Here is a 288224-nt window from a genome sequence, read left to right on the forward strand (position 1 = left end):
TTTGTGTGTGCGTGTGTGTACATTTGCGTGTTGGTATTGCTCAGACGTGTGTATTAGGTGGTATAGTATGAAAGTGTATGTTTAGGATATCAGACAGGTCCTGAGGGCTTTGTGAAGCTTTAGTGTAATGTGCCCTTCCCTCTGTCTGTTCCAGCTCCGACTATGAAGCTCTGAAGTCCAGCATCCTCCGAGTGGTCCATCACCACGAGCAACAGGCAGGAGGGGAAGGGGTGTTGTGCATGGCGGTGGTCGTCACAAGGGAGATTCCTCAAGAGGCATTGGAGCAGATCTTCGTGCTGCTGGGGGAGCTGCTAGGAGGTGAGGACCAATGGTGCCCCCGCTGGGGGTAATGGGCTGATGCAGGACACACACTAAGCCCCCAATATGACTCGGTTATAACAGTTAGGAGTGTGCAGTTAGGAGGGACGGGACTGCAGGGTAACAAGTCATGACATCTAGGCAGTGAGAGAATACAAGAGGGTCAGAGTGTGTAAGTGTGTGTATGTGTGTCTGCATCTGTCCATGTGTGTTTCTTTCATACCCTCTGTATACTGGGTTTGTTGTGTTTGTCAAATACATCATTATGACTCACTGCCTCATACATGGTGTGTGAGTGTTGACTGTATGTGCATGTGTGTGTGTTCCTCCCCTGCCAATAAATCAGTCAAACAAGCCTGCAATCTTGTTAGAGAGGTTAAGTAGCTCTGGAAGTTATCAGGAAATGACTGATTGTTGTTCTCCATTGCGTTTCCTGCTTATATCTATTGTTTTAGCTGTGATGTACCGGCTAGGGTGTGCGTGCATGCTTATGTGTGTATGTGTGCTGTGCTTACGGAGCACAGTACCACCCAACAGCTCCTAAGTGTAATGAATTTAACTGATGTCACTGACATCAATTTGTTAGCCTCTGTATGATATGAGAGTCTTGATGCAAAGTCCCTGAGATTTCTGCAGTCAGTATTTTTTCCTTCATTTTAGTGCCACATACAAACATAATAGCATGTATAGCTAATATTACACCAATGACTGAATATCGGTTTGTTTTTGATGTAGCAGGTGTGTGTTTTCTCAGAGACCCTGAGGCTGCAGTCAGAGGGGCTGTGGATCAAAGATGGCCATCGCTCAGTGGACCTAGAGGAGCTGCTGAGGGTGTTGCAGGAGAGTAGCAGCTTCTCACCGTATGATGAAACAACCAGTCCTAACGCTGGTGAGGCCCAGCTTCAAGGTGTGTGTTTAAAGCTGGCAAGGTTAAAGATGTGGTTATTTGTGTAGTGTAATGTCTGTCTGTCTGTCTGTCTGTCTGTCTGTCTGTCTGTCTGTCTGTCTAAAGGCAGTGTAACTCATGATCTGGAGAATTTACATGGAATTGGAATTAGACTAGACAGTTTAAATTTGAATTAAAAAACATTTGTTTGGAATGAAATTAGAATTGAGATATTTACAAATTTTATTGAATGATATGTAGTTTGTATATACATTTGAATAATTTCGTATTTGTATTTATATATTTGTGTCTACATTATAGCCAGATGTCCTGTGCCTAAACAATGACATTAAACGTACAGTATAGTTCTAATCGATATTAGCTGGCTTCCTCCAAACATGAACTCCTGGTGAATGGGGTATGTTTTTTTACAGGTATGGATATAGAGCACATGTTTCTGAAGGAGCTGAAGGAGTTCTCTGATGGGGAGCTGACCATATCGTTCACCACTGTGTCAGTAGATCTGAAGGTAAGGTCGAAGGTCATTAGCAAAACAAAACTAGAAATGGAAATAAACTCCCATAATTTCCCCTTTTGGTTACCCTGATAGTGTTATTTTGTGTTTACACTAAATTGTGTAAAAAGTATACACTGCCATTCAAAGGTCACTTAGACATTTCCTTGTTTTTTTTAAGAAAAAATAATAACATCAAATTGAGGACTTGTAGCAATGAGACAAGATAGTAGCTACTACAACAATTGGATACCATGAAATTGGGGAGAAAAAGGGGTCAAATAAAAAAATATATATATTTTTTTTATTAAAAAGGATCTGCCGTTTCCAGCTACAAGTCATTTACAACATTAACAATGTCTACACTGTATTTCTAATCAATTTGATGTTATTTTAATGGACAAAAAAAAAAGCTTTTATTTCAAAGTGACCCCAAACCTTTGAACGGTAGTGTATATTATATATATATAATTGGTCAGTCATGGGCCGTGTCCGAAATCTGACTTGCCTACAACTTTCTGCATACTGTGAACGAATCGTACTACATACTATTTATAACGTACTGTTCAGTACAGATGTATGGAATATGCAACAAATATCAACATACCTCTCATCCATACTGAGAAGGCATCATCAAATGGGCAATCAGGCTTGTTCCCCACCATTCGTTGATTTTTGTAGTGTGTCCCCTATTCTGATTATCAACTGTTGTCGAACACACATGGATGTGAAAAACTATTATCTTCCTCAATAGTGTGCAGCGAATTCTACTAGATGAAATGGTGAAATGAGTATGACATCCGGGCATTTAAAGTATACAACATGTTCGAAATTTCAAATACTATAAAACTTTCAAACGGCCTCGTATTTAGGGCACAAGTATGAATATTCGGATACATTTAATGCGAACAATTCTCTTATCCAACTTGACTGGCAAATTAAAGGAATCCTAAGAAAAAAATTGTATAGTGCTTTAAAACAGAACTTATGACACACCACAGAAGTCAAAACCTTCATTCGGTGTCAGGTAGCAAATGTAAAGCATTTCTTCCCCATTGACTTAGTCTTAAACTTTTTATGACAACTTTTAATGACAGACTTTTGCCTGTGTTTTTATGGGGCCCTCTGTGGACATCCCTTCAAATGAGTGGATTCGGCTATTTCAGCCACACCCATTGCTGACAGGTGTATAAAATCGAGCACACAGACATGCAATCTCCGTTGACAAAGTTTGGCAATAGAATGGCCTTACTGAAGAGCTCAGTGACTTTCAAAGTGGTACCCTCATAGGATGCCACCTTTCCAACAAGTCAGTTCATTAAAATTTCTGCCCTGCTAGAGATGCCCCAGTCAACTGTAAATGCTGTTATTGTGAAGTGGCAATAACGGCTCAGCTGCGAAGTGGTAGGCCACATAAGCTCACAGAACTGGACCGCCGAGTGCTGAAACACGTAACGCGTAAACATAGTCTGTCCTCGGTTGCAACACTCACCACCGAGTTCCAAACTGCCTCTGGAAGCAACGTCAGCACAAGAACTGTTAGTCGGGAGCTTCATTAAATAGGTTTCCATGGCCGAGCAACCGCACACAAGCCTAAGATCACCATACGCAATGCCAAGCGTCAGCTGGACTCTTGAGCAGTGGAAATCACTCTTGACCATCTTGCAGTCCGATGGACTAATCTGGGTTTGGCGGATCTCAGGAGAACGCTACCTGCCCTAAAGCAGAGTGCCAACCCTTATTCCTCCTTGGTGGAGGCTGTTCATCCTGGGCTCTGAATTATAAACCTCTACCTGTCCACCCTGGGCTCTGAATTATAAACCCCTACCTGTCCACCCTGGGCTCTGAATTATAAACCCCTACCTGTCCACCCTGGGCTCTGCATTATAAACCCCTACCTGTCCACCCTGGGCTCTGAATTATAAACCCCTACCTGTCCATCCTGGGCTCTGAATTATAAACCCCTACCTGTCCACCCTGGGCTCTGCATTATAAACCTCTACCTGTCCACCCTGGGCTCTGAATTATAAACCTCTACCTGTCCACCATGGGCTCTGAATTATAAACCCCTACCTGTCCACCCTGGGCTCTGTATTATAAACCTCTACCTGTCCACCCTGGGCTCTGTATTATAAACCTCTACCTGTCCACCATGGGCTCTGCATTATAAACCTCTACCTGTCCACCCTGGGCTCTGTATTATAAACCCCTACCTGTCCACCATGGGCTCTGTATTATAAACCTCTATCTGTCCACCATGGGCTCTGCATTATAAACCTCTACCTGTCCACCCTGGGCTCTGCATTATAAACCTCTACCTGTCCACCCTGGGCTCTGTATTATAAACCTCTACCTGTCCACCCTGGGCTCTGTATTATAAACCTCTACCTGTCCACCATGGGCTCTGCATTATAAACCTCTACCTGTCCAGCCTGGGCTCTGTATTATAAACCCCTACCTGTCCACCATGGGCTCTGTATTATAAACCTCTATCTGTCCACCATGGGCTCTGCATTATAAACCTCTACCTGTCCACCCTGGGCTCTGCATTATAAACCTCTACCTGTCCACCCTGGGCTCTGTATTATAAACCTCTACCTGTCCACCCTGGGCTCTGTATTATAAACCTCTACCTGTCCATCCTGGGCTCTGAATTATAAACCTCTACCTGTCCACCATGGGCTCTGCATTATAAACCTCTACCTGTCCACCATGGGCTCTGTATTATAAACCTCTACCTGTCCACCCTGGGCTCTGTATTATAAACCTCTACCTGTCCACCCTGGGCTCTGTATTATAAACCTCTACCTGTCCACCCTGGGCTCTGTATTATAAACCTCTACCTGTCCACCCTGGGCTCTGTATTATAAACCTCTACCTGTCCACCCTGGGCTCTGCATTATAAACCTCTACCTGTCCACCCTGGGCTCTGTATTATAAACCTCTACCTGTCCACCATGGGCTCTGTATTATAAACCTCTACCTGTCCACCCTGGGCTCTGCATTATAAACCCCTACCTGTCCACCAAGGGCTCTGCATTATAAACCTCTACCTGTCCACCCTGGGCTCTGCATTATAAACCTCTACCTGTCCACCCTGGGCTCTGTATTATAAACCTCTACCTGTCCACCCTGGGCTCTGTATTATAAACCTCTACCTGTCCACCATGGGCTCTGCATTATAAACCTCTACCTGTCCACCCTGGGCTCTGTATTATAAACCTCTACCTGTCCACCATGGGCTCTGCATTATAAACCTCTACCTGTCCACCCTGGGCTCTGCATTATAAACCTCTACCTGTCCACCCTGGGCTCTGCATTATAAACCTCTACCTGTCCACCCTGGGCTCTGTATTATAAACCTCTACCTGTCCACCCTGGGCTCTGTATTATAAACCTCTACCTGTCCACCATGGGCTCTGCATTATAAACCTCTACCTGTCCACCCTGGGCTCTGCATTATAAACCTCTACCTGTCCACCCTGGGCTCTGCATTATAAACCTCTACCTGTCCACCCTGGGCTCTGTATTATAAACCTCTACCTGTCCACCCTGGGCTCTGTATTATAAACCTCTACCTGTCCACCATGGGCTCTGCATTATAAACCTCTACCTGTCCACCCTGGGCTCTGTATTATAAACCTCTACCTGTCCACCATGGGCTCTGCATTATAAACCTCTACCTGTCAAACCTGGCTCTGCATTATAAACCTCTACTTGGCCTAGCCACTCCACTTCTCACTGTGGAAACTGGAAGCCACAAGGGAGCAAGGCTCGACACACACACACACACACACACACACACACACACACACACACACACACACACACACACACACACACACACACACACACACACACACACACACACACACTCACTCACAGAGGGTGCTTCCAGACACCTGCGTGCTTGTGCTTTTGTATTCCTCCCTGCTCTCTCTGCTGCAACTTCTAATGTGTTTCTCCAATTCATTTATAATTTTTTTTATATCTTTTGCTTTTCCCAAGTCATTTTTCTCCCCTGCCGCCTGGCGTGAGATATTAGGGTATGTGTAAAATAAATGATGTCTATAGCTGTAGGGGTAGCGCTTGCTCCCCCGGAACTACCTACGTCCAAGGAACATTAAACATCAGATCCTCGTTTAGCGAATAAATAACTATTCATTTGAATGGCTTTGTGCGCTGGACTTCTGTGCATATTTTACCAGCCCAAGGAGAGGGCCCATTAGGGACTTAATATAGAATAAATGGCCAGGGGCGTCGGTGGAGCCAGCGGACGCGCGACTCAGCAGCATCATGGTGGGTTACTAATGATCTGCGAGGGCTCCAAATGAATCCGTTATATGCAGTATGTATATATTTATATATTATTTTTTAATTGTGTTTGAGAAGAACAAAACGCTAAGCACATCATTTAGGTTTGCCTTAAATGCTTTTCAAAAACTAAATAAATTAGATTCAATTAGCCCGTAATGGAGTGTGTGTGCATGTGTGCGTGTTCTCTAGTGTGTATGTGTGTGTGATTATCTTTGTGGGTGTGGGTAAAGAGAGAGGAATTGGAGATTTTTACTAGTGCTGTAGAAGCGATTTGTAGCGCTGATTGTCTTGTTAGCACAAGAATAAGCCCCTGAGTGTGTTGGGTGTAAGTACTTATGTGGATAGATACATCAGTCTGGACAAATATACATCAGTCTGCCTGTACTGATGCAGTATGGATAGAAGAGAGTGAGGAGGAGGGACTAGAAAGACTGAAATCAATCCATAAGGAAGACCGTTACAATCCAATGTCACTGTCTGGTGGATCAACATTACTAATAAATTATTTTCATCGTTCAGACATCTGTACACCTGTCACTGTTTCTGTCTGTAGAACTGTACAAGTGGATCAGTAGGCCACACTTTATCAGGATATTTCCCTATAATCTGATGCTAAACTATAAAAAAAACTATCAATGGCAACTCTATTGATATGCAACCAGGAAAACCTGGTTCAGTCTGCTTTCCAACAAACACTGGGGGATTAATTAACCTTTCAGCAGGTCAATAACCTAAAACACAAGGCCAAATCTACACTGGAGTTGCTTACCAAGAAGACAGGGAATGTTCCTGAGTGGCCGGGTTAGAGTTTAGACTAAAATCTTTAGTTTAGACTAAAGACTAAAATCTTTGGCAAGACCTGAAAATCTTTGTCTAGTAATGATTTAACACACATTTGACAGAACTTGAAGACTTTTGAAAAGAGTAATGGACAAATTTTGCACAATCCAGGTGTGGAAAGCTCTTAGAGACTTACCCAGAAAGACTCACAGCTGTAACCACTGCCAAAGGTGCTTCTACAAAGTATTGACACAAGGGTGTCATGAGATATTTCTGTATTCATTTTCAGTCAATTGGCAAAAAATTCTAAAAACATGTTTTTGCTTTGTTATTATGTGGTATTGTGTGTAGATGGGGGCACATATATATATATATATATAAAATCCATTTAGAATTCAGGCTGTAACACTTCAACATTTGGAATAACAAGGGGTATGAATACTTCATGAAGGCACTGTATGTATGGGGTTAGTGTATAGTTAATGGAAATGTTGTTGACAGTTAGTTGAACATCTGCAGAACTTCTACAAAGCATCTATTTGGGACTACCAAATAAAGTGTTCCTGTGTATGTCTGTGTTTCTCTGTGTTGCTGTGACTAGATGTTTGTCTCTGTGCATGTAGTATCTGTGCTCCTCTGACTCGGTTTAAGCAAAGCGAGATAATCAGCCGTAAGTGCATCTAACTTTCACAAAAAAACATGTTCCAAAATGGGAGCATTTATTTATTATTTAGCAAATTTACTTGTTGGTAAAACAAAGCGATTTCTTCAACTCTTCAGAGTGATTGAGCCATCTGGAGCACTCTCTCTCTCTGTCTCTCTGTCACTCTCTCTCTCTCTCTCTCTGTCTCTCTCTCTGTCTCTCTGTCTCTCTGTCTCTCTCTCTCTCTCTCTGTCTCTCTGTCACTCTCTCTCTCTCTCTCTCTGTCTGTCTCTGTCTCTCTGTCGCTCTCTGTCTCTCTCTCTCTCTCTCTGTCTCTCTGTCACTCTCTCTCTCTCTCTCTCTGTCACTCTCTCTCTCTGTCTCTCTCTGTCTCTCTCTCTGTCTCTCTCTCTGTCTCTCTGTCGCTCTCTGTCTCTCTCTCTCTCTGTCTGTCTCTCTCTGTCTCTCTGTCGCTCTCTGTCTCTCTCTCTCTCTCTCTCTCTCTGTCTCTCTGTCGCTCTCTGTCTCTCTCTCTCTCTGTCTCTCTCTCTGTCTGTCTCTCTCTGTCTCTCTCTCTGTCTGTCTCTCTCTCTCTGTCTCTCTCTTTGTCTCTCTCTCTGTCTCTCTCTCTCTCTCTCTCTCTCTTGCTCTCTGTCTCTCTCTTTGTATCTCTCTCTCTCTCTTTCCTCTTTATCTCTGCAGTAATGAAGTTACTTGTACAAATTACATTTCGGTTTAGAAACCTACCTCAAACCCCATTCACATCTCGGTTCCAAGTTTCGTACAGTAGAAAGTGCCTACACTTTCCTTCTTTACACAAATACCCCAAAAAGTAGCTTCCAGCATCCTAACAAGTAATACTTAAAGGATTTTTGGGGGGGACATTTTAACACAATCTTAATATGTATCTTATCTCCAAGAGGAGCCACATAGTTTTTCATTGTCAATAACGTATTTATATTTCATTGGGTTAAAATTGTAAAATAATATTCCCAAACAGAATAAATGGAATGCTGACAAATGTTAGGAGATGCAGGGTCTTGGTGTTTTCTGCTAAACTAACGGCAAGCCTGGTAATTAGCCGCGGCAGTTGAAGTGTTGGTTGGTGTCGGCATGCTGAGGAGTTGATGAACTGTAGGAGACATAGAAGCCTGGAGCCACGTGCATAGAGACGTTACCATATTCATGAGAGTGAGTTTGTGTGAGGTGGGTGGGGGGGTGGGGTTCTATGTCTTTGTGCCACAGTTAGAGATGTTTTTCTTTTGTTGTTGTTTTACCTGCCATTTTAGCTGCAAAGAGTGTTTACAATGTTTGTGTTTCTGAGCATGCAAGTGTTTGTGTCTCATCATTGTGTTTGTCTGTGTTAGAGGGTATGTTAATTTTGTTTATTAGTCTCTGAGCCTTCCTTATTATTTATTTATGCCAGGACAGTTTTACCCAGCACCCCTTGCAAATAATTATCTGTGCTAATTATGGGCCTGCAGTCACAGCGCTCCAAATGCTTTTCTGTTGAGACGGGCTCTGGGATAGCAGGTGCAGGGCGGCCCTCCCAGGGACTAAGATTAAAGAGTGGGCCTCTGCCCTAATGTCGGAACCCATAACCAAATCTCCTGGTAGCTAACTACTGTTTGACAGTCTGTCACGAGAGAATATCCATCTTTGAAAAGACAAAAGAAGTGAGGTGAATTTCGTAAGCATCCCATGGCTTCTTTAGAGATTTGATATCGCCAATGGCTATACTTTTAGTTTTTGTATATGTTTACATGTTGCTCACTGGACTCATTCTGCCGTTGTTTGGGACATATCCCTCCCTTTGAGTTGATTTGGGCAAAAATATCAATGGTAGGTAAGTAAGCAAAAAAACAATGCATTGATAGATTCTAGCCCCAAATCTTTTACCATGTTGTTGGGTGAATCAAGCACATGGGCAGAATATCCAAGTTACATTTGTGCGTATGTTGTGTGACAAACTTACCTCTCCACCTCCTCCCCTTACCGCCCCTTACCCCCATCCAGTCTGTCTCCCAAAGCTCCACAGAGTTGTGCAGAGAGGATGGTGTCAGCTCGCTCCTTGCCACTCCATGCAGACGCTGTACTGCTGTGATCACAGACAGATGTATAAATCAAACCTAGCTTGATGGATTCATCAGGGCGATGAAACGATCGCCTCAGAAGAGCGCCGGAGCTCTCTGAGCATTGTGTTTTTGACAGAAAGGGTATGCAAAGAGCCTAAATGGATGAATGGTTGATTAATTCTTTGCCTGAGATGTTGTCGACAGCAGGAAATGTGGTTTTGCTTTGACTGTGTTTGCATGGGAATTTGCGCGCGGGGTGTGAGTTATGGAGCACCAGTTTATACCTAAGGCTATTATTCTGCATAATGACGGCAGGTTGGAGGAGACACTAAAGACTCACTACCTGTGGAGCAAACAGAACTAGGGGGAGGGGGGAAAGAAGGGGAGGGGAGAGAGAGAGAGGAGGGAGAGAGAGGAGGGGAGGGAGAGTGAAAAGAGGAAGAGTGAGAAGGGGGATAGATAGAATAGAGCATAGATAGAGGGAAGTATAGAGACAGGCAGACTGAGATGAATAGAGGAAGGTAAAACATGAAGCAACAAAGTATCGAGAGACAAAGAAAGGCATCAGCTGTTTATGGCTTTACCTCCCATGTTCATCTCATTCATCTAGTTATATTGACCAAAATGTATATTATTTCCAGTCATTTATTATGGAACATCACGGACAAACTGAAATGGTCCACCCACACAGACAGAGTGGTGAAGAAGGCTCAACAGCGCCTCTTCAACCTCAGTAGGCTGAAGAAATTTGGCTTGTCACCTAAAATACTCACAAACTTTTACAGAAGAACAATCGAGAGCATCCTGTTGGGCTGTATAACCGCCTGGTACAGCAACTGCATAGCCCTCAACCAAGGCTCTCTAGAGAGTAGTGCAGTCTGCAAAACGGTCTGCAAAACGCATCACCGGGGGCACACTACCTGCCCTCCAGGACACTCTACAGCACCCAATGTCACAGGAAGGCCGAAAAGATCATCAAGGACAACAACCACCTGAGCCACTGCCTGTTCACCCCGCTATCATCCAGAAGGCGAGATCAGTGCAGGTGCATCAAAGCTGGGACCGAGAGACTGAAAAACAGCTTCTATCTCAAGGCCATCAGACTGTAAAACAGGCACCACTAACACAGAGAGGCTGCTGCCAACATACTGACTCAAATCTCTGGCCACTTTAATATATGGACTTAATAAAGGTATCACTAGTCACTTTAAATAATGGCACTTTAATAATGTTTACATATCCTACATTACTCATACTGTATCCTATGCCATCTATTGCATCTTGCCTATGCCGCATGGCCATCGCTCATCCATATATTTATATGTACATATTCTCATTCATCCCTTTACATTTGTGTGTATAAGGTAGTTGTTGTGAATTTGTTAGATTACTTGTTATTTATTACTGTTTTGTCAGAACTAGAAGCACAAGCATTTCGCTACACTCACATTAACATCTGCTAAGCATGTGTATGTGACCAATAAAATTTGATTTGATTTGGGATACCTAGTCAGTTGTACAACTGAATGCATTCAACTGAAATGTGTGAGCTCAACGACAAATTTGACCTTGTCAGCCCAGGGATTCGATCCAGCAACCTTTACAGTACTCCAGTACATTTGTAAAGACTTACATAGATTTATATCTTATTCCAGTGCGTTTGTATAGACTTACATTGTTAGATTCTGTACATGAGAGATACAAAACCATGGGGTGGCTTAAGGAGAGGAACGTGAGAGGCTCAGTTGGAATGGGTGGAATGACTGGGGAGGGGGGAGGGAATCTTCGTGGAGGAAAAACTCTTTAGAAATAACTCAGACTGAGATAGTGTTTTAAAGTTTAGAACATGGGTTCTGTGCTTTTAGGCAATGTGTTTGGTATTGTTGGTATCATGAGGTTAGTAAGTGAAATTTTAGCTGATGATTTGGGGATCTTGGGGGGTGAGCATGGGGGGGATGTGGCTTGTAATTTACTCGCGTTACAAACAAATGGCAGACAGACTGTGGCTCTGCGTGTCATCTGATTTGCGCTTTACTTTCTCTGTGTTTTCCAGCTTGTGTGTGCGTGCGTGGGGGAGTCAAGGTTTGTGCACATCACTGGTTGTATAATTGCATTCATGAGTCGACATATTATATACATTGTGTGAATATGTTTGTTTTTAACAAGGCTTCGGAGGCCTGATAGCACTTATCAGGATATCGCTGGTGAGAAATGACTGTGTCGCCGGGGGTGACAGTTGTGTTTCAGCAGATTGATGGGGCTCTCCCTGACAGCAGCCATATTCTGCAGGAGTAGAGTTGAGAGAGAAGCCGTGCGGCCCTCATCCACGTAGGTTAATATGAACTCAGCCTTCACATCTCTGTGAACAACATTCTCTACAACATCCTTCCATCCATCCCTTCTACTGGGCCTTCACACACCACACAGACACGGATCACACAACTCACAATGCACTCCGCATACACACACACACACTCAGGTGTGTCGTACGCACCTACACAGACATAGCACAGGGCATATAGCCTGGAATGGTGTATAACAAGTTTGCAGAATATGCAAAGAGAGGAGTGATTGAAAATTCCCTAGACATAGTATGTCAACCTCTTATAGATATCCACTGTTGCCTCTGCACATGTGCAGTAGCTATTCACTTCCTATCCTTCGTTACAATAGCTCATAAACTGCTTCCTGTCCCAGGACACATTATACCAGTCTTAATGCCAGAATTTTCCTTCATTTATCTGGAAACGCCAGGGGAGGAGACTGAGGGAAGTTTCTTTACCCATATCATTCATGCAATTACAATGTACTTGTACACACAGTACTTATTTAAACAAGATTTGTTCATTTTCTAAGTCTATTCATTTCATGTTATCTTTTTGTTTATATTTGATATAAAGTTGTGTTTTAATGTGTTGACAATTTCCCTGTATTTTTCAAAGTTATAATGACATATAGGTTTCTTTAAAAAATTAAGGGTGTTATTTAAAAGCATACAAGTATGTTAACTTGTGCACCATTGAAAAAACAAACAACCATCATACAACAAATGTAGTGATTCATTTCGCTATTTGTTTTAAAATGTAACACTTATACACTTTTTTCATTTTTTCATTGTCTTGCAAATTAGGGATGTACAGCATCATTGTTAATCATTGAAGAGAGAAATAACCTAGATGGAAAAAAACAAGCTCCCTTGACAAACAAATCCATTAATTAATGCAACTTTCTCTCCATCAATCAATGGAGCTGTCAGTGAATTACCATAATCTTGGAATGTTTGATGTGTTAAGAGCAAACAGTTAATTTCCAAACGATAAATCATCAAATGTCTCTTTACCCCTCTCTGTGCCCTGACAGCTTCGTCTCTCATCAAAATAGACAAAAACATTCTTTAAAAACACTTTTGACTCGATACAAACAATTTGACCGGGGACCAAAAAGTTTTTATATCGGTTTAAGTGGAGTTTTGTAAGTGGCATAAAAAGGTTTAGATAAAGAATTTATGAATATTAAAGGGATAGCTCACCCAAATTACAAATTTGTTTACTTACCCTGTAAGCAGACTAACGTTGTAGACTAATAGTGAAGAGATCAAACGTATGAAATAACACATGGAATCAGGTAGTAACCAAAAAAGTGTTAAACAAATAAACATTTATATTTTAGACTCTTCAAAGTAGTCACTCTTTGCCTTGATGACAGCTTTGCACACTCTTGGCATTCTCTCAACCAGCTTCATGAGGTAGTCACCAGGAACGCATTTCAATTAGAAGGTGTGCCGTGTGCCGGATTTTCTTTCCTCAATGCATTTGAGCCAATCCATTGTGTTGTGACAAGCTAGGGGTGATATACAGAAGATAGCCCTATTTGGTAAAAGACCAAGTCCATATTATGGCAAGAACAGCACAAATAAACAAGAAATGACAGTCCATCATTACTTTAAGACATGAAGGTCAGTCAATCCAGAAAATGTCAAGAACTTTTACACTTTTTCAAGTACAGTTGCAAAAACCATCAAGCACTATGATGAAACTGGCTCTCATGAGGACTGCCACAGGAAAGGAAGACCCAGAGTTACCTCTGTTGCAGAGGATAAGTTCACTAGAGTTAACTGCATCTCAGATTGCAGCCCAAATAAATGCTTCACAGAGTTCAAGTAACAAACACATCTCAACATCAACTGTTCAGAGGAGACTGTGTGAATCAGGTCTTCGTGGTCAAATTGCTGCAAAGAAACCACTACTAAAGGACACCCATAAGAATAAGAGACTTGTTTGGGCCAAGAAACCCAAGCAATGAACATTAGACCGGTGGAAATCTGTTCTTTGGTCTGATGAGTCCAAATTTTAGATTTTTGTTCCATCCACCAAGTCTTTGTGAGACGCAGAGTAGGTGAACGGATGATCTCAGCAAGTGTGGTTCCCACCGTGAAGCATGGGGGAGGAGGTGTGATGGTGTGGGGGTGCTTTGCTGGTGACACTGTCAGTGATTTATTTAGAATTCAAGGCACACTTAACCAGCATGGCTTCCACAACATTCTGCAGTGATACGCCATCCCATATGGTTTGCACTTGGTGGGATTATCATTTGTTTTTCAACAGGACAATGATCCAAAACACACCTCCAGGCTGTGTAAGGGCTGTTTGACCAAGAAGGAGAGTGGTGGAGTGCTGCATGAGATGACCTGGCCTCCACAATCACCCGACCTCAAACCAATTGAGATGGTTTGGGATGAGTTGGACCGCAGAGTGAAGGAAAAGCAGCCAACAAGTGCTTAGCATATGTGGGAACTCCTTCAAGACTGTTGGAAAATCATTCCTCATGAAACTGGTTGAGAGAATGCCAAGAGTGAACAAAGCTATCATCAAGCCAAAGGGTGTCTACTTCGAACAATCTAAAATATAAAATATATTTGGATTTGTTTAACATTTCTTTGGTCACTACATGATTCCATGTATTATTTCATAGTTTTGATGTCTTCACTATTATTCTACAATGTAGAAAATAGTAAAAATAAAGAAACCCTTGACTAAGTAGGTGTGTTCAAACTTTTGACTGGTACTTTATATTTGCATTTTGGGTGCATTATGTGCAAATCATCTATATGACTTTGTTGAGCTACACCATTTGAGATACTAATATTAAAAAAGTTTTGCGCTAGGGAGGATGGAGAGAGTCTTTAAATCTAACACACATATTTCCTACTTTCATATGACCACCTAGTACTGGAATGCTCGTCATGGCCTGGTTGGGGAGCTCCAGTCATTCTATCACCACCATGGTTATGAGAGTCTAGTCGTAGTCTCATCTCACCAGAGTGACCCTCGCCATCCACGCCAGCAGGTGGCAGTGTACTCAGACAACTCTTACATTCTCAACCAGGTATGTGTTATTTTGCAGACCTACATAGATACACACACATCACCTAGCCCAGAGTTATATACACATCACCTAGAAGAGTGGTATACACAGATCACCTAGGAAATACAATGTATATACAAGAGTACGTGGACACCCTTTCAAATTTGTGGATTTGGCTATTTCAGCCACACCCATTGCTGACAGGTGTATAAAATCGAGGAACACAGCCATGTAATCTTCATAGACAAACATTGACAGTGGAATGGTCTTACTGAAGAGCTCAGTGACTTTCAACGTGGCACCATCATAGGATGCCACCTTTCCAACAAGTCAGTTCGTCAAATTTCTGCCTTGCGAGAGCTGCCCCAGTCAACTGGAAGTGCCGTTATTTTGAAGTGGATACGTCTAGGAGCAACAATGGCTCAGCCGTGAAGTGGTAGGCCACACAAGCTCACAGAACGGGACCTGCCTGTTCGCGTAAAAATTGTCTGTCCTCGGTTGCAACACTCATTCCAAACTGTCTCTGGAAGCAACGTCAGCACAATAAATGTTTGTCTGGAGTTTTATTAAATGGGTTTTATAGCCAAGCTGCTGCACACAAGCCTAAGATCACCATGCGCAATGCCAAGCGTCGGCTGGAGTGGTGTAAAGCTCACCCCAATTGGTCTCTGGAGCAGTGGAAACACGTTTTCTGGAGTGATGTATCACTCTTCACCATCTGGGTTTGGTGGATGCCAGGAAAACACTACCTGCCCAAATGCATTGTGCCAACTGTAAAGATTGGTGGATAAATAATGGTCTGGGGCTGTTTTCATGGTTCGGGCTCGGCCCCTTAGTTCCAGTGAAGGGAAATCTTAACGCTATAGCGTACAATGACATTGTAGACGATTCTTTGCTTCCAACTCTGTGGCAACAGTTTGGGGAAGGCCCTTTCCTGTTTCAGCATGACAATGCCCCCGTGCACAAAGCTAGGTCCATACAGAAATGGTTTGTCGAGATCGGTGTGGAAGAACTTGACTGGCCTGCACAGAGCCCTGAACTCAACCCCATCGATTACCTTTGGGATGAATTGGGCTGCTGACCGCGAGCCAGGCTTAATTGCCCAACGTATTCTTCTTCTTTGTGTTTGCCCTGGGGCCATCATGTCTTTTCTATGGAGTGTGTATGGGCCTTTACACAGCTGCTGTGTATTTGTAAAGTAGCACGGACTGTGGAAGCAGAGTTAAAAGCTATCAAGAGAGTAAGATCGTGTGTTCTATGTGAGGGAAGAATGAGGTGGGTGAACAGGGTAGAGAGAGGATATTGACCCGTGTGGCCTCATACCCCTCTCCAGCATGAACCAAGCTTTTTGGAGAGGATACAAGGGATCAATTTGTGTGTGTGTGTTGTGGAAGGCTTTGATCTCAGCACTGTGTGTGTGTGTTTATAAATCTGTTTACGCCTCATTAAATATGCATTACCTGTCTCATTACAGCTGTATCCCCACCACAGCTAATGGAGTCAGCTCCCCTCTGTCTCACACAAGGTGTGTGTGTGAATATGACTCTGATTTCTAAACTGAGATTGTGCAGTCTTTAGTGGACATTACTGAGAATGACTGATAGTCAGTGATTATTACGTGTTTGCTATGTATTTGTCACCCATTTAGTCATTTTCCCCACCTCCATACTTGAAGATGTTACATCCCATTCTTGGAGCCATCAAACCTGGTGTTCCTCACCAGTGGACAGCGAGTCAGGACCAAGCCGACAACACTGACACCCAGTATGGATATGACTACGCTGACCACCCCACACACAACCTCCATGACACTGAAGGCCATGCCTACTACCAAACCCACAACCATGCTGCAGATATGAGAGATGCTGGCCTCAGCCAACATTATGAAAATGAAGGACATACTACTACTTCCTACTACTACCATGCTGAAGGCAATGACAAAGACCAATCTGATGAGTATAGCCATTATGAGAGTGACGGCCAGGCCCACTGGGAGGCTGAACGTAAAGTCCACTCCAGAACTCCAGAAGAGCCATACGACCCCACAGGCAACGCTCAGTATCTTCTTGAAGACCATGCCCATTAGGAGACTGAAGAGCAGACCCCGTATGTTCCTGATGGTTATGCCCACTTTCTACTCTCCAGGTAAGTTCTTTACCAGCCCGGACCCAGATCTGTTTGTGCTGTCTTGGTTGGCAAGTTTGACATGACAATTACCATAGGAGTTGGCAAGAGCACACAAACAGATCTAGGACCAGGTTATTAAAATTCCATTAGTGGATCAATATCTAATACCTTTTTGAACCTTTATTGACTAGACTAGAATAGACTGGTGATTAGCAAGGGAGGTGAGTGGCTGTGACATTGAGCTGCAGTATGATGTATGACCACAGGAGTGCAGTACAGATCCTACAGGATAAATGTGTGGTGGTGGCAAGTTGGTCCAGAGTCAAGGTATGTGTTTGGAACTATGTTAACAAGTATGTGTTTGTGAGACTGTGTTAACAAGTATGTGTTTGTGAGACTGTGTTAACAAGTATGTGTTTGTGAGACTGTGTTTGACATGTGTTGGTGTTCTATTTATTCTCTATGATGCAGGACCAGTAATAGATCAGTTACATTTATTTGAATCCCATTGCATGAGGTCTCTCCATGTGTGTGTGTGTGGGCGCGCGCGTGTGTGTGTTAGTAGCAGCTCACTGATGCCTGCATATATGACAAAGTTCTTCCAAGGTTCCTACATGGCATGTATCCCAATGTCAATTTAGAATGTTTTATCAATTTATAAATATGTATTTGTTTATTTATGGATTTCACTTTGTATTGACTGCTGTGTGGGTGTTAAACTTCAACCCTGATTTCAGATGTGATGGGAAAGTAGTAGAGGTCGACCGATTAATTGGAATGGACGATTTAATTAGGGCAGATTTCAAGTTTTCATAACAATCGGTATTCAGCATTTTTGGACACCGATTGTGGCCGATTACATTGCACTCCACGAGGAGACTGCGTGGCAGGCTGACCACCTGTTACAAGAGTGCAGCAAGAAGCCAAGGTAAATTGCTAGCTAGCATTAAACTTCTCTTATAAAAAACAATCAATCTTAACATAATCACTAGTTAACTACACATGTTGATGACATTACTAGTTTATCTAGCTTGTCCTGCGTTGCATATAATCGATGCGGTGCCTGCTAATTTCTCATCGAATCACAGCCTACAAACGGGTGATGATTTAACAAAAGCGCATTCGCGAAAAAAGCACTGTTGTTGCACCAATGTGTACCTAACCATAAACATAAATGCCTTTCTTTAAAATCAATACGCAAGTATATATTTTTAAACCTGCATATTTAGTTAATATTGCCTGCTAACATGATTTTTGTTAAACTAGAGAAATTGCGTCACGTCTCTTGCGTTCCGTGCAAGCAGAGTCAGGGTATATGCAGCAGTTTGGGCCGCCCGGCTCGTCGTGAACTATGTGAAGACCATTTCTTCCTAACAAAGACCTTAATTAATTTGCCAGAATTGTACATAATTATGACATAACATTGAAGGTTGTGCAATGTAACAGCAATATTTAGACTTAGGGATGCCATCCATTAGATAAAATACGGAACGGTTCCGTATTTCACTGAAAGATTAAATGTTTTATTTTCGAAATGATAGTTTCCGGATTTGACCATATTAATGACCTAAGGTATTTATGTGTGTTTTCATGTTATAATTAAGTCTATGATTTGATAGGTGCTTCTACAAAGTATTGACTCAGGGGTGTGAATACTTATGTAAATGAGATATTTCTGTATTTCATTTTCAATAAATTTGCAAAGATTTCTAAAAACATGTTTTCACTTTGTCATTATGGGGTATTGCGTGTAGATGGGTGAGGGAAAAAAATGTTTTGTCCATTTTGAATTCAGGCTGTAACAGAACAAAATGTGGAATAAGTCAAGGGGTATGAATACTTTCTGAAGCTAGCTAGCTAATAATTTGGCTATGGGCTGGCACTGACAGTAATGGTTTATGGAAAGTGAATTAAATTATTTCTTCATCATCTTGCTTGGTAGTTATCTAGCTATGGCCATCTGGCTTGTATGAACAAGTGCTTTCTACGAAATTGCAGCGTTAGCGCAGATAGCTTGGAATCTAGACTATAAGCAATACGCATAGATATGTATTGCCAAACAACGCTACTGCCACCTTCTGGTTTGGAGTATTTTAACAAGGCTGAGTGGCTGAGGACTTTGCTGTGTGAACACAAAAGAGATTGACTGCCACCACTCAGAGGTGCTAAGTATTGTATTGTGTCTGAGCTTTATGCTTATAACAAGTAAAAACGCATCAACCTGTCAGCTTTAAGTTGTGTTACAAAAAGTTTTACTATCATGCCTTTGTCTTGCCCCTCTCCCCATTCTCTGCCACCTCTCCTCCTTTCCCACCACTGCCCCATCTCCCCTCTCCCTACCCTTCTCTCACCCTCTCTCTCTGTAGTTCAGCAGTAAGATAAAGTATGTGAACAGCCTGGTGGAGCTACAAGATATAATTCCATTGGAGTATGTGAACATCCCTGAGAGCATTATCAAGTGAGTGAGCATGACATATACACCCACATGGAATGAGAATGGAAGGGCGTTCCACCACTTAGTTTAGGAAACTGTGAACTGACTATAAACGTCACAGCACCTGATACATTGCATTTGCATAAGAACACACTGTCGTTATGTAATAAAAGCTTTTAAAAGTGACAATGTTTTCAATCCACAACGGATCAAAACATTGTCACTATTAAAAGGTGATATTAGGAGCATAATAGGGTTCCGAACTTTTTGGTTTGTTTCAAATTAATCGCCAAGCATCTGTGTTATGAGATGTGTATGATGACAACAACCATTAGTCAAATATAATATGTTTTGCTCTGAGCCGTATTCTGGTCAAAGACCTTTTCCATCTCTGGTTGGAGCACTAATATAATATCCCCTCAGCCAGTCATACTTTGAGTCTGGCTCACGAGACGAGCACTAATGTCAATGTTATGAAACATTATAGGCAGATTCAGAGCTGAATGGGAACAAGGAACAAGGAAATAACTAAATAATTTGCATGCGAGGGATTCCTTTAAGGCACAATCTCTGATCCCTTTTACGGTCCCTCTTTATAACCAATGATGACATATCCCTCTAGACATTTCTAAATCTCTCATCGTAGGTCTACATTCTCATACTTTTGCAAAACAGTATGCCCATACTATAGTTTAATGAAGATACTGTCTTTCCATTCTGCCTTTCTCTTTCCCACAGAGTTGATAAAAGAATAAACTCTGTGGTGTTTGATCATTCCTTGATGACAGGCTACCCGTTTGGCCATATGACGCTGTGGTCAAGAGTAGACACTCTTCCTGCCTGCACACACCTGTGGTGAAGAGGAAAGGCTATTCTACCATACCTTATTACTCTGCCATGCAAGACAGAGGCACAGCAGGAATCCATGCAGTGTTAAACACATATTTTGGGACATATTGGGGATTATGAGAGTTTTTGTAAGCAAACATGTTTTCGAAATGTAATCCATTGTTTAAAACCTGTCACACTCAATTACTATGTTATTTTCCAGGATCATAAGGTTGTCTCCACATACAGTACAGTTAGGGGCATTAAAAAGGTACCTCTTCTAAATGATTTTGCTGTAGCAATACATCATTAATGTGACACACTCGCAGGGTGACTGCAAGCTCCAATTTTATTAGCAATCATCTACCAATAACCCATGTAATGAAATATGTTTCTCAAATATGCCTCTGACAATGCAGTTCTATCATAGTTTTTCTTGCTCTGCAGTACAGGTTAATTATAGGATGCCCCCAACTGTACAAGTACATACACTTGCAGTGCGTGCATGCGTGTGTGTTTGTGTGACTCAAGTTGGCCACTGTGCATTCACGTACTGTACATTTACATATGTAAAAGTAAATATCTGTTACCTTCAGCCCTGATGTCTACATTGTGTCCTTTCTCTGCGAGTGTTGGTCAAGTGTATTGTAATGTCCCTCTCTCTTTATGTTATGTTATCTTATGGCAGGGATTGGCCCTTGGGTGCTTTTATTTGGCCCCCCAAGTTTTCTGAGAAAAAAATATATATTATTATTATTATTGTTGGACATAAGACCGTGAAAACCAGAATCAGCTCCAAGTGATTTTAATTTTAGAAATCTGTTCCCAAACATGATACATGCGATCAATACAAATGTAAGCAAGGTTTGAAATTATTATGTTTTAGTGAAATCTGTTTGGGATTCTTGCGGACAAATTGCAGTCTACTAATGATTTGTATTTATGTTCTGGCCCCCCGACCATCCTCTCAACAACAACAAAAAAATTGATCCGCGGCTGAATCTAGTTGATGATCCCTGTCTTATGGTCTGATATTGTTTGTAAAACTTTACTTAAAACGTTGCAGGGATACAAGTATTGTGGTGGCAGCATCATGTTATGAGTATGCTTGTCACCGGCAGGGACTTGAGATCAAAATAAAAAGTAAAGGAGCAAAGCCGAGGGAAACCCGCCTCAGTCTTCTGAAAACCTAACCCTGGGATAAAAGGTACATTTTTCGCCAGAACAATTAGACACATTTTTATGCCAAAGACGCACCAGAATGACTCGATGTGTTGTGTTCCTGAATTGTCCAGTCTTGCAATGTTGGTCGAATCTTTTTCAAAATGATTCACAGCTGTAATGGCTGCCAAAGGTGCTTCCACCAAGTATTAACTCGGGTGTGAAGACATGCAATCAATACATCCTCCATTTGTATTTTGGAGTAACTTGTAACATTTTCTATAACTTTTCTTTCACTCAAAATGTAAAATAGGTTGTGTAGATAGAGAATTTTAAGGCAGCAGTATGTGAAGACATGCAAGGGGTGTGAGGAATTTCATTAGCGACTGTACATTGTTGTTCACTAGCTCTGTAGCGCAATAATTTATTTAGTAGAACGTGGAATACTGGAATTCTAACATCAATTGGTAATAAAACATGGACTGGATTTTTCACAACAGTTTCTGTATGAGAGACAGATGATATAAACTTGAATATATTATTATCAGTCAAAAAACTATCAATACCCCCTCCATATTTACAAATCACACTGTACTTTCACTTTCAATATTAAATCAGCAATCGGAATATGAAGGTAAGACCATTGATGTAAATAATCATTAGGACATAAATCACCAGGACATTTTTAAAGTTTGATAAGTTTGGCTATTTATCCCAATAAAACCACCTCTTTCTAGGATGATCTTTAGATGGATAAAACAGAGATGGTGCCATAAAAGTTCCATTTGAGTTGGATCCCAGAGATCACAAATACAGGTTAGAAACTTTGAGCACACAAAGTCATTTGCGTTAGTATATTTCTGCCAGGGCCTTATGCTTAAGGTGCTCCTCCAGACATCTGATAGCAATGGGGTCCGTGTCAAACTTGTTGGCAAAGAGGTGGTGCTGCTGCAGCATCCACTGCAGGTCTCCGGCCCCATATACACACATCACTTTAACATAGATACCCCTTTATACCACGGCCACTTCACCAGCCTGGCAAGGGCGTGCATGTCCGTCATGTCTAACTTGGGGCGCATGGAGCCGGGCACGCCAGGAAGCCTCTGGATGGTGGCCCACAGGAACTCATCAGGACTCCAAGTCTCATTATCCCACCGAATAAGAGCCAACACCTTGCTGTCCTCCAGCACAGCACGCACAAAGCCCCTATTCACCACAATGTATGCCCCAACTAACAAGATGGGTATACCAAAGGGCGGAGGAGCTTTGTTCTGCTCTGTTCTTTGAAGTTTGCCATCAACAACCTGATGCACTTTCTTCCAGCGCGACTTCTTACCTCTGGGCCTGGCCTCCGACTCCATGCTGTTGTCCCCCGCCAGCGCCCACAGGCTGCGCACCATCTCCAGGTTGGTCTTGATGGGGAAGTCCTGGCCACAGAGGTTAATGAAATACTTCCAGTGTGAACTAGCCCTGTACAGATCACTTATACAGTTGATGTCAGCCTGGACATGGCTCCAGCTCGCGTACACCACACTGACCGGATGGCTGGCCAAGAACACATTTTCAAAGCAGGATGTGATGGCTATGATGGAAGCAAGGAAGGACGCTTTGGCCTTTATATCCACGTGGACGCAGTAAAAGTTTTGGGGGGCGTAGATGGCTCTAAGCAGCCTCTCAAAGTTCTCAACCTTGTGGTGGACAACCAGCGAGAAGGCCAGGGGGAAGTATTCTTCCTCACAACTCAGTGGGTACTCCAGTAACTTGCACGTAGACCTGAACCTCTGATAGTCCTGGGTCAGCTCCAGGTAGTGCTCGTCTGGGACCCACGTGCTGTTGAGGAAGCTGCGTGAAATGGACAGGACTTTAGCCGGCTCGATGACCATCTTGTTGCCTTGCAGGTTGGCGCTGCAGTCACTGTCATCCTGCGGGATGTGATCGGCGTCCCAAATAACTGCTTCACAGAGTTCAAGTAACAGACACAGCTCAACATCAACTGTTCAGAGGAGACTGCGTGAATCAGGCCTTCATGGTCGAATTGCTGCAACAACAAAAAACACTACTAAAGGACACCAATAAGAAGAAGAGACAATGCTTCGGCCAAGAAACACAAGCAATGGACATGAGATTAGTGGAAATCTGTCCTTTGGTCGGATGAGTCCAAATTTGCGATTTTTGGTTCCAACCGACATGTATCTGAGTAGGTGTAGTAGGTGAACAAATGCTCTCTGCATGTGGTTCCCACCGTGAAGCATTTTGCTGGTGACACTGTCAGTGAATGATTTAGAATAAGGCACACTTAACCAGCATGGCTACCACAGCATTCTGCAGCGATACAGCATTCTGCAGCGATACGCCATCCCACGTGGTTAGTTGGACAATCTTTTGTTTTTCAACAGGACAATGACCAAACACACCTCAAGGCTGTGTACGGGCTATTTGACCACGAAGGAGAGTGTTGGAGTGCTGCATCAGATTACCTGTCCTCCACAATCATCCGACCTCAACCCAAATGAAATGGTTTGGGATGAATTGGACGGCAGAGTGAAGGAAAAGCAGCCAACAAGTGCTCAGCATATGTGGGAACTCCTTCAAGACTGTTGGAAAAACATTCCAGGTAAAGCTGGTTGAGAGAATGCCAGGGAATGTGCAAAGCTGTCATCAAGGCAAAGGGTGACTACTTTGAAGAAATATATGTTGATTTGTTTAACACTTTTTTTGTTACAACATGATTCCATATGTGTTATTTCATAGTTTTGATGTCTTGACTATTATTATACAATGTAGAAAATAGTAAAATAAAGAAAAACCTTTGAATGAGTAGGTGTGTCCAAACTTTTGACTGGTTCTGTATGTTTAACATCACAACATAGTTGAAAGATATATGGCGTGTAGAAATCCATATCTCGAATCAAGTGGGAGTGGAGTTGCTGGGTGGGGCATAGAATGACGGTCAAGGCTAAAAGTCAAAAATAAAGTCAAAATAAACTAAACAAAAAAGTATGTTTAAATGACACTGAGGGCAACGCTGTTACATCCCATGCCTGTTTGCCTGAGGCTGATGCCGCACAGGTGCTTGTACGCGTGTACATGTAACAGTGTTGCTTCTGTCCCTCTCTTCACCCCAATCTGGGCTCGAACCAGGGACCCTCTGAACACAACAACTGCATCCCACAAAGTACGGCTCCACAAAAGCCGTGGCACTCGCAGAGCAAGGGAAACAACTACTTCAAGGTCTCAGAGCAAATGACGTCACTAATTGAAACGCTCACCCCATTAACTCGCAAGCCATTTCGCACCGGTTACATACACATGCATATACACACCCTCGCATTCAAAAGCACACGTGCACACACAGACACACACGTCTCCCCCAGTTGTATCATTGGAACATGATATAAAAACGATTCAACGGTGTGCTTTAGGACCATGTGGATGCCTCCGAGAGGTTGGGTAGGCTGGAGTTTTTAACCGACTGGATTAAAAATAGATACAAATAATCCCCCCCCCCACACCCCACCACACACACACACACACACACACTTCTAAAACCAACATTTCGCCCCTGATCAAACGTACACAGTTGGCCTTGCTGTTTTGATATTTGTTGTCCTGTGAGGGGATCTTGCGAGGGTTGGTGGCCTGACGGTTGGGAGCTTGGGCCAGTGTCCGATAGGTCGCTGGTTCGGGTCCCTGTTTCGATTTGTTGGTAGATCTGTCGACGTGCCCTTGGGCAGGACGTTGACCCTGGATGCTTCTGTGGGTCACTCTTGGAGGGAGTCTGTTAGATGACTGAATGTAAATGTTGAGCGGCTTCACTGAAGGTTGATTGTATGTTTTAATTCATTAAAAACCTCAAAAGAACAGACGACGACTCTTCTGTTTCACCACTCACGCAACCCTGTCTGCGTTACGCCAAACGAGGAGCATCACGAACTCCCCCCGATCTTCCAAATCTGTTCCATTTCTTTTATGCCTGCTGCGTTTTTAGCAGTATGGCATTAGTGAAAACCTTGCTTCTACATTGCTTGCTGTTTGTGGTTTTAGGCTGGGTTTCTGTATAGCACTTTGTGACATCGGCTGATGTAAAAAGGGCTTTATAACTCAATTTGATTGATTCTCAGGGCAGACCTGGTTGTAGCTAGATACTGTATGTTTGAGTCACGTCGAGGACAATTGTAGCATTTTAGCTAACCCTTTTCTTAACCTAATTATCTTAACCTGCCACGTTAATTCTCCTCACCTGCTACTAAAAATAACATCTGCCGGTAAAAAACCCGCCGACCTGCTCTGAGAACAGTCTTGGTTTCCCTGTCCAAACTCCAGTCCAGTTGGTGGCGGTGATGCACCTTAATGTTGGTTGCCAACCGCCATATAAAATCCCCAGAAGAAGAATCGACCACAATCACATTCACAACTTCAAATAGGCTAGCTAGGTACTTGGCCAAAGCGGAAACGGGGGTAAAGATAAGTATATCAAGCTAATTTAGCATAGATAAGAGAACTGTTTTGTCATTTTCGGCGTTCAGCATTAAAGGGCGAACTGTGGTCCTTGCGCTGAGTAGGAATCATTTCTGTTGCTAGTTATCAGTGGTTAGCTCGCTAGCTGTCTTTCGAGGTCATTCTCGGCAGTGTGTATTGTTAGATAACGGTACAGAAATATTTTTTTAGAGACACTGCATAGGCTTGACTAGGTAGCTCGCCAACTAGTTACACAGCCCGCTAACCTTTTAGCTAGCTAACTACCGTTAACTGAAAGCCGTCCCCAGTTGGAAAGAAGGAGAAATGAAGAGTCTTCCGTATTTCTCCCGAGGGGAAGTCGTTCGAGGATTCGGACGAGGAAGCAAAGAACTAGGGATTCCCACAGGTAACGACGTAGCTAACGTCTACATTAAAAATGATAGCTATCACCCAATATGTTTGTCTTAGCGGTATGCTTCGATGGCATGTCGTTAGTTAACAAAATGTTTTGTTTATGATTGTGTGTTAACGTTACGCTTCACCGGCATAACGTTAACACTGCTGCTAGCAACATACGCGTTAGCCAACATTGGTTTGCGTTATATCACGTGCTAGTTGACGTTAGTACTTTTAGCTAGGAATCTAGCTAATGTAGTATTTTTAGCTTCCTTTTGATTTGACTGAAGTAGGATTCCCAACAGTAAGTAGTTAACGTTTGCTAGACAGCCGGGCTAACGTTAGCTGGCTGCAATGTCTGTGTCGCAAGCTACCGGTTACATAACTAGCTAGCTAACGTTAGCCTGCCATTCTTACCACACCGCTCGCAAAGCGATAAATGTACTTATGTTATTCAATCATTGCAACCACACTGCTCTTGTGCGTGGCCAGTCGCTAAAATAGAAAAAAAAGTTATGTGAAGCTAAACGCGGGGCAAGTCCGGCCTCTCCCATCTCCTCATTGGTGTTTAGGCGCATATACATGGGTGATAGAAAGAAGAGCTGACATCCACATTCATGTCGGTTGTAGTAATGCGCTGTATAAAGTCCAAATACGTTTTTTCTTAAAGATACCTGAGGAAGGAGGAGAGAACGGTAAAAATAATTAGTTTATCGTCATATCTGTGGATTAATTGTTGGAGTAGAGGACCTTGTGCATTTCAGGTAAAATAACAACCCAATGTTTATATCCCAGGACAAATTAACTAGCAATAACTCAATTCGCCGTTGCACTCCTAAACAATGCCTTTTTTTGTACTTTAGCAAAGGGTAAAGTCAACAAACCTTATTCCACTCTGTTATACCACAGATGGAACAATGAGAGAGATTTCACCGGATGTATAAATGTGAAGCATTCCGTTGTCTTTTCCACTCCGTACCAAATATGGTAGTTAGCAGAAGCCTAGTGGGAGAAGATGGAACAAGATAATTTACTCAAAGATGAAACATCTCATTACAGTTTTCTGTTCCCAAAACTACAATCTGTTAGACAGAGTGAACTAAGTTGACAGGAGCGTTAAAAACAAGACACAGAATATAAATTGACAAATAAATAAACAAAAACTTGTTTCTCACAAGTGTAGCATAGATTGAGTTCTGCAAATCACATGTCCACTCCGACAATGAGGACAGTAAATTACCGTAATAATAATAGTCAATGCATTAACATGAATTACCATAACCAAACAGTACAGATGAGAAATAATGGGAATTAATGGTAAATGTAGGCTACCACTGGTGTATGTAATGGGGAATTGATAGACACAGCTAACAATGCACACACTGAAATGGCGGGAGACAGCGCATTCTAGTCAAATCAAATTTATTTGTCACATACACATGGTTAGCAGATGTTAATGCGAGTGTAGCGAAATGCTTGTGCTTCTAGTTCCGACAATGCAGTAATAACGAACAAGTAATCTAACTAACAATTCCAAAAAAAACTACTGTCTTATACACAATGTAAGGGGATAAAGAATATGTACATAAGGATATATGAATGAGTGATGGTACAGAGCAGCATAGGCAAGATACAGTAGATGATATCGAGTACAGTATATACATATGAGTATGTAAACCAAGTGGCATAGTTAAAGTGGCTAGTGATACATGTATTACATAAGGATGCAGTCGATGATATAGAGTACAGTATCTACGTATGCATATGAGATGAATAATGTAGGTTAAGTAACATTATATAAGGTAGCATTGTTTAAAGTGGCTAGTGATATATTTACATCATTTCCCATCAATTCCCATTATTAAAGTGGCTGGAGTAGAGTCAGTGTCATTGACAGTGTGTTGGCAGTAGCCACTCAATGTTAGTGGTGGCTGTTTAACAGTCTGATGGCCTTGAGATAGAAGCTGTTTTTCAGTCTCTCGGTCCCAGCTTTGATGCACCTGTACTGACCTCGCCTTCTGGATGACAGCGGGGTGAACAGGCAGTGGCTCGGGTGGTTGATGTCCTTGATGATCTTTATGGCCTTCCTGTAGCATCGGGTGGTGTAGGTGTCCTGGAGGGCAGGTAGTTTGCCCCCGGTGATGCGTTGTGCAGACCTCACTACCCTCTGGAGAGCCTTACGGTTGAGGGCGGTGCAGTTGCCATACCAGGCGGTGATACAGCCCGCCAGGATGCTCTCGATTGTGCATCTGTAGAAGTTTGTGAGTGCTTTTGGTGACAAGCCGAATTTCTTCAGCCTCCTGAGGTTGAAGAGGCGCTGCTGCGCCTTCCTCACGATGCTATCTGTGTGAGTGGACCAATTCAGTTTGTCTGTGATGTGTATGCCGAGGAACTTAAAACTTGCTACCCTCTCCACTACTGTTCCATCGATGTGGATGGGGGGGGTGTTCCCTCTAGTCATAGTCATGCCTTGTGCATCTGAGTTACAATCCCCATATTCTTGGACCGTGGTATCTCCCGGCCTCCTCAATGGATTAGTCCAATGAGACGGGCACAAATCAGACTGGTGTCTCGTGTGCCATGAAAATAAGAATCTATTTGTGACTGTGCAACGTTTAAAAAAAATACTGTTTTCAATATAGACCCCTTTTGGCATACAGTAAGTCATATAAGGCACCCAGACCTTATGAAAGTTGCACAGTATACCCTTAATAAATCAAATCTAGGGATTCATAAATTGACATTTCTGCCATCCGTTGTAGCATTTGTGGGAGGATAACCAACCTTGCAATTAATGGCAATGCATTTTTTAGCAGCTATCTTCTGATAAGTCTCCAGTATCAACATTCCCAAGCAAACAAAAACAAGGAGAAGGGAGAATCTAGACATGCAGAGATAAAATAACATACTCTTTGCCAGAATTCAGGCAGCCTTCACAAGATCATAACATGTAAATATATGTCCCCTATGTTTACCACCTCCGGCAGAGGAATTATATTTCTGAGTGCATGATATTCAGTTTCACTGGCATATAGTACTGTGTGTTCTATGGATGGTCTTAAACTGCAGTAATTTACAGTTGAAGTTGGAAGTTTACATACACTTTAGCCAAATACATTTAAACTCAGCTTTTCACAATTCCTGACATTTAATCCTAGTCCTTTGCTGTTGTTTTGAGATTGGCACTTTTCGCACCAAAGTACGTTCATCTCTAGGAGACAGACCGTGTGTCCTTCCTGAGCGGTATGACGGCTGCGTGGTCCCATGGTGTTTATACTTGCGTACTATTGTTTGTACAGATAAACGTGGTACCTTCAGGTGTTTGGTTCATCCTTGGGAGCAATTTCCAAACTTGTGGAGGGCTACAATTTTCTTTTCTGATGTCTGGGCTGATTTGTTTTGATTTTCCCATGTCAAGCAAAGAGGCACTAAGTTTGAAGGTAAACCTTGAAATACATCCACAGGTACACCTCCAATTGACTCGAATGATGTTAATTAGCCTATCAGAAGCTTCTAAAGCCATGACACAGTCAACTTAGTGTATGTAAACTTCTGACCCACTGGAATTGTGATAGTGAATTATAAGTGAAATAATGTCTGTAAACAATTGTTGAAAATATTACTTGTCTCATGCACAAAGTAGATGTCCGAACCGACTTGCCAAAACTATAGTTTGTTAACAATAAATTTGTGGAGTGGTTGAAAAACAACTTTTAATGACTCCAACCTAAGTGTATGTAAACTTCCGACTTCAACTGTATGTCTGAGATTATATGAACATGACTGGGCATTCAAACATATCTGTATCCATTCATCAACAGTGTCTTCCAGGTCATTCTCACATTTTTGTTTGACATGTTTTGTGTAATCTGGAAAACTCTCAACCCTTGATACAGTTTGGCAATCAACTTTAGAGGTTTGTCAGACTGCCTTAAAATAGTTTCAATCTGTGAAGCTTCTGGCTTGTCCAGTGTTTGCTGCACAGAGATAATAAAGTATTGTATATGCAGAAGTTCACCTCAACCTTGTCTTCCCTGGTTGCCTGACCCTGCTGAGACTCCTGACACCATCTGATCATGCTCAGATGAGGCATGACAAAGAATTACCTTGGTGTACAGATCCCAGACTGTAGTCTACCCATCAACTCAAGATGGAACTTTGTATCCATATACTGATTATAATATACTGCAAAATTCACCTGAGCTCTGTAGACTGCTCTTCCATGGCTGTCTGACCCTGCTGGGACTCCTGTCATCATCTGATCCTGTTAAGACATGATGGGCGTAGTTTTGTGTACTGCTATACACCACGACAGTGTAGCCTGTAGAGCTGTTTATACCGTGTCAGTGTGAAAAGTTATATTGCTATACTGACTCTAATAAAAACTCACATTGCACTGTCAAATGTCAGAATATCGGTCTTCAATCATTTGGCTGCTGGTTTCATCATTTGATTCAGGTGTCGTGTGATTGAGGCAAATTTTATTAGTCACACGCGCCAAATACAACAGGTGTAGACTATACAGTGAAATGCTTACTTATGAGCTGTCATGTCTTTGGCTATGCCGGATTAAGTGAAATGACATGCTATTCTATTCAATATTTTTTGTGCGGGGGCACCGGTGTAGCAGCAGGGGTGCAATGCAAATAGTCTGGATGGCCAAAATAATAGCTGAAGTTAGTGAGCTAGCTATTTTGCTTACGTTGGCCAATTTTTGGCTAGCTGTAATGGTACATCAACTGGTGAAAACTAGTCAAGTTAATTTACTTATGTTGAAACAGGACAAAAAGGCAATAAAACATTTACATACAACAGCTGTTTGATGCTGCTACCTAACAGATGGCTAGAGCTGAACTGGCTGTGGTAGCTACCATCTTGTGGATGTCTCCGCTGCCCACACACCCAGCCAAAGTAGATCCCTGTGCTGATGTCACCAGGGAGGTGCTCCACCACGGAGTCTGGGAAGTTAGCTGATCAGAAAACACACTGGTGTCCCCGCCATCCTAAATCCAGCTGACTGAAATCGCCAAACAGCCTACCCGACCACTCTGAGGGTGTTCGCATGGTCCTGATGCACACCGATGCCACTTTTTGTATTACAGTGCAATGATAAAACTGTGGGGTGAACAAAAAATGCAATTTCTGAATGTATGGGGTGGGGGGGGGTCATGTCCCCAGTCAATGTTGCGCCTATAGTCAAAACTCTGTTGCATCAGTAGGCCTACACAGATGGGGAAAGCCTTCAAACTGAAATCACAAATAATCCTTTTGCATATAGGCCACCATTGAGCCAACATTTTTCAGGTATTAGAATATAAGCAGCCTCTTCCCTCAGTCTGTTTTCTGGGCTCTTTTTGATTTTTCAACACCATACCGATTATTGGAGGACCAAAAAAAGCAGATGCCAATTAATCCGCCAATTTTTAAATTTGTATTTTTTAAATGTATTTATTTGTAATAATGACAATTACAACAATACTAAATGAACACTTATTTTAACTTCATATAATACATAAATAAAAATCAATTTAGCCTCAAATAAATAATGAAACATGTTCAATTTGGTTTAAATAATGCAAAAACAAAGTGTTGAAGTAAAAGTGCAATATGTGCCATGTAAAAAAAGCTAACGTTTGAGTTCCTTGCTCAGAACATGAGAACATATGAAAGCTGGTGATTCCTTTTAACATGAGACTTCAATATTCCAAGGTAAGAGGTTTTAGGTTGTAGGTAATATAGTATTTATAGGACTTTCTCTCTATACCATTTGTATTTCATATACCTTTGACTATTGGATGTTCTTATAGGCACTTTAGTATTGCCAGTGTAACAGTATAGCTTCCGTCCCTCTCCTCGCCCCTACCTGGGCTCGAACCAGGAACTCAACGACAAGAGCCACCCTCAAAGCAGCGTTACCCATGCAGAGCAAAAGGAACAACTACTCCAAGTCTCAGAGCGAGTGACATTTGAAATGCTATTAACGCGCACCCCGCTAACTAGCTAGCCATTTCACATCGGTTACACCAGCCATTAGGCTGATAGGCTTGAAGTCATAAACAGCGCTGTGCTTGCGAAGAGCTACTGGCAAAATGCACAAAAGTGCTGTTTGAATGAATGCTTACGAGCCTGCTGCTGCCTACCATCGCTCAGTCAGACTGCTCTATCAAATATCAAATCAAAGACTAAATTATAACATAATAAAACACAAAAATACGAGCCTTTGGTCATTAATATGGTCGAATCCGGAAACTATCATTTCGACAACAAAATGTTTTTATTTCAGTGGAACCGTTCTGTATTTTATCCAATTTCCTTTAGCTAAATATGCAGGTTTAAAAATATATTCTTCTGTGTACTGATTAAGAAGGGTATTGGTGTTTATGGTTAGGTACAGTCGTGCAACAATTGTGCTTTTCCCCCCCTTTTTTTTCCCGCAAATGCGCTTTTGTTAAATCACCGCCCAGCGTTGCATCGATTATATTCAACGCAGGACACTCTAGATAACTACACATGGTTGATATTACTAGTTTAACTAGTGATTATGATTGATTGGTTGTTTTTTTTTATAAGATAAGTTTAATGCTAGCTAGCAACTTACCTTGGCTTCTACTGCATTTGCGTAACAGTCAGGCTGGAGTGCAATGAGAGGCAGGTGGTTAGAGCGTTGGTCTAGTTAACCGTAAGGTTGCAAGATTGAATCCCAGAGCTGACAAGGAGAAAATCTGTCGTTCTGCCCCTGAACAAGGCAGTTAACCCTAACCCACCGTTCCTAGGCCGTCATTGACAATAAGAATGTGTTCTTAACTGACTTGCCTAGTTAAATAAAGGTGTAAAAAAAAAACGGTGTCCAAAATGACTGATTTCCGAATTGTTATGAAAACTTGAAATCGGCGCTAATTAATTGGCCATTCCGATTAATCGGTCGACCTCTAGATGGTAGGCTAACCCGTGACCGTAGCCAGTATAGCTGTTTTTGGCTGAAGACGTTGCTTCGTTTTCAATGTCATTCATGGAAGCCTAAAGGGATTCTGCTTCCAACATGAAATATGATAAAAGCGTCCTTACAAGGTCAGGCAGAAATGCATTTGATGGAATGTGATTACTTGGTCAATAAGAATACTGTCAAGTTAAGACTATTGCTGGTGAAGTCAACCTTACCCTTTTCAGACAAACATGGAAATACCTTTGTTGAGTGGGTTAGTGATCAAATGGACACTTACTGCAGACACATCGAATTGATTGACTTAAATGTCCTTTTAATGTCTCTTTTGATCAGCCAACTTCCCAGACTCAGTGGTGGAGCACCTCCCTGGCGACATCAGCACAGGGATCTACTATGGCTGGGCATGCGTGGGCAGCGGAGACATCCACAAGATGGTGATGAGCATCGGCTGGAACCCCTACTACAAAAACACCAAGAAATCCATGGCAAGTGCAGCTTGCCCACCCATATAGTATATATACAATTATTTAAGCCTATATACACTGGGTATACAAAACATTAGGAACACCTTCCTAATATTGAGTTTCACCCCCTTTTGCCCTCAGAACAGCCTCAATTAGTTTTGGCATGGACTCTACAAGGTGTTGGACGCTATTCAGATTGTCATACTACCTTATACCATACTACCTTATACGGTATTATCCCGGTATGATGTCATACTACCTTATCTGGTATTATCCTGGTATATGTTATACCCATCTCAACACACATTGCCATAGGGTCGTCACTAGTTAACACAGCCACAAAGTACAAATTGGCTAGCTTTTTAGACATAATTTAAGGTTAGGGTTTATACAGAGGGTTAACAGTGTGGTGTTGGTTAGGTTTAAAATACATTTTCAATAGATATTGTAGAAATGAGCAGGGTTTAGCCATAATTATGACGGTGGTTTTGTTAACTAGTGATGACCCTGCCATAGACATTTTAGCGGAAGTAGTGCCGTGACTATGGCTTGTGACAAACCTATGTCAATACATAGGTTTGTGGACATTGGCATAAGATGACACTCACTGCGTTGGGGAATAAAAAGTAGCTTTATCTTTCAACCAGTGCACACATTGATTGCAGGTATTTGTTTAAAAAGTGCAAACATTGTCATTTATTATCATACCGCTGGTATTTCAAAATGATCGTATACCTGCCCAACCCTAGTGTAAACATTCTGATTTGACTTGTATTGTTAGTGTGTTTTGTGGTGGATATGAAGACTGTGATTTCTGAAGGGAATCATACTTGGTGGTAGTGTTGACTGCTTTGTTTTCCTTAGTATGTATGTTTATTGGGACTTGTAGTGGTCACGTGCTGATGGTTAGTGATTCAGATGTTTATTAGTTGATGTCTATTGCAGGAGACTCATGTGATACACACATTTAAGGAAGATTTCTATGGACAGATCCTCAGTGTAGTCATGGTGGGCTACATCCGTCCAGAGAGGAGCTATGACTCGCTTGGTAAGAGTGAGTACTGGTTTGGAGACACCACCTCATTCAAGGGTTTTTCTTTATTTTTACTGTTTTCTACATTGTAGAATAATAGTGGAGACATAAAAACTATGAAATAACACATTAAATCATGTAGTAACCAAAAGTGTTATTTGAGATTCTTCAAAGTAGCCACCCTTTGCCTTGATGACAGCTTTGCAGACTCTTGACATTCTCTCAACGAGCTTTGTGTGGTAGTCACCTGGAATGCTTTTCCAGTAGTCTTGAAGGAGTTCCCACATATACTGAGCACTTGTTGGCTCCATTTCCTTCACTCTGCGGTCAAACTCATCCCAATCCATCTCAATTGGGTTGAGGTCGGGTGATTGTGGAGGCCAGGTCATCTGATGCAGCACTCCATCACTTCTTCTGAGTCAAATAGCGTTTACACAGCCTGGAGGTGTGTTGGGTTATTGTCCTGTTGAAAAACTAATGATAGTCCCACTAAGCGTAAACCAGATGCCTTGAATTCTAAATAAATCACTGACGGTGTCACCAGCAAAGCACCATCACACCTCCTCCTGGGAACCACACATGCAGAGATCATCCATTCACCTACTCTGTGAACCAAACATCTACAATTTGGTCTCATCAAATACTCATGTTTCTTGGCCCTAGCAAGTCTTCTTCTTATTGGTGTCCTTTAGTAGTGGTTTCTTTGTAGCAATTCGAACAATGAAGGTCTGATTCACGCAGTCTCCCCCGAACAGTTGATGTTGAGATGTCTGTTAATTGAACTCTGTGAAGCATTTATTTGGGCTGCATTTTGAGGTTGGTACCTCTGCCGCAGAGGATAAGTTCATTAGAGTTAACTCTTCCTTCCCTGTGGCGGTCCTCATGAGAGCCACTCATCATAGTGATTTTATTTTTATTTAACCTTTTTTTTAACTAGGCAAGTCAGTGCTTGATGGTTTTTGGAACTGCACTTGAAGAAACTTTCAAAGTTCTTGAAATATTCCGCATTGACTGACCTTTGTCTTAAAGTAATGATGGACTGTTGTTTCTCTTTGCTTATTTGAGCAGTTCTTGCCATAATATGGACATGGTCTTTTACCAAATAGGGCTTCAGTATACCAACCCTACCACAACACAACTGCTTGGCTCAAACACATTAAGAAGGAAAGCAATTCCACAAATTAACTTTTACAAGGCACACCTGTTTAATTGAAATGCGTTTTAGGTGACTACCTCATGAAGCTGGTTGAGAGAATGTCAAGAGTGTGCAAAGCTGTCATCAAGGCAAAGGGTGGCTACTTTGAAGAATCTCAAATATATTTTGATTTAACACTTTTTTTTAGTTACTACATGATTCCATGTGTGTTATTTCAAAGTTTTTATGTCTTCACTATTATTCTACAATGTAGAAAATAGTCTAAATAAAGAAATTCTTGAATGAGTAGGTGTCCAAACTTTTGACTGGTATTGTATATATCACACACACACTTTCCCCCATCCGTGTACACACTGCAATCCTTAGAGACCTGAGGCAACACATTCTCACCTGTCTCTGTTTTTTGCAGATGCCCTCATAGCAGCAATCAACCATGACATTGAGGAGGCCAAGAGAAACCTGGAGCTCCCAGAACACCTCAAACTCAAAGAGGACAACTTCTTTAGAGCCACCGCCAGCACGTCCATGACAACATCCAACAAGATCATGAACGGCCACTGACTTCTGAACAACTAATGGGCTCTCCTGTATGTTATCCTCTGCTCTGTCTTTCTCTCTGTAATCACTACCACACCAATGGCCAATATGCTACTTATTCAGTCCTCTGTAGAGATTTTGTTTTGAGGATCAAATCTTTGTATCTGATCTGAAGCTACATTTAGACCATGGTCGTGTTCATTAGGGCACAATACCAAAAACCATTACAAACTTTTTCCAATGGAGAACAAGTTTCTTTGTCGGACAAGTTTGGTGCCTAATGAACACGACCCAGTTAATGCAAGATAATGTGCATCTCCAGGAAGTGAATGTGATCTTTGTGTGTTGAGGGGGAACAAATTGTCTCTCGTCACAAGCCCTGTACCATCAAACCACTGCTAATAGAAATGAATGGTCATTTTGTATTGGTTTAGAATTGGAGTTTAGTCTCAGCTTTGCCGTCGAAGTTTATTCATCCTTTTCATATTCAGATGTATTAAATGTCTGCCTTGAAGCAGAGAAGTCCTCAACGTATATTGCATGTAATCTAGGCTAAATAATTGCATTATACACTTCGCTGAATTCAAGTGCTTTTATTTGATGTACAGTATGGCTAGTTTTTATAATATATTACTGTTTTCGTAGACCAATCTGTGAATGAGAGTATCTATTCCCTGTCCCTACCCCCTCTGATTTTGAGATACATTGGTTGGAGAAAATGTCAATGTAGCTTCAGCTTTCCGATGTCCTTCATTTGTATAGTTCCTCATTGGTCAAATCCAGCATTTTACCTCCCCACAAATGAGGGACATTTTATTTAAGTTTTGTGAGGGAGAAAATAACCAAATGGCCCCACTTAAGTGTCTGAAAGTTTCAACAATGTAGTTTTTACTGACTTAACCATGTTTGGACCCTAATTCCACTGAGATGAGCAATGATATGGTACAAGAGGAGTAAGTCCAGGCCTCTGATTCTCTACAGCTGTGTGTTTTTTTTCTTTCTCTTTGTCATTTTCTCAGAGGACAGAGGAGTGTTGAGAGCATACATATGTAGTGCTTTATAGCTGCTGTAAATAGCCTAGTTGTTAAAAATTATTTTAGTTAATGTGATTTGAGATGTACTGTATTTAAGAGTCTCTAATATTGGCAGAGGAAAAAACATGGCTATTCATAATATATTACTGTTTTCGTAGACTGACTCTGGAAATAAGTGACTATATTCCTCTCAAAGATATCCTGGCCTTTTTATTGCAGCTGACCTTAAATTCCCCTTCATGCAGAAAATGTACTGTATGTAGTAAGCAGTTGATAGATGCATATGTAAATCGATACAATGACATATTGAACGCTATGCAAATGGCTGAGATAAGCATCTCGCCTAGCACCTAAAAGTCCTTAGGGAAGGTTTCTGGTTAGAATAGTGACTCGGAGCACCAGTTGTAGAAGAGGGGACTAATTATTGTGTTCCCCAGACCTAGTACTGGTTGGCAGTACTGTGCCTTAATACCACATTCACACACATATTGTCACAGCCCAACATATACATTTTCTCACAAACAAACACAGCAGAATCTGTGCTAATTGAAACCCAGGGCACCCCATTGTCTGACTAATCTGACTTTTCCTATCATCAGTTTGTTGTGGACAAGCACCAGGGAAGAGGATTGGTAAAACATGGCTTCTACATGTATTATCTTAGCATCCAACCATGTAAAGATATTATAAGCAGTTATTCCATTAAACCAGTATACTTTTATCTTGTAACGTTAGCTATCACCATACTACTGTAGTAAAACATACAGTGAGCAAACACAACTCAAGAAGGGACATTTTGTTTGTCTCTGTTTTTCCCAGCTCCAGTTTTCAGCCTGTAATGGCATTACTCTGAAGACCAAGGTCTGGTTAATGAGGTCAGTGTACTCTGTGGTAATTGTATAAACAATACAAACCTCCCCAGACCATGAAGCAGCTCGTTTTGTAGCTTGTGTTTTGATCGTTGTGCCCTTTATATACGTACTGGTCAGAGATGTTCTATAAATCAGTGTAGCTAGAAGCTCTCATTGAACTATCCAAAAACATGGCTCATATTTCTGATCAAGTAGCCTATGCATTAGTGTTGGATTAGCTAACTACTCCTCGAAGGCATCTGGTAGTAATAGTGTTGTAGGGTTGCTCTCCAGTTTGGCACCGAACCACCACCCTCAGCCAACATATGATCTCATCACTAAACAAGGAAAACATTTAGCTCAGTTGAGACTGCTTAGTAGAATCAGACAATGTCATGAACCAGTGTCACCTGATTCTTCTCCACTTTTGTTCTTCCATTTGTATTCTGCTTTTGTTTGTTCCTTTATAAAGTGTGTGATGGCAGAATGTTAATTGTTCCCAAAATATGTTTTAGCTAGATAGGCCTCCTTGTAAATCATTGAACTTCTTTCCAAGTAACTCTTGGATTTTCCAGACCTCCAGTACAAAAAAGATTTGACAGTTATTTTGTATGTAACAAAATCAGACCATGCAATGCTGTAATTGTTGATGAAGTAACATGTCCTGAGTTATAGTTTTGAATTAAAAAAATATGAGAAAGCGTAACTGTATTTTTGTCATCACAGTTAACCATGGGTCTGTGTTCAGGGACCCATTGTGTGTGTTGGGCTCATTTTCAGAACCTTGCTGTATGATCCTGCTTGAAGTTTTATGGCTCTATTCAATCTATAAAGCTGAAGCGATGCGGCTGCAATAGAGCCCTTTTTCTTATTAAACGTACAAAGATGCATGTCTCGTCTCACCCTCTCGTTGCTCAAATTCGATCAGCTTTCAGTGCTATTGTATATTTTATGGTGGGGTAGGACATTTCTGCTTCATTGGAAATTGAGTTGTTGCAAGTAGTTTCTTTCCAGGAATTACACTACATACATTGTTATTGAATATGGTTCCTTAAAATGCATAAACAAATGCATAAAATATCACAACACAAGTAAATGTCTGGTTACATATGTGGCCTCGGAGGGCCATGAGACAACACACTGTATGTTTGGGATAGCCTACTCTGTCAATAACAAGGGACAAGAAGTATCAAAGCTGTGTCTGAAAATGTTATTTTCCATCAAATCCTTGTTTTCTTAGTCCTTGTCTCCTCAATTCCTCTGAAAGCTCTTTGGAGGAGGTCTCAGGGAGAGGCTGGATTTTCTCATCCAATGCACTTTGGCCCGATTCCAACCCGAGTTAAGTGTGCATAAATGGAATGTTAATCCCTTTTATGCACTTTTCTCTGTGTATTCTGACCTTGATCTTAAGCATGAGAAAATCATGCTATTCACCTGCTTATTGTTGTGGGTGGAGATTTAATAAATGGAGGCGTGTTACAGCTACACCGTATTCTGTCTGACTTTGACTTAATTCCACCAATTCTGTGAGGAAACCATGAATAAGGTCTAGTGAACCTACCGGTTCCAAGTGGAAAAAGAATCTACTTCATTTTTTTCGATATAAATAACAGCATTCTCCATGCACTGTAATTTACAAATTGATAGGTGCTATTGATAAGAGCTAGATAAATGAGTAATCCGTTTGGATAAAGGAATTGTAAATATAAATGACACGTGTTTAAGATATATTTGACCTTATAATCGCTGGAAACGTGAAACCAGTCATGACAACCAATTTAAGCATATCAACTTTCCCATATTTCACACGTTAAAGTTTATATGCTGTGCCATTATGCAGAATAACAATTGTACTGCCTTTTAACTTGCAGGCGTGGGCACTCTCAAATGTCTTAATTATAGGTAACCCCAACTTTCTCTGTTTCCTATTTCTATCATGTTAAATACCCCAGTCAGTATTGACTGTTAGTAGGCCAAATAACATATTCAACTGCCAATTTACTGTAAGTTCCCTTCAGTTGGTATATAGTCTACATTTTTATATTTTATTATTTTCCCCTAACCCTACCACCCCTTCCCCAATTGGAGTAAACGAATGGACAACAATGGAATAGCCTACATTATCATTCTATTTAATTACATTGTTTCGTTTACCTTACTTTTCTTCCTCTGTAAACGTTGTCACGGCAAGTATGTTGTTGTTGCTCAGGATCATTACTAACAGTTGATAATATTTTTAAGAAGCGGTTATGGAGCGGAGCTCAGACCAAGGCGTAACAGTTTGAACTTGACACATGGCACAATGCTTGGCTGTGTCATCACCCAGTTCCATAGTTAGTGCAGGTAACAGACAAGGGTATAGCCTACTATAGTACACTATTCTCCCTATTATAATTCTATGTACACTAATCTTCCAACATTACAATGGGTTAAAGAACTGAATGTGGCAATTTTCAGAATTCATCAATATATTTCATATGGAAAGACTCTCCAAACGATTTTTTTTAATGATTCATACATACTTTCCTAACCCTAAAATTTGCCAAAATAATCTACAAAATCAGATACATTTTTTTTTCTACCAGTTGGTGTTAAAATGTGTCTTTTATTGAACCCATTCTCTTACTGAACCCTTTCTTGATTGATTCTAGTCTGGACAAAATTCTAATTTAAGTTACACCGTATTTAAAGGGATGGTTTAAGATAAATGTATTGAAAACCCTATTGAATAACTTCACAGGAAAATATGTTGGCCAGCAAGTGGGAGGGTTTTCAGTGGTTGAATGACATTTATACAACATGCAACCAAGCCTGTTATACCTACCCGTAAGGTAAGTCTGAATACCAACTACTGAGAATGAAGCAAGGTTTTAACAGCTAGTAAAGTTTTCAGCCACAGCCCATGTGTTATGTTGAAGTGACCCAACTGAAATGCCTCAGTACATTTTGTGTGTGTTAATCATTCATGACAATGACTCAGCAGAATTCCAGAAAACGTTCTCACAGTAACTCCAACTTTATTCAAGTAAACATTGATTCACCTCAACAAAGAGAAAATGATCTTTCTGATTATTATAAATCAACACTACTCTTTCACATGCATGGGATCCAAAAACTCAGGGAGATTACGTCTTTTTATGAGCTCCAATTCTATAATCAAAATAAGTTACATAAAAATATTTTCACCTCTATCTTACTGTCCCTTTAGCAGTGCATGAGTGAAACTGGATGAATCTCTCAGTGATGCGATCAGCCTCGGTCTCATTCGTCTCGCAATATTGATTACAAAGTGCTTGGACTTCAATAGTGAACTAAAATGACAAACTAACCCTTAGAAGTCCAAATAAAAACTCTAAAATGTCAAACCAACCTGCAAGTCTAAAATACAATGCACTATTTAAGAAATTCCCTCAAAGACCCTCATATTAAGCCCTACTACTGTGCCAAATATTTAGATCTTCACTATCGAGGTCAGGAAACATTTTAGAGGTGTTTGTGTGTAAACATCGTGGGATACATCACTACTACAGAAGGTAATAAATATTGTATAAAAGTAGTGGGCACGCCTGAGGGTTTCTGGTTGTGTTTACATTCCTGTTTATCTGAAGGAATAGCTCTCGTCGTCATAATCCATCTCAATGTCCTCGTCTTCCTCCAGGAGTCCATACTTAAACTTCCGATACACTGTACCATCCGGACCCATATACACAATATCTTCATCATCGTCATCTTCTTCCTCCTCGTCATCCTCAACGATGCGGTCACTGTAGTCGCCAATGGAGGAAGCGGGGTCTAAGTCTGACACAGCCCAGCCCCCATTGGAGCCCAGCTTCTTGTAGCCATTGGCCTTCGTCTGGGGTAAACCAGCACCCGCTTTGGAGCGCAAGTGGAGGAACAGGAAGACAGCGGCACCCAGGGCCAACACCAGGAGCACGATGGCCAGGATGAAGACCTTGAGATGTCCCTCTGGCAGCTCCTCGATGCCCAGGAACACAAAGTTCACCCCAAAGACACACTCCACTGGGGATGACACAGTGGGAGGTAAAGGGTCAAGGTTAGGGGTCAGTGAATAGTCACCACAGAAAGTATAGTGCTTTGATATTTATGTTGTAACTTGCAATATACATTTTTTTGCCAAGAGCCCATTTGTATGCAATATACAACCACACAATACAGCATGGCTTAGACCTAGAGTCCAATTCAATCAAACCTGCATTGTGGTATTTAACCAGTAGCTCGCTTTCACATGGTCAAATAAACCATGGGAAAGTGCGAAGGGGGGGGGGCTTCGCTTACTTTGTGATGCCCGGCAGTCACAACACTCTCGGGGGAGGGGGCTGCCGTCGTGTCTGGTCTCGTTGCCGCAACAGGACAGACAGCGGCCGTCGTCAGCTAGGAGCTGGCTGGCTGGGCACACAGTGCAGTTCCACTGACCAGGACCCTTACAGTCCAGACAGGACGGGTCACACTTCTCACACTGTGGATCTAAGCCCTAGAAACACACATACATGCACGGATGATCAGACTGGGATGTTGAATATTCCCAGTTATTGGGATAATTCCTGATTTTTAGCACCAGAACTGGAGAAGGAGGCCGTAGAGGGAGTTACCCAAATAGCTGAAGCAGCGTAAAGTCCTACGAGACAGGGAGAGTCACATATCCCTCCAAAAAACCTGAAGCCCTCGAAGCACGAGTTACAGAACAGGGCTCCCTCATCTGCAAACAGAGAACAGAGGGAGGAACTCAATATTGTCATACTTACTAAGAAGTCAGTAGTACAGCATTCAATATGGCACACCGTTTGTAATGCTACATTTAGTGAAAAACAGGAATTCTGTGCCACAAATTCAACATACTCACCACCTTTTCTGGACAATCAAATGACCTTCCTACTCAACAAAGTCAGTGCTGCCCGGCTCACATTACCATCACTACATCCTAGAAACGTTCAAGTCTGAGCTTTTACTAGATTTCAGTGATATCCATGCAAACCAGTGCAGCAGTTGGTATTGCTATTCAGGTGATGCAAGTAAAGTGAGTTGATCTTTGCTACTTGTGTCTCTAGGTTGTGTCTCTCCCTTATTGCAGGTTGAGCGCGAGTTCCATTTGGCCTTTACCTTCGCAGGTCTTGCAGGTGGGGTGGCACTTGCGGCAGATTTTGGCTCTGGTGTCAGGGAAGTAGTTTGCGGGGCATGTCTGGAGGCATTGGCCCGACTGCTTCAGGTAGAGGTACCCATCACGGCAGTTCAGGCAGTCCCCACTGCCCCTACCCCTGCACTTGCTACACGACGGGTCACACCGGTCGCAAGTCCAGGTGACGGTATTACCGAAGTGACTTACAGAAAGGGAGAGACGTAAAGAACTTGTAACGGTTCATCACAAACGGTGAAGATGCCTGTTTCTGCTCACCTGCCAACTCCTTTTCCCACAAAAAAAGCAGAATCAGACTGGCACCCAGGGTTAAACTTCTCTGTAACTTATAAATTATGATTGGCTCTTCAGACTTCACTGATGTGTGTGCGTCTCCTACCTGTCACCACAGGTCTCGACACAGCTGCGTCCCTGTTTGAACAGGCTGGGTTTACACGCTGCACACTGGACACTGTGGCGTCCCACACACGACACACAGCTGAAGTGACATCGCTCGCACACACGCTCGTCCCCATCACCATAGAAACCCACCGGACACTCATTCACACAGGTGTTGTCTGACGAGCACAGAAAGAACACCACGGTTAGAGGTGGAACACACATCATCTAAACCACAGAACAACTGGGTCATGTTCATTACCAACAAAACCATCAGAAAACACACAGAAACAGGGAGAGACTACTTGGACTTGGTCCAATAAGAAATGCACATTTTCATTAATTGTAAGTCAGTGCTGATGGGTGACTCACTGAGCAGGAAGGTCTGCGGGTTGCAGCTGAGACAGTGCTCCTTGGTGGGCCCTGAGCAGCGGTGGCAGAGGGGGTGGCAGGTCTGGCAGTCGCCCTCCTCATCTTTGTAGGAGCGCAGGGAGCACTGGCTGTAGAAGACACAGTGGCCACTGGAGGCCTTTCGCATGTTGGGCCCACAGCTGAGGCAGGACGAGGGCTCGGGACCTGAGCAGGTGTGACACGACCTGTCGCAGTCTGAGAGACAGACGTCACATCTGTTAGACACAGCCTATCCGTTAGACACAGCACTATCACTTCACAAAATAAATGCCTCCTATGGTAGGTCATGAGACGATCCAGTTATGGTAAAATGAGTTGTGTGTATAATCCCAGTACCCTGGCACTCGAAGGTGGCTACGTTGTGGTAAGTGTCTGAGGGACACTGGGACAGGCACTCCCCGTTGTAGCGCACGGCCGCGGGGTGCCTGCACATATCACAGTCGTCTGAGTCAGGCCCGTCACACGAAACGCAGTCGGTGTGACAACGCACACACTCCTTCTGCTCCTCGCTGGGGAAGAAGCCCTCTGGGCAGTCATCTACACACTGGTCCTTATGTAGGAAGTAGTACTCCTCACACTCTGGTGCAGAGACACAGGAAGAGAGAGAATGCTAAACACAGATATAAAATTACTCCTATTGGTACACTTAATATGGCTGCCATATTGAATGGCATGATTTTTTATGGCTGAATAGAGGAGATTAGAAAGAAAGAGGATCTTTTCGTACTGTGGCTGACGTCCCCGCCACCCCCTTTTACCCTGACCCCTCCACCTCTGCTCCCTGTGCAGCAGCCTTACCCGTACACAGGCCGTCCTGGCTACACTCTATGCAGTCGGGTGGACAGCGTAGACACTCTCGCTCATTGGGGTAGTGCCCTTCGGGACAGTGCCCTCTGCAAGAGTGCTCCAGGAGCAAGTACTGGGTCTCACAGCTCAGGCAGTGGGTGGCATTCCCCAGGCAGGAGGCACACTCTGGGGCACAGGGCTGGCACTCGCCCCCCTTAGGGTAACCCCTGCACATAGGACAGGAGGGGAGAGGTGAAGGGGGTTTTACAGAACTGAACATGACTGCAAGTGGGGAGAAAACTATTCTGATGACATGATACAACAACAAAAAAGACACCTACAGCATTCTAGTTGGAGCGTGTGTGTAAGAGTGTACTGTGTGTGTATATGCATATGTGAAAGTCACAGATCAGTTTCAGGGGGAAGGGATGGAAAAATGGGGAAAGATTGATGAGTAGATCTGACCTCTGGCACTCGGGAACACACTGGTCGCCCTGCAGGTAGAGGTGTGTGTGTCCAGTCCGGCACCTCTGGCACCGATGGGCATCCTGGCACAGAACACAGCCTGGCAGACAGTCGTCACAGTGGCCCGACGTGGAATTGCCGAAAGTACCAGATGGGCACTTTGCCACACACGCCTGGCGGGCCATCAGAAAGCGCTCTACAGAGCCAGACAAGCATGCAGGTGTCACCGTACGCCACATTATTCTTCAATAAAGTCTAGTATTTTCTAAATGGAAAGTGTCACGCTTCACCTTCACAATGGAAGCACACCATAAAACCACAGTAAAGATGACTTAAGAATGACTAAAACAGGTGAAAGCAGATCAATTACACAACAAACTCTGGCAACTACCCCAGGCCGAGGATAGAGGAGAACACAGCACTCAGATACTAAATACCATGCACTCAACTCTTACCTGTGTCACAGGTGTTACACTGTTCCCTCCCAGAGCCTGCGCATGTCTTACAGCTGGAGTGGCACTGCTCACATTCCCCCTGACCTGAGCAAATATTTATTCAAATAGTGAGACTATATTGCACTGGACAACCTTGGCAGGGACCAGATTTGGCCCACCAGTTGCACACCCCTGAACTTATATGTAAGTATGAAGGTCAGATGAGGCCTTACTGTTGAGGAAATGTTTGTCAGGGCAGGAAGCGGAGTGGTTGTCCACACACTCTCCGTCCTTCAGAGTGAAGTCATCCTCACATGAGTCACAGTCGTCATAGTTGGGCCCGCCGCACGTCTGACACATACGATGACATGGTTCGCATTCCTGACTCTCCTCGTCGACAAAGAAACCATCCTTACACTGCTCCACACACTCTCCGTCTGGAGACACACACACTCGTTTAATAATCAACGACATAAAGTGTGTGTTTTACCAACTGACTCAGTGGCACAACCCAGAGTTGAAATATCAACTGAATGAAAGGTCCTACCTGAAACATAGAAGCCCTCCTCACACCAGTAGCACTGGGACCGATCACAGTTGGCACAGTGGCTGTCTTCACACTTGGCACATGTCATGGTATCAATAACACTGTAGGTCCTGTCTGGGCAGCTCGTGTGGCAATCAGGCCCGAACCTCCACAAAGACAGAGAGGTGAGCCACAGCACAATATCTCTACAGGCTGCAGTGGAACTGTAAGAAATTAACTTACTGATAGTACTCCTTTGCACAGGTGACACATTGTTTGGGGTTTTCTGTATGGAGGAAAAGATTGGTGTCAATCATTCATCCAAAAGTCAGTTTCACTGTCCATCTCATTCCTCACCCTGGCAGGTACTGGGTGCATCTCAATAATGTGGTGGATTCCACTATCAGTCTTCTCTTCATAATCTGCACTGAGCCGAAAACATTAGGCCAGGTAAAGGCAATATGGTGGATAAGAAACTTCCTGTGAATTTGCTCTCACCTGTCCAGTTTTTCACATCAGTGAATGTGAAGGCAAGAAGACAAAGAGAGGAAGCCACTCCACACGATTAAGACATAACCAACAGCTATCATTTGAAAGGTTCCCTTTTCATGCCAGCAGATGGCAGCCTAGCATCAGACCAGGCTGTCGCCACTCCTACACCTATCTGCCCACTGTGGGGATGAATGGGATCCACTTGAACATATCAATGCAGCCTAATCCAATCCAAACTATTCTTTCCACATTTCATATGCGGAGTTCACCAAGGTCAAACTAATCACAACCAGCTCAGCCCACAGATTTCACAATAAAAGCAGAGACCCCTTTATGAGTTCATCTGTCTCAGGACTGTTGCAATTTAAAGGAGTGTGACTAGATGGGGACATGTAAGAACAGGGCATACAGTCATATTTACTGACCCTAATCAAGACTGTTAATGACAACCACTAACCAAAACCATCCAACCTAATTCCCCTCCCAACCATCAGAGTTGTCCAGGAAACGCCTATCCCTGTCATCCCCTCAGCTCTCAGCAGCCAAAACATCCCAGGGGGAAAGACAGGAGCAACAAAAGCTCATTCTTCAGCTGTGCCCCGTGGGGCATTCCTGGGAGACTCTTCCCCCAGCGCAGCACCACGCAGCTACACGGCTAGGCTAGCCCAGCCCAGCCCAGGCCTCCCAGCACCCACAAGCCTCTACCTGCGAGAACAATTACTAAGAGAAAGAGCGGAGGGGAGAGACAGAGAGAGAACGACAGGAGAGCAAAGAGCCGGAAATCAGGCCTTCAGGCCCTGTCTATTTCACATCAGGGGAAAAAACACCTCATATAAATATTCATGGAGCATGCCAAGATGAAAACTTCCACAGCTTTTCAAAACATTACACACGCATACACACAGACACACATCCACACACACACACACGTGATATGGCACATTCAGTAAAAGTAACACAAACACAAGCTACATAATCAAAGTCTCTGTGGGGTTGGTTAGTCGATCCCTCTGGGGAACAAGGGAGATGAAGTTTACAAGAGACCCAAAAGACTTCATTATGTGACTCCCGTTTCAGGTGCTATCGCCCCTTACAGAGCGGGCTGGGAATAGAATACAGAAATAGACTACAGTACTGTGCGCTCTGCTCTACGAGGTGTATGGAGTGTTTTTTAAGTCATGAAGACAACTGTGGCCTGAGGGAAGGAGTTAGTGACAGACATCGGGGAGAGAAATTGTGTGGAGATTTAAGTACAGAGAGAGAGAGAGGTGATCTTTCACTCCCCCTCCTACTCTCAGCATCCGTACAGTTTGGAGGGGGGGGCTGCTGCTACTGCTATCTCTTATCATGCTCAGTCAGGCTGTAAGGGATCTTATCATGCTCTGTCAGGCTGTAAGGGATCTTATCATGCTCTGTCAGGCTGTAAGGGATCTTATCATGCTCAGGCAGGCTGTAAGGGATCTTATCATGCTCTGTCAGGCTGTAAGGGATCTTATCATGCTCTGTCAGGCTGTAAGGGGTCTTATCATGCTCTGTCAGGCTGTAAGGGGTCTTATCATGCTCTGTCAGGCTGTAAGGGGTCTTATCATGCTCTGTCAGGCTGTAAGGGATCTTATCATGCTCTGTCAGGCTGTAAGGGATCTTATCATGCTTGGTCAGGCTGTAAGGGGTCTTATCATGCTCTGTCAGGCTGTAAGGGATCTTATCATGCTCTGTCAGGCTGTAAGGGGTCTTATCATGCTTGGTCAGGCTGTAAGGGGTCTTATCATGCTTGGTCAGGCTGTAAGGGGTCTTATCATGCTTGGTCAGGCTGTAAGGGGTCTTATCATGCTTGGTCAGGCTGTAAGGGGTCTTATCATGCTTGGTCAGGCTGTAAGGGGTCTTATCATGCTTGGTCAGGCTGTAAGGGGTCTTATCATGCTTGGTCAGGCTGTAAGGGGTCTTATCATGCTTGGTCAGGCTGTAAGGGGTCTTATCATGCTTGGTCAGGCTGTAAGGGGTCTTATCATGCTTGGTCAGGCTGTAAGGGGTCTTATCATGCTTGGTCAGGCTGTAAGGGGTCTTGAAGGGGTCTACATGCACTTGGTTTTTAGCGCCACACTGATTGCTCACTTAATCTCCGACATTTTAGCCGATGGCATCGCGTTCCCGGAACAATAATCTCAAAGTCTGCCTCTTGTCTTTTAATTCTGAGGATTATAATTACCAGAAGTGGGGGTGGTGAGGAAAGACATTCCGCCCACGATTAATAACATCTTGCGTGGGCCTGTTAAGATTTGACTGAATAAAACAGAATAATGCTGATGATGCATACCTGGTGTTCAGTTAGGGTACAGGAAATTAACATGAGCAGGTTCCCATAAGAAGGTTTTGGCAGTCTGAAAGGATCTAAGATGATCAGTATTAATGTAAAACTTGTAAGTATTAGTCTAAGGACTTGGGGGGGATCTGAGGCAGTCTAGTGGAGTCTGTAGTGGGGGTCGAAAGTAGATTGTCTTGGACTTTCGTGACAAGTGTATACTTACTCTGCAGACATTTCTTACAGCCCTCCTCACAGGGCAGACAATCCTCATACTCTGGGTCCTCCACCTCACCTGTAGGATAGGTACATCATACATACATCACACACATTAAAGACTAATGGATCTATCAACGCTGGCACCACAGCAGCCATTCAATACATTGCTTTAAACTTTGCTAGTGTGGATATTGGAGTCATACACACTCATTGGACTATCAGACGCATAGTTACATTCATACCAATGCTATCTATTACCATCGCTGGATGGGAGACAGAGGTGAGATTGGGGTGTGGCGGTTTTACAGCAGCACTGAGAGGGGAAGGTGTTAAATGCAAAGTGTTCTGAGGCGTGAGCTGTGGCAGGCTGCAGGGCCGTGCAGGGGATCAGTTTGGACATGTCTGACACATATGATAAAACTTTATTTTCATCCTCCTCTCTCTCTCGTTTTAGCAGTTTTCAACCATGTCTCCCTCTCAAACATTCTCTGTCTCAGACTCAATCTTAATTTTTTTTTTTTTTTAAACGGTAATGTGGTAGAGCACAGAGGACAAAAGGAGATGAAATGGGGGGGGGGGGGGGGGGGGAGAGAACAAGTTGTGTGTACTTGGTGGGGTCACCTTCGCCACACTCCAGCGGGACACACAGTCCGTCTCGGAGGTAGTGGGAGGGGCTGCAGTGGAGGCAGCGGTCGACGTCGGTGCACACAGTGCAGTTGACGGAGCACACCTCACACCGCTTCCGCCAGGAATGGAAGAAGCCCTCTGGACACACGTCACGACACTCCCCTCTATAGTGGTACCTGTCCGTCTGGAACTTGTCTTGGCCAGGCAGAGAGACAGACACAGTCAGTTTCATTGGCAAAAACATCAGTACAAACACACAGACAGTGAGTCAATGGATGAAACAGACAAAGACCTACTAAGATCGTAATGTTGCTGCATTGAACTTTGTAATTTCCTTTATCTTCAAACGATTCAGACAGGAAATACACAGCTTCATAGCAGTACATCCTAAAACAGCTCCCTGGGCGCCTAGTGTGGCAGCCCCCTGCAACTCTCTAAAACCTCTATACTGTATGTATGTGTCTTTTGTAACGACAGCGCGTTTTGGACTTCCCTTTTAAACATTGTGAGCTACAGACTCCTGGGTTGCACCATTGAATTTGTCTATATATTCTGCATCCATAGAAACCAACCATTAGTCTGTGTATCATGGACGGGGGCTGAACTAGAGCGGTGTTTGTGAAACAAGGGCGAATCCTGAAGGAGCCCGGGCCCGGTCTTTTAACAAAAATATCTCTAGAGTCCTAATGGTTCGAGTAACAAACTATTAAAAGCAATCTATTAAAGCTGAGACTCTCACGAAGACGCTCATGTGACATGTTTTGCTCTATGACACTCACAATCTACACAACAGTCATTATAATGTAAGGGGTTCTTCGACATAGAAGATCATAGTACATCCCTGGACATAGTGTATGTAACACTGTAATAAACTCACATAGGCCTCCCGAGTGGAACAGCAGTTTAAGGCACTGCATCGCAGTGCTAGAGGCGTCACTACAGACCCGGGTTCGATCCCGGGCTGAATCACAACCAGCCTTGATCGGGAGTCCCATGGGGCGGCACACAATTGGCCCAGCGTCGTCGGGTTAAGGGAGGGTTTGGTCGGGGGACTTCACTTAGCTCCTCACACTCTAGCGACTCCTTGTGGCGGGCAGGGCGCCTGCAGTGTGTTTCCTCCGGCACATTGGTGCGGCTGGCTTCCGTGTTAAGTGGGCGGTTGTTAAGAAGCACGGTTTAGCGGGTCATGTTTCGTAGGACACATGACTCGAGCCTGTTGGGGAGTTTCAGCGATGAGACAAGATCAAAATTGGGGAGGAAAAGAGGGTAAAAAAATATATACAGTACCAGTCAAAAGTTTGGAAACACCTACTTATTCAAGGGTTGAGTAGGTGTGTCCAAACTTTTGACTGGTCCTGTATATATAACACTTCAAATAAAAAAATAATTTAAAAACTCTCATAGTTGCTTTTACAAACTCCACACAGTTGTCACTGACTAGTTAGATATATATTTCCCAGTGAGAAAACTATTTCTGTACTTACAGCATTCATATCAATTCATTTTTGCTGGGGTCTCGGGACATGTAGGGTTAAAAGCGGCAGTCAAATTTTGGTTGGACCTTGTGTGCAATTGACCAATACAGTGATCTTAATATATTCCAATCAGCAGTAGGTCGAAAAGTAAGGATCTTTCTCAATTACTTCAGCATTTCTCTAAGATTTATCCCACTTCCTTTATGCATTCCCCCCCTATTCCTTTCTCCCCTTCCTTTCTTTACATCTCTACACTAGTCTAACGACACCTTTACTTGTTTCTCGGAGAGCAATCATATCAAACTCTAGCCTATATTTGTCAATTATGTGATATCTCATTTAAAACATTCATTACTCCATCAGGCGTGAGATCATGTCAGTATTCTGAGGCAGTGGTTCCCAAACTGTGGGGCGCGCGAGGGGTCAACATGGGGGCACAGGGGTCCGGCTTTAGACTTACTCTTGAAAGTTGTAATAGTAGAATTCACAAGGTGCAATTTTGAAATTGGGTAGTGCATCATCAGTTCCTCTTGTCATGTTAGTCATTGCATACATTGGAAAGCTATTTATAACTTGAAATGTCCAGATCAACTAGCCCATGCCAGCTAACATTTTGTTATAGCCCATTTCTTTGTTTTTTTAGCCCATAGATATTGCTGTAATTGTTTTGTCACTCAAATATCACATGAATACACATTAGACGTGGCAAAATGTATAGAAGTGCAAGAAAATCTCCTTTAAAACCGGAACATTTTCTCTGCACCCAATGACAACAGGTGTTGAATTGCAGAAAATAAACTATAATCTGCTAAATTCTCTCCACCAACAAGAGGGGTGTAAACAGTTTGTGTCATGAACAGTGCTTGTGCCTGTATAAACAGTTGTGGCGCGTGCGCGGTGGGGGCTCAGGATGTTCCCCAATGCCGGAAGCCCCCCTCCTCCAAGAGTGAAAAAGTTTGGGAACCCCTGTTCTGAGGTACTATGAATATAAGAGAACATCTTTGGAAAGCACATGAAATAGACACTGGGCCATGGAGTTATTGTTTTGTCTCCTCAAATTCCAGACAGACTGGTTTTAAACGGAAGCACATTTCTAACTAATTGAATGTGTCTGTGTGCACGTATTGATAGGGTGCCAGCTGCATAGAAATCTGGTGTTCATCTGCTCTCTATGCAGTCTGGCATGTGTGTCTTTCAGTCAGCCCTTTGTGTGGCTAGAGTCAGTATTACAGTGTTGACAGAGAAAATACTTTCTGTCACACACTGTAAAAACAGAGCTATTACCATTGATATCATGTTCTCCATTGATGTTGTGGGTGCTGTATCATGACTAAGAACTGATGATTGTACCTTTGTCACAGCTTGTGCAGTTGTCAGGTCCTCCATCATCACACTCCTGGCAGGTGTGGTGGCACAGGTGGCACTGCCTCTCCATGGCATAGCGCCCCCCCTGGCACCGGATTACACACTGCCCATCTTCAAAATACCTGGGGGGTTATGGTTGAGAACACACATCGCTTATGCACTGGTTTTCATGACTTTATTACATCAGTATAACATAATACATGTTAAGAATTAACATTTAATGTATAATTAATGTACACTATAGACAATATACACACATTATCTATGAGAACACTGCAAACAGGGCATTACTGCTACGTAGAGCATTATAAAGGGTTAATGAATGTATTCATTGTAATACATAGTATGAAGGTGTTCCATAAATACTTGGAGTGTTTTGATTGAAGGAGAACCAGAGTGGAAGAGTTAGTTGGACTTGATAAGGCAATGGCATAAAGTCAGCAAAGGTTATACATCCAATTAATGTTTTCTAACAGCTGTGATCTGATCTCTTCATTCATTCATAATAAGCTTGAATAATTCTGGTTGTAATAACACTCTATAATGTTTATGATGAGGTTATAGATTGTGATATACGCTGCAAAATAGAATATCGTTACTCATTGTGTATCTATTATTACGTGTTTTACTTTTCTATTATTTATCCATTTTCTTTCTCTCTGGATTGCTGGGAAGTCCGTAACTAAGAATTTCACTATTAGTCCACACCTGTTGTTTATGAAGCATGTTGACGAATAAAATCACATTTTTGGATTCAAATAATATACACAGTTAACGTAAATGGTTACCTTGAATAGAATTTCAATAATATTGACATGGAAAGTATTTTGTATCTACAAGGCATGATCATCATTCATTAATATGTTTATTTCATTTAGTTTTGGCTTCATCTCGGTTACCCAGAAGTAAAATAATTGCGAAAATTGTCACTTCCCATTTACATGCGAACCTGTCCACGAGAGATTAGTCATGGCTGAACTTCCGAAGCAAAGTTTAATCAAAGAACATTGTGATGATAAATATCATCTCACTGACATTCAGTGGATCAAACGGTGCTCCAGGGTCGTATTCACAAGGCACCTAACAGAAGAAAACTGAAACGGAGAGGGACTGTCTAAACATGTCCAACACAAGACCCTTTTTCTGTTTTAGTTGCCATTTTGTGACGATGTGCACTATTGAATACAACCCATTCTAATACACTTGTATGTCTGTCTTACCTACTGGATGGGCAGCTTATGCAGTCCTCCTTCTCAGGACCTACGCACTTATAGCAGGTGGCATAACACAGGTGGCATTTCCCATGCCTGCTCAGGTACTCACCTGAAAACAGAGGGAGAATATACTTACACAACCCTACTAGGACTCAGGTCTCACACAACTGACACATACTCCACATCAGTGGCCTGACAAATTTCCTTTTCATAATACTGAGCTGAGCAGAGCCGAGCCGCACTGCGCTGGCCTGGTTATGCATCCACCATAGTTGAAGCCACCTTCAACATAGGCACCAGGACAACATATCAAATGATACCATTCTTTTGGTCAGGTGAGGTCAACACTACTATTACTACTACTTCTCATGCAGATTTATTTTAAAACTCTTAACGATTCTGCTGGTGAGTTTTTTTTCAGTATTGAAAGAGATTTGAGGAATTAACATTACCTACCCCCTCCCCCACCATAATTTCTATCAACACCCCCCACCCCACCTACATGTACTAGGACATGACTGACAGAGGGTGGGGGTGTCACAGCCCTCCGAGGGTAGCAGTGCGAGGTCGCTGACTGTGGGCTCTGGCTTTCTGTGAAAAGCCAAATTGTTTTCGCGGGCAAAACAAAAGCATCTCTTTGTGCTATCAACACAACGGGCAGATGCTCCCATTCAGACGAGCCTGGGCTGCAGCCATTCAAATAGCCCCCCTCTCCCCAAAACACAGAACGCAGGGAGAGAAACTAAACTCGACAAAAGACAAACGACTTCTGAATAGAACAGCTCAAAGAATAGAGTGAGGAAAGAATGTGTCACTTGGAGAGAGCCGGAGTTGTTGCAGTGATGGAGTTGGCTGACCTTGAGGGCAAACTGACAGCAGGAAAAGCATTTTACCCTGCCTGATATGGACCCTGGATACCAGACCTGGTTGGTATTCATTAGTGCAGTGTTTCCCAACGGTATACATTTGTCTGTTGTAGCCCCTGACGATATGTACCTGATTCAGCTTGAGGGCTTGATGATCAGTTGACAAGTTGAATCAGGTGTGCTTGTCTGAGGCTACAATAAAAATGTGTATGGTTGGGGGTCATCGAGGACAGGAGTTGGGAAATACTGCATTAGTGCATGCCTTAGCAAAACGTTTTGCAATAGAAAACAAAATGAGCGTTTCTGGTGGTCAGGTATTCTCTCCCTGTTTCAGTACATTTTCTTCCATTTGGTGCCTAATTAACATTACCCTGGGTTCAAATAGTATCCATTTTCTTTCAAATATCACAGTGGTGCTTGATTGAGCTTGCCTTGCGCAACAGAACCAACCCTGCCCATCTGGCATGTCAACCAGGCCCATTCAAATATCAAAGTGTTTTGAAAGAAAACAAACTGTTTGTACACAGGGTCGAGTCCAGTATAAAGAAAATGTCTTGAAAACGAGCAAGTACTACTTGAATTTGTCCAATAAGAAACAGATTTTTATTTACAAAATGATATCTGTCGCAATAACGTTTTGCTTGTGTGCCCTACTGAACAAGACCCAGACTTGCTGGATATTGACTGGGGCTACAATGGTATTTGTTCACTATGCATAATCACTACAAGTATACTGTACATTACTGCATTCATTAAGACCAGTAGTACTGCATTCATTAAGACCAGTAGTACTGCATTCATTAAGACCAGTAGTACTGCATTCATTAAGACCAGTAGAACTACATTCATTAAGACCAGTAGTACTGCTTTTCTTACAATCACCAAATCTAATAATCAGTAATAATAACAGCAAAATGCTTAGTAGATGTGGTGGAAGAAACTGGCAATCTTAATGCAGGTAGCAGTGGTGGTGAATGGGGATACCATCTGGTACCATTCTTAAAATCTGCTCCCTTCTCTCTCCCAACCTTCACTTGCTAATATCACACTTTGACTGTACGCGTGCACACATCAGTGGAGGCTGCTGAGGGGAGGACCGCGCATAATGGCTGTCATGGAGTAAATGGAATGGCATCAGATGGAAACCACGTGTTTAATATATTTGATACCATTCCACTAATTCCACTCCAGATATTACCACGAGTTCATCCTCCCCAATTAAGATGCCACAGACCTCCTGTTGTGCGCGTGCATACACGCTACATGTGACACAGATCACAGATCTGGGACCAGGCTTAAACATATTAACCTGTAAAAGAAAAGGGTTCATATTGAAACAAAAAGGATTGAATTCTTTGAATTACTACATGTGAGACTACAAACTGTATGTCCCTTTGGATAAAAACATCTGCTAAATGACCAAATACTATTATTATATACATTCTGTAAATTATTGCAGGAACAATGTTGGGTGAGGAATAGACTGGGAGGTTCATTAGGGCTCGCAACAGAAAACATTTCATAGCTTTTTGCAACAGAAAAAAAATATGAGAATTTCTTATTGAAAAAGTCCAGGACGTCTCTCCCTGTTTCAATCTGTTATTTTTCCATGTCCTGCCTAATGAACACAACCCAAATAAACAGTGTGGGACAATGAGGATGTTCACAATGACCAACAGAGCTTAGCATGAAAAAAACTAAAAGATGAACAGATTAACCATTTTAATTAGTAATAACATTGATATGTATAACATCGACACTGGTTTACAATAGAAACGTGTGTGTGTGGGGGGGGGGGGGGTCTGACAAGACATGATATAAATCAACATACTACTGACACTAATCAAATCTAAGTCATCTTCAACAATGACCAAGAATAAGTTTATGTTAACCAAAAGGATCAATCTTTATTTCAATTAAACCACAATCAACAGTACAACACGACTACAGTAATACTGCAATTGTTCAAAAAAGGTATAAACCCACATTGAGAATTAAATTTGACACATTCTTTATTGGAATACAGTGTCGTATTCACCTCAGTACTCATTCTATAATGGGTTTCATGAACAGGGTATTCAACCATTACAAAAGTTGACTCCCATGGCCTGCGTGTTACAGAGAGAGACAGACTGTGGTCCAATTTTGCAGCACCAACCATTGTCTTGGATTCTCAGTCTCTCTGATGTGCTTACAACCTGGGTTGTGTTCACCAGGGCAAGCAACAGAAAAATGTTTTAATACATTAATAAGTAACAGTCTTTTCTTCCATTGAGGAGCCAAATGAACACAAATCTTAATGAAATGCTATAGTGTCATGGACATGTCTTGAATGTGTGGCAGCTAGCAAGGATAGAATAACATTTAAATGAAGTTCACCAAAAAACGTCAACCATATCAAAATTGTTTGATGATCAAGAAGATACAGTACCACCTCTGCTCGAATGCAATGACATAACCGTGCAACGTTGTGGAATAAAGCCCTGCTAGTGCTGTTTGTCAGTGCAATGGCCCCATGGTCTCAGGTAGCAGTAAGAGGAGCCTTGTTCATTAGGGCACGCAACGAAAACTTACACTTATTTTTATTTCAAAATGCTTTTTTCATATTGGGCGAGACTAGGTCGTCATCCCTGTCTGCCAGTTTTCTTATGTTGTTTTGTGCCTAAAAGATACGACCCTGATTTATCTAATGTGGTCTTTGATAAACAGATCTGATCTTAGTGCCTGTGGAATGATGAGTGAGTCAAGGGCACCTGTAATACTTTCTCTCTCACACACACATCCTGAAAAATAGATGACAGTTTAGCAGTCAGGATTCCCTGTGGCACACAATGGATTCCCTGCGGCATTTAGAATGGGGACATGATTTTCCCACCTATCAATTCAAGTGTTTGCACAATCCTGCTGTGTGTGTGTGTGTGTGCATCCTCACTTGGCAGATAGCAAACGCAACCCAGACAGTTTTCACATTATTGAGTGAACATTTATTTACAAACAACACAGCCGGGGGTTGGTACGTTCATCAGCTTTCACCTTCGCATCGTTACTCTTGAGGAGGAGCAAAAAACTGAAGTAAACACAGATTGGCAGGTCCCTCCTGCAAGCTACACATCCTATACTGGAAAATGGTACAATTATTTTGGCATCGATGCTTTGGTCACAAAATACCGACACATTATTTGTTTTTGTTTTTTTAGTAAGTCCCAGTTGCTACTGTCGCCCTGACCACATGTCCCAGTACAGAAAAAAGGTAGGTTTGTTGTAGTTCTGTCCTCACACCTCTGACGCAGTCCCTTAAGAGGCCCAGATTTTCTTATAAATTATGTGACTGAGTGAGTGGGCTTGGGTAGAGGGGTGCCCCCCCCCCGGCTCCCTGCGTGACCTCCCGTCACCCTTTTAGCGAGCATGTTCTGCAGCACAGTTGCTGCAGAACTTTTCTCTGGCACAGATTGTTCTTTTTTACAAGCACACAGAAACTGCCTTCTGCCCAAGATTCTTCATTTGCTTTCCACATACCAGGAAGAAGAGATAAGTGGGGGGGGGGGGGGGGGGAGAAACACAACAGGCATAGCCATGGGATTGGTCAGGACAGGCAGACAAAGCCAAGTGGATTGGTCAGGAGGGGTCAGGTGACAGAAAGAGTTTAGGTTTTGATCCATCAGAGGTGTGATGTTCATCGGAGGGGAAAGATTGTAGTCCAGCAGGAATGATTGGATCCATGTCGGAAAGTAAAACAGAAATTTGGGGAAAAAGAGAAAAAACGTCAATCAATTTCAAAGAGGGTCAATTTCAAAACATTGTCATTTTTCATCAGAGAGGACTTTGCACAGAAAAAGTGGATCGCCAGTCTGTCATAACCTCAATTTGAAATATGTTTTTTTTAAACTTACTGTGCACTCAAACTAAGAGTCCGTTTTCTACAAGCAGAAGTCATTAATTTGTTTTGTAGTCAATAAAAAGCCATTGGTCATGGACAGACTGGGATGACAATTTGAAGACAAATCAGATCATCAAAAACCTTCATCATATCTCACAGACAAATGGGTCCTATAGGATAGGACTGAAAAGGTTAGCCATATCAATGGAATACCAACAAGAGCATGGATATTTTCTATCCTAGGTTACAGTATTTGGCCACAAGACCAACCTTCCATCTAGTGTGAGATATGGGGAAGGCATTGCAGAATCAGACAGAAGTTGCCCAATTTTAAACATGCGTAATTTAGACAAGATGTAAAGAGAGATTGGTATAGATTAGTTAAGGGTGAATGCATGAGCAAAGATCATGACAAAAAGAGAAAGAGCACTGAGAAAGTTCAAAACCGCTGTTACCTGTGCAGTGACTGAGCAGACACTTCTAGAATGAGGTCCTTAAAGAATCTATAATACATATAAGAGGGTTTCTAGTACTCACCATCTTTGCAGATGGTGCTGACCACACACACTCCTGCCTCCAGGTTATAGCCATTCACACAGGTGCTGCAGTTTGTCTCACCGGGCCCTGTGCAGGCATAGCAGCTGTGGTCACACCTGGGGTGGGGTGGGGGGGATAAAGCTATAGTTTAGGTCATAGTTGGATAGAGGGAGGACTTTCCACAAAGAGCGTTTGTCCCTTTATCCAACTTTATGATTTTGGTACATCAAACAGGAGGGCTAACGCACAGATATCTTCCAGACCACATAGCGAGAAGTGTTAGATTAAAAAGGAGGACAAAGGCAGGTTTAAGGGAGCTTAGGTATATGACTGATGTTGAAACCCTTTTGAAGATTATAGTACGGTTTGAGGCAGTTTGACAGGATAAACATGCCAGGTTGTAGGGAGGAGGTGTAGAAGAGAGGAAGTGTAAGGTGTGGAGTTTGTATGCGTCAAGCAGACTCACTTTCTGCAGGACTTGTTGATGTCGCCCTTGTCCGAGGTCTGCTCATACATGTAGTATCCCACGCTGCAAGTGGACACACAGCGCCACTCCTCCAAGAAGTAGCCCTCTGCACACTTGTTACACGCCTCCATCCCCGTGCCTGCAGACAGGGGGAGACTGTGAGCAGTGCACAAACTTCACTTTGGGCAAAATGTCGATTTTTACTTTGGACAACTGACTGGGAGGGACCATCTTTACTTTATGAAGGGAGCTTTACCTGCACAGGTGGCACACGCTCGGTGGCACAGCTCGCAGGTCCTCCTGTGGCCATTATAGTAGGTCCCAGGGTCACAGGTCATTTGACATTTATTCCCCTGAAGACTGGAGAGCAATACACTGAATTACAAAAGGCACACGTTAGTACACAACACACGTCACTAGCAACCGGTCCCTTTTTTCATACATCAAATTAAAATCATAAACTGTCCAGTGGTTTTCAAACCTCTCCTCAGATGTTCTCCCCAGACATTTCCCAATTTTTTTGTAACCCTGAACTAGCTCACCTTGATTCACCAATTCAAGGGCTTGATGTTTGGGCTTGATGTTTAGTGAGTCGAATCAGGTGTGCTAGCTGTGGAATAGTTCAAATACTTGGAACGGCTGGGGATCCCAGAGGAGAGGTGTGAAAAAATATATATGTTTAAGAACAGCACTAAAGGTTCTAAACTAGGTCTTCACGGATATATCCTAACCAGAGATCCAACCCGGTATCCGAACAGGTCGGATCCAAAATTCTGTAATTGACCCTTGGATCCCATGTCGGCTCACGCTCGGTGGACACTGACCTCGAATCGGTGTGAAAATATCTGAAATACCGACCAGAGCCGAAATTATAAGAAAATATCCTGATGAAAATACAAACAAAAAATCACCTCTATAAATCAGGTGCTACACATGGCAGTTTGTTCAGTCTAAAGCATTAATCTCTCCTCCACCTGTCTGCCTCTCACCTTCGCTGGCTTCTTCTCTTGTTATAGCGAACTTGCAACATTGTTTCAACTGGGCACTCGTGGATTCCCGTGCCAATGAGCTCGGAACAGACAGCCTATTTTATGATGTTTCCACTGGGGATATGGGATCAGCAACATGTTGCTATGTCACACCGAGGCAAAGAGGTTACTTAAGCATATCGAGAAGGAGAGTGTTGGAAAGATTATTCAAATGCAATAAGAAATACTCGCAAATGGATGTAAAATACTCCGTGGTGCCAATTTGTTTTATTTTGAGATGCTCCACAGCTCATAAGTGGTGGTGAGTTAATACAATCAGAAATACTCTCATTAGACATCCACAAATGGGAACTTTAATAGGCCTACACTTGTGCACAGGCCAGGTACTTCCATGCGTGCTCAAGCAAAATACACTGAACAAAAAATATAAACGCAACATGTAAAGTGCTGGTCCCATGTTTCATGAGCTGAAATAAAAAGATCACAGAAATGTTCCATACACACAAAAAGCTTCTCTCAAATTTTGTGCACAAATTTGTTTTACATCCATGTTAGTGAGAATTGTGTCCATCCACCGGACAGGTGTGACATATCACACAGGTGCACCTTGTGCTGGGGACAAGCCCAGTCCAGTCATGTGAAATCCATAGATCAGGGCCTAATGAACTTATTTCAATTGACAGATTTCCTTATATGAACTGCAACATGTTGCGTTTATATTTTTGTTCAGTATATATCAAAATAACGATTAACAAAGGGAAAACAACTCAAAATGAATGTGCACAAATCTGTGGGAGAACGAAAACGTGTTTGCCACACACCTTTTTGGTGTCAACATTTTAAAATTAGGGATGCATTTATGAAAATATTAAGCTGTAGTGTAGATCAACTCTATTTTAGATAGGCCAACATCAGAAAATGCATGTGAAACATTAACATTCCCTGCTTGCCAGACAAGTCAAAACAATTGCACAGCAATAAAGCTGCAATTTTAATCTTTCGGATCCGATTCGCACTCATCTCTGACATATTCTGGGTCGGATCTAGTCCACCTCGGAACTGAATTTACAGTGCATTTGGAAAGTATTCAGACTCCTTGACTTTTCACATATGTAACACTCTAGTGGTAGCATGAGACGGAGTCTACAACCCACACAAGTGGCTCAGGTAGTGCAGCTCATCCAGGATGGCACATAAATGCGAGATGTGGCAAGAAGGTTTGCTGTGTCTGTCAGCGTAGTGTCCAGAGCATGGAGGCGCTACCAGGAGACAGGCCAGTACATCAGGAGACGTGGAGGAGGCCGTAGGAGGGCAACAACCCAGCAGCAGCACCGCTACCTCCGCCTTTGTGCAAGGAGGAGCACTGCCAGAGCCCTGCAAAATGACCTCCAGCAGGCCACAAATGTGCATGTGTCTGCTCAAACGGTCAGAAACAGACTCCATGAGGGTGGTATGAGGGCCCGACGTCCACAGGTGGGGGTTGTGCTTACAGCCCAACACCGTGCAGGACGTTTGGCATTTGCCAGAGAACACCAAGATTGGTAAATTCGCCACTGGAGCTGTGCTCTTCACAGTTGAAAGCAGGTTCACACTGAGCACATGTGACAGACGTGACAGAGTCTGGAGACGCCGTGGAGAACGTTATGCTGCCTGCAACATCCTCCAGCATGACCGGTTTGGCGGTGGGTCAGTCATGGTGTGGGGTGGCATTTCTTTGGGGGGGCCGCACAGCCCTCCATGTGCTCGCCAGAGGTAGCCTGACTGCCATTAGGTACCGAGAGGAGATCCTCAGACCCCTTGTGAGACCATATGCTGGTGCGGTTGGCCCTGGGTTCCTCCTAATGCAAGACAATGCTAGACCTCATGTGGCTGGAGTGTGTCAGCAGTTCCTGCAAGAGGAAGGCATTGATGCTATGGACTGGCCCGCCCGTTCCCCAGACCTGAATCCAATTGAGCACATCTGGGACATCATGTCTCGCTCCATCCACCAACTCCACGTTGCACCACAGACTGTCCAGGAGTTGGCGTATGCTTTAGTCCAGGTCTGGGAGGAGATCCCCCAGGAGACCATCCGCCACCTAATCAGGAGCATGCCCAGGCGTTGTAGGGAGGTCATACAGGCACGTGGAGGCCACACACACTACTGAGCCTCATTTTGACTTGTTTTAAGGACATTACATCAAAGTTGGATCAGCCTGTAGAGTGTCTCCAAATCCAGACCTCCATGGGTTGATACATTTAATTTCCATTGATCATTTGTGTGATTTTGTTGTCAGCACATTCAACTATGTAAAGAAAAAAGTATTTAATACGAATATTTCATTCATTCAGATCTAGGATGTGTTATTTTAGTGTTCCCTTAAATTTTTTTGAGCAGTGTATTTAGCTACATTAAGCACACACACACACACACCTATTTTTTTTCTTTCTGGGTCCTGTTGGTTTATTGCTGGGAATTTCACTTAGGTTTGGATCTCAATTTTAGGATCAGAGAAGACCTCTATTCTAAACCTCATTCGGAGAAGTTCCTGCGAGAACAGGTTTCCGTGGTGACCGGAGCTGAAAACAACTGGCCTGGGTTATATTAGCTCTGTTTCCCAGAAAGGATTTTGGTTTTTGTCCTCCCTCTCCTGTGAATGGTGAACAAATGTGACCGTCTGTGGTCTTGCAGGCGTTCGTTTTGAAACACTTCTAAGTGTTTGGTGGCGGTGATAATCAAACTCCAGAGACATGAAAATGTCACTGGACCGTTTAGTGATGCAACTACTACTACAGACCAGCAGTGTGTGGGGGGGAGGTGACGGGTTCAGAGGGAGAGTGTTTGGCTTGGTGGGATTGGCTTACCTCATCCCTGGTTTGCATTCTGTGCAGATATTAGATGTGGTGCACTTCTTGCAGTTCTCGTTGCATCTCCTGCACATGTTGGAATCTGTAACTCAAAAGAAGACGTCTAGTCAGATAGGGGCCAAAGAGGCATTGGAAGTGTTGGGGGGGGTCAGCGGTGGGTAAGGGAGAAGGGGCAGAATTTGAGGGAAAGGGCAAGGGTAGGTTCAAATCTGTGCCTCAAGGTTTCATACCTGGGACACCAGATCATTGGTTGGTTTTCTAGCCAGTCAGTGACAATCAATCAACCAACCAACCAATTGCCTTCAAGGCAAGTCAAGGCCCATATTAGAATATTCCTTGTGTGTGTGTGTGAGACTTGCCGTGGTCCAGATAAAAGCTGTCCACACAGCTGGCCACACAGTTGTTGGAGCCTTCGTTAAGGTGGAAGCCCGGTCTGCAGGTGGAGCACTGGTCACTACGGCTACCAACACAAGTCTCACACAGAGATGAACACTTCTTACAGCGTTTCCTGTCGTCGCGGAAAAACCCGGATGGGCACTCCGACACGCACGTCCTGCAGCGGCGTGGAGAAAGAGGGAGAAGGATGGGACAGAGACAGAGGAGAAATATGTTATCGGCATACAGGAACAGGCTAAAGGAAAGAAACGGAATGCTAGACTACATTTTTGCACTCTGACCGCTGACTCTGTTTGAACAAGGTGATAAACCAAAATCCACTAGATTCTAGAATAACAACCCCTCTCCCCCCAAGGGAGCAAACAAAGCTCATGGCCCAAAATTATACACAGCATATGTTTCTGTGCGTATCAGATTTGTGACTGCATAAGCGTGGGAGTGTTTGTGCGTTTCTGTATGGTGAACAGGTGCCTTCTTTTAAAGCACATCTGTTAGATAACTTCATAAACCGCCTCTGCCCCTTCGATCTCACGCAGTTTTTTAATAAATGTAAAACAGTGTGCTCCAAAACTTCTCCCATGTCAGACACCCTCCCCCTCCAACCACACTCACATCCCCACAAGTTAGACGAGGTCATCAAAGAGAAACATAGGGATATAATTATGAGCATTAGCGTCAGTACCCCCCCTTTCCATCCACCCCTCCCAAACCCCACTCCAGCTACATTAAGCACTCAGGGGTTGAAAGTAGTGGAAAAACATTGTATTCTTAAGATGGCTAATGATAAGGTTTTACAACACAAGACAGAGGCACCTGCACACCCCTCTTGTTTATTAGTGTACTGTGCACCAGATATAGGCAATTACAGTGGACTTAGATCGCCACTGAACACATTCACACAGGTCAACCACCCCCTCTCACACACACATTCGTTTGTTTTGGAAAACAGTTTGTTTATGGTACGCCTTACTCTACGGATCATGGCCTCGTAAGAATGGTTCTCACCGTGTGGCAATGGTCGGGTCACCACAGACTTCAATCAGAGCAAACGAGTGAGACAAGAGAAGTGCAATGTCCCTGACACTGCAGTCTTTTGACCAATCAGATCTTCTGCCAATAACTGGGGAAAAGATCAGAATTGGGCTGCCTGTGTAAACACAGCCTATGACTAGGCAGCCAGAACACTGACATTCTAACCTGGTGTTGTTCTTGAACTTGAGGAAGTAGTGGAGGCAGTTGTTGCACTGGTGAGGTCCGGGGCCTTCACAGCCGTTCTCGTTGCACTCACTGTTACAGAGCCCTGGTGAAGAGGATATGTTATACAGAGCATTATGGGTACTGTAATACACCATGCTACAGGAGGTGGGGAGGTTAGTTGACTTTATGAACGAGACAAAACTGGGTGCGACTAAAGGGAGGTGACTGGCATTCCAACCCATAATTCTAAGTTTTGAAGAAACAACCATGTAGTGTGATGTTAGGGTGCATGTGATTTGCTGTAGTACACATTACTGTTAGAGAAGTAGAAAGTATTCAGTGTCTTGTGTAATATTCTCCTATTGCTAGGTCTCTTTGAGTGAGTGAGTGTGTGAAAGGTGTTCCTATTGTGCAGAAGGCAGGAGTGTGTTGTCTAACAAGCATACCAAAAGTTGGGGGTGTTTATGTTCTGCTATTATGGCTGTGGCTGATCACACTGGCTAATGACTATCAGCTGCCTGCTCACTGTAACCCTGCAGGAGAAACCCAGAGGTAGAGAAAGGGGGAGAATAAAAAGAGAAAATGTGTACTTCTCTTTTCCTACTAGCACAGACTTTGCTGATAACTAAGTTACGGAGAGAGCAAGAGCTATAAAAGGAAAGTGGTTCAAGGTAGTGTGAGATTGTACAGTGCCTCCAATAGTTACTATCGGAAAGTATTCAGTCCCCGTTACAAACATTTAGTCACGGTAATTAGGCTTCTCCAAACTCTGATGCTGCTGATGGTCATTAGTAGCCTACCGAACTTGCTAACTGCCTGGTACTCCAGACTCTATTGTCCCTCTAATCACTCTGACATCAATGCAAATGTATTTTGAAAATCTAATCAAACACGTCATGAGAGCCCATATTACGCAACACTTCTATAGGTTACGCAATTGTGTGAGAAAACTGATCTGGGGAAGGGTAATAAAAAACAAATTCTGCAGCATTAAAGGTCCCAAGAACATTGGCATCCATCATTCTTAAATGGAAGAAGTTTGAGATATGTCTAAAGTTGAAGTCGGAAGTTTACATACACTTAGGTTGAGTGATTAAAACTCGTTTTTCAACCACTACACAAATGTCTTGTTAACAAACTATAGTTTTGGCAAGTCAGTTAGGTCATCTACTTTTTGCATGACAAGTAATTCTTCCAACAATTGTTTAGACAGATTATTTCACTGTATCACAATTCCAGTGGGTCAGAAGTTTACATACACTAAGTTGACTGTGCCTTTAATCAGCTTGGAAAATTCCAGAAAAAAAGTATGTCATGGCTTTAGAAGCTACTGATAGGCTAATTGACATCATTTGAGTCAATTGGAGGTGTAACTGTGGATGTATTTCAAGGCCTACCTTCAAACTCAGTGCCTCTTCAGTTGACATCATGGGAAAATCAAAAGAAATCAGCCAAGACCTCAGAAAAACATTTGTAGACCTCCACAAGTCTGGATCATCATTGGGAGCAATTTCCAAACACCTGAAAGTACCACGTTCATCTGTACAAACAATAGTATGCAAGTATAAACACCATGGGACCACGCAGCCGTAATACGGCTCAGGAAGGAGACACGTTCTGTCTCCTAGAGATGAACATACTTTGATGCGAAGTGCAAATCAATCCCAGAACAACAGCAAAGAACCTTGTGAAGATGCTGGAGGAAACGGGTCCAAAAATATCTATATCCACAGTAAAACGAGTTCTATAGCAACATAACCTGAAAGGCCGCTCAGCAAGAAAGCAGCCACTGCTCCAAAACCGCAATAAAAAAGCCAGACTATGGTTTGCAACTGCACATGGGGACAAAGATGGTACTTTTTGGAGAAATATCCTATGGTCTGATGAAACAAAAATAGAACTGTATGGCCATAATGACCATCATTATGTTTGGAGGAAAAGGGGGAGGCTTGCAAGCCGAAGAACACCATCCCAACCGTGAAGCACAGGGGTGGCAGCATCATGTTGTGGGGGTGCTTTGCTGCAGGAGGGACTGGTCCACTACACAAAATAGATGGCATCACGAGGCAAGAAAATTATGTGGATATATTGAAGCAGCATCTCAAGACATCAGTTAAAGCTTGGTTTCAAATGGGTCTTTCAAATGGACAATGACCCCAAGCATACTTCCAAAGTTGTGGCAAAATGGCTTAAGGACAACAAAGTCAAGGTATTGGAGTGGCCATCACAATGCCCTGACAACAAATCCCATAGAACATTTGTGGGCCGAACTGAAAAAGCATGTGCGAGCAAGGAGGCCTACAAACCTGACCCAGTTACACCAGCTCTGTCAGGAGGAATGGGCCAAAATTCACCCATTTTATTGTGGGAAGCTTGTGGAAGGCTACCTGAAACATTTGACCCACGTTAAACAATTTAAAGGCAATGCTACCAAATACTAATTGAGTCCATGTAAACTTCTGACCCACTGGGAATGTGATGAAAGAAATAAAAGATGAAATAAATCATTTCTCTACTATTATTCTGACATATCACATTCTTAAAATAAAGTGGTGATCCTAACTGAATTTTTACTAGTATTAAATGTCAGGAATTGTGATAAACAGCGTTTAAATGCATTTGGCTAAGGTGTATGTAAACTTCCGACTTCAACTGTATCTATCTATGTGATGGGATGTATAGACATTTTGGAATGTATGTGGATATAATTTTTTTAATCTGTAGAATACATAGGATAGAATAGTACATATACAGTACAGCAATAGTTTAATAGGATGACATTGACTAGAATACAGACTCTTCCTAGAGCTGGCTGCCCAGCCAAACTGAGCAATCGGGGGAGAAGGGCCTTTTTCAGGGAGGTGACCAAGAACCCGATGGTCACTCTGACAGAGCCCCTCTGGAGATGGGAGAACCTTCCAGAAGGACAACCATCACTGCAACACTCCACCAATCAGGCCTTTATGGTCGAGTGGCCAGACCAAAGCCACTCCTTGGTAAAAGGCACATGACAGCCAGCTTGGCGTTTGCCAAAAGGCACCTACAGACTCAGACCATGAGAAACAAGATTCTCTGGTCTGATGAAACCAAGATTTGCCAAAGAATGCCAAAGAGCATCACGTCTGGAGGAAACCTCGCACCATCCCTACGGTGGAGCATATGGTGGTGGCAGCATCATGCTGTGGAGAGGTTTTTCAGCAGCAGGGACTGGGAGACTAGTCAGGATTGAGGCAAAGATAAACATAAAAGTACAGAGAGATCCTCGATGAAAACCTGCTTCAGAGCGCTCAGGACTTCAGACTGGGGTCGAAGGTTCACCTTCCAACAGGACAACGACCCTAAGCACACAGCCAAGACAACGCAGGAGTGGCATCGCGACAAGTCTCTGAATGTCCCAGCCAGAGCCCGGACTTGCACCCGATCTAACCTGAAAATAGCTGTGCAGCGACGCACCCCATCCAACCTGACAGAGCTTGAGAGGATCTGTAGAGAAAAATGGGAGAAACTCCCCAAATACAGGTGTGCCAAGATTGTAGCACCATACCCAAGTCAACTTGAGGCTGTAATTGCTGCCAAAGGTGCTTCGACAAAGTACTGAGTAAAGGGTATTAATACTTATGTAAATGTGATATTTTTTATAAACATGTTTCTGCTTGTCATTATGGGGTAATGTGTGTAGATTGATGAGGACATTTAAAAAAAATCAATTTTAGAATAAGGCTGTAAATTAACAAAATGTGGAAAAAGTCAAGGGGTCTGAATACTTTCCAAATGCACTGTAACAAGGTAGCAAACAGAGAGGTAAGGAACAGAGAGTGGTAGGGAGAGAACTCCTGTATTCTGTCCTCCACCTCTTTCTTTAGTCTCTCCTTCCCTCCCTCCGTCATATAGCTCACTCACCATTGTACTCCTCAGTGAATTCTTCGTCTGCAGGGGGCTCGGCAGAACGGGGCTTGTCGCTGCGCAGGGAGGAGTACGGGTGCACGGAGGTGCCATATAGCACCAGAGACCACTCCTTCAGCTTACCTGGGGGGTTACGCAGCCCAGCATAGCATCAGCAAAGACGGACAAGAGAAAGGGTGAACAATTACTCATCACTGGTAAAGGACACATCACTGGTAAAGGACACATCACTGGTAAAGGACACATCACTGGTAAAGGACACATCACTGGTAAAGGACACATCACTGGTAAAGGACACATCACTAGTTTACTGCTACACAATATAACTCTGGTTGGTGAGTATCCTTAAGGGGATAGTTCACTTTAAGCATATTTTGCACTGGTGCCATCGCTTCTCTAGTCTACTGTACTACTCCTCTAGTCTACTGTACTACTCCTCTAGTCTACTGTACTACTCCTCTAGTCTACTGTACCTGGGACTTTCTGGCTGCGGAGCTGCGAGGGGGAGTCATGGATCTCCAGGATCCAGTCCCCGGCCGCTTTCTCCCCCCAGCAGTGAGTGGTCATGAACTCCCAGTTCTTAAAGCCTTCCATGGAGTGGTCAAACAACCTAGAGGAGACCACAAGTCAACCACATGGTTCAACCACAATCAGACCACAAACTGGAGAGACTCAGTAGTAGAAACATGTTGACCAGTGCTCTTCAATCCTGGTCCTGGGGAGCCACAGGGGTGTGCAGGTTCTTCTTATTCCGGTCCAGTACCAACACATCTGGTTAAACTATTTAACGGCTTCATGATTCATCGAAACAAGTGTGTTCGTGCAGGGATGGAACACAAGCCTTCATGCCAAGAGTGAAGAAACCCTGGTGCGTAGTGTAAGAGCGAGCGTAGTAGAGTAGAATTGAAGGGGAGGTTCACCTGTTGCCAAGCAGCTGGGACTTGGTTCCCGAGGGGGACGTGAGGTTGATTGACAGGTCACCGCGGCGTGGGTGTGTGATGGTGATGCGTACGATCACGTGCTCCAGGTAGATGACATGGTGGTTGGAGTTGTCAATGCAGCCGGTGGCCTTGTACACAGAGCGCACCACATGCTCCGGGCGGATCGTCCTGCAGGCAGAGGGAAGCAACCAAATCAGGTGTCAGTGTCAGAGCAGTCACCCAATCAGAATCTAAATCTGACGTGTGAGAGGAATTGGAACCCACAGACACAGTAGGCAAGCCATGTGCTACCCAGCTATCATGGATTATTGATGACTCTGAACCGTGTTTTTTTGAGAGCAGAGGGGACAGGACGAGTGATATCACAGCTTGGCTCCCAAACACTATGCCAGAATCCACGCTAGCACGTGTGTGGTTTGAGGTGTAGATCTGCATTTAAGTGTGCTTGGGATGGGGGGGGGGGGGGGGGGGGGGGACATTGGGAGGACGAGACAAACCCAGATTATGACTTCCCTGGCAGTCTACAGATCTCATGGTTCTCTCCAATACTCCAAGGATGAGAAGGCCCAGACATTACCAAATGCAATGGAGAGGCCAGCCAAGGGGTGTCTCAGAGCAGAGCCCAGCGGCTGTAAGATGACGTCCGGAGGACAGCTCCAGAGCAAAATCACAGTGTTGCCAAAACACACCCGGTGCTGCCTCACTTCACATACTACAAACACTCCCTCAAAACACAAACATATGCTTCCCATAAGATTCCTATCGTCCGGCCATCATGGGGCTGATAGATAGGGATATCGACTGGGGAACTAGCATGAGGCTAATTGGTTCCATTCAAAGCCAGTAAACTAAACTGTGATTGGCTTGTCAATGTGTTCAACAAGGGCCCGATTAAGCATCCAGCTGCACAGAAAGAAAAACAAGCAGATCAAATTGAAAGGGCCTGTAAGTCATCTGGGATGTGTGTGTGCGCACGCGCGCGTGTGTGTGTGTGTGTGTGTGTTAGACCCTCCAGAACTAATGCTTGGCTGGCTCCCCTCAGTGTGCAGGAGCTTGCACAATCCCATACATGTAGGTGCATGAAAACCTCTGGACAAAAACACACACCCCGGGAGAGAGTCAGTAGGCACGAATTGGGAAAATATTCTCCAAAACGGAGTGAAACAACTTTTTGCCCTGATGAACACTACCCTTGGTTGTTGTTTAATATAGTGTTGTAATGTATTTGTCAATAGCTTTGAACAGATCACATTTGATTGGTTGGTTGATTGGGTAAGGACAGGAAAACTAGGGAGTCGTTGGTTGTGTAGTACCTGATCTGGCGGTCGGCACTCTCCACACAGATGTGCTGGGCGGGGACCTGCTTCCATCGCTCCGCCTCCTTTACCATAGCCTCCGCATCCATCAGACCAAAGCCATACAGGTGGCTGACTGCAAGACACGCCCACTCATCAGGCAATCAGAACCGTTCAAAACATCAAGTCAATACATACACCGACCCATATACATATCTATACAGTGTCTGTAAGAAGGATCCGCCACCGACCCATATACATATCTATACAGTGTCTGTAAGAAGGATCCGCCACCGACCCATATACATATCTATACAGTGTCTGTAAGAAGGATCCGCCACCGACCCATATACATATCTATACAGTGTCTGTAAGAAGGATCCGCCACCGACCCATATACATATCTATACAGTGTCTGTAAGAAGGATCCGCCACAATTACCACAAATGTGTTGCCTTCCAACCTGGGTTGTTATTGAATTCAGATGTAAACAACATCCCACCCCCCCAAAAAATCTAGATAGTTAACATGTGTAACAGCCTGAAATGTTTTAATTCGATAATTATCCACCGACTTTCCTATGACAGAGCTTGAGTAATTCCAACCAGAGGAATGGATAAAGAGTATAGGATTCTAGTTGACACAGGAGTGGATACTTTTACTTTTTTTTTTTAAACTCATTTGAAACAAAATAAAAAATGTCAAATTAAAATTGTGCAATGTTCTATGGTCACTGTATATGGCTCTGATGTCTATAGTTATTGATGTCATAGAACAACCAATTAAAAACAGTATCACATCAATGTCAACCCAATCAACACAGCCAATCAAATATTGTTTCCTCACCCGCTCTTTCATTACGCTGTCACCCTTTCTCTAAACCTCTCCATTTCCCTCTGGGTGACATGCCCCCCCTTCTCTCTCTCAATTTCCCATTGCTCTTTGAAACAGTCACTTGGAAAAACTCCAGACAGACTGGGACTGCAGCCTGGCTGACCCTCAATTCACATACTACAAACACACAAATATCACACACACACACACGTATGAAACAAAGTACACCACATGGAATGCCTGACAGGTAGTTGGCAGGCGGTGGGATGTTTTATGGTGAGCGACTGGGACAGTCAGGGGTATGAAAGAAAGAGAGAGGGGGGGGGGGGTAGCTGGGGAGAGTAGCTGAGCTGAAGGGAGGAGAGGAGCTGAGCTGAGCTGAAGGGAGGAGAGGAGCTGAGCTGAGCTGAAGGGAGGAGAGGAGCTGAGCTGAGCTGAAGGGAGGAGAGGAGCTGAGCTGAGCTGAGCTGAAGGGAGGAGAGGAGCTGAGCTGAGCTGAGCTGAAGGGAGGAGAGGAGCTGAGCTGAAGGGAGGAGAGGAGCTGAGCTGAAGGGAAGAGAGGAGGCAAGCAGTGTTAAGCACCGTTGTATCCAGCGGCATTGGTCTTCCAGTCAGGGGCATTGAGGTGGCCGGCTCGAGATGTCTTGACGATGATGTGCTGAACATCCCTCCACGACAACAGAGGACTGGGGGATAAATCACAAAACACCACAGACACACATTGGTGACCAAATATACAGACTTCAGTGTGTGTGTGTGTGTGTGTGTGTGTGTGTGTGTGTGTGTGTGTGTGTGTGTATATACACACATTTAAAAGGTGAATGGATGTGTGTGTGTGAGAAAAACAATGCAAGAGAGGGGAGAAGAGGGCGAAATATAGCAGATATGTCCATCTATCTCCCTCCCCTGTCTGATCTCACGTAAAACCATTACAAGATGGTAGCCATGTGTCCTTTGATGCAAAAACACACAAAAAAAAAAAATATGTGGGTCACCAAGTTTCCTGGGAATCCCCTCATATGCCGACCAGATGCTTCATTTTTTTCCTCAGCCTCTCATCTCTCCTTCATCCTCTGGGCACAGCATTCCGGAACATTCTAGAAAAGTACTACTCTGCATGGATATATCTTTTGTGGAATGGGGAAAACCTTCACAACTACCCAACGCCAACAAACTCTTGAACACTAGTGGGACAGTATGTGGATGCGTTTCCCTTCCCAGGAGTCATCTGTCCGGACGTGTGCCATTACGCTCGCTGTCCAACACTCACTCTGTTGAAATTTTTATTTTTTTACGAATTCATGTGAAACCAGAAGTTGTTAGCCTTGGGCGCCAGTAATAGTGTAACAGTGTTGCTTCCTTCCCACTCTTTGCCCCAACCTGGGCTCGAACCAGGGACCCTCTGAACACATCAACAACAGTCACCCTCAAAGCTTCATCACCCATTGATCCACAAAAGCCATGGCCCTTGCAGAGCAAGGGATACAACTACTCAGAGCGAGTAACATCACCAATTGAAACGCTACCAGCGTGCACCACTAACTAGCTAGCCATGTCAATTCCATAAGGACAGAGAGAGGTCTTCTGGAGGGGGAAAGCAGGGGAGTCCCAACTCCAATACCTATCCATAAAAACAGATTCATTGACAAACAAAACCAATAGTTTAACTCCACAACTCCATCCATAATTCAAGTTCTAGAAATGTTTCATCATCATTGCCGTGGTGCCCTAACTAGGCCATGGCACAGGCATCCTAACATCATTTGAACGCTGCCAGAGTGCGCACACACACAAACTGTTTCAACAGCTCGTTCGGTCCCAACAGACTCGACATCAAACCCAGCTGAATTCCTCAGTGAGCAGAGCGTCTCCTCTGGTGTTCTGACTGAAGTGTAATTATGGTATAAACATACAGGCGTAATCTGAGGCGGAGGGAGGAAAGATAGGCTGGATTTCAAATGACAGAGCAGGCCTGCTGGCAGCCCCAGCTCCTCTCGGGTATGTTTATCAAAGTCAACTCTTCTTTCATTCACCAGATAACCACTGATACCATCAGCAGTGCTCAAAGAGAAGTTTGTGTGTAAGTAAAAGGTGGGGCGGGGGGGGCAGCAGAGGACAGAAAGAGAAAGTGAAGGCAAACAGTCAGGAGAAAGAGAACAGTGTGACTGTGATAATGCAGGAAAGCGATGTGATTGACTGGCTGAGTAAACTGACTAACTGCAGTCGTGTGAATCCCTGCATTAAGGTTAAGGAGCTTACTTAGCCTCCAGGGCCAGCGCGATGATCCCAGCTGCCATAGGAGCAGAGGCTGAGGTCCCTGTGTGGCTGTCGGTGCAGCGCTGACGCAGATCTGTAGTGATCTACAGAGGGAGGGAGGGATGGAAAGGAGGGGGGTTAAATCCTGTGGATCAGGGTGAGTTTGAGGCACACCTGAGACTGCATAGATTCCATCTTTGATACTCTAACCTGCTAGAATTGACACGCACACACAAACCTGCTGTTCCCAAAGGTACCTAGGAAATCATTTCCTAACCAAGCGGACCAAAGGGATTGGAAATAAATAAATAAATAAATATATTCCCATTGCAGGACTTCGGTTAGTCCCTCAATGACAGGAGAGAAAAGCTGTGTGCCAAATCCAGTCAGTCAAAATAAAAATCATCCAAAAGGGATCCCTGGCTGACTGACAGGTCACTGTAGAGCTGGATAGGCCACAATTGTGGGCAACTGGGCATTTTTATACATAATAATTGCTTAATTAACTCAGGAACAACACCGGTGTAGAAGCACCTGCTTTCAATATACGTTGTATCGCTCATTTGTGTTTCCTTTATTTTGGCAGTTAGTTGTATACAGTGTCTGCAGAAAGTATTTACACCCATCCACTTTGTGTTACAGCCTGAATTCAAAATGGATTACATTTAGATTTTTTGGGTCACTGGCCTAGTACACACAATACCCCATAACGTCAAAGTGGAATTATGTTTTTCAAAACTGGAAAAAATGAGAAGCTGAAATGTTCAGTCAATAAGTATTCAAACCCTTTGTTATGGAAAGCCTAAATAAGTTCAGGAGTAAACATCTGCTTATCAAGTCATAATGATTTGCATGGACTTATTTGAATGACTACATAATCTCAGTACCCCACACATTCAATTATCTAAGGTTGAGCAGTGAATTTCAAACACAGATCCAACCAAAGACCAGGGAAGTTTTCCAAGACCTCGCAAAGGGAACCTATTGGTAGATGGTTTAAAAATAAAATAAAAATTAAGATATTGAATATCCCTTTGAGCGTGGTGAAGTTAAACTTGGGATGGTGTATCAATACACCTAATCATTACAAAGACACAGGCGTTCTTCCTAACTAACTCAGTTGCCGGAGAGGAAGGAAAACACTCAGGGATTTCAACATGAGGCCAACGGTGACTAACAGTTAGTCATTAAACTCTACGATAGAAAACTGAGATTGGATCAACATTGTAGTTACTCCACAATACTAACCTAATTGACAAGAGTGAAAAGGAGGAAGCCTGTACAGAATACAAATATTCTAAAACATGGCAAAATAAAGTTAACACTTTGTATTTAGGACAGAAATTATGTTTGGGGCAAAGCCAATGAACACTCCCCATATTTTCAAGCATAGTGGTGGCTGCATAATGTTATGGGTATGCTTGTAATCGTTAAGGACTGGAGAGCTTTTCAGGATAATTTAGTATTTTTATGGCATGACGCTGAGCCCAGGCAAAACCCTAGAGGAAAACCTGGTTCAGTCTGCTTTCCACCAAACACTGGGAGATTAATTAATCTTTCAGCAGGACAATAACCTAAAACACAAGGCCAAATCTACACTGGAGTTGCTTACCAAGAAAACATTGAATGTTCCCAAGTGGCCAAGTTATAGTTTTGACTTAAATCTACTTAAAAATATATGGCAAAATCTGAAAACGTCTGTCTAGCAATGATAAACAAATCATTTGAGCTTGATGAATTTTGAAAATAATAAATGGGTAGATGTTGCACAATCCAGGTGTGGAAAGCTCTTAGAGTTATCCAGAAAGATTCACAGCTATAGTCGCTGCCAAAGGTGCTTCTACAAAGTATTGACTCAGGGATGTGAATACTTATGTAAATGAGATATTTCATTTTCAATAAATTAGAAAAAAAAATCATTACGGGGTATTGTGTGTAAAAACCTATTTAAATCAATGTTGAATTCAGGCTGTACCATAACCAAAAAGTGTAAGTCAAGGGATATGGATACTTACTGAAGATACGGTATATGCACAGTGGGGGACCGGATCCTAGATCAGCACTCCTACTCTGAGATGCTTAATGAATACGGGCCCTGGAGTGGGTCTGGGACTTGAGGGGCCTCCTTGTATGGTTGGATTGAATGGGTGGTTTTGGTTGTGTGTGCGCATGCATGTGACTGTACGTGTTGAGTACGGGTCATGGTTCTGTGTGAGTCTATATGACAGCGTAGGCTTGGCTGGATCTTAGTCTCCCCCTGCTTAGTCTTCTGACCCTCTATGGGGAATGTGACAAGACACTGCCAGACAAGCTGGGACAAAAGGGCCAACTGTCACTGTCTGTCCGTCCCAATGCACCCTGGGCCAGAGGGTCAGCCCAGGACACAGCTTGACCAACACGCTGACCTCTATCACCCAGCCTTGGGTTCAAAGGTCACAGGCATTACAACTAAAGCCTGTTTCTGGCTTTGCCAGCTCAGGAATTAGTTACATGTTAGTATGCCATCTAGTCGGCCTAAATAACACCACATAGCGGCATTAGCACACTAGTGCACTTTCTCGCTCACACACACTAGTTCTGTCCTCACTCTGCTGTTGCATGTTGTGGTAAGAGTGGAGGAACATCCACATACACTTTATCCCGCCCCCTCAGAGACAGACTTACTATCTTCCGGTCATAGTTTTCTCCGCTGCTGTAGGTGGTGGTGAGGGTGGAGGAGCACTCCTCCAAGTACCAGGGCTTGCGTCCGCTCTCAGCGGTGCTGGAGATGGAGATGGTGTAGATGCTGTTGGTGTAGCCGTCACAGGAGCAGTGGTCCCGGCTCCGCCCGCCGTTCCCTGACGCCCACACAAAGATGGAGCCGCGCCCCTTCCTTCCCTGGCAGGAAATCAAATCAATATAAATTAGATCAGAGGTGGGACTTCCTGCGCCCGGCAACAAAGAAAGTTCTCCCTCCACCTGAATGCTGAAATGGTAATAGCAAGTGAACGCAGCAGTGGAGGAGGAATTCTAAGTTCCATTTCTTTGAGTGTTTCTCTTATGTAACCTACTCGTTGTGTCTATGTACTGACATGTATGTGTAACTGATAAATGTAACTAACTGATAACACACGTTAATGGATGTAGAAAGTATTTTTGTCTGTAACGTCTTTCTCGTTACGTGTCAGACACAAGTAAGACAAGCTGTCGCCATTGGCGTCAGCTAATGGGGATCCTAAAAAAAGTCAACATCTCTGTGTGATTGGCAGGGACACGGGAGGAAGCCTACCGCTCTGAGCTCTGACTATCACTCAAACACACAGAGGGGATAAAAGGTGAAGGGTAGCACTTCAAAAGGCCTCTGTCAGCCAGTGATAAGAGAGAGAAGCCCCTCTGAGTGAAGAGTGGACCAGACGGGAGAAAACGCTGACGGACAGCTTGGACCAGCTATGAAGGGAGGCGAGGGAGAGAGCGCAGGAAGGGAGGTGACTTCTTAAAGAAAAGAAGGAGGCAGGAAAGAGACAAAAAAACAGAACTTTTGCCCAAGAAAGCAGGTCACACACACACAGCTATGTCTTACTATACTTGAGGACTTTTTGGGGACCAACAAGTGATTCCCATTCAAGTCTATTTTCCCTAAAATGAGGAAAAGTGAGGACTGGCAAAAATATTCTTACTTCTCTGAATTTACTATTCTTGTGAGGACTTCTGGTACTCACAAGTATAGGAAAATATGTCCACACACACACACGTCATAATAGCCCAATAGACCTCTGCAGCTTCGATGCCAAACAGAGATGTATGTAACCCACCACCAAACTCTAACGATTGTTTTACTTTCTCCACAATCAAAATGTCAGCAGCAAGGAGAGGGTGTTCTGACATCACCACAAGTGGACTTTGTGAACATCACTCCCCTCCACTTAACCCTAGGCTCTCCACAACATACTTATGAATATGGATACCATGCATGAATATGCTAATTAGACACCGCTCTTTAATCCAAATGTCTTGAAGGAAGCATTGATAACACTGGCCGCTGGTGTGAGTGTGTGTGTGTACACAACGTACAGTGTGTGCGCGCAAGACGCACCATGCGGATACCGTTCTCGAAGGCTTGCCTGGCCAGAGAGGCGGGGCCATCCACAGTCTTGCCGTCATCATCGGGACCCCAGCTGGCACTGTAGATGTCAATATGCTGCGGCTGCAGACTCAGAGACTTGGCCTCAACCATGTCCGTCACGTCGCCGTCAAGCATCCGCACCCCTGAGAGACACACACACACACACACACACACACACACACACACACACAGAGTGAACACACACCCAAGCCCTCACACACTTACCACTGTTGAATAAGATTTAAAATAACCTTGAAACGTGAAACACACACTCACCCCCTATCCGTGCGTTGTAGGCGATTCCCACAGTGCAATGGGAGTTGTTAGCAGATGCAGCCACTTCCCCAGCACAGCGAGTTCCATGCCTAAAGAGGGAGGGACACACAGACACACATTTAAAATCTCTCACACACGCACATTAACAAACTCACAAATATGTAAACGATTTACTGGGGCCTCCCGAGTAGCGCAGTGGTCAAAGGCACTGCATCTCAGTACCAGCTCTGCCACTAGAGATCCTGGTTAGAGTCCAGGCTCTGTCGCAGCCGGCCGCTGGTGCACTATTGGCCCAGCATCGTCCGGGTTAGGAGAGGGTTTGTCCAGCAGGAATGTCCTTGTCCCATTGCGCTCTAAAGACTCCTGTTGCAGGCCGGGCGCAGTGCACGCTGACACGGTCGCCAGGTGCATGGCGTTTCCTCCAACACATTGATGCGGCTAGCTTCCGGGTTAAGCGGGAATTGTGTCAGGAAGCAGTGCGGCTTGGTTGGGTTGTGTTTCGGAGGACGCACAGCTCTTGACCGTCGCCTCTCCTGAGTCCGTACGGGAGTTGCAGCGATGAGACAAGACTAACTACCAATTTGATCCCGTGAAAATTGGAGAGAAAAAGGGGTAAAAAAATAATAAAAACAATTAATAAAAACTGAAGAATGCACAAACAGTCGGTATACCATCTGACAACATGCATATTTAAGAAAAAGAAGTGGGGAGAAGCGAGTGGAGTTAGACTTAGTTCAAGCTATGGGCTGGAGGAACAGGTCGACACATGGCCAGTAGCAGGGGCTGGGTCTTGTTCATAAGGCCACGCAATTTAAAACGGCTTCTTCCCCTTGGTGCCCAATGACGTGACCCTGGATTCAGAGGCAGCAGCAGCTGCACTGGGATACATACAGCCCTCAAATATTTTCACAATGTGAAAGAGACAATGATTTGTATGTTTCCGAGCCTTCAACAAGCAAGGGCAACATTCTGCCAGACTGTAGCCGCGTCAACAAGTGGCCCGGTTAGTGATGAGCGCAAACAAACAAGAGTGGGTTTTAGGAGAGGAGGAAGAGGCAAAGACATTCTCGCGCTCGGCACGACCAGCCCTCCTGCCGAGAACATCTGGAACAAGCGGCCAAGAGTCACCACTGACCGCTGTCATGGCAACCCAGCATCTACACATTGGCAGGCAGGGTGCGCACACAGAATTCCATGCACAAACACACACACGCCCTCGCTAGCCTAAAGGTTCTACTGTAGTGTATTCCATCACCTGACTGAAACCTCTACACTTATGGCAGCCGTATGGACAGTTTGTTGAGCCAACATTCAAATCCTTCAGTCCTGTTTGGCTTCACACAGCGCCATAGTCTTCCTGAGTCTCCTCTACATATGTGTGTGTTGTTTGTGTTGTCTGCTCTCAGCTCATCTCCATGCCATGCCTGCTCTAAGTCAGTCTGAACCAGACCATCTGTGCGATGAATAAAGGGCGATGTGAATAACACACTGTCTGGATCAATCCTGGAGGTCAATCCTTTGTTTAGCTCATGGAAGTGGAGTTTTACATTATAGCAGAGATTCTACCACATAGAAATGGCCAAATTCACCAGCAGATGTGTTCCTCATAAGCAGAAAGAACAGCTTGTTCTCCTCTAGAAACACACACACTCAGAATAGGTAACAAAAACACAGTGGATGCAAGGTTATTGTCTGTTTACTTTGAACAGCTGAGAAACTGCTGGTTTAGAGAGAGGGACTGAGTCGGTAGAGGGGAGTGTATACAAACCATTCTGGTGTCTTTGTTTGGTCTGGATCAGAAGTGGCAAGTCCTCCCGCTTAAAATCAGTACCATGTCATAAAGCTAGAGCCGAGAAATTGAATCACCTACCACCACACTCGTGTCTCTAACCAAACGTATTGAATAGGGACATAGCAAGTGTATCAACAGTGTGGGGAAGCTTTCATAGAACCTATCATAAATGGTGTTCCCTCAATGTTTATATGATCACTTAGAATATGTCCTCCAACACAAGTTGGGACGATGGAAAGATACAAGTCTGTCTGAAAATGCGTGTAGTGTGTAGGCTTTAGGTAGCTAGCAAAAACACACTAATGGCTGTGTTCCAATAGCCTCGCTAGCAGCATACTCCCTAGAATAAAGTAATGAGTTGGGCCATGCATTCTAAGCAGTATGCTAGTATGGACATTGGAACGTACCCATTATTGTGACAGACTTGTCAACGAGCCCTGCTCAGAGGGAGAGGTGGAAAGAGAGAGAGAGAAAGAAAAAGAGAGAGGGAAGGGCAAAGTGAGAGAGCGAGGGAGAGAGCAGACCATGAGCTGTCTAAAGCAGTGGGCTAGTTAACCTCCTGTCTCTTTAAGAAAACAAACTACCACAGAGTACTGAGCGTTTGCCAAGGCATTTGGGCTAGAACGTCCAAAACCACTGACAGCCAAACTGGCACAGGACACAGGGCTCCCAGGCAGAGAAGAGCCACACACACACACACACGTGATGCTGTGACCTGGTATCTTACTTATTCTCGTTGCTGGCATCATAACGGGGCATGGGGTCCATGTCGTTCCCGTTGACATCATAACTGGCCTGGTTGTCCTGGAAACAGAGGGAAAAGCCTTCACCATCATGGTCTTATGGCCGAGCAGCATAAATCCTCCAATGGCTGAACACGCCACACACACACTCCTACTACAACACACATACCCCATTCCAAAACGCACCCACACTCACGTAGTTCTGAATGAGGTCGGGGTGGTTCCTCTCGATGCCGTCGTCTAGGATGGTGATCACCACATCCTTCCCTGTGTAGCCCCTCTTCCATGCCCCCACTATGTTCATGTCCGACTGGCAGTTATGGATGTCATCGTTACAGTGCTGGCACACACACACACACACACACGTCACTGGAATAGTGCTGAAATAAAACTAGCAACCCACTTAAGTGGTAATTACAGTTCTGAAACAGTGAGACATCTGTGTTGTGGCAAAAGTGTGATCACATAGATATAGGCCCTGCTTGAGTACTTTTCAAATGCAGCTTTCCACCCTCCGTTCCTTAAAGTAATCACTGATCTGTCATGTCTGGGTTGGTGAAAGATATGAAGTGGGGTACTTGCTTTAACCGATCAAATCATTCTAGATCATCAGTGAATAGCCCAATGACAAAATAAACTACGCATTTGAACAGCTGTCAAGCAGGTCCAAAGATGGCAGGAGAAAGTCAGTTGTAGGCTAATGCCCAGGTTAACAAATGCCAATGGACATGAACATGGACAAAAAGTACTAAACAAGGACTGCCTAAAACAGTAAACACTCATGACAAAGTCCAAGCTCTATCCTCTGTCCAAAAACACTGGACTGATAAGAACTAAGGTCAAAGTATTAGTGTTATCAATGCCAAGTTAACCATTGACAGAACCCAGAAGAAGAGCAAAAGACCAGAGAGCTTACAAATAGCGCACTCACACACAGAATGGAAGGGGAGTAATGATTTGTACGTGGATGTGACTAGCGGCCACAAGCGAGTGTAGTATTCTTTCGGTGTAGAGCTACATATCTTGTGCAGTCTGAACAGAGTAATTTGACACTGCTGTGGGCATTTAAAATCCTCTCAATGTCAGATCAGCTTAAATATTAGATAGTTTTCTTTGCATATATACACTACAGTTCAACAGTTTGGAGTCACTTAGAAATTCTTGTTTTTGAAATAAAAGCACATTTTTGTCCAGTAAAACTGAAGATCTCATACAACACTGTACCACTCCCTTTACAGAACAGAGCAAACTGGCCCTAACCAGAATAGAAAGGATTGGGAGGCCCCGGTGCACAACTGAGCAAGAGGACAAGTAAATTAGAGTGTCTAGTTTGAGAAACAGACGCCTCAAGTCCTCAACTAGCAGCTTCATTAAGTAGTCCCTGCAAAACACCAGTCTCAACGTCATCAGTGAAGAGGCGACTCCTGGATGCTGGCCTTGTAGGCAGAGTTCCTCTGTCCAGTGTCTGTGTTCTTTTGCCCATCTTAATATTTTATTGGCTAGTCTGAGATGTGGCTTTTTCTTTGCTACTCTGCCTACACAGGCGAGGACAAGGCTGGAGATCACTCGGTCATGCTGATTGAGTTCGAATAACAGACTGGAAGCTTCAGAAGGGGGGGGGGGGGTGCTTGAAATCATTGTTTTTCCTCTGTCAACCATGGTTACCTGCAAGGAAACATGTGCCATCATCATTGCTTTGCACAAAAAGGGCTTCACAGGCAAGGATATTGCTGCCAGTAAGATTGCACCTAAATCAACCATTTATCGGATCATCAAGAAGTTCAAGGAGAGCAGTTCAATTGTTGTGAAGGCGGCTTCAGGGCACCCAAGAAAGTCCAGAAAGCGCCAGGACTATCTCCTAAAGTTGATTCAGCTGTGGGATCGGGGCACCACCAGTACAGAGCTTGCTCAGGAATGGCAGCAGGCAGGTGTGAGTGCATCTGCACGCACGGTGAGGGCAGCAAAGAAGCCACTTCTCTCCAGGAAAAACATCAGGGACAGACTGATATTTTGCAAAAGGTACAGGGATTGGACTGCTGAGGACTGGGGTAAAGTCATTTTCTCTGATGAATCCCCTTTCTGATTGTTTGGGGCATCTGGAAAAAAGCTTGTCAGGAGAAGACAAGGTGAGTGCTACCATTAGAATTTGGCCATTTCCATGTGGTAGAGTGGGCTCACACAGCCATGAATAAAGAATATGTTCTTTACATACAACACATTCTCAGAGAGCAACTCCTCCCAACCATCCAGGAACAGTTTGGTGACAAACAATGCCTTTTCCAGCATGATGGAGCACGTTGCCATACGGCAAAAGTGATAACTAAGTGGCTCGGGGAACAAAACATTGATATTTTGGGTCCATGGCCAGGAAACTCCCCAGACCTTAATCCCATTTAGAACCTCAATCCTCAAGGAGGCGGGTGGACAAACAAAACCCCACAAATTTGACAAACTCCAAGCATTGATTATGCAAGAATGGGCTGCCATCAGTCAGGATGTGGCCCAGAAGTTAATTGACAGCATGCCAGGGCAGATTGCAGAGGTCTTGAAAAAGAAGGGTCAAAACTGCAAGTGTTGACTCTTTGCATCAACTTCATGTAATTGTCAATATAAGCCTTTAACACTTATGAAATGCTTGTAATTATACGTCAGTATTCCGTAGTAACATCTGACAAAAATATCTAAAGACACTGAAGCAGCAGACTTTGTGGAAATTAATATTTGTCATTCTCAAAACTTTTGGCCATGACTATATGCAAATCCATAAGCAAATAGGTAAACTGGGACATGACTAAACAGTTCATCAGGGGGATTTTTTCCCCACAAATAGACAGGTATTTTCATTTCCATGGTAACACAATCTTGTCCATTTTTGGTAACTTTATTAACATTATTGGAGAGCATTTATTTATTTATTTATGGATATGTATACCGAGTACATCCACATCACACCATTTTATTGGTCAACTACATGGTAATGTAAAAGTTTTATTTTTTAGTGACCCAATATTGTACACTTATAATTTGGTTGTAATCCAGAGAGGTTAGTTAAAGTATCTAGATCCTCTGAGGCTGTGGAGGGATCCAAATTGTGGATTTAAATAGAAAACAGTAATCAGCGTACAACACCTTTCTTTTTAAGCCCTTATTGTTAGATCTGATTTGAACAGCTAACATTTCGATGGCCATAATAAATAGATGTGCTGATAATGGACAACCTTGATTTACTCCTCTTGACAGTTTAATACTTTGAGAAGTAGCCATTTACTATTTTACACTTAGGGTTACTATACACGACTTTAACCCGTTTTATGAGATTCTTCAAAATCTAAATGTTCCAGGCATTTATATATAAAAACTCCAGTCGTACTTTATCAAAAGCCAGCAATGAATAGCAGGCCTGGTTTCCCAGATTTTTCATAGTGTTTTTGTTTCCAGTACTAGTCTTATATTATCTCCAATGTATCGTCCATGTAAAAAAGCTTTCTGATTAGAATTAATAATATCCGGCAATATCTTTTTAAATTCTATGCACTATATATTTAGCAATATACATTCCTCTCAATGTCATTTGAAATCTCAGGAAGATGTTTGAAAAGTCATCTAGACATTTGCCTTTGAGACACGACACTCTTAGGCACACTACAACCAAGGTGCATGCACACTGCCCTGCCCCATATATGGAGACCTCCATTAAGTAGGTCTGGTGACCCTTGACCCTGAGAGATAGGGTGTGGTCCGCATACTTACTATGTACCACATACTGCTCCACTTGGCATCATTGAAGAATATGGACTGGGCGGGGCTGGTCTGGGAGGGGCTGGTGAGGGGGGGAGGGGCCGCCTTGTAATCCCTCTTGATCCGCCTTTTTACCACCTGCTGCTGAATCCACTCCACCTATAGCAGAGGCCACACCATTGCAAAGTGAAGAAAGAAAAAAAGCATCAAAACATATCCAATGTTTGAACATGAATACGCAGGGTTGTTTGGCAAGCATGTTCAGAGTGGACAATGGGTGAGTTAGTTTTAAATAGGCGGTGGAATCTCCACCCACCCGGGGCACCAGGTCATGAAAAACTAACTTGCCCAATGGAAGAATGTTTGTGGATAAGTACACAAAATAAAACACTTACCAATTATTTTTTTTACAGTGGGGCAAAAAAGTATTTAGTCAGCCACCAATTGTGCAAGTTCTCCCACTTAAAAAGATGAGGCCTGTAATTTTCAATCATAGGTACACTTCAACTATGACAGACAAAATGAGAAGAAAAAAAAAAAATCTTGAAAAATCACATTGTAGGATTTAATGAATTTGCAAATTATGGTGGAAAATAAGTATTTGGTCAATAACAAAAGTTTCTCAATAGTTTGTTATATACCCTTTGTTGGCAATGACAGAGGTCAAAGGTTTTCACACACTGTTGCTGGTATTTTGGCCCATTCCTCCATGCAAATCTCCTCTAGAGCAGTGATGTTTTGGGGCTGTTGCTGGGCAACTCCCTCCAAAGATTTTCTATGGGGTTGAGATCTGGAGACTGGCTAGGCCACTCCAGGACCTTGAAATTCTTCTTACGAAGCCACTCCTTCGTTGCCCGGGCGGTGTGTTTGGGATCATTGTCATGCTGAAAGACCCAGCCACATTTCATCTTCAATGCCCTTGCTGATGGAAGGAGGTTTTCACTTAATCTCATGATACATGGCCCTATTCATTCTTTCCTTTACACGGATCAGTCATCCTGGTCCCTTTGCAGAAAAACAGCCCCAAAGCATGATGTTTCCACCCCCATGCTTCACAGTAGGTATGGTGTTCTTTGGATGCAACTCAGCATTCTTTGTCCTCCAAACACGACAAGTTGAGTTTTTACCAAAAAGTTATATTTTTGTTTCATCTGACCATATGACATTCTCCCAATCTTCTTCTGGATCATCCAAATGGTCTCTAGCAAACTTCAGACGGGCCTGGACATGTACTGGCTTAAGCAGGGGGACACGTCTGGCACTGCAGGATTTGAGTCCCTGGGGGCGTAGTGTGTTACTGATGTCAAATCAAATTTTATTTGTCACATACACATGGTTAGCAGATGTTAATGAGAGTGTAGCGAAATGCTTGTGCTTCTAGTTCCGACAATGCAGTAATAACCAACGAGTAATCTAGCTAACAATTCCAAAACTACTACCTTATACACATAAGTGTAAAGGGATAAAGAATATGTAGGGTATGTAAACATTATTAAGTAGCATTGTTTAAAGTGGCTAGTGATATATTTTACATCAGTTCCCATCAATTCCCATTATTAAAGTGGCTGGAGTTGAGTCAGTGTGTTGGCAGCAGCCACTCAATGTTAGTGGTGGCTGTTTAACAGTCTGATGGCCTTGAGATAGAAGCTGTTTTTCAGTCTCTCGGTCCCAGCTTTGATGCACCTGTACTGACCTCGCCTTCTGGACAATAGCGGGGTGAACAGGCAGTGGCTCGGGTGGTTGTTGTCCTTGATGATCTTTATGGCCTTCCTGCGACATCGGGTGGTGTAGGTGTCCTGGAGGGCAGGTAGTAGGCTTTGTTACTTTGGTCCCAGCTCTCTGCAGGTCATTCACTAGGTCCCCCCGTGTGGTTCTGGGATTTTTGCTCACCGTTCTTGTAATCATTTTGACCCCACGGGTGAGATCTTGCGTGGAGCCCCAGATTGAGGGAGATTATCAGTGGTCTTGTATGTCTTCCATTTCCTAATCATTGCTCCCACAGTTGATTTCTTCAAACCAAGCTGCTTAACTATTGCAGATTCAGTCTTCCCAGCCTGGTGCAGGTCTACAATTTTGTTTCCGGTGTCCTTTGACAGCTCTTTGATCTTGGCCAGATACCTTGCTTGTTTGTAGGTGACCAAATACAGATTTTCCACCATAATTTGCAAATAAATTAATTTAAAATCCTACAATGTGATTTTCTGGAGAAAAAAAAATCATTTTGTCTGTCATAGTTGAAGTGTACCGATGATGAAAATTACAGGCCTCTCATCTTTTTAAGTGGGAGAACTTGTACAATTGGTGGCTGACTAAATACATTTTTGCCCCACTATGTGAACACGCATACAAATTTCTCAGGTCACAATCAATATCTCAAACCTAATGGATTCGTTTCAAGGAATTCCTTGGTAAGCTCATCTCAGAAATTTGGGAATGTTGGGTAGGATTATTTTTGTAACGACTGCTGCCTTTCACTTTTACCCAAGGTAGCCAAATCATTGAGGTAAAACAATAACAAACCAGAGACGGAGGTGATCGACTTTAACATTCATACAAAGCTAAAAAGAAAGAGGGAGTGAAAGAAAAAAATCCTATCAGAGTGAAGTACGACCTACTAAAACAATCTGTCAGTTTCTCCAGAGAGCAGAGGAGGGAAAAGAGATGAGGGATGGACACAGAAAAAACACTGGCAGAAAGAGAGAGAGTGTGTGATTGAGAGATAGAGGAGCGAAAAGGGTGTTATAAAAGGGGGGATAGAATGAGAGTACTGAGGGAGAAAGATTTCATAAGCCAGAATGTAATTAAGTCAAAAAATAAAGCATTTGTAACAATGATGGATGGCAATGATCATGTGAAGACAGCACAGGCACAAGTCTCTGCTCATTTCACCAAGTCTGTCATCAGTTTCAAAAGCAACCATTTACACACCTCATTAAGCTCAGAACAGCAGAGCCATCATTATCCGCGTGTGTGTCTGTCTAGAGCTCCCTGTCTGTCTGCCCACCCAATGTCCATGTGTGTTTGTGTAACGGATGATAAGCGGTAAGCCTAATGCGGCGGTCCTCAGACCGTCACCTAGACAGGAAGTCCGACCGCCGGCAGCCAGTCCTCCATTAGTTCCACCACTGACCTGAGAGTCCACTGAGACGGAGAGAAGACGGATCCTCCCTCTCCAGATGGTGAATTGGACTCCTGAAATACAACTGCTTCTGCATTCCCCCTTCTTAAGGATTTGGAGGTGGCTCTCTTGCTGACTTGGTCTGTAACCAAGGGCAACCAGGATCCCCAAAAAATCCAGCTATACTTTAGAAGCGTCAGCTGAAATGGCACTTTAGAAATGCTTCCTTCCTTGATGGGATCACTGATCTGATATGAAAGTATAGATAGAAGCAAAATGATGGGCGTCCTTGCCTATACCTATCCAAATCTGTTATAATCAGTGATTACACTGAACAAAAATAGATGCAACATTTTCAAAGATTTTACTAAGTTACCGTTCATATAAGGAAATTAGTCAATTGAAAAAAACGAATTAGGCCCTAATCTATGGATTGCACATGACTGGAAATACAGACATGCATCTGTTGGTCACAGATACATTTAAAAACAAAAAAAAGGTAGGGGCATGGATCATCAAACCACTCAGTATCTGGTGTGACCACCATTTGCCTCATGCAGCACAATACATGTCCTTCGCAGAGAGTTGGTCAGGCTGTTGATTGTGGCCTGTGGAATGTTGTCCCACTCCTCTTCAATGGCTGTGCGAAGTTGCTGGATATTGGAGGGGACTGGAACGCACTGTCGTACACGTTGATCATCCCGAACAAGCTCAGTGGGTGACTTGTCTGGTGAGTATGCAGGCCATGGAAGAACTGGAACATTATCAGTTAAGGAATTGAGTACAGATCTTTGCAACATGGGGCCGTGCATTATCATGCTGAAACATGATGGCGACGATTGAATGGCACGACAATGGACCTCAGGATCGTCACGGTATCTCTGTGCATTCAAATTTCAATTGTGCAATTGTGTTCATTATCTGTAGTTTATGCCTGCCCATACCATAACCCCACCATGGGGCACTCTGTTCACAACGTTGACATCAGTAAACCGCTCGCCCACATGACGCCATACACACTCCGTCATCTGCCCAATACAGTTGAAACTAGAGGTCGGCCGATTATGATGACCAAAAAAAGCCGATACCAATAACAAATCAGACGATTTTTAAATATATTTGTAATAATGACGATTACAACAATTCTGAATGAACCCTTTTATTTTAACTTAAAATTATACAGAAATAAAATCTATTTAGTCTCAAGTAAATAATGAAACGTGTTCAATTTGGTTTAAATAATGCAAAAACAGTGTTGGAGAAGAAAGTACAAGTGCAATATGTGCCATGTAAAAAAGCTAACGTTTAAGTCCCTTGCTCAGAACATATGAAAGCTGGTGGTTCAATATTCCCAGTTAAGAAGTTAAGTTGTAGTTGTAGGAATTATGACGTGTTGACTATTTCTCTTTATATCATTTGTATTTCATATACCTTTGAGTATTGGATGTTCTTATAGGCACTTTAGTATTGCCAGCCTAATCTCGGGAGTTGATAGGCTTGAAGTCAAACAGTGCTGTGCATCAAGCATTGCTAAGAGCTGCTCGCAAACACAGTAAAGTGCTGTTTGAATGAATGCTTACAAGCCTGCTGCTGTTACCACCGCTCAGTCAGACTGCTCTATCAAATCAGACTTATCATATAATAAACACACAGAAATACGAGTCTTATGTCATTAATATGGTCAAATCCGGAAACTATCATTTCGAAAACAAACGTTTATTCTTTCAGTGAAATACGGAACCATTCCGTATTTTGTTGAACGGGTGGCAACCCTCAGTCTAAATATTGCTGTTACATTGCACAACCTTCAATGTTATGTCATAATTATGTAAACTTCTGTCAAATAAATTACGGTCCTTGTTAGGAAGAAACACAGTTCGCTACGAGCCAGGCGGCCCAAACTGTTGCATATACCCGGACTCTGCTTGCACTGAACGCAAAAGAAGTAGTTAATATTGCTTGCTAACATGAATTTCTTTTAACTAAATATGCAGGTAAAAAAAAAACACTTCTGTGTACTGATTTTAAGAAAGGCATTGATGTTTATGGTTAGGTACATTTGGGCAACGAATGTGCTTTTTCCGCGAATGCGCTTTTGTTAAATCATCACCCGTTTGACGAAGTTGAATTAGACGGTGATAAATTAACAGGCACCGCATTGATTATATGCAACGCAGGACAAGCTAGTTAACCTAGTAATATCAACCATGTGAAGTTAACTAGTGATTGATTGATTGTTTTTTTATAAAGATAAGTTTAATGCTAGCTAGCAACTTACCCTGGCTCATTGCAGCCCCAAAGTCCTTTTGTCACTGCACTTGCGTAACAAGTGGTCAAGCCTGCCACGTAGTTTCCTTATGGTTTGCAATGTAATCAACATCCAAAAAGGCAGATAACCGATTGTTATGAAAACTTGAAATCGGCCCTGATTAATCAGCCATGCCGATTAGTCGTTCCTCTAGTTGAAACTGAGATTCCTCCATGAAAAACACTATTCTCCAATGTGCCAGTGGCCATCGAGGGTGAGCATTTGTCCAGTTATGACTCCTAACTGCAGTCAGGTCAAAACTCTGGTGAGGACAACGAGCATGCAGATGAGCTTCCCTGAGACGGTTTCTGACAGTTTGAGCAGAAATCATTCAGTTGTGCACACCCACAGTTTCATCAGCTCTCCAGGTGGCTGGTCTCAGACAATTCCGCAGGTGAAGAAGCCAGATGTGGAGGTCCTGGGCTGGTATGGTTACACGTGGTCCGCAGTTGTGAGGCCATTTGGACATGGTGCCAAATTGTCTAAAAACGTTGGAGGCAGCATATGGTAGAGAAATTAACATAAAATTACCTGGCAACAGCTCTGCTGGAAATTCCTGCAGTCAGCATGCCAATTGCATGCTCCCTCAACTTGAAACATCTGTGGCATTGTGTTGTGTGACAAAACTGCACATTTTAGAGTGGCCTGTTATTATCCCCAGCACAAGGTGCACCTTTGTAATGATCATACTGCTTAGTCAGTTTAATCAAATTGCTGGGATGTTTTATTTCAGCTCATGAAACGAAAAACTTTACATTTCATATTTTTGTTCAGTGTACTTTGAGTGTCTGAAAATGGGGCTAAATGTCACTCGGGTGAGGTTAGTCACACACCCGCTCTCCAAGCCGACGACCTTGGACTGGTAACTTACTGACAGCCATGACCTTTGACCGTGTCCCACATGCGCCAGGCGGTGCGTCAGCAAGCCATAAAGCCATTATCACTGCCTTGTCACCATGGAGACCTGCGTGCCAACAGGTAGATCGCACAGCGCGCACACACACAAGGTGTGTCCGCTACACCCAACTGACTCACACACATACAGATGACTGTCATTAGACAACGTGATTATTTTTATAACCGGCTCCACGGACTGACCCCAGTGCATCCATGATAGAGAGCAGCCCGAAAACAGCAGTGAAATGATACTGGCATCAGAATGGTAATGATATGACACTGATCCCTTTACAATAGTGATGGGAGCAGAAAGACTCCCAGCTCAGACTGCAGACCCAGCTGACATCATCCCTGCCAACCCTTCACACAGGAGAGAAACTTCAGGGGAAGAAGTGAGAAAGGGAGAGAGAGGAAAGAGAAGAACACTGATCTATCAATGGCAAACTGCCTCCTGCCCCAAGGGAGTCTTGTGTAATAAACAGAGTCAAAGTTGAAAAGGGCCAACATATCCAGCAACAGTATATAATACATAATTCATCAAAGATCTCTCATTGAATGACAACTATGCTCAGCAGTGCTATGGCTGGTAGACTTTCCATCGGTGTACTGAACTACAGTTGTGCCCTGTAATGTATGCATCATCAGGGCGAGACCAAGGGTGGTGTTCTGTGACTCATCAATAATGCAGGCGTGTCGATGACCTGGTGGGGTGGCCCGCCAGCACGGTGAGGCGAGGCTTACCTTGGACTCCATTGAGAGGAAGCTGTGGCCACCGCGACTGGAGAGAGTTGACCTTTTGATGGTCCTGCTGTGAAAGAAGTGATAATGGTCCTTCAGGTCGCCAATCTACCGAAAAAAAAACACACAACGATCAGTCTACAGTAAAAACACTGGTTGCATTCAAACGTCAACCAAGTCAGACAGAGGAATTAAACAATGTAACCTGTGAACCACAAACCTCCAAAATAAGAAAGACAGACAGACATGAGGCAGGCGAAGTGTGATTAACTTTAATAATTCAGAGGCAGATTATCAAACAGCAATGGCTGCCAGGTGTCATATACCATTTCCATTGACCCAGGGCTTTAGAGGAGCTACCCAAGGGACTGTATCAAGCCCCAATATCCTTTCAGGTAACTCACAACAATGTTTCACAAAAGATGTCTGCAGAAAGAATGCAGAAATGACATTATTTAATAAACTGTGGATGCTGAAATCAAGACTCGGTCCAGACCGTCCCAAAAAATGACGTCTGTGGACGTTGAATCCAAGGCCAGGGCGAATTGACCAAATTCCAATTTCAGATGACAGAAAACTACAGTTATGTTCAGCTCATAACTGTATGCCAGTGGAAGGGAGGACAGTAAGCAGGTGAAGCAACTGTGGTTAGTGACTACTATTATTTTGTATTGTAGCCAATGCAGTAAGTCCGGTACTGAGTAGTAAATCCGTTACTGAGTTTTAAATCACTTAGTAATTCATAAACAAAAATGTACATCAATAAAAACACTAATTGGTAGGTCTACCTTTACTTGTTAATTCAATTAACTTAAAATTACCCTCCATTAGAAAATGTCGGTTTTTGATTTAAGGCAATGTTCCTTAAACATACAATAGGCAAATCATTTCCCCAAAACTAAATTTAAGCACTGATATTGGTTGGCAGGGATCTTTACGTCAAAATTGTTTATTTCTAATACCCTTTAAAGACTTTCTGGGAGATGTTTCTGAAAATCCCTTTTCCATCTGTTTGACCAGAAGTTATATCCATTACTTATGCCTAATTTAGAAGATGGAAAATGGTTGAAAAATGTATCTATGCCTTAATTTCCCAAAAAGAGACTCTTGGCTGTCATTTGACACCCAATTTGATGTGCTCCTACGAACTTCACGTAGGTGCTCATGGGTCCTTTAACATGGAAATCACCCTAACACACTTGTTAGCTAGCATTAACCATCTAGCTAAAATATAATGTTCGTACCATTCCTCCATGGGAATCAAACCCACAACCCTAGCGTTGCAAGTGAAATTATCTACCAACTGCCTTACTCCCTCTCCATCCATCTGTGTGTTTCTGTATCATTGTATGTTCTCATATCTCTATCCCTGTCAACTGAATGCCACTGTCCTTCTCAGTCACCCACTCTGTTCACATCCCCATCTCCCCTACCATTTTGTTTTTCTCTGACAATCTCTTTGCATGTGTCCACAACAGTATTTACGTACACGTTGCCATTTCCCTGTTTTGCCAAGTCGCCCTCGCAAAATAGGTTTTTAACCTCAATGGGTCTTACCTGGATAAATAAAGGTCTTCCTCAACTTCATTATCGCATGAATGTCCCTAAATAAAACAACCTACTTTCATCCTGAAAAAAATTATAATCATGGGAACTTATTGAGTGTCAAGAACTTTATTTCATACACCCACACATGTATGCCTTTGTGGTGCAATCTTAATATTCAGAGCCAGTAGTACCTCAATGTTCTCAAGACCTGAATGTGCGGGGTCCCCATGAGTGAGAGAGCGAGAATGTGACAGTGCACTTAAGACATTAGTGTCAAAGTTCAAGTTAGGAGACTGGTGCAATATTGCCGCCTGGGAGTGTCTTTCAGAGCTTTAAGGCATCAACATACTTCGGGTCGGCTAGCGCTTTAAAAGACCTTCACTTGAAAAACAAGAAAAAAGCTGCAATAGTACCGTTTGTCCACCTTGAGACACCGTAGTCAAGAGTGAATTCATCTCAGATAAATCAAGAACCATTTAATTTTACATCTAAGATGTTCGGTGCAGTATTTCAAGTGAATGACAAACACTTCCTTGAAGAATCCCTACTGGTGACCAATCACTGGTCAAAGGGAAAACTTTGGCTTGCCTCAAGACAAAAATGTTGTGCACTCGAACAGCCGAAAAACTCTTCCCAAACGATGCCTAACACATCACAAAATATGCACTAACTGTTTCGACTGGGAAGCATATGGTAAGATTAAAAGGGGAATGGGGGGGGTATAAGACTCAGTTCTATAAAGGAGGGCTGGTTGGTATATGGGCACCATATAATTATGGAGAAGAGGGGCGGGAGGTGTGAGGGCAGGATGTCCCTGTGATTATCCTAGTCCACAACAGCAAATTTCCACCTGTCAGAATATGTAGTATTGCCTTCTCTGTGGAGAGAGAGCGCTTTGGATTGCCTGGTTTTGTCATTGCTAGATATTTCTCCCATATAGACCACCCTCTTAAATGTGTGTCGCTAAGCAACCAAATGTTGCCTACTCTGAACTTGCATGGGCCTCTCTGATTACAAGGAGAATTGTTGAACAAAATGACATCACAATTAAATCCAGCAAGTGTGCCCATATCTCCTCTTGGCTATAGCATTTTGTTTCCAGTGTTGTACCTGACAGCAGTTATGGATTGGAGTGGGGAGGGTTGGTGGTGACAGTAGATGTTACTTAGGAATGACATCAACAGGCACACACCATAACAGATATGCAGAATGGATTGATACTTTCAGAGCAATTCACATTATCAAACCCTTGGCAACGTCAATGCATGCTTTCCAGCCTTCCTTTACTGTGGCCATTTATAATCTCAGCCGCTTGTAATTTTATAAGGTTATTAAAATATTAATCTTGCAGCTCATTTGGTTAAAGTATGCGTTAAAGCTAGAATCCTTAATTGAAACAAAGTGCTGTCCCTGCCCGTTTTGCTAAAAAGCTAAGGATTGGGCTGAAGAAATGTAACCACTCAAATGCAGACAGAGCTATGTATGTATAGTTAACTAGATTATGATTTTTCAATGCCGATACCGATTATTCGGACGATTTTTATAATTTATTTATTTGTAATAATGACAAATTACAAACAATACTGAATGAACACTTATTTTAACTTAATACATAAAAAATATCAATTTAGCCTTAAATAATGAAACATGTTAAATTTGGTTTAAATAATGCAAAAACAAAGGGTTGGAGAAGTAAAAGTGCAACATGTGCCATGTAAGAAAGATAAAGTTTAAGTTCCTTGCTCAGAACATGAGAAAGCTGGTGGTTCCTTTTAACATGAGTCTTCAATATTCCCAGGTAAGAAGTTTTAGGTTGTAGTTATTATAGGAATTATAGGACTATTTCTCTCTATACCATTTGTATTTCATTAACTTTGACTATTGGATGTTCTTATAGGAACTTTAGTATTGCCAGTGTAACAGTATAGCTTCGATCCCTCTCCTCGCTCCTACCTGGGCTCGAACCAGGAACACAATGACAACAGCCACCGTCGAAGCAGCGTTACCCATGCAGAGCAAGGGGAACAACTACTCCAAGTCTCAGAGTGAGTGACGTTTGAAACGCTATTAGCGCACACCCCGCTAACTAGCTAGTCATTTCACATCGGTTAAACCAGCCTACTCTCGGGAGTTGATAGGCTTGAAGTCATAAACAGCTGCTGGCAAACGCACGAAAGTGCGGTTTGAATGAATGCTTACGAGCCTGCTGCTGCCTACCACCGCTCAGTCAGACTGCTCTATCAAATCATAGACTTAGTTATAACATGATAACACATAGAAATACGAGCCTTAGGTCATTAATATGGCCGAATCCGGAAACTATCATCTCGAAAACAAGACGTTTATGCTTTCAGTGAAATACGGAACCGTTCCGTATTTTATCTAATGGGTGGCATCCATAAGTCTAAATATTCCTGTTACATTGCACAACCTTCAATGTTATGTCATAGTTAAGTAAAATTCTGGCAAATTAGGAGGCCCAAACTGTTGCATATACACTGACTCTGCGTGCAATGAACGCAAGAGAAGTGACAATTTCACATGGTTAATATTGCCTGCTAACCTGGATTTCTTTTAGCTAAATATGCAGGTTTAAAAATATATACTTATGTGTATTGATTTTAAGAAAGGCATTGATGTTTATGGTTAGGTACACATTGGAGCAACGATACGCACCGTATCGATTATATGCAATGCAGGACAGGCTAGATAAACTTGTAATATCATCAACCATGTGTAGTTGTTAACCATCATAGTGGTTATGATTGTTTTTTATGGGGCGGCAGGGTAGCCTAGTGGTTAGAGCGTTGGACTAGTAACCGGAAGGTTGCAAGTTCAAACCCCCGAACTGACAAGGTACAAATCTGTCGTTCTGCCCCTGAACAGACATTTAACCCACAGTTCCTGGGCCATCATTGAAAATAAGGATTTGTTCTTAACTGACTTGCCTAGTTTTTTTATAAGATAAGTTTAATGCTAGCTAGCAACTTACCTTGGCTTACTGCATTCGCGTAACAGGCAGTCTCCTCGTGGAGTGCAATGTAATCAGGTGGTTAGAGCGTTGGACTAGTTAACTGTAAGGTTGCAAGATTGAATCCCCCGAGCTGACAAGGTAAAAATCTGTTGTTCTGCCCCTGAACGAGGCAGTTATCCCACCATTCCTAGGCCATCATTGAAAATAAGAATGTGTTCTTAAGCGTCTTGCCTAGTAAAATAAAGATGAAATAAAAGGTGTTAAAATGTATTTGTTTATATTTTTAAACCGGACAAATCGGTGTCCAGAAATACTGATTTCCGATTGTTATGAAAACTTGAAATCGGTCCTAATTAAATCGGCCATTACGATTAATCGGTCTACCTCTAGTATTACCCATGTTTTGAAGCTATACCATGTGTTTACATTTGATGTTTACAAACATTTGAGGAAAACAATGTATATATGTTGGGTTCCGATGTGGTACGACAGTTTAACCAAACTCATGAGGCTTTTAAGTTATATTTTTCAGTAAACAAATGGATATATATATATATTATATATATACACACCAGTCAAAAGTTGACACCTACTCATTCAAGGGTATTTTCTTTATTTTTACTATTTTTTTTAGAATATGTGGACAACTACAAATACCTAGGTGTCTGGCTAGACTGTAAACTCTCCTTCCAGACTCACATTAAGCATCTCCAATCCAAAAATAATCTAGAATCGGCTTTCTATTTCGCAACACAGCCTCCTTCACTCATGCTGCCAAACATACCCTCGAAAACCTGACTATCCTACCGATCCTTGACCTCAGCGATGCCATTTACAAATTAGCCCCCAACACTCTACTCAGCAAACTGGATGTAGTCTATTACAGTGCCATCCGTTTTATCACCAAAGCCCCATATACTACCCACCACTGCGACCTGCATGCTCTCGTTGGCTGGCCCTCACTGCATATCCGTCGCCAAACCCACTGCCTCCAGGTCATCTATAAGTCTTTGAGATAAGGCGGTGCTTTACCTAGCAGCTCACTGGTCACCATAGCAACATCCACCCGTAGCACACGCTCCAGCAGGTATATTGCACTGTTCATCCCCAAAGCCAACACTTCCTTTGGCTGCCTTTCCTTCCAGTTCTCTGCTGCCAATGACTGGAACGAATTGCAAAAATCTAAGAAGCCTTATATCTCCCTCTAACTTTAAGCATCAGCGGTCTGAGCAGCTTACCGATCACTGTACACAGCCAATCTGTAAATAGTACACCCGACTACCTCATCCACATATTATTACTTACCCTCTTGCACCCCAGTATCTCTACTTGCACATCATCATCTGCACATCTATCATTCCAGTAGTAATGCTAAATTGTAATTATTTTCACCTCTAGAGCCTATTTATTACCTACCTCCCTACATTTTCACACACTACATAGATTTTTCTATTTTTATTTTGTGTTATTGACTGTGTTTGTTTATGTGTAACTGTTGTTTTTGTCGCACTGCTTTGCTTTATCTTGGCCAGGTCGCAGTTGTAAATGGGAACTTGTTCTCAACTGGCCTAGCTGGTTAAATAAAGGTGAAATAAGAATACCAAAAGGTTAATTTGTGGAATTTCTTTCCTTCTTAATGTGTTCGAGCCAATCATTTGTGTTGTGACGAGATTTTTGGTTCCAACCGTTGTGTCTTTGAGACGCAGAGTAGGTGAATGGACGATCTCCGCATGTGTGGGTCCCACAGTGAAGCATGGAGGAGGTGTGATGGTGTGGGGGTGCTTTGCTGGTGACACTGTCAGTGATTTATTTTAATTCAAGGCACACGTAACCAGCAATGATTCCACAGCATTCTGCAGTGATACGCCATACCATATGGTTTGCGCTTAGTGGGACTATCATTTGTTTTTCAACAGGACAATGACCCAAAACACCTCCAGGCTGTGTATGGGCTATTTGACCAACAAGGAGAGTGATGGAGCTCTGCATCAGATGACCTGGCATCCACAATCACCCGACCTCAACCCAATTGACATGGTTTGGGATGAGTTGGACCGCAGAGTGAAGGAAAAGCAACCAACAAATGCTCAACATATACATGTGGGAAGTCCTTCAAAACTGTTGGAAAAGCATTCCAGGTGAAGCTGGTTCGGAGAATGCAAAGAGTGTGCAAAGCTGTCAAGGCAAAAGAAGGCAAATATATATATATATGTTTTTTGGGGGGGAATTTTTTTGGTTACTACATGATTCCATGTGTTATTTCGTTAAAAACCCTTGAATGAGTAGGTGTCCAAACTGGAACTGTAAATAATTGATAAATCCAAAGTGTATACAGCAACTAAGGATTCTAAGTTTAAGAGACCCATATTGGTCTGAGCCATGAAATACGAGACATTAAACTGTTGGCAAAATTCTCCACTCCTAACAGCCCAATAAAACTGCTCTGCGGAACTGTGGGGCACCTGTTGTCCCACCGGTGTGGAGCCTAATCACTGCACCCCTGCCCCCGCTCTCTCGTTTTGTTCATGTCATAGTCAATCCCGTGTGTGCCAGGCTGATCCCCGCCACACACACGCCAGAAATACTATCCTGGGTTCAAGGCACATTATTTAGAGTGGAGGTAGCGTGTTCAGGCTGGCCCGGGATGTGGACTATCCAGTGTGGGCCCGGGTGACTATGACGTGTGAACTTCAATTGGACTGACAACAAAACACCACCGTTCAAAAACAAAGTAAGTTTTAATTTATCAAAGAAAAAACACCAATGCTGGGAAGGATTTGACTTTGAAACTCTTTCGAATAAAAATGTAAAAGGAACGAAAAGATAAGAGGAACAATTTAAAACATACCTGTCCCATATTCTTATAGCCATATTTGTCTGCTATCCGATCAGCGAACACAGGTCCCCCGTTTATCCGTACAGCCCAATGGTTAGTGTAAATCCGAGCTTTGCAAGGGGCAGACGTAAAACCGAGCCAGAGCGCCAGAACGCACATCAAGCCTCTTCTCAAAGCGGCGTTCCAAACCATCTTCCCCCACTTTTTCCCCGAACCTCCCGCGTCTCCCTCCGACTAGGAAAACAGCCAAACTTCTCTTCTCACCGCAGAGCAAGCAAGATTCTCATAAACTGTTCGATCAACATCCACCGCAAATAAAGGAAACAACGGAAACCGAAAAATGTCTCAAAAGCCCGTTAGATGGTCCTGGTCTGCTCTCCGCGTGCTCTGCATGGAGAGTTCGAAGTTTGCGTTCAGTCGTGCTCCTTCGCCGCGGTGGGGGTAGTTTGTCTGAATGCAGTGCTTTGGGATAATTTATTTTCCCCAGAACTCGGATGTTGGTTCTCCTTCTCTCTTTAAAGTGGCGAAATGGCTACAGCGCCTCCCACCAAATAACTAGCGACAATTCGTAGTAGAAACAACTGATGCTGCGTTTATAACCAAGTGGGAAGGTGATAAATACCGATTTTGAAGTTGTAAATACCAGTTGGATGCATTAACGTGCTTTGAACTCATTGAGAAACGCCGATTGGCTAATAGCCAACAAAATGCGTCAACCATGAACTAAAGTGTCGCTATTATGCGTTTAAACAAACTATAGTGTTCAAAAACCATGTTAATATATCTATATAAATAAGGTTTAGTTGCTACATTTAACTGCCGAAAATGCTGTTATCAAGGTAATTTCCTTTGTAGGTGACGTCAGAGGTCTGACTGTGGGAAAAGTGGGAGCTCAGGGATGATAGACGAGTTTCCCACTTGTATTTGCGAGTTGGATAGGCGTTCAAAAGATTGTGCCCAGTCGGGTATGATAATTACCACCTTTCCAGTTGGTTATCAATGCAGCATAATCCGCCGGCTGGGCTGCCTGCACTCCGCTGGGTCTTAAAGCCACACTGTCAAATATCTCAAACTGGTCTCAGATACAGTGCATTCGGAAAATATTCAGAGCCCTTGACTTTTCACACATTTTGTTACAGCCTTATTTTAAAAAAATCTGAATTTTTTCTCATCAATCTACGAACACTACTCCATAATAAAGTAAAAACAGGTTTTTAGATTTTTTTGGCAAATTCATTTAAAAAAATCATAAATACCTTATTTACATAAGTATTCACAAGTATTCAGACCCTTTGTATGCGACTTGAAATTGAGCTCAGGTGCATCCTGTTTCTATTGATCATCCTTGAGAGGTTTCTGTAACTTTATTGGAGTCCACCTGCAGTAAATTAAATTGATTGGACATGATTTGGAAAGGCACACACCTGTCTATATAAGGTCCCAGAGTTGACAGTGCATGTCAGAGCAAAAACCAAGCCATGAGGTTGAAGGAATTGTTCATAGAGCTCCGAGACAGGATTGTGTTGAGGCACAGATCTGGGGAAGGATACCAAAACATTTCTGCAGCATTGAAGGACCCCAAGAACACAGTGGCCTCATCATTCTTAAATGGAAGAAGTTTTGAACCACTAAGACTCTTCCTAGAGCTGGCCGACCAACCAAACTGAGAAATCGGGGGAGAAGGGCCTTGGTCGGGGAGGTGACCAAGAACCTGATGGTCACGCTGACAGAGCTTTAGAGTTCCTCTGTGGAGATGGGAGAATCTTCCAGAAGGACAACCATCTCTGCAGCACTCCACCAAGCAGGCCTTTATGGTAGAGTGGCCAGACGGAAGCCACTCCTCAGTAAAACAGACAGCCACTTGGAGTTTGCCAAAAGGCATCTATAGGACACTCAGACCATGAGAAAGAAGATTCTCTGGTCTGATGAAACCAAGATTGAGCTCTTTGGCCTGAATGCAAAGGGTCACGTCTGGACACAACCAGAAACCATCCCTACGGTGAAGCATGGTGGTGGCAGCATCATGCTGTGGGGATATTTTTCAGCGGCAGGGACTGGGAGACTAGTCAGGATTGAGGGAAAGATGAACAGGGCAAAGTACAGAGAGATCCTTGATGAAAACCTGCTCATGACATCAGACTGGGGTGAAAGTTCACCTTCCAACAGGACAACGACCCTAAGCACACAGCCAAGACAACACAGGAGTGAATTATGGACAAGTCTCAATGTCCTTGAGTGGCCCAGCCAGATCCCGGACTTGAACCTGATCTAACATCTCTGGAGAGACTTAAAAATAGCTGTGCAGCGACGCTCCCAATCCAACCTGAGCTTGAGAGGATCGGCAGAGAAGAATGGGAGAAACTCCTCAAATACAGGTGTGCCAAGCTTGTAGCGTCATACCTAAGACTCAAGGCTGTAATCGCTGCCAAAGGTGCTTCAACAAAGTACTGAGTAAAGGGTCTGAATACTTATGTAAATTTAATATTTAAGTATTTTATTTTAATGTGTACACATTTCTAAAACCTGTTATTGTTTTGTCATTATATTGTATTGTGTTTAGATTGATGAGGGGGAAAAAACGATTTAATGCATTTATAATAAGGCTGTAACGTAACAAAATGTGGAAAAAGTCAAGGGGTCTGAATACTTCCTGAATGCACTGCATTTCTCACAGAGACAGTGTTAGCCCGTTTGATTAGGCCTACTATATTGTTATCTATTAAGAATGTATAACACAATAGTGTCAGGCGAGGTTAGTGTGATTTGGAACAACGTTACAGACTTTGTTACTTTATAGGCCTAACTAGGCCTATTTACATTTCTTACAAATGATTTCCGTTATTATTGCAACAGTAGCTAGGTTTCCATATAATTGGCAACAGATTTATGTGAATATTCTAAAATCTTAATAAAAACAATATGCAGATTTTCACACCAGAGATGTGTTTCTATCAAATTGGCTTGTTGCAGATAAAAGGCTATGCGTGATGACACCGTGCACGTGAAACAAACTTTTGCAGTTAAATTCCCATGTACCGAATCAAAAAATACAAGTCACAGTGCCTTCAGAAAGTATTCACACTCCTTAACTTGTTCCACGTGTTGTTTGTTACAGCCCAAATTTTAAATGGATTCAATTCAGATGTTGTGTCATTGGTCTATACACAATACCCCAAAATGTCAAAGTGGAATTATGTTTTTAGACATTTCTACAAATTAATAAATAATGAAAAGGTGAAATGTCTTGAGTCAGGCAATCCTAAATAAGTTCAGGAGTAAAAATGTGCTTAACAAGTCACATAGTAAGTTGTATGGTCTCTGTGTACAATTATTTAAAAAATATATATATTACAAGTCACATAAGATCAAATTCTTATTTACAATGACGGTCTACTGAGGAACAGCCTTGTTTAGGGGCAGAACGACAGATTTTTACCTTGTCATTCTACCTTGTCAGCTCTGGGATTCGATCCAGCAACCTTTTGGTTACTGGCCCAACGCTCTAACCACTAGGCCATCTGCCGGTCAATAATTGTGTGTAACATTTTTTTTTTATGACTACCTCATCTCCGTACCCCACACATACAATTATCTGTAAGGTCCCTGAGTCGAGCAGTGAATTTCAGACACAGATTCAACCACAAAGACCAGGGAGGTTCTCCAATGCCTCGTAAAGTAGGGCACCAATTGGTAGATGGGTAAAAATAAAACAAACAGACATTAAATATCCCTTTGAGCATGGTGAAGTTATTAATTACACTTTGGTTGGTCTATCAATACACCCAGTCACTACAAAGATGCAGGCGTCCTTCCTAGCTCAGCTGCCAGAGAGGCAGGAAACCGTTCAGGGCTTTCAACATGAGGCCAATGGTGACTTTAAAACAGTTCGAGTTGAATAGATGTGATAAGAGAAAACTCAACATTGTAGTTACTAAATGACAGAGTGTAAAGAAGGAAGCCTGAACAGACTAAAAATATTCAAAAACTGCAAAAAAAAAAAGAAATGTATGTCTTGAATACAGTGTTATGTTTGGGGAAAATCCAACACAACACATCACTGAGTACCACTCTTCATATTTTCAAGCATGGTGGTGGCACCATCATGTTATGTGTGTGCTTGTCATCGGCAATGAGTGGGGAGTTTTTTTTAAGATGACAAGAAATGGAATAGAGCTATGCACAGGCAAAATCCTAGAGGAAAACCTGGTTTAGTCTGCTTTCCAACAGACAAATTCAGCTTTCAGCAGGACAATAACCTTATGTAATCAATATATATTTGTTTATTTATTATTATTAATATTTTTGTTGTTGTTGCAAATGTTAGATTTGTTGTTCCAATGACTTTCCATAGTATTTTGTTTAGATCGTTGACAAAAAAAATGACAATTAACTCCCAACTTGTAACACAACAAAATGTGGAAAAGGTCAGGGGGTGTGAATACTTTCTGAAGTCACTGTAAATGGGTTTCCATTGCATTTTAAACTCTACTGATAAATGTTCTAAATGTGGCATTATGTAGCGAATGTGCCAACTGGTATTGGCACGTGCGCTCTAGCCAACAGCTTGCAGAAACACTGTCGGTATGGCCTACATGATGAGATTAGGGCAGGATTTCCCAAACTCGGGCCTGGGGCCCCCCCTGGGTGCACGGCTTGGTTTTTGCCATAGCACTACACAGCTGATTCAAATAATCAAAGCTTGATGATGAGTTCATTATGTGCCCACTTTGTGTAGCATATTTAGTTGTGTCGACATTAGGAAAGTTTACCAACAAATGAGCTGTTTCAATCAGGCCTGTCTTGACATGTTTTATCCAACATGTAGACTACTTTACGCGCTAAATATGGAAACCTAGTTATAGTTTCACAAATAGGGAAAACAACATTTTGTGCACAGAGCTGGGCTTATTTTAGCTTAAAAGGCTACATGAAAATCCCTTGTGATTGCTAGGTTTTTGTTTTCATAGCATTTGCCCGGAGTAACTCCATAGCAAGCCAGGGACAGTGCCAGAGAGGAAGAAGCAAATCTGTCCAAAATAAGCCCAAAGTATTTCTACAGTCTTATTTTGGACCTAAGCTTGTCGCTTGCCTTCCCGACTCACATTGTTAGGGCAGAGACATGAGTATCCAATCCTTATATAAGCTACATATCTCTGACTGCACATACAGCAAAAACTCTATTCTGCCTCGAACACAAGTAGCGAATCAGCATAATTTCTTTAATTGCGTCCAATTTCTCAGTGAATGGACACCACTGTCAAATCTAACAACAAGCAGGGGACAATAATATCTCACGGTCCTCCAAAATGAGATGAAAGAAACCAAAACACCCTGTGACTGCAAGCATTCAGCAGAAGGACAGACTTGTAATTTAAAGCATTGAATGGAAGAAAAACAGGCAATGATTTGAGAACGAAATCAACTACCCAGCTCACGAGCAAGCAAGCCCTCCATTCACTGTGCGACCTCACTGCTGGGGGGCTAAATCCTGTGTGACAGCCCCAATATTTGGGAGTGAATCAAGTGAACCCCCACAAAACGTCTTTGTCGAAAGCATCTGAAAGAGCAGTAACGAATGACAACAAACATCAGCATTCCTGCGTACATTCCTGCTTGAGTTCATTGAAATATTAGAGATCGAGCTTAGACATCCACCATTGCGCAGCCACTATTAGCCTATTTTGAGCCATTGTGTAACACGAGCTGGATAGAAACATCAAGTATGAGGCAACAGACTTATAACAGCCTATATAACATAAATATATTATCTGCACATTATGGGGGCTTGGGGGTCTTTAGTGGGACCCTATTATGGGGCTTTCCCTGTAATGAAAATGCCTCAGTTTTATCCACCTGTATGTGGAAAATATTGACGATATGGTGGAAGATAAAAAAGTGCCCCTTCAAAAATAAATAGGTGGGTGACGCCTCTGGCGAGGGCCAATCATATAAAGTAGCTTCTATACAGGGACTATCTATGGCATAACACATTACACACTAGTCCTCCTACTATAGCAGCATACAGGGCCAGAGAGATTCATTCCTCAGAAGCAGTAGCCTGTATGACCATCCTGATCTTGCGAGCTTAGATTCTATTTTGCTACACAGATTCAGTGACTGATTGATATAGTAAAAAGAGTGCAGCAGTCAGGATGGTCTTGGACAGTGTTTGTGGAGTAGTGAACTACATGTAGTTCAACTAGTAATTCAATTACATTTGGTAGTTGCTTGGTGGTAGTTGAACTAAATTCAGATCTAGGTAGTGTTTTCAGTTGTTAACACCTTTTTTCTGCCATGGTGTAGCTAACTATGGGAACTACACACATTTTTTATCAAAAATATATATATTTTTAATATTGGGGGAAATAGGCAATACTTTCCTTTTATTTTTCATCATCAGACCTGCCTAATTCTCATTTGAAACATTGTTTTTGTGTTTAGTAGGCTAAATTGCTGTTAACACCTGACTCCAGTGATCTGTTCTTACAATATGTAGTCTGTGACATTTCAGATATAATTTTTCCAGAAGTACAGTAGCTTGGATGTGCAGTAGTGAACTACTTTTTCAAAGTAGCTTTAGTTAAATAAAGAATATTTCTCTTAAGGGTAGCTTTAGTGTAGCTTAACTTCTTCCAGTGTAAAGTAATGGGTAAACCAAGATTTCAGAGTAGCTTCCACAACACTGGTTGTGGATCAGGCTAGAGAAGCAGAACCCTGTTGGAAACCAAAAGCATGAGTTAATTTACAAGTGGCCAAGGTTATACTAATTCATAATGATCGAGTCAAATCAGGGGTGGCGATAACCAGTCATGGATTTTTAAGGACTATTCAAACTGGCCTTCTCACGTTAAAACTCTCGAGCCGGACCTTTGTTTTTCCTTTCCTATGGCTTTCACCACCTTCCCCACTCTTTCCATGGGTGGCCTTCCAGAGAGGGAGATTTGACCTATTCAACTTCACTTTGACCTCTGACCCAAGTGCTGTGTATACTTCTGCAGTTGAGCACAATGGGCCAAGCCACTCACCCTCCTTGTCCGGTCTCATTTGGTTGGAATACAGAGCTCTATTCTGTGGGCCACAATATTATTGGGGGTCAAAAATGTCTATCACGTAGCTCAGAGAATGCCATCTGTGCCTACACATAATTAGGGTATACGGTAAGACAGTTACATACATTTAATAAGGCATTATTAAGTGAATTCAATGGGTATATCCAACAGAAGCCAATCTTACATGGCTTGAATGTTACCTCTAAAGGTGTAATGATATATAAAAGCTCCACTTTTCCATTTGAATCATTAAAAAAAGATTAGCAGTAGCATTAGAATTTGGTTGAGCAATTTTAAATTGAGCATGGTGACTATCAGGTGTAAACTCCCTCTAGTCTTACCAATCTACATGTTTAATGACTAGAAGTGTTCAAGAGCACATTTTATAGAACACAAGCCTAGGACTGGTTGTCCTAACCCCAGGACTGCGTACGCCCTCCAGTGGTGAATAACATAACGGCGAGGGCATTTGTTGCTCTGAGTTTTGGGGAGGATTCTGCTGTTAAAAGCCTATGCAGTGCACCACCTATGTATTCCCATCATGAGTGGTGCTCAATAGCCCTGTGTGCGTTGCTCTCATGCTGAGCCGCCATATGTCATGGGAACAAACCACTAGACAGAAACTAGTGAGTCTGCAACAGCAGGAGAGAATATATAGGCATATGCTTACACAATTTATAACAGCCTACAATCCAATGTATTATGAATGTTATATGTTACTGGCTTTGTGTATAATATATATACGTACTGAACAAAAATATAAAACGCAACATGCAACAATTAAGATTTTACTGGGTCACAGTTCATAAGAATATCAGTCAATTTAAATAAATTCATTAGACCCTAATGGAAGTCACATGATGGCAGGGGTGCAGCCATGGGTGGGCATAGGCCCAGCCAATCAGTGACAAAAAAGGGCTTTATTACAGACATACTCAATATCCCAACAATCCTGCAGGTGAAGAAGCCAGATGTGGTTATGGGTGTTCTGCAGTTTGAGGCCGGTTGGACGCAACTTATGTTAGAGAAATTGACATTAAGTTCTCTGGCAATAGCTGCTGGACATTGTTGCAGTCAGCACACCAATTGCACGCTCCCTCAAAACTTGAGACATCCATGGCATTCTGTTGTGACAAAACTTCACATTTCAAGTGGCCTTTTGTCCCATGCACAAGGTGCACCCGAGTAATGATTATGCTGTTTATTCAGTTTATTAATATACCACACCTGTTAGGTGAATTTATTGTCTTGGCAAAGGAGAAACGCTCACTAACATGAATGTTGACAAATTTGTGCACAATTTTAGAAATGGAATTCCCCCCCCCAGCTCATTTAACATGGGACCAACACTTCACATGATGCATTTATATTTTTGTTCAGTTACATTCGCTTATACAGTTTTGGCCATTCTTTCAATAGGAATTTGAGATATAGCTGAAACTGGTATAACTTAAAAATTTCCAGAGATTTTGCTAAGGTTTCTGTTGAGTATTGTGAATGAATAACCAATGCCAAATTAAAATTGCTTGCCAAGTTAGCCATTGTGCAATAGAAAGAGCCTCTCACTCTAGGAGCTCAGATGGAATAATTTAATAACCAACGATTAGACAGACATGCGGTCTTAATCTGTCGAAGCGATTATTAAATTATTGCATCTGAGCACCTAGAGTGTGAGGATATCCTTTTATTTTTCAAGTGTTCTACTCCGCTAGCCAGAACCTCACCTAAACAAGTGTTCTACTCCGCTAGCCAGAACCTCACCTAAACAAGTGTTCTACTCCGCTAGCCAGAACCTCACCTAAACAAGTGTTCTACTCCGCTAGCCAGAACCTCACCTAAACAAGTGTTCTACTCCGCTAGCCAGAACCTCACCTAAACAAGTGTTCTACTCCGCTAGCCAGAACCTCACCTAAACAAGTGTTCTACTCCGCTAGCCAGAACCTCACCTAAACAAGTGTTCTACTCCGCTAGCCAGAACCTCACCTAAACAAGTGTTCTACTCCGCTAGCCAGAACCTCACCTAAACAAGTGTTCTACTCCGCTAGCCAGAACCTCACCTAAACAAGTGTTCTACTCCGCTAGCCAGAACCTCACCTAAACAAGTGTTCTACTCCGCAGGCCAGAACCTCACCTAAACAAGTGTTCTACTCCGCAGGCCAGAACCTCACCTAAACACGTGTTCTACTCCGCAGGCCAGAACCTCACCTAAACACGTGTTCTACTCCGCAGGCCAGAACCTCACCTAAACAAGTGGCCGTTTCTTTCGTCTCCAGATTAGCCATTGTACAATAAGCATCTCTGCTTTTCTGGGTCAGCGGTATGGATGGCGCTCAAGTACAAAGGTGGTGTGCGGTAGCCCTGGTCAGTTCAGGGTCAACAACAAATCACACATTCAATCACAACATCTAAGTCCAGTCTGCCCTCAAAAATCAGTACCTCACAAACTAAATGACAAGAATGAACTTGGGCAAAATTATTACTGCTCAGAACTTTATTCAGATGGAAACGGTTAAAATGAAATTAAAATATATAATTTTAATGGGCAGGTCTTTGAGGCGTATCGATGCAGCGGAAGGCACAGAGGCAGCCCCCCTTGCCAGAGCTACCCAATCAGAAACAGAAAACTGAGTAAAAGGAGGGTGAAGTTTTAAAAAGGATGAAAATGAAGGGGATAAGCTGGATAACTCAAGAGTTGTGTATAAAAAAAAAAAGGAGACAAATGTAGTTCGTTAATGTGGAAACCCCCCATCCGAGGTCCTCATTTCGCTCAGTGCTAAAGCTCTCTCCTTTTCCATTTTCCTCTATAGGAGTTCTCAGATGTATTTTTTGTAATATCTTCCTGCAGCTTTGAAAAAGTAAACAAAAACATCTTTCAAAAATAAAATGCAGCAACCACATTTCATGTTCTACTATTACATATACAGTATATATATATATAAATACATACATAAATATCTTACATGTACAACCAATTTTGAAAAAGGAAAAGAAAAATGAATGGGGGAGTTGGAGAAGGGACACACACACACAGCCTTTAGTATGGGGGGCCAGGACAGACTCCCCAGGGGTACCCTTCAGTTGGCCCAGTAAGGGCTTCCATAACTGGACTTACTGCCCTGGCTCTTCTGCTGCATGCTGCTGGACTGATTGCGCTGACCCGGACCACCCTACAGGGGGAGACAATGCCCACACACACCCCACAGTCAATTATTGGCTATTGGGTCAAAACCTTTACAATCCGGCAGAAGTCATTCACCACTGCAGTTCAGCTCCGACACTAAGTCCATGTATGTCTATGGTGTTTATCAACAACAGGAGGAGAATGTTAAGTGTATGGTGTTTATCATAAAGAGGTTGAAGGGCTGTTACCTGTCCGTCTTGGGTGAGGTGGTGGTGTAGCAACTGGGAGTGTGGCTGCTGGTGGGCAGGCAGAATGTGGAGGAAGGGTGGCGGGGCGTAACCGGGGGCACCCCCGGGGTTCAGAGGGCCCGTGCCCCCCAGCGCAGACGGCAGGCTGAAGGGAGGGGGCGTTCCTGCGTGGAAGCCCTGCTTATCAAAAGACTGGGGTTGGGGACAGTGAACAGAGTGTGGAGAGGACCATTATATTGTGTAATATCTGAGCATAAGAGGTATGATCCTGAATTTATCCTCATTCATATTTCAATCCTGTGGAACTGAGGTGGTCTGGCTCCTTAACATCAATAAATCCAACCAGCCATATCAATTAAAGCCGCTTATTCTCAGACATGACTGAAACCAATGATTTGTATACACATCATTGGCTGAAACTATACAGCAACCAGTGATGTCACGATACACCGATACCATTTTCTGTGGCAAAAAAGAAAACATGAAACAGACTAAACTATGATCTTTTAAAACCTACTTTTGTAAAATACTGTGAGCTATAGCTTGGAAATAAAACACGTGACTCTGGGTGACAACATAAGACTGTTTTCCCCCAAAATTTGGATCGTTTTCCCTCAAGAAATGAAATCGGCTTCATGTTTTGTTTCCCTTGCTTCCTGGTATCGCGACAACACTAACAGCAACAACTATAAACCAGGTGTTGACTGACTTCAGCATAGGACACAGTACACAGAATGTTAATGAGCTCACCTGTGTCTTGCTGTACATTGAAGCACCAATATCGGGCACCCCTCCACTGCTGCCTGAGCTGGACAAACCTGGAGCTGTGAGCGAGAGGAAACAAACATGTCAGTTTGCCCCCGCGAGGCGGCACGGGGTCAGTTGGCAATGTTCAACATTTCTAGTGAGGAAGTTGACCATTTCAAGAGTTAGTAGTGACTGAGGGAGAATTTCTTAGTTAGTAGTGAGGGGGGTGTTTCAGAACAGTAGTATATACACTGCTCAAAAAAATCAAGGGAACACTTAAACAACACAAAGTAACTCCAAGTCAATCACACTTCTGTGAAATCAAACTGTCCACTTAGGAAGCCACATTATTTGACACTAAATTTCACATGCTGTTGTTCAAATGGAATAGTCAACAGGTGGATTTTATAGGCATTTAGCAAGACACCCCCAATAAAAGGAGTGGTTCTGCAGGTGGGGACCACAGACCACTTCTCAGTTCCTATGCTTCCTGGCTGATGTTTTGGTCACTTTTGAATGCGGGCGGTGCTTTCACACTAGTGGTAGCATGAGACTGAGTCTACAACCCACACAAGTGGCTCAGGTAGTGCAGCTCATCCAGGATGGCACATAAATGCGAGATGTGGCAAGAAGGTTTGCTGTGTCTGTCAGCGTAGTGTCCAGAGCATGGAGGCGCTACCAGGAGACAGGCCAGTACATCAGGAGACGTGGAGGAGGCCGTAGGAGGGCAACAACCCAGCAGCAGGACCGCTACCTCCGCCTTTGTGCAAGGAGGAGCAGGAGGAGCACTGCCGGAGCCTTGCAAAATGATCTCCAGCAGGCCACAAATGTGCATGTGTCTGCTCAAACGGTCAGAAACAGACTCCATGAGGGTGGTATGAGGGTCTGACGTCCACAGGTGGGGGTTGTGCTTACAGCTCAACACCGTGCAGGACGTTTGGCATTTGCCAGAGAACACCAAGATTGGAAAATTCGCCACTGGCGCCCTGTGCTCTTCACAGATGAAAGCAGGTTCACACTGAGCACGTGACAGACGTGACAGTCTGGAGACGCCGTGGAGAACGTTCTGCTGCCTGCAACATCCTCCAGCATGACCGGTTTGGCGGTGGGTCAGTCGGTGTGGGGTGGCATTTCTTTGGGGGGACGCACAGCCCTCCATGTGCTCGCCAGAGGTAGCCTGACTGCCATTAGGTACCGAGATGAGATCCTCAGACCCCTTGTGAGACCATATGCTGGTGCGGTTGGCCCTGGGTTCCTCCTAATGCAAGACAATGCTAGACCTCATGTGGCTGGAGTGTGTCAGCAGTTCCTGCAAGAGGAAGGCATTGATGCTATTGACTGGCCCACCCGTTCCCCAGACCTGAATCAAATTGAGCACATCTGGGACATCATGTCTCGCTCCATCCACCAACACCACACCAGACTGTCCAGGAGTTGGCGGATGCTTTAGTCCAGGTCTGGGAGGAGATCCCTCAGGAGACCATCCACCACCTCATCAGGAGCATGCCCAGGCGTTGTAGGGAGGTCATACAGGCACGTGGAGGCCAAACACACTACTGAGCCTAATTTTGACTTGTTTTAAGGACATTACATCAAAGTTGGATCAGCCTGTAGTGTCATTTTCCACTTTAAATTTTGAGTGAGACTCCAAATCCAGACCTCCATGGGTTGATACATTTGATTTCCATTGATAATTTGTGTGATTTTGTTGTCAGCACATTCAGCTATGTAAAGAAAAAAGTATTTAATAAGAATATTTCATTCATTCAGATATAGGATGTGTTATTTTAGTGTTCCCTTTATTTTTTTGAGCAGCATATATATATATATATATATATATATATATATATATATATATATATATATATACATATATACACACACACACACACATACAGTGGGGCAAAGAAATATTTAGTCAGCCACCAATTGTGCAAGTTCTCCCACTTAAAAAAGTGGAGGCCTGGAATTTTCATAGGTACACTTCAAATATGACAGACAAAATGACAAGAAAAAAAAAATCCGGAAAATCACATTGTAGGATTTTGAATGAATTTATTAGCAAATTATGGTGGAAAATAAGTATTTGGTCAATAAAAGTTTCTCAATACTACTGTTATATACCCTTTGTTGGCAATGACAGAAGTCTTCACAAGGTTCTCACACACTGTAGCTGGTATTTTGGCCCATTCCTCCATGCAGAGCAGTGATGTTTTGGGGATGTTGATGGGCAACACGGACTTTCAACTCCCTCCAAAGATTATCTATGGGGTTGAGATCTGGAGACTGGCTAGGCCACTCAAGGACCTTGAAATGCTTCTTACAAAGCCACTCCGTTGCCCGGGCGGTGTGTTTGGGATCATTGTCATGCTGAAAGACCCAGCCACATTTAATCTTCAATGCCCTTGCTGATGGAAGGAGGTTTTCACTCAAAATCTCACGATACATGGCCCCATTCATTCTTTCCTTTACACGGATCAGTCGTCCTGGTCCCTTTGCAGAAAAACAGCCCCAAAGCATGATGTTTCCACCCCCATGCGTCACAGTAGGTATGGTGTTCTTTGGATGCAACTCAGCATTCTTTGTCCTCCAAACACGACGAGTTGAGTTTTTACCAAAAAGTTCTATTTTGGTTTCATCTGACCATATGACATTCTCCCAATCTTCTTCTGGATCATCCAAATGCTCTCTAGCAAACTTCAGACGGGCCTGGACATGTACTGGCTTAAGCAGGGGGACACGTCTGGCACTGCAGGATTTGAGTCCCTGGCGGCGTAGTGTGTTACTGATGGTAGGCTTTGTTACTTTGGTCCCAGCTCTCTGCAGGTCATTCCCTAGGTCCCCCCGTGTGGTTCTGAGATTTGCGCTCACCGTTCTTGTGATCATTTTGACCCCACGGGGTGAGATCTTGCGTGGAGCCCAGATCGAGGGAAATTATCAGTGGTCTTGTATGTTTTCCCTTTCCTAATAATTGCTCCCACAGTTGATTTCTTCAAACCATGCTGCTTACCTATTGCAGATTCAGTCTTCCCAGCCTGGTGCAGGTCTACAATTTAGTTTCTGGTGTCTTTTGACAGCTCTTTGGTCTTGGCCATAGTGTAGTTTGGAGTGTGACTGTTTGAAGTTGTGGACAGGTGTCTTTTATACTGATAACAAGTTCAAACAGGTGACATTAATACAGGTAACTTCTTAAAGAAGTTACAGGTCTGTGAGAGCCAGAAATCTTGCTTGTTTGTAGGTGACCAAATACATATTTTCCACCATAATTTGCAAATAAATTCATAAAAAAATCCTACAATGTGATTTTCTGGATTTGTTTCTCATTTTGTCTGTCATAGTTGAAGTGTACCTATGATGAAAATTCCAGGCCACTCATCTTTTTAAGTGGGAGAACTTGCACAATTGGTGGCTGACTAAATACTTTTTTGCCACACTGTATGTATGTGTATATATCTATATATATATATATATATATATATCTATATCTATATCTATATCTATATCTATATATATTACGGCTGATAACAAGTGAAGGGGGCGGGGAGGAGAAAGGGGCGGGGAAGGGGGGTGGGGTGCGTCCTGGGGCAGCTGAGTTCAGTGAGTGTACCTTTCCCTGGGCCGCTGCCAGCTGATTTGGCCTGTGACTGGGCAGAGCCTCCGTACCCTCCCTTACTGTACTCCCCCGCGTGGCCCTGAGACAGGTCGTCAAAAGCTGAGAGAGGAGGAATGGAAGAGGACCAGGAGGAACGAGTAAAGTGGATGGGGAGAGTAAAAAGGACAGCAGAGGAAGGGGTAAGGGGGAGAAGAAGAACCGAGAGAGAAGCAATAAGGCAACTGGCTAGAATAGCATGTGAACAGCGACTATATCCGGCAGGGGGGTGGGGCCATGCTCGCTAAGCAAGAACTCTCCCTCTCAGCCACACACGGTCTGTGATTTCAGTTCACTCTATCGCTCACTCACTGACACACACCTGTTCCATACGCGTGCTGGCCGTAGCTAGGCTGATGCTGTTGGTGGTACTGGCTGGAGGGGTTCCCCAAGCCCATGTTGGGCTGCTTGGCCGAGGCCGGAGGCACAAAAACGGTGGGGCCGTACTGGAAGGCGCTGGGCACCCCGGGCATGCCGGCGTAGTAAGGAAGGCCGGTGTAGCCGTAGCCTGGGGGCAGAGGTGGATTGAGGAAGGCCTGGTTCTGCTGGCCCTGGCTCTGTCCCAGACCTTGGCTCTGAGCCTGGGGGGGCTGCTGGGGCTGAGCGGAGGGGCCTTGAGACAGGCTGTTGGGGGGAGCTGGGGAAGACGAGTCCCCTCTGCCAAACTTGGTCGCTTCACCTAAAAGAGAGGGGAGATGGTGATCAATATGGGTCCGATTCATACTTTAATGCTTTTCCGACCAACTCCTCAGTAGTTGGTATTCAGACTTGCCTTATGAAGGTGCGTAACGGGCTTTGCAGGTGTAGCTCCCCTGCGCTGCTTAATACATAATTAAATTGCTGAAAACTCCCACTTGCTGGCTAATAAGTTCTGTCGAGTTCACTCAGTAGGGTTTGTACATTTATCTAAATCCATCCCTTTAAATTTGGTGTACCTTTAATTAGAATTCAGACTCAATAGAATATATGGAGAGTTCTGAATATTAGGGTCAAAATATTAAGGATCAATAACAGAAGGCCATGTACATACACCCATATTTCTTTCTGCACCAATTGGTAGATAAAAAAAATGGATATTGTATATTATTTAGGGTTAGGAAAGTATTTATGAATCATAAACAGGTTTGGAGAACCTTTATGCACTAAATACATTGGTAAATCAAAAAGTGGTTTAATTCATCCTGAAAGTTGCCATAGTCAATTGTTCAAATCATGAAATGTCGGGAAGGGGCGTACAAAAGACGTTGAACAATAGTCCTAAAAATCTTCACAAATAATTATTCATGGAACTGATGACAACGGTCCAGTAGTCATGTGCCATGTTTAAACTGCTACATGTAGTCTGCGGTCCATAATGATTCAAATAGGCTACACGTCCCAAATTATTGCATAACTAGTAATACGTTTGTCTAATATGATCTACTATTACTAGCGATCGTCAGGAACAACCACACGAACGTGACAGAGGAAAGAAAGGTAAACTAACACTAACGTCAGTAACAGTTAAATGTGGGTATAACTGATGGTGGCTACCAATAGTGGCTAATATTTAACACAATACAAATTTTAAAAAGTGAGAAGTCTGGGCATGTATACTGAACAAAAACAAATGCAACATGTTGGTTTCATGAGCGGAAATAAAAGACGCACAAAAAGCATCTCAAATTTTGTGACCAATTTATTGACATCCCTGTTCGTGAGCATTTCTCTTTTGCCAAGATAATACATCCACCTGACAAGTGTGGCATATCAAGAAGCTGATTAAACAGTATGATCATTACACTGGTGCACTTTGTGCTGGAGACAATAAAAGGCCACTAAAATGTGCAAATGTCACAACATAATGCCACAGACGTCTGAAGTTGGGGGAAGCTCATCTGCGTCCTCACCAGGGTCTTGACCTGACTGCAGTTTGCAGACCTGACAACCTTGTCCAACTTTTTAAGATTACCAGAAGCGCACAGCAAATTGGAGAATTGGCTACACAAAGCTTAAGTAGGCTAACGCAAAGAGAATGACAGCTGTTCGCTAAAAGAGTCAAGTGTTTAAAGCCTATGTAAAGGTTCCTATTGTATTTCTTTGCAGCGCATACATAATTTCAGATTTTCGAAATTGATAGAATCTCAAATCTAGTGCGAAAGGAATTTTAGAAGCATTGCCTCTATAGCTGAACACCGGACACCCATTCATTCTTCATTGCGCAGGCTTCTAAACTCCTGACTCCATTTAATCCCAAGATGTTTATTGTTTCAATATGCTTTGGGTTGTAGTCAGGACAGACAAAGATATATAGTAAAGCAAACTTTACTAGGCATGTTGTCAACCAGCACATTAATAAAAGTAACAACTGGTTTCCGTTTCCTGTGTAACATCAATATTGCTACATGTCCTTTTTTTTTACAACAAAAAAGGCAGACTCCACCTAACTTTGGCTTGTAAGTCCATGTCTGCAAAAAAATGGAATGTGAACTAAATGTTTGTTTACTGTCTGACTGTGCATTAATTATTTTATTTTTTTACCTTCACACAAATTCTTTCAGGTGTATAGGTCTTCAGATGGCCCTACCAGACCTTGTGTGGGGAGTGTTGATTACATCAGGTGGTGCTTAACCTGAGTTGTTTGGATCTTCGTGTTGAAGTGCATCGTTCACCTCTAGGTTGTGTTCTGCACCCTGTTGGGCATCAACTGGTACTGTTTACTGGCTCTGTGCCAGTCTCCTCAACAGTGGTGAAATCCTCTATTTCTCTGCTCTTCCTCAGGTGTCGCCTGTTCCTCCTGAAGACTTGTCCCTGTTCCGTCTTCACCTCGTAGGAACTGCTCCACAGGTCTGACTACTGTGGCCTTCTGCCACTACTGTTTCTGTCCTATGAGTGGCTAAACTCCCACCCCGTCATCTCGTTGCAGCTCTGTGAGATCCTTAGCAGAGGTGTAGTAGTACTTTGCCTGTTTCTGTTGTCTCATTGAACTTCTCCAGCTGACAGTTCGCCATCCCCGATCTCAGAAGATTTTCACTCATTATAAGTAGTGTCTTTGTACGTCTTCCCATGAGCACCATTGCAGAGCTGTTGTCTGTTCCTTGTGAAGGGTATTTCTGTGATCCAGCATGGCCAGGTATGGGTCAGCACCTGCTCTCTTTGCTTTTGCCATCAGTCTTTTGGCTGTTTTCACTGCAGATTCCACTTTCCCATTACTTTGCAGGTATTCTGGAGACGATGTGTGTAAAGTCCCAAGCCTTGCTGAAACTTCGGAACTCATCTGAAGAGTACTGGGGACCATTGTCTGAGTAAAGGATGTCAGGTATGCCATAGCGTGAAAAGTGTCTTCAGTTTTCAAATGACTGTTTTCAACTGTGTGTTCTCCAAATGGAGAGAATCAAATCAAATCAAATCAAATCAAATTTATTTATATAGCCCTTCGTACATCAGCTGATATCTCAAAGTGCTGTACAGAAACCCAGCCTAAAACCCCAAACAGCAAGCAATGCAGGTGGAGAAGCACAACTGTGACCATGTAGTCTGTCGTTGAACTGGAACAAGTCAGTCCCTATATTTTCCCAGGGTGCTTCGTGTGGCCTCACCATTTCTTTCTGCTGCTTCATACCTATATTGTGCCATGTATGTTCTCAGCTGTGCATTCATGCCTGGCCAGTAGACAGACTCGCAAGCTCTTTTCAGACATCCCTCTGTTCCTATGTTTGAGGAATGGATTCTCTGCATTCTGACGTGAGGGCAGTAGGCACAATGACTTTCTATCCTCTGAAGATAATTCCATTGCACACACAGCTCACCTCCGTTGTGAAAATACATGGCTACTTCCAAGGGTACATGTCCTTTCACTTCAGGCCACCGCTGCAGGATCACATTTTTCAGTGTCTGGAGCTCCCAGTCTAGCTCAGTGGCTCTCTGGATGTGCTTTAGTCTCTCGCTTGACACAGGGAGGTAGTGTATGATATTGATTGATTCCACGTTGACCTCCACAGGGCCTCTGTTGTCTGGTTCTGTGAGGTATGCCCTGCTCAGGGTGTCGGCCAGCACCACATATTTTCCCGGAACGTTTCGGAGACTGACCTCGTAGTTTTGGAGTCTCATGAGCATACTTTGTAGACTTATTGGTGTGCTGAGGAGAGGCTTTGTCATGATGCTCGAGGCTTGTGATCTGACTGCACATCCACAGTTCATCCATATGTGAATTGGTGGAACCTCTCCATGCCAAACACCACTGAAAGCAGCTCCTTCTCCATCTGTGCATACCCTTTTTCAGTTTCTGTCAGGGCTCTGCTGGCGTATGCTATTGGTTGTCCTCCCTGCATCAAGGCTGCTCCTAACCCACTCTGAAGCATCACACTGTAGTACAAGCTGCTCTGTTGGGTTGTAGTATTTCAGCATTTTATTGAAAGCCTGCTCATGTAGGGCACTTCCTTCAGCCGGAGCTGCAGCTTCATACTGAGCTTCCTGCATCTGTCCAGGCGCATTTGAAGGTTTTTGTCATGGTCCAGAGTCACCGCTTCATCATTGTCTCCTACTCCCACAATCAAGATGTCATCTGCAATGATTTTGACTCCTGGAAGTCCATCCATTGCCTGGTTCAACTTCCTCTGAAAGATCTCTGGGGCTGGACTGATTCCCATTGGCATGCGCAGCCACCTGTAGCGTCCCATGGGTGTAGAGAACGTGGTGAGATGTGGAACTGGAAGCTGGATTCCTCCATGCCAAAATCCATTTTTTACATCACAAACGGAGAACACGCGTGCTCTATTCAGATCTGGCAGCACATCTGGGTAATGGCTCCTCGAACGCCGAGAGGTTTCGGATCAATGCACACTTAGTTTTCCAGGCGGTTTCTTCACTACGATCAGGCTGCTAATCCAATCTGTGCTTTTTTCAACTGCTTTTATCATCCTTTTCTCTAGAACACTGAGCTCCTCTGAGTGTTTATATAGTGCTACTGGCAGCTGGACGGGCTCCACTCACTCATCCACTTCCAGCTTGCCAGGTAAACATCCATCTCCCTGTAATACATCAGAGTACTCCTGTTTAATTTGCTCTTTAGTCCAGGATCCAGTTTTCTTGATGGCCAGGATGTTGAGATGCTGCGCAGTAATTAACTCAATTGCCTGGATAGCCTTACTGCCTAGAATGGGCCTGTGCACACTCATTGACTACGATGAACTCAACTCGGTAGGTTTTCTTAATGTGTGGATTGATAATTTTAAGTGTGCACTTCCCCAGTGGTTTCAGAGTACTCTTGTTATACAGGTGACTGGCTTTTGAGGTTTGCAGGGATAACATCAGGTTCTTCTCTCATTGTAAGATCCATGTACAAATTGAATTTCTCTTTCCCAGGTCAGTGCTAAACTACAATCAGTCTATTTTTCCCCGGAGGTTTCAGTGCATTTTCTATGACGATTAAGTTGTAGAATGGAACGTTAGCTACTAACGAAACTGCTTGTATCCAATAGCCAGTTAGCATTTAGCATGGAGTCACTCACGATAGCCAGCTAACGTAGATGTTCGGCGCGATGACTAGGCTGTAAACGCAGCACTTTTTCAAACTGCCGCCTGGGATATATTCTTCATTTTCATCGATGAGATCCAGGTTCTTTTGAGTACCGCTGCCACCATGTTTCAATATGCTTTGTGTTGTAGTCACGACAAGACAAAGATGTATATTAAAGCACACTTTACTAGGCATGTTGTCAACCAGCACATTAATAAAGTAACAACTGGTTTCTGTTCCCTGTGTAACATCAATATTGCTACATTGATATTTATTTTTTATTATACTTTTTGTGACGTGGATCATAATTACAGTTAGTCTACCAGGTTGCGAAATCCTCGTAATGTTAGGTGGAAAATACAACTAAATAGGACGCATAATTAAATGTATCACACTCGCACTAATGCAACCAGTTATTTTTCGTATTTGCATTTCATTTCTTTCACTAGCAAATGCGAGTGAACTACTGGCACTATAGAGGCCACTGATATCCCATATTTGGTTCGCTAACGTTAGTGTGAAACGACTAGTGTTTGCCTTTCCACAACACACGGAGTTGAAAAGGGATTTGTACATGTGTTTAAGTACAGTGGACAGTCGACAAACTCATAACAGGAGGGGCAGACACCGGGTAGCTACGTTGAATAATGACTTAATCTCCATGTCCGTTGACACAAACATGTATGCATGTTGCAGCTCGAGAAACGGGATGTTAGATTTACTCAGTGGATTCATGTTTTCATGTTTTTTTTTTTTGTTTTTTTTAATCAGGCCTTATTTCTGCGTACGTTTAACTCTGATCTCGTAGCTGCGGGCAGAGAATTGGCACGTTTGATTTGACATCATAACTGACTTTGGTGGTCAAATGCTCACCTTCGATGGCCACTAGCACGCTGGAAAAGTGAGCGCTTCACGGATGAATCCCGGTTTCAACTGTACCGGGCAGATGGCGTTGTGTCGGCAAGCAGTTTGTTGATGTCAATGTTGTGAACAGAGTGCCCCGTGGTGGCGGTGGGGTTAATGCTATGGGCAGGCATAACCTACTGGACAACTAGGGTTGCCAACTGTCCGGTATTAGCCGGGATGTCCCTATATTATATTGTCCCATACAAGACCTCCCTTGTCCTGTATATTCATCCAATCACAGTATAGTGTAAACGCGTCAATTCCTGCAAAGTAATTATGTTATTGTTCGGTCGGTTTGGCATATCAAGGAAATATGGATAAACATGCAAAAAAAGACTGCAGATACAAACAATGTAACGCAAAAATGACGTGGGTTAAGGCTGTCAGTGGTGACTCAACGAAAGTTGTGTACTTTATGCGTCGGCAATTCTCAATTGGCTGTGAAGGGGAGAATGACCTAACTCGGCATGCATCCACAGACATGCACAAGGCCACACTAGCTAAAGGTGCTAGCAATATCGGGGCATTCTTCGTGACGTCTACTGCGGACACTGACATAATTGGAAAACACCCCTCCGTTTACCAGTTATTGAGCAGTGCCAACAATCGCATTCTGAAAGCTAATTGCCCAGCTCACATAGCTCATAATGCCTGCAAGCGCGCCTGCGATCAGCAGTCAGTGGATATTGAGAATTGTTTTACAGATCTACAGCCACTTATCAGTACCTGCTTCCCGAAGAGAGGAACTGCGTGCATTTTTTTGCCTTTGTTGACACTGAGTGGCGTGAAATTCTGCAACATGTTTGCACATGATGGCTCTCTTCATCCAGCGTCGATCGTCTCCAGCAAAGCTGGCCAGCTCTTACATCATACTTCAGGTCCCTTAGTGAGATAGGGAGACCTGTCCTGTGGCACTGAATAGTATTTTTGAGTATGAAGAAAAAAACAGAAGCTGGTGAGATTTATCTGTGCCTTTTCCACAAAGTGGGTATGTTTTTGACCAACTCGTAAAAAATCTGGATGAAACAACGCTCTGCATCACAGATGTTTACGAGGAAGTCCAAAAGTTCAACATTAAATATGCTTCAGCTGAAACAGGACAGTTTTTTCTGAGCAGACCAAGTAGCTGATGGACAAACAATTGTCAGCACAAAGGTCCAAGCAGCAACAGGACTTTGAAGTTCTATGACACTGGTTTGATTTCTCACCAGAAAATGTAATAGTGAAACTGATCGGCCTCTATGAGGAGCTCTCCTTCACAACTCTATGAAGAGTTTTGTGCTAGCCGGGAGGAAATACAGAAGACCGGACAGAATCCCACAAAATCCACCAGTGAGAAGTAGGTGGCAGTTTTCCAAAACCTAGGGAAAGCAAACTTATATCAACATGTTCAGGATTGTCTTATTTGTCCTCAGTGTGCCAGACTCAAATGTCTTTGTAGAGAGGATTTTCTGTCTGATGACCATTAAATGGTCAGACTCAAGAAACAGATGTAGCACAGAGCTGATCAAAAATGAACTTCTAATATCTGGGAACTGTGATTTGTCATGTAATGACTTCTCTCTGGCTATGCAAGAGGAGAAAGGACTGCTTGAATCAGTGAAGAGCAGCAAAAAATATGTAGACTTGGTGGGTGACTCATGCCCCTCTTTTGCATTTGAAAAGTAGTTTTTTTGCTGTAAAGGTCCAAATTGTGACTTATTTGATCATTTATTTTGAGGTTTATTCACATAAGTTTACATAGTGATAAAGTTTTAGTAAAGCTAAAGGCTAAATGGAATATACAAATGTTTTGCCTTTCCAATTGAATAACAATGAATATACTCTGTATATTCATTCACACAAAAACCATACCGCCGTGGCACTGTGCACGCCACCTTTTGTCCCTTATTTGCTAGTGAAAAAGTTAGAACCCATGGACAACTAACACGATTGCATTTTATTGATGGCAATTTGAATGCAAAGAGATGCCATAAGATCCTGAGGCCCATAGTCGTGCCATTCATCCACAGCCATCACCTCATGTCACAGCATGATGATTCATGGCCCCGTGTAGCAAGGATATGTACACAATTCCTGGAAGCTGAAAATGCCCCAGTTCCACCATGGCCTGCATACTAACCAGACATGTAATCACCCATTGAGCATGTTTGGGATTCTCTGGATCGACATTTTTTTTAAAGGGTACACTACATGGCCAAAATTTATGAGCACCTGCTCGATGAACATCTCGTTCCAAAATCATGACCATTAATATGGAGTTGGTCCCCCTTTTACAGCCTCCACTCTTCTGAGAAGGCTTTCCAGTAGATGTTAGAACATTGCTGTGGGAACTTGCTTCTATTCAGCCAAAAGATAATTAGTGAGGTCGGGCACTGATGTTAGGCAATTAGACCTGGTTCGCAGTCAGCATTCCAATTCATCCCAAAGGTGTTTGATGGGGTTGAAGTCAGGGCTCTGGAGGCCAGTCAAGTTCTTCCACACCGACCTCAACAAACCATTTCTGTGTGGACCTCGCTTTGTACACAGGGGCATTGTCATGTTGAAACAGGAAAGGGCCTTCCCCGAATTGTTGCCAGAAAGTTGGAAACACAGAATTGTCTAGAACATCATTGTATGCTGTTACGTTAAGATTTCCCTTTACTGAAACTGAGGGGCCTAGCCCGAACCATGAAAAACAGCCCCAGACCATTATTATTCCTGGGTAGCGTTCTCCTGGAATCCGCCAAACCCAGATTCAGCTGTTGGACTGCCAAATGGTGAAGTGTGATTCATCACTCCAGAGAACACGTTTCTATTACTTGATTTTATACTTATACAAGTCAGCAACAGGTGTAGATGAAATAGCCAAATCCACTAATTTGAAGGCAACATGCATCTGTGACCAACAGATGCATATCTTTACTCCCAGTCATGTGAAACCCATAGTTTTCTAATTGATTTATTTCAATTGACTGATTTACATATGTAAAATCAGTAAAATCTTTCAAGTTGCATTCATATTTTTGTTCAGTGTAATTAAAACAGAAATCAAATAAAAAATGTATTGACTCCGTAGGTTTGCCTTTACACTGTTATTTGCACATGGCTACAGAAGCCTATAATTTAGACCTCAAATATATCTCAAGTTACAAGGCCAGCACTTCAACTTCACTGTGGAAAAGGTGATATGTTGGCATGCTTCAGTTTGCTGACATATGACTGGTTTCACATTCTCCAGTAGAGGTCGACCGATTAATTACGGCCGATTCCAAGTTTTCATAACAATCGGTAATCGGCATTTTTGGACACCAATTGTGGCTGATTTTTTATTTTTTATTTTGTTTAACCTTTATTTAACTAGGCAAGTCAGTTAAGAACACATTCTTATTTTCAATGACGTCCTAGGAACGGTGGGTTAACTGCCTTGTTCAGGGGCAGAACGACATATTTTCACCTTGTCAGCTCGGGGATTCGATCTTGCAACCTTCTGGTTACTAGTCCAACGCTCTAACCACCTGCCTTACATTGCACTCCACAAGGAGCCTGCGTAGCAGGCTGACTACCTGTTATGCGAGTGCAGCAAGAAGCCAAGGTAAGTTGCTAGCTAGCATGAAACTTCTCTTATAAAAAACAATCAACCTTAACATAATCACTAGTTAACTACACATGGTTGGTGATATTAATAGTTCATCTATGCGGTGCCTGTTCATTTATCATCGAATCACAGCCTACTTCTCCAAATGGGTGATGATTTAACAAGCGTATTCACGAAAAAAGCGCTGTCATTTCACCAATGTGTATCTAACCATAAACACCAATGCCTTTCTTAAATCAATACACAAGAATATATTTTTAAACCTGAATATTTAGTTAATATTGCCTGCTAACATGAATTTCTTTTAACAAGGGAAATTGTGTCCCTTCTCTTGCATTCTGTGCAAGCAGAATCAGGGTATATGCAGCAGTTTGGGCCGCCTGGCTCGTTGCGAACTATGTGAAGACCATTTCTTCCTAACAAAGGACCGTAATTAATTTGCCAGAATTGTATATAATTATGACATAACATTGAAGGTTGTGCAATGTAACAGCAATATTTAGACTTAGGGATGCCACCCGTTAGATAAAATACGGAACGGTTCTGTATTTCACTGAAAGAATAAACATTTTGTTTCCGGATTTGACCATTTCAATGACCCAGGGCTCGTATTTCTGTGTTATAATTAAGTCTATGATTTGATATTTGATAGAGCGGTGGTAGGCAGCAGCATGCTCATAAGCATGAATTCTAACAGCACTTTTGTGCGTTTGCCAGCAGCTCTTCGTTGTGCTTCAAGCATAGAGTTCTTTATGACTTCAAGCCTATCAACTCCCGAGATTAGGCTGGTGTAACCGATGTGAAATGGCTAGCTAGTTAGCGGGGTGCGCGCTAATAGCGTTTCAAACGTCACTTGCTCTGAGACCTTGATGTAGTTGTTCCCCTTGCAGAGGGACATTTGTGGAGCAATGGATAACGATGCTTCGAGGGTGGCCGTTTTCGATGTAAGCCTGGTTCGAGCCCAGGTAGGAGCGAGGAGAGGAACGGAAGCTATACTGTTACACTGGCAATACTATAGTGCCTATAAGAACATCCAATAGTCAAAGGTATATGAAATACAAATGGTATAGAGAGAAATAGTCCTATAATGCCTATAACAACTACAACCTAAAACTTCTTTCCTGGGAATATTGAAGACTCATGTTAAAAGGAACGACCAGCTTTCATATGTTCTCATGTTCTGCGCAAGGAACTCAAACGTTATTTTTTTAATTTATTTTTTACATGGCACATATTGTACTTTTCCTTTCTTCGCCAACACTTTGTTTTGCATTATTTAAATCAAATTGAACATGTTTCATTATTTATTTGAGGCTAAATTGATTTTATTGATGTATTATATTAAGGTAAGTGTTCATTCATTATTGTTGTAATTGTCATTATTACAAATAAATAAGCCACTTAAATCGTATCGGTTTTGTTTGGTCCTCCAATAACCGGTATCGTTATTGGAAAATCATAATCGGTCGACCTCTAGTCTCCAGTGATCATATGATCAAATAGATCTAAAACTGTCATTAATATTAACAATCCCCTTATCCAAACAGATTACTCATTTACCTAGCTTTTATCAATTTGTAAATTACAGTGCATGGAGAATGGTGTTAGGAAATAATTAAGTAGATGTACCACTTGGAACCGATAGGTTGCTCGACCTTATTTGTTTCTTTGTGCTTGAAGGTGGTGGAATTGAGGGAATTAACAAGGTTCAAAGATGGCGTATCTGTAGACACCTCCGCCACACATTAATTTATTTGATCTCCACCCCCAACGAATAGCATGCTATTCTTAAGCTTAAATTGAAAGTCAGAATATGGGTAGAGAAGTGCATAAAAAGGGAATTACGCCCCATTTACGTGTGCTTAACTTCTTGGTGACTGGGGACAGTATTGAGTAGCTTGGATGAATAAGGTTCCCAGAGTAAACTGCCTGCAACTCAGCCATAAAAGCTAGAATATGCCTAGATTGAATTTTGAGTGTTTTCTAAAACTTTATGATGTCTGCGAGTATAACAGAACTCATATGGTAGGCGAAAACCTGAATAAAATCCAACCAGGAAGTGGGAAATCTGATGTTTGTAGGTTTTCAACTCATAGCCTATCGAAGATAGTGGGATATTGGTCATCTTGCACTTCCTAAGGCTTCCACTAGATGTCAACAGTCTTTAGAACTTTGTTTGATGCTTCTACTGTGAAGTGGGGCCGAATGAGAGGGGATTGAGCCAGGTGTCTGGCAGATTTACATGAGCTCGTGACTCACAATCATGTGAAAGTTAGCTTGGGTTCCATTGCTTTTCTTCAGACAAAGGAATTCTCCGGTTGGAACATTATTTTAGATTTATGATAAAAACATCCTAAAGATTGATTCTGTACTTCGTTTGACATGTTTGGATTTGTTTACCAAACGCCCTAACAAAAGGAGGTATTGACAGAAATTATGAACTTTATCGAACAAATCAAACATTTATTATGGAACTGGGATTCCTGGGAGTGCATTCTGATGAAGATCAAAAGGTAAGTGAATATTTATAATGCTATTTCTGACTAATGTTGACTCCACAACATGGCGGATATCTCTTTGGCTGTTTTTGTCTCAGAGCGCCGTACTCAGATTATAGCATGGTGTGCTTTATCCGTAGAGTTTATTTGAAGTCTGACACAGCAGTTGCATTAAGGAGAAGTATATCTAAAGTTCCATGCATAACACTTGTATCTTTTATCAATGTTAATTATGAGTATTTCTGTAAATTGATGTGGCTCTCTACAAAATCACCGCATGTTTTGGAAATACTGAACATAGCACGCCAATGTAAAATGAGATTTTTGGATATAAAAATGCACTTTATCGAACAAAACATACATGTATTGTGTAACATGAAGTCCTATGAGTGTCATCTGATGAAGATCAAAGGTTAGTGATTAATTTTATATATATTTCTACTTTGTGTGACTCCTCTCTTTGGCTCGAAAAATGGCTGTGTTTTTCTGTGACTTGGTGGTGACCTAACAATCATTTGTGGTGCTTTCGCTGCAAAGCCTTTTTGAAATCAGACACTGTGGCTGGATTGACGAGAATTTTATCTTTAAAATGCTTGAGGAATTTTAATTACGAGATTTTTGTTGTTTTAAATTTGGCGCCCTGCACTTTCACTGGCAGGGCGCTACCGTCCCGAATATCCCTGAGAGGTTAACCCCTCGGTCAGAATTCCCCTCTGAGAACAGGCAAATGCATGAGAGGGAATGAGAGTATTTATTCCCCTTGACTTACTCAACATTTTGTGTTCCAACCTGAACTCAAAACAAATCAAATGTATTCCCCCCCCCCACACACCCCATAATGACAGTGAAAACATGTTTTTAGAAATGTTAGCAAATATTGAAAATTAAATATAGAAATGCAACTTCCATAAGTACTCACACCCCTTTGCTATGGCACTCCAAATTTAGGCATATACCTGGGGAAGGGTATAAAACCATTTCTAGTGTTGAATGTTTCCAAGAGCCCAGTGATCTCCAACATAGGGAAATTGGAAAAAATATTGAAGTACTCAGACTGCTTGGAGCTGGTCATCCGACCAAACTGAGCACCCGGGCAAAAAGGACCTTGGTCAGGGAGGTGACCAATAACCCAATGACCACTGTCAGAACCTCAAAGTTCCTTGGCTGAGATGAGAAACAACCGTAAGTCTTTATGGGCGAATGGCCAGACGGACGCCACTCCTGAGAAAAAGCACATGACCAACTGCCGTTTTCAAAAAGGCACATGAAAGACAGATCATAAGGCAAAAGTTTATAGTCTGATGAAACAAATATAGCACTTTGCATTCAGGCCAAAGAGTTATGTCTAGAGAAAACCAGGCTCAGCTTATCACCCCTACCGTGAAGCATGGTGGCGGCAGCATCATGCTATGGGGATGCTTTTCAGTAGCAGGGACTGGGAGACTGATAAGGATAGAGGGAACAATGAATAGAGCCAAATACGAGCAAATCTTGGATGAGAACCCGCTTTAGAGTGCAAACAACCTTAGACTGGGGCGAAGATTTGCGTTCCAACATGCCAATGACCAAAAGCAATGCTGGAATGGCTTCAGAACAAGAATATGAAAGTCCTTGAGTGACCCAGCCAAAGCTCAGACTTGAATCGCATTGAAAATCTGTGGAAAGACTTGATTTTTCTTCACCGCCACTTCCCATCTAACTTAACAGACACTGAGAAAATCTGCAAGAAAGAATGGGAGAAAAAACAAACAAATCCAGGTGTGCAAGGCTTCGACATAGCCAAGACAACTCAAAGCTGTAATTGCCGTCCAAGGTGATTCGACAAACTATTGACTCAGGGGTGTGAATACTTATTTCAATAAGATATTTCTGCATTTAATTTTCAATAAATTAGCAAAACGTGTTTTCACTGTCATCACGTGGTGTTGCATGTAGATGGATTATCAATAAACTTAATCCATTTTGTATTCAGGCTGTAACACAATGTGGAATAAGCCAAAGTGTATGAACACTTTCTGAAGGCACTGTGTGAGAGTATGAGTAGTTGGGAGGAGCTGAATTAGCTAGTCCCTTTCAATTCAGCCACCGCCGCCCCCCCCATAAGTAAATCAAGCTTTAAGTATACTGTTAGTCAGAGATGGAGATTCAGTCATTGAGGTAGTCCACAAATTAAGATTCAGCTATGTGCTTGTAACCATCATCATCTCCATATTATGGTGTGCACCCAAGATCTAGTTCAGGCCACCGAAAAGTGCATCTGTAAATGAATGTGGAACAAGCATTACCTGAGTATGGATTGTTGGCTAGCCCATCTCTGCCAGGCATGGTTGCGGTTGTACCAGGGAATGCAACTCCATAGTAGTCCTACAGAGAAATAGACACCAGGAGAAGCCAAACAGATTCAACAGTCATTGAGGTAGTCCACATATTAGGATTCAGCCATGTGCTTGTAACCATCTCCATGTTATGACAGGGACACAGATATGAAATATTAATCATTAACATTTATTTTTGTTTGGGTCATCTAAACCAGAGACCGTGCAAGAGTCCGTCTGGGCAAACAAATGTGTGCTGTATTGCTCTTCATCGGCGTAGTACATGTGTGAAAAGTTCCTCACCATAGGCAGACGAGACTGCAGCATCTGTAGGTCCTCATATCCATAGATCTGCTTTAGAGAGGTACAATGACAAAATGAAACAGGTCAACCGAAATAATCCACATATTCAACCAAGAACAGAAAGGTATGAAAGGGAAGAGAGCGAGAGAAAGGGTGCGATGGCAGGCCAGTGAGAGAAAGACTTGTGAAGAGAAATGGATGGGAATTCATGGAAACAAAGAACGAGAGCATGCAAGAGAAAAAGAGGTTTAGCGTCGTTACCGGGTATGCAGGGAGCAGGCCTCCAGGGCCCATAATGTACTGATTAGCCAGCAGAGGGGGCAGTCCTTGGGCCAAGTTAGGGGGGGCTTTGCCTGTGGAACAAGAATGAGAGAGAGGAGAGTCAAAATTACACAGGTCTACAGTCAAATAATAGACAGCAGAGAGTAGGACCGTTAAGTGACAAAAAAAAAAACCTGTGTGTGTCACCATGGTACTCCTGAGCTCACCAGAGGTGTTCAGCAGGGGTTGGGGTTGGGCAGTGCGTCCGGCAGCTGAGAGGGTTGTGTTGCCATTGGCGGATAGACCAGGTGCTCCAGGGACATGCATCATGCCATTGGAGCTGCTAACCGCAGCATTGATGGAAGGGCCAGATGAGGAAGAGAAGGCGTGGAGACTACTGCTCTCCTCACTGGTCATCTGTAGGGCGGCAGGAGGGAGAGTTGGACAGACAGCAGTTTAGTTTTTTGGTAGCATTTTAACATTTTCAGCGCTTATTTTAGATCAGTTTGACATGATTTACATTAACCCCAAAAGAAGACACCGTGCTGACCGTAAGGGAGGAGCTAGTGGAGAGGGCAGATCCTGACGAGTATGTACTGGTCACATGACTGGGGAAACCGTGGCAGAGAAAACAGGTAACGTTACCAAATCATCCGATGAGTCTTAAAGTTTAAACCAACTCATTACAACAAGGACTTTATTATTTTGTCAGTCAATAGAGTAGATGGGAGATTCAGTCATTGAGGTAGTTAACATATTAAGATTCATCTATGTGCTTGTAACCATCATCATCTCCATTATGATAATTACTGGGGGAAGGGGAGTGATGGGCTTACCTGCTGACAGATGGCAGAGGGGCAGAGTAGGAAGGTGTGGGGGCTGGGGAGGGAACATGGTGGACGGGGACACTGTCACTGCTCATGGGAGGTGATTGGGGCTTAGGGGTTCGAGAAGCCAACGACATTGCTGAAAGAGAAGAAACAGATAAGCAAGCATGCTGGACTTCACCATGAAATAACACTTTCGGCAATCACAAATTCTCCTGAGTACTTACAGTCCTCAGGGCCCTGTGTCCTCACGCCACCATAGCCATTCTGTGAAAGACATTGACATTCTCAGTCGGCCATCTTGATTTCACTATACAGTGCTAATAAAGTAGAGCTCCAGTAATCTTAAATAATGCCCGAGGGTTTTAAGTGTCCATTGACCATAGGAGACTCAGTCATTGAGGTATTCCACATAGTAAGAGTCAGATATGTGCTTGTAACCATCATCTCCATATCTATGAGAGACAGGAGTAGTCTTAATCGAGAGAGTGTCTGACCACACCTGACAAATCCAGTGTTGGTGACTCACAGTGAGAGTGGCGGCGGGGGCGTCTTTGCTCTGGGGGTAGCCCAGGTGGGGGGGCATGCGCTGCACGGGGCCGTTGTCCACTCTGCTAGCTGAGGAGGTGGAGGGTGGGGCGGCGCTGGGGAGACCCAGAGACGGGAAACTGGGGTCTGATATCGACGGCGTCATGGATGACAAGCTGCCAAGGGGCTCACTGCAACAACAACGTAAAGGGACGAGTTAGTGTAAAACAAGTTCACCGTGGCCTCTACCCCTATACAACACAGTGATACTAAGAAAATGCAGTAAATAAACACCTGACTGGTCCAGGTTTGGAAAACAAGCTGCTTTGGGGCTGGTGTACAGCTGTGGGGGCCGGATCCCTGGCAGGCTCAGCCTGGTGGCCCATGTCAATCACACTGGGCTCCGAGTCAAAGTCCAGGGCCCCAAACTGCACGTTAAGACCAGACACATCTGCTGAGCCTGGCATCTCCACCGCAGATGAGGGGATCTGAGGAGACCAAGCAAGAGGGATTAGGATGCTGAGGAGGATGAGAGGGACAAACTATTCAAAGTTTAATACATAAATCACACTCAGTCACAAGCTCGAAGACATTTCAGACCGAATGTGTGCAAAGTTGCACTTACCTACAGTACTTTTAGATATGTCTACAAATGGTTGAAAAACAAACACTCATTGTTATGTACCCTCAGTGAGCAGGCAACCTCTACTTCCACACGTTTCCTAACCTTTGAGAGAGGAGGTACTCTGCGTCTCTGGGTCTTGATCTGCCTCTGTGGGGGTTCAGCCATGGGAGCCTGATGGTCCAGGGAGGGTCCGTCTCTGGGAGGCGGGGGCCCGGCATCGTAGTGGCCTGGGGGAGTAGGTACCTGGGGGGGAAGAGACAGAGGCTCTGCCTGGGGCAGGGAGCTATGCTGGGCCTGCTGCTGCCGCTGGGCCAGCTGGCTGAGGACAGAGGATGGCTCCGGCTGCATCTTTAGATCCACTGGAGAAGACAGAGAGAAGAGTTAATGGTAGCATTAGCAGTCCAGTAAATACAGATCTGACTCCTCAAATCTGCATGTACCATGAGTCTGCCCCCCCCCCCCCCCAACTGTCACCATTAGATCACCATATACTTGACTATTGGGGGGGGATAGAATGAGAAGTTGAACAGAGTGATAATGTATTGGGGAAAGAATGCAATTTGAGGATGGAAGGAGATTCAGTCATTGAGGTCGTCCACACATTAAGATTCAGCTATGTGCTTGTAACCATCATTATCTCCTCCTATTCGACAAGTCGAAAAAGACAAACAATGACATGTACCCACACCTCACTTGAAACTTTTCCATATGATAGCACCTGTATGTGTCTTACAGTGAGAGGTTAGAACAGGGCCCTTCTCCACTCTCGGGGCCTTGGTTTCGCTGGCAGAAATGGGGGCGGAGCCTTGAACTGCAGGTGGACTGGATTCTTTGGCGACACTGCTGTTGCCCGCGGTGACCAGCTGCTGATGGGTCCGCGGGGTGAGCTGGGGCCCGTTGAGCTGCTCTGGTATCCTAACCTCACCCGGGTTCAGCTTGGGCCCACTCAGAGCCCCAAATCCAGAGCCAAGGACTGAGGACTAACGGACAGAGCAAGACAGTTGATAGTCTGTCTGTGTGAAAGCCTGTACAGATATGTATAACCATGAAAAGGAAGTGTGTGTGTGTGTGTGGCTAGCTGCCTCACCAGGGCACCGTGGGTGTAGCTAGTGCCAGAGGCAGCACTAGCATAGCTGTGTGTGGCGGTGCGAGCGCAGTTGTGGTGAGAGTTGGTGAACACCAGGCTCTGGCCCCCCACGCACACAGGGGCAGGGGGCTCCATGCCACCCAGATCCGTCTCCACACTGCCCGTCTTGGGCAGCAGCGAGCCCATGTCCACACTGGAGAGGAAAGAGGACGACCAGTACATTTACAATGGATAGTTTAGTGTTGTACCCTGATACTGCTTCTTTGCCAAAATGAAATATCACTTCTATTTATGCATAATACCTCACATTTATATATTGCTCTCTCCATGAGAAGTTGAGCAGAGTGAATGCAATGGAAAAAATAATTAAGTAACTGGACGAAAGGAGATTCAGAGATTGAGGTATTGCACACAACGGGTTCAGCTATGTGCTCGTAACCATCATCTCCATTATTTTACAAGCAGATACAGAGAAATGATTACACACATCCACAACTCATATCATTACTATGAAACATTCGCATTCCAACCCAAAGAAATTTTACTGTTATTTGTGAGAATTCGTGCTTTAAGACTCAGGGAAAGACGACAGAGATAGAGTATTTCATGGGGTTAAGTGTGCGTTCCTGTGAGCATTAGATTGGAGCCCATACTTGTGTCCAGATGTGATGTGGTTCGCAGGAGCAGAGGCAGTGAACACTTTGGTTTCAGACAGCTGTTGATAAAAACAGAATATCAGGAAGAGAACCTTTGTTATGCGGTGTGCTTGTGTAGCCACTGTAATATAAAGTCGAAAGTGGCAACCATCACTCACATCCTCATTCCAGTCTTCTGCAGCCCAGTCTTCCAAGTTGCCTCTCCATGTTCCTCCTATGATGGTAGGGGACAGTAGGGGTACGTGAGTTAGTCCTCATGCCTGGGGGGATACCCCTCTGTCCGACAGAGCTTAGTCAGCAGCACAATCAGAGTTGTGTTCATTAGGGGCGCACAGAGTAAACACTAATGTATCACAAAGGAAAACAAAATACTTTCTTATTGGACAAACCTCTTCCTTTTCGGTGCCTAATGAACACGGTCCTGGTTGAGGCCAAACCGCACTGCTCCAACTGTGTCCAGAACTATACTACTACCACCATGCTTTAAAGCTCTAAAACCTACACCTTGAAAAGGAGTGGGCTACATTTCAGAACCAAATTTAACCAATTTGACCGTATAGAATGTCAAGATCAAGCTTATTGGTTACAGCGGAGACATTTAATCCCCTCCAGGATCAAGATCCCTGTTCCCTAAAATGTTTTGAGAGTTTCTTATTTTTAAATAGCACCCCGTGTAGACATTCAGTAATACCGTATAGCCCGGAGTTGTACAGAAACAGTATGAAAATCCAGATACCGCCCAACCCTACTCACCTATACCATCTCCACCTTCGTTCCCCTCTGCTTCCCAAGTTTCCTGGCGAGACCTGCTAGAGTTAGCGTTGTAGTCGGCGGGGTTGAAGATCCTTAGGTGGGGAGAGGGTTAGGGGTTCATCTATGTGCTTGTAATCATTATTAAGCAACGCTATGATGCAGTGAAACAGCCACATCTACACACACTTGTTAGATATTACTGCACTGTCGGAACTAGAAGCACAAGCATTTCACTACACTCGCATTAACATCTGCTAACCATGTGTATGTGACCAATAAATTAGATACACACAGCTGAATAAACTAACAGCAGGAGATCTCCAGTGTGGATCTTCAACTCACCCCATCCCCTGAGAGGAGAACCTGTTACCACCAGCTGCTCTTCCCCTTCCGCGACCCCCCAACCCTAAAGACACACAGAAACACTACGTCTGACCTCTGCTGCAAGACACAAACCAGTCCATTAAATTACACCTAATGCCTGTGTTTTAAAACAGACATGTTTTCAGCACAAATGTCTGATATGTGTTGCTTCAAAACAGGTTAGAAGGGGGCATGGTACAGTATGTTGGGCATGCTGCTATGAGTCAGTTACACATGTAGACTGGTAGAGAATTTTGAACAGACTGAACATCTGACACTACTTGCTTATCAGAAATCAGGGTTTGGATTTCAGGCTGACAGCATTTGACAGGTCTTGGATCAGTATACGAGGATTGGCTTAGCCTAGACAGCTTAGGACATATGATAAATACATTTACAGACAGCAACTGCCATCACTGGCACTCCTGACTCCACTCCCTCACTCTGCATGCCGGTCTGACTTTACCCCAACCAAAACAACCTCCCTGGCTTGTCCACTCCCCCTCCCCTTTCTATAGCAGCTGCAGGACAGTAGTGCATTCCGAAAGTATTCATACCTCATGACTTATTCCACATTGTGTTACAGCCCGAACACAAAATGTACTTAATATATATCTCACCCATCTACACACAACACCACATAAAGACAAAGTGAAAACCTGTTCATGTTGTAAATGCATTGAAAATAACATTATAATTTACATAATCATTCAAACACCTTTGCTATGACACCCCAAATTGAGCTCAGGTGCATCTAACTTATTTACTACAACTTGGAGTCCACCTGTGGCCAATTCAATTGTTTAGACAGAAACGCACATCTATATAATGGTCCCACAGTTGACAGCGCATGCCAGAGCAGAAACTATACCATGAAGTCCAAGGAACTGTCTCTAGATCCCTGAGATAGAATTGTGATGAGGCAAATATCTGGGGAAAGCTATAAAACAATTTCTATAGTGTTGGAAATATCCTAGAGCGAAGTGGTCTCCATCCTTGAGAAATTGAAAAAATATGGAGCTACCCAGACTCAGCCTAGAGCTGGCCGTCCAACCAAACTGAGCAACTGGGCAAGAAGCACTGACAGAACTAGAGAGTTCCTTGGCTGAGATGGAAGAATCTGCCAGAAGGACAACAGTCTCTACAGTGGCCAGACGGAAGTGTGCCTGAAGTTTGCAAAAGGGCATGTTAAAGACATATGGGTAAAGTTTGTGGTCAGATGAAACCAAAATTGAACTATTTGGCTTGAACGCAAAGTGCTATGTCTGGAGAAAACCAGGCACAGTTCATCCCCCGTCTAACACCATCCCTACCGTGAAACATGGTGGCGGCAGCATCATGCATGGGGATGCTTTTCAGCAGCAGGGACTGGAAGACTGATAAGCATAAAGTGAACAATGAATGGAGCCAAATACAGTCAAATCCTTGAGAACCTGCTTCACAGTGCAAACGAGAGACTGAGGCTAAGATTTACATTCCAAAAGGAAAATGACCATGCTGGAATGGCTTCAGAACAAGAATGTGAAAGTCATTGAGTGACCCAGCCAGTCTGCGGAAAGACTTGCAGATTGCTTTTCACCACCACTCCCCATCTAATTTAACAGCGCTTCAGAAAATCTGCAAGCAAGAATGAGAGAAAATCCCCAAATCCAGATGTCTTTGGTATGTATATCAGCCTTGCACAACTCAATGCTGTTATCACCACCCACAGTGCTTATATAAAGTATTGACTCAGGAGTGTGAATACTTAAGTAAATTAGGAAATGTATTGAAAATGAAATGCATAAATATCTAACATCTCTAGAAACATGTTTTCACTGTTATTATGGGGTATTGTGTGTAGATGGGTGAGAAATTAGATATCATTTTAAATTCAGGCTGTAACAAAATGTGAAATAAGTCAAAGGGTAGGAATACTTTGTATATTTCACACGCAATGGCACTTACAAGAATTGCTGGGCGACACAAATGGACACATAGCCAACTAGATACCCACTTTATATGCCATTTTGGGGAGGATTAATGTAGAGGCTGTTGTATAGCATGGCAAAGTGGAATCTTGTGGGACAGGGTGTGGTAAGGTACAACAAGGCTCAGTGGGACATTAGTTCAGGTTGGCCAGTACCAGTAACGTAGTATAATGCGCAAAAAACAGATTTGACAAGGTGCAGGTAGACAGAACAGAACACTTAGAAAAAAATATGTATCTGCAAACTGTAGCGCTCCCGATGCAATGGATTTATCAAATAATCAACACTTAATAATATCAGAGCTATAGAATTCAGATACACGACATGGCCAAAAGTATGTGTACACATCCTTCAAATGAGTGGATTCGGCTATTTCAGCCATACAAGTTGCAGACAGGTGTGTAAAATCGAAGCACACAGCCATGCCATCTCCACAGCCACAATGGCAGTAGAATGGCCTGGGACCGTCATAGGATGCCACCTTTCCAAGTCGGTTTGTTAAATTTCTGCCCTGCTAGAGCTGCCCCGGTCAACTGCAAGTGCTGTTATTGCTAAGTGGAAATATCTAGGAGAAACAGCTCATCTGGAAAATAATAGGTCCCACAAGCTCAAAGGAACAGGACCGCCGAGTGCTGAAGCACGTAAACATTGCGTCCTTGGTTGCAACACTCACTACCGAGTTCCAAACTGCCCTTGGAAGCAACGTCAGCACAAGAACCGTTCGTCGGGAGCTTCATGAAATTGGTTTCTATGGCCAAGCAGCCGTACAGAACCTTACGATCACCATACGCAGCATTTGGCTGGATTGGTGTAAAGCTTGTCACCATTGGACTCTGGAGCAGTGGAAAAGCATCCTGTGGAGTGATGAAACACGCTTCACCATCGCACAGTCCAACGAACAAATTTGGGTTTGGTGGATGCCAGGTGAAAGCTACCTGCCCCAATGCATAGGTCCAACTGTAAAGTTTGGTGGAGGAGGAATAATGGTTTTTATTTTACTAGGCAAGTCAGTTAAGAACAAATTCTTATTTTCAATGACGGCCTAGGAACAGTGGGTTAACTGCCTGTTCAGGGGCAGAACGACAGATTTGTACCTTGTCAGCTCGGGGATTCGAACTTGCAACCTTTCAGTTACTAGTCCAATGCTCTAACCACTAGGCTACCCTGCCACAAGGACCCTTAGTTAGCAAGGCCCCTTAGTTCCAGTGAAGGGAAATCTTAATGCACAGCATATAATGACATTCTAGATGATTCTGTGCTTCAACTTTGTGGCAACAGTTCAGGGAATGCCCTTTCCTGTTTCAGCATGACAATGCCCCCATGCACAAAGAAAGGTGTATACAGAAATGGTTTGAGATCAGAGTGGAAGAACTTGACTGGCTTGCACAGAGCCCTGACCTCAACCCCATCAAACACCTTTGGGATGAATTGGAACTCCGACTGAGAGCCAGGCCTAATCACCCAACATCAGTGTACGAGCTCACTAATGCTCTCATGGCTGAATAGAAGCAAGTCCCCGCAGGAATGTTCCAACATCTAGTGGAAAGTCTTCCTAGAAGAGTGGAGGCTGTTATAGCAGCAAAGAGGGACCAACTCCATATTAATGGCTACGATTTTGGAATGAGATGTTTGACGAGCAGGTGTCCACCTACTTTTGGCTATGTAGTGTACATCATTTTCATAGTAGCATTTACCTCTGCCAGCAACGCCCATCCCCCTGCGACCACGGTCGGCCACTTTATCCCCAGAACACATTTCAAACCCATTCTCTTCTGGCCGAACTTAAAAGGAGGCAAAGGGAGAAACAATTACGTATAAGTCAACACACTAGCAACAACAAAGAGATATGATTTATGTAACACACTTCCTATCATATCTCCCCCTTGGGTGTGTTCCCCCTCACCCTCTCTGCTGCGGTTGGCTCCACGGCCCCTCCTGTTGGGGACTCCGCGGCTCCGGCTTGCCTCGCGATCTCCTCTCTTCTCTCGGTAGTCCTTCACCTCCGAGGGACCCCCCTCCTTCCCTCGCACCTTTTTCCCAACTGTCTCCCAGGTGGTCTGACAGACAAAGATACCTTATTGCAAACACGAAGACACTCAACACTAAATAAGCTAACTTGGAAAATGGGTACTAGATTTGGTTATGAGAATATATTGATGCAAACTTGGTACTGAATAGTCAAGTGGTTGAAGGGGCTATCAATTATCAATTATTTTTCTTTAAATTGATGTATAATCATGGATTCTTAAAGAATATAACTTAAAATGCCACAGCTTGCATCCCGCCAGAAGCCAAAATACAACCATGTTTTACACCTTTGTGTAAAAATGTAAACAAACACTTTTGCCACAAAACATGGTTAAAAAAACAATCATTTTTATTTCATGGGTGGTCAGTCCATAAGTGAGACTATGAATTTGATAGTGGCTACATTTCTTCAGCCTCATCACTCAGCTGTTTACCAAAACAGTAGCTGGGAGGCCGCTTTGTTGTTGTTGGAACTACAGATTACGCCTTTAATGAGAGTTAGTGACACTTTATGAGTCAGAGCAAGAGTGAAGGTGAGCGTCTTTCGGGGACCCTCACTGTGTCAGAGGTGCTTTCCAGCAGGAAATTGATGGCTCTGTTGACATCCTCATTGCAGTCATGGAGGGCCACCATGCACTCATCTTGGGTCTTCCCAGTCACCTCAATCAGCTGTGGGAACACAATCAGCACGTGTGCACAACATCTCAGCTTTATTGACACAAGCACACCCACACAGATGTGGGGCTAGTGTGCATTGGTACTGAACTTAATCATACACGTATTAGGCTACATAAATTCTCCACATTTTCACAACTTGTTTCACACTGTACTCACCTGTTTGACCTTATCCTCAAAGTCAGCATCATTTTTGTCATAGATCATCTGGGCAAGCCGAATCTGTTCTGCTGTGGCCTGCATTCAAAGAGGGCAGTTACACACACATCAACTCTATTGTTGGTTTGTGTAATGGCAGGAATAACATGAGAACCAAAGGTTCACCGTGTACATAGTGTTGCTAATCTGAAAGTTTGTATATGAAACTCACTTGTATCTGTTTCTGTGGGTGTGTGGTTTGTGTGGTAGTGGGCAGCGCTCTGTCCCGAGTTCCTCGAGCTGGATTGCTGACCACTGAAGTCATCATATACAGTATATACAAAACAATGTATGTACAAAATAGAAAAATCTGAAACAGATGAGGGGGGACATCATCAATCAGTGAAAGGGACATCAATAATTTCAACCTGCTAGACAAGCCTTGGATCTCTAGTGTATACAGTACGGAGTCTTGCTTTTGTTAACTTTTCCATGTTAGACTAACCCCATCCATTACCCCTCATGTTTAAATTTAGACATCAAAACCAGGGGGAGGCTGTTCTGGTGTCAGCTTACATCTCTCATGCACAGTCAAAAACAGTTTCACAAACATAGCTCGATGTACAGGTCAAACAAGTGTCACACATACATCTGACTAAGGTTAGAACATCATAACCTCAAGTTTATTAAATGGCACCTTTGAGTATTGACTACTTATAAAACAGGACAATTATGTTGCTCTGTATTGACATGGCCAAGTAGTTTGGTATGGCTGTGAATGACGCTAAGCTAGCTAACGTAGCTTAGTCAACTATTTTTGAAAGTTCTAGCGAGGGCCTTGTGCAAACCACAGCGCCAAGTCCAAATCATGGGCAGCCATTTGGGGTTGCAAAAAACGAATTTGCGCCGTGCCAGGGATTCATGTGCCCGTGAAGTTACTGTTTTTATTAACGTCAGTTAGCTAAATTAGGCCTCACTACAGGACTGGCAAGTGGCTGTAGTAGATTGCTTAGGTAGTTAGCTGAAAAACCAACTGATTAATGTAATAATGATAGTGCGTAGCTGGCTTGTTAGCACTCGTCTCGCTAACATTAAACAGATGCCATTATTAGTTATTGTGACAGCTGCGTTCTCTAATCCGGGTTGGAACACATGAACAAACTAGTTGATTATAGTAACTACTGTTAAAATTAGAGAACGCAGTAAATTACCGTAGCCTAGTAAATTAGGCTACGGTAGTTAGCCAATTTAGATGAGAGTCCTCGTTATTGAACGAAAATGTATCTTACTAAAGTATTTCTGAGCAGGATTAACGTTACGTTAACTATTTCCAACAATCAGTGCGTCCCAAAAGTATAGCTTCAGAGTTTGTTTAATTAGATGATTCACATGTCAAGAGGATGACCAACGTTGACTTGCTAACATTAGTTAGCTAAAGTATTGCCAAGAAAAAGTAACAGTATTTGTTCAAATATACAAATTGAGCCTGGACAAAGCCCAAATGTACTAATTGCCTCAACGTTAAATATCCAGATGTTTTAGGTATTAACCCCATAACGCCACATAGATAAGCATGCTTACGACGTTATAGCAGATCACTTTCGACAAAAATAAACAATGTTGAGGACGAAACTCTTTGTGTAACCGGCTAGCTACTAAGTACTAAGTAGCTAGCTAAGCTACTGGTCGCTCCCATTGGAGCAGAAACATCAGTGACCCAACACAGGTCCTCATGTTAAAGTAGCTAATCAAATTTAGTAACGTTTACTATGTACAACTTGTAAAGTACTATGGCGTACCCGAAACGATTTGCTAGCAAGAAGCGTGTGAACATGGCTAGCTAGTCAGTAGTTAGTTACTTGACCCGTGGGTTAGCTGATAGCATGCTAGCAAATCTTTCGAGCATTTGAAACCGTTCGCACAATGCAATTGCTACGGCAGGGCTAGAATCTCCTAGCTCCATCCGCACCTCGTCGTCGCTTAAGTGGCTAACTGGTAACGTCAAATGATGGCCGGGTCTGTCTCTTCGCGAATAGTATTACTGAAGTCAATCAAACCCATACAACAAATGCACGAACTGTATTTTTCGTTTATGTTATCATAACAAACCTTTTAATTTCTTTACCTGCTAACACGCTTCGCTCAGCCAGCAGCAGATGCCGTCACGTGACCCACTGTACAGTTGTTCAACCCTAAATAACTGAACCAGCCACTCACAACAGGCCTAGCAGATCAGATGGTTTTACGCACTCTGCTCTTGTGTACGTGCTTGCTCCCTCTCCCCCGGGAAAGTGCAGTCAGATAGAAAGAACCCCATACAGAATCAGTCGATATAATCGAGAACAATCATCAGAAATCACGCGATATGAATCAGACAGTGAGTGGGGTGCCGCCTGACCCACTAGTTTGTCAGAAGGTTCAAATCAGTCAGTTTCATGTCGTAATTTTGCTCCTGAGTGGCGCAGCGGTCTAAGGTACTGTATCTCAGTGCTTGAGACGTCACAGCAGACACCCTGGTTCGATTACAGGCTGTATCACAACCGACCGTAATTGGGAGTCCCATAGGGTAGCACCTAATTGTAAATAATAATTTGTTCTTAAATAATGGTTAATAAAAAAAATGTAAGTATTACGTTGGTGGCGGTAATAATTTTTATTGTGCTGTAACTAAAACTAGAACATCTACCATCCTTTCCCTTCGTCAAAGGTACATAACGCATTGTTTTTTAAACTGTGATTTACAAAGCCAATGTAATGGATTTTAAAAAGTGTTTTTAACCCGGGATAGCCCGCTAATATGACCCATAGTAGCGAAGAACAGTTCTTGATTGCAATTCGATCTAAATATATCAAACATTTAAAAGGATTTACAATTTTACATTAGCAGTTCATTCGGCTTAAATTTCCCTGGAACACTTTCTCGCATGGATTTAAACTCTCTCAAGCCAATGCTTACATATCCAAAGTGGGTACTTAGAAAGACTAATTTCATAGGATATGCCTACATTTAAAATGTATATGAGGGGGTACTTTTTGGGCACTATGGGCAGAGCACGATGTGATTGGGCCTTCAATGATCAAAAAAGGTTGAGAACCACTGGACTTGTCAAGTATCAGATGGTACATGATAACAATTCCAGCAATAATCATCCATTAGCCAAGATGCCCAAAATATTCCTGTCCCGTGCTTGTTGAAGCATGTGTCATCACCAGTCTCAGGAGGCATTTCAGACTACTAATGTCCATACAAAGCACAACTTCCTACCCATAACTGTCTATAGATTCCCTATAAGAAAATAATTGAGTGTAAGCAAAGTAACTCCACTAGTCATGCATTATGATACAGTAGATAATGTGTCCTATGTATCAGATAATTTAAATGTAATTAATATTATATCTTCATTTAGGATAAATCAAACTTAGTTATTGTCTTGTTTTTCTTTTTGAAGAAAAAAAGCCATGCTGGTTTACAGAGACCTGACTAGAGGCGTGACAGCAACACCCCTGCCATCAACTTGGATCGGTGAGAAAGTTGCTCTGTTCAAGTCTGTTCAACTTAATTTAACCAGGATAATTCACTCAGTAACAATTGTCACTAATCTCTAGGTCTAGGGAGTACTTGGAGAACAGAACCGGTTCCCTCTGCAGCAGAAGTTGTGCCCAGCTGCAGTGATGAACCTCCTCCACCAGCATAAAAAAAAAAGGCAGAGGATGTTGGGGCCTGGAAGGGGTTGAGGGAGCTACTCCACATTACAAATCAGCCGGGCTAGACAATCTGGACCCTCTCTTTCTAAAATTATCCGCCAAAATTGTTGCAACCCCTATTACTAGCCTGTCCAACCTCTCTTTCTTATCGTCTGAGATCCCCAAAGATTAGAAAGCTGCCGCGGTCATCCCCCTCTTCAAAGGGGGAGACACTCTAGACCCAAACTATTACAGACCTATATTTATCCAACCCTGCCTTTCTAAAGGTCTTCGAAAGCCAAGTTAACAAACAGATCACCGACCATTTCGAATCCCCCCATACCTTCTCTGCTATGCAATCTGGTTTCCGAGCTGGTCATGGCTGCACCTCAGCCACGCTCAAGGTCCTGAACGTTATCATAACCACCATCGATAAGAGACAATACTGTGCAGCTGTATTCATCAATATGGCCAAGGCTTTAGACTGTCAATCACCACATTCTTATCGGCAGACTCAACAACTTTGGTTTCTCAAATGACTGCCTCGCCTGGTTACCAACTACTTCTAAGACAGAGTTCAGTGTGTCAAATCGGAGGGCCTGTTGTCCGGACCTCTGGCAGTCTATGGGGGAGCCACTCTTTTCTCTGTATACATCAATGATGTCGCTCTTGCTGCTGGTGATTCTATGATCCACCTCTACGCAGACGACACCATTTTGTATACTTCTAGCCCTTCTTTGGTTAACTAACCTCCAAACGAGCTAAATGCCATACAACTTTCCTTCCGTGGCCTCCAACTGCTCTTAAATGCAAGTAAAACTAAATGCATGCTCTTCAACCGATCGCTGCCCACAACTGCCCGCATCACCACTCTGGACAGTTTACTTAGAATATGTGGACAACTACAAATACCTAGTTGTCTGGTTAGACTGTAAACTCTCCTTCCAGACTCACATTAAGAATCTGCAATCCAAAAATCGGCTTATTTCGCAACAAAGTATCCTTCACTCATGCTGCCAAACATACCCTCGTAAAACTGACTATCCTACCAATCCTTGACCTCAGCGATGTCATTTACAAAATAGCCTCCAACACCCTATTCAGCAAATTGGATCCAGTCTATCACAGTGCCATCCGTTTTGTCACCAAAGCCCCATATACTACCCACCACTGCGACCTGTATGCTCCCGTTGGCTGGCCCTCACTTCTTATTCGTCGCCAAACCCACTGGCTCCAGGTCATCTATAAGTCTTTGCTAGGTAAAGCCCCGCCTTATCTCAGCACACTGGTCACCATAGCAGCACCCACCCGTAGCACGCGCTCCAGCAGGTATATTTCACTGGTCAATCCCAAAGCAAATTCCTCCTTTGGCCGCCTTTCCTGACAGTTCTCTGCTGCCAATGACTGGAACGAATCGCAAATTATAATTTTTTTAACTGAAGCTGGAAACTCATATCTCCCTCACTAACTTTAAGCACCAGCTGTCAGAGAAGCTCAGACCACTGCACCTGTAAATAGCCCATCCAACTACCTCATCCCCCATACTGTTATTTAACTTATTTTGCTCCTTTGCATCCCAGTACCCCAACTTGCACACTCATCTTCTGCACATTTATCACTCCAGTGCTTAATTGCCAAATTGTAATTATTTCACCACTATGGCCTATTTATTGCCTTACCTCCCTTATCCTACAGCATTTGCACACACTGTACATATACCTTTTTATTGTATTATTGACTGCATGTTTGTTTATTCCATGTGTAACTGTTGTTTGTGTCGCACTGCTTTGCTTGATCTTGGCCAGGTCGCAGTTGTAAATGAGAACTTATTAGCTTACCTGGTTAAATCATGGTGAAAAAAAAATGCCTGCAGTGGAGCTGGAATGTCCTCCACCCAACGCCATCTGCAGTGTGTGTATAGAGTTTTGGAGGAGGCGGAGCTATGGCGCTGTGGGGATTGTGGCTCAGATAAATATTCCTGTGCCACCTGTGCTGTGAGAACACACAGCACTCCCAACATTGTACACATGCATTTTATGTTATGTCAACAAACCTGGCAACTTCTGGCTTAAAAATATTGCTTCCCAGTCCAAAATGTTGATCATGTACATATCAAATCAGATTTATTTATATAGCCCTTCTTACATCAGCTGATATCTCAAAGTGCTGTACAGAAACCCAGCCTAAAACCCCAAACAGCAAGCAATGCAGGTGTAGATGCACGGTGGCTAGGAAAAACTCCCTAGAAAGGCCAAAACCTAGGAAGAAACCTAGAGAGGAACCAGGCTATGAGGGGTGGCCAGTCCTCTTTTGGCTGTGCCAGGTGGAGATTATAACAGAACATGCCCAAGATGTTCATAAATGACCAGCATGGTCAAATAATATAATCACAGTAGTTGTTGAGGGTGCAACAAGTCAACACCTCAGGAGTAAATGTCAGTTGGCTTTTCATAGCCGATCATTAAGAGTATCTCTACCGCTCCTGCGGTCTCTAGAGAGTTGAAAACAGCAGGTCTGGGACAGGTAGCATGTCCGGTGAACAGGTCAGGGTTCCATAGCCGCAGGCAGAACAGTTGAAACTGGAGCAGCTGCACGGCCAGGTGGACTGGGGACAGCAAGGAGTCTTCATGCCAGGTAGTCCTGAGGCATGGTCCTAGAGCTCAGGTCCTCCGAGAGAGAAAGAAAGAGAGAATACTTAGTCACACAGGACACCAGATAAGACAAGTACTCCAGATATAACAGACTGACCCTAGCCCCCCGACAAACTACTGCAGCATAAATACTGGAGGCTGAGACAGGAGGGGTCAGGAGACACTGTGGCCCCATCCGATGATACCCCCGGACAGGGCCAAACAGGCAGGATATAACCCCACCCACTTTGCCAAAGCACAGCCCCCACACCACTAGAGGGATATCTTCCACGACCAACTTACCATCCTGAGACAAGGCCGAGTATAGCCCACAAAGATCTCCGCCACGGCACAACCCAGACAGGAAGATCACATCAGTGACTCAACCCACTCAAGTGACGCACCCCTCCTAGGGACGGGATGGAAGAGCACGAGTAAGCCAGTAACTCAGCCCCTGTAATAGGGTTAGAGGCAGAGAATCCCAGTGGAGAGAGGGAAACCGGCCAGGCAGAGAAATCAAGGGCGGTTCGTTGCTCCAGAGCCTTTCCGTTCACCTTCACACTCATGGGGCAGACTACACTCAATCATGACCCACTGAAAAGATGAGTCTTCAGTAAAGACTTAAAGGTCGAGACAGAGTCTGCGTCTCACATGGGTAGGCAGACCATTCCATAAAAATGGAGCTCTATAGGAGAAAGCACTGCCTCCAGCTGTTTGCTTGGAAATTTTAGGGACAATTAGGAGGCCTGCGTCTTTCGACGAACGTACGTGTAGGTATGCACGGCAGGACCAAATCGGAACGATGGGTAGGAGCAAGCCCATGTAATGCTTTGTAGGTCTGCAGTAAAACCTTGAAATCAGCCCTTGCCTTGACAGGAAGCCAGTGTAAGGAGGCTAGCACTGGAGTATTATGATCACATTTTTTGGTTCTAGTCAGGATTCTAGCAGCCGTATTTAGCACTAACTGAAGTTTATTTAGTGCTTTATCCGGGTAGCTGGAAAGTAGAGCATTGCAGTAGTCTAACCTAGAAGTAACAAAAGCATGGATTAATACATACAGTTACATTTCTTTAAAAGTTATAATTCCCTGCAGCGATAAGGTAAATGTAGCAAAATCTGTCATGCCAAGCACAGAGTTGATTTGGAGTTTAACAACTTGTGCAATGAAATCTCCCCCTGATGGTGTAGTTTCAAATCTGTTCTATAACAAGTTGTGTGTCTGTCGTAGTCAGGGCAGTTCGTCCCATGTGTCCCGGTGGGCCTACAATGGGAGTGGAAGAGACAAGGTGACCCTGACTGTCAAAGCCAGTACAACCGTCTTTTGACAGTTGTTGACGTTAGAGGTAGGCCTTACATCCAAATTGGAAACTATGACATCTGGCTCTTTTAGCACCTTGCAAATTGTATCATAGAATCAATTGTAGCAGAGACAGTTTCTTCCTCCATGCCATAAGACTGTTGATGAAAACTGAATCTTTGCTTCTATGGCAACTACTGTACTTAATATACTGTAGTTATCTTCTTATTTAATTATATTGTGCACACTATACTGTATTCCTGACAGAATAACTTTGATTTAATTGTATCTAGTATACCATAACCCTGTTCACTCGGTTGTTATGATAAAAATATGGAGTCATTTCAAAAGTTCTTAAGAGGAATGCATCTCACCAACATCGGAAGTAATGTTTAGTAATGCAATCTAAGAAACAGAATGTCCTCATTTCAGGACGAGCTCATGACGTCTGATTGCAGCTGTGAGCTGGAACCTGTCACCCTGATCTGCCACAGACTCTACCTTACCACCCCCGAGAGACTGTCAGGAAGTTGGTGCCACTGACCTCGGACAGAAGTGTCCTCTCTGTCCACAGGTATGTCAATGATGACAATTAAGGAACAACTATAATTTCTCAGTAAGCTAGGAGTCTTATTTACATTCAGTGTTGTTCATAATTTATAAGAGGAAATATCCAACCTCAGTCATCTTTCTTATATATATTCTATCATTGCCTTGCCAAACAGTAGTAATGTTATGCGGCAATACCATTGCAAGCCTCTCAAAAAAACCAATCCTTCGTCCAAGTCGTGTGAGGCGGAAACAGGTCAAGTACAGGATTGCCACAGGGCAAAGTTGTGTGGGTGGCCGCTACGGTTGCCATGAAGGCCTGTCTGGATCCACAACATGCTGGATAACGGGGCCCTGCCAAAGCTAGGTGGACCAATCATCTGCTTAGAGTATACTACCGATTGCAGATACATTAACGAAGTAACTAGTGTAAATGTCTTGTGTTTCCCAAAGAGCAAAAGGGTTTAAGTAATACAATTGCAAATGTCCATTCCCTGTATCCCTAACAGTTTTGTAGAAGTCATTATTTGCATTATTGTTTTAAAGGAAAACGGTAATCAAATTATTGCAGCCGATGCCCTATTTGGGCTTCCCAGAAAAATAGTCTGGGACCAGCATTGAGGGTCCCAAACATGCTGGGTTGTTCTTTTGTGACCAAGACCAAGTTGACTGCTTTGTAGGAGGTGCATTAGACACACCGAGGTACACTGGATTTTGAGGAATGGGATGAATCTCACAATCAGTTTAGTTTCAGTAGCACTCTGTGTGACTTGTGTTTGTGTGTATAACCAACAGCTGGGCTAATGTTGAAAAAGTTAAGGTTTGATTGAAATCAGGAGAAGCCATTTATCCTTGGTGATGAGGCTCTAGCATTGGAATATTCTGTCCATACAAATATTTTTTAAATTGAACACACTAGATGAAACATGAACTGCTTGGTGAATGTGACTTTTTCCACTCATGCTTATTCACTTCATTTTACAGGAGTGGGCGAGGAAGCGCTGTGATCCAAAACCCAGAAACTGGACATACCAGTTGTGTTTAGGATGGCGTGCAGGCACGAGCATCCGCTGAAGTTCCTGAACCTGAAGAGAGGAGAGAAGTATGTTGATTGATGCATGTGGGTGGGTGGATACTTCAGATGGGTAGCTGGTGTATTTTAGTTTTTCTAACATTGGCTACGATGACTGATGTTGAACAGTCATTTCCTGTTTGCAACTGCTGTGTTCCTGCTAGGGGACCTGAAAGCAATGCAGGGACCAGACATCACAACTCTTCACTATGACATTGCATGCCAGCTGAAGCCTCATTTACAGGTAAAATTGATCAAATCAAGCTATGTTAGCTATTATAATGCATTTAATATTTAACCACTATGCTATAGTGAGTTTCATGAATCGCTTGATACCATTATGAATGGCTTGTAACAGATTGCTCCATACCAACTTTGTAACCATAAGTCATATTTTACACACAAAATAACTGCTTGTTAGTATAATTTAATTATGCCAATGTGCTTTCGTCAATTGAAAGCCCTTAATCTATTTTATGAGAATTTGTAAGATTTCGTGTTTGCATAAAATAGACGCAGACCAGTCTTTAAATAATAGGTAATAGAATTTATTCTCGGAGCACGCTCCCACTTAAACACATGCATCAGTTTATATACAGATCATGACGTCATTTCACTGCCTTAACAGAATCCCCTCCTCTCGACCGGGACAAAGGTGAAAAGTTCATTCTTACTACCACACTCCCAAATAACTTTTGACCCCTCAACATTATCGATCACCACTGAACTGACAGTTTTATTAGACAGAAAACCTAGGAATGCACTCACTGCCTTATCTAAAAACCCCAGAGCTAAGTTTCAGTTGGGTCAACCATAGGCTAACGACCTTGTGTTTACACAGTCCACAACCCATTTGTTCCTGCCTAGTTGGAATGGTGTTCATTAACTTTTATTACTCCTTGTCCTGTCACACAATCCCTTCTTATGAACTCATATTGTCAATCACTTATAAAACAATGTATAAGTTTACCTAGATACAATTCTATTTAAAGAGGGGATATCGTTTATTCATTTATCAATAATAAATTCAACACTGCTCCTTCACTCAATTATATATATATTTTTTTAAGTCTCGATCTGATGGTGGACACATTTTCAGTGCCAGCCTTTCATGCCTATGCTCATGATGCTGACAGTCAGGTAATGAATATTTTTTTTCTCTATCATTTATTCTGTTAAACACCAATTCTTTGTAGTTGCAGACAGTTGCCCTAACAGTATTAAGAAACAGCTAGTTGTAATTTGTCCTAGTCCCTTAATCATCACCCATTGTAATGCTTATTCTAGTTTCTGATTGTACTTTACATTTCAGGTCACTGATGGTACCAGGTATGTGACTGTGGGCTTGCTGACGGAGAACAAATTGAGAGGTTGTGGTCCTACCGTCGAAAAGTTGGGAAGATCACAAAAGAGATGAAACCTTCTCATCGTGTTGACACCCTCACCGATGCCCTCCGACACAGGCAGGGTCAGGGAGAAGCAAGGTACAAATGTATAACTGGAAATCAGTTAAGTATTGAAACGACCCATTGTTCAGGATTGTGCCAACATCATTTAGCAACAAAAAAAAAAAACAGATGCATTTTAAACTATTTAAGAAATGTATGTTCACCATCATATGTTATAGTACCAACAATACAACTCTGTCGGCAGAAGGTCCTGAACGAGGAAACCGAAGCAAAGGAGTAGTTGAGGGTGCTGCTAAACAGCATTCCAGGTTAGATTCCATGTGTTTTGTTCATAATATGTAAGGATCCTTTTCTACGAATTCAAATCAGATGAATTGGAAGCAGGGCTTCAGTAGCTGGAGGCTTTCTCCGACAGAGACCCTCACAGTCAAGAGGATGTTGTTCCTTACCTGGCAGGAGAGATACGTGGAAACTCTGGCAGAGGAACATCGAGTCGCACAAGTAGTTGCTATATCTCTGACCTAAGGTTTTATCCCATCTCTAAAAACACCCATTTCAGTCTGGTTTAGTCCTACCAGGCATGACTGCCACGTTCCTATACCCTACTGTGTGCTGTATCCTGGTCCCACAAACTCTTGGATCTGCATAGCTACTCCCTGTTACTTTATACTCTTATCACCTCCTGCTCTCACCTGCCCCTTTCCACTACATATCCCAGAAACATGAGTTCCCCCTTCCCCTGCTTAATCTATTCTACATGAAGTCTTCTGACCTGTGTGCTAACACTTCATGCTGCATAATCCACTCGAAATGTATTTGTCCTGTTTTTTTCCCATGTTGAGATGCTTTCATACTGTTATATATCTTCATACACACACATCATATTTTTTAGGTCTGACATGATGTCCCCGTCAATCACTGATAGGAAAGCTCAGTTGACTAATCAGCTTGAAAAGTAAATAGCTTTTTATAGCTACCCCAACAGACCTTTCTCAGCTCACACCCCTCCCATTACACCTCTCAGATAGGGACTGCTGGTTTACTAACAGGCAAACACCTACTGTACTTCTACAAATATGTTTATTTGTCTGGATAGCATTGCATTTACACCAAATATATTTTTGTAATATCTCCTTACATGTTACCTAACCTAAACCCTACAGGTTAACCCTGTCGCAGCACAGACCTGCTGTCCCCCTTACCATACTCTGGAGTGCAACATGAAAGAGACGGAGGACAAGCTGAACAAGCTGGGCCAGAAGATCTCAGCCAGAGAGAATTCCTAGCTGCAGAATAAGAAGATGATCCTTAAGGAGCAGTTCACCGAAGAGTACATGAAGGCCAAATGCCTGATGGACGACCCGGGGCAGCACCTGCAGACCAGCGTTGTACCTTGGCCACCCAGCAGTCCAGACTTGAATACGGGAGTCAAGCACAGGACGACATCATGGCAGGTATGTGAGCAGTTACGGTAGAACTAAGTCTGAACTGGATGCTAGATGTAACTCTGAGCCCGATGCTTTAGATACCTTTCTGTGTTTGCAAACATTGTCGCACGAGGGCGATGCGCACAAGTTGGTGGCAGAGCACAGTCGAGTAATAGAACGCCAGCAAAAAAAAGCCTCTTTACATGTTACTTGTGAATGCATTTCACACTACTTTTAAGGCTTGTGTAAATGTCCTGCTTAATATAATGTTTGTGTCATCACAAATCAACTGCCTTATAGTTTAAAAACAGTTCAACTTTAAAATGTCTTAGGCTGTAGCAAAAGCTAGCCAATGTCAATGAGCATTCTAGCTAACAAATGCTGCATCCAAAAGTTATTTTTCCAAGATCACAACCAAATACAATCTTAGCGACTGTTCAAGCAAGAATCAAAACATTGTAAAGGTATGAGAACCCCCCAAAATTATTTTGTTTAGAAGTAATACAAAGTTAAATCTAGGCTGTTGAATGGGCGCAGATGGCAATGGCTTTCTTACTGCAGCCAAGAGTCACGCGCATTTGTGCGTTTCATGTCAGTATGTCCGGTACTGGAAAGGGACAGAATACATTCAGCATCCAGATCAGAGTTACAGTCCCATACGGAACCATTCCATGTACACACAGCGCCGCACTTACATGGTTGGTGGCTGAGCTCCTTTCGTTTTATCTGCTGTTCTTCGTGCAATAATTATGAATGCTACCATATGTAGCTTGTTAGCAGGTGTGCCAAAGGCTATAGAGGTCAGTTACCTCAAACAAAAAACCTGTTGGGAAGCCAAAGTTGATTTCAAAGACATCTATAAAAAAAAAAAGTACTCGTTTGCTGTGACATTGTATCTTAATGACCCGGTGTCAAACCAGGGATGCTGCAGCCACAACGCAGAGGACTAACTACTATACGCTCACAGCGAGCTACCAGGGCTTGAACATGGGAAAAAAATGTGCATTTTACATTACATTCAAGTAGTTAAATAATTTTGATATGTAAACAATATACTGAATTCAATGATTTTTATGTTGGAATGTTCAGTGCTTTTAAAAAAAATGTTATTGCTACCCCTTTGTAGTGTGTGTTTGCCCTTTAACTGCAGAATCCCAGGTTCAAGCTCCACAACCATTTCCCTTTAATTGCTAGTGCATTGGTGGCAGCAGTGGGAGAATCCCCACGGTTGCTCTGGCCTGTGTTGGAAGTGATCCTCTATATCTAGAGAGTCTAGATCAGGGGTGTCAAACTCATTCCACGGAGAGACGACTGTCTGCAAGTTTAGTTTTTCCTTTCAATTAAGACCTATACAAACAGGTGTTCCTTACTAATTAGTGATCTTATTTCCTCAATCAATTACAAGAGTAATTTACATGCAACATTGAGAGCATCCTGGTTGCATCACTGCCTGGTACGGCAATTGCTCAGCCTCCGACCGCAAGGCACTCCAGAAGGTAGTGTGTACGGCCCAGTACATCACTGGGGCTAAGCTGCCTGCCATCCAGGACCTCTACACCAGGCGATGTCAGAGGAAGGCCCTAAAAATTGTCAAAGACCCCAGCCATAGCCTGTTCTCTCTACTACTGCATGGCAAGTGGTACCGGAGTGCCAAGTCTAGGACAAAAAGGCTTCTCGACAGTTTTTACCCCCAAGCCACAAGACTCCTGAATAGGTAATCAAATGGCTACCCAGACTATTTGCATTGTGTGCTACTCTGTTTATCATATGCAGTCACTAACTATACATTCATGTACATACTACCTCAATTGGCCTGAACAACCAGTGCTCCCACACATTGGCTAACCGGGCTATCTGCATTGTGTCCCACCACCACCTCTTTACACTACTCTGTTCATCATATATGCATAGTCACTTTAACCACATCTACATACTACCTCAATCAGCCTGACTAACTGATGTCTGTATGTAGCCTCGCTACTTGTATAGCCTCGCTACTGTTTTCACTGTCTTTTTACTTCTTTACTTACCTATTGTTCACCTATGTCATGTTCGTTATAAGGATCGGACCAAGGCGCAGTGTGGTATGCGTACATTCTTATTTAAAGAATGACCAAAGCGTGATGCTATACAAACAAATGCTGACAGGCAACTACACATACACAAGATCCCACAAACACCCAAGGGAAATGGCTACCTAAATATGATCCCCAATCAGAGACAACGCTAAACAGCTGCCTCTGATTGGGAACCATATCAGGCCACCATAGACATACAAATCACCTAGACCTACAAACCCCTAGACAATACAACAACTAGCGTACCCACCCTAGTCACACCCTGATCTAACCAAAATATGAAGAAAACAGAGATATCTCAGGTCAGGGCGTGACAACCGAATACCTTTTTTGCACTATTGGTTAGAGCCTGTAAGTAAGCATTTCACTGTAAGGTCCACCTGTTGTATTCAGCGCGTGACAAATAAACTTTGATTTGATAACCCACAGACACTCCTCCCTCTGTGGAATGAGTTTGACACATGGTCTAGATAGAGGGGGAAAAGTTTAGCCTCCCTGTGATTAATAACACTAGCCTACTAAACTCACTTTGCTGTAACCACTAGGTATACAAATATGAATCAAAAGACATCCATTGGTTTGGATTGAGCTTATCGGGTCACTGTGTTATTGGTCACAACACAAGGTGTGTGTATGCACCTAGTCATCCCACAATCTACTTATGTTTTAGAACTGGTCTATGTATTGTAGCCCTGCAAAGCCGCTTGATACCACGAGTTTACATTAAACGCTGCACAGATTTAATGTAAGGTGGCTTTGTGATGCTATATATTTTAAACAGCAGTATGATTTTCTTGAAAAAACAAATGTACTACTGGATCCAATGGTACAGTCAAGCCCCACCCTTCTATCACTATATTGGTTGGCAGCAGTGGGATAATCCTCAGTCTTTCAGAGGGATATACCTAAATATTCTGAAATATCTTTCTAGAAAATAAAAAGTTAAGCTTGAAATGGCCATGGTCTAATTGAGTGTTACAAAAAAATTGCCTTTTTTCAACTTGTAAGTACAAGGTGTTGCCTGAAGCAAAGCAAAGTGAGGAACGAAAGAGAGAAAATGAAGCTCCTACACAAATATGGATTAATTTATAACAGTATAATTATTTTAAAGACATTTTGCTGGTCATAGGAGAACTTTAAATCTAATCATAAACATTGGTAGAGTTTGAGACTCGGAGCGAGCACTAGCAGCATCCCTTACAAAAAAAGATTTCACTTTTGAAACTGTAGTAGAAGTGCAGTAACTGCAGTCGACTGCTGTATTTTGGACGCAGTAATTGCAGAATAACTGCAGTGTACTGTAGTTGAACTGCAGTTATACTGCACTGTAAATGCAGTTACACTGCAACATTACTGCAGTAAAAACATTTTATTTTGGACGCAGTATTTGCAGCATACTGCAGTTATAATGCACTCTAACTACAGTTATATATTTGGTGGTTCAAGCCCTGAATGCTGATTTGCTGAAAGCCGTGGTATATCAGACCTTATGTATACCATGGGTATGACAAAACATTTATTTTTACTGCTCTAATTACATTGGTAATCAGTTCAAATCAAATGCATTGGTCACATACACATGGTTAGCAGATGTTATTGCGAGTGTAGCGAAATGTTTGTGCTTCTAGTTCCAACAGTGCAGCAATATCTAACAAGTAATATCTAACAATTCCACAACAAATACCTAATACACACAAATCTAAGTAAAGTGATGGAATAAGAATATATAAATATATGGATGAGCAATGTACATTAGCACATAAGCTAAGATGCAATAAATAGTATAGAATATAGAATATACATGAGATGAGTAATGCAAGATATGTAAACATTATTAAAGTGCCATTATTAAAGTGACTAGTGTTCCATTTATTAAAGTGGCCAATGATTTCAAGTCTGTATGTAGGCAGTGGCCTCTCTGTGCTAGTGATGGCTGTTTAACAGTCTGATGGCCTTGAAATAGAAGCTGTTTTTCAGTCTCTTGGTCTGAGCTTTGATGCACCTGTACTGACCTCGCCTTCTGGGTGGTGATAGCATTATAATAGAATAAGGCTTGTGATATATGGACAATATACCAGACTAAGGGCAGTCTACTACCACCCTGCGTTGCGTCGTGCATAAGAACATCATTTAGCCGTGGTATATCGTCCATACCACACCCCCTCGGGCCTTGTTGCTTACTTATACTGCACTCAGGCGATTTTGTTTTGTAAGGGTCGTGGGATACAGAGAAAAGCTATACTCCCGAACACAAACAAGAGGCTGAGAACAACCCGTTGGACCTGCAAAGAGTCTAGACAGATCTACAGAGAACGGACGAAGGACACAGGAAAAACAGTATAAACACAGTTTATCATCTAATTCTACTTTTCATTATAACATTATGAAACAAGTTAAAATGGTTGGATACCAAATACCCTAGCTATATTTTTTACGTATTCTTTCACGTAAAACGTAAGTGCAAGGTGTTGCCTACGCTACGACGTAAGTGCGCGAGGCAGCAAGCGCAGTAAAATCTCCAGGAAGCAAAGGTTGGAATTTAAGAGAGAAGGAAGTTCCTACACAAATGTGGATTAATTTATAACGCTGTAGTTATTTTAAAGAGATATTGCTGGTCATATGATTACACACAAAAAACCGAATCATGAACGTTGGTAGAGTTTGAGACTCGTGGAGCAGCTAGCGAGCTCTCAAACAAACAAATGTCAAAAAACCCGCAGGATCTGCCGAGTCTTGACAGATCGACTTAAAACGAACGAATGACACAGGAAAAACAGAAACACCGTTTGTCATCTAATTGTACTTTTCACAACATTATGAAACAAGTTATAAATGGTTGGATATCAAAGACGCTAGCTATATTTTGAACGTGGGGACAGAAGGTCATTTGTAAACCTGACCACCCCCAGAATAAAACAATAGCAGATGCACAGATCGAGGAATATGCAGCGATAAAACATTTGGCGTGTCATAAAACTGTATATACATATTTTAGTCTCTACCAATAGTAGCTTCTTCATTATCCAATGAACTGTCAACACTGCCAGCAGAAGTTTTGTCGCTAGTTAATGCTCCCGACTTGTTTAGAGCAGGCTGCACCGTTAGGTGGATAGCTAGTGCTAGCCACCTACCATCAAGACGTGGAGGTTAATGCTTGCATACATTTATATGACCACCAGCTGTTGCTTGTTGGGACGAGCAATTTGAATTGGTCCTGTTTTATTTGACTGGCTGTTGAGAAAACTGCCAAAGAGCGAGAGCAAACGGGGTCGTCCGGTTTTGACACTTCATTACTCTTGGGTCACCATGGCGCAGCAGCAGATGCCAAGCTCTCATAAGGCACTGATGCTTGAACTGAAGTCTCTCCAAGAGGAACCAGTGGAGGGTTTCCGCATCACCCCAGTAGAAGAGTCAGACTTGTACAACTGGGAGGTGGCCATATTTGGACCCCCCAACACACTTTACGAGGGGGGATACTTCAAGGTGAGGGATAATTTAGTCTCAACTGGTTTTTCCTCAGGACCCAAATTGAAGCAGGTTGTCTCAGTTGCGACCCAATATTTGCATCGAGAAAAATACAAATACAATCAGGAAAACTATTTTTTATGCTGTATTGATATTAAATGTTTCAATTACATTAATGTTTATAAACTCACTGGTTTGAGACCACAGAATCAGCCAAAATAGCACTGCAAATAGCTCTATATTGAAAGTACTGTGATTGAAGAAAAATTGTTCAGAGATTAAATTATTTAAAAAATTTACATTCATTGTAATTTATTCACACTTCTACCTGGTCTATGTTAAATTCAGACGAGTATTTTTTTTCACATCAAATAATTTATAAAAAAATATTAATAGTTCATTTTTACTCAGACACCTATGACCTATTCAAAACCACCCGCGACCCAAATTTGGGTCGCGACCCACCAGTTGAGAATCACTGATTTAGTCTGTCTTGTCTGTGGGCAATACACCTGATCCGGGCTAACTCTAGACATAAAACAACAAGAATCCAAACAGTACTTTTAGCATAGCCTAACACAACACACTTTTTGTTGTTATATTTATATGTAGACAATCAGTGTTTGACTGGCCACCGTGAGTGCTAGCCCTTAATCATGACTCTAACCATTACATTACATATAAGAGTCTGTGAAGGAAGGTTCCTTCTGTAGGGGCGAGTTTTGTTAAGAGCTGCGACGCTTGCTTGCAGTACGGTTTTGGAAACATAAGGACCTTGTATTTCATATCGGCGAGAAATACACTGAACAAAAATATAAATGCAACATGCAACAATTTTTTTGATTTTACTGAAGTAGTCAATGGAAATACATTCATTAGGCCCTCTTAATCTATGGATTTCACATGAATCAGAATACCGATATGCATCTGTTGGTCACAGATACTGTACCTGAAATAAAATTAGGGGTGTGGATCAGACAACCAGTCAGTATCTGGTGTGACCATCATTTGCCTAATGCAGTGCAACACATCTGTTGTCCGACTCCTCTTCAATGGCTGTACGAAGTTGCTGGATATTGGTGGGAACTGGAACATGCATGCTCAATGGGTGATGACATGTCTGGTGAGTTTGCAGGCCATGGAAGAAGTGGGACATTTTCAGCTTCCAGGAATTGTGTGCAGCCTTGCAACATGGGGCCATGGATTGTCAGGCTGAAACATGAGATGATGACGGCGGATGAATGGCACAACAATGGAGCCTCAGGATCCCGTCACAGTATCTCTGTGCATTGAAATTGCCATCGATAAAATGTAATTGTGTTCGTTGCCCATAGCTTATGCCTGCTCATACCATAACCCCACCGCCACCATGGGCCACTGTTCACAATGTGAAACCGCTCGCCCACAAAATGCCATACATCCTGTCTACCATCTGTAACTGGGATTATTCTCTGAAGAGCACACTTCTCCAGCGTGAGCATTTGCCCACTGAAGTCAGTTACGACCGCGAACTGCAGTCAGGTTAAGACCCTGGTGAGGACGATGAGCATGCAAATGAGATTCCCTGTGACGGTTTCTGACAGTTTGTGAAATTATTTGGTTGTGCAAACCAACAGTGTCATCAGCTGTCCGGGTGACTGGTCTCAGACGATCCCGCAGGTGATGAAGACAGATATGGAGGTCCTGGGCTGGCGTGGTTACACATGGTTTGCGGTGGGGCCGGTTGGACGTTCTGCCAAATTCTCTAAAACGAAGTTGGAGGTGGCTCATGGTAGAGAAATCAATATTAAATTATCTGGCAACAACACTGGTGGACATTCCTGCAGTCAGTATGACAATTTCATGCTCCCTCCAAACTTGAGACATCTGTGGCATTATGATGTGTGACGACAACTGCACATTTTCAGAGTGGCCTTTTATTGTCCCCAGCACAAGGTGCACCTGTGTAATGATCATGCTGTTTAATCAGCTTCTTGATATGAAACACCTGGCAGGTGGATGGATTGTCTTGGCAAATGAGAAATGCTCACTTACAGGGATGTAAACAAATTTGTGCACAACATTTGAGCGAAATAAGCTTTTTGTGCATATTGAACATTTCTGGGATCTTTTATTTCAGCTCATGAAACATTTCTATAAATGCTGGATCAGCTTCAAGTTTGATTTCCCAATAAATAATTTACCAACTACAGTTGAGACTCAGTGTCTTCTAATGACAACAATTGAGGGCAGAACTGCATGTGCTTGAGTGCAATGTTTTTTTACAAGTACATTATTATATTTATATTTTTTTCAGTATAATTTTCTAAAAACATAAGGTTAAATTGATTCACAACTTTTATAGGGTTATGGTTCTCACACAGCCATATTTCCATGTTACAGTGCTTGTTTACGGAAGACAGAGTGGACTACCTGTGCTAATCAGCTTTATGTGTCAACGAACACCTTTTGTGTAAACCACAATTTATGGTGTAAATGGAAGACAGACGACACAAATGTGTTGTCACTGAAAAATACTGTCGGTTGAACTGTGTTAAAACAATGTAAAGTAAGTGTGTTATTTGCATTTGTGAATTCTTTTGATGGGATATGTATATGTAGAAGTAGAAGGATTTATGTTTCTAGAACCGTACCACACCGCAATTGAGAATAGATTCACATTTAGATGGGAGTAGTTGGTTGCTTTGGCTTCCAGAGCCAATTCTCCCTTTAAACATAACATGTAAGGTCCTTGGACTAAGGAGTAACGTTAGGCACCTCTACTCCATTATTGAGCTGTGTGAGTGCATACCCCGGCCTAGAGAGAAATGTTTGACAAACTTGGCGTACCACTTTAATGACCATCGAAAAATACTCCTTTGTTTGTTATGTTACAACTGAGTTGTTATCTGTCACCCAGGCCAAAATCCACCAGTGGGTTTCAACACACTTTCTGAAATGTCAAAGTATTCCTGCCCTCACACATCACTGATTTTCTCTCATTTCCAGGCACACATTAAGTTTCCAGTTGACTACCCTTACTGTCCACCTACTTTCCGTTTCCTCACGAAGATGTGGCACCCCAACATATATGAGGTGAGGTGTACCACATTGTATGTTTGTGTAAGAGTTAAGGATAGATCGTAAGCTCATTCCACAACTAGCTTGGTACTTTTTGGGTGGCTCAGCCCGTTGGAACATTGTCAAATAGGGCGGTAACGTGTGTTGCGAAACAGAGGATCACTGGTTCAAGCCCAGTATGGGGCAGTCGGACAGTGGAGGTAGCTAAGCTGTTAGCAGCACACTGACCCCCGCTTTGTTTGTGTGTCTTGCTTTTGTGTGATTATATGAATTTATGGCCAGTTGTTGCTATTGCTGTGGAGTATAACATGTTGCTTGTCTACAGAATGGGGACGTGTGTATCTCCATCCTTCACCCCCCTGTTGACGACCCCCGGAGCGGAGAGCTGCCCTCTGAGAGATGGAATCCCACCCAGAATGTCAGGTAAAACACCTGGGCTGTGTTCAGGATGAAGTAAACCTAGCAAACATTTAAGTGAACAGACAGGGTACTGTTCTGAACAACCTGTTGAGGAACATTGTAATGATGGTGGCTCAGAGGGCAGTTGTGCGGTGTGATGCTGGACATATTGTTCTAAAACATTGCAAAATGTTTCATCAACTGAACACACCCCCAACTCTCTGGACATTTGTATATGTATATGTCTGTATGTTCAGGACCATCCTACTGAGTGTGATCTCTCTGTTGAATGAGCCCAACACCTTCTCCCCGGCCAACGTCGATGCCTCTGTTATGTTCCGCAAGTGGAGAGACAGCAAGGGCAAGGACAAAGAGTATGCCGAGATCATCAGGTTCTTAGAATTCACTTTCTTTTAAACACAAAATGACAAACAACATCATCCTTGTTTATACACATGCAACTAAACGTGAAAATTCGGTGCAATCATTCACTTCATTTTTATATCTGTAACCTTTCACTCTTCTGTCCGTTGTGCTCTCCCTCTCTATTTCTCTCTCGCTGTCTATCTCTCTCAGGAAGCAGGTCGTGTCCACTAAAGTGGAGGCGGAGCAGGACGGCGTGAAGGTGCCTACTACGCTGGCAGAGTACTGCATCCAGACCAAAGTGCCTTCCCACGACAGCAGCTCGGACCTGCTCTACGATGACCTCTACGATGATGACATCGAGGAGGACGACGATGACGATGATGCAGAGGCAGTGGGCCAGATGGCAGGAGAGGGTGGCTTCAATGACGAGGAAGACTCGGGCAACGAAGAGTCATGACCTTCCTTCTCCTCTCGTTGTTTATCTTGCTCCTTCCGACACCCTTCCTACCGAGGACTCCGCTGCAGCCTCGTCCTGTTCTGTCCTTACTTTCTGATTCCTTCCCACGTGCGCACACACACACTCTTGCTGGCTCCATCCCTTCTTGAAGGCGTCTCCTTGGCACTTACTTTACCTTGAGATTTGTTTCAATCTCTGTCAAACATGCCCAAATGCATAATTTTAACATCAGTATGGGGATCAGATTTATTTGTTTTATTATGGCATTTTTTGTTTTTCTAATTTATCTCCCTCATTGACATTCATGAGGCATAATCCGTGGGTTAGTTTATGCAACTTTACTTGTGGTCAATTATATCACAAAGTGATATAAACCAAAATGATTATTTCTCTTTCAACTATTTGATGGGTCCTTATTAAACAGAATTGCATGCCTTTTGATGACACAAATTTGGCATGTATGCTGACTACCAGTGTTGCAAAAAACATTTTGTGAGAATTGCAATTGGCTGCTTGATATGTCGCTAGATTACATTTTGCAGTTGCCGCCACAACTTCACGGCTCCAATTTGCATTGCTCCGGTCCCCGAAATTCGCCCCTTTTCCTGCCGCACACCCCTTCCCCTTGTGCTTTTCTGCCTGTGTGTGCACCTGCTGTGACTTCTGTTGCATAGGCAGCTATTCCCAATCTTGTTTGTGGGAAAAGTCGCTAAATGGTATCAAAACTCCCCAAAGGCAGCCTGAAAAGTAGTTTGACGCTAGGTTCTTTGAAAAAAGTCGCTGTGGGGGTCTGAGCTCTCTAAATATAGCGACTTCAAGTTGGCAACACGGGTCTCTATCCCTCCCAGGGTTCTATCCCTCCCAGGGTTCACATACACATTCCTCTTACAAACTCATTTAATTCCTTTTAAACTATATAGTGTAAAACCAAATCCTAATCAGATGTAAAACCAATTTAAATTAACTCAAATTTGTTCTTAAGCTGTGTAACAAGAGTGGTAAGATGCACTCAATGAACATACCCCTCTCTTACTCTGTCTCACACAGTCAACAAAATGACGACCCTTTAATAAAAATAAACTAATTTTCTGTATTGCCCTGACAGGGATCTGAACACAAAAAGGACACTTATTTTGCCATTTTTGGTAGGTTCCCCATTTTTCTCTGAGTAATCTACTCAATCAAAGATCGCTAACAGAAAGGAAGGGTTGGGCACTCACTACCAACAAGCATCTCTTTGAGTGGATGCATCTCAGCATGCATCTCTCCAACCAGAGACAGCAGAGAAGCAATCTCTGCTCCAAACTCTAAATGTACCTGGAACTGATGAAGGGAAGCAGAGACAGGATGCTAAGACATACACCTGATGTCATTTGAGCTCTCAAACAGAAGATGCTCCCGAGTATTGGTACCGTACCAGCGCTGGAAAATTTCCATGGAGACTGGACTGGTGATAGAGTTGTTTCCGTGGAGACTGATTTGTAACTACCCTATCTTTCTTTGGGGGACTTGAACACCAGGGATTAATGAGACAAGCGCACCCCCACACACACACACAGAGCGGTGGAGCCATGAGAATGCTCTGCACAGAAAACAGCAGGGATCACTGCTGTTTCAAGAACATTTGATCTGTTTGTTTGTATTTGCTGTAGTCTATAATCTCCCATTCAAGGTTTGATGAAAACATCTCACTTTACCCAGATACACAGGCAATGAATGCTGGATCACCATAGGAAGTGTTGGCCATTCCATAACACTTTGTTACAGCTTTCGTTTGGGGTGTCTGTGTCACCTACCTCCTCTACATGTGTATGTGCAACAGGCCTAGGTTCCCATACTATTTGAAATCATTTCAAATGTCACAAAAGTGCAAACCTCACCTACCAGACATCCCAGACTGGCAAAAGCTAACTAATTGTAGATTTCAAATAGTATTTGAACACAGGTCTGATGACCAAGAGATTTTGAGGGAAACGTTAACTGAATGTCACTTAAAAGGCTTGGATTTTTTTATTTTGAGTCTGATAGTCCATAAGGGCTTCCAGAGTCAATGAGATTCATGATGTTTTGTTGAGAAATAGATCCTCTCCCCAGTTCTAGCCACAGGCCCCTTGACCCCAGATAGGTAATCAATAAATAGAAAAGCATTCAGTTTGGCAACAAGTGGAGTGCTACGTAACCATTAATGCTAATTTATTAGATCATTCATTTCAAGGATAGTGTAGAGACTTGGGGCTCGATTCCACCAAACCACTGGGCAGTATTCACGCAGTAGCATGTAGGCCTAAGCATACTAGGTAAACAAATATATTGCGTAAACATTGCCAAAGCAGGTTGGCTTTGATACGGCCATTGGTGTCTTTCAGCTATTAAGTGTTTAAGTATAACATTCTCATTGTTTTTGTTTTCCTTGGTCTAACTTAACATGTGTCATGAATTTTTTTCTTGTAATGGATGTTCACCAAAGATAAGAGGCTTTCTTTTGTGAGTGTAAGGCTTTATCTTTGGGTTGTTTGTTGCACAAATAAATAGAGGGCACTGGAAATGTTGTCAAAGCTATTGCAAAGTGAGGTTACTTTTGACCATTAATAATCCACTGGTTTGATATGAATTGGGGTTTCAAAGAAAAACAAAATGCATTCAAATGAAATGCCCCTCAAAGTTTACTGATGGTAAAATTGGTGGGTGCAGAGGCAACCTAGTCTCAATCACAAGTGTCGGCAGCATTGAGAGCCTCCCACTACTGTGTGTTATGGGGTGAGGTGAGGCTCTTAACCTTCTGCCTTACATCCTCTCTTGAAAGCCACATGGGCCTGAATAGAAAGAAAGATATAAACAGTATCAACTGTATAACAGGGCAACAAAGCATTATACTTTCAGGCTTTTTATTTTTCCCCTCGCATATCTCTTCAGAGTGATGAGAAGTAGCCCTTCCTTTTACCCTCTGCTTGGCTGCAGATGCGATTCTAAAGCAATCACTGGTAGAGGACATGTCTGTAGAGGGCTTCAGGCTGATAGCATTAACTACATGGAGCATGGCCTTGCTATTTTGGATTAAAACATCACCCACAAGGACCTGAAGTTGGTTGGAGGCTTTTGAGATTGAATTTGCAGCTACATCCATGATCTTGGACTTGCCCTGTGGGTCGTCCATGTCTGTGGCATGTTCCACTATGGGATGACTGCTGACTAGCTCCAGGTAGATGGAAATGACCTGTCTTGACTAGGTTAGCGGCATCGGTGGACACACCATAGAAATAGAATGATTAGAAAGGGTGTGTCCAGTCGAGTCAGTGGTAGCACAATGGGTGGACTGGCATTCTATTTCTATGGGCCATCCAGGCTTGCACACTTTCAGCTACGTTGAATGTGGCCACAATTCATCGCTCCCAATACTTGGGCGATGACGAATGGAGGTGTTGAGTCGCAGCAGCTCCCACTCATTGGTAAAGATGTAGGGGATGATGGTGATATTATTTATCAAGGTGCAGCTGCTACTACTCTTAAACTTTTGGATGCCATCTACCATAGTGCCTTTTGTTTTGTTACAGATGACAGTTTTCATAGCCGAGAGCTGTCACAAGCATTTGCATAGAGGTACTTCTCGCCAAGTAACTCCGCAAAGCTCTGAGCGAATGTACTGTATACAGTACATTCTAAGAAAATAGTTTAAAGATGGAAATGGTAATGGTACAGGTTCAACATTTTCTCTGTGTGGATGGTTAAAGCTTCCTTTCAAGCACAGCCGGTTTCATTTCAACAGTGGGACTTAAACTTGAACGTTTTGTTATCTCGTTACTTGGGCGGGTTAGGGTTCATTGACAGGTTAGGGATGTGACAGGTTTCAAACCAAACTCCCACTATTTAAATAAAACGGACTGTTTGAATGAAATATTATATATTTTTATGTATTTAAATTACTTAACACTCCAATTACATTAAGAGAGGTGTCTATTTTATTCAACTATTGGGCTTTTCATGATTTTAATCGTAGTCATATGATGACACTTTTATTTGTTTGATTGAAAGCTGACCATTTGTTCATTTAAGAAACTATAGACTGGACTGTGTGGTTTGAGTTCCACCCCTCAGACAAGTTCCTGTATATAATACTGATAAAATATATTTTGTTACGCAATTAAAACATTGATGCAATGAGTTATAAAGAGATACAGTGCATTCGGAAAGTATTCAGACCTCTTGACTTTTTCCACATTTTGTTACGTTACAGCCTTATTCTAAAATTGATTGAATTGTTTTTTTTCCCCTCATCAATCTATACACAATTCCCCATAATGACAATGCAAATACTTGTCCCGAAGCCAATCCTGCGTTGTCTTGGCTGTGTGCTTAGGGTCGTTGTCCTGTTGGAAGGTGAACCTTCGCCCCCAGTCTGAGGTCCTGAGTGCTCTGGAGCAGGTTTTCATCAAGGATCTCTCTCTACTTTGCTCCGTTCATCTTTCCCTCGATCCTGACTAGTCTCTCAGTCCCTGCCGCTGAAAAACCTCCCCACAGCATGATGCTGCCACCACCAATCTTCACCGTAGGGATGGTGCCAGGTTTCCTCCAGATGTAACGCTTGGCATTCAGGCCAAAGAGTTCAATCTTGGTTTCATCAGACCGGATAATCTTGTTTCTCATGGTCTGAGAGTCTAAGTGGCATTTGGCAAACTCCAAGCGGGCTGTCATGTGCCTTTTGCTGAGTGGATTCCGTCTGGCCACTCTACCATAAAGGCCTGATTGGTGGAGTTCTGCAGTGACGGTCGTCACTGCAGAATTTTAGAATTTATATACAATTTTTATACAATTTTATGATTTTTGAATTATGCTGTAACGTAACAAAATGTGGAAAAAAATCAAGGGGTCTGAATACTTTCCGAATGCATTGTACATTGCACTGTCATGCTTTATCTTGTTCTAATTTACGGCATCAGTCTAGATGGCTGTGAATGATAAGAAAATAAACATTGTTATCTATAGTTTGACAACTGAATGTTTTTAGCAGTGGCAGAGCTGATCCCATTCAAATAAGAAAAACAAAACAGACACCTGAGACTGAAACATATTCAAATAACCTGATGACCGGTTGCCTAACACCTGTGTGTGATGTATATATTTTTTCCGTTTTTGTACATAAAACATTCCTTCCAGAGGAAGATCATTCAAGTGACAAATGATGGTATTTGTATATTATTTTATGAAAGTAAAGTGTTTGAAATGGGCTTCAGCAAAGACAAAAAGAGGACAAATAAATATGGGACAATCACATTCCTCCAAAAACGACCAACAAGCATGTGGGCAGAAAGCGCTACTGCACACAGACCATAAAAAATACATTGTGATGTTGGACAAGACTAGGACCAGATGGAATCTGGGGTGCCAATTTCTTACCAATTGGTGACAGACATCAACTCCAACAGAATTCAAACTATTGTCTCTTCCCAATTTGCACCCTCCCTTGAGGCATGCCTGCATTAGCAAGTCAATTAGAGTCCGTCTTAGTGGATTTACATTTTGTGGTTGTTGGTATACACCGAGTGTGCAAACCATAAAGAACCCCAGCACCTTCCATGTCATCAGTCAGCGGGCAGCTGCCTACAGTGTCAGCTGCAATGTCAAACAAGCCCTGAGGCTTTAGCATCCTGTTTTCTAAATGTCCATGTAATGCTCTGCGCATGTGCTATACAAAACCTTTACAGGGCCAGGCCAACAGGTTGCTAAGCCACTGATGCACAGAATATCATTCCCAAGGCGAGTGTTTCCCAACTCCAGTCCACCCAACAGCACTAATTTGTGTTTTAGCCCCGGACAAACACACCTGATTTAACTAATCATCGAGCCCTCAATGAGTTGAATCAGGTGAATTTGTCAGATGCTACAACAAGAATGTTTGCTGTTGGGGGTACTCGAGGACTGGAGTTGGGAAACATTGCCCTAGACATAGGGTTTTAAAGGCAATGCAGTTTCCCGACCTTGTGTAAGAAAAGAAGAGGTTGAACAGCAGAACTGGGGGAAAAAAACAGGAAGGTCACTACGAGAGCTATGCACCCATTGTCATAGGGGATCAGATCCTTCACCACCGACACAATAAGAGACGACCCGAAACTGACCACCAGCGTCGCCAAGATGACCATGATGGTTCTGAAAGCCCTCATCTTCAATTGTTCACTCTGCTTCTTGTCCCTGCCCCCTTCCCCCGGCCCTGGACGAATCAGAACCCTCAGAACGGCCAGGCTACAGAAACACATGAACATTAAAGGGGGTAGGAACAAGCCAAAAAGCAGTTTGGTGGGATAAGATGGAAAACACCATACCATCACCCCCACCCAGCCCAGGGAAACCAGCCAGATAACCCCAGTCAGGGCCCACCTGTACCGGGGGGCTCTGAGCCTCAGGTAGGCCACAGGGTGGACCACGGCCAGGTAACGCTCCAGGCAGGTACAGCAATGGAACAGAGGTCTACCACATGTGACAAGGCTATCACTCATTATGGAGATGATTATCAATGCATCCACATTCAGGTAGTAGCTAATAGAGAAGCAGGTGATTATGAAGCTGTGGCCTATCTCCATTGCAGCCAGGTTACAGGTGAAGATCTCGATTGTTTTCGTTGTTGTTGGTGTTGTCATGGGAACTCCCGGCCTGGTACTGAGCCACATGACCCAGGTGTTGAGGGGGACCATGAGGAGGAAGTTGATCAGGGAGATCACGGAAAAGAGCACCATTGCAGTTCTTGAATCTAAACACTCGAAGATGGGCTGGAAGGGGAGAGAGGTATTGGTGGTGTTGGGGAGGAGAGAGGTGTTGGGAGGGAGAGTGAAGGAATACCCCTTCTTGAAGAGTGCTTCCATGGATGTCTGTGGACGAGAGAGGAGGTGAATGGGGGTGTGTGTTTATGTTCTCTACTGAAGCAATAGCAGAGGTGCATAAAGACGGCGGTCTCAACTCAGAGCAATGTTGAGGGAATTCTATTTGAGTCAGAAAAGGATACTCATATCATTGGTAAGGCCTTGCAGAAGGCCTATCCAACAGAATATCTTAGAAAGAAATATAAACTTTGGAACCAAGACCTAAAAATAACTAATATTAGAACAAGCTGGAGGGAGTGTTGGAACATAACTAACGAAATTACAGTTAACGAAAATGTACAGTTAATCCAGTATAACCTAATGTACAGAATTTATTATACAAGAGACAAAATTCACAAATTTTACAACACAAAGGCAGAGTCATGTCGAAACTCTGGGGGCGGTATTTCATTTTTGGATAAAAAACGTTTCCGTTTTAAACAGGATATTTTGTCACGACAAGATGCTCGACTATGCATATAATTGACAGATTTGGATAGAAAACACTCTAACGTTTCCAAAACTGCAAAGATATTGTCTGTGAGTGCAACAGAACTGATATTACAGGCGAAACCCAGATAAAAATCCAATCAGGAAGTGCCCCATATTTTGAAAGCGCTGCATGCCAATGACTCCTTCAATGGCTGTGAATGGGCTACGAATGAGCTTACGCTTTATACGTATTCCCCAAGGTGTCTACAGCATTGTGACGTATTTTTACGCATTTATGTTGAAGAATAGCCGTAAGTGACCACATTGAGCAAGTGGTCACATGATGGCTCCCGCAGAAAATCTTGCGTAAAGTGCAGAGGTAGCCATTATTCCAATCGCTTCTAATGAGAAACCAATTGTCCCAGTGGATATATTATAGAATAGATATGTGAAAAACACCTTGAGGATTGATTCTAAACAACGTTTGCCATGTTTGTGTTGATATTATGGAGCTAATTTGGAAAAAAGTTCAGTGTTGTAGTGACCGCATTTTCCGGTCGATTTCTCAGCCAAACATGAAGAACAAACTGAGCTATTTCGCCTACAAAAATAATATTTTGGGAAAAAAGGAACATTTGCTATCTAACTGGGAGTCTTGTGAGTGAAAACATCCGAAGTTCTTCAAAGGTAAATTATTTAATTTGATTGCTTTTCTTATTTTCGTGAAAATGTTGCCTGCTGCTAGCAGGGCATAATGCTATGCTAGGCTATGATATACTTACACAAATGCTTGTCTAGCGCTGGCTGTAAAGCATATTTTGAAAATCTGAGATGACGGTGTGATTAACAAAAGGCTAAGCTGTGTCTCAATATATTTCATTTGTGATTTTCATGAATAGGAATATTTTCTAGGGATATTCATGTCCGAATTTTGCTGTCCGAATTTTAAAATGTTATTCTGTCTATCTGCATATGACTTTTATCGTCAATAATTTTTTTAAATACTTTTGCTTAAAAAATTGAAATCAAGTGATCCTCCATCGCTGGGACGGTGGAAGAAACAAATGCAATATTATTTGAATACTGAAAGGGTGGGGGCGACATAAGGTCATGTGGAATAGAATCTTGCAGGAGCTAGAGATGGAGGTGGTGGGAACGTGGGTCTGGGCAGGGATGATGTGGTTTATGTTTGTGTGTGTCTGTCTGATGTATTTTGTCTGTGTATGTTTATATTGTTTGGAAAAACAAAATAAAATCGTACAAAAACATTTATGCAAAAAATAGAAATCTTATTTTATTAAGTCCGCCGTATTGTACATTGTTCTCCGCGGCTCTTTTAAAAAAAGTTATTAGCAGAAGATACATGATCCCAATTTTATCTTTTGGGATCTTTTAGGCAATTGATAAAACAAAAAAAGGAGATTGTGATGATTTATTGGCACATTGAACCATATCACACACGGTAGGTAGTTCAACTCAGTGGCTAGTGCTAAAACAATGACATCATATCTGAATTCTGCCATCTTTCATGGCATGCACGTTCACAATTCATTTCAATTCTGAGCCAAATATGAAACTGCATGCCTCATTCAATAAAGAACGTAATGTCATAACAATACAATTAATTATCATAAAACAATACATTAGATACAGTTGAGCAGTTACTATTCACATATTGAATCAATATTAAAATATGAGCAATATCCTAATAGAACTGCAAAGTTTGGTATGTCAACATTAGAAATAACTGTACATCTGAATTGAATATATTTGAAAAAAACTTACACATGGATTGTGTCTATCTCCCTGAAGTGTGTCTCAAATCGTTCCCTGTATGTGAGTGGAGTAACCTCGCTAAACAGATGCCTAATAGCGCACACACACACTTCAGAAATGCCATCAATTTAATGATCATCAGGTGATTTGCATATGTTTCAGCCGAGGATGTCTCTTTGTTTTGCTTATTTGAATGGGATCAGCTCTGCCACTGCTAAAAACTTTCAGTTGTCAAACTATAGATAACAATGTTTATTTTCTTATCATTCACAGCCATCTAGTAACTGATGCTGTAAATTAGAACAAGCGAAAGCATGTCAGTGCAATGTATCTCTTTATAACTCATTGTGTCAATGTTTTAATTCTATCTGTCCCTATAGCAAAATACATTTTATCGTTATTATATACAGGAACTAACTTAGGATGGTTGGAAAGATTTGAATGAAACAAGCAAGATTTAAATCAAACTACAAACTGCAGTCCATATATAGTCTCTTAAATTAACAAATTGTCAGCTTTCAATTAAACAAATAAAAGTAAAATCATATGAGACCATGATTCAAATGTGGAAATCCTAACAGCTGAATGAAATGCACACCCATCTTAATGTAATTGAAGTGTAAATTATTAAATAAAAAGCACATTATAATGAATGACCCTTGTTTGCATACAGTAATAGATGGGAAAACAAAACAATAACCAAATAGCACACTGATTGAAAGTGTGCGTTCAAAAAGGACTGGCAGGCATATCAGTGATACTTTGACAATGTGGATGTTCATGTAAATATAACAACGATTTTAAATAGTTTGGATTACGATTCGTTACAGGGATTGGGAATTAGATAATATAATTAATTATAAAATGGATGGGTTGAGCCCTGAATGCTGATTGGCTGACAGCCGTGGTATATCAGACCGTATACCACAGGAATGGCAACAAAAATACTTTTTACTGTTCTAATTACGTTGGTAACCAGTTTATAATAGCAATAAGGCACCTTGGGGGTTTGTGATATATGGCCAATATACCATAGCTAAGGGCTGTATACAGGCACTCCACATTGCGTCGTGCATAAGAAGAGCCCTTAGCCGTGGTATATTGGCCATATACCACACCCCTCTGGCCTTATTGCTGAAATATACAGTTGAAGTCAGAAGTTTACATACACCTTAGCCAAATACATTAAACTCAGTTTTTCACAATTCCTGACATTTAATCCAAGTAAAAATGTCCCTGTCTTAGATCAGTTAGGATCACTACTTTATTTTAAGAATGTGAAATGTCAGAATAATAGTAGAGAGAATGATTTATTTCAGCTTTTATTTCTTTCATCACATCCCCAGTGGGTCAGAAGTTTACATACACTCAATTAGTATTTGGTAGCATTGCCTTTAAATTGTTTAACTTGGATCAAATGCTTCAGGTAGCCTTCCACAAGCTTCCCACAATAAGTTGGGTGAATTTTGGCCCATTTCTCCTGACCAAGCTGGTGTTACTGAGTCAGGTTTGTAGGCCTCCTTGCTCGCACAAGCTTTTTCAGTTCTGCCCACAAACTTTCTATTTGATTGAGGTCAGGGCTTGTGATGGCCACCCCAATACCTTGACTTTGTTGTCCTTAAGCCATTTTGCCACAACTTTGGAAGTGTGCTTGTCCATTTGGAAGACCCATTTGCGACCAAGCTTTAACTTCCTGACTGATGTCTGGAGATGATGCTTCAATATGTCTACATAATTTTCTTCCCTCATGATGCCATCTATTTTGTGAAGTGCACCAGTCCCTCCTGCAGCAAAGCACCCCCACAACATGGTGCTGCCACCCTTGTGCTTCACGGTTGGGATGGTGTTCTTCGGCTTGCATGCCTCCCCCTTTTTCCTCCAAATATAACGATGGTCATTATGGCCAAACAGTTCTATTTTTGTTTCATCAGACCAGAGGACATTTCTCCAAAAAGTATGATCTTTGTCCCCATGTGCAGTTGCAAACCGTAGTCTGGCTTTTTTACAGCGGTTCTGGAGCAGTGGCTTCTTCCTTGCTGAGCGGCCTTTCAGGTTATGTCGATATAGGACTCGTTTTGCTGTGGAAATATATATTTTTGTACCCGTTTCCTCCAGCATCTTCACAAGGTCCTTTGCTGTTGTTCTGGGATTGATTTGCACTTTTCACACCAAAGTACATTCATCTCTAGGAGACAGAACACTTCTCCTCCTGAGCGGTATGATGGCTGCATGGTCCCATGGTGTTTATACTTGCATACTATTGTTTGTATGGAAGAACGTGGTACCTTCAGGCGTTTGGAAATTGCTCCCAAGGATGAACCAGACTTGTGGAGGTCTCAAAAAAAAATCTGAGGTCTTGGCTGATTTCTTTTGATTTTCCCATGATGTCAAGCAAAGAGGCACGGAGTTTGAAGGTAGGCCTTGAAATACATCCACAGGTACACCTCCAATTGACTTAAATGACGTCAATTAGCCTATAATTTTCTGGAAATTTCCAAGCTGTTTAAAGGCACAGTCAACTTAGTGTATGTAAACTTCTGACCCACTGGAATTGTGATACAGTGAATTTTAAAGTGAAATAATCTGTCTGTAAACAATTGTTGGAAAAATTACTTGTGTCATGTACAAAGTAAATGTCCTAACCGACTTGCCAAAACTATAGTATGTTAACAAGAAATTTGTGGAGTGGTTGAAAAACGAGTTTTAATGACTCCAAACTAAGTATATGTAAACTTCCGACTTCAACTATAACTATTGGCTGTAATCACTGCCAAAGGTGCTTCAGCAAATGACAGAGTAAAGGGTGTGAATATTTATGTAAATGTGATATTTCAGATTTAAAAAATAAAAAAAATGTCTAAAAACCTGTTTCATTATGGCGTGTAAATTGATGGCAGAAAAAAACATATGAATCCATTTTCGAATAAACGCGTAACAAAATTTAACATGGCAAAAGTGAAGGGGGCCGAATACTTTCCAAATGCACTGTATCTGGCTATGTTGGATTAATCACTACATATCCCGTCAAGCCAAGCGGGAGAGGCTGCCCATTGTCACAGTTCCATTACCAGTCAGAAATGTCCAGCTAAACCTACGCCAATGACGCTAGTGGATCTTAAAACTGAACTTGGATCCTCGTTAAGTAACAATGATATCCTTCGCCACTGTCATCTTACGACAGATATCAAACTAGTAATTACTATTCAACAAAACAATACATATTTTTCATGTTTATATTGAAGCTTAGGGTGCAATATTCATGAAATTTGGCAATGAGGATGAAAACTAGCATAGTTCAGCTAGCACGCTAGTTTAGCCTGTGCTATTCGTGATCCTCGGGACGTCTCTACCCTAAACCATACCATAACCGTAACCATTTGAAATGTGAACTTCAATGGAGTAGGGACGTCCAAAATGTCCATAGGGGGTGCAGGGAGGGAGGATTGTCTATAGCGGGAGCAGGTAGCTGACTAGTGGTGGCTATTCAGCAGCCTGATGGTCTGGGGGTAGAAGCTATTGGCCAATAGGGCAGTTTTTGCCATGATGCTCCTATACTGCCGTGACTGAGTGATGGAAGTAGGGTGTACAGGCTGTGGCTTGGGTGGCTGAGGTCACTGATGATCTTCTTGGCCTTCCTGCGAAACCTGGTTGTGTAGGTGTCATGGAGGGTAGGCAGTGTGCACCCAATGGTACGTTCAGCTGAGTGTACCACCCTCTCTAGCGCTTTGCAGTCAGCGGCAGTGAAGTTGCCATACCAGGCTGTGATGCAGTCCAACAGTATGATCTCATTTGTGCTCCTGTAGAACACTGTGACAGGCCCAAATTTCTTCAGCCTCCTGAGGTTGGAGAGTCGCTGTCTTGCCTTCTTCACCACGGAGTCCATGTGGTTTGACAATTTTAGCTCCCTGGAGATGTGTATGCCGAGGAACTTCAAGCTTTTGACCGCCTCCATGGTGGCCCCATTGATGAGTATGGGGGCGTGCCCAGCCTGGTTCCTCCTGAAGTCCACAATCAGTTCCTTTCTTTTGCTGACGTTGAGGTAGAAGTTACTGTATATACCTGATACCATGCCGTCAGTGTGTCTACCTTCCCGCTGTAGGCCTTCTCATTGTTGGCAATAAGGCCTACTACTGTCGTCAGCGAACGTGATGATGGAGTTGGAACTGTGTGAGGCCATGTAGTCGTGGGTATACAGGGAGTACAGAAGGGAACTGAAAACACACCCTGTGGGCTCCCCCCATGTTGAGGATCAGTGTGGAGTATGTAGTGTTGCCTATCTTCACCACTTGGGGGCGGCCCCTCAGGAAGTCCAGAACCCAGTTGCATTGGGAGGAGTTTAGTCCCAGGGCCGTGAGCATTGTGGTGAGATTGAAAAATGTCCAAAAACACAACAGCTAGCTGGTCTGCACATGCTCTGAGGTTGCGGCTAGGGATGCCATTTGGGCCACCAGCCTTGCGAGGGTTAACACGTTTGAATGACTTGCATACATCTCTGTGGAGACCTCGTTGTCCTCAGGGGATCTCCATGGGAACTCAGAGTTGTCCTTATGCTCGAAGTGTGAGAAAAAGGTGTTTAGCTTGTGCGGTAGGGCAGCCTTGGTGTTTGAAACGTGACTGGCTTTCTTTTTGTAATTTAAGATTGTTAGAAGCCCTTGAGGAGGAGCATGTGCATACCGATTGGACGCATGGGGAGAGAGTAGCTCTATTTTGTATTGACAAACCTGTGGATATATGAAGAAACCAGACAACATAGTTTACATTAAGCCTTTAAAACCGATAAATATACCCTACATATACAAAAGTATGTAGACACCACTTCAAATGAGTGGCTTCGGCTATTTCAGCCACACCTATTGCTGACAGGTGTATAAAATCAAGCACACAGCCATGCAATCTCCACAGACAAACATTGGCAGTAGAATGGCCTTACTGAAGAGCTCAGTGACTTTCAACGTCGCACCGTCATAGGATGCCACCTTTCCAAGTTTGTTCGTCAAATTTCTGCCGTGTTAGAGCTGCCCCGGTCAACTGTAAGTGCTGTTATTATGAAGTGGAAATGCCTATGAGCATCTAGGAACTGCTCAGCCATGAAGTGGTAGGCCACAAGCTCACAGAACAGGACCGCGGAAGCGTATAAAAATCGTCTGTCCTCGGTTGCAACACTCACTACTGAGTTCCAAACTGCCTCTGGAAGCAAGAAGAACTATTAGTCAGGAGCTTCATGAAATAGGTTTCCATGGCCGAGCAGCCATACACAAGCCAAAGATTACCATGCGCAATGCCAAGCGTCTGCTGGAGTGGTGTAAAGCTTGCCACTATTGGACTCTGGAGCAGTGGAAACACGTTCTCTGGAGTGATGAATCACGCTTCACCATCTGGCAGTCTGGCAGACAAATCTGGTTTTGGCGGATGCCAGGAGAACGCTACCTGCCTGAATGCATAGTTCCAACTGTAAAGTTTGTTGGAGGAGGAATAATGGTCTGGGGCTGTTTTTCATGGTTCTGGCTAGGCCTCATAGTTCCAGTGAAGGGAAATCTTAACGCACAGCATACAATTACATTCTAAACGATCGTGTGCTTCCAACTTTTTGGCAACAGTTTGGGGAAGGCCCTTTCCTGTTTCAGCATGACAATGCCAACATGCACAAAGCGAGGTCCATACAGAAATTGTTTGTCGAGATTGGTATGGAAGAACTTGACTGGCCTGCACAGAGCCCTGAACTCAACCCCATCGAACACCTTTGGGATGAATTGGAATGCCGACTGCGAGCCAGGCGTAATTGCCAAACATCAGTGCCCGACATCACTAATGCTCTCATGGCTGAATGGAAGCAAGTCCCTGCAGCAATGTTCCAACATCTAGGGGAAAGCCTTCCCAGAAGAGTGGAGGCTGTTATAGCAGCAAAGGGGGGACCAACTCCATATTAATGCCCATGATTTTGGAATGAGATGTTTGACGAGCTTCTCCACATCAAAAAAAGACAGCTACAACAGTCTCCTTGTTCACCTGAGCCTTCCTGACCTCTGCTATCTAACTTTTAATACATTTGTTAAACTTGATAAAAACCTGTTTTCACTTTGTCATTATGGGGTATTGTGTGTAGATTGATGATAATTTTTTTAAATGAATTTTCTAATAAGGTTGTAACCTAATAACATGTGGAAAAAGTCAAGGGGTGTGAATACTTTCCGAATGCATTGGAATCTTCCTCAACAAGGACTATGCGCCAGAAAAGGAAACATAGCTGCCAGAGCTCGTGGGGACAAATCAAATCAAATTTTATTCGTCACATACACATGGTTGTAGATGTTAATGCACATGCTTGTGCTTCTAGTTCCGATAATGCAGAAATAACCAACGAGTAAACTAACCGAACAATTCCACAACTACTACCTTATACACACAAGTGTAAAGGGATAAAGAATATTTACATACAGATATATGAATGAGTGATGGTACAGAACGGCATAGGCAAGATGCAGTAGATGGTATTGAGTACAGTATATACATATGAAATGAGTAATGTAGGGTATGTAAACATTATATTAAGTGGCATTGTTTAAAGTGGCTAGTGATATATTTTACATCAATTCCCATTATTAAAGTGGCTGGAGTTGAGTCAGTGTGTTGGCAGCAGCCACTCAATGTTAGTGGTGGCTGTTTAACAGTCTGATGACCTTGAGATAGAAGCTGTTTTTCAGTCTCCCGGTCCCTGCTTTGATGCACCTGTACTGACCTCGCCTTCTGGATGATAGCGGCGTGAACAGGCAGTGGCTCGGGTGGTTGTTGTCCTTGATGATCTTTATGGCCTTCCTGTGACATCGGGTGGTGTAGGTGTCCTGGAGGGCAGGTAGTTTGCCCCCGGTGATGCGTTGTGCAGACCTCACTACCCTCTGGAGAGCCTTACGGTTGTGGGTGGAGCAGTTGCTGTACCAGGCGGTGATACAGCCCAACAGGATGCTCTCGATTGTGCATCTGTAGAAGTTTGTGAGTGCTTTGGTGACAAGCCGAATTTCTTCAGAGGTTGAAGAGGCGCTGCTGCGCCTTCTTCACAACACTGTCTGTGTGGGTGGACAAATTCAGTTTGTCCGTGATGTGTACGCTGAGGAACTTAAAACTTACTACCCTCTCCACTACTGTCCCGTCGATGTGGATAGGGGGATGCTCCCTCTGCTGTATCCTGAAGTCCACAATCATCTCCTTTGTTTTTTTGACGTTGAGTGTGAGGTTATTTTCCTGACACCACACTCCGAGGGCCCTCACCTCCTCCCTGTAGGCCGTCTCGTCATTGTTGGTAATCAAGCCTGCCACTGTAGTGTCGTCCGCAAGCTTGATGATTGAGTTGGGTGAACAGGGAGTACAGGAGAGGGCTCAGAACGCACCCTTGTGGGGCCCAGTGTTGAGGATCAGCGGGGTGGAGATGTTGTTACCTACCCTCACCACCTAGGGGCGTCCCGTCGGGAAGTCCAGTACCCAGTTGCACAGGGTGGGGTCGAGACCCAGGGTCTCAAGCTTGATGACGAGTTTGGAGGGTACTATGGTGTTAAATGCTGAGCTGTAGTTGATGAACAGCATTCTCACATAGGTATTCCTCTTGTCCAGATGGGTTTGGGCAGTGTGCAGTGTGGTTGAGATTGCATCTTCTGTGGACCTATTTGGGCGGTAAGCAAATTGGAGTGGGTTTAGGGTGTCAGGTAGGGTGGAGGTGATATGGTCCTAGACTAGTCTCTCAAAGCACTTCATAATGTCGGAAGTGAGTGCTACGGGGTGGTAGTCGTTTAGCTCAGTTACCTTAGCTTTCTTGGAAACAGGAACAATGGTGGCCCTCTTGAAGCATGTGGGAACAGCAGACTGGGATAAGGATTGATTGAATATGTCCGTAAACACACCAGACAGCTGGTCTGCGCATGCTCTGAGGACGCGGCTGGGGATTCCATCTGGGCCTGCCGTCTGGGCCTGCAGCCTTGCGAGGGTTAACACGTTAAATGTTTTCCTCACGTCGGCTGCAGTGAAGGAGAGTCCGCAGGTTTTGGTAGCGGCACTGTATTGTCCTCAAAGCGAGCAAAGAAGTTATTTAGTCTGTCTGGGAGCAAGACATCCTGGTCCGCGACGGGGCTGGTTTCTTTTTGTAATCCGTGATTGACTGTAGACTGACTGTAGACCCTGCCACATACCTCAGGTTCACATGATGTAAATATATCACTAGCCACTTTAAACAATGCTACCTTATATAATGTTACTTACCCTACATTATTATTTTTGTAATCCGTGATTGACTGTAGACTGACTGTAGACCCTGCCACATACCTCAGGTTCACATGATGTAAATATATCACTAGCCACTTTAAACAATGCTACCTTATATAATGTTACTTACCCTACATTATTAATCTCATATGCATACGTAGATACTGTACTCTATATCATCGACTGCATCCTTATGTAATACATGTATCACTAGCCACTTTAACTATGCCACTTGGTTTACATACTCATCTCATATGTATATACTGTACTCGATATCATCTACTGTATCTTGCCTATGCTGCTCTGTACCATCACTCATTCATATATCCTTATGTAATATTCTTTATCCCCTTACATTGTGTATAAGACAGTAGTTTTTTTTGGAATTGTTAGTTAGATTACTTGTTCGTTATTACTGCATTGTCGGAACTAGAAGCACAAGCATTTCGCTACACTCGCATTAACATCTGCTAACCATGTGTATGTGACAAATACATTTGATTTGATTTGATTTTTTTTGTGTCTGAGCCTTTGAATTGCGACTCTACTTTGTCTCTATACTGGCGCTTAGCTTGTTTGATTACCTTGCGGAGGGAATAGCTACACTGTTTGTATTCGGTCATGTTTCCGGTCACCTTGCCCTGGTTAAAAGCAGTGGTTCGCGCTTTCAGTTTCCTGTGAATGCTGCCATCAATCCACAGTTTCTGGTTTGGGAATGTTTTACTCGTTGCTGTGGGTATAACATCGCCGATGCACTTTCTAATGAACTCGCTCACCGAATCATCGTATTCGTCAATGTTGTTGTTGGACGCAATGCGGAACATATCCCAATCCACGTGATCGAAGCAGTCTTGAAGTGTGGAATCAGATTGGTCGGACCAGCGTTGAACAGACCTGAGTGCGGGAGCTTCTATTTTCCGAAAGGAGGGCGGGGGAGGGCCTTACATGCATCGCGGAAGTTTGAATAACAATGATCCACGGTTTTACCAGCCCTGGTTGCGCAATCGATATGCTGATAGAATTTAGGGAGTCTTGTTTTCAGATTAGCCTTGTTAAAATCCCAAGCTACAATGAATTAGTTAGTTGAAGGATATGTGGTTTCCAGTTTACTTAGAGTCAAATAAAGTTCGTTCAGGGCCATCAATGTGTCTGCTTGGGGGGGAATATATGAGTCTGTGATTATAATCGAAGAGATTTCCCTTGGTAGATAATGCGGTCGACATTTGATTGTGAGGAATTCTAAGTCAGGTGAACAGAAGGACTTGAGTTCCTGTATGTTGTTATGATCACACCATGTCTTGTTAATCATAAGGCATTACCCCTCCGACATTGCTTACATCCACTATGACAGGTTCATTTTCCACCCTCCCAAAAGCCTGGAAGGGATGAGAGAGCCAAGCCTATGGATTTGTAGCTTCAACCCCACAGCACACACACACGCACTAACTGATTAATGGGCTGATGAATGTGTATTGTTTTCTCTTGATTCGTTTGCTCTTTTCTATATTATGTCTGTCTGTGATAAACTACCCAGGAAAGGGATGAATATATCCCATATTAATATACTGTGTGTATTAGAAAACATTCATATCTGAGACTCACTTAGATAATTAATTTGATGATACAGCAGTAGCAATACAATGATCTAACATCTATCGAAGAGACAGGAATGCTTATGGGGGAGATGTTGCTGTATATATATATATATATATATATATATATATATATATATATTCAGAGCCATATCCATGTAATGCATAGAGAAGATCTTATGTCAAGTAGAGGTCAACCGATTAATCGGAATGGCCGATTAATTAGGGCCGAATTCAAGTTTTCATAACAATCGAAATCGGTAATTTTGGACGCTGAATTTGCCTATTTTTTTAATCTTTATTTAACTAGCCAAGTCAGTTAAGAACACATTCTTATTTTCAATGATGGCCTAGGAACGGTGGATTAACTGCTTTGTTCAGGGGCAGAACGAAAGATTTTTACCTTGTCAACTCAGGGATTCAATCTTGCAACCTTATGGTTAACTAGTCCAACGCTCTAACCACCTGCCTCACGAGGAGCCCGCCTGTTACGCGAATGCAGTAAGAAGCCAAGGTAAGTTTCTAACTAGCATTAAACTTAATCAATCATAATCACTAGTTATAACTACACATGGTTGATGATATTACTAGTTTATCTAGCGTGTCCTGCGTTGCATATAATCGATGACGTGCGCATTCACGAAAAAGGACTGTCGTTGCTCCAACGTGTACCTAACCATAAACACCAATGCCTTTCTTAAAATCAATACACAGAAGTATATATTTTTAAACCTGCATATTTAGCTAAAAGAAATCCAGGTTAGCAGGCAATATTAACCAGGTGAAATTGTGTCACTTCTCTTGCGTTCATTGCACGCAGAGTCAGGGTATATGCAACAGTTTGGGCCACCTGGCTCATTGCGAACTAATTTGCCAGAATTTTACGTAATTATGACATAACATTGAAGGCTGTGCAATGTAACAGGAATATTTAGACTGATGGATGCCACCCGTTAGATAAAATTCAGAACGGTTCTGTATTTCACTGAAAGAATAAACGTCTTGTTTTCGAGATGATAGTTTCCGGATTCGACCATATTAATGACCTATGGCTCGCATTTCTGTGTGTTATTATGTTATAATTAAGTCTATGATTTGATAGAGCAGTCTGACTGAGTGGTGGTAGGCAGCAGCAGGCTCATAAGCATTCATTCAAACCGCACTTTCGTGCCTTTTGCCAGCAGCTCTGCTGTTTATGACTTCAAGCCTATCGACTCCAGGCTGATGTAACGATGTGATGTGAAATGGCTAGCTAGTTAGCGGGGTGCACGCTAATAGTGTTTCAAACGTCACTCGCTGTCACGTTCTGACCTTTATTTCTGTTGTTTTTGTCATTATTTAGTATGGTCAGGGCGTGAGTTGGGGTGGGCAGTCTATGTATGTTTTTCTATGATTTTGGGATTTCTATGTTTCGGCCTAGTATGGTTCTCAATCAGAGGCAGTTGTCATTAGTTGTCTCTGATTGAGAATCATACTTAGGTAGCCTGGATTTCACTGTTTGTTTGTGGGTGATTGTCTATGTTAGTTGCTTGTATCAGCACAGGTCTCATGTATAGTGTCACGGTCGTTATTTGTTTATTGTTTTTGTATAGTTTGTATTCAGTGTTCAGTGCTTTCTTTTATTAAATATTCATCATGAACTAGCACTCTTCAGATGAAGAGGAGGACACCCTTGACACTCGCTCTGAGACTTGGAGTAGTTGTTCCCCTTGCTCTGCATGGGTAACGCTGCTTCAAGGGTGGCCATTGTCGTTGTGTTCCTCGTTTGAGCCCAGGTAGGAGCGAGGAGAGGTACGGAAGCTAAACTGTTACTGGCAATACTAAAGTGCCTATAAGAGCATCCAATAGTCAAAGGTATATGAAATACAAATGGTATAGAGAGAAATACTCCTATATTGCCTATAATAACTACAACCTAAAACTTCTTACCTGGGAATATTGAAGACTCGTGTTAAAAGGAACCACCAGCTTTCATATGTTCTCATGTTCTGAGCAAGGAACTTAAACGTTAGCTTTCTTACATGGCACATATTGGACTTTTACTTTCTTCTCCAACACTTTGTTTTTGCATTATTTAAACCAAATTGAACATGTTTCATTATTTATTTGAGGCTAAATAGATTTTATTGATGTATTATATTAAGTTAAAACGGTTCATTCAGTATTGTTGTAATTGTCATTACAAATACAGTTTAAAAAATTGGCCGATGCATAGGCTTTTTTTGTTCTCCAGTAATCAGTATCGGTGTTGAAAAATCCTAATCGGTCGACCTCTAATTTCAAGTGTTATTGAAGTGTTGTGGTTGCAGGTTTACTTGGCACATCTATTTGTTGGTCTGGTGTGATTAATAAGGAGCACCCAGATGCTGCACTTGATGAATTTACACTTGATGATATTGCTTCTTACATTTATTGATAAAAATGCACCTGTTAAGAAACTGACTGTTAGAACTGTTCGGGCTTCATGGATTAATGCAGCATTGAAAAACTGTATGGTTGAAAGAAATGGGGCAAAAGCAGTGGATAATAAGTCTGGCTGCACATCTGACTGGCTGATTTACTGCAAATTGAGAAATTATACAACTAAACTCACCAAAAAGAAGAAACTGTATTATGAAGCCAAGATCAATGACATAAAGAATAATGGAACAAGTCTTTGGAGTACTTTAAATGAAATTATGGGCAGAAAGACAAATTCAACTCCCATCCTTCATCAAATTTGGATAATTCATCAAAAAAACATTTGATGTTGCCAATTGTTTTAATAATTACTTAATTGACAAGGTATGCAAACTTAGGCAGGAAATGCCAACAACGAACAGTGAGCAATCATACTCATGCATAAAAAAACAAATAATGATCAGGCAATCTTTGCAAGTTCGAGTTTTGTCAAGTTTGTGGGAAAATGATTGTTATTGATCAATAATTACAAATCTCCTGGCATTGACAACTTATGTAAAGCTGTTGAGGATAGTAGCGGACTCTATAGCCACTCCTATCTGTCCTTTCTTAGATCTGAACCTAGAGGAAAGTCTTTGTCCTCAGGCCTGGAGGGAAGCCAAAGTAATTTCACTACCCAAGAGGGGTAAAGCGGCCTTTACTGGTTCTAACAGCAGACCTATCAGCTTGCTGCCAGCTCTTAGCAAACTGTTGGAAAGAATTGTGTTTGACCAAATGCACTGCTAGATCTCTATAAACAACTTGACTTTCAGCATGCTTATTGAGAAGGGCACTCAACATCTACTGCACTGACACAAATGACTGATGATTGCTTGAAATAAATTGATAAGGAGAAGCTCTACTGTTAGATTTCAGTGCAGCCTTTGATATTATTGACCCTAACCTGTTGTTGAGAACTTGTGTGTTATGGCTTGTCAACCTCAGCTAGCTCTAAATCCATGATATGGCAATCTAATAGAACTCAGAGGGTTTTCTTAATATAAGCTTCTCTAATGTCAAACATGTAAAGTGTGGTGTACTGCTGGGCAGCTCTCTAGACCCTCTACTCTTATCTATTTTTATCTGTGACCTGCCAGTGGCATTCAACAGAGCATGCGTCTCTATGTATGCTGATGATTCAACCATATACACATCAGCAACCACAGCCTACCCTTAAGAAATAGTTGCAGTCTGTTTGGGAATGGGTGGCCAGTAATAAACTGGAACTGAACATCTCTAAAACTAAGAGCATTGTATTTGGTACAAATCATTCCCTACTTTCTAGACCTCTGCTGATTCTGGTAATGAATGCTGTGGCTGTTGAACAAGTTGAGACTAAAATACTTGGTGTTACCTTAGATTACAAACTCCCATGGTCAAAACATATAGATTCAATGGTTGTAAAGATGGGCAGAGGTCTGTCCGTAATAAAGAGATGCCCTGCTTTTGACACCACACTCCAAAAAGCAAGTCCTGCAGGCTCCATTTGTCTTATTTTAATTATTGTCCAATTGTGTGGTCGAGTGCTGCAAGGATAAACAAAGTTAAGCTGCAGCTGGCCCAGAACAGAGCTGCACATCTTGCTCTTCATTGTAATCAGAGGGCTAATATAAATACTATGCATGCCAGTCTCTCTTGGCTAAGAATTGAGGAGAGACTGACTGCATCACTCCTTTCAATAAGAAACATTAATGTGATAAATTCCAAATGGTTTGCATAGTCAACTTACACACAGCTCTGACACACACAAACTTACCCCACCAGACATGCCACCAGGGGTCTTTTCACAGTACCCAAATACAGAACACATTCAAGAAAGCGTACAGTATTATATATAGCAATTATTGCATGGAACTCCCTTCCATCTCATATTGCTCAAATGAACAGCAAACCTGGTTTAAAAAAACAGATAAAGCAACACCTCACGACACAACGCTTCTCTCCTATTTGACCTAGATAGTTTGTGTATGTATTGATATGTAGGCTACGTGTTCCTTTTATAAATTGATGTAGTTCTGTCCTTGAGCTGTTCTTGTCTATTAATGTTCTGTATTATGTCATGTTTCATGTTGTGTGGACCCCAGCTAATGGGGATCCTAAAAAAAAGACCAGATTAAATCAAGAATAGTCTATCACTTGTGAATTATATATTATCACTTGTGAATGATGCCCAGGATAAGAAACAACCCCTTTTATTGTTGTTGTGACCTTTTCAAATCATAGTTGCACAACCTCATGTAGCCTAGCCCATGGGTCTGTATTTTTTAAAGTGGCCAAATCCACTTTACAAGGGGTGTAGAGCCTAACTGGCATACATAAGCAGCGCATGAGTTTCAAGTTTGGGGGGGAGATCATTTTCACCATAAAAATGCACCAGCGTTACTGCAACAAGCACCTGCCCATAGTCCTCATGGCATGACGCTCCACTGTCCAAGACTCCACCACCTACATGCCTGCCCTCCTCATGCTGAGGAGAGAGATCCGCACCCCTGCAGAGATGGCGTTTGTTCAGCCCCAGGATAGCCCTCCTGTTCCCCCGGGGCTGGAGTATGCCCGGAGACTCCAGGACCGCCTGGAGACAGCCCACGCCTTTGCCAGAGAGCAACTGGTGAATGCTGGTGTGAGGCAGAAGAGGAACTATGACGTGCACACCCGGGGAAGAAGGGGAGAGAAGCCTTACTTGACATACAGACTAGATCCATGAGAGAGAATCTGGTACTTACAGGTATCCAAGAGAAAGAAGGAGAAGTTCCTGAATCTGTAGTTAGAGAGTTCCTCCTTACAGCACTTCGGATGTCATCAATAAACTATATATTGATAACCAGTTGTTCAGAGACAAAGTCTACTCCATGGGTATTTTAAAAATGACAAAGTTCTTCCTGTCTCAGCCTCCAGTATTAATGGTGCAGAAGTTTATGTGTCGGGGGGCTAGGACCAGTCTGTTATATCTGGAGTATTTCTTATCTGGTGTCCTGTGTGAATGTAAGTATGCTCTCTCTAACTCTCTCTCTCTTTCTTTCTTTATTTCTCTCTCTCAGAGGACCTGAGCCCTATGACCATGCCTCAGGACTATCTGGCCTGATGACTCCTTGCTGTCCCCAGTCCAGCTGGCAGTGCTGCTGCTTCAATTTCAACTGTTCTGCCTGCGGCTATGGAATCCTGACCTGTTCACCGGATGTGCTACCTGTCCCAGGCCTGCTGTTTTCAACTCTCTAGAGACAGCAGGAGCGGTAGAGATACTCTGAATGATCGGCTATGAAAGCCAACTGACATTTACCCCTGAGGTGCTGACCTGTTGCACCCTCGACATCCACTGTGATTATTATTATTTGACCCTGCTGGTCACCTATGAACATCTTGGCCATGTTCTGTTATAATCTCCACCCGGCACAGCCAAAAGAGGACTGGCCACCCCTCATAGCCTGGTTCCTCTCTAGGTTTCTTCCTAGGTTCTGGCCTTTCTAGGGAGTTTTTCCTAGCCACGTGCTTCTACACCTGCATTGCTTGCTGTTTGGAGTTTTAGGCTGGGTTTCTGTACAGCACTTTGAGATATCAGTTGAGGTAAGAAGGGCTTTATAAATATATTTGAAATTTGATTATAAATGAGTAAAATAATGAAACCCAATTCTAGCCCGGTTATGGATTGTAATAATACAACAAAAAATATAGCTTTTCCATATATCTTGAAATATAACTAATTGGAACACAAAAACACTAATTCAACATGGTGAAGATAAAAACTCAGTAAACAATAGGCACGGTATGTGTGGATGGTGTGGTTTTTTATGTTTGGGAAAGTGTGAGAAAGGTAATGGTTGCATATCCCAGAACCAATGTATTGTTGTGAGTGGGGGTGTGAGACAGCTTTCAATGTTGTTCAGATGGATATACTCTTTATAATGAATTATACATCTTATTTATTGTCATGGTGGAACAGCGTTTTAAAATAAATTATAAATGTATTTATTGTCCTATCATGGTGGAACAGTGTTTTAAAATGAACTACATTTTTAAAATAAATGATCTAATTTATTTCTTTATAATCCTATATTGATGGAACGGTTCACAACCCTATACCCTAGACACCCACCTGAATGACCCAGATATTAAGAAGTCCCTAACAGTTTTATGGGCCTGCTGTAAGCGGTCTGTATGTAGCCAGAATGCGGTCAGAGACCTAGAGCAGCACTGCCCCCTCAAGATTCTGAGCCTATTTGGCAGGGTTGGTTCTGCAAAGCCAAATCCCCCTAAAGGGAGAGCATAATATACAAGGAAATTCTCAAAGCTGCTAATTAGAATCTTGACGACCTTGTACCTAGCCGTTGGGGATTCTAGTGGGGGGCCCCCACCCAGGCAGTGGCAGTGCTGGCAACATTAGCTGCAGTAACCCATGGGGAGTGGGTCACACTCGGACATTCAGAGAGGGGGTATATTATTATTATTATCAAAAGTCTGACTGCATGGAGATGCTTGGGAATATGGTCCATACGGGGGATCATGTTGTGGGTGTTTCAGGGAAAAGGGGTACATTTGACCTCCATCATCTAGGACATGACGATGGTTAATAAAATCTCCCCATTTCTGCCCATTTGAACTTGTTATCAGTATAAAAGACACCTGTCCACAACCTCAAACAGTCACACTCCAAACTCCACTATGGCCAAGACCAAAGAGCTGTCAAAGGACACCAGAAACAAAATTGTAGACCTGCACCAGGCTGGGAAGACTGAATCTGCAATAGGTAAGCAGCATGGTTTGAAGAAATCAACTGTGGGAGCAATTATTAGGAAATGGAAGACATACAAGACCACTGATAATCTCCCTCGATCTGGGGCTCCACGCAAGATCTCACCCCGTGGGGTCAAAATGATCACAAGAACGGTGAGCAAAAATCCCAGAACCACACGGGGGGACCCAGTGAATGACCTGCAGAGAGCTGGGACCAAAGTAACAAAGCCTACCATCAGTAACACACTATGCCGCTAGGGACTCAAATCCTGCAGTGCCAGATGTGTCCCCCTGCTTAAGCCAGTACATGTCCAGGCCCGTCTGAAGTTTGCTAGAGAGCATTTGGATGATCCAGAAGTAGATTGGGAGAATGTCATATGGTCAGATGAAACCAAAATAGAACTTTTTGGTAAAAACTCAACTCGTCATGTTCGGAGGACAAAGAATGCTGAGTTGCATCCAAAGAACACCATACCTACTGTGAAGCATGGGGGTGGAAACATCATGCTGATAAGTGTACTATATTACGTATTGGATCTCTAAAAAAAAATCGCATTTTACATTATCCTGTAGTTTACCAATTAAATGGTCTGATGGAGATGTGGACATACTCTGTATACACAACGCAAAAGAAAGAAATTATCTTTCTCCAATAAATGTTTATAGAAAGTTAGCAAAAATAGATTAAGATCTTGGAACCATGGAAAGGAAAATACCTGTCTATTTGTGGAAAAATCACCCTGATGAACTCTTTAGTCATATCACAGTTTAGCTATTTGCTTATGGTTTTGCCTACACCTTAGTGACCTGCTTTTTAAATTATATTCACAAAAAATATTCTATTTTATTTGGAATGGCAAGCCAGACAAAATTTACAAGGGCCTATTTATATAACGAATATGAATTCGGAGGGCAGAAGTTATTAAATATTAAAGCATTAGACTTCTCACTAAAGGCATCAGTCATACAAAAGTTGTACTTAAATCCAAACTGGTTCTCTAGTAAATTGGTAGGAACGTCCCACCCCATGTTCAAGAATGGCCTTTTCCCCTTTATTCAGATTACAACTGCTCACTTTCAGTTGTTGAAAAGGAAATCATTTCCAAAATATCATTATTTTTTTTACACAAGCCTTAGAAAGTTGGTTGCAATTTCAGTTTAATCCACCTGAAAAGACAGAACAAATAATACAACAATTATTGTGGTTAAACTCAAATATACTAATTGATTAAAAAAAACATATTTTTCCGAGAAATGCTTAAAAAAGGTGTAATTTTAGTGAATGATATCATAAATAGGACTGGTGGAGTTATGTCACACATGGAAATGTCTGTTCTTACCCAAAATTACAACCACCTAATTGCAGCATTACCACAAAAATGGAAGAGGCAACTAGAAGGGGAAAAAGTAAGGAACGTGTGTGCCGGCCCTGCATTAAAGAACATAAATGGTTAAAGAAAAGTGTGATAAATAAAAACATATACCAATTTAATTTAAGGACCAAAAAACTGACAGCTGTGCCATATAAATTGCAAAATAGTTGGGAAGAGATTTGCGATGTCTCCATTCCATATGGTTTATGAATTGATTACGCAAAACACCGGATTCAAACTTCTAATTTTTCAATTTAAATGACTATACAAAATTCTTGCAACCAATAGAATGTTGAATGTTATATATATGGGGGATACAATCTTCCCAGCTCTACAGATTTAGCTGTGAAGAGGCAGAGTCATTAGATAATTTATTTTGGTATTTGTCCATATGTAGCTCGTTTTTGGTCACCGGTCCAGGAATGGCTGAAGAATTGCAACATTTGCCTAGAACTAGCGCTGCAGATAGCAAAATTGGGTGTTTTGAAAAGCCATAGTCAATCAATCAATAATATAATTATTATTTTAGCAAAAAATCATTTTTTATTTACAATCTGTAGAAGCTATGAGAATGGAATGGTTCAGTACTTTTGTGAAGCATCACAGCACAGTTGAAAAATATATGGCAAATAGAAATCCAAAGTGGATGGTGGGACTAATAAGATTACCAATGTAAAACATACGGGGTCTGTAAAATGTATATAAGTTCAGAACTTGTGAAATAGCACAGTTACAAATATAAATCAAACTGGATGGACATCAGAAATAGAGGAAGGACTAAAAACAAACAAAATATAACTATTGTAAAATAGATCCGGGTCGCTTCAGAGACTTTGTTTGTTCCCTCTGGGATGAGGGACTTTGTGGTGAGGGGGTTGTGTACTGACCCACACAGACAGCTGTGTGTCATGAGTTATGCTGATCGTTTGTTGTGTTGGATTTACCAGTACCCAGTGTACGACATGCCAGTCAACCTGCTATCTGCCAACCACGGGAATGCCTGGGATGTTCCGGTGCCGGGCATCCTTGTGGTGGGTGGAACAGCAAGGGGGAGGGGGTTGGCAGGGGGGTGGAGCACTGCAAGTTTAAGACAATGCTTAGCCATTGTTCTCTCTCTTACGTTTTGTCTTAACAAGAGATGGTCACGATTGTTTTATACTGTTATCCTTGTTCTTTTTGGCGTGAGCTACGGCCAAACAGTAGCCTGTGTTGAGTTGGGTTAATAAACCGAGAATTCGTAAACTCAAGCCTCGGTATGGACATTTGTTCATTTATGATCTAGCCAGGTCATTACAATATGTATTGTATCAAATGGTAGCCTACAATGGAATATAAATCAATAGGCTACTTGATGGCCAACAGAGGCAAATGTACCATTCTCCACATTTAATGTCAGTTTCATTGAGGACTTTTCTCCCATAAAAAGAACCACGCAAGGGAGTTCCATAACTTCCATTTCAAATGTCCACTCGGGCAGCCGGAGACCCAAGAACAGAGCATACATAAAACACTTCACTTGATACCGTTTTTTCTTAATTAAGCAAAGTCAACATTAGAATGCAGTTGAAAACACCTCCTAGCAAATTGAGATAATGCGCTCTTGTGCACCCAAACTAGTTTTCCAGTTATTTATCTCCATTATTTCTTGATGTGCATCAGTTCTAGCGTATTCATGTTTTATGGAAAAAGTGTTGGAAATAGGCATGTCTATAAGAACAGTCTAAGGATGCATTCCAAACACTTAAAAGACACACCCAATCCCCTCAGCCCACAAAATTAAGTGACACTTATATTGATGTATCATGACGTCTGACGAGTATACACTTGCAGGGCAAGGGGCGAGGGAGGATGTTGGGAAAAAGTTTGGATGTTGCCACACACATGCCTACTTGTTAACAAAATTAAGGAAGTTTCCTTTTAAACTATTCATAAATATTTTCCTGCCAACCACTATATGAAGAAGTTTAAGGAAAACATCAACTCAAATTGCTCCTTTTGTAATGACCACCCAGAAACAGTGTTGCATCTTTTTTTGGCATTGTATTAATGTAAGAAAACGGTGGCAAGACATTAGTAGATTTATAATTTAACACATTTATGAAGATCTTACACTATTGTGGAGTGATGTACTGCTTGGATTCTTTACCTACGATAGAAATAAGCTGAAACATTTATGTAATTAATTTCATTACTCTTTTGGCCAAATTTCATAGTCACAAATGTAAATTTACAAACAAAGAAACACATTTTCTTACCTTACAAAAATAAATTCAACTGAATTTTAAGACAATTAAATACTCTACTAACAAAAAAGCTGTTAGAATTATAAGTGTATGTATGTCCCTTAAGGTCCTTGTGTAAATGTGATATTGTACCCGCTAGCTCAATTGTCCATTGTATATTATCTGTATATTATCCATATATACTTGTGCTCCCTCATGTACTTCCTGTATTGATTTGTTGTTAATAAAATAAAATAAATAATAAAATAAAAACATTTTAAAAAGGGACGAGGAAGGAATGATTTTTAAATGGACCGCCCTTGCCCGGAAATTTGTCAGTCGTTCATCCCGCAAGGACTGTGTTTTCAGGCACCGGTAGCTTGTGGGCGCTTTATATGCGCTACAGTCAATTATGATTGCATGTCTACTTATATTAACTATATAAGTGTAACGACCCTGCCACACGAGCATGCTTTGCGGCACAGTCGATAGCGTGCCGGACCTCGGGCATCGAAGGTCGGGGGTTCGAGACCTGCTCCCTGCTGTTTCAGTCATTACATAATTATACACCTAATGTATGATAGCTAGCAAATGAATTAGCTAACTAACGTTATCCTGCCTAGCTGGAACTTCTGGAGGAAACATTGTTTCTTTCTACAATTTCCAAAAATTAGGCAAAATAAAACATCATTACTTTTACGAGACGTGTTTGTTCATTAGTAGCACAATTTCTTACTTATTTACATTCGTTTTTACATACAAAATGTATGTTGACTCCATATTGAAGTTGAGGTTTTACGATTTGACTTTTCTTAGCGGATGTACAATCATCGCGAATTTAATTATGGGGCGTTTCAGGCCCCGAAGTGAACATAATTGTACACTCGCAAACTCCATTAAAACGAGCGCTGAGGGGCTTACGTTGTAAACTTCCCTTGTTTGGACCGAAGATAGATATGCCGGATTCCCCAATGACATAAGGTAGGGTAAGTGGACGAGAGTGTGTGTTTTATTTGAAACGCAGCCTAAATAGCCTACCTTACAACTGGTAAAAAAGTTGTCACGACGTGCGTGCATGCTGCTCTCTCGCTTACGTGACTCAGCCAATAGCTGTAGCGCTCTCTCAACACACACACACACACACACACCTCCGCCCCCCCATCCAATCACTCAGCAACAACCTGCTCACTGCCTGACCGTCATCAGCAGGTTTTCAAAGTAGACCAATTTTTAGTCCATACCGGAGTCGTGGTCAGATTTGACGAAAGGAGGACAGGAGAGAGACTGTGTAGAAAAGGGACATAGCTGTGGTCAATTGCGTAATTTAAATATTTTAATTGTTGTATTATCAATACAATGACAGCCTTTCTCATCTAGAACAGGGAATTTGTGGTAATGCCATTAGATTGATGGCATTTTGGAAATATGAAAAACACGTGACTTGATTCAGGTTATACAATTACGGCGCGGTATGAAACATAATAAAACATTGGGTTTCCATTGGGATACTATTAAATGTAACACCAAACATTGGCGCGCCCAGCGGCTCAGTCAGAACAAAGATTGTCTATTATATTGACAAGATATTCAAGTAACCGCTCTAACAATGGAAATACATGCGCTCAAAGATAGGAGACGAGATCAGGTGGGACCATTCTAGCCAATGATAGGGCAGATACGCGCGTCAACAGGCCATAATGCCGCGTTTATGTGCTAGCTGGAACTAGGAAACTCAGAAATGTCCAACTTGCTAACAGGTTGAACGCGGCACGTGTCAGAATTGCCAATAGGAAATGTGGCGCCAGACAATTTGACCGGGAACACTTAATTTACCGGACATTTAAGAAATGTCCCAGACATTGGGTGCTTAACCTGATTAGGGCGTCGACCTAAGGTGTTCAGAATGACAAATCACATGTTGTAATTGTAACGACCCTGGGTTAAAAAGCGCGGAAATCGACTCTGCCGCTCGAGCATGCTTTTGCGGGACAGTCGATAGCGCTCCGGACCTCGGGCTCGAAGGTCGAGGGTTTGAGGCCAGATCCCTGCTGTTTCATTACACTGGTGTCAGAAGTGATCGGACCTTGCATCCACGACAGTGCGTGTGCTTGGCCGGTGAGCGCGTTCCTGTAAGACGTAGAGTCGCAAGCTCTTTGAAAAGAGGAAGTAGTGTAAACGAACCTGGGTTTAAAAGCGCGGAAATCGACTCTGCCACTCGAGCATGCTTTTGCTGCACAGTCGATAGCGCGCCTGACCTCGGGCTAGAAAGTCGAGGGTTCGAGACCTGCTCCCTGCTGTTTCATTACAATATTAACAGAACATGCATGTCAATAATGTAACTATGTGCCAATGATCTTACCAAATTCTGATGTGCACTTTGAACATGTTATAGTAAAAAAAAAGCTAAACCACTAGCCTATGTCAATCAACTATAGTATAAACGTTTAGGCTACCTATTCTGTTGGTCAGCTTGGCGAGAAAGAAATAGCCTATTCCAAACAGACTGGGACCGTTGTGGGACGATAGATCTCAAATTTATACAACCAGTAGGCTACATAAAAAATAAGCAATGAGTCTGATGCAACATATCAGAACGTCAATGTTTAAATGTTGAAAAACTATTATTTCTTCACATTATTTATAAGCGCAACAATGCGGACAAAGCAGTAGGCTACCGCGAATTTTCGTTCCATAAACGGCACTGCACATGTGAGTGGTTTCATGTGACAGAGATGAAAATATCCAGTTAGAAATCGAGAATAGGCTACTTTGAAGCAAGGTAAGCCGTGACTCATATGTATTAAAACGTTCAGGTTTCAAACAATTAAGTAGGCTATATGTTTTCAAAACGCATACTGCCTCCAGCTAATTGCTAAGTGGTGTGGGGGCGCGTTGATGAAGCCTGCCTTCCGTTGCCGTTTGATGCCGCATTCAAAACAAATGGGAAATCTACGACTTCCGACTTCAGTGTGTTCAAGACAACTGGAACCTGGGGAAAAAACGAGCTCCGACTGATAAAAATCGCTTTGAACTGTAATCCAACTAGGAATTCCAACTTGGGAACTCAGGCCTCTTTCTAGAGGTCCGACTTTCGAACCTGAAGATCACTGACGTCATGATTTGAACTTTTTCTGAATTCCCAGTTGTCTTGAAAGCACCACAAGCAGTTCTTGCACTGTCTGACAGATTTTCCAGTCAGTCTCTGTATGCTGTACACCTGTGACCAGATACATAACAAATATACTGTACACACGGACCAATTTAATTACACAAAATTATGCAAATTAACCTATAGACCGATAAGCATGACTAGTAGTCAAATGTATTTCTATCAATGAATAGGCTAAGAAGCATTTTTTCACTATTGGATTTTTTTCCTTCTTCTCCAGGGCAATTGGCACCACTTTCATTTATAGCCTTTTATATATTTTTTTGCTGATTTTATTTATAGGCTTTTATTTTACCGGCTAATGGAAACCCTGGCATGTGTATAACAACAACCTAGTCAGAGCTTCCTAGTCAGAGTTTCCTAGTTCCACATGAACGTGGCAATAGAGATAGGACTCATCTTTGTATGTGTGCCATTAAAGTGTCTATGACAGCATGGGCATAGACGCCATTTTAAAGTAGTAAATGTTCTTCTTCATTGCCAGTTGACTATTTTAAAGTGATGGAAGCCCATGCTAAAATGGATGATGCGTCTTCTTCTTTTTTTTTTTTCTTCACCTTTATTTAACCAGGTAGGCTAGTTGAGAACAAGTTCTCATTTGCAACTGCGACCTGGCCAAGATAAAGCATAGCAGTGTGAACAGACAACACAGAGTTACACATGGAGTAAACAAATAACAAGTCAATAACACAGTAGAGAAAAAAAAAAGGGGTAGTCTATATACATTGTGTGCAAAAAGGCATGAGGAGGTAGGCGAATAATTACAATTTTGCAGATTAACACTGGGGTGATAAATGATCAGGTGGTCATGTACAGGTAGAGATATTGGTGTGCAAAAGAGCAGAAAGGTAAATAAATAAAAACAGTATGGGGATGAGGTAGGTGAAAATGGGTGGGCTATTTACCAATAGACTATGTACAGCTGCAGCGATCGGTTAGCTGCTCAGATAGCAGATGTTTGAAGTTGGTGAGGGAGATAAAAGTCTCCAACTTCAACGATTTTTGCAATTCGTTCCAGTCACAGGCAGCAGAGTACTGGAACGAAAGGCGGCCAAATGAGGTGTTGGCTTTATGGATGATCAGTGAGATACACCTACTGGAGCGCGTGCTACGGATGGGTGTTGCCATCGTGACCAGTGAACTGAGATAAGGCGGAGCTTTACCTAGCATGGACTTGTAGATGACCTGGAGCCAGTGGGTCTGGCGACGAATATGTAGCGAGGGCCAGCCGACTAGAGCATACAAGTCGCAGTGGTGGGTGGTATAAGGTGCTTTAGTGACAAAGCGGATGGCACTGTGATAAACTGCATCCAGTTTGCTGAGTAGAGTGTTGGAAGCAATTTTGTAGATGACGTCGCCAAAGTCGAGGATCGGTAGGATAGTCAGTTTTACTAGGGTAAGTTTGGCGGCGTGAGTGAAGGAGGCTTTGTTGCGGAATAGAAAGCCGACTCTTGATTTGATTTTCGATTGGAGATGTTTGATATGAGTCTGGAAGGAGAGTTTACAGTCTAGCCAGACACCTAGGTACTTATAAATGTCCACATATTCAAGGTCGGAACCATCCAGGGTGGTGATGCTAGTCGGGCATGCGGGTGCAGGCAGCGATCGGTTGAAAAGCATGCATTTGGTTTTACTAGCGTTTAAGAGCAGTTGGAGGCCACGGAAGGAGTGTTGTATGGCATTGAAGCTCGTTTGGAGGTTAGACAGCACAGTGTCCAAGGACGGGCCGGAAGTATATAGAATGGTGTCGTCTGCGTAGAGGTGGATCAGGGAATCGCCCGCAGCAAGAGCAACATCATTGATATATACAGAGAAAAGAGTCGGCCCGAGAATTGAACCCTGTGGCACCCCCATAGAGACTGCCAGAGGACCGGACAGCATGCCCTCCGATTTGACACACTGAACTCTGTCTACAAAGTAATTGGTGAACCAGGCAAGGCAGTCATCCGAAAAACCGAGGCTACTGAGTCTGCCGATAAGAATATGGTGATTGACAGAGTCGAAAGCCTTGGCAAGGTCGATGAAGACGGCTGCACAGTACTGTCTTTTATCGATGGCGGTTATGATATCGTTTAGTACCTTGAGTGTGGCTGAGGTGCACCCGTGACCGGCTCGGAAACCGGATTGCACAGCGGAGAAGGTACGGTGGGATTCGAGATGGTCAGTGACCTGTTTGTTGACTTGGCTTTCGAAGACCTTAGATAGGCAGGGCAGGATGGATATAGGTCTGTAACAGTTTGGGTCCAGGGTGTCTCCCCCTTTGAAGAGGGGGATGACTGCGGCAGCTTTCCAATCCTTGGGGATCTCAGACGATATGAAAGAGAGGTTGAACAGGCTGGTAATAGGGGTTGCGAGAATGGCGGCGGATAGTTTCAGGAATAGAGGGTCCAGATTGTCAAGCCCAGCTGATTTGTACGGGTCCAGGTTTTGCAGCTCTTTCAGAACATCTGCTATCTGGATTTGGGTAAAGGAGAACCTGGAGAGGCTTGGGCGAATAGCTGCGGGGGGGGCGGAGCTGTTGGCCGAGGTTGGAGTAGCCAGGCGGAAGGCATGGCCAGCCGTTGAGAAATGCTTGTTGAAGTTTTCGATAATCATAGATTTATCGGTGGTGACCGTGTTACCTAGCCTCAGTGCAGTGGGCAGCTTGGAGGAGGTGCTCTTGTTCTCCATGGACTTCACAGTGTCCCAGAACTTTTTGGAGTTGGAGCTACAGGATGCAAACTTCTGCCTGAAGAAGCTGGCCTTAGCTTTCCTGACTGACTGCGTGTATTGGTTCCTGACTTCCCTGAACAGTTGCATATCGCGGGGACTATTCGATGCTATTGCAGTCCGCCACAGGATGTTTTTGTGCTGGTCGAGGGCAGTCAGGTCTGGAGTGAACCAAGGGCTGTATCTGTTCTTAGTTCTGCATTTTTTGAACGGAGCATGCTTATCTAAAATGGTGAGGAAGTTACTTTTAAAGAATGACCAGGCATCCTCAACTGACGGGATGAGGTCAATGTCCTTCCAGGATACCCGGGCCAGGTCGATTAGAAAGGCCTGCTCACAGAAGTGTTTTAGGGAGCGTTTGACAGTGATGAGGGGTGGTCGTTTGACTCCGGCTCCGTAGCGGATACAGGCAATGAGGCAGTGATCGCTGAGATCCTGGTTGAAGACAGCGGAGGTGTATTTGGAGGGCCAGTTGGTCAGGATGACGTCTATGAGGGTGCCCTTGTTTACAGAGTTAGGGGTGTACCTGGTGGGTTCCTTGATGATTTGTGTGAGATTGAGGGCATCTAGCTTAGATTGTAGGACTGCCGGGGTGTTAAAGCATATCCCAGTTTAGGTCACCTAACAGAACAAACTCTGAAGCTAGATGGGGGGCGATCAATTCACAAATGGTGTCCAGGGCACAGCTGGGAGCAGAGGGGGGTCGGTAGCAGGCGGCAACAGTGAGAGACTTATTTCTGGAGAGAGTAATTTTCAAAATTAGTAGTTCGAACTGTTTGGGTATGGACCTGGAAAGTATGACATTACTTTGCAGGCTCTCTCTGCAGTAGACTGCAACTCCTCCCCCTTTGGCAGTTCTATCTTGACGGAAGATGTTATAGTTGGGTATGGAAATCTCAGAATTTTTGGTGGCCTTCCTGAGCCAGGATTCAGACACGGCAAGGACATCAGGGTTAGCAGAGTGTGCTAAAGCAGTGAGTAAAACAAACTTAGGGAGGAGGCTTCTGATGTTGACATGCATGAAACCAAGGCTTTTTCGATCACAGAAGTCAACAAATGAGGGTGCCTGGGGACATGCAGGGCCTGGGTTTACCTCCACATCACCCGCGGAACAGAGAAGGAGTAGTATGAGGGTGCGGCTAAAGGCTATCAAAACTGGACGCCTAGAGCGTTGGGGACAGAGAATAAGAGGAGCAGGTTTCTGGGCATGGTAGAATATATTCAGGGCATAATGCGCAGACAGGGGTATGGTGGGGTGCGGGTACAGCGGAGGTTAATAAAAAATAATAGCGATTCCGTATCACATTGGGTGAGGCAGGTTACCGGAAGGTATAAACAAATAAAAAATCGAAAAGAGATGGAAAGTAAATATGGGTCCAGTGAGTGTTTGGGACGCGGCGATTCAGACGGTTAGCAGGCCTGTGCTAACAAGCTAACAGTTAGTAGGCCGGGGCTAAACAAGCTAGCAGTTAGCAGGCCGAGTTAGCAAGCAAGGAGATAGCAAGGGCTAGAGAGTTAGCCTTTGGGGGACGTCGCGATGGGGTGAGTCTGTTTATTCCTCTTCATGCGGTGACATCGATAGACCGGTCCGGGTATTGTAGCCCAGGAGTATGCTACGGTGGTAGCACAGGGGCTCTGGCCGGGCTAGCTTCAAGCTAAGTGGGTGGAAACGCTAGCCAGGAGTAATCATCCGGGGTTGCGGTTTAGCTAGATAGCTAGTTGTGAAGATCCAGCTGAAAAATGTTCCGTTTGCGGTGGGAATCCGGGGATAAAAAAAATGAGTCCGTTATGCTCTGGTTAGAGTTGCGTTGTTCGAACTGGCGAGAGCTTTCCGAGCTAAAGGTTAGCTGATGACCGGTTAGCTGAAGACCGCTAGCATAGCTGGTAGTTAGCTGGCTAGCTTCAGTTGAGGGGGTCCGGATCCGAAGTAAATATAAATACTTTAGGAAAAATAGCTACATTGGGTGAGGCGGGTTGCAGGAGAGTATTTAGAAGCTGAGGTTTAGCAAAAAAAGTTTTAAAAGATATGCGAAGAAAAATCCGTGCAGACTGGCAGCTCCTTGCAGACTGGCAGCTCCTTGCAGACTGACAGCTTCGTGCAGACTGGCAGCTCCTTGCAGACTGGCAGCTCCTTGCAGACTGGCAGCTCATTGCAGACTGGCAGCTCGGGCTGCTTCATGTAGACTGACAGCTCTGGCTGCTCCATGCAGACTGACAGCTCTGGCTGCTCCATGCAGACTGACAGCTCTGGCTGCTCCATGCAGACTGACAGCTCTGGCTGCTCCATGCAGACTGACAGCTCTGGCTGCGCTGAACAGGCGGGAGACTCCGGCAGCGCAGGAGAGGAGAAAGGCTCTGGCTGCGCTAAACAGGCGGGAGACTCCAGCAGCGCTGTAGAGGAGAAAGGCTCTGGCTGCGCTGAACAGGCGGGAGACTCCGGCAGCGCAGGAGAGGCGAGGCGCACTGTAGGCCTGATGCGTGGTGCTGGTACTGGTGGTACTGGACCGAGGACACGCACAGGAAGCCTGGTGCGGGGAGCTGCTACCGGAGGGCTGGGGTGTGGAGGTGGTACTGGATAGACCGGACCGTGCAGGCGCACTGGAGCTCTTGAGCACCGAGCCTGCCCAACCTTACCTGGCTCGATGCCCACTCTAGCCCGGCCAATACGAGGAGCTGGAATATACCGCACCGGGCTATGCACCCGCACTGGGGACACCGTGCGCACCACTGCATAACACGGTGCCTGCCCGGTCTCTCTAGCCCCCCGGTAAGCACAGGGAGTTTGCGCAGGTCTCCTACCTGGCGTAGCTATACTCCCTGTGAGCCCCCCCCCCAATAAATTTTTGGGGCTGACTCCCGGGCTTCCTTGCCAACCGTGTTCCCTCGTATCGCCGGCTCCTCTCTCCGGCTGCCTCTGCTCTCCTAAGTGCCTCCACCTGTTCCCATGGAAGGCGATCCCTTCCCGCCAGGATCTCCTCCCATGTGTAGCAACCCTTGCCATCTATTATATCGTCCCATGTCCAATCCTCATTGCGCCACTGTTGCTGCCTTTGTTGCCTCTCCTCTTTCGGCTGCTCCTGCCTGTTGACACGCTGCTTGGTCCATTGGTGGTGGGTGATTCTGTTACGGTTTTCTAGGTGTGAAGGAGAGTCGGACCAAAATGCAGCGTGTAGATTACGATTCATGTTTAATGACAAACACACTAAACACAAACACTACAAAACAATAAACGTAACGAAAACCGAAACAGCCTATAAACTAACACAGAACAAGGACATCAGGACACTAAGGACAATCACCCACGACAATCTCAAAGAATATGGCTGCCTAAATATGGTTCCCAATCAGAGACAACGATAAACACCTGCCTCTGATTGAGAACAACTCCAGACAGCCATAGACTTTGCTAGATAACCCCACTAGCTACAATCCCAATACATACACACCAGAACCCCAAGACACAACACACCACAATACAAAAACCCCATGCCACACCCTGGCCTGACCCAATACATGAAGAAAAACACAAAATACTTAGACCAGGGCGTGACACTAGGCAAGTCAGTTAAGAACCAATTCTTATTTTCAATGATGGCCTAGGAACAGTGGGTTAACTGCCTTGATCAGGGACAGAATGACAGATTTTTACCTTGTCAGCTCAGGGATTCGATCTTGCAGCCTTTTGGTTACTAGTCCAACGCCCTAACCACTAGGATACCTGCCGCCCCTTTAGTTTAAACCTAGTTCAGGTTGATGTTAAAACATACACACACACACACAAACTACTAAATGTTTATCTCTCTCTCCCAGGAGTGCATCTACATTTGGAAGTTGTCAATATGTTCTCTGAGGAAGAGCAGACATCCCCTACATCCTCCTCTTCATCGCCACCTCCATCCTCCCACTTCATCGGGAGGAAAGAAGACGTTGTCCAGGCCAAGCGTGTCACCAAGCTGGTGGGCGGGAGGGACGTGCTGGTTCTGTGCCACCAGGGCAAACTCCACGCCATGGACATGCGCTGCTACCGTAAGGATCGGGTCATGGGTGTGTGCAAAATGGATGTTGGGGATAGTTGTGTATTTATTTTCTGGGTGAGAGAGCGACACATTTTTTTTTTTCATAATGTCGTAGTTTCCTAAGTCAACGTTTGTACCAACAGATGTAGCCAATTGAATAGCCTATGATTATAGAATATGCACAAATGCATCCTCCAATTGCAACATCTGCCTATGCCCACACATGTTGTCTAAAGAAAATGTTATATTTTTAATATCCTCAAATACCAAGTTAGGCATAGGCTACCTCATTTCAAAATAGGCCATCATTACTGTCAATGGTGAATGATAATTCTTCATATTTTACCAGTGAAACATCCAAACTGCATCTCCGTGCCAATCATTTGATTGTTCTCAATTAGTTTCATGGTAATATGCATTTAGATCTCCTTGAATTACTGTTTCATGAGCAAACTAGAGCAGATGGTGTTAACAAACTAATAGCCTTTCTTCCATTTTGTTATAATACACACATACATCTTGCCAAGTGGTGCGTTCTGTTGAGTTTTGGCACATGAGAAAAAAAATGTGACTCTTCAGCTATCCATCCTAAAATATAGTTCGAAATGAGGTGTTTTAGGTGTAACAGTAATGTTATAGGCCTACTATGCTATGGTATTACTGTATATTAAGTTTTCTTATGCAATCATTATGTGATCTTGCAAGACATTGATTCAGCTTTGCTCTAACTTCTGCATAAAGATCCCTCAGCGCTCACAACAGGCAACCTCTGACAAAAGTCCCTCTACTTCTATTTGAGGTGAAAATTATGAATCAGACACCTTATCGATAACAACAGCTCGTGGTCCTCCTGGAATCAGAAGTTTGTTTTTAATCAATGGAGGAACGTAGTCAGAGAAATGCTGATGAATGTCTTGCTCGAGCTGTGTATGCCACTAGCTCACCTCCGATGCTCACAGGCAATGTGTTTTGGAAGAGATTTCTGAATGTTCTTTTCCCAGCATACACCCCTCCAACCAGACATGCTTTATCTACTAATTTGCTGGATACAGAGTTCAACAGAGTTCATGTAGGTCAAGCAAATCATAGAGTAAGTAGACTGTATTGCAATAATCTCTGATGGTTGGTCGAATGTTCATGGGCAAAGAATAATTAACTACATCATCTCCACACCTCAACCAGTATTCTACAAGAGCACAGAAACGAGGGACAACAGACCCACCGGTCTCTACATTGCAGATGAGCTGAAGGCAGTCATCAATGACCTTGGACCACAGAAGGCATTTGCACTGGTGACAGACAATGCTGCGAACATGAAGGCTGCTTGGTCTAAAGTGGAGGAGTCCTACCCTCACATCACACCCATTGGCTGTGCTGCTCATGCATTGAATCTGCTCCTCAACGACATCATGGCACTGAAAACAATGGATACAAGAGAACCAAGGAAATTATTAGGTATGTGGGTCATATAGCTGCAAACAAAGTGAGAAGAATAATAGCACCACATTGAAGAAGCCCAGCAACACCCATTGGGGTGGTGTTGTCATGTTTGACAGTCTCCTGGAGGGGAAGGAGTCTCTCCAAGAAATGGCCAATCACAGTCTGGCGATATGGACAGCCCCATCAATACTGCCCTGCCCACTTCACTGTTGCTCCAAGCAGATGAAACTGCAGTTCTGAAATACATCAAAAAGTGTGAAGACTTCTGCTTGAAGCCCATACACACCGCAGTGTACATGTTGGACCCCAAGTATGCTGGCAAGAGCATCCTGTCTGGTGCAGAGATCAACAAGGCCTATGGTGTCATCACTACCGTGTCTCGCCACCTTGGCCTGGATGAGGGCAAGGTTCTTGACAGTCTGGCGAAGTACACTTCCAAGCAAGAGCTTTGGGATGGAGATGCAATATAGCAGTCGTGCCAACATATCTCATCAGCCACCTGGTGGAGGGGACTTTGTGGATCTGAGGCTCTTTCCCGTTGCCTCCATCATCCTCCAAATCCCACCAACATCAGCCGCCTCAGAGCGCAACTGGTCATTGTTTGGGAACACACACACCAAAGCACGCAACAGGCTGACCAATACAAGGTTTGAAAAATTGGTTGCCATCCAGGCAAATTTGAGTCTTTTTGAGCCTGACAATGAGCCATCCTCAACAAGGTTGGAAAGTGACAGTGAAGATGAGGCATCAGAGTCTGATGTTCAAGAGGTGGACATTGAGGAGGTCCAGGGAGAAGACATGGAAGCCTGAGAGGATACAAACAAAGATTTAGTTTCAGAATTTTACAGATGTATGTTGAAAATGTTTTTCGGAGATGCGATGGATCATTGGGGATCATTCAATATTCCCTTTCTTTTGTTGTTCAGCTAAATCATCCCATGTGAAGAGTCAATTAATTTAATTAAAGTTCAATTCATAACCAGGTTTTTTTTCTTCATTTCTATTGGAAGGATTTAATCATTTGCAATTGTCTACTTATGATAAGGTAAAAGGTTTGTTTCTGTCTCCATATGATATGGTAAATATATCCAATGCAAACAACATCTACATTTAAATTGTATTAATATTAATTCCCATATATTCCCACAGAAAGTTTCCACCTCTGAATTTTCCCTCAAATGTGCAACCCTCGTCTCAACCAATAGCCCATGCAGGCTAAATATCCCAAGCAGGGGTACAGCAACTTCTTGAGAGGGTCAGGCACCTTGGGCTTTATGGTGACCCCTCTGGTTTGGGTGTCTTCGGCAGGACGGTGTCGCCCACTTTGGCCATTCTGATTGGCCAGAGTGGTCAAGCCTCCAATGGGCCTCTGCAGTGCACATGTAACAGTATAGCTTCCGTCCCTCTCCTCGCCCCTACCTGGGCTCACACATCAACAACTGCCTCCCACGAAGCATTGTTACCCATCGCTCCACAAAAGCCACGGCCGTTGCAGAGCAAGGGGAACAACTACTTCAAGGTCTCAGAGCGAGTGACGTCACTGAGTGAAAAGCTATTAGAGCGCACCCTGCTAACTAGCTAGCCATTTCACATCGGTTACACACACATGTAGCTTATAGTTCTTCATCATTCTTACCACCGCCAGAGAAGACAAGGAAGAAACCACCATGTACCTCTAGGCTGCTATACATATTTATTTGGTTTGTCATTCTATTGTTTTTCATTTTAGTGGTAATTAAAGATAATTTATTTATAATTTATCCGAATACATTTTCCAGAAATAGTTTTACCAGCTGTGTGTATTCTCATATTGAAAAAAGTGAGGGAGCACCGCTCCCCCGCACTCCGGCAGTACTACACCCCTGGTTGGGAAAAGGAATAGATTGGGGCTAGAAAATTCCACTCCTCCAAACCAACATTCCCCATGTTTTACAATGGACAGTATATCAGTTGACCTTTAAAAGCAGCACAATAAAGTCATTATTAGGATTTGCCCAATAATGGAGTAAAGGAGCCTGACCTTACTATAGTCCAAGGACCTTACACGTTCTGTTTAGAGGTGAATTGGCTCTGGTAGCCAAAACAGCCAGATACTCCATTTAAACATGAATCGATTCTCATTTGCGGTGGGTACGGTTCTAGAAACATAAAACCCTCTACTTTCATATCACAAAAAAAATATTTCAGAAATGCAAAATATACAGTTTAAACATTTGCAGCCAACAGTATTTTCCTGTGACAACATGTTTGTGGTGTCCGTCTTCCATTTAGCCTACACACAGGTGTTCGGCGATAGCTAATTAGTTTAGGTAGTCGACTCTGTTCTCCGTAAACAAGCGCAGTAACAAGAAAATATGGCGGTGTGGGAACCCTAACCCTATAAAAGTGTGTTGTAATTAAACTTTTTTTAAAAATGATTATTTATTGTGATATAAAAACATTTAATTTTTTGTCATTTGGCTTGTTTTTGAGAAACTTACTTCAGCCGCTATTCACTTCATTGCTCTTTGTGTGGTATCAGGGCACGCAAAAGACATGAACAAGCTCCAAAAACACCCAAATACGTCCTTTTAGAAACAGACATGCTCTCAGTATAGTGATGTAGGTTGTTAGATGTTAGCGTCTATGAATAGGCTATACTATCTATCCCTGACACTGAATTCCAGTGGTGTTGTACTGTCTTATCTTGCCAGATACCGGTGGACCACTGCAGGAGGGAGATATCGAGGTCAGTCGTCTGATTTCTCTTTGACCTACTACTTGTTCCACACTGTCCTCATGAATCCTGTGCTTTACCAGGAATCCCAGGCTCTTTCTCCATTGTCTCTCCTATATTCCTTGCCTCATCAAAACGCAGTGGAGGAAAGTGTCAGACGGGAGGGATCTTCTCCATTGCATTTTGAAAAGGGAGCTAGGACAGACAGTTGAGAAGAGCCCCACTCTTCTCTCTCATTCCTACAGCTCATTCTCATAGCTAAACAATCTTCTGTGTTTTTCTGTTTGTTTGTTTGTTTCTCTGATGTGCCCAGGAGATTGATGGGCGGATGTGCATCGTGTGTCCGTGGCACAAGTACAAGATCACGCTGGCGGAAGGCGAGGGGCTGTACCAAGCGGTGAACCCCTCGGCTACACCCCCTAAACCCACCTGGCGCTCCAAAGGGGTCAAACAGAGGGTTCACCAGGTCACAGAGGTCAACAGGGATGTGTATGTCACATTTAATGACTCGCCGGACACCATTGACTCTGACTTCTACCAGACAGAGAGATACAGGGCCACTATAAATAAGACCCAGCCCAAGACAAAGAAATTACTTGAGAAGGTGACAAGCAGGAAAGTGTAAGGATTTGGGCCATTTTGGTTGGGGGAAAACCCCTAGTGATACTAAATGTGTCTTTCGTTAGCACCGTGGACGGGTGGTGCAGGTACAAGACGGACTAAGTACTTCCCTATCAGCAGCTCAAAGTGTAATCTCTGGGTTATCCTTTCGTATCCTCCAGTGCACTAACTGAGCTCAATCTCAATCTTTTCCAAGTTTTCACATTTGTACACACTTAAATATGTGTTTAAAGATTTTCTGTTTTTCTACAGGTGCAGTCTTCCTATATTTCTTCAGTTTTGTTTGACTTGTAATGTCTGCGTCTATACAGCAAATGTCTTCAAGAACGAAAGCAGAACTAGTTAACATTTGTGTATTTTATTTTATACAAAGGATAGTGGTTAAGTGATTTAAAGATGTTTGGATGTAAACATTACTGGAGGAACCGAGACAGGCCTACAGTCATGAAGATAGAGGGGTGACAAACATCAGAGCTATAGATGACACACAATGTTTGGTCTCAGTTCAGCAGACAGAACGAAGGCAAGGGGTTTTCCAAGTGGTGCAGATATTCACAGCTGTCTGTGGCCAAAACAGAGAAGGACAGAGAGATGAGAGGTTGTGTGGAAAAACAGGTGAGCTAGCACTGATACCCTACACAGTCACAGTATCAAGAAGCCTTGCACAGAATAGTGTGAAATGTTGTCCATCGCAGTACCTGAAAATCATTGCAGCGATCCGATTGATTTAAGCATTCCCTCCAGTTTCCCACTCTTATCCTGCGCTTTAACGTCACTGCCCCCACCAACACACACTTCTTACCGACGAACACCCGTGGCACCTTCACACACACCCACACACACACATTCATATGGATTATAAGGATTCATATATTTTTCAATTAATGTAGGAATTTGATCATGATGGTATCAACATTGCAAAGTATCAGATTGTTTTCATTTCCCTAATGTACTGTTTTGCTGACAATTCAATGGGAAATCAGTGGGGGGCTACAGTAGCCCACTGAAATTAATGGATTTAAGGTTTGTGCACACGGTTGTGTCGAACTGTATGCTTTCCGGTAGATTCCCATTCATTTCAATGGGAGGCAATCCGCACCACTGCAACTCACCTGGCAGATTATGCAGACTAGCACAGTGTTTTGGATTCGTCCAGTTTGTGCGTTGCTTTTCTGTGCGGTATCAGACACGTAAATAGATAAACCACCGAATAAGTTTCTAATGTGTAGCATGATTACTTTTGTTCTGATGCAGTACATAATTTGCCAAGACTACTTAACATTTACCGTACAGCAATGTAATGATGCAGTCTGTGTGCACGCGGCGTTAGGATCGCTTCATACCGCTTTTGCGCAACTCCTGCCCGCCTTTCTGAACATGGCTCATTTGCTGAGTCACTGTGACTGACAGTAGCAAGACTCAAATGAAAGTATGAATACACTAACAAAATTAGGCTACTTCTATGTACTTTGAAGGGTTGCCAAATACGAAATTAATGTTTTATATGGCTCCTGCTGGGGGGGGGGGGACTGTCGGTTGGTACAAGAGTTAAAAAAACATACTAGTAAAAGTCTAGAAATGGCTGGATAACAAAGCGAAACAACAATGCATTCACTCACTGTTCGTTCACCTGTCATTTTATTTAGGTAATCCTGGATTTCATTCATGTCATCTCGTCCAGTGATGTCTATGAATTCCAAGTGTCCAGATTTGAATCCATACTTTGACAAAACATATTTAGCCATTACGCAATATGCGCATGACGGTTTTAGAAAGACGACTACTTTGTCCCCTTTAATTCTGTCCGTAACGAATTCCTGAGCCATGTTGCTATTTAGAGAGCCGCAGCGTTATGAATAGAGTAATCCAACAGATTGTAAATATTTATGACTGAAATTGAGAGAGAGTTGGCGAAACGATAGCCAGAATAGATTCCAACCTTACTCTTGTTTACAGCTGCACTGGGGTCACACGATGTGACTCAGAAAACGTATCTCAATACAGGGATGAGAAAAGCTTTGTAGTGAGAAAGAATTGTCCCATTTTCCCGTAAAGCACGTCAGCTCAAATTTCAATCTGTCAAAATGTAATGAATTTATTTGCAAATTATGGTGGAAAATAAGTATTTGGTCAATAACAAAAGTTTATCTCAATAATTTGTTATATACCCTTTGTTGGCAAGGACAGAGGTCAAACGTTGTCTGTAAGTCTTCACAAGGTTTTCACACACTGTTGCTGGTATTTTGGCCCATTCCTCCATGCAGATCTCCTCTAGAGCAGTGATGTTTTGGGGCTGTTGCTGGGCAACACGGACTTTCAACTCCCTCCAAAGATTTTCTATGGGGTTGAGTTCTGGAAACTGGCTAGGCCTCTCCAGGACCTTGAAATGCTTCTTACGAAGCCACTCCTTCGTTGCCAGGGCGGTGTGTTTGGGATCATTGTCATGCTGAAAGACCCAGCCACGTTTCATCTTCAATGCCCTTACTGATGGAAGGAGGTTTTCACTCAAAATCTCACGATACATGGCCCCATTCATTCTTTCCTTTACACGGATCAGTCGTCCTGGTCCCTTTGCAGAAAAACAGCCCCAAAGCATGATGTTTCCACCCCATGCTTCACAATAGGTATGGTGTTCTCTGGATGCAACTCAGCATTCTTTGTCCTCCAAACACGACGAGTTGAGTTTTTACCAAAAAGTTCTATTTTGGTTTCATCTGACCATATAACATTCCCCCAATCTTCTTCTGGGTCATCCAAATGCTCTCTAGCAAACTTCAGACGGGCCTGGACATGTACTCGCTTAAGCAGGGGGACACGTCTGGCACTGCAGGATTAGAGTCCCTGGCAGCGCAGTGTGTTACTGATGGTAGGCTTTATTACTTTGGTCCCAGCTCTCTGCAGGTCATTCACTAGGTCCCCCCGTGTGGTTCTGGGATTTTTGCTCACCGTTCTTGTGATAATTTTGACCCCACGGGGTGAGATCTTGCGTGGAGCCCCAGATCGAGGGAGATTATCAGGGTCTTGTATGTCTTCCATTTCATAATAATTGCTCCCACAGTTGATTTCTTCAAACCAAGCTGCTTACCTATTGCAGATTCAGTCTTCCCAGCCTGGTGCAGGTCTACAATTTTGTTTCTGGTGTCCTTTGACAGCTCTTTGGTCTTGGCCATAGTGGAGTTTGGAGTGTGACTGTTTGAGGTTGTGGACAGGTGTCTTTTATACTGATAACAAGTTCAAACAGGTGCCATTAATACAGGTAACGAGTGGAGGACAGAGGAGCCTCTTAAAGTAGAAGTTACAGGTCTGTGAGAGCCAGAAATCTTGCTTGTTTGTAGGTGACCAAATACTTATTTTCCACCATAATTTGCAAATAAATTCATAAAAAATCCTACAATGTGATTTTCTGGATTTTCTTTCAAATTTTGTCTGTCATATTTTAAGTGTACCTAAGATGAAAATTACAGGCCTCTCTCATCTTTTTAAGTGGGAGAACTTGCACAATGGGTGGCTGACTAAATACTTTTTTGCCCCACTGTACATGGTATGTTGTCCATTCAATGAATAGGTGTGCTTTTCACACGCAGATAATCTGTTGATTTAGTGTCTCTAGCAAGCAAGAGGGTATTTTATTAACTGATTAAACATGGCCTGCTGCGGCCACAGCTGTCTCCTTCCAGAAAAATGGCATCACGACACAGGCAGTCTTCATGTATCATTGCTGTCAGGGTCATGTATTGCAGTGTGGCTGCCTCTTTCCACCTCTTCCTTTCCCTGATCCCTTACAAACCAACATGAGAGAACCTTAGGAGTGTCAAATCAAATCAAATCAAATGTATTTATATAGCCCTTCGTACATCAGCTGATATCTCAAAGTGCTGTACAGAAACCCAGCCTAAAACCCCAAACAGCAAGCAATGCAGGTGTAGAAGCACGGTGGCTAGGAAAAACTCCCTAGAAAGGCCAATACCTAGGAAGAAACCTAGAGAGGAACCAGGCTATGTGGGGTGGCCAGTCCTCTTCTGGCTGTGCCGGGTGGAGATTATAACAGAACATGGCCAAGATGTTCAAATGTTCATAAATGACCAGCATGGTCGAATAATAATAAGGCAGAACAGTTGAAACTAGAGCAGCAGCACAGTCAGGTGGAAGTTGAAACTGGAGCAGCAGCATGGCCAGGTGGACTGGGGACAGCAAGGAGTCATCATGTCAGGTAGTCCTGGGGCATGGTCCTAGGGCTCAGGTCCTCCGAGAGAGAGAAAGAAAGAGAGAAGGAGAGAATTAGAGAACGCACACTTAGATTCACACAGGACACCGAATAGGACAGGAGAAGTACTCCAGATATAACAAACTGACCCCAGCCCCCCGACACATAAACTACTGCAGCATAAATACTGGAGGCTGAGACAGGAGGGGTCAGGAGACACTGTGGCCCCATCCGAGGACACCCCCGGACAGGGCCAAACAGGAAGGATATAACCCCACCCACTTTGCCAAAGCACAGCCCCCACACCACTAGAGGGATATCTTCAACCACCAACTTACCATCCTGAGACAAGGCTGAGTATAGCCCACAAAGATCTCCGCCACGGCACAACCCAAGGGGGGGGGGGCGCCAACCCAGACAGGATGACCACAACAGTGAATCAACCCACTCAGGTGACGCACCCCCTCCAGGGACGGCATGAGAGAGCCCCAGCAAGCCAGTGACTCAGCCCCTGTAATAGGGTTAGAGGCAGAGAATCCCAGTGGAAAGAGGGGAACCGGCCAGGCAGAGACAGCAAGGGCGGTTCGTTGCTCCAGAGCCTTTCCGTTCACCTTCCCACTCCTGGGCCAGACTACACTCAATCATATGACCCACTGAAGAGATGAGTCTTCAGTAAAGACTTAAAGGTTGAGACCGAGTTTGCGTCTCTGACATGGGTAGGCAGACCGTTCCATAAAAATGGAGCTCTATAGGAGAAAGCCCTGCCTCCAGCTGTTTGCTTAGAAATTCTAGGGACAATTAGGAGGCCTGCGTCTTGTGACCGTAGCGTACGTGTAGGTATGTACGGCAGGACCAAATCAGAGAGATAGGTAGGAGCAAGCCCATGTAATGCTTTGTAGGTTAGCAGTAAAACCTTGAAATCAGCCCTTGCTTTGACAGGAAGCCAGTGTAGAGAGGCTAGCACTGGAGTAATATGATCAAATTTTTTTAGCAGCCGTATTTAGCACTAACTGAAGTTTATTTAGTGCTTTATCCGGGTAGCCGGAAAATAGAGCATTGCAGTAGTCTAACCTAGAAGTGACAAAAGCATGGATTAATCTTTCTGCATAATTTTTGGACAGAAAGTTTCAGATTTTTGCAATGTTACGTAGATGGAAAAAAGCTGTCCTCGAAATGGTCTTGATATGTTCTTCAAAAGAGAGATCAGGGTCCAGAGTAACGCCGAGGTCCTTCACAGTTTTATTTGAGACGACTGTACAACCATTAAGATTAATTGTCAGATTCAACAGAAGATCTCTTTGTTTCTTGGGACCTAGAACAAGCATCTCTGTTTTGTCCGAGTTTAATAGTAGAAAGTTTGCAGCCATCCACTTCCTTATGTCTGAAACACATGCTTCTAGCGAGGGCAATTTTGGGGCTTCACCATGTTTCATTGAAATGTACAGCTGTGTGTCATCCGCATAGCAGTGAAAGTTTACATTATGTTTTCGAATAACATCCCCAAGAGGTAAAATATATAGTGAAAACAATAGTGGTCCTAAAACGGAACCTTGAGGAACACCGAAATTTACAGTTGATTTGTCAGAGGACAAACCATTCACAGAGACAAACTGATATCTTTCCGACAGATAAGATCTAAACCAGGCCAGAACATGTCCGTGTAGACCAATTTGGGTTTCCAATCTCTCCAAAAGAATGTGGTGATCGATGGTATCAAAAGCAGCACTAAGGTCTAGGAGCACGAGGACAGATGCAGAGCCTCGGTCCGATGCCATTAAAATGTCATTTACCACCTTCACAAGTGCCGTCTCAGTGCTATGATGGGGTCTAAAACCAGACTGAAGCATTTCGTATACATTGTTTGTCTTCAGGAAGGCAGTGAGTTGCTGCGCAACAGCCTTCTCTAAAATTTTTGAGAGGAATGGAAGATTCGATATAGGCCGATAGTTTTTTATATTTTCTGGGTCAAGGTTTGGCTTTTTCAAGAGAGGCTTTATTACTGCCACTTTTAGTGAGTTTGGTACACATCCAGTGGATAGAGAGCCGTTTATTATGTTCAACATAGGAGGGCCAAGCACAGGAAGCAGCTCTTTCAGTAGTTTAGTTGGAATAGGGTCCAGTATGCAGCTTGAAGGTTTAGAGGCCATGATTATTTTCATCATTGTGTCAAGAGATATAGTACTAAAACACTTGAGCGTCTCTCTTGATCCTAGGTCCTGGCAGAGTTGTGCAGACTCAGGACAACTGAGGTTTGGAGGAATACGCAGTTTTAAAGAGGAGTCCGTAATTTGCTTTCTAATAATCATAATCTTTTCCTCAAAGAAGTTCATGAATTTATCACTGCTAAAGTGAAAGTCATCCTCTCTTGGGGAATGCTGCTTTTTAGTTAGCTTTGCGACAGTATTAAAAAGGAATTTCGGATTGTTCTTATTTTCCTCAATTAAGTTAGAAAAATAGGATGATCGAGCAGCAGTAAGGGCTCTACGGTACTGCACGGTACCGTCCTTCCAAGCTAGTCGGAAGACTTCCAGTTTGGTGTGGCGCCATTTCCGTTCCAACTTTCTGGAAGCTTGCTTCAGAGCTCGGGTATTTTCTGTGTACCAGGGAGCTAGTTTCTTATGAGAAATTTTTTTAGTTTTTAGGGGTGCAACTGCATCTAGGGTATTGCGCAAGGTTAGATTGAGATCCTCAGTTAGGTGGTTAACTGATTTTTGTCCTCTGGCATCCTTGGGTAGGCAGAGGGAGTCTGGAAGGGCATCAAGGAATCTTTGTGTTGTCTGTGAATTTATAGCACGACTTTTGATGTTCCTTGGTTGGGGTCTAAGCAGATTATTTGTTGCAATTGCAAACGTAATAAAATGGTGGTCCGATAGTCCAGGATTATGAGGAAAAACATTAAGATCCACAACATTTATTCCATGGGACAAAACTAGGTCCAGCGTATGACTGTGACAGTGAGTGGGTCCAGAGACATGTTGGACAAAACCCACTGAGTCGATGATGGCTCCGAAAGCCTTTTGGAGTGGGTCTGTGGACTTTTCCATGTGAATATTAAAGTCACCAAAGATTAGAATATTATCTGCTATGACTACAAGGTCCGATAGGAATTCAGGGAACTCAGTGAGAAACGCTGTATATGGCCCAGGAGGCCTGTAAACAGTAGCTATAAAAAGTGATTGAGTAGGCTGCATAGATTTCATGACTAGAAGCTCAAAAGACGAAAATGTCATTTTTTTTTTTGTAAATTGAAATTTGCTATCGTAAATGTTAGCAACACCTCCGCCTTTGCGGGATGCACGGGGGATATGGTAGCCAGGAGGTGAGGCCTCATTTAAAACAGTAAATTCATCAGGCTTAAGCCATGTTTCAGTCAGGCCAGTCACATCAAGATTATGATCAGTGTCCAGTCCAACCCCAACTTCTACTGTAGTGTATTAAACACTAAAACGATGTCTATAATACTTATCATTGGACTGATAATACAACACACAATTCAAAAGATGACAAGATAAGGTACCATATTGTCTACATGGCAGGCTCACCATCATGTAAAACGATATAATGACAGAGGCTATTTTCCTCTTCATACAAGGATTTGATGTTTTTCAGTTCTTTGAGGGGAACACCTCAGTATATCTCACTTGCTCAGGAAGGGCAGCAAATGTCATAGAATAGCCCAGAATATAGTTCACACATCTCTCCTGTGCTCGTCTTTTAGACAGAGGCTGAATGTGTGATAGCAACTGGTGTGTGACGAGGGACTAGAGGCCAGTAGTACTAAATAGAGGTTACCGAGAAAGGATTTAGAGGAAGTTAAGTTTTGAAGAAATGTATTACTTTTGTCATGCAGTTTTCTTTATGAGTAAGTGACGTTTAGATGGTGAACTAGGTGTCATGACACGAGCAATGCACCAGGGAGCGATCTTACTGTTGAAATGAGTACAGTACTCTGTCGTACTGTAGCCTTCTCCATTTGTGTATTTCTACTCAGTGTACAGCTACATTATTTTATTTATTTATTATTCTACAGATCTACACAACCTTATCCACATTTTCACAGTGAAAGAAAAATATATATAATTTCTTGATTGCGTGTGTCTTCCCACCTCAGCATTGGTGAAATCACCTTTGGCATCCATTACAGCTGTGAATCATTTTGAATAATATTCTACCAACTTTGCACAACTCTTAGGGCAACAGATGTCCATTGTATTTGTCTAAATCTGGTTGTAAATCATTGATTTAAGATTACATTTTCAGTATGGGCGGGGGGGGGGGGGGATATCTAGCCTTAATCAACATCCACAGCTTCCAGGGTGTAATTGTTGGGGGTTAACTGCCATGCTCAATGGCAGAACTGCTCAGGGATTCGAAACAGTAACCTGGTTACTGGCCCAATGCTCTTAAACGCTAGGCTACCTGCCACCCCTACAGTCCAACTGAGAAAATAATATGCTAAGCATAATAGTTTGACTTTACAGTTGACCAAGAGATTAGGGAACTCAGTGTGCATTCTAGGTTCATGTTGATAGAACACAGAAAGCTCACATTATACCTAATGATGCTATTCACCATTTTAATTAAACAAGTTTGACAAGTTAGGCTTTTTCAAGGTCTTCCTTATGCAATTTGCACACATTTGCACACAGATCAAAGAGGCAGGCTATTGAGGCCAATAGCACTCCAATGAAAAACTCCTGTTTCCTTTCACCATCTACCACCTCGCTCTCTCACGCCACCTCCATCCCCAATCCTAGCCCCTGGGACTAAACTGCTGCAGCTTGCTTACGGTATGTTGATCTGACCACCACATCTGGGACTTTGGCATGGCGGAAATAAGCTCCAGCAACATGCCTGGGGGACTGACTTAAAAAGAGGAATGAAGGACAGACAGAAAAAGTGGTGAGGGAGGGAAGAGAGAGCACATGTGAATGTGTGTCTTCATGCTTACTGTTGACTGATGACTGGTCACAGCATTTGCTGATCCCTTTAGGGGGGGATTGAGTGACAGGCCAACAGATGTACTGCTGCATTTTTATCAGGGGTGTCATGCACCCCAAAAAACTGAAGGGGCAAAAAAAATCCACAAGGATGGCTGTTTTTTGGGGGGGAGAATTGTGCTTTCAAACACCCGAAACAGCTTTTTCCTGCAATCTAGAACCATAATCCTTATGTTAAAAAAAATGTCTGTCTTTTCTGCATATCTAAGCATACTTCTTGAGCTGTCTGTATCCTTCTGACTGGTGTTTATTTTTTTAAGTTGCTAAATACTCTTCTTTGAATCTCTGCTAAAATCTGTGTAAAAGATGGAAAGGAATGTGAGTCTTATTCAGTACATTTAGTAGTTGCTTGCTTTTCTAATGTATACCAACATTGCCAGCACACATGCTAGCTAAGATAGTTAGACAAGCTAGCTACTCTAACTTGGTTGATAACCTGAAAAGGCTTCTTTGTAGCTAGTTATGAGGTTTGGAGATTGGGAAACTATCTGGGCTAGCTAAAGCAAACTTCATAAAATTGCTAGCTGGCAAGTAGTATTACAGAGAAACAACAAAAATCTATAAATTAATCTGTTTTAATTTTTACAGGACAAATCGTTGGGGGCACGTCCCCCTGTGACACCTCTGATTATTATCACTGGTGTGGTAGGTTCATGGTGAGTGGGTTGTAGCCCGGCAGGGAAAGGGAGGTGAAGAGAGTCAGGTATGTCGGTGATTGTATTGATGATATGAGCAGAGGTTCGGGTCAGGACAGGAATATAGAGAAGACATGCTAACTAACCACATCACACACATATGGCACAGGCTCTTCTCACTCCTTGTATTTTCATACTAAACAGCACTTCTAACACACCATATCTGCCCCCTCTCCTGTTTACTTTACCCATCCTGTGTCCTACTGAGCAGTCAGCTCCCCATTGTGTTCCTCGATCTTGTTACTCCTGGAAATCAGTTTAATTTCACAGTCTTTTAGACTGTCCATGGCATATGTAGAATTCACAGGAGACTAGTGAGGTGAGGACGGCTAATAACACATTATGGAATGGTATTAAACACATGGAAACCAGGTGTTTGATGTGTTTGATACCATTCCATTTATTTCGTTTCAGACATTACTATGAGCTCGTCCTCCCCAATTAACCTGCCACTAGCCACTTATGGTGGCCCCATAGGTAGTTTTGGCCACTAGAACTGGAACCAGACATTGACATTCCTGACAGACTAGCCAGAGCGCACACTATATTTGGTGACCAAAGACCACAGCTTGTCACAGGAAACATCTCCTAGATTCTTCTATTCACCCCCCATACACACAGACTATATGCTAATTATGCCCATTATTTTAATGTGTGTTTGAGAATGTTATTTGTGTACTACATTGAAGGCTGATGAGTTGAAGACAACTTGTTAGACATAACCCACTGAGCACAAGATGTTGAAAATACATATTTTGGAAAATACGTCCTTTCAACATCTTGTGCTCAGTGGGTTATATCTAACAAGTTATGCCTTGATAGTCACCTGTAGTAGAGTGCTTTGTAGAATTTGCTATTTGTGGTGAATTTCTGCTCTCCTGAAGACTGTGCTAGTACCTTTAGATAAGAATTAGTACTTCTTCTGTTCCTCTCTGCTACAACCTGGCATACCCGTTTTACTGCTATGTGGAGCAACTGTTGAGATATGTAGACTGAGATGCGTGCGCACACACACGTTTTTGTTCTTCTATCCTCGCAGGGACCTCAAATTTATTTCCATTCAAAATCCTATATTCCTTAACACCAAACCTAATCCTTACCCTAACCTAATCCCTAAACCTAACTCCTAACCCCTAAGCCTAACCACTAATTCCCCCCACACACGCATGAGGAAAAAAGGTATTTTTACAAAGAAAATGATAAACAAAGAGCTGATTGGCTTTCAGGCATTGATTAATTGATTCATTATATTCATAAAAGTCACTATGTCCGAGAGAGATTTACATAGTTGTCAAAATGCCACACCAGGGTAAGCCTACACAAAACGCAGCCCTTATTTTAAGTGTTTCTAAAATCCCATATGGGAAAATTGAATGGTGGAAAAACAATTGGAACCATTTCCCTGTTTGACCGCTAGGTTTAATGGGTATTATGACACATCCACTTCGGGGCTCTATACTGTACATTTTAAAGAGAAAAATCTGAGTTTCAGCATCACTGTTACCATGGAATTTCCCATGCCAGACCTGGGTTGAGGGTTCAAACAGTATTTGAAACTTAGCACTAGTTGTGCCTGATTGAGCCTGTCAGGCTTAGTGGATGAATAGAACCCCTGTCCACCTGGCACTCCAGGCAGGCTCAAGCACATGCACGATTTGAACCATAGTCTGTTGTGTGTGAAAATGTTGAGGGGAGGAGGAAGTCACTCGAATGCAGTGTAAGTGCTTTTCACTTTCCAGTTTTTCCACTTGTTATGTAATCCCACACTGGCTGGTTGACAGCCCATTGGAGTCTGCTCACGTGCATGGAGACTAGGGGGTGGGGGAATATAGCTATAGGAGATACTATATAGGGGCAATGGCAGAGTGTGGGAGATCAAGTTTGGGCAGCCAGGGTTTTTCTTTTGGTTGGGAAAATGTGTATGTAAAGTATATTGTGCATATTTTGTGTATGCCTATGTGTGACTAAATATGTGCTTGTATGAGGGATTGTGTGTGGGAGAGTGAGGAAAACATAATAGTAGAGATTGATATCTCACCCCAGGTCCCTACTGGGTCGGAAGTCCACCACCCTGACACCAACCCAGGATGTATTCCTCAATTGCTATGTCCCTTAGTGCAGAGACACACTCTCACAATCATTCATTTTATCTATTTTTTCTCTCTCTCTCTCTCTCTCTCTCTCTCTCTCTCTCTCTCTCTCTCTCTCTCTCTCTCTCTCTCTCTCTCTCTCACACTCTTTCTCGTTCTCTCTGCTGGGCCTATTGGCGGTTGAGGCTTTAAACAGTCTGTTCCCACATTGGGATAGAGTACAGGCTGTGGGAGATAACATGGTTAATGGAGAACATGATAACCACGTTGGCATTCTGTGTGCAGCTGCACACGTGTGTATCTACTTCCTTATAGTGTGGCTTAGGGAGAATGCATGCTGCTGCATGTGGGTCTAAAATTGTCCTTTTGCATGTACCGGATATGGATCTTTGTGTGTGCATGCATTCACAGTACAAATATGACTGAGCGAGTTTTAGATATGTGTACATATGTAGTTAGGTTAGTCCTGTATGTACACATCTCAGTAGGCTGTTGAGGGGAGAACGGCTCATAATAATGTCCGGAACGGAGCAAATGGAATGGCATCAAATACCTGGAAACCATGTGTTTGATGTATTTGATACCATACCACTTATTCTGCTCCAGTCATTAATACAAGCCCATTCTCCCCAATTTAAGGTGCCACCAACCTCCTGTGGAACACATGTACATACTTACTGCATAATGATCAGTGGAGGCTGGTGGGAGGAACTATAGGAGGATGGGCCCGTCTTCCTATTGCTCCTCCCACCAGCCTCCACTGATATGTATAGGTTCGTTTGTGCACACACAGCCATGTACACCACATACTTCACCCCTGTTTGTGATTTCAATCATGAGCGTGTGAATATTTTCGTGCCCATGCATTGAGTGTCAAACAATTCCAACACATTATACCACAACCTCATAACTACCATATTACACAGATACACTATTGAACATAACACCACAAACTCACAAAAATGGTGCTGGAGGGAATAGCAGACGTTTTACGGGCTCCTGACCAATTGTGCTATGTTGTGTATTTTTTTTAACTGATCTTAACAGCTATCACTAACATTGATTTGGATGAGGACTTCTACTTCAATGAGTCAGAGGCAAAGGACATATTGATTAACCCGGACCAGGCCCAAATCCCTGACACTCAGAGAAGGAGGCGCTATAGAGCTCGGCGTGCAGGATACCTGAAGATACTAGTCGGAGAGTAGATAAACAGCCCCTACGCTCCGTTCTATTGGCAAACGTGCAATCACTGGAGAATAAATTGGATGAGCTCCGCTCGAGGCTATCCCATCAACGTGATCCAAAGAACTGCAATATCCTATGTTTCTCAGAGGCTTGGCTGAACAAGGACATATACAGTACCAGTCAAAAGTTTGGACACACCTACTCATTCAAGGGTTTATCTTTATTTTGACTATTTTCTACATTGCAGAATAATAGTGAAGAAATCAAAACTATGAAATAACACATATGGAATCATGTAGTAACCAATACATTGTTTAAAAAAATCTATATATATTTGAGATTTTTCAAAGTAGACACCCTTTGCCTTGATGACAGCTTTGCACACTCTTGGCATTCTCTCGGCCAGCTTCACCTGGAATACTTTTCCAACAGTCTTGATGGAGTTCCCTCATAAGCAAAGAAGAAAATTCTCATCCAGAGGCGGCGGTCCTAGTGGCCAGTAATTTTAATGCAGGAAAACTGAAATCCGGTTTACCTCATTTCTACCAGCATGTCACCTGTGCAACTAGAGGTGAAAAAACTCCTCACCTTTACTTCACACACAGAGACGCATACAAAGCTTACCCTTGCCCTCCATTTGGCAAATCTGACCAATACTCTATCCTCCTGATTCTTGTTTACAAGCAAAAACTCAAACAGGAAGTACCGATGATGCGCTTAAAATGGAAGAGGTCCAATGAAGCAGATGCTAAGCTTCAGGATTGTTTCGCTAGCAGAGACTGGAATATGTTTCAACATGATTAATCCGATGGTATTGAGGAATTTACCAGAGAAGTCACCGGATTCCTTAATGAGAGCATCGACGACTTCGTCCCCACAGTGACCGTACGTACATATCCCAACCAGAAGGCATGGATTACAGGCAACATCCACACTGAGCTAAAGGGCTGCCACTTTCAGGTAGAGGGACACTAATTTGGAGTCTCATAATAAGTCCTCCTACGCCCTCTGACAAACCATCAAACAGGCAAAGCGTCAATACAGGACCAAGCTCGAATCCTACTACACTGGTTCTGATACTCATCGGATGTGACAGGGATTGCAAACTATCATGGATTGCAAAGAGAATCCCAGCTGCGAGATGTCCAGTGACGCGAGCCTACCAGATGAGCTAAATAGGTCTATGCTCAAGTAACACTGAACCTTGCATGAGAGCACCAGCTGTTTCGGAAGACTGTGATCACGCTCTCCATAGCCAAAGTGAGTAAGACCTTTAAACAGGTTAACATTCACACGGCCGCAGGACCAGACGGATTACCAAGACGCGTACTCGGAGCATGCGCTGACCAGCTGGCAAGTGTCTTCACTGACATTTTCAACCTCTCCCTTACCCAGCCTGTAATACCTACATGTTTCAAGCAGACCACCATAGTACCTGTGCACAAGAATTCCAAGGTAACCTGTCTAGATGACTATTGCTCGGTATCACTCACATCTGTAGCCATGAAATGCTTTAAAAGGCTGGTCATGGCTCATATCAACACCATCATCCCTGACACTCCAGACCATCAACCCAGACCCACACCAATTTGCATACCGCCCCAACAGATCCACAGATCAAACACAGAGAGACAGTCGTGAAGAGGGCACGACAACACCTTTTCCCCTCGTGAGACTGAAAAGATTTGACATAGGTCCCCAGGTCTTCAAAAAGTTACACAGCTGCACCATTGAGAGCATCCTGATTGGTTGCATCAACGGTTGGTATGGCAACTGCTTGACACCCGACCCTAAGGCGCTACAGAGGGTAGTGGATATGGCCCAGTACATCACTGGGGCCAAGCTTCCTGCCATCCAGGACCTACAGTTGAAGTTGTAAGTTTACAGACACTTAGGTTGGAGTCATTAAAACTCGTTTTTCAACCACTCCACAAATTTCTTGTTAACAAACTATGGTTTTGGCAAGTCGGTTAGGACATCTACTTTGTGCATGACACAAGTAATTTATCCAACAATTGTTTACAGACAGATTATTTCACTTCTTAATTTACTGTGCCACATCTCCAGTGGGTCAGAAGTTTACATACACTAAATTGACTGTGCCTTTAAACAGCTTGGAAAATTCCAGAAAATTATGTCATGGCTTTAGAAGCTTCTGATAGGCTAATTTACATAATTTGAGTCAATTGAAGGTGTACCTGTGGATGTATTTCAAGGGCTACCTTGACATCATGGGAAAATAAAAATAATTCAGCCAAGACCTCCACAAGTCTGGTTCATCCTTGGGAGCAATTTCCAAATGCCTGAAGGTACCACGTTCATCTGTACAAACAATAGTACGCAAGTATAAACACCATTAGACCACGCAGCCGTCATACCGCTCAGGAAGGAGACACATTCTGTCTCCTAGAGATGAATATACTTTGGTGTGAAAAGTGCAAATCAATCCCAGAACAACAGCAAAGGAACTTTTGAATATGCTGGAGGAAACTTTTACAACAGTATCTATATCCACAGTAAAACGAGTCCTATATTGACATAACCTGAAAGGCCACTCAGCAAGGAAGAAGTCACTGTTCCAAAACCGCCATAAAAAAGCCAGACTACGGTTTGCAACTGCATATGGGGACAAAGCTTGTACTTTTTGGAGAAATGTCCTCTGGTCTGATGAAACAAAACTAGAACTGTTTGGCCATAATGACCATTGTTATGTTTGGAGGAAAAAGGGGGATGCTTGCAAGCCGAAGAACACCATCCCAACCGTGAAGCATGGTGGGGGGGGGGGGGGGCAGCATCATGTTGTGGGGGTGCTTTGCTGCAGGAGGGACAGGTGCACTTCACAAAATAGATGGCATCATGAGGGAGAAAAATTATGTGGATATATTGAAGCAACATCTCAAGACATCAGCCAGGAAGTTAAAGCTTGGTCGCAAATGGGTCTTCCAAATGGACAATGACCCCAAGCATACTTCCAAAGTTCTGTCAAAATGTCTTAATTAAAGACAACAAAGTCAAGGTATTGGGGTGGCCATCACAAAGCCCTGACCTCAATCCTATAGAAGATTTGTGGGCAGAACTGAAAAATGGTGTGTGAGCAAGGCCTACAAACCTGACTCAGTTACACCAACTCTGTCAGGAGGAATGGGCCAAAATGTTTCAGTCTCCTGAGGGGAAATAGGTTTTGTGCCCTCTTCACGACTGTCTTGGTGTGCTTGGGCCATGTTAGTTTGTTGGTGATTTGAACGCCAAGGAACTTGAAGCTCTCATCCTGTTCCACTACAGCCCATCAATGAGAATGTGGGTGTGCTCGGTCCTCCTTTTCCTGTAGTCCACAATCATCTCCTTAGTCTTGATCACATTGAGGGAGAGGTTGTTGTCCTTGCACCACATGGTCAGGTCTCTGACCTACCTATAGGCTGTCTCATTGTTGTTGGTGATCAGGCCTACCACTGTTGTGTCAACAGCAAACTTAATGATGGTGTTGGAGTTGTGCCTGGCCATGCATTCACGAGTGAACAAGGGAGTACAGGAGAGGACTGAGCACGCACCCCTGAGGGGCCCCCGTGTTGAGAATCCGCGTGGCGGATGTGTTGTTACCTACCCTTACCACCTGGGGGCAGCCCGTCAGGTAGTCTAGGATCCAGTTGCAGAGGGAGGTGATTGGTCCCAGGGTCATTAGCTTAGTGATGAGCTTTGAGGGCACTGTGGTGTTGAACGCTGAGCTGTAGTCAATGAATACCATTCTCACATAGGTGTTCCTTTTGTCCAGGTGGGAAAGTGCAGTGTGGCGTGCAATAGAGATTGCATCATCTGTGGATCTGTTGGTGAGGTATGCAAATTGGAGTGGGTCTAGGGTTTCTGGGATAATGGTATTGATGTGAGCCATGACCAGCCTATCTAAGCATTTCACGGCTACAGACGTGAGTGCTCCAGGTCGGTTTTCATATCAAATCAAATTTTATTTGTCACATACACATGGTTAGCAGATGTTGATGCGAGTGTAGCGAAATCCTTGTGCTTCTAGTTCCGACCATGCAGTAATATCTAACCTAACAATTTCACAACAACTTCCTTATCCACACAAGTGTAAAGGAATGAATAAGAATATGTACATAAAAATATATGAATGAGTGATGGCCGAACGGCATAGGCAAGACGCAGTAGATGGTATACAGTACAGTATATACATATGAGATGAGTAATATAGGGTATGTAAACATTATATAAAGTGGCATTGTTTAATGTGACTAGTGATACATTTATTACATCAAGATGCAGTTGATGGTATAGAGTACAGTATATACATATGAGGTGAGTAATGTAGGGTATGTAAACATTATATAAAGTGGCATTGTTAAAGTGGCTAGTGATACATTTATTACATCAATTTTTTCATTATTAAAGTGGCTAGAGATGAGTCAGTACGTCGGCAGCAGCCACTCAATGTTAGTGATGACTGTTAACAGTCTGATGGCCTTGAGAAAAGTTTTTTCAGTCTCTCGGTCCCCGCTTTGATGCACCTGTACTGACCTCGCCTTCTGGATGATAGCGGGGTGAACAGACAGTGGCTCGGGTGGTTGTTGTCCTTGACTATCTTTTTGGCCTTCCTGTGACATCGGGGGGTGGAGGTGCCCTGGAGGGCCCCGGTGATGCATTGTGCAGACCACACTACCCTCTGGAGAGCCTTACGGTTGTGGGAGGAGCAGTTGCCGTACCAGGCGGTGATACAGCCCGACAGGATGCTCTCGATTGTGCATCTGTAAAAGTTTGTGTGTTTTTGATGACAAGCCAAATGTCTTCAGCCTCCTGAGGTTGAAGAGGCGCTGCTGTGCCTTCTTCACCCCGCTGTCTGTGTGGGTGGACTATTTCAGTTTGTCCATGATGTGTACGCCGAGGAACTTAAAACATTCAAATTTCTCCACTACTGTCCCGTCGATGTGGATAGGGAGCCTTGATTTCAGATTTGCCCACTTTGCCAAAGCACAGTCCTCGCACCACCAGAGGGATATCACCAGACCACTAACTTACTACCTTGAGACAAGGCAGAGTGTAGCCCACAAAGATCTCCCCCAACAAAAGAGCCTGAGGGGGTGCAAAACTGGACAGGAAGATCACGTCAGTGACTCAACCCAGGTTGAGTATAGCGGAAAAAGCCTGGCATGACGTGATGCACCCCTCATAGGGACGGCATGGGAGAGCACGATCAAGGGGTCAGAGGCAGAGAATCCCAGTGGAGAGAGGGGAGCCGGCCAGGCAGAGACTGCAAGAGTGGTTTGTCACTCCAGTGCCTTGACGTTCAATTTCGCACCCCTGGGTCAGACTACACTCAATCGTAGAACCTACTGAAGAGATGAAGCTCAATAAAGACTTAAATGTTGAGACGAGTCTGTATCTCTCACATGGAAAATGTTGCTCTATAAGAGAAAGCTCTGCCTCCAGCTGTTTGCTACGGTTGTGTAGGCTACATAGCAATTAAAGCAATATTTTTTTTATATATATTTTTTTCACCTTTATTTAACCAGGTAGGCTAGTTGAGAACAAGTTCTCATTTGCAACTGCGACCTGGCCAAGATAAAGCATAGCAATTCGACACATGCAACAACACAGAGTTACACATGGAATAAACAAAACATAGTCAATAATACAGTTGAACAAAATAAAACAAAAAGTATACATACAGTGAGTGCAAATGAGGTAAGATAAGGGAGTTAAGGCAATAAATAGGCCATGGTGGCGAAGTAATTACAATATAGCAATTAAACACTGGAATGGTAGATGTGCAGAAGGTGAATGTGCAAGTAGAGATACTGGGGTGCAAAGGAGCAAGATAAATAAATAAATACTGAATGGGGATGATGTAGGTAGATGGGCTGTTTACAGATGGGTAATGTACAGGTGCAGTGATCTGTGAGCTGCTCTGACAGCTGGTGCTTAAAGCTAGTGAGGGAGATATGAATCTCCAGCTTCAGAGATTTTTGCAGTTCGTTCCAGTCATTGGCAGCAGAGAACTGGAAGGAAAGACAACCAAAGGAGGAATTGGCTTTGGGGGTGACCAGTGAGATATACCTGCTGGAGCGCGTGCTACGAGTGGGTGCTGCTATGGTGACCAGAGAGCTGAGATAAGGCGGGGCTTTACCTAGCAGAGACTTGTCGATAACCTGGAGCCAGTGGGTTTGGCGACGAGTATGAAGCGAGGGTCAACCAACGAGAGCGTACAGGTCTCAATGGTGGGTAGTGTATGGGGCTTTGGTGACAAAATCCAGTTTGTTGAGTAGAGTGTTGGAGGCTATTTTATAGATGATGTCACCGAAGTCGAGGATCGGTAGGTTGGTCAGTTTTACGAGGGTATGTTTGGCAGCATGAGTGAAGGATGCTTTGTTGCAATATAAGAAGCCAATTCTAGATTTAATTTTGGATTGCAGATGCTTAATGTGAGTCTGGAAGGAGAGTTTACAGTCTAGCCAGACACCTAGGCATTTGTAGTTGTCCACGTATTCTAAATCAGAACCGTCCAGGGTAGTGATGCTGGACGGGCGAGCAGGTGCGGGCAGTGATCGGTTGAACAGCATGCATTTAGTTTTACTTGCGTTTAAGAGCAGTTGCAGGCCACGGAAGGAGAGTTTTATGGCATTGAAGCTCGCCTGGAGGTTAGTTAACACAGTGTCCAAAGAGGGGCCAGAAGTATACAGGATGGTGTCGTCTGCGCAGAGGTGTACCAGAAAATCACCAGCAGCAATAGCAAGATCATTGATGTATACAGAGGAGAGAGTCGGCCCGAGGATTGAACCCTGTGGCACAATCATAGAGACTGTCAGAGGTCCAGACAACAGGCCCTCCGATTTGACACACTGAACTCTATCAGAGAAGTAGTTGGTAAACCAGGCGAGGCAATCATTTGAGAAACCAAGGCTATCGAGTCTGCCGATAAGAATATGGTGATTGACAGAGTCGAAAGCCTTGGCCAGCTCGATGAATACGGCTGCGCAGTAATGTCTCTTATCGATGGCGGTTATGATGTTGTTTAGGACCAGCTCTGAAACCAGATTACATAGCGGAGAAGGGACGGTGGGATTCGAAATGGTCGGTAATCTGTTTGTTATCTTGGCTTTTGAAGACCTTAGAAAGACAGGGTAGGATAGATATAGGTCTGTAGCAGTTTGGGTCTAGAGTGTCACCAACTTTGAAGAGGGGGATGACCGCGGCAGCTTTCCAATCTTTGGGAATCTTAGACGATACGAAAGAGAGGTTGAACAGGCTAGTAATAGGGGTTGCAACAATTTCGGCAGATGATTTTAGAAAGAGAGGGTCCAGATTGTCTAGCCCGGCTGATTGTCTAGCCCGGGGCGGCAGGGTAGCCTAGTGGTTAGAGCGTTGGACTAGTAACCGAAAGGTTGCAAGTTCGAATCCCCGAGCTGACAAGGTACAAATCTGTCATTCTGCCCCTGAACAGGCAGTTAACCCACTGTTCCTAGGCCGTCATTGAAAATAAGAATTTGTTCTTAACTGACTTGCCTAGTAAAATAAAATAAAAAATAAAAATTGTAGAGGTCCAGATTTTGCAGCTCTTTCAGAACATCATCTATCTGGATTTGGGTAAAGGAGAAATGGTGGGGGCTTTGGCGGGTTGCTGTGGAGGGTGCCGGGCAGTTAACCGGGGTAGGGGTAGCCAGGTGGAAAGCATGGCCAGCCGTAGAGAAATGCTTATTGAAATTCTCAATTATAGTGGATTTATCGGTAGTGACAGTGTTTCCTAGCCTCAGAGCAGTGGGCAGCTGGGAGGAGGTGCTCTTATTCTCCATGGACTTTACAGTGTCCCAGAACTTTTCCGAGTTAGTACTACAGGATGCAAATTTCTGTTTGAAATTGCTAGCCTTAGCTTTTCTAACTGCCTGTGTATATTTGCTCCTAAGTTCCCTGAAAAGTTGAATATCACGGGGGCTATTCGATGCTTATACAGAACGCCACAGGATGTTTTGTGCTGGTCAAGGGCAAACAGGTCTGGAGTGAACCAAGGACTATATCTATTCCTAGTTCCATTTTTTTTAATGGGGCATGCTTATTTAATATGGTGAGGTAGGCACTTTTAAGGAATAACCAGGCGTCATCTACTGATGGGATGAGGTCAATGTCATTCCAGGATACCCTGGCCAGGTCAATTAGAAAGGCTTGCTCGCAGAAGTGTTTTAGGGAGTGTTTGACAGTGATGAGGGTTGATCGTTTGGTCGCAGACCCATTACGGATGCAGGCAATGAGGCAGTGATCGCTGAGATCTTGATTGAAAATAGCAGAGGTGTATTTGGAGGGCGAGTTAGTTAGGATTACATCTATGAGGGTGCCCGTGTTTACGGATTTGGAGTTGTCCCTGGTAGGTTCATTGATCATTTGTGTGAGATTGAGGGCATCAAGCTTGGATTGTAGGATGGCCGGGGTGTTAAGCAAGTCCCAGTTTAGGTCACCTAGTAGCACGAGATAGATGGGGGCAATCAATTCACATATGGTATCGAGGGCACAGCTGGGGGCAGAGGGTGGTCTATAGCAAGCGGCAACAGGGAGAGACTTGTTTCTGAAAAGGTGAATTTTTAGAAGTAGAAGCTCTAATTTTTGGGGTACAGACTTGGATAGTAATACAGAACTCTGCAGGCTATCTTTGCAGTAGATTGCAACACCAGCCCCTTTGCAATTCTATCATGGCGGAAAATGTTATAGTTAGCGATGGAGATTTCAAGGTTATTGGTGGTTTTCCTAAGCCAGGATTCATCCACGACTAAGACATCCTAAAGCAGTGAGTAAAACAAACTTAGGGAGTAGGCTTCTAATGTTAACATGCATGAAACCACAGCTTTTACTGTTTCAGTAGTCAACAAATGAGAGCACCTGGGGAGAGGAGCTAGGCACTGCAGGACCTGGATTGACCTCTACATCACCAGAGGAGAAGTAGGATGAGGGTACGGCTAAATTCTATACGAACTGGCCGTCTAGCACGTTCGGGAACAGAGAGTAAAAGGAGCAGGTTTCTGGGCACGATAGCATAGATTCAAGGCATAATGTACAGACAAAGGTAAGGTAGGATGTGAATACATTGGAGGTAAACCTAGGCATTGAGTAATGATAAGAGAGATATAGTCTTTAGAGATTTTTAAACCAGGTGTGGTCATTGCATATGTAGAAGGTGGGACAACATGGTTGGTTAAGGCATATTGAGCGGGGCTAGAGGCTCTACAGTGAAATAAGATAATAATCACTAACCAGGACAGTAATGGACGAGGCATATTGATATTAGAGAGAGGCATGCGTAGCCAAGTGAACATATGGGTCCAGTGAGTGGTTGGGCTGACTGGGAACACGGCGATTCAGACAGTTAGCAGGCCGATGCTAACACTCTAACAGTTAGTAGGCCGGGGCTGGCAAGCTAGCAGTTAGCTGACCGGGTTCGCAAGCAAGCAGTTAACAGAACGGGGCAGGCAAGCAAGCAGTGAGCCGACCGGGTTTGCAAGCAGTTAGCCGACCGGGGCAGGCAAGCTAGCAGTTAGTAGACCGGGGCTAGCAAGTTAGCCTTTGGGGGATGTCGCAATGGGGGTAAATCTATTCTTTCCTCTTCGTGCGGTGACGTCGATAGACAAGTCGTGGAGTTAGTAGGGTTCCAATTAGCTCTTGGTAGCTAGTAGGCCTAGCAGGTTAGAAGAATGGGCCTTCAGCGGGCGTCGCGCCTGAGGGGCCTGTTGGAATCCTCGGGCAGATTATGTCGGTATTCCAGTCTTAGAGGATCGGCGGGGTTCCGTGCCCCTTACCAGCAGTAGAAGGGGTCCAGATATTGTAGCCCAGGAGTGGGCTTCGGTAGTAGCACAGGAGCCCTCGCCGGGCTAGCTTCAAATTTAAACTTGAAGCAGATCAATCGGAAATGGACAGGTCATGGTGCTGATAGTAAGTTAATTTGGAAACGCTAGCCAGGAGTGGTCACCCGGGACTGCGGTTAGCTAGTTGCGAAGATCCAACATGTAAGCAGTGGTGTAAAGTAACTAAGTAAAAATATGTTTGGGGGTATCTGTACTTTACTATTTATATTTTTGACAACCTTTACTCCACTACATTCCTAAAGAAAATATGTGCTTTTTACTCCCATACATTTTCCCTGACACAGGAAAATGTTTAATTTCATACACTTATCAAGAGAAGATCTGGCGAGAAGGGTCCAATTGCGGCCTGCAATTTGGGGTGATCCTGCATGTGGGGGCATTCCAGCATCTGCAATAACCCCTCTTTATATTTCTATTGATCCCCTTTTAAGCTCCGGAGGTGGGGGCGACAACGGTAGCTAGCTAGCATGGACACCGGTAGACAGTGGCTAGCTAGGTAGGACTCCTGTACACAGCAGGTGGGTTGTGGAATAGGTAGCTAGCTAGCTAGCTAGGACACCGATAAACAGTGTTGTTCGCTCCCACCTGTGGTGCACTGCTTTCCCTCAGTTCTGTTAACGACAGCATGGGCAGGTGTTTGGCAAGCGGGAGCGAAGGACACTGTGTGTTAGCTAGCTAGAAGGACTCCGGTACACAGCAGGCAGTAGGCTGTGGCGACACCAGCAGCTAGCTAGCACACCAGTAGACAGCGTCCTTAGCCCCCCAAAAAACTCTCAATACATGTATTTCCCTTTTAACCCACATTTTAAATCGCATAGATGATCGGGGGAAATCCAGAATATCAGAAGTGTCACACAAGCATGAAGATGGCGTCTTTGAGGGCAGGCGTGCTATGTCTCAGTCAAGGAGGGTTTAGTATTTAAAAAATATATATATTCCAGTGGAGGGTCATGTAATTTGTAATTGATTCAATTTCTATATTTTAGTGTTTTAGAATGAGCTACTTATTATGCTATATATCGATATGTGCCCAATGCTGCTGGGCACACAATATCAGGTGTGCCTATAGGCTATTTAGTGTGGTCTCAATCGAATGATCCATAGCCAATAGGCTACGAAGTGAATGCTCGAAGAAGAAGAGAGCAAAGTTATATTTCTGAGATATCTGCTGGGATGATGTAAATAAAACTAGGCTGCATTACACACTGCAATGGATATTCCAACCCTGGGCCCCGGCCTGCTCCGCTCTTGCTGATCAAAACCTTTTTTGTGTGCTGCTGCCTAACCAATGCTGTGCTGTGTAAACCTATAGTGGCAGTTCAGGAGGAGAGGCAAAGGCTTCTTCGGAAAATAATTTTTGATCTTACACATGGACTAACCTATAGCCTATGTTCTGTTCACTTTGAGAAGGAGAGCGCTAAGATGAGGAGGACCAGAGATCAACTTTGATAGCTTGCTACTACTATAATTAATTTGATTAAAAACAATATGGTTCTTGCCCATTATGAGTTATTGACCTCACAATAAGCCAGATTCAAGTAACTTGCATTGTGGTACTGAAACTTGGAGCAGATCAATCGGAAATGGACAGGTCATGGTGCTGAAAGTAAGTAAATTTGAGTGGGCATAATTAATTTAAACTGTCTTCATTTTAATTTGACTTTACTAACAAGAGGACTTTGTGTGGTGCCTATTTAAGAAATAAGAGGTAGGCCTACCTGTTTGGCAGACAAAATTAGGCTATAGGCTGTTATATCCATAGATTTGTTGGTCAATTCCCCCACCCACCATGCACTATTTAACCTCTTGAATGTAACTAAATGTAATTATTTATCATAGGCAATTTATCATAGGTAATTATTTATCATAAGCAATAACTTGTAATGTTGCATACTCCAAGAAATGTTCAAATCTCACATTTCTGGTCATTGAAACAAAACTGAATAAGAAATCACTTACATTTTTTTCTAAATATCTATTTATAAAACGACTAACTATAAGATTTCACCTTCCTTAACTGTAAAATACGTATTTGTATATTTAGTGTTAGAGAAAATTTGCATATTTTCTAAAGGTCTCCCTTGATCAAAACGTCTGCCCCCATCGTTGTGAACCTCACATATAGCTCTAGCTTTTCTTTCTGAACTCATTAGGAACTCGCCTTTCATCTCATATTAACCTTGTCCGTCTATGACAAATAAAGTGGTATTTGTTTTAAATTCATTCATTGTTTTAGATTATTGGGTATGAATCGAACTCTAAATGTGCTACAGCCACGAAACCACTCTATCGCGCTGGGCTACTGATGCCCGCGGAGGTGGAGCACGGAGAACATAACGCACGCATGCTCATCTACGATGCTGCTCAGATTATTGCAATCGATTTTCATTACTGAACTCGGAGACAAACACACTTCACAAGATATGCCTACTGTATTTCTCCGAGCTAAAATCCTGTCATGAGCAGAGTAGTTTACACATTTTCTAAACAGAGACGCATAAATAGGACACAACGTGAGGAAGACTAAGCCAACCGTGAGTGAGGCAACATTTGGTCACAATTTCAAAATTCAAACAGAATCAACCAATTCGAACTCGAAAACGGGGCTGGGTACGTTTTCTGAACCCGTCCAAAACGATGGGGTTGCATAACTTCAGAAAACAACGCCAGTTTGTGGGCAAGGCAAGCCCACTCGATGCTAATCAACCAAGGGGCACACACACCCCTCTATCGTCAACGCCCCCTCCACAATCTCCCTCCCCGATAGGTCCAGGCAGAGATGGAAAAAAACAACAACAAGGGCTTTAAAAACATCCACATTGTTCCGTCCATCAGTAACATCTGGTTATCAAACCGGGGTACTGTGGCTACATTCTCCTGTTTTTCGGCACATTGTTTATTCTCCTCCATCTCCGGGGAGGACAGAAATCAAAGTTTATAGTTTTTTTCTTGCGTGAACTCAAAACGCGAACATGCCCAGCAAGAGGAAGAAGAACAAGCGCCGCATGAGAAGGGTGGTAAGTGCGGACCACCTGGGCTCGTTCAGTTTCTCAGTGTTGTAGCTAATTAGGCCAGTGGTTCCCAAATAGGGGTACTAGGACCTGGGGGTACTTGGCCTATCAACGGGGGGTAATTGAGAAGACTCATGAGACTTTAGGCCAACTGTTAAAATGCACATGAGGTGTACTTCATGGGTACTCTGGGCAGAGCAAACTTCAGTTGGTGGTACAGTAACCGAAATAGGTTGGGAACCACTGAATTAGGCTTTGATCACCTGCGATGTTTGGAATTCATTTGCGCTCCATGTTTTCATCCACTCAGGTAATTGAAGGCCATTGAACATTTCATCCATTAAAAATATGCAATTTCAATGGATGAAATGTTCAATGCACTTCGATTACTATGTGTGTGTGTATGGAATGGATGAAGGATCGGTACCATGGATGAACAAACCTCCTTGTACGCGAACTAAATTGTTTTTCAAACCTAAATTACTTCAGTCATGCATTTTTAAGCCGAGTGGATGCTTGTGAAGAAACCACTGCCAATTTGTCCGTCATACATGCCTAACATAATTTCCAATCCATCCCTTCCAATCCATTGGATGTGGCTCGCCGTTCCTCTCCTTGCTGGCTTTCTGTTCCTCTCTATGCGGGTTGTTGCGCGCTGTTGCGCGCTGTTGCGCGCTGTTGGCAATGTTTGATAAGGGCCGTGCATAAAGTTTGATCTCGCTGGGTATGCTTCTCGGACAAGTAGATTATCTATAAATAGTTATAAACAATCAGTGACGTGGTCATACTGGTTCGTAGATTTTGTCAATTGAATTAACGGTTTATCATAAGCACGCAACATCGGCGCAAATTGCGCTCATATGCAGTGGTTGCGCTCGAAGTTTGTGATTGTAATTCCTTGGTTCGTCATTGGGCATAAACTGTCAGCTATTCATTGAATTGTCGTGAGCGGAGTTATAGCATTTAACGTACTCGTTGGATTAGTAAGGGGGGGGGGGGGGGGGGGGTCGAAGGGAAGGGCCAGAGTAGTTAAATGTGTTTTCCATCTTAGAACATGTGCCCCTCCATTTATACCAATATCACCTTATGCAACAAAGGGACATATTTCTCCAATGTTAACATCTAGCAAGGTCTATTCTTCGATTAACATCAATTAATTACAATGTATATTCTACAAATTATTTAGATGTTATCCAAGGCTCTTTCATAGGTCTGCTGTAAGTCAGTAAACATTGTACATGCACTACACTTAAGATTCCTTGCAAATACTTCATGGTGAGTACAGTATGGTGAGATTGGAGTTCTCCTAAGCACCCCCCCCCCCCTCCCCCCTAACTCAAACCAAGGCTGTATTTGGTAATGAATTTTATGCATGCCATGGGCCTGTACAATCTTTGAAACCTGTCACAGAAGCCCAGATAAAAACGTATCCCAAATCCTTATCACCTTTGCATGCTCAAGATATCTATGGAGGTGCATATTTATATAACTTCCATGCACACTGTAATCTGTATCATGTTATGTAATTATGTAATTGTATCATGTATGTAATTAAATGTATTGTTGTTGATGTGTATTTATACGAATGATTTGATAGTAAAATTAAAATGTGAAACTTCAATAAAGATCTTTTTAAACAAAAACAAGACAGCAGGGGACTCTTGCTGATTGCAATGCAATCAGTTCTGCTTCAGTGCTTTTCTTAACTTGTGCTTTTTACATGTGCTCCCCTGCCCCTTCAAACAAGTCTCTCTAGTTTCTTTCCAAAGGATGACGATGTCTGGTAAATGGTTTTAAGACTACTCCTATTGACTGGCTCAACCCTAAATCATACCAGTGCGAATGGGCGGGAGGTGTTGTTTTGACTGACAGACCAAAAGGCAGAGCTGTTTTTTTATGTACACTCACTGAGTTTATGCGCTTGGCGGCTCTGTAAACTCTGCTGGCTGGCCGGGCCTCTCTCGCAGCTAACGAGGCATAGGGTGTGATTATAACATGATTATAATAAGATTGACGTGATTAGTTCAGTCTGCCCTGCGGGGCCCCATCCCTAGCCCTGCTGACTCGCGGTTTCAGTCCCGCCTGACTTGACGTGTCAGAATCACTCGGAGTCAGACAATTTACCACCATTATCTAAGCCGTTTTGCCCCCCCCCCCCCCCCCCCCCCCCACCCTCTCCGCCGCATTGATTGGCACCATAGCCCAAAGGTTAAGTCCTCTGTCCTCTCTGGGAAAACATGCTGGTCCTAGTTTGGTATTCCTGGTATTTCATCGAATAGAATAGACCCTCTCCCCTTAACTCCAAACTAGACAAGTAATTCAATAACAAACAGCCCTCTGGCTGGATTACCTTCAGCAACCTCTCCTCATATTTTTTCTCTCCATCTCTCACTGTTTAATCAAAGCAGAGGGATTCATAGTAAAGTTCATCAGACACACTTCTCTCTCTGTCTTTGTGTTGAGCAGCAGGCCCAGAGGAGAGTCCTTGAGGAGCAGCATTCTACTGGCGCAGGCAAAGGAACCCCAGGAGTGGCTGCCGTGGCACCCCCCCTTGAAATATTAAATTGTCCCCCCCTTCTCTCACCCCCTCCAGTAGTAAAGGTCCCAGTCGTAAAGCCCCCTGAAATATCCAATTGTCACCCCCTTATTCCCCCCACTATAGTAGTAAAGGTCCCATTCGTACAGCCACCGGCCCCAGTCAAAGTACCAGAGCCTGAGGCTGTGGTGACGGTGGTAGAGCCTGAATTGGTAGCAGCTGAGGTTGAAGTTGAGGCCCCAGTCGAAGCTCCAGTGGAGGTTGAAGTCGAGGCCCCAGAAGAAGTTCCAGAAGAAGTCCCAGTCGAGGCCCCAGAAGAAGTCCCAGTCGAGGCCCCAGTCGAGGCCCCAGAAGAAGTCCCAGTCGAGGCCCCAGAAGAAGTCCCAGTCGAGGCCCCAGAAGAAGTCCCAGTCGAGGCCCCAGAAGAAGTCCCAGTCGAGGCTCCAGAAGAAGTCCCAGTCGAGGCCCCAGTCGTAGAAGCAGAAGCTCCTGTTGAGCCCCCTACAGAAGAAACTGCAGCAGGGCAGGAAGTTGAAGAAAGCATCATTCCAGAGACTGAGCCAGTAACTGAGGTAAGGACCCGCTCTCCCATTTTGAATTTGTTTGGGAATGGGGAAGATATGGGTTCAGGTGGTTTCGGACATGTTGGGCATGGACTGATTTAAAAAAAATGTCTTTTCACAAGTGACATAGTTTCTGTACTTAACATTAAACCAGCACCCAACACTTGAGTAAAGTTCTATCTTTGCTGTGCAAAATGGTTCCCTGGTTACTTTGCTGTGCAAAATGGTTCCCTGGTTACTTTGCTGTGCAAAATGGTTCCCTGGTTACTTTGCTGTGCAAAATGGTTCCCTGGTTACTTTGCTGTGCAAAATGGTTCCCTGGTTACTTTGCTGTGCAAAATGGTTCCCTGGTTACTTTGCTGTGCAAAATGGTTCCCTGGTTACTTTGCTGTGCAAAATGGTTCCCTGGTTACTTTGCTGTGCAAAATGGTTCCCTGGTTGCTTTGCTGTGCAAAATGGTTCCCTGGTTTCTTTGCTGTGCAAAATGGTTCCCTAGTTGCTTTGTTGTGCAAGATGGTTCCCTGGTTGCTTTGCTGTGCAAAATGGTTGCCTTGGTTGCTTTCCATGGAAATGAGATGAAGTAGTGTCAGTGTGGTGTGGAAATGAGATTGGGGGGGAGGGGGGGGGGGTTCTACTGTAGTAGAACAGTATGTTCTATTTAACAGAGGCTGTACATGTACAGGAGTGTGGGCAGGGCCCCTGTTGCAGTCACTATACATTAACCTTGTCTACTGTAATTTGTCTTGGATGGATTTGTCTGTTCTAAAACTGATTTCACTTGTGTTTTCCAGATGATTGTGGTAAGAGTAACTTAATAACATGAGATTACTTTCCTCTAAAGCTGTTTTAAGGTTTTCTAATGAACCAGGTTAGCTAACACTTTCCCCTACACATGACTGGCGTTAGTTCAGTTGCAATATTCTCCAAAGTTCCTCCGATGCTGTAGCTATATGACGTGTGTGCTGACATGTGCTCTCACATGTATGTGAGTGTGTAGCGAGGGATAAGGGGGTGGTTATATATGATGATGGACTCACGGTCAGCCGATAGAGCTCCACAGTAAAGTACCAGCCCCTCACTCCCCTTGCAGGCTCTGAGGGCCCAGGCGGTGTTCAGCCCTTGGATCCCCGCCCCCCCAGCCCACCCAGCCCTCTTTTCCTCAGCCCTATGCTGCTGCGCTCACCGTAGACATGCCAGAAACGCCTTAGACACACACACACACACACATATTTTTTTTATTTTTTTATTTCACCTTTACACACACACGCTTTCATAAAAGTACTTTGGACTCACGCACACACATAGTGGGTGTGTTATACACACTCGGTATCAGGATAGTTTTATTTAGTTGGTAAGATTTGCACATCCTTGTACTCTAAACATAGGAGCACTGAGACACTGCACTTGCCCAAATCCATAAACCGTTGGTGCTGGTAGAGAAAGGCTTGACAGTTGGTGGCTCTGGTCAGTCAGTCAGTTGCGGTTTCTTCACGATGGGGCTCATATTCAGCTGGCTGAGGGGGCCAAGGCCCCTAGACTCCACACCCCTACTGGACGTCACCGTGGAGACACAGGTGAGCCCCCCCCCCCCCCCCCTCTGATGGGGGTTGTGGTAATCTTATCCTGGATGGGGAGGAGGGGGCATCTGAGCCCAAACATTTTGTACCAGGCAGCTTTCTCTCTTGGCTCTTCCTCTTTCCTGCTCTTCCCCTCGTGTGCCCACTTATGGGGCCCCTATACAGGTGCACTTTCTGTCTGGCACCAGTTGTCATCTAGTGCCTCTGCATGATGTCCCCCACCTTTCTAGTGCCTGCCTTCCTGGGCTGACTGAAACTAGGCATTTGTTATGAAAGGTGACCATTTTTTTCTCCACTTCACCCATCTCTCTCTCTTCCACATGTGGAAGCATTTACCATATAGGAAGCTTCTCCAGAATATAACACGAGGCTAGCTCTCCTATATGTGCTGAATCATTTCTCTATTTTGTTCTCCAAAAGTTCCCCTCCATTGGAATTGGAGTGCCATTTAGCTCTGTCAGGATTTCTGTAGTAAATGTCATTGTTCATTTTTTTACATTGTGGGTATATTGTTCCCTAGCTTCTACAGCAAAAACAGGAACTTGGCTGCTGGGAAGGAGGAGGAGGAAGGGGGTGTGTACTAGGAACATTATGTCCATAATGTGCTCTGAAGGGGTTAAATTGTGGTCTGTCTGATAGAAAGGGCTGCACTAGGATCAGTTTTGTACATTTTGGCGAGACAGAGCTGCGATCAGACCAGTTTGGTACACAGTGTTCCACAACAGCTAGGGATGGTAGTAGCGGCTGTGGCTATGTGAATATAGGCTGCCAGTGGAAGGCCTGTAGCCCACAGTCTCTCCCTCCCTCTACACAGCTCTACCCGAGCTATATATTTACTTACCTGGAGCTATAGACTACATGCTTGTTCAGTATAGTTATGGTCCCTTCAACGGATCACTTTTAGACCCCTTGTCTTAGTAACATAACGTGCTAGAAAAATGCTGATGACTTTTTCTATTAAAGGTCCCCAAAACACACACATCCCTGGGATGCTCGTCTTTTCAGTTCGCTGCAGCTAGCGACTGGAACGAGCTGCAACGAACACTCAAACTGGACAGTTTTATCTCAATCTCTTCATTCAAAGACTCAATCATGGACACTCTTACTGACAGTTGTGGCTGCTTTGCGTGATGTATTGTTGTCTCTACCTTCTTGCCCTTTGTGCTGTTGACTGTTCCCAATAATGTTTTTATCATGTTTTGTGTTGCTACCATGCTGTGTGTCATGTGTTGCTGCCATGCTATGTTGTTATCTTAGGTCTCTCTTTATGTAGTGTTGTCTCGTCGTAATGTGTGTTTTGTCCTACATTTATTTATATATATATATTATTATAATATTTTTTAATCCCAGCCCCGGTCCCCGCAGGAGGCCTTTTGGTAGGCCCGTCATTGTAAATAAGAATTTGTTGTTAAGTGACTTGCCTAGTTAAATAAAGATTAAATTAAATAAAAACATAACTTCCCATTTGAACAGAGATGTTCTATCTGCAGTTTGTATAATTTCGGTGTTTGACCATGTTCTGAGGTTTCGTCAATGTGGAGGTCGTGTGATTAGTGTGATCTATCTCCCTCCAATAGGGTACCCGTTTTAGACAGGGTTTTTTCTGGCCTGGTTCGTGTCATTTGTAAAGTAGCATATAGACTTTATGTAGGAGGGTATGCTCCAGTCCCAGAAATGGTCAATTATTTACAATCTCTGCACAAATGATGTGCTGTAGACAGTGTCAGTATTGGTCAACACACCTGATAGCACAGTGTGTGTTCAGTACCAAGTGTGCATGCTGTGAATTACGCACCGAGGTGAGAGATGGACCATGTGGCACAGAAGACAAAGGCTTGGCGGAGGGGAGGGGAGGGGGTGAGGGGAAAGATGGTTTCCTCGTAACCTCCATCTTGAGCTATCAATAGATATTTGTTCTTTTTTCTCTGCCTGCCATGGAGAGAGGGAGATAGGAGGGGGGCGTGGCAGATCTCTGGCATTATGTAATTGGCTCTAACGTCACTTCGAGTTCCATACCCCCCCACACACAGACTCCTATGTAGTCGACACAAAGCCAGCACTGAGGGAGGTGTGTGTGCAGTGTACACCTAGTGTATTTTCTACGGAAAGGTTTATGATCTCTGAAAGTATATTTAGCAAAACCTTGCATTTTTTTACACATGGGTGAAAAACGTAACAATTGGGCACCACTGACCCACCCACCACTGTTTCTAAAATACAATTCCATCATGTAGTTGTATTAATTATTTAATACAGAATTTAAATCTGAATTGCTTAATCCTAACTTGATGTTCCAAACCGGATGACTTCTACTCTGCCACTCCAATATCAGTTTAACTTTATATCCATTTGACTATAGCAGTCAGCGAAATGTATATTCATAACGACTCCTTTCTCTCTACTTCTTCCAGGCCATACCCATTCCTGAGGCCCCTGTGTCAGCTCTTGCTGAATTTAAGGTAACCCCCCCCCTGACCCCCCCTCCAATCAACTCACTGAACTCTGTTCCTCAACTCGCTGAACCAGTCATGGAGCCCCCGGGCACCCCGAAATTCTCCCACAAGTCATCTGCTGTTGCTCAAACATGGCTCTGGTTGAGCAGCAGGGTCTGAACAAAGAACAAGCCTGTCTACAGAGAGGTGTTCCTACATGCAGCTAACAAAAATACATGCATCTATCCAAAATTACAACCAGCTTATTGCAGAATTACCGCAAAAATGAAAGAGGCAAGTAAGGAACTTGTTTGTTAGCCCTGCATTAAAGACCAACATTGGATAAAGAAAATTGTTATAAAAAAAAATAAGTATACCAGTTTTATGTAAGGACCAAAAAATGTACAGATGTGACATACAGATCGCAAAATAGTTGGGAAGAGATTTTCGATGTACCGATTCCATCACACTTGGTTTATGAACTGATACACAAAACAACGCCGGATGCAAAATGTTAATTATTATACCAAATTCTTGCAACCAATAGAATGTTATAGCTTTGCAGATGTTTTCTGCGAAGAGACAGAATCAATAGATACTTTGGATTTGGTACGGTCCATATGTAACTTGTTTTTGGTTGCAGGTTCAGGAATGGCTGAAGAACTGCAACATTTACCTGGAGTTAACTCTGCAAATAGCACTGCTGGGTGATCTGAAAAGTAATAGTCAATCAATCAATAATCTAATAATACTCATAGCAAAAGGGTTTATCTTTAATTGACAATCTCTAAACTACAGTATGAGAATAAAAAGGTTCATAACTTTTGTGAAACATCACAGCACAGTTGAAAAATTCAGAAAGTATTCAGGCCACTTGACTTTTTCCACATTTACATAAGTATTCAGACCCTTTACTCAGTACTTTATTGAAGCACCTTTGGCAGCGATTACAGCCTCGAGTCTTCTTGGGTATAAGATTAGCAACCTATATTTGGGCAGTTTCTCCCATTCTTCTCTGCAGATCCTCCCAAGCTCTGTCAGGTTGGATGGGGAGCATCGCTGCACAGCTATTTTCAGGTCTCTCCAGAGATTTTCAATCGGGTTCAAGTCCGGGCTCTGGCTGGGCCACTCAAGAACATTCCGAGACTTGTCCTGAAGCCACTCCTGCATTGTCTTGGATGTGTATTTAGGGTTGTTGTCCTGCTGGAAGATGAATCTCTTTGCCCCAGTCTGAAGTCCTGAGCACTCTGGAGCAGGTTTTCACCAAGGATCTCTCTGTACTTTGCTTTGTTCATCTTTACTACTCTCCCAGTCCCTGCTGCTAAAAAACATCCCCACAGCTTGCTGCCACCACCATGCTTCACCATAGGGATGGTGCCATGTTTCGTCCAGACGTGATGCTTGGCATTCAGGACAAAGAGTTCAATCTTCGTTTCATCAGACTAGAGAATCTTGTTTCTCATAGTCTGAGAGTCTTTAGTTGCCTTTTGTCAAATTCCAGGTGGGTTGTCATGTACCTTTTACTGAGGAGTGGCTTCCGTCTGCCCACACTATCATAAAGGCCTGATTGGTGGAGTGCTGCAGAGATGGTTGTCCTTCTGGAAGGTTCTCTGATCTCCACAGAGGAACTCTGGAGCTCTGTCAGAGGGACCATCGGGTTCTTGGTCACCTACCTGACCAAGGCCCTTCTCCCCCAATTGCTCAGTTCGTCCGGGCGGCCAGCTCTAGGAACAGTCTTGGTTGTTCCAGACTTCTTCCATTTAAGAATGATGGAGGCCACTGTGTTTTTGGAGACCTTCAATTCTGCAGACATTTTTTGGTACCCTTCCCCAGATCTGTGCCTCGACACAATCCTGTCTCTGAGCTCTACAGACATTTCCTTCGACCTCATGGCTTGGTTTTTGATCTGACATGCACTGTCAACTGTGGGAACTTATATAGACAGGTGTGTGCCTTTCCAAATCATGTTCAGTCAATTGAATTAACCACAGGTGGACTCCAATCAAGTTGTAGAAACATCAAGGATGATCAATGGAAACAGGATGCACCTGAGCTCAATTTTTTTGTCTCATATCAAAGGTTCTGAATACTTTAGCAAACATTTCTAAACCTGTTTTTGCTTATTCATTGTGGGGCATTGTGTGTAGATTGATGAGGAAAATGCTTTATTTAATTTTAGAATAAGGCAGTAACAAAATGTGGAGAAAGGGTCTGAATACTTTCCAAATCCACTGTATTTCAGTAACACTACTTAGAATGCAAGATGCCAAAGCGAGGAACCCCCAATAAAGAACTGTCCAGTCCACACTGGAACATAGTTGTACTTTGGGGTCATGAGAGGAAATGTTTTAATTCCATTAAATGTAATTGAATCTCTTGGAAGTGTTACTGGCCTCAGCTCTTCCTTCCTATTTTGTTTTATTACAGATATCACACGTACACACAGCAATGCCGATGAGTACCTTGACGATGAAGACTGACTGATTTAATATATTTTAGAATAAAGATGTAGCGTAAAATGTGGAAAAAGTCAAGGGGTCTGAATACTTTCCGAATGCACTGTATATGGCAAATACAAAATGTAAACTGGATGGTGTTCAGATATAGATGGGAGGGGTTGAGGGTAGCTGAAGCATGAGACTAAAAACAAACAAAAATAACTTATGTATAATATACTGTGTCTGTAAAATGTATATAGTATGTATAGCTGGAAGTAGAATCCATTAGCTTAGTCCAATTAGGGGAGGGGTGGTAGGGTTAGGGGGAAATAATAAAGTACAAATATATATATGGGGGATTGGAAATTATGCAGACAATTGCATTGACAGAAGCCACAATATATTTGCATTATTAAAGCTGATCCACCCCCTAAAATACAATTTAAAAATAATAATCATTTAAAAAAAGGTTCCTCCCACCTTTTCACTGCCAGTGTGTTCAACAACTACCTCTCCTTCTGCATTAAGTTGGACCATTAACGGTACTCTTTATTTTATAAATATGTACACTAACTCCTTGTTGTCCCTATTCAGGTTCAGGTCGCAAACTCCGTAGCCATTACCACAGAGATCGCACAGGTAAAATATTACCTTTGTCGCTAGTCTGTCCACTGTGCAATATGAAAATAATATAGTGCATGCCATTTTAGTCCAAGTGATACTGGGCCCGGTTTCCCAAAACCATCGTTATTAATGTTGCACTTGAAAACGTTAGTAATTTAACGCCTGCCTCAGACCACTCGTAGAACAGCTAAGTGCATCGTGGGGTGCTTTTTTCCCCCTCCCGTGTCACTTTACACAGACAATCTTCATTAAACATACAATCACAGGGTTTATCCATCTCTGTTGAGTTCTATTTAGCTACTTCTAGACTACTGTCTTTAATTTCTCAATATATTTCATGATGTGTTGCCTAATGTGCGCAATGATGAATTAATGGATTTTTATTGGGTAAGCAATAGAATTAGCCACCTCGATATTTACACCCGTAGGTGGTAATATTGTTCTAGGGGGTGATCAGTCATCTGTAGTGTGAAATAATTATAATGTTACGGTAAGATTTGAATAGAGAAAGCTGATCTGAGAGCAGCGCTCTCTTTTGTTCCTATCAGTATTGACACATGCTCCAACGATGCACTTAGCGACCGCCCTCTCTGAGGGGTGTTTTGGGAAACGCATCTTCAGCCATTGTAAGAAAGATGCATCGTTAAAACACTTGCAAGCCTAAGTTCCATCGCTATCGGGAAACCGGGCTCAGGTGCAAGGCAGAATCTGCAGTGAATCTAAGGTGTTTCAGTAGTAGCCTACTGTGTGTATATCAGCCATACTGCCCTTGCATGGTGTGGCGTTTGACGGTGTTCCACTGCATGTTTAGACTCATGATGAGCCGGGGCTTGAGGCTGAAGTGGAGGCTGAAATAGTTGACGAGGTCCAAGCGAAAGTAGAGGCAGTAGTTGAGGAAGAACCAGAGCCCGATCCCATGGTCAAGGCCGAAGCTGCCCCAGTAGAAGCTGAACTTGAACTGTCGGGAATCAAAGACGGAGACAGTCCTATCGTCAAAGCTGAAGCCATTCCTGAAGATATTGATGTAGAAGAGGTGCTACATCTCTCTGCCTTGTCTTGTGTGAATGTGCATGTAGTGTGTGGTTTGCTCTGTTCCTTCCCTTTTCTCTTAAACAGCATTCAGAAACCATCTGATCATTTTTTTTCATTTCGATTTTTTTCTTGTAATTTCTCCTCTTTTCAGCATGAGACTGTTATGACAGAGGCACCTGAAGAGGTTCCAGTGGTAAGCTAATTTCTCACTACATTGAACAAAAATATAAATGCAACATGCAACAATTTCAAAGAATTTACTGAGTTACAGTTCATAATTCATCAGGCCCTAATCTATGGATTTCACATGACTGGGAATACAGATATGCATCTGTTGGTCACAGATACCTTGGGAAAAAGGTAGGGTCATGGATCAGAACCAGTCAGTATCTGGTGTGACCACAATTTGCCTCATGCAGCACGACACAACTCCTTCACATAGAGTTGTTCAGGCTGTTGATTGTGGCCTGTGGAATGTTTGCTGGATATTGGCGGGAACTGGAACACGCTGTTGTACACGTCGATCCAGTTCATCCCACATGCTCAATGGGTGACTTGTCTGGTAAGTATGCAGGCCATGGAAGAACTGAGCCATTTTCAGCTTCCAGGAATTGTGTACAGATCTGTCCAGTACAGGTGAAACTGGGATTCATCTGTGAAGAGCACACTTTTCCAGCATGCCAGTGGCCATCGAATGTGAGCATTTTCCCACTGAAGTCGATTACGACGCCAAACTGCTGTTAGGTCGCTGTTAGGTCAAGACCCTGGTGAGGATGACTAGCATGCAGATGAGCTTCCCTGAGCAGGTTTGACAGTTTGTGCAGATATTGTTTGTTGTAAAAAAAAACACAGTTTCATCCTGGACTGGTGTGGTTACATGTGGTCTGTGGTTGTGAGGCCGATTGGACATACTGCCAAATTCTCTAAAACGACGTTAGAGGCGGCTTATGGTAGAGAAATGAACATTCAATTATATGGCAACAGTTCTGGTGGACATTCCTGCAGTCATTATGTCAATTGCAAGCTCCCTCAACTTGAGACATCTCTGGCATTGTGTTGTGTGACAAAATTGCACGTCTTAGTAGCCTTTTATTGTCCCCAGCACAAGGTGCACCTGTGTAATGATCATACTGATTAATCAGCTTCTTAGTATGTCACACCTGTCAGGTGGATGGATTATCTTGGCAAAGTAGAAATGCTCACTAACAGGGATGTAAACAAATTTGTGCACAAAGTATGAGCGAAATTAGCTTTTTGTCCGTACGGGAAATTTCAGGGATATTTTATTTCAGCTCATGAAACATGGGGCCAACACTTTCCAACACTTTATATTTTTGCTCAGTATCTTTTTAAAATTGTGCAACTTCTTATACATTGTGAAGATGTGCACTGAGAGTCGGAACATAAAATTAGGCTACAGGTATCCTAGTGGTTAGAGTATTGGACTAGTAACCGAAAGGTTGCAAGATCGAATCCCCGAGCTGACGAGGTAAAAATCTGTCTTTCTGCCCCTGAAACAGGCAGTTAACCCACTGTTCCTAGGCTGTCATTGAAAATAAGAATTTGTTCTTAACTTAACTGACTTGCCTAGTTAAATAAAGGTAAAACAATTAAATGGAACATAATACAAAACAAGAATCACAGACAGGAAACAGAAACAATGACACCTGCGGAAGAAACCAAAGGGAGTGACATATATAGGGCAGGTAATCAAGGAAGTGAGGGAGTCCAGGCGAGTGATGGTGACAGGTGTGTGCCATAATGAGCAGCCTGTTGACCTAGAGGCCGGAGAGGGAGTGCATGGGACATATTATCTAGATTAATTTTCAAAGCTTTTGTATCAGTTCAACGCAGGCTGGGCTTTTGAGCTAGTGATCGTTCCTATTAGGAAGGATCGCTGGAGCACTTCACACTTCTGTTTGCTTCATACAAACAGGACCCAGGAGGCAATGGTAGATTGTCACCTAATTTTTGCTTTGGTGTTAAACTGACACGTGCCCCAACCTCTCACCTCCCAGGAGACAGAAATTATCCCAGAAAAGCTATGGAAGCCCGTGGAAGCACCGATTGAAGAAGCCCCCTTAGCCAAGATCGCAGCAGAGATCGCAGCAGAGCTCTTCGTAGAGGTAAGGCTGACCAAGATATGGCATTCTCAGTCCTTTCACTTTTCTCAGTAAGAAAGTTGGAATTTGTATATCTGAACATTGAGCTCATAACTCTGTCTATTCTCTCCAGGCCTCAGTAGACCCTGTCATCAACACAATGGCTGACTTTGCCATCACAGAATCTGTTCCCGTTGTAGAAGCAGCCATGGCTGAGCAGGTGAAACTCGCGCTCCAATCATACCCACTCTTGACACATACACACAATGACCACATTTAGGTGTGCACATTATTCCAGATAGTAGCACATACAGTGCCTTGCATAAGTATTCATCCCCCTTAGAGTTTTTCTTATTTTGTTGCAAAACTGTAATTTTTAATTGATTTTTTTGTTGGATTTCATGTAATGGACATATACAAAATAGTCCAAATTGGTGAAGTGAAATGAAAAAAATTACTTGTTTCAAAAAATGTGATGATAAACTTGATAAAAAATAGAAAAGCGATGCGTGCATTTGTATTCACCCCCTTTGCTAAGAAGCCCCTAAATAACATCTGGTGCAACCAATTGCCTTCAGAAATTACATAATTTGTTAAATAATGTCCACATGTGTGCAATCTAAGTGTCACGTGATCTCAGTATATATACACAACACCTGTTCTGAAGGGCCCCAGAGTCTGCAACACCACTAAGCAAGGGGCATCACCAGGCAAGCGGCACCATGAAGACCAAGGAGCTCTCCAAACAGGTCAGGGACAAAGTTGTGGAGAAGTACAGATCAGGATTGGGTTATAAAAAAATATCCCAAACGTTGAACGTCCCACAGAGCACCATTAAATCCATTATTAAAAAATGGAAAGAATATGGCACCACAACAAACCTGCCAAGAGAGGGCCGCCCACCAAAACTCACAGACCAGGCAAGGAGGGCATTAATCAGAGAGGCAACAAGAGACCAAAGATAACCCTGAAGGAGCTGCAAAGCTCCACAGCGGAGATTGGAGTATCTGTCCATAAGACTATTTTAAGCCGTACACTCTACAAAGCTGGGCTTTATGGAAGAATGGCCAGAAAAAATCCATTGCTTAAAGTTAGAAATAAGCAAACATGTTTGGTGTTCGTCAAAAGGGATTTGGGAGACTCCCCAAACATATGGAAGAAGGTACTCTGGTCAGATGAGACTAAAATTGAGCTTTTTGGCCATCACGGAAAACGTGATGTCTGGCACAAAACCAACACCTCTCATCACCCCCAGAACACCATCCCCACAGTGAAGCATGGTGGTGGAAGCATCATGCTGTCGGGATGTTTTTCCATCGACAGGGACTGGGAAACTGGTCAGAATTGAAGGAATGATGGATGGCGCTAAAAACAGGGAAGTTCTTGAGGGAAACCTGTTTGTCTTCTAGAGATTTAAGTTGGGACGGAGGTTCATCTTCTAGCAGGACAATGACCCAAAGCATACTGCTAAAGCATCACTCACGTGGTTTAAGGGGAAACATTTAAATGTCTTGGAATGGCCTAGTCAAAGCCCAGACCTCAATCCAATTGAGAATATGTGATATGACTTAAAGATTGCTGTACAGCAGCGGAACCCATCCAACTTGAAGGAACTGGAGCAGTTTTGCCTTGAAGAATGGCCAACAATTCCAGTGGCTAGATGTGCCAAGCTAATAGAGACCTACCCCAAGAGACTTGCAACTGTAATTGCTGCATAAGGTGGCTCTACAAAGTATTGACTTTGGGGGGGTGAATCGGTATGCACACTCAAGTTCTGTTTTTTTTTGTCGTTTCACAAAATAAAATATTTTGCATCTTCAAAGTGGTAGGCATGTTGTGTAAATCAAATGATACACCCCCCAAAAAAATCTATTTTAATTCCAGGTTGTAAGGGAACAAAATTTGAAGAACGCCAAGGGGGGTGAATACAGCAAGCCACTGTATCCCGCTTAAGGTCTTGTTCAGGATAAGCCACTGTATCCCGCTTAAGGTCTTGTTCAGGATAAGCCACTGTATCCCGCTTAAGGTATTGTTCAGGATAAGCCACTGTATCCCGCTTAAGGTCTTGTTCAGGATAAGCCACTGTATCCCGCTTAAGGTCTTGTTCAGGATAAGCCACTGTATCCCGCTTAATTAAGGTCTTGTTCAGGATAAGCCACTGTATCCCGCTTAATTAAGGTCTTGTTCAGGATAAGCCACCGTATCCCGCTTAAGGTCTTGTTCAGGATAAGCCACTGTATCCTGCTTAAGGTCTTGTTCAGGATAAGCCGTTTACATGAACCTTTGATATCCCGCTTAAGGTCTTGTTCAGGATAAGCTGTTTACATGCACCTTTGATATCCCGCTTAAGGTCTTGTTCAGGATAAGCTGTTTACATGCACCTTTGATATCCCGCTTAAGGTCTTGTTCAGGATAAGCTGTTTACATGCACCTTTGATATCCCGCTTAAGGTCTTGTTCAGGATAATCTGTTTACATGCACCTTTGATATCCCGCTCACGAATATCCCAGTTTCCATGAATAAACTGAATATTCCTCATTTTAAGTTCATATGGGTTAAATGGAATAGTAATTGAAATCTAGACACTGACTGTAGGTCTATAACCTCTCACATGTAGAGTAATATAATTTTCCTGCACTATTAAGCTTTTTTTTTTGTAGGAACAGGAGTGGAGTAATGTGATTTCTTTCAGCATCTCTTAAGAAAACAAGTTACATGTGCATTTGCATTATATTTGACACTTATGCAAGCAGACAGTATTTCAACCACAAAATATGCACCCAAGACAAACTGAAGTGTTATCAGAAACATGTTTAATCAGTTCTCAGCTACCTAAACAAAATAGACAACTTCACTGGTGTTAACTACTGTAGATTACTAGTGCATTCATTCTGGTGAACACTACTTTAGTCTTCTGAGCAACAAGTTATGACAAGAAGAGAAGCTGCATGTATCTAACTATAGTTGACAAATGGCCTACCAAAGTTTGGAAATTATAGGCAGAAAAGTATCCAAATTAGGGGTGAAAGTAGCATAAGCCAGTAGGCTATACTGTTGTATCAGCAAAATAAATTGTTATGGAGGATTGAACTACACAGCTATAACATACTCTTTAAATGATTTGTTTGACAATCAGATGAAAACATCACAAAATCCATGTGAAACAGTCCCTGCAGAGACAGTGAAAAACAGTAAAAGAGATAAGATGTTTACATGCCACAATATCCTGTCAGAAAGAAACATATCCCAGGCTTCTTTTCTGGGTTTCGCATAACCGGGATACAAGCTTTTTCGTGTTATTGTAAACGGGATATGATGGTTATATGCATAAACTAAAAAACAGAATAATTGAGTATCCAGAATAATAAGAGGATATTGGTGTGCATGCAGATGTGGTCACATGTTGTTTTGGCACACCTTTAATCATACAGTATGACCACCTGCTGACCACCTGCTGTCCCCTTCCTCAAGTCCGACTGCATGTCATCTCTGTTCAGGTGCCCGCAGTCTCAACGGATTCACTTGACGCCCTACCGGAGTTGTTGAACGACGTCACTCTAGTCACTGAGCCCGCCCCTGTCACAGCTGATAAAGTCATTGACGTGAGTCTCCTACATTTCTCTATGCAGAGATGCTTTAGTAGAGCAGACGTGACACACAAAACACACTCCTGTAACCCGGTTGTCTGATTGGTCTCAGGAGCCAGAGTGTGAGGAGAAAGACGTGACAGAGATGAGGGTGAGAGACAATGTACTTCCACCCAATTACCGGCCCTGCTCAGAGGACCTGCTGGTCAGAGTTGAATCATAATAACCTAAACTTCTCATCCACTCACTAATTTTGAATTCAACCAACTCTTTACTCAATCACCTTGCTATATAATAACCTTAACACAATCAAACACTTGGGTGTAGGCTATCCTCTCATAACTTCTAATTTTAAATGCTCTCGCACATTTTGAAATGTGGCATTCCAGGGGTTCTTCCTCTCCCATGGGTTTCTCTCTGCCATCTGTGGATCGATTACACCGTTAACAGGGAATTTATTCCTTCACACGGTAATTCTGTGTCAAAGGGTCTGGACTGAACCAAAGCAAAGAAAGTAAAAGTTAGAGCCCACTCTCCTACCCACAACTTATCTATTTTTAATGCCACCTGGGGTGCTAACCAAAATACAGGGGGTAGTCCGCCCAGGTCTTACCTAGTGTGCATAGACATGTACTCGTAGTATGTACTGTATGCCCGCAGGCCTCTTGCCTAAGCACTCCCAAGGTGCCTTCCCCTTCCCCCCTGGGAACAAATTAAACAGATTAATACAAACAATTTCAATAATCAAAACAGTCCTTTTGACATAAACATACCTCTGCAGAACCGGCTACAAAATACTTTACAAAAAGTGTCTGAGCAACAACCAACACAGAATATCAACAACGCTCTCCCTGAGCAACAAACAACACAGAATATCAAAGACGCTCTCCCTGAGCAACAAACAATACTGACGCATACCCTTTTAAGCTGCAGAAGGAGTCTAATTGAAGACAGCTGTATCCTTTGACGAGAGGGCGGGGTCTGAGCTCCAATTATCGATGGGACCGACCAATCAGCTGCTTAGGACTTCAGGAAGCTATTTCCTGAAATACACACATAGACACATACAAACCCACAACAACACAGAAACTGGGGAACGTAACACAATTTACATACATTTAAAAACATGTAATGTGTGTGCATCTATCAGTTACACGTCAGTACATATACACAAAGCCAGAGTTCACATGGGGTAAGAAGCATTGTTGGGAAAGAGCTTGCAAGAAAGGCACTTCACTGTACTTGTGCACGTGACAACATGAAACTTAGTGGTGCGCTCAACAACATTGACTGTCTGCGTTTCCTTTCACAGGCTAAAGAGGAAATTGGAGCCCAGATGGAAATCGAGGCTAAAAAGGATGCCATAGATGAGAAGACGGTCCTTGACGTCATCTCTGGAGATTTATCCACCCCCCACCCTGTTATCTCAGAACTGCAGTGTCACACACAGCTCGCCGCCCCCAAGGTAGGAACCTATAGTGTATTGAACTCTCCCAACCAATTGTGATCAGTCTAAGTATTTCAAATCAACCACCCTCTGTTCTAAACTCTTCTTGTTCTTTTAGGATATCCCAACAGAGGCAGTGCTGAATGGACAGATGGCAGCTGAGGTGGCCATTGAGGGATAGATCTCTATGGGTGACGACTTGTTCAATCTCCCTAAACACTGCGTTTGAATGCATAAGGTCTGAATTGGCATTAACATTCTGTTATTGTTCCTGTCTCCCCACAGATGTCCTCAGTCAGTATGAAAGACTAAAGAGAGCCTGACAGTGAGCCGACCAGCGAACTTTACTTTTCATTTTTTAGGGCTTAAAGGGACCGCTGGGAAATTTGACAGACATCCAACACTCAGTGCCTTTCTTGCTTGGGTTCTTACAAAAAAAATATTAAACAAGTTTAAAATGCGATATGAAGGTGGGGGAATAAGACTTTTTTGTTGTTGATCAGAATGTGACAATTTGGAATAAACAAATCATGGCTTTCATAGATTTCTGTATCCCATTGCATATATTGTGGATTTGCCTCAATTGTAAATGGCATGCATTGTGTATGAATACTGTAGAATTAATGAATGTGGCAATGGCTTGTCTTCACATGTTTGTATGGATGAGAGGGATTAATTCCTTGTACACGTTTCCTGTTTTAACCTGGTTTGATTCCTTTTTGTGAAGGGACAGTATGGCAGTTTGTACAGTACCATAGCTACCCCCTCTTCTCCCTATCCCCATTGTGGTACTTTTGTCTTTTCAGGGACTGTATGATGACAGCTCCACCCTCTTTACTGTGTAGTGTCAGTGTGTCTACAGTCCCAAGTCTGTCCTGGGCAATGTGAAATGGTGTGTAGTTTTAGGTCCTCTGACCAGATGCTCTTAACATTTAATGACCTATGCTGCCAACTTAAAATAGAGTACGGGGGCCTGTAGATCCTGTTTTTAGTTTTTCTTTTTCTGTTTTGTATAGACCATATGATGTGGTACAACCGCTGTTTGTGTTCAGTTACGTGCTCTGGAAGAGACCATGGAGTTGTCATGTAATTGAGGAGCTGGGTTGGATTTCATTCACCTTTTTGAATAAAGATGTTACTCACCAAGTTCTTGATTCAGTTGTTGGCCTGTGTTCTACATTCCTTAGTAATAATGTGTTTGTTTGAACACATTCAGAGTTCCACATTAGCATAACGTTTGAAACTATAAATACTTTCAGGCAGCTGAAGCAAGCGCATTTTGTGGGATGGAATACAGTTGTTATTAGCTCACAATCCTTTATCAATATTTAATAGTACCACAATCTAGAAATGTTGCGATCGCACAGTTGGAGAGTGTTAACATTACATGGCAAAGCATAACATACGGGTATGTGAGCTTGTTACTTTACCAAAGTGAGACATAATTACTACCAGGATTTCTGTCTGAAACCTGTTCAGGAAAAACTCCAGGATCCAGTCCTTTGCTTCTTGGATGTTCAAGTAGGAGACTGGAAGCATTTGACTTGTTGGGTGATTTATGTATTTATTTGGAGGATCTCCCCAGATCCATATATGTCTGCTACTTCGACTGTTTACACAGGCAGCCTAATTCTGATCTTTTGACCAATTACTGGCAAAAGACATGATCTGATTGGTCAAAAGTCCAATTAGTGGAAAAATATCAGAATTGGGTTGCCTGTATAAATGTAGCCTTAAAAGGATACTTTGGGGGTTTGGCAATGAATTGCTTTATTTACTTCCCCATAATCTCTCATGGTCAGATTCTGCATGTGAAGTTACAAACGTGTGAGAATTTCTCTTCTGGGTAACTGAGATTAAGTTCCCCAGAGCCAGATGAACTCATGGATTTTTGTATCTCTGTGTAACTAGCGTTAGCGCAATGACTAGAGGTCTTTGGTAACAGTTAGCATGCTATTACCATAGACTTGCGTTAACGCTAGTAAGGTTGGCTTCATGGCATTTATTACTATGGTCATTAAACACATGCTCCAGAACTTTGGCAACTAGTATATCTTTTTTAAACCTCCCATTTTGGGCTGGATGTGCCAATATGTAGTTCATACATGCATAATCTATGAGCAGAATTACTGTTTTACCTCAATTAGCCACGAAATCCCTAGTTTGAAAGCGACTGTTTTATGGAACTGTGCAGCGCCATTTTCCCTACAAATTTTCCCATGTGGGCCAGCCCCATAGCAATTCGAGTTCCAACCAATGTGCTTCAGCCCCTTGCCATTTGAGTGAAAGCTAGAAAAATGCGCACACACAGCAGAGTGCGACAGAGAGCAATGACGTGGTGCACATATCTGCACATATGTGACGTAGTACACAATTTTATGGGACCACTTTTGGCTCGTGAGCGCTATATTCAGAACTACTGGCTAAAAACTATACAAAAGTGAAATCAAATCAGCGATCCAGAGTAAAAAATATAATATATAAATAGTAACACAAGAAGAATAAAATACACAAGAATGAAGCTACAGTATATACAGGGAGTACCAATACCAGATCAATGCCCTGGGGTACGAGGTAGACGTGTACATGAAGGCAGGGTAAAGTGACTAGGTATCAGAATAGATAATAACAATAACAATAATGAACAGAGTAGCAGCAGCATATGATGAGTGTGTGTGTGTGTGTGTGTGTGTGTGTGTGTGTGTGTGTGTGTGTGTGTGTGTGTGTGTGTGTGTGTGTGTGTGTGTGTGTGTCAAATCAAATCAAATCAAATTTTATTTGTCACATACACATGGTTAGCAGATGTTAATGCGAGTGTAGCGAAATGCTTGTGCTTCTATTTCCGACAATGCAGTAATAACCAACAAGTAATCTAGCTAACAATTCCAAAACTACTACCTTATAGACACAAGTGTAAGGGGATAATGAATATGTACATCAAGATATATGAATGAGTGGTGGTACAGAGCGGCATAGGCAAGATACAGTAGATGGTATTGAGTGCAGTATATACATATGAGATGAGTATGTAAACAAAGTGGCATAGTTAAAGTGGCTAGTGATACATGTATTACATAAAGATGCAGTAGATGATATAGAGTACAGTGTATATATATATATATATATATACATATAAGATGAATAATGTAGGGTATGTAAACATTATATTAGGTAGAATTGTTTAAAGTGGCTAGTGATATATTTTACATCATTTCCCATCAATTCCCATTATTAAAGTGGCTGGAGTTGAGTCAGTGTGTTGGCAGCAGCCACTCAATGTTAGTGGTGGCTGTTTAACAGTCTGATGGCCTTGAGATAGAAGCTGTTTTTCAGTCTCTCGGTGTGTGTGTGTGTGTGTGTGTGTGTGTGTGTGTGTGTGTGTGTGTGTGTGTGTGTGTGTGTGTGTGTGTGTGTGTGTGTGTGTGTGTGTGTGTGTGTGTGTGTGTGTGCATATCTAATGTATGTGAATGTGTGTGGGTTTTGTGAGTGTCAGTGTAGTGTGCATATAGTGTATATACAGTGCATTTGGAAAGTATTCAGACCCCTTGACTTTTTCCACATTTTGTTACATTACAGCCTTATTATAAAAGGGTTTAAGTAGTTTCCCCCCCTCATCAATCTACACACAATACCCCATAATGAAAAAGCAAAAATCGGTTCGAAATTTTTGCAAATGTGTATAATACACTGCTCAAAAAAATAAAGGGAACACTTAAACAACACAATGTAACTCCAAGTCAATCACACTTCTGTGAAATCAGACTGTCCACATAGGAAGCAACACTGATTGACAATACATTTCACATGCTGTTGTGCAAATGGAATAGACAACAGGTGGAAATTATAGGCAATTAGCAAGACACCCCCAATAAAGGAGTTCCTATGCTTCCTGGCTGATGTTTTGGTCACTTTTGAATGCTGGCGGTGCTTTCACTCTAGTGGTAGCATGAGACGGAGTCTACAACCCACACAAGTGGCTCAGGTAGTGCAGCTCATCCAGGATGGCACATCAATGCGAGCTGTGGCAAGAAGGTTTGCTGTGTCTGTCAGCGTAGTGTCCAGAGCATGGAGGCACTACCAGGAGACAGGCCAGTACATCAGGAGACGTGGAGGAGGCCGTAGGAGGGCAACAACCCAGCAGCAGGACCGCTACCTCCGCCTTTCTGCAAGGAGGAGCAGGAGGAGCACTGCCAGAGCCCTGCAAAATGACCTCCAGCAGGCCACAAATGTGCATGTGTCTGCTCAAATGGTCAGAAACAGACTCCATGAGGGTGGTATGAGGGCCCGACGTCCACAGGTGGGGGTTGTGCTTACAGCCCAACACCGTGCAGGACGTTTGGCATTTGCCAGAGAACACTAAGAGTGGCAAATTCGCCACTGGCAGGCACCCTGTGCTCTTCACAGATGAAAGCAGGTTCACACTGAGCACATATGACAGACGTGACAGAGTCTGTAGACGCCGTGGAGAACGTTCTGCTGCCTGCAACATCCTCCAGCATGACCGGTTTGGCGGTGGGTCAGTCATGGTGTGGTGTGGCATTTCTTTGGGGGGCCGCACAGCCCTCCATGTGCTCGCCAGAGGTAGCCTGACTGCCATTAGGTACCGAGATGAGATCCTCAGACCCCTTGTGAGACCATATGCTGGTGCGGTTGGGCCTGGGTTCCTCCTAATGCAAGACAATGCTAGACCTCATGTGGCTGGAGTGTGTCAGCAGTTCCTGCAAGAGGAAGGCATTGATGCTATGGACTGGCCCGCCCGTTCCCCAGACCTGAATCCAATTGAGCACATCTGGGACATCATGTCTCGCTCCATCCACCAACGCCACGTTGCACCACAGACTGTCCAGGAGTTGGCGGATGCTTTAGTCCAGGTCTGGGAGGAGATCCCTCAGGAGACCAGCCGCCACCTCATCAGGAGCATGCCCAGGCGTTGTAGGGATGGTCATACAGGCACTTGGAGGCCACACACACTACTGAGCCTCATTTTGACTTGTTTTAAGGACATTACATCAAAGTTGGATCAGCCTGTAGTGTGGTTTTCCACTTTAATTTTGAGTGTGACTCCAAATCCAGACCTCCATGGGTTGATAAATTTGATTTCCATTGATAATTTTTGTGTGATTTTGTTGTCAGCACATTCAGCTATGTAAAGAAAAAAGTATTTAATAAGAATATTTCATCATTCAGATCTAGGATGTGTTATTTTAGTGTTCCCTTTATTTTTTTGAGCAGTGTATATACTGTATATATGTGTATATATATATAAAACTGAAATATCACATTTACATAAGTATACAGACCCGTCACTCAGTACTTTGTTTTAGCATCTTTGGCAGCAATTACAGCCTCAAGTCGTCTTGGGTATGACACTACAAGCTTGGTAAACCTATATTTGGGGAGTTTCTTCCATTCTACTCTACAGATCCTCTCAAGGGCTGTCAGGTTGAATGGCCAGACTCTGGCTGGGCCACTCAAGAACATTCAGAGACTTGTCCCGAAGCCACTCATGCGCTGTCTTGGCTGTGTGCTTAGGGTTGTTTTCCTGTTGGAAGTTGAACCTTCTCCCCAGACTGAGGTCCTGTTCTCTCTAGAGCAGGTTTTCATCAAGGATCTCTGTGTACTTTGCTCCGTTCATCTTTCCCTCGATCCTGACTAGACTCCTAGTCCCTGCCGCTGAAAATCATCCCCACATCATCATGCTGCCACCACCACGTTTCACTGTAGGGATGGTGCCAAGTTTCCTCCAGACGTGACGCTTGGCATTCAGGCCAAATAATTCTGTCTTGGTTTCATGTGACCAGATAATCTTGTTTCTCATGGTCAGAGTCATTTAGGTGCCTTTGGGTAAACTTCAAGCGGGCTGTCATGTGCCTTTTACTGAGGAGTGGCTTCTGTAAGGCCACTCTACCATAAAGGCCTGATTGGTGGTGTGCTGCAGAGATGGTTGTCCTTCTGGAAGGTTCTCCCACCTCCACAGAGGAACTCTGGAGTTCTGTCAGAGTGACCATCGGGTTCTTGGTCACCTCCCTGACCAAGGCCCTTCTCCCCAGATTGCTCAGTTTGGCGGACAGCTCTAAGAAGAGGATTGGTGGTTCCAAACTTTTTCCATTTAAGAATGACGGAGGCCACTGTGTTCTTGGGAACCTTCAACGCTGCAGAAATGTTTTGGTACCCATCCCCAGATCTGTACCTCGACACAATCCTGTCTCGGAGCTCCATGAACAATTCCTTTGACCTCATGCTTTGGTTTTTGCTCTGCCATGCACTGTCCTTATATAGACATGTGTTTGCTTTTCCAAATCATGTCCAATCAATTCAATTAACCACAGGTGGACTCCAATCAAGTTGTAGAAACATCTAAAGGATGATCAATGGAAACAGGATGCACCTGAGCTTAATTTCGAGTCTCATGGCAAAGGGTCTGAATATTTATGTAAATAAAGTATCTCTGTTTTTAATTTTTTATACATTTGCTAACGTTTCTAAAGACTTGTTTTCGATTTGTCATTATGGGGTATTGTGTGTCGATTGACAATTTTTTATTTAATTTAATACATTATAGAATAAGGCTGTAACGATGCAAAATGTGGAAAAAGTCAAGTGGTCTGAATACTTTCCAAATGTAAATGTTATTTAACTAGGCAAGTCAGTTAAGAAAAAAATCTTATTTACAATGACGGCCTATCCCGGCCAAACCCAGACAAAGCTTGGCAAATTGTGCGGCGCCCTATGGGACTCCCAATCACAGCCGAATGTGATACACCCTGGATTCGAACCAGGGACAGTAGTGACACCTCTTGCACTGAGGCAAACTTAGACCGCTGCGCCACTCGGCAGCCCAAATGCACTATATAACACGCACTCACGCACGCACGCACACACACACGTGTGTTGGGATGTATAGACGTTACGTGGATAGAATTGTTTTGTATATCTGTAGACCACATAGGATAGAATAGTATATATACAGCAATAGTTGAACAGGATGGCCTTTACTATAATGCAGTATATACATATGAAATTAGAAAAACAGTATGTAAACATTAATAAAGTGACCAGTGTTCCATGTCTATATACATAGGGCAGCAGTGTGTTACAATAGCAATGGTTATAAAATGTACCGCAGAAATGGAACGTAAATCACAGAAAATATATGTTCTGGTGGCAGCTGCAGAGAAGTATTTGTGTATACGAGATCTGACTTCAAAAGAGTTACTGGATGTGTTGAGTGGCGGTGTCCAGTCCTCCCAGGCCGTTAGCATGGTGCAAGAGTAGACAGCGTCAAAGTAGTGGGAATGGGGTAGTGGGTTTTTAATTAGTGTAGGGTTAGATGGAAAAGTGTTTTATTTATTTGTATTTTTCCCATTTTGTATCTCAAAATATGAAGGATTTATATTATAGTCCAGTTGGGGGCGGTAATGCTACATTTTGGATGCCAACCGCCGTTAAACCCCGAAGAAGAAGGACAAAGTATGGAGGCATGCGCGTTGCTAGTTTTCCGCCTAGCTGGTTCTGTCAGTACTTCCTCATTGGAAGAAACTGCCTATTTTATTTTTGGACAATAAGCAACGTTTTCAGAATAAGAGAAGGCGTAGCTACGGTTTAAAAGTCTGAAGATGTCCAAACCGCCTCCCAAGCCAGCCAAACCAGGTAAGTATTTTATGATAATTAACTAACATTAGATAACTAGTCTTCCGCCCCATCAAGCAAGTGAAACCTAAACACCTAGGGTGTGTTCGTAAATTCAATCTGGAGTGTGCTCTGGGCGTTCGTATATTCAGATTGTCTGTTCGTAAATTTAGAGCGTTTTGCTCGCGGAACGTACACTGACTGGACTCTCTGGCGGAGGAGTAGGGTTGATCCGAGCGTTCTGACCTCACAGCGGAAGTCAAGCACGGAAGCTAACTGGCTAACGTTGGCTAGCTACTTCCAGACATATGAGAGAACACCTCACTGACAACTTTTCTCGCCCTAACTATCAGCGATGGTTAGGCTGTTTTCATGTTATCCAGATCATTGGTGACTGTAACTGTTCTGCTGGCAACAATTTAATTACGCCTTTTCGCCGATGTTTACTGACACCTGACATTCAAGGGGTGTTGAGCGTTCGTAAATTCCTCAGTTATTCTTCGCTCTGGCACATTCAGAGGAGGGTGTTCTGAAATCAGAGTAGATAGCCAGTGCGAATTTACCAACGAACCCCCTAGTGAGCGACCCAGCTAGTCAGCAAACGTTTGTTAGCAAATATGCTGGACCAGTTCTCATTGAATAATTGGACATTTCAAATGTCAGTGTCTCTGCACTCTTCTTATCGTGGTTGTTGTCGATCGTTATGTGCAAGTATGTGGCCGTGATGGTCTGAACTAATGTGACTTCCCCATTTCGAGTAGCTGATGAAATCTGGTTGCAGTGGCGGATTTATGTATGGGAGGAACTGGGTGCCTGCACCCCAAAACATCGGAATGGTGACATTTGCGAGATAGGTTTTCTATTGCTCATTTGCACATCACGTCAATGATATGTCACCGTGTGGGACTGTGGGTCAATTAACCTTGGAGTGGGCGCCCTGAATCTAGTTTGTGAGTTAGGCAGGCTATTGCCTGATAAGGTTTCCCTCTTAGAAGTACGAGATGGAGCGGGGGTAGGTTGACCTCAGTACTCCACTGGACGCCGGAGGTAGGTGGAGCGGGGGAATCAAATAGCGCAGCTCTAACTTTGTACAGTACTAATGCAATTAGTAATGCAATTATTTGTGCAATTTAGTTTGTTTTCTTGTTTGAAGTGTAATAGTGTAATAATCAGGTTCTCTTTAAGTGTGTTATTCAATTTGTGCAATTTAGTTTTGTGTGTTTTTGTTAACAATAGGGTAATAGTGTAATAATTAAATTCTCTTTTTTATTTGTATCTATACTACAACCTGTTTCTATTAGTCTTTGTTACTACTTTTTGATATTTCTTGAGTTATTTTTGTGTATATTTTTATAGTTATATAGTTTTAAATGTTATTTATTTGTGGTGTTCCAAATGTCTGAACAAAATATAGTTAGTGCAGAATGGTGCTATTCCATTTATTTTTATTTGGTAACTTTTTGTAATTTTTTACTTTTAGTTTATTTAGTAAATATTTTCTTAACTCTTTCCTGAACTGCACTGTTGGTTAAGGGCTTGTAAGTAAGCATTTCACCATAAGGTCTACACATATTGTATTCAGAGCATGCTCCACTCTCATGAAAAGCAAGAGCAGCAGCATCAATTATACAATTTCTCTCTCTTTCTCTACTGCAGCAGTTGCGTTCGGGAAATGCACGGGACCTTCTGGACAAGTTAATTAAAATTGCACATACCCGTGACAATTATATTAGATCCAACTGAGATCTTTGACATGATTTAGAATTCTAGATCTGGATCCGCTCAGGTCCTGGATCGGGTATTCATTCTGGTACAGGTGGATCCATAAAGACCTCTAGCTAAGAGTAGTGCGGGTGAGCTAGTCAGTACAGGCCCCAGAGTTTTCACAGAGGCAGGATGGGGCATGTAGGACCACAGTCACAGAACAGAGCAGGGTTTGTCTATTAACTAAACTGCACTGACTCACTGGAACACTGGAGTAGTATGTGGCTCAGTTAGGGTGTATGTAAAGAGAGGAAATCTCTCAAGGCTTGCATACCCCAGTGTTTTCAAGTAGCCAACTGATTCCCATTCACAGCCTTTTTTGTGTTTTCTTATTGGACAAGTAGACCTACAGGTATCGAGCCCCTCCCTGTAACACCCAGTTTTGTGCCTAATGTACACAACCCTGGTTTCTCTGTGCCTATGAACTAGTTTAGCTTTCTCTCAACACCACTCTGGTCACATTCAACCCCTGGGATTGAGACAAGGCAGTACAGTATTTCTTCAGAGGCCCTCCGATCTTGTAGCCTTGGGTGTATGGACAAGGGCCAATGTCTGTTCACTGAGGATGGATCTGATAGAACATCTGTTGTTGAATAATGACATTTTCTGTAGTTAGAAACCGATAAGATTAGTATTCCTGCAACATTATTTTGATGAAATTTGATCTGGGAAATTTAGCTAATTGTTTACTTGCTTTATATTTAAATACTATTATTGGCATAGCTCATCCATATAAATACTGTGCATACCTTTAAATGTCATACTGGACTCTGACATTGCTTTTTCATTTTTTTATTTATATATTTTTGTGTGATTTATTTGTGTATTAGTGTTGTACTGTTATTTACTGCACTGCTGGAGCTACATTGAACAAACATATAAATGCTACATGTAAAGTGTTGGTCCCATGTTTCATCAGCTGAAATAAAATGATCAAGAAATGTTCTATGCACAAAAAGCTTATTTCTTTAATTTTGTGCCCAAATTAGTTTATATCCCTGTTAGTGAGCATTTCTCATTTGCCAACATAATCCATCCACCTGACAGGTGTTCCTTGGCCTGCATACTCACTAGACATGTCACCCATTGAGCATGTTTGGGATGCTCTGGGTAAACGTGTAAGACATTGTGGTCCAGTTCATGACAATATCCAGCAACTACACACAGCTATTGAAGAGGAGTGGGACAACATTCCACAGGCCACGATCAACAGCATGATCAACTCTATGCAAAGGAGATGTCTTGCTACATGTGGCAAATGGTGGTCACACCCAGATGCTGACTGGTTTTCTGATCCACGGCCCTACTTTTCTTTTCAAGTATCTGTGACCAACCGATGCATATCTGTATTCCCAGTGATGTTTTTATCCATACATTAGGGCCTAATGTTTAAGTCAGCCTTCCACACCTCTGATTCAGAGGGGTTGGGTTAAATGCAGAAGACATTTCAGTTGAATGTTGTACAACTGACTATGTATCCCCCTTTCCCTTTCATTCATTTATTTAAATGGACTTTCCTTATTAACTGTAAAATCTTTGAAATTGTTGCATGTTGCTTTTTTATATTTTTGTTCAGTGTAGAAACAAACATGTGTATGCAACAAACTTTTTAATTTGATTGAATGTTTGTGATAGTCTGGTCTCAGGGTTCATTTTGTGCTGTATAGCCAACAATGAACAGGCAACGTTTGATGAACTGCACAGTTACATACATTCACACTAATGCCCGTTTCCCTCTCTGTTCTCTCATAGGCCAGGTCAAGGTGTTCCGAGCCATGTTCACCTTTGACCCTCGAACAGTGAGTGTTTTCTTGTCCTATAGGTTGGTCTCGTCCCTCCACTCCACACCAATCCAAATTAAAGTTGGTGTTTGTTTTGATTTTGTTCTTTTCAGCCAGATGAGCTCTACTTTGAAGAAGGAGACATCTTGTATATCTCTGATACGGTCAGTTACTGTTAACATCCCTTTCCCTCCTCTTGTCCACTTTTCTCTCTCTCTCTTTTAGTCCCTAGTATAATTTCTTCTTTCTGTCTCTGTTGCCCTCTTTCTGTTTTGTTCAGTTTTTTTTTTACTCTTCATCCATCTCCCAATTTCTCTCTTGTCTTTCCTGTATCCTGTTCTTTTTTTCTTTCTCTCTGTCGGTCTTTTCTCTCACCTCAGAGATACTTGCTGCAATAATTCATTTCCACTGGCTCTCACTGCCTGTCTATCATCCTTAGAGTGACAGCAATTGGTGGAAGGGGACCTGTAGGGGAAGGAATGGCCTCATCCCAAGCAATTATGGTGAGTAACTAAACCATAACACTCCATGTGATGATATTGCAAGTGGCATGCAGGGATTGACATTTAAGGGTTACCCTATTGCCTGAGGTAAGTGGCCTGCGCAGTCACGCAAGTTGAGCCTGCTCTGTGGCTTCCCAATAGGGCAAGTAATATATACCTGTGTGTGTGTGTGGGTGAAAAATAGCCAGTGCTACTTTAACTTTTAATCTCTCGGGCAACCAAAAAAAAGTATTCATGGTCTCCAGCACCACTCCAACATCAACATATGTGAAAATGGTGCTTTTCTATATATTAAACTCAGCAAAAAAAAGAAACCTCCCTTTTTCAGGACCCTGTCTTTCAAAGATAATTAGTAAAAATCCAAATAACTTCACAGATTTATATTGTAAAGGGTATAAACATTGTTTCCCATACTTGTTCAATGAACCATAAACAAGTAATGAACATGCGCCTGTGGAACGGTCATTAAGACACTAACAGCTTACAGATGGTAGGCAATTAAGGTCTTAGTTGTGAAAATGTAGGACACTAAGGAGGCCTTTCTACTGACTCTGAAAAACACCAAAAGAAAGATGCCCTGGTTCCCTGCTCATCTGCGTGAACGTGCCTTAGGGATGCTGCAAAGGGGCATGACAGGAATGTCAGTGTTCTGCCATGGCCAGCGAAGAGCTCGGAACTCAATCCCATTGAGCACGTCTGGGACCTGTTGGATCTGAGGGTGAGGGCTAGGGCCATTCCCCCCAGAAATGTCTGGGAATTTGCAGGTGCCTTGGTGGAAGAGTGGGGTAACATCTCACAGCAAGAATTGGTGCATTCCATGATGAGGAGAGCACTGCAATACTTAATGCAGCTGGTGGCCACACCAGGTACTGACTTACTTTTTGTTCAGGGACGCATTATTCCATTTCTGTTTAGTCACATGTCTGTGGAAATTGTTCAGTTTGTCTGTTGTTGAATCTTATGTTCAAACAACTATTTACACATGTTAAGTTTGCTGAAAATAAACGCAGTTGACAGTGAGGACGTTTCTTTTAATGCCGAGTTTAGTAAAAAAATGTGTTTTCAATGACATCAGCCAATTAGAAGGCAATGTCTACTCAATATTGGTCAAAATCACCCGATACACACACTTATCTTCATCTGTAATTTTTACTACAAAACATAAAAATGCAAAATTTTCTCATACTGTATGTTGGTGGTGCTGGAGATGATAAATATGATGTTGAAAAATGGTGAAGTTTCTCTTTTAATAGCTCCATCTCCTTACTAAGGCTTTCATAGAAGCATGGTGCTCTGTTGAAATCCCATTCTGCTCTGACTTCCTCAACCTACAGTGGCCGAGCAGGCGGAGTCCATTGACAACCCAATGCATGAAGCAGCTAAACGAGGTGAGGGACCAAAAGAAGCCTGCTCTGCATCACTCACTCTTCCCCCATGCACTGCACCACCAATCTTCTTAAACTATGGAATCGTCCTATAACAAACTATACATTTTTCTTCATATTGATTGTTTGTTTGCTCTACACTTTCTGTAACCTGTATGAATATGAATGGTATAATCTAGCTTTGCGGGGGGGTGGTGTGTGTGTGTTTGCATTATTGCATGTTTGTGTGACGCAGGGAATCTGAGTTGGCTGAGGGAGTGTCTGGAGAACAAAGTGGGAATTAATGGACTGGACAAAGCTGGGAATACTGCCCTCTACTGGGGATGTCATGGAGGACACAAGGGTAACAGATCATCTACGACACACATACCACTACTCTCATTGACTGTATACAGAATGTACAGACACGTGCCTCAACAAAATCACACTCAGCTTTTTTCTTGAATGACAGGGCAAATGCATGTCAGCCCACACACCCACACACTGCAGTGAGATGTATGTCAATGTTGTGTTGTCATTTTTGTGACAGATGTGGTGGAGATCTTGCTGGGGCAGTCTAACGTGGAGTTGAACCAGCAGGTGAGAAGAACAGTTTAACATTTTGTAAAAGGCTGTTTCATTTGAGTTATTTAGCAGACGTTCTTATCCAGAATGACTCACAGGAGCAATTAAGGTTACGTACCTAGCTCAATGTCATAACTTTTTTTTCTTCACCTAGTCGGCTCGGGTATTCCAAACAGCAACTTTTCAAATCAAATTGTATTGGTCACATACACATGGTTAGCAGATGTTAATGCGAGTGTAGCGAAATGTTTGTGCTTCTATTTCCGACCATGCAGTAATATCTAACAATTTCACAACTACCTTTTACACACAAGTGTAAAGGAATGAATAAGAATATGTACACAAATATATTGCTGAGCGATGGCCGAACGGCATAGGCAAGATGCAGTAGATGGTATAGAGTACAGTATATACATATGAGATGAGTAATGTAGGGTATGTAAACATTATATAAAGTGGCATTGTTTAAAGTGGCTAGTGATACATTTATTACATTTTAATTATTAAAGTGGCTGGAGATTTGAGTCAGTATGTTGGCAGCAGCAACTCGATGTTAGTGGTTAACAATCTGATGGCCTTGAGATAGAAGCTCTCTCTCGGTCCCAGCTTTGATGCACCTGTACTGACCTCGCCTTCTGGATGATAGTGGGGTGAACAGGCAGTAGCTCAGGTGGTTGTTGTCCTTGATGATCTTTATGGCCTTCCTGTGACATCGGGTGGTGTAGGTGTCCTGGAGGGCAGGTAGTTTGCCCCCGGTGATGCGTTGTGCAGACCTCACTACCCTCTGGAGAGCCTTATGGTTGTGGGCGGAGCAGTTGCCGTACCAGGCAGTGATGCTCTCGATTGTGCATCTGTGCAAGTTTGAGTGTTTTGGTGACAAGCCAAAATTCTTCAGCCTCCTGAGGTTGAAGAGGCGCTGTTGTGCCTTCTTCATCACGCTGTCTGTGTGGGTGGACCATTTCAGTTTGTCTGTGATGTGTATGCCGAGGAACTTAACTTTCTACCTTCACTACTGTCCCGTCGATGTGGATAGGGGAGTGCTCCCTCTGCTGTTTCCTGAAGTCCACGATCATCTCCTTTGTTTTGTTGACGTTGAGTGTGAGGTTATTTTCGTGACAGCACACCTCCTCCCTGTAGGCCTTCTCGTCGTTGTTGGTAATCAAGCCTACCACTGTAATGTTGTCTGCAAACTTCATGATTGAGTTGGAGGCGTGCATGGCCACGCAGTCATGGGTGAACAGGGAGTACAGGAGAACGCACCCTTGTGGGGCCCCAGTGTTGAAGATCAGCGTGGTGGAGATGTTGTTTCCTACCCTCACCACATGGGGGCATCCCATCAGGAAGTCCAGGACCCAGTTGCACAGGGTGGGGTGGAGATGGAGATTCTCTATTGAGCAATCATTTTATGTCCATATATGATGAGAATTATGCTACGATGTGGGTATGGTCTTTGATTAACATGTGGGCTGTTTTGTTCTCCTGCAGAATAAACTGGGAGACACTGCATTGCATGCTGCCGCCTGGAAGGGATACTCGGACATAGTAGAGATGTTACTGAATAAGAGTGAGTCCATCTTTCTGTTTCAAGTTACCTTTTTTTTGTGCTCTAACCAGTTTAATTTCCTATCTCTGTGTGTATGAGCCAGGGTTGGGGTAATTTCACATAGAAGTCGGTCAATTCAGGAAGTGATATGAATTTTAAATATTAAAATGACACGCATACCTTTTCAATTGCTTGACAATTCAAATAATTGTAGCATTTTTTTTGTTTACTTCCGGAATTGACTGACTTCCATTTCAAATTGACCACAACCCTGGTATGAGCATGTCTGGTTATTTGTGTGTTTCTCATCTTTTATCTTTTGTTTATTTCTGTCTTTGTGTTTCAGATGCCAGGATGGAGATTAAGAACAATGAGAAGAAGCTGGCTCTGGAGATGGCCACCAATGCCCAGTGCGCCTCTCTCATTAAGAGGAAACAAGGAGGCAGTGAGTCATTTAGGCCAGAAGATGGAAGCTTTACGCAATCTTTGGTCTGTTTCCCAGACACAGACAAAAGACCTAGTCCCATAACTCAAATGCAATTTCAATGGAGAATCTCTATTGCACATGCTTCTTAGTCCAGGACCAGGCTTAATCTGTTTCCGGAAAACTGACCCTTATTTTCACAGTCGACTGATCAAGTTTATTGACTGTTAAACTTGTTATGGCTGCAATCCCACTAATGGGAGAAATGTCATCAACAACCGCTGAAATTGCATAGCGCTACATACAATAAATATTACAAAAAATATTTATATTCATGAAATCACAAGTGCAATATAGGAAAACAGTTTAGCCTTTTGTTAATCCACCTGTCGTGTCAGATTTTGAAATTATGCTTCACAGCGAAAGCAATCCAAGCATTTGTGTAAGTTTATCGATCGAATGACAAAACATTAAGTACACTTAGCATCAGGTAGCTTGGTCACGAATATCACAAAAGCAATCAAATTAATCGTTTACCTTTGATCTTCAGATGTTTTCACTCACGAGACTCCCAGTTACACAACAAATGTTCCTTTTGTTTCATAAAGATTATTTTTATATCCAAAATACCTCTGTTTGTTTGGCGCGTTATGTTCAGAAATCCACAGGAAAGAGCGGTCACGACAACGCAGACAAAAATTCCAAATAGTTTCCATAATATCCACAGAAACATGTCAAACGTTTTTTTATAATCCTCAGGTTGTTTTTAAAATATCTAATCGATAATATATCAACCGCAAATTTCTTTCACAGTAGGAAAGGTAAAAGCAATACCTATCCAAACTCTGTTGCGCGAGCAAAACTCATGTGACCAGTTGACGCGATGTTATCGTTCTGGCTCATTTTTCAAAATAAAAGCCTGAAACTATGTCTGAAGACTGTTGACACCTTGAGGAAGCGATAGGAAAAGGAATCTGGTTCATATCCCTTTAAATCCAGCAAAGGGAGGCTATGGAACATGGAGTTTTCAAAATAGAAGCCACTTCCTGTTTTGATTTTCCTTAGGGTTTTGCCTGCAATATCAGTTCTGTTATACTCACAGACAATATTTTGACAGTTTTGGAAACTTTAGTGTTTTCTATCCAATACTAATAATAATATGCATATATTAGCGACTGAGGAGCTGGCCGTTTACAATGGGCACATTTTCATCCAAGCTACTCAATACTGCCCCTGCAGCCATAAAAAGTTAATAAGCATTTCTCATTTAGACAATTTTGTATATACAATACCAGTCGAAAGTTTTGACACACCTACTCATTCAAGGGTTTTAATTTATTTGTATTTTTTTCCACGTTGTTGAATAATAGTGAAGACCTCAAAATTATAAAATAACACACATGGAATCATGTAGTAACCAAAAAGTGTTAAACAAATCGAAATACATTTGAGATGCTTCAAAGTAGCCACTCTTTGCCTTGATGACAGCTTTGCACACTCTTGGCATTCTCTCAACCAGCTTCACCAGGAATGCTTTTCCAACAGTCTTGAAGGAGTTCCCACATATGCTGAGCATTTGTTGGCTACTTTTCCTTCACTCTCTGTGGTCCATCTAATCCCAAATCATCTCAAAATCATTGGGTGATTGTAGAGGCCAGGTCATCTGATCCAGCACTCCATCACTCTCCTTCTTGGTCAAATAGCCCTTACACAGCCTGGAGTTGTTGGGTCATTGTCCTGTTGAAAACGAATGATAGTCCCACTCAGCGCAAACCAGATGGGATGGTGTATCGCTGCAGAATGCTGTGGTAGCCATGCTGGATAAGTGTGCCTTGAATTCTAAATAAATCAGACAGTGTCACCAGCAAAGCTCCATCACACCACCTCCATTCTTCATGGTGGGAACCACTGTTGTGATGTTGTATTGATTGATGTGACGACTGCTTTTCATCAAATGATTAACTGTTTATAATTACGTGATTAAATTAAATCGGGTAATTATTAACTCAGTAACCTGGGGCATCATGGGATAGTTTGGCTTTGAGTTTCTATTTCCCAAATTAACTATCAGAATATCGATTTTACAACTGTCGCTAATTCATTTCCTCTGTCTCATTCTGATCGTCACATAATCCGTCAATCTGCACCAACCCGAGTCCCACTAAATAAGTTCGTACCACACCAACTGAGATGATTATTAATTTACTAGAAGCTAAAATGATACACATACACACAGTCTAGACTATTGATTAGAACTTAGTACAATGAACAGGTCCCTAGTGGGCCAACGCAATATGAGTTACACAAAATGGGTATTTCAAAAGAGAAAGAAAAGCAAACTTGGGTACATTTTGTAAACTTAGCTTATTTTAAACCTAACCTTCCCCCGAACTGCTGCTCTTATGGGTCAGAATATAATGATGTAATTACGTGTCGAAGGTCTCCGATGGGGTGTCTCTTTGTGGACCAGGTTTGCCTTCTCCTCTGACGGCACATCTTTGGTTACCGGGTGTACGAGGTCCTCGCGATGTCAGTGTCCTTTGTCTTAGTGATCCGTTTCCTCGCCCTTGTTCTGAAAGAGGGGTTAACTGAGGACGGCTAATCAGCCATATAGGTTGTTCCAGCGTGGGAATGAAAGCAGTGTAGACACATGATTCCTTGGAGAGAATAGCCGGGTGGTGCTGCTTGAATTCACCCTCTTAGACACAGCTACTCATCCATAGCATAGATTGTTAAAAGGTTCCTTTGTCTTCAACCTCGTGTTGCGTTTTGGGGTTACAACTATTTTGACCTTGGCTGCAGCTCGAGGTCACCTAGTCATAATTCTTAACTCACATGTTTTATACCCTTTGGTCAGAAATGGGCATTTCCACCTTTTAGGGCAAGTTCTCTGGGCATAACTTGTTACGAGGCAAGGTCTGGATTTTACTCCGATCCAATTTAGACAACTAACTTCACATTTCATCTTTACAAAAACATTCACTTTGATCTGGACATTTTCCACACAATGTAGGACTCCTAGGACTCAGGTCCTCCGAGAGAGGAAGAGAGAATTAGAGAGAGCATACTTAAATTCATTATTATTCTACAATGTAAAAAAGAAAAACCCTTGAACGAGTAGGTGTGTCCAAACTTTTGACTGGTACTGTACATACATACGGTGCATTCAGAAAGTATTCAGACCCCCTGACTTTTTCCACATTAAGTTACAGCCTTATTCTAAAATTGATAAATTGTTTTTTTCCCCCTCAATCTACACATACCCCACAATGACAAAGCAAAAACATTGTTTTTACATTTACATAAGTGTTCAGACCTTTTGCTCAGTACTTTGTTGAAGTACTTTTGGCAGAAATTACAGCCTCTAGTCTTATTTTATTTAACTAGGCAAGTCCTTTAAGAACAAATTCTTATTTACAATGACTGCCTATGAACAGTGGGTTAACTTTCTTGTTCAGGGGCAGAACGACGGATCTTTTTACCTTGTCAGCTCTGGGATTCGATCTAGCAACCTTTTGGTTACTGGCCCAACACTAGGCTTACCTGCCGCCCCACAGTCTTCTTGGGTATGACGCTACAAGCTTGGAGTTTCTCCTATTCTCTGCAGATCCTCAAGCTCTGACAGGTTGGATGGGGAGCGTCGCTGCACAGCTATTTTCAGGTCTCTCCAGAGATGGCTGGGCCACTCAAGGAAATTCAGAGACCTGTCCCAAAGCCACTCCCGCGTTGTCTTGGCTGTGTGTTTAGGGTCGTTGTCCTGTTGGAAGGTGAACCTTTGCCCCAGTCCTGAGCACTGGAGTAGGTTTTCATCAAATCTAATTTATTTATATAGCCCTTCGTACATCAGCTGATATCTCAAAGTGCTGTACAGAAACCCAGCCTAAAACCCCAAACAGCAAGCAATGCAGGTGTAGAAGCACGGTGGCTAGGAAAAACTCCCTAGAAAGGCCAAAACCCAGGAAGAAACCTAGAGAGGAACCAGGCTATGTGGGGTGTCCAGTCCTCTTCTGGCTGTGCCGGGTGGAGATTAAAACAGAACATGGCCAAGATGTTCAAATCTTCATAAATGATCAGCATGTTCGAATAATAAGAAGGCAGAACAGTTGAAACTGGAGCAGCAGCACGGCCAGGTGGACTGGGGACAGCAAGGAGTCATCATGTCAGGTAATCCTGGGGCATGGTCCTAGGGTTCAGGTCCTCCGAGAGAGAGAAAGAAAGAGAGAAGGAGAGAATTAGAGAACGCACACTTAGATTCACATAGGACACCGAATAGGACAGGAGAAGTACTCCAGATATAACAAACTTGACCCTAGCCCCCCGACACATAAACTACTGCAGCATAAATACTGGAGGCTGAGACAGGAGGGGTCAGGAGACACTGTGGATCATCAAGGATCTCTTTACTTTGCTCCGTTCATCTTCCTCTCGATCCTGACTAGTCTCCCAGTCCCTGCTGCTGAAAACCATCCTAACACCATGATGCTGCCACCATCATGCTTCACCGTAGGGATGATGCCAAGTTTCCTCCATATGTGACATTTGGCATTCATGCCAAAGAGTTCAATCTTGGTTTCATCAGACCAGAGAATTGTTTCTCATGGTCTGAGAGTGCCAAAAGGCACCTAATGCAAACTCCAAGCAGACTATCATGTGCCTTTTACTAAGGAGTGGCTTCTGGTCGGGCCTCTCTACCATAAAGGCCTGATGGGTGGAGTGCTGCAGACATAGTTGTCCTTCTGGAAGGTTCTCTGATCTCCACAGAGGAGCTCTGGAGCTCTGTCAGAGTGACCATTGTCACCATTTCACTTCTCTGACCAAGGCCATTCTCCCGATTGCTCAGTTTGGCCGGGCGGCCATCTCTAGGAAGAGTCTTGATGGTTCCAAACTTCTTTTCATTTAATAATGACTGAGCCCACTGTGTTTTTGGGGACCTTCAATGCTGCAGACATGTTCTTTCCACAAAACTGTGCCCTGACACAAGCCTGTCTCGGAGCTGTATGGACAATTCCTTCAACCTTATGGCTTGGTTTTTTTGGTTTTTGGTCTGACATGTACTGTCAACTGTGGGACCTTACATAGACAGGTGTGTGCCTTTGCAAATCATGTCCAATCAATTTAATTTACTGCAGGTGGACTCCAATCAAGTTGTAGAAACATCTCAAGGATGATCAATGGAAACAGGATGCACCTGAGCTCAATTGTCTCATAGCAAATGGTCTGAATACTTATGCAAATAAGGTATTTGTTTTATTAGCAAACATTTCTAAACCTGTTTTCGCTTAGTCATTGTGGGGCATTGTATGTAGATTGATGAGGAAAATGCTTTATTTAATTTTAGAATAAGGCAGTAACAAAATGTGGAGAAAGGGTCTGAATACTTTCCAAATGCACTGTATTTCAGTAACACTACTAAGAATGCAAGATGCCAAAGCGAGGAACCCCCAATAAAGAACTGTCCAGTCCACACTGGAACATAGTTGTACTTTGGGGTCATGAGAGGAAATAGTTTAATTCCATTAAATGTAATTGAATCTCTTGGAAGTGTTACTGGCCTCAGCTCTTCCTTCCTATTTTGTTTTATTACAGATATCACACGTACACACAGCAATGCCGATGAGTACCTTGACGATGAAGACTCTGACTGATTGCCATCTTCGGAGTGGGCTGTCTCATGGGGTTTGGGGGTTGCAGTGTGTGGGACATAAATAGCTTGGTGGGGGGGATAGATTCCAATTTTTACACATTTTATCCTAACATCTGTTCATAGAATGGTAAAGAAAAAGTAATATATTTCATAATGTGATGGGAACACGGAATTTTTAAAACCTTAGGGCCTTGGTGAGGCGATGGGGTCGAAGGGAGAGACCGACGTTGTCTTTATAATTTAGACGATCGAGGGTTCCACTTGCTGCATCTCCGTGTGAGTCTGTGATTGCTAACATCAGAGAGGTTGAAACTGAGAGCTGGACCAATAAGCCTCTCTCACATTAAAGGTGGTCTGAACTTACATCGCAGGTGTGGCAGGAAGTGACCACAGTGAGTCTCTGGGTTTATTTATCTCTGGCGCTAGTAAACAATGGCTCTCACGATACTGGAATTAGGCTATTGACATACTTTCCTCTGCTTTGTTTGTTTACACTTAACGTCATGCTGAAAGTAACTTAATGGAGTCATAATGCATATGGAATAATGGTCTGTCAATGCATTTTCTGCATTGTCAAATGTGAACATTTACTGTCAACAATCATGCCATCACTCATGGAATATGGTAATATTAGGTGTGCTGTTCAAAACATTTCCTTCAACATATATCTTCTCTTCCCTGGGCATTTGGAAAGTGCCACTGCATTTTCTCGATTTCCTTTCTATTCCTCTTCATTTGTTGTTGTTCGTCACCGACCGCTGCACCATTGTTAAAAGATAAGTCTCTAAAAGTGCCTAATGAAGCCGTAAAGATTGAGTTTGTCTACAGATATTCATGTGATTGCAAGTGTATGTGAATGAGTCACCTGATCGGATGTCTTTCATAAAGATGTTTTCATCATTGTTGATTTTATTTTTGTCTAACTGCTTTGTCTGTCCTGTCAAAACTATGCAATAAAAATGTTTATCTAATAATTTTGTATATAGAATATTATTTTGGAAACGGACATGTTTGTTCATTGAAACCCCTTTTTTATTTTGGTTATTGGGCCACCTGCTTGTCATTTATGTTATCACCACTTGGAACCAAATTTTATTTGTCACATACACATGGTTTGCAGATGTTAATGCGAGTGTGGCGAAATGCTTGTGCTTCTAGTTTCCGACAAAGCAGTAATAACCAACGAGTAATCTAACCTAACAATTTCACAACTACCTTATCCACACAAGTGTAAAGGAATTAATAAGAATATGTACATATAAATATATGAATGAGTGATGGCCGAACGGCATAGGCAAGATGCAGTAGATGGTATAGAGTACAGTAGATACATATGAGATGAGTAATATAGGGTATGTAAACATTATATGAAGTGGCATTGTTTAAAGTGGCTAGTGATGCATTTATTACATCAATTTATTTCATTATTAAAGTGGCTAGAGAAGTCAGTATGTTGGCAGCAGCCACTCACTGTTGGATGTTTAATAACAGTCTGATGGCCTTGAGAAGCAGTTTTTCAGTCTCGGTCCCCGCTTTGATGCACATGTACTGACCTCGCCTTCTGGATGATAGTGGGGTGAACAGGCAGTGGCTCGGGTGGTTGTTGTCCTTGATGATCTTTTTGGCCTTCCTGTGACATCGGGTGGTGTAGGTGTCCTGGAGGGCAGGTAGTTTGCCCCCGGGGGTGATGCGTTGTGCAGACCTCACCACCCTCTGGAGAGCCTTACGGTTGTGGGCGGAGCAGTTGCTGTACCAGGTTGTGATACAGCCCGACAGGATGCTCTCGATTGTGCATCTGTAAAGGTTTGAGGGTTTTTGGTGACAAGCCAAATTTCTTCAGCCTCCTGAGGTTGAAGAGGCGCTGCTGTGCCTTCTTCACCACGCTGTCTGTGGGTGGACTTTTTCAGTTTGTCCGTGAAGAGTACATCGAGGAACTTAACTTTCCACCTTCTCCACTCCATGATTGATTTGGAGGCGTGCATGGCCACGCAGTCACGAGTGAACAGGGAGTACAGGAGAACGCACACTTGTGGGGCTCCAGTGTTGAGGATCAGCAGGGTGGAGATGTTGGTACCTACCCTCACCACCTGGCGGCGGCCCGTCAGGAAGTCCGGGACCCAGTTGCACAGGGCGGGGTCGAGACCCAGGGTCTCGAGCTTAATTACGAGTTTGGAGGGTACTATGGTGTTAAATGCTGAGCTGTTGTCTGGTAGAATTCTGTTCATAGGTATTCCTCTTGTCCAGATGGGTTAGAGCAGTGTGATTGCGATTGCGTCGTCTGTGGACCGATTGGGGCGGTAAGCAAATTGGAGTGGGTCTAGGTGATATGGTCCTTGACTCGTCTCTCAAAGCACTTCATGATGACGGAAGTGAGTGCTACAGGGCGGTAGTCATTTAGCTCCGTTACCTTCGCTTTCTTGGGAACAGGAACAATGGTGACCCTCTTGAAGCATGTGGGAATAGCAGACTGGGATAGGGATTGATTGAATATGTCCGTAAACATACCAGCCAGCTGGTCTGCGCATGCTCTGAGGACGCGGCTGGGGATGCTGTCTGGGCCGGCAGCCTTGCGAGGGTTAATACATTTAAATGTTTTACTCACATTGGCTGCGTTGAAGGAGAGCCCACAGGTTTTGGTAGCAGGCCGTGTCAGTGGCACTGTATTGTCCTCAAACTGAGCAAAGAAGTTGTTTAGTTTGTCTGGGACCAAGACTTCGTGGTCCGCGATGGGGCTGGTTTTCCTTTTGTAGTCCGATTGATTGTAAGACCCTGCCACGTACCTTTCGTGTCTGAGCCGTTGAATGATACTCCACTTTGTCTCTATACTATCGCTTAGCTTGTTTGATTCCCTTGCGGAGGGAATAGCTACACTGTTTGTATTCGGTCATGTATCCGGTCACCTTGCCCTGATTAAAAGCAGTGGTTCACACTTTCAGTTTTGCACGAATGCTGCCGTCAATCCACGGTTTCTGGTTGGGGAATGTTTTAATAGACGCTGTGGGTACAACATCACCGATGCACTTGCTAATAAACTCACTCACCGAATCAGCGTATTCATCAATGTTATTTCCCGGCGCTATGAGGAACATATCCCAGTCCACGTGATCGAAGCAATCTTGAAGCGTGGAATCTGATTGGTCGGACCAGCGTTGAACAGACCTGAGCGCGGGCGCTTCCTGTTTTAGTTTCTGTCTATAGGCTGGGAGCAACAAAATGGAGTCGTGGTCAGATTTTCCGAAATGAGGGCGGAGGAGTGCTTTACATGCGTCGTGGAAGTTAGAATAACAATGATGCAGGGTTTTGCCAGCCCGGGTCGCGCATTCGATATGCTGATAAAATTTAGGGAGCCTTGTTTTCAGATTAGCCTTGTTAAAATCCCCAGCTACAATAAATGCAGCCTCAGGATATGTGGTTTCCAGTTTCCATAGAGTCATATGAATGGGGGGGGGGGGGATATACACGACTGTGATTATGAGAATTCTCTTGGTAATGCGGTTGGCATTTGATTGTAAGGAATTCTAGGTCAGGTGAACAAAAGGACTTGAGTTCCTGTATGTTGTTATGATCCCACCACATCTCATTAATCATAAGGCATACACCCCCGCCCTTCTTCTTACCAGAGAGATGTTTGTTTCTGTCGGCGCGATGCGTGAAGAAATCAGGTGGCTGTACCGACTCTGATGTATCCCGAGTGAGCCATGTTTCCGTGAAACAAAGAATGTTACAATCTCTGATGTCTCTCAAGAGACTGGACATTGGCGAGTAGTATGCTCGGGAGCGTTGCTCGATGTGCCCGTCTACGGAGCCTGACCAGAAGACCGCGCCATCTGCCCCTTCTGCGCCACCGTTGTTTTTGGTCGCCGGCTGGGATCCGATCCATTGTCCTGGGTGGTGTACCAAACAGAGGATCCGCTTCTGGAAAGTCGTATTCCTGGTCGTAATGTTGGTGATTTGACGTTGCTCTTATATCCAATAGTTCCTCCCGACTGTATGTAATAAAACTTAAGATTTCCTGGGGTAACAATGTAAGAAATAACACATAAAAAACAAAATACTGCATAGTTTCCTAGGAAAGTGAAGCGAGGTGGCCATTTCTGTCTGCGCCGGAAGTGCGATTAACCCTTTAACCTCACTCCTAAACTTAACCCTAACTGCTAGCCTAGCTAAAACATAAAGTGTTGGGGTCACTGTACTACTCCCACTCAACGTTGCTAGTCTACTAACCACCCGCCCTGGCAACCATCATTACGCACATATGCTGCCCATTATTACTCACACCTGGACATCATTATTTCCACAATTACTCTCCCTTTATTTAGCCCTCCGTAGCCATCCGTTACTGGGTAGTCTTGATTCACGTTCTGTACGCTTCTCTTGTTTTGTTTATCTGCATTTATCCTTATTAAACTCACCCTCTGCATCTGCTTCCTGACTCCCGACATATACATAACAGAATACTACCTCGACGTATGGAAGCAGCAGAAGATAAAACCATCTTCCAGACGGTCATGAACAGGGTCATCTACTCCACCAACACCACGACCAGCTGGCACAACTGAGTACGGCTATGGAGGAGGTCCTCCACATTCTCCACCACCTCGACACCACCAAATATTTATATACAACTATCAGAGGGTTTCCTATCACAGGTTGTCACAGTGAGCCAGTCCAGCAGTCCGCACAGGTCAGGAATGCCCGACTGTCCCTTCCGTAGAAGTATGACGGTACTCCATTGAAATGCTGTGGCTTCCTACTCTCTCTCTCGCCCAAAAGATGGGAGACCCTACCACAGAGAGGTCCAAAGTTGCCACAGTAATTTTCCTGCAGACCGGGTGGGTGTTGGAGTGGCCTACGGCAGTCTGGGAGAGAGGAGAGTAGGAGCTGGGTTCCTACGAGAGGTTCATGGCTCTGTTCAGGGTGGTCTTTGGCCATCCTCCAGAGGGCAGAGAGGGAGGTGAGTGACTTCAACTCCATCAGGGTGCCTAGACTGCTGCGGAATACTCCCTCACCTTTGACTGTGGCAGCCTCCAGAGCGAAGAGGTCCAGAGGGAGTTGGCGTGTCTGGATGACAACCTTTCCTTGGATGCGCTCATCGTGATGGCCATCCGTCCAGAAAACCTTCTTCAGGAGCACCGGTATCCACCTCGCCACCCTCCTTTGGCTGTTCTGAGGCAGAGCCTGAACCCATGGAGATAGGATCCACAAACCTCCCCGGCGTCGCTGGAGACAGTTGGGGCTCTGCACCTATTGTGGCCAGTAGGGGCTTCCGCGATGTCCTGTGTGTCCCAACCCAGGATCCATGAAAGCAGAGGGGTGGCCCTGTGAACATCTGTCTCCTGTGAGTACTCCTCATCCACTAGGCGTGAGTACTCCATCGTTTGCCACCAAACCATTCCTGGTTTCCATTTCATTGGTTGGCTTTCCCTCTCGTGGTGTTTTTACCGCTCTAACGGATTCCGGTGCCTTGGAATTTCATCGACCAGGCCCTCATCTCCTCCATGAATATCTCTTCATACCCACTATCCTCTTCCCGTCCACGCCCTGGATATTCGACCAGTGGGAACCGGCATTATCTCACACGTCACAGCACCACTCGCCTTCACAGTGGTATCACAATGGCGCCAGAGGAGATGGCTGCCGTTTTGAGGTACCCTAACCAATTGTGCTATTTTGTTTTTCGCGTTATTTGTAACTTATTTTCTACATAATATTTCTGGCACTGTCTCTTATGACTGAAAAGAGCTAGATATCAGGACAACGATTACTCACCTCGTACTGGAAGAAGATTTTTGTTCTTTAACGAGTCGGACCCTAAGCATTTACTTCAGACATCCGATAAGGCCCTCATCTCAATCATATGCAGGAGAAAGAGACAGTTATCGGGGACATGGGTCGGGGTGCCTTGTAAGGATTTGACGGCGAGTGGGTAATCTGCCTTTACCATCAGTGCTATTAGCCAATGTGCAATCATTGGATAACAAAATAGACAAACTACGATCACATATCCTACCAATGGGACATTAAAAACGAATATCTTATGTTTCACCAAGTCGTGGCTGAACGGTGACATGAATAACGTACAGCTGGCTGGTTTTACGCTGTATCAGCAAGATAAAACAGCCACCTCTGGTAAGACGGTGACGGTCTGTGTATATTTGTAAACAACATCTGGTGCACGAAATGAAATAGTAAGTCTCAAGGCTTTGCTCGCCTTAGGTAGAGTATCTCATGATAAGCTGTAGACCACACTATTTACCAAGAGCGTTTATCTATATTTTTCGTAGCTGTCTATTTACTATCACAAACTGATGCTGGCACTAAGACATCACTCAATGAGCTGTATACGACCTTAAGCAAACAGGAAAATGCTCACCCAGAGGGGGCGCTCCTAGTGGCCGGGGACTTTAATGCAAGGAAATGTAAATCTGTTTTGATCCTCGTACAAAGCTCTCCCTCACCCTCCATAAAGAAGTGGTCCGATGACGCAGACGCTAAGCTACAGGACTGTTTTGCTAGCACAGACTGGAATATGTTCCGGGATTCTTCCGATGGCATTGAGGAGCGATGGTGTAAAAATACTTTAAAGTATTAAGTAATTTTTGGGGGTATCTGTACTTTACTATGTATATTTTTGACAACTTTTACTTTTCCTCCACTACCTTCCTAAAGAAAATAATGTATTTTTTACTCTATACATTTTCCCTGACACCCAAAAGTACTCATTCCATTTTGAATGGTTAGCAGGACAGGAAAATGGTCTAATTTACGCACTTATCAAGAGAACATCCCTGCTCATCCCAATGCCTCTGATTTGGCGTTATCACTAAACACAAATACTTCACTTGTAAATTATGTCTGATTGTGACCATGACTATCCGTAAATACAAAAAACTATCTTGCCGTCTGGTTTGCCTGATATAAGGAATTTGAAATTATTTGTACTTAAGTATATTTAAAATCAAGTAGTATTTTACTGGGTGACTAACTTTTACTTGAGTCATTTTGTAACAGTAACTTTACTTTTAGTATGACTAATGGGTACTTTTTCCCACCACTGTTGAGTACACCACATCAGTCACTGGCTTCATCAAAAAGTGCATCGATGACATTGTCCCCACAGTGACTGTACGTACATACACCAACCAGAAACCATGGGATTACAGGTTAACATCTGTACTCAGCGAAAGGGTAGAGCTGCCGATTTCAAGGAAAGGGATCCTAACCCGAAAGTTTATGAAATCCCGCTATCCCCCCCAACGAACCATCAAACAGGCAAAGCGTCAATACAGGATTAAGATTGAATCGTACTACACCGACTCCGATGCTCGGCGGATGTGGCAGGGCTTGCAAACTATTACAGTCTACAAAGGGAAGCACAGCCAAGAGCTGCCCAGTGACATGAGCCTACCAGACGAGCTAAATTACTTATACGCTCGCTTCGAGGCAAGCAACACTGAAGCATGCATGAGTATATCACTGCTGCCAAGCTTCCTGCCATCTAGGACCTCTAAACCAGTCGGTGTCAGAGGAAGGCCCTAAAAATTGTCAGACTCCAGCCACCCTAGTCATCGACTGTTCTCTCTGCTAACGCATGGCAAGCGGTACTGGAGCGGCAAGTCTAGGTCCAAAAGGCTTCTTAACAGCTTCTACCCTCTAGCCATAAGACTCCTGAACAGCTAATCAAATGGCTACCCAGATGTTTGCATTGTCTCCTCCCCCCTATTTTACACTGCTGCTACTCTGTTTGATCTATGCATAGTTACTTTAACTCTACCACATGTACAGTTGATGTCGAAAGTTTACATACAGTTAGGTTGGAGTCATTAAAACTTGTTTTTCAACCACTCCACAAATATCTTGGCAAGTCGGTTAGGACATCTACTTTGTGCATGAGAAGTGATTTTTCCAACAATTGTTTACAGACAGATGATTTAACTTATAATTCACTGTATCACAATTCCAGTGGGTCAGAACTTCACATGCACTAAGTTGACTGTGCCTTTTAAACAGCTTGGAAAATTCCAGAAAATGGTGTCATGGCTTTTTAAATTTTATTTTTATTTTTTATTATTCATAATACAAAAATCAACTTACATTGCTACATCAAACATGTCTACCAAACCAAACACAGGTATTAACAATGCTCAAACATACAAAAAATATAAATAAAATCCAAAAAATAAACAATTTAAGTGCAATTATATTCACTCTGAAAATATCTTATTTTAATGATTCATGAAGATGTTATTCTTATTGTTATTCACTAGGGTTAGTGTTTTAATAAGTGAATTAAATTCAATCAGAAAAATTGGTAATTTTGGTATAGAATTTTGGAATTTTTGTTTGTGTAAAGTATTTGGCAACAAGAATATTTTTTTTTACAATCATTTCAGTGGTTTTGTTATCATTGCAATAGTAACATATTATATATTTTATGTTAAAATTATAGGCAGTGTTCATAATGGTAAATAAGTACTTTTGCAAGGTTTTCCCAAAATTCGGACACAAATTTACATTCAAAGAACAAGTGAGACAGATTCTCACCTTTTTCACAGAAAACGCAGATATCATCAATAGCCACAAATTTGGACATCATAGAATTACATGGAAATATCTTAAGCAAAATGTTGAAGTGCACAGTATTTGTAAGGTCTTAACCATGCATTTTTCCAGACAATGTCAGGAATAAGCATGTTCCAGAAAAACTTTCCTCTCGGTGTAAGTTGGTTTTGTGAATGAAGAATTTGTCTTATATATTTATTACAACAAGATTTCTCAAGTAAGCCCACGCCTTCCAATCTGAGTTCTGGATAAACTTTGTGATCATTCCCAAAATGAAGATGACTTTTCACAAGTGTAGTTAGACCACTGGGAACAGCTTTGATCACAGAAATAAACTCTCTGAAAGGTATTGGAAACTCTTTCAATGTTATAAATTGTTCATATGTGAGAATATTACCCTTGTCGAAAATATCAAGAACAAAGTCAATATTCCTCTCATGCCAGCTGGGGTAGAACAATGACTTATTCCTTACAGTTATGTCTGAATTATTCCACAAAAGAGCTTTATGAGGGGAAAAATTGTGCAGGAAACATCTTTTCCAGGCCAGTAAAGCTTGTTGGTGAAACCTAGCCAATTTAGCAGGTAATCTTTCAGGAATCTTTCAGGAAGACCTCCCAATTTATTAAACACATTTTTTGGAATGAAATACCATATTGAATCAGTATCGAGCAAACATTTTTTCAACCAGTTTATCTTGAAAGTGTTATTTATGTCAACAAAGTCCAACACTTCTAGACCGCCTTCAGCTCTTTGGTTAGAAAGGACATCTTTTTTAGTTTGTGAGGCTTATTTTTCCAGATGAAGTCAAGAAAGGTCTTATTGATCGTATTGAGGGGTACACAAAACGAGACAGTCCCTCTGCTTGGACAGAAGTACTCTCCCAAGTATAGAAAGATCTCTTTGTAGCCAATTATTAAATATATTTTGAGTTCTCTTAATTTTAGGAGAGAAATTCAAATGTTGTCTGACTAAGTGGTTTTTTGACAGATGTATTCCTAAATATTTAACACAGTCCTTTACAGGAATATTTCCAATTTATTTATCATCAGAGTCAAATAAACATACAATTTCACATTTAGAAACATTCAGTTTTAATCCTGATGCAATAGAAAATGCAGTTATAGCATTAAGGGCATGTGCGACCTGGTCTTTGTCTCTTAAGAAAATAATAGTATCATCAGCCAGTTGTCATGGCTTTAGAAGCTTCTGATGGGCTAATTGACATAATTTGAGTCAATTGGAGGTGTACCTGTGGATGTATTTCAAGGCCTACCTTCAAACTCACTACCTTCAAACTTTGCTTGACATCATGGGAAAATCTATAGAAATCAGCCAAGACCTCAGAAAAAAATAATTGCAGACCTCCACAAGTCTGGTTCATCCTTGGGAGCCATTTCCAAACGGCTGAAGGTACCACGTTCATCTGTACAAACAATAGTACGCAAGTATAAGCATCATGGGACCACGCAGCTGTCATACTGCTCAGGAAGGAGATGTGTTCTGTCCCCTAGAGATTAATGTACTTAGTGAAAAGTGCAAATCAATCCCAGAACAACAGCAAAGGACATTGTGAAGATGCTGGAAGAAACAGGTACAAAAGTATCTATATCCACAGTAAAACGAGTCCTATAGCAACATAACCTGAAAGTCCTTTCAGCAAGGAAGAAGCCACTGCTTCAAACCGCCATAAAGATAGCCAGACTACGGTTTGCAACTGCACATGGGACAAAGATCATACCTTTTGGAGAAATGTCCTCTGGTCTGATGAAACAAAAATAGAACTGTTTGGCCATAATGACCATCGTTATGTTTGGAGGAAAAAGGGGGACGCTCGCAAGCTGAAGAACACCATCCCAACAGTGAAGCGTGGGTGTTTTGCTGCAGGAGGGACAGGTGCACTTCAAATAGATGGCATCATGATGGAGAAAATATGTGGATATATTGAAGCAACATCTCAAGACATCAGAAGTTAAAGCTTGGTCGCAAATGGGTCTTCCAAATGGACAATGACCCCAAGCATACTTCCAAAATTGTGGCAAAATGGCTTAAGGACAACAAAGTCAAGGTACTGCAGTGGCCATCACAAAGCCCTGATCTCAATCACATAAAAAATTTGAGGGCAGAACTGAAAAAGCGTGTGCGAGCAAGGAGGCCTACACAACTGACTCAGTTACACCAGCTCTATCAGGAGGAATGTGCCAAAATTCACCCAACTTATTGTGGGAAGCTTGTGGAAGGCTACCCGAAACATTTGACCCAAGTTAAACAATTTAAAGGCAATGCTACCAAATACTAATAGAGTGTATGTAAACTTATATTTAAAAAAATCTATGAAATATACTTATTAAATACTTTTTTCTTTACATAGTTGAATGTGCTGACCACAAAATCACACAAAAATTATCAATGGAAATCAAATTGATCAACCCATGGAGGTCTGGATTTGGAGTCACACTCAAAATTAAAGTGGAAAACCACACTACAGGCTGATCCAACTTTGATGTAATGTCCTTAAAACAAGTCAAAATGAGGCTCAGTAGTGTGTGTGGCTTCCACGTGCCTGTATGTCCTCCCTACAACGCCTGGGCATGCTCCTGATGAGGTGGCGGATGGTCTCCTGAGGGATCTCCTCCCAGACCTGGACTAAAGCATCCGCCAACTCCTGGACAGTCTGTGGTGCAATGGAGCGAGACATGATGTCCCAGATGTGCTCAATTGGATTCAGGTCTGGGGAACGGGCGAGCCAGTCCATAGCATCAATGCCTTCCTCTTGCAGGAACTGCTGACACACTTCAGCCACATGAGGTCTAGCATTGTCCTGCATTAGGAGTAACCCAGGGCCAACCGCACCAGCATATGGTCTCACAAGGGGTCTGAGGATCTCATCTCGGTACCTAATGGCAGTCAGGCTACCTCTGGCGAGCACATGGAGGGCTGTGCGGCCCCCCAAAGAAATGCCACCCCACACCATGACTGACCCACCGCCAAACCGGTCATGCTGGAGGATGTTGCAGGCAGCAGAACGTTCTCCACGGCGTCTCCACACTGTCATGTCTGTCACATGTGCTCAGTGTGAACCTGCTTTCATCTGTGAAGAGCACAGGGCGCCAGTGGCGAATTTGCCAATCTTGGTGTTCTCTGGCAAATGCCAAACGTCCTGCACGGTGTTGGGCTGTAAGCACAAACCCACCTGTGGACGTCAGGCCCTCCTACCACCCTCATGGAGTCGGTTTCTGACCGTTTGAGCAGACACATGCACATTTGTGGCCTGCTGGAGGTCATTTTGCAGGGCTCTGGCAGTGGTCCTCCTGCTCCTCCTTGCACAAAGGCGGAGGTAGCGGTCCTGCTGCTGGGTTGTTGCCCTCCTATGGCCTCCTCCACGTCTCCTGATGTACTGGCATGTCTCCTGGTAGCGCCTCCATGCTCTGGACACTACGCTGACAGACACAGCAAACCTTCTTGCCACAGCTCGCATTGATGTGCCATCCTGGATGAGCTGCACTACCTGAGCCACTTGTGTGGGTTGTAGTCTCATGCTACCACTAAATCAAATCAAATTAATTAATTAATTAATTTATTTACTTCGTACATCAGCTGATATCTCAAAGTGCTGTACAGAAACCCAGCCTAAAACCCCAAACAGCAAGCAATGCAGGTGTAGAAGCACGGTGGCTAGGAAAAACTCCCTAGAAAGGCCAATACCTAGGAAGAAACCTAGAGAGGAACCAGGCTATGTGGGGTGGCCAGTCCTCTTCTGGCTGTGCCGGGTGGAGATTATAACAGAACATGGCCAAGATGTTCAAATGTTCATAAATGACCAGCATGGTCGAATAATAATAAGGCAGAACAGTTGAAACTGGAGCAGCAGCACAGTCAGGTGGAAGTTGAAACTGGAGCAGCAGCATGGCCAGGTGGACTGGGGACAGCAAGGAGTCATCATGTCAGGTAGTCCTGGGGCATGGTCCTTGGGCTCAGGTCAGTTGAAACTGGAACAGCAGCATGGCCAGGTGGACTGGGGACAGCAAGGAGTCATCATGTCAGGTAGTCCTGGGGCATGGTCCTAGGGCTCAGGTCCTCCGAGAGAGAGAAAGAAAGAGAGAAGGAGAGAATTAGAGAACGCACACTTAGATTCACACAGGACACCGAATAGGACAGGAGAAGTACTCCAGATATAACAAACTGACCCCAGCCCCTCGACACAAACTACTGCAGCATAAATACTGGAGGCTGAGACACTAGAGTGAAAGCACAGCCAGCATTCAAAGGTGACCAAAACATCAGCCAGGAAGCATAGGAACTGAGAAGTGGTCTGTGGTCCCCACCTGCACAACCACTCCGTTATTGGGGGTGTCTTGTGTGATTTACTTGGAGTTACATTGTGTTGTTTAAGTGTTCCCTTTATTTTTAGATTTTTTTGGGGGGGGGAATAAAGGGAACACTTAAACAACACAATGTAACTCCAAGTCAATCACACTTCTGTGAAGTCAAACTGTTATATATATACTGTATATATATTACACACACTGCAGAACACCCATTTGTTATGCATTTGATTTTTACACTTGAGGACCTTGACCTTAACAAGAATTTATCTTCAGTCTACAGCAGATGTTTTTGTTAAGTCTATAACAGTTATGTACATAGTTGGAGTGCAAGGTCTATAAGCAATGCATACTGTGCATTTTGAAATCTGCTCTTTTGACTAATGCTAATACGGTGTATTTGTCTGTTATACTGCAGTATTCAAAGATGTGGTGGAAGATATGATGTATGTTCCAGAGTTGTGCATCGCAGTTAATTAATTTACTTAAGGTTGCTGAAGTGTGGTTTGGCTCTTAAGTGTGCCAGTGAAGTAGTAGCTCACTTTTGCATTGTTGCACATTATAATGTACCAGACATACGGTTATCCATGCAGACCACCAAATGTACAATGGACATGAATTACACAGTTCTATAAAATAACTAAACAGAACAACATATAACCTGCAACACTTACTGTGTAATATTGCTCTATCATCTGCTGTGAGTTATTATCCAACAATGTCCCATGTCGGTTGTTGCATTTACAATATAGTTTTAAAATTGGTTGTGTTTGTGTCAATCCTAAATGAACAATGTTGTGGTCTTTAGCAGGTAATGATTACACTGTTCAAATATGGTGGCTTGCCAGTACCAAACAAACGTCATGTTCAACCCCTGGGACAATTTACTCCAGAAAAACATTCATTATAATAGTTTAAAGGCCCAGTGCAGTCACCACTTCAAATTAGTGGATTCGGCTATTTCAGCCTCACCCGTTACTGACAGGTATATAAAATCGAGCATACAGCCATGCAATCTCCATAGACAAACATTGGCAGTAGAATGGCCTTACTGACCAGCTCAATGATTTTCAACGTGGCACTGTCATAGGGTGGCACCTTTCCAACAAGTCAGCTAGGGTTCTGCCCAGCTATAGCTGCCCCGGTCAACTGTAAGTGCTCCTATTGTGAAGTGGAAACGTCTAGGAGCAACGAAGACACAGCCGCAAAGTGGTAGGCCACAAAAGCTCATAGAATGGGACTGCTGAGTGCTGAAATGTGTAAAAATAGTCTGTCCTCGGTTGCAACACTCTCTACCGAGTTCCAAACGGTCTCTGGAAGCAACGTCAGCACAATAACGGTTCATTGGGAGCTTCATAAATTGGGTTTCCATGGCCGAGCAGCCGCACACAAGCCTAAGATTACAATGCGCAATGCCAAGCGCTGGCTGGAGCGGTGTAAACCTAGCCGCTATTGGACTCTCTCTGGAGTAATGACTCACGCATCACCATCTGCAAAGTTTGGTAGACAAGGAATAATCGTCTGGGGATGTTTTTCATGGTTCGGGTTAGGAAGTTATTTCCAGTGAAGGGAAATTACACTAGACGATTCTGTGCTTCCAACTTTGTGGCAATAGTTTGGGGAAGGCCCTTTCCTGTTTCAGCATGACAATGCCCCCATGCATATGGTGAGGTCCATACAGAAATGGTTTTTCGAGATCAGTGTGGAAGAACTTGACTGGCCTGCACAGAGTCCACATACTTTTGGTCATGTAGTGTGAAAGCAGGTGCTTCCACACAGGTGTGGTTCTTGAGTTAATTAAGCAATTAACATTCCATCATGCTTGGTGTCATGTATAAAAATGCTGGGCAGGCCATTATTTTGGTTACCATGTCTATGCCCCCATAGGATGACAATGCCCCCATCCACAGGTCACGAGTGGTCACTGGATGGTTTGGTGAGCATGAAAACGATGTAAACCACATGCCATGGCCGTCTCAGTCACCAGATCTCAACCCAATTGAACACTTATTGGAGATTCTGGAGCGGCGCGTGAGATGGCGTTTTCCACCGCGATCAACAAAACAAATTATGGAATTTCTTGTGGAAGAATTGTCACATCCCTCCAATAGTGTTCCACACAGTAGGTTCTATGCCAATGTGCATTGAAGCTGTTCTGGCTTGTGGTGGCTCAAAGCCCTAATAAGACATTTTTATATTGGTGTTTCCTTTATTTTGGCAGCTACCTGTCTACTGTATTTTCACAGTATGAGGTTGGAATAATACTGAAATTGTGAAAATTATGATAATGCCCTTTTAGTGGAAGAGGTGTTTCAAAAGACCGCCTTAAATTTCAGCCTATTTTGGTGGGATGGATTTTTGGCCTACCTGGTGAGATCACCCAGCGGTAAATTAGTTTTATAGACCAATAACAAAGAGAGTTCCAAACCTCTCTGCCAATAACAGCTAGTTTTCAGTTTCCCCTTCCCCACTCTGACTACTCCCAGACAGTCCTAGCTTAATTCTTGCTCGAGAAATTGCTATCTGCTAAGAAACTATTTTGTTTATTTTTTACCATTTTAATTTAAAATAATCACAGTAAGGTACTTAATTGTTACACAGAAATGATTTGATATTGAGATAAAAACAGCTGCATTGGACCCTTTCAAAAGCCAGTAGTTCTGTTGGACCAGTGCTGGATACCACAGAATACAAACATAACAGAATGAGAATACTGATATGGGAAGATACAAAGCAGTGAAGTTCAATTGCAAGTTTGAGATGAACAGTAAAAAAAAGTATAAATGTTGAATAAAATAATGACTTTTTATTTATTTTACCTTTATTTAACCAGGCAAGTCAGTTAAGAACAAATTCTTATTTTCAATGACGGCCTAGGAACAGTGGGTTAACTGCCTGTTCAGGGGCAGAACGACCTTGTCAGCTCGGGGGTTTGAACTTGCAACCTTCCGGTTACTAGTCCAACTCTCTAACACATTGATGTAACACTGTGACTGATAATAATGTGCAGTGAAATTGGCCACAAAGTCTATAAGCAGTGCAGACAGTGCATTTTGGAAGCTGCTCTTTTGACTACCGCTAATACTGTGTTTTTGTCTGTTATTGTCACGCCCTGGTCTAAGTATTTTGTGTTTTTCTTCATGTATTGGGTCAGGCCAGGGTGTGGCATGGAGTTTTTGTATTGTGGTGTGTTTTGTCTTGGGGTTTTGGTGTGTATGTATTTGGGATTGTAGCTAGTGGGGTTATCTAGCAAAGTCTATGGCTGTCTGGAGTGGTTCTCAATCAGAGGCAGGTGCTTATCGTTGTCTCTGATTGGGAACCATATTTAGGCAGCTATATTCTTTGAGTTTGTTGTGGGTGATTGTCCTTAGTGTCTTTGTTCCTGTCGCTGTGTTAGTTGACAAGTATAGGCTGTTTCGGTTTTCGTTACGTTTATTGTTTTGTAGTGTTTGTGTTATTTCGTGTTTACTTTTGTTTGATTAAAAATGGATCGCAATCTACACGCTGCGTTTTGGTCCGACTGTCCTTCACCACACCTAGAAAACCGTTACAGTTATACTGCAGTGTTAAAACATTTTGTGGACAGTACAGTATGATGCATGTTCCTGAGTAGTGCAAGGCAGTTCATTAAGGCGAGGCACCACACCCTAATATGGTATTTTCACAATTATTTTACCAGTTGAATATAGACTCCAATATAAACCTTTCTGTATTACAACTTTTCTGAAATATTTTAATACAATATGTCAATGAGGCAATTTTGTTACAACACTCCAGTACCCAACTTGTATAGAGCAGATTGTGGATATATATATTTTTGATTGTTTCTATCTGTAAAATATAATTGGTGCATATTTTTTTTAAAACATCTAGAATCAAAGTCTGGAGAATATATCTAAGGATAACCACACATGTGGTGAATGCAGATGTTTCTGAATCTGAGAAAAATTAGTTAGCGTCTGACTTTTGGGAAATGGCAATTAAAGAGAAGTACAATGAATTTAGCCTATTTAGACCCAATCACAGTCTCTTCAAAAGTACAAC

General features: G+C 43.0%; 8 protein-coding genes, 1 long non-coding RNA gene, 1 other non-coding gene and 1 pseudogene across 31 annotated transcripts; 5 read left to right on the plus strand and 6 right to left on the minus strand.

Annotated features, from left to right (window-relative positions):
- Positions 1-21117: 21117 nt before the first annotated feature.
- On the minus strand, positions 21118-23479 carry LOC109873115 (beta-1,3-galactosyl-O-glycosyl-glycoprotein beta-1,6-N-acetylglucosaminyltransferase-like). Its single transcript, XM_020464664.2, is given in 2 exon segments — positions 21118-22457; positions 22460-23479. Coding segments are annotated over 2 exon segments (1032 nt in total). The 5' UTR covers positions 23331-23479; the 3' UTR covers positions 21118-22296.
- A 2336-nt stretch (positions 23480-25815) lies between these two features.
- rfk (riboflavin kinase) lies at positions 25816-39804 on the plus strand. Of its 2 annotated transcripts, none has more exons than XM_020469015.2 (4): positions 25816-26311; positions 33578-33729; positions 34654-34762; positions 36307-39804. In XM_020469015.2, the coding sequence occupies exons 1-4, from the start codon at positions 26230-26232 to the stop codon at positions 36456-36458; spliced, it is 495 nt and encodes a 164-aa protein (XP_020324604.1). In that variant the 5' UTR covers positions 25816-26229; the 3' UTR covers positions 36459-39804. The 2 variants fall into 2 exon arrangements, with proteins under 2 accessions (XP_020324604.1, XP_020324608.1); XM_020469019.2 differs by having other exon boundaries at positions 25819-26311; positions 34654-34756.
- A 1508-nt stretch (positions 39805-41312) lies between these two features.
- On the minus strand, positions 41313-100202 carry pcsk5b (proprotein convertase subtilisin/kexin type 5b). Of its 3 annotated transcripts, XM_020469025.2 has the most exons (37): positions 99649-100202; positions 92282-92386; positions 85230-85376; positions 81676-81819; positions 81464-81540; positions 78945-79033; positions 78639-78811; positions 77231-77443; positions 74570-74670; positions 72893-72996; positions 71495-71612; positions 70161-70349; positions 69714-69850; positions 69238-69363; positions 65338-65440; positions 64104-64297; positions 63742-63826; positions 60165-60268; positions 59909-60047; positions 59443-59558; positions 54169-54271; positions 52934-53070; positions 50103-50303; positions 49489-49557; positions 46715-46757; positions 46493-46638; positions 46179-46382; positions 45967-46050; positions 45512-45707; positions 45059-45273; positions 44597-44839; positions 44222-44455; positions 43851-44028; positions 43438-43655; positions 42930-43036; positions 42616-42811; positions 41313-42339 (listed from the first exon to the last, which is right to left on the minus strand). In XM_020469025.2, exons 1-37 carry the CDS (start codon positions 99826-99828, stop codon positions 41918-41920), a joined length of 5640 nt encoding a protein of 1879 aa, XP_020324614.1. In that variant the 5' UTR covers positions 99829-100202; the 3' UTR covers positions 41313-41917. The 3 variants fall into 3 exon arrangements, with proteins under 3 accessions (XP_020324614.1, XP_020324631.1, XP_020324626.1); XM_020469042.2 differs by lacking the exons at positions 41313-42339; positions 42616-42811; positions 42930-43036; ... (12 more) ...; positions 52934-53070; positions 54169-54271 and adding an exon at positions 56910-58523 and having other exon boundaries at positions 99649-100193; XM_020469037.2 differs by lacking the exons at positions 41313-42339; positions 42616-42811; positions 42930-43036; ... (12 more) ...; positions 52934-53070; positions 54169-54271 and adding an exon at positions 56910-58532 and having other exon boundaries at positions 99649-100193.
- An 8508-nt stretch (positions 100203-108710) lies between these two features.
- On the minus strand, positions 108711-141701 carry LOC109876667 (ubiquitin-associated protein 2). 10 transcript variants are annotated; one of them, XM_031818372.1, is made up of 27 exons: positions 141567-141662; positions 139690-139827; positions 139479-139556; positions 139203-139313; positions 138520-138673; positions 138311-138397; positions 134626-134689; positions 134284-134375; positions 133689-133744; positions 133528-133589; positions 132875-133067; positions 132521-132767; positions 131890-132146; positions 131457-131650; positions 131164-131353; positions 130862-130901; positions 130644-130773; positions 130358-130415; positions 130035-130224; positions 129808-129899; positions 129547-129597; positions 129214-129292; positions 114773-115129; positions 114409-114513; positions 110805-110878; positions 110055-110246; positions 108711-109852 (listed from the first exon to the last, which is right to left on the minus strand). In XM_031818372.1, the coding sequence occupies exons 2-27, from the start codon at positions 139783-139785 to the stop codon at positions 109760-109762; spliced, it is 3342 nt and encodes a 1113-aa protein (XP_031674232.1). In that variant the 5' UTR covers positions 139786-139827; positions 141567-141662; the 3' UTR covers positions 108711-109759. The 10 variants fall into 10 exon arrangements, with proteins under 10 accessions (XP_031674232.1, XP_031674231.1, XP_031674230.1 ...); XM_031818371.1 differs by having other exon boundaries at positions 129547-129594; positions 131137-131353; XM_031818370.1 differs by having other exon boundaries at positions 131137-131353.
- Positions 132355-132433, minus strand: LOC116372041 (small nucleolar RNA SNORD121A). Its single transcript, XR_004209098.1, has one exon. It is a non-coding gene; the product is annotated as a small nucleolar RNA SNORD121A (small nucleolar RNA).
- A 9521-nt stretch (positions 141702-151222) lies between the features above and the next one.
- Positions 151223-163909, plus strand: LOC109876700 (ubiquitin-conjugating enzyme E2 R2). Of its 2 annotated transcripts, none has more exons than XM_020469104.2 (5): positions 151223-151552; positions 160057-160143; positions 160454-160551; positions 160785-160919; positions 161104-163909. In XM_020469104.2, the coding sequence occupies exons 1-5, from the start codon at positions 151400-151402 to the stop codon at positions 161348-161350; spliced, it is 720 nt and encodes a 239-aa protein (XP_020324693.2). In that variant the 5' UTR covers positions 151223-151399; the 3' UTR covers positions 161351-163909. The 2 variants fall into 2 exon arrangements, with proteins under 2 accessions (XP_020324693.2, XP_020324683.1); XM_020469094.2 differs by lacking the exon at positions 151223-151552 and adding an exon at positions 156088-157086.
- A 27911-nt stretch (positions 163910-191820) lies between these two features.
- LOC109876710 (Rieske domain-containing protein) lies at positions 191821-206381 on the plus strand. The gene is made up of 4 exons (XM_020469112.2): positions 191821-191988; positions 200696-200911; positions 205035-205069; positions 205371-206381. Exons 2-4 carry the CDS (start codon positions 200725-200727, stop codon positions 205680-205682), a joined length of 534 nt encoding a protein of 177 aa, XP_020324701.1. The 5' UTR covers positions 191821-191988; positions 200696-200724; the 3' UTR covers positions 205683-206381.
- LOC109876721 (glutaredoxin-1-like) lies at positions 206381-207532 on the minus strand (annotated as a pseudogene).
- A 23957-nt stretch (positions 207533-231489) lies between these two features.
- On the plus strand, positions 231490-251205 carry LOC109876731 (fibrous sheath CABYR-binding protein). Of its 8 annotated transcripts, XM_020469131.2 has the most exons (14): positions 231506-231726; positions 234187-234648; positions 234697-234828; positions 238808-238855; positions 241861-241905; positions 242702-242923; positions 243074-243115; positions 244941-245048; positions 245158-245244; positions 248522-248626; positions 248724-248816; positions 249924-250076; positions 250177-250249; positions 250344-251205. In XM_020469131.2, exons 1-13 carry the CDS (start codon positions 231682-231684, stop codon positions 250237-250239), a joined length of 1605 nt encoding a protein of 534 aa, XP_020324720.1. In that variant the 5' UTR covers positions 231506-231681; the 3' UTR covers positions 250240-250249; positions 250344-251205. The 8 variants fall into 8 exon arrangements, with proteins under 8 accessions (XP_020324734.1, XP_020324720.1, XP_020324716.1 ...); XM_020469127.2 differs by having other exon boundaries at positions 234187-234828; XM_020469139.2 differs by having other exon boundaries at positions 234187-234828; positions 248724-248762.
- Positions 247677-249696, minus strand: LOC116366232 (uncharacterized). 2 transcript variants are annotated; one of them, XR_004208253.1, is made up of 3 exons: positions 249385-249696; positions 249225-249313; positions 247677-249035 (listed from the first exon to the last, which is right to left on the minus strand). It is a non-coding gene; the product is annotated as an uncharacterized LOC116366232 (long non-coding RNA). The 2 variants fall into 2 exon arrangements; XR_004208254.1 differs by having other exon boundaries at positions 247677-249106.
- A 6312-nt stretch (positions 251206-257517) lies between the features above and the next one.
- LOC109876774 (osteoclast-stimulating factor 1-like) lies at positions 257518-272269 on the plus strand. Its single transcript, XM_020469163.2, has 10 exons — positions 257518-257708; positions 261204-261250; positions 261346-261396; positions 261672-261735; positions 263070-263123; positions 263356-263463; positions 263650-263699; positions 265170-265248; positions 265574-265672; positions 271238-272269. Exons 1-10 carry the CDS (start codon positions 257675-257677, stop codon positions 271294-271296), a joined length of 645 nt encoding a protein of 214 aa, XP_020324752.1. The 5' UTR covers positions 257518-257674; the 3' UTR covers positions 271297-272269.
- Positions 272270-288224: the final 15955 nt, after the last annotated feature.

Source organism: Oncorhynchus kisutch, linkage group LG3 (genome assembly GCF_002021735.2).
Source record: "Oncorhynchus kisutch isolate 150728-3 linkage group LG3, Okis_V2, whole genome shotgun sequence".
In the NCBI taxonomy this organism is placed as follows: domain Eukaryota; kingdom Metazoa; phylum Chordata; class Actinopteri; order Salmoniformes; family Salmonidae; genus Oncorhynchus; species Oncorhynchus kisutch.

Coding starts and splice junctions, on each gene's coding strand:
- rfk (XM_020469015.2), top strand. CDS start 26,230: ATGAAGAGTCTTCCGTATTTCTCCCGAGGGGAAGTCGTTCGAGGATTC. Junction 26,312..33,577: donor AGAACTAGGGATTCCCACAG/GTAACGACGTAG, acceptor TCTTTTGATCAG/CCAACTTCCCAGACTCAGTG. Junction 33,730..34,653: donor AAAACACCAAGAAATCCATG/GCAAGTGCAGCT, acceptor TGTCTATTGCAG/GAGACTCATGTGATACACAC.
- pcsk5b (XM_020469025.2), bottom strand. CDS start 99,828: ATGGTTTGGAACGCCGCTTTGAGAAGAGGCTTGATGTGCGTTCTGGCG. Junction 81,820..85,229: donor GGAGCAGTATGTGGTACATA/GTAAGTATGCGG, acceptor TGTGTGTGCCAG/CACTGTAACGATGACATCCA. Junction 69,851..70,160: donor TCCCAGCTGCTTGGCAACAG/GTGAACCTCCCC, acceptor GGTCTCCTCTAG/GTTGTTTGACCACTCCATGG.
- LOC109876667 (XM_031818370.1), bottom strand. CDS start 139,785: ATGATGACTTCAGTGGTCAGCAATCCAGCTCGAGGAACTCGGGACAGA. Junction 115,130..129,213: donor AGCCAACAATCCATACTCAG/GTAATGCTTGTT, acceptor CCTCTCTTTTAG/GTGAAGCGACCAAGTTTGGC. Junction 110,247..110,804: donor CAATGTACAGCAAGACACAG/GTGAGCTCATTA, acceptor CCCCAACCCCAG/TCTTTTGATAAGCAGGGCTT.
- LOC109876700 (XM_020469094.2), top strand. CDS start 156,910: ATGGCGCAGCAGCAGATGCCAAGCTCTCATAAGGCACTGATGCTTGAA. Junction 160,144..160,453: donor GGCACCCCAACATATATGAG/GTGAGGTGTACC, acceptor GCTTGTCTACAG/AATGGGGACGTGTGTATCTC. Junction 160,920..161,103: donor GAGTATGCCGAGATCATCAG/GTTCTTAGAATT, acceptor TATCTCTCTCAG/GAAGCAGGTCGTGTCCACTA.
- LOC109876710 (XM_020469112.2), top strand. CDS start 200,725: ATGTTCTCTGAGGAAGAGCAGACATCCCCTACATCCTCCTCTTCATCG. Junction 200,912..205,034: donor CATGGACATGCGCTGCTACC/GTAAGGATCGGG, acceptor TTATCTTGCCAG/ATACCGGTGGACCACTGCAG. Junction 205,070..205,370: donor TGCAGGAGGGAGATATCGAG/GTCAGTCGTCTG, acceptor TGATGTGCCCAG/GAGATTGATGGGCGGATGTG.
- LOC109876731 (XM_020469127.2), top strand. CDS start 231,682: ATGCCCAGCAAGAGGAAGAAGAACAAGCGCCGCATGAGAAGGGTG. Junction 245,049..245,157: donor CAGCAGAGCTCTTCGTAGAG/GTAAGGCTGACC, acceptor TATTCTCTCCAG/GCCTCAGTAGACCCTGTCAT. Junction 248,817..249,923: donor CCTGCTCAGAGGACCTGCTG/GTCAGAGTTGAA, acceptor TTCCTTTCACAG/GCTAAAGAGGAAATTGGAGC.
- LOC109876774 (XM_020469163.2), top strand. CDS start 257,675: ATGTCCAAACCGCCTCCCAAGCCAGCCAAACCAG. Junction 263,124..263,355: donor GCATGAAGCAGCTAAACGAG/GTGAGGGACCAA, acceptor TGTGTGACGCAG/GGAATCTGAGTTGGCTGAGG. Junction 265,673..271,237: donor TAAGAGGAAACAAGGAGGCA/GTGAGTCATTTA, acceptor GTTTTATTACAG/ATATCACACGTACACACAGC.